This window comes from Cladophialophora carrionii, assembly GCF_000365165.1.
Source record: "Cladophialophora carrionii CBS 160.54 unplaced genomic scaffold supercont1.2, whole genome shotgun sequence".
In the NCBI taxonomy this organism is placed as follows: domain Eukaryota; kingdom Fungi; phylum Ascomycota; class Eurotiomycetes; order Chaetothyriales; family Herpotrichiellaceae; genus Cladophialophora; species Cladophialophora carrionii.
This window is the reverse complement of record NW_008481827.1, coordinates 1,476,916-1,741,924: the sequence shown is the minus strand read 5'-3', so window position 1 is coordinate 1,741,924 and position 265,009 is coordinate 1,476,916. Positions and strand designations below refer to the sequence as shown.

At 54.4% G+C, this 265,009-nt stretch overlaps 100 protein-coding genes and 1 non-coding gene across 101 annotated transcripts in view; 53 read left to right on the top strand and 48 right to left on the bottom strand.

Moving 5' to 3' along the window:
* Window positions 1-466, top strand: part of G647_02698 (uncharacterized protein) — a gene marked incomplete at both ends in the record, with an annotated part of 1,478 nt that extends 1,012 nt beyond the window's left edge. The window contains 2 exons of the mRNA XM_008727044.1: window positions 1-56; window positions 156-466. The exon at window positions 1-56 is cut by the window's left edge and continues 381 nt beyond it. Coding sequence (XP_008725266.1) covers window positions 1-56; window positions 156-466 — 367 coding nt within the window. The remainder of the gene's footprint in view (window positions 57-155) is intronic.
* Window positions 467-1,924: 1,458 nt separating this feature from the next.
* G647_02697 (uncharacterized protein) lies at window positions 1,925-2,231 on the top strand (the record flags this gene model as incomplete). Its single annotated transcript, XM_008727043.1, has 2 exons — window positions 1,925-1,955; window positions 2,014-2,231. The coding sequence occupies 2 exons, from the start codon at window positions 1,925-1,927 to the stop codon at window positions 2,229-2,231; spliced, it is 249 nt and encodes an 82-aa protein (XP_008725265.1).
* A 226-nt stretch (window positions 2,232-2,457) lies between these two features.
* G647_02696 (valine-tRNA ligase) lies at window positions 2,458-5,550 on the top strand (the record flags this gene model as incomplete). Its single annotated transcript, XM_008727042.1, has 1 exon — window positions 2,458-5,550. One exon carries the CDS (start codon window positions 2,458-2,460, stop codon window positions 5,548-5,550), a length of 3,093 nt encoding a protein of 1,030 aa, XP_008725264.1.
* Window positions 5,551-6,306: 756 nt separating this feature from the next.
* Window positions 6,307-7,645, top strand: G647_02695 (uncharacterized protein; the record flags this gene model as incomplete). The annotated part of the gene is made up of 2 exons (XM_008727041.1): window positions 6,307-6,892; window positions 6,951-7,645. The coding sequence occupies 2 exons, from the start codon at window positions 6,307-6,309 to the stop codon at window positions 7,643-7,645; spliced, it is 1,281 nt and encodes a 426-aa protein (XP_008725263.1).
* A 270-nt stretch (window positions 7,646-7,915) lies between these two features.
* G647_02694 (D-xylulose kinase A) lies at window positions 7,916-9,631 on the top strand (the record flags this gene model as incomplete). The annotated part of the gene is made up of 1 exon (XM_008727040.1): window positions 7,916-9,631. One exon carries the CDS (start codon window positions 7,916-7,918, stop codon window positions 9,629-9,631), a length of 1,716 nt encoding a protein of 571 aa, XP_008725262.1.
* A 648-nt stretch (window positions 9,632-10,279) lies between these two features.
* G647_02693 (golgi apparatus membrane protein TVP23) lies at window positions 10,280-11,018 on the bottom strand (the record flags this gene model as incomplete). Its single annotated transcript, XM_008727039.1, has 3 exons — window positions 10,280-10,431; window positions 10,503-10,847; window positions 10,937-11,018. 3 exons carry the CDS (start codon window positions 11,016-11,018, stop codon window positions 10,280-10,282), a joined length of 579 nt encoding a protein of 192 aa, XP_008725261.1.
* Window positions 11,019-11,384: 366 nt separating this feature from the next.
* G647_02692 (uncharacterized protein) lies at window positions 11,385-11,992 on the top strand (the record flags this gene model as incomplete). Its single annotated transcript, XM_008727038.1, has 2 exons — window positions 11,385-11,600; window positions 11,741-11,992. 2 exons carry the CDS (start codon window positions 11,385-11,387, stop codon window positions 11,990-11,992), a joined length of 468 nt encoding a protein of 155 aa, XP_008725260.1.
* A 2,359-nt stretch (window positions 11,993-14,351) lies between these two features.
* G647_02691 (uncharacterized protein) lies at window positions 14,352-16,648 on the bottom strand (the record flags this gene model as incomplete). Its single annotated transcript, XM_008727037.1, has 2 exons — window positions 14,352-15,535; window positions 15,589-16,648. 2 exons carry the CDS (start codon window positions 16,646-16,648, stop codon window positions 14,352-14,354), a joined length of 2,244 nt encoding a protein of 747 aa, XP_008725259.1.
* Window positions 16,649-17,663: 1,015 nt separating this feature from the next.
* On the bottom strand, window positions 17,664-17,968 carry G647_02690 (uncharacterized protein; the record flags this gene model as incomplete). The annotated part of the gene is made up of 2 exons (XM_008727036.1): window positions 17,664-17,866; window positions 17,926-17,968. The coding sequence occupies 2 exons, from the start codon at window positions 17,966-17,968 to the stop codon at window positions 17,664-17,666; spliced, it is 246 nt and encodes an 81-aa protein (XP_008725258.1).
* Window positions 17,969-18,501: 533 nt separating this feature from the next.
* On the bottom strand, window positions 18,502-19,663 carry G647_02689 (uncharacterized protein; the record flags this gene model as incomplete). The annotated part of the gene is made up of 4 exons (XM_008727035.1): window positions 18,502-18,752; window positions 19,178-19,358; window positions 19,485-19,517; window positions 19,571-19,663. The coding sequence occupies 4 exons, from the start codon at window positions 19,661-19,663 to the stop codon at window positions 18,502-18,504; spliced, it is 558 nt and encodes a 185-aa protein (XP_008725257.1).
* A 1,232-nt stretch (window positions 19,664-20,895) lies between these two features.
* Window positions 20,896-22,167, bottom strand: G647_02688 (uncharacterized protein; the record flags this gene model as incomplete). The annotated part of the gene is made up of 2 exons (XM_008727034.1): window positions 20,896-21,120; window positions 21,181-22,167. 2 exons carry the CDS (start codon window positions 22,165-22,167, stop codon window positions 20,896-20,898), a joined length of 1,212 nt encoding a protein of 403 aa, XP_008725256.1.
* Window positions 22,168-24,409: 2,242 nt separating this feature from the next.
* G647_02687 (uncharacterized protein) lies at window positions 24,410-25,491 on the top strand (the record flags this gene model as incomplete). Its single annotated transcript, XM_008727033.1, has 2 exons — window positions 24,410-24,553; window positions 24,607-25,491. 2 exons carry the CDS (start codon window positions 24,410-24,412, stop codon window positions 25,489-25,491), a joined length of 1,029 nt encoding a protein of 342 aa, XP_008725255.1.
* Window positions 25,492-30,503: 5,012 nt separating this feature from the next.
* G647_02686 (uncharacterized protein) lies at window positions 30,504-32,993 on the top strand (the record flags this gene model as incomplete). Its single annotated transcript, XM_008727032.1, has 2 exons — window positions 30,504-30,984; window positions 31,621-32,993. 2 exons carry the CDS (start codon window positions 30,504-30,506, stop codon window positions 32,991-32,993), a joined length of 1,854 nt encoding a protein of 617 aa, XP_008725254.1.
* A 797-nt stretch (window positions 32,994-33,790) lies between these two features.
* G647_02685 (uncharacterized protein) lies at window positions 33,791-35,367 on the top strand (the record flags this gene model as incomplete). The annotated part of the gene is made up of 3 exons (XM_008727031.1): window positions 33,791-33,911; window positions 33,944-34,227; window positions 34,282-35,367. The coding sequence occupies 3 exons, from the start codon at window positions 33,791-33,793 to the stop codon at window positions 35,365-35,367; spliced, it is 1,491 nt and encodes a 496-aa protein (XP_008725253.1).
* A 2,706-nt stretch (window positions 35,368-38,073) lies between these two features.
* G647_02684 (uncharacterized protein) lies at window positions 38,074-39,796 on the top strand (the record flags this gene model as incomplete). Its single annotated transcript, XM_008727030.1, has 4 exons — window positions 38,074-38,362; window positions 38,425-38,556; window positions 38,614-38,922; window positions 38,979-39,796. The coding sequence occupies 4 exons, from the start codon at window positions 38,074-38,076 to the stop codon at window positions 39,794-39,796; spliced, it is 1,548 nt and encodes a 515-aa protein (XP_008725252.1).
* A 160-nt stretch (window positions 39,797-39,956) lies between these two features.
* Window positions 39,957-41,410, bottom strand: G647_02683 (uncharacterized protein; the record flags this gene model as incomplete). The annotated part of the gene is made up of 4 exons (XM_008727029.1): window positions 39,957-40,214; window positions 40,317-40,388; window positions 40,532-41,085; window positions 41,314-41,410. 4 exons carry the CDS (start codon window positions 41,408-41,410, stop codon window positions 39,957-39,959), a joined length of 981 nt encoding a protein of 326 aa, XP_008725251.1.
* Window positions 41,411-42,714: 1,304 nt separating this feature from the next.
* G647_02682 (uncharacterized protein) lies at window positions 42,715-43,230 on the top strand (the record flags this gene model as incomplete). Its single annotated transcript, XM_008727028.1, has 1 exon — window positions 42,715-43,230. One exon carries the CDS (start codon window positions 42,715-42,717, stop codon window positions 43,228-43,230), a length of 516 nt encoding a protein of 171 aa, XP_008725250.1.
* Window positions 43,231-44,972: 1,742 nt separating this feature from the next.
* Window positions 44,973-46,789, bottom strand: G647_02681 (uncharacterized protein; the record flags this gene model as incomplete). The annotated part of the gene is made up of 6 exons (XM_008727027.1): window positions 44,973-45,135; window positions 45,201-45,364; window positions 45,423-45,507; window positions 45,566-45,591; window positions 45,653-46,509; window positions 46,564-46,789. 6 exons carry the CDS (start codon window positions 46,787-46,789, stop codon window positions 44,973-44,975), a joined length of 1,521 nt encoding a protein of 506 aa, XP_008725249.1.
* A 749-nt stretch (window positions 46,790-47,538) lies between these two features.
* Window positions 47,539-48,122, bottom strand: G647_02680 (uncharacterized protein; the record flags this gene model as incomplete). Its single annotated transcript, XM_008727026.1, has 3 exons — window positions 47,539-47,570; window positions 47,632-47,749; window positions 47,841-48,122. The coding sequence occupies 3 exons, from the start codon at window positions 48,120-48,122 to the stop codon at window positions 47,539-47,541; spliced, it is 432 nt and encodes a 143-aa protein (XP_008725248.1).
* A 687-nt stretch (window positions 48,123-48,809) lies between these two features.
* On the bottom strand, window positions 48,810-51,810 carry G647_02679 (alanyl-tRNA synthetase; the record flags this gene model as incomplete). Its single annotated transcript, XM_008727025.1, has 3 exons — window positions 48,810-48,983; window positions 49,040-51,657; window positions 51,714-51,810. The coding sequence occupies 3 exons, from the start codon at window positions 51,808-51,810 to the stop codon at window positions 48,810-48,812; spliced, it is 2,889 nt and encodes a 962-aa protein (XP_008725247.1).
* Window positions 51,811-52,504: 694 nt separating this feature from the next.
* Window positions 52,505-53,518, top strand: G647_02678 (uncharacterized protein; the record flags this gene model as incomplete). Its single annotated transcript, XM_008727024.1, has 1 exon — window positions 52,505-53,518. The coding sequence occupies one exon, from the start codon at window positions 52,505-52,507 to the stop codon at window positions 53,516-53,518; it is 1,014 nt and encodes a 337-aa protein (XP_008725246.1).
* A 796-nt stretch (window positions 53,519-54,314) lies between these two features.
* Window positions 54,315-55,019, bottom strand: G647_02677 (uncharacterized protein; the record flags this gene model as incomplete). The annotated part of the gene is made up of 3 exons (XM_008727023.1): window positions 54,315-54,662; window positions 54,728-54,856; window positions 54,918-55,019. The coding sequence occupies 3 exons, from the start codon at window positions 55,017-55,019 to the stop codon at window positions 54,315-54,317; spliced, it is 579 nt and encodes a 192-aa protein (XP_008725245.1).
* A 1,261-nt stretch (window positions 55,020-56,280) lies between these two features.
* On the bottom strand, window positions 56,281-59,097 carry G647_02676 (uncharacterized protein; the record flags this gene model as incomplete). The annotated part of the gene is made up of 2 exons (XM_008727022.1): window positions 56,281-58,998; window positions 59,056-59,097. 2 exons carry the CDS (start codon window positions 59,095-59,097, stop codon window positions 56,281-56,283), a joined length of 2,760 nt encoding a protein of 919 aa, XP_008725244.1.
* A 530-nt stretch (window positions 59,098-59,627) lies between these two features.
* On the bottom strand, window positions 59,628-60,926 carry G647_02675 (uncharacterized protein; the record flags this gene model as incomplete). Its single annotated transcript, XM_008727021.1, has 1 exon — window positions 59,628-60,926. One exon carries the CDS (start codon window positions 60,924-60,926, stop codon window positions 59,628-59,630), a length of 1,299 nt encoding a protein of 432 aa, XP_008725243.1.
* Window positions 60,927-61,905: 979 nt separating this feature from the next.
* On the bottom strand, window positions 61,906-63,954 carry G647_02674 (uncharacterized protein; the record flags this gene model as incomplete). Its single annotated transcript, XM_008727020.1, has 4 exons — window positions 61,906-62,415; window positions 62,468-62,885; window positions 62,934-63,084; window positions 63,135-63,954. 4 exons carry the CDS (start codon window positions 63,952-63,954, stop codon window positions 61,906-61,908), a joined length of 1,899 nt encoding a protein of 632 aa, XP_008725242.1.
* Window positions 63,955-64,934: 980 nt separating this feature from the next.
* Window positions 64,935-65,766, top strand: G647_02673 (uncharacterized protein; the record flags this gene model as incomplete). The annotated part of the gene is made up of 3 exons (XM_008727019.1): window positions 64,935-65,148; window positions 65,217-65,499; window positions 65,550-65,766. 3 exons carry the CDS (start codon window positions 64,935-64,937, stop codon window positions 65,764-65,766), a joined length of 714 nt encoding a protein of 237 aa, XP_008725241.1.
* A 251-nt stretch (window positions 65,767-66,017) lies between these two features.
* G647_02672 (uncharacterized protein) lies at window positions 66,018-67,052 on the bottom strand (the record flags this gene model as incomplete). The annotated part of the gene is made up of 1 exon (XM_008727018.1): window positions 66,018-67,052. One exon carries the CDS (start codon window positions 67,050-67,052, stop codon window positions 66,018-66,020), a length of 1,035 nt encoding a protein of 344 aa, XP_008725240.1.
* Window positions 67,053-67,610: 558 nt separating this feature from the next.
* Window positions 67,611-70,120, bottom strand: G647_02671 (uncharacterized protein; the record flags this gene model as incomplete). The annotated part of the gene is made up of 3 exons (XM_008727017.1): window positions 67,611-69,305; window positions 69,361-69,945; window positions 70,013-70,120. 3 exons carry the CDS (start codon window positions 70,118-70,120, stop codon window positions 67,611-67,613), a joined length of 2,388 nt encoding a protein of 795 aa, XP_008725239.1.
* Window positions 70,121-72,772: 2,652 nt separating this feature from the next.
* G647_02670 (uncharacterized protein) lies at window positions 72,773-73,951 on the bottom strand (the record flags this gene model as incomplete). Its single annotated transcript, XM_008727016.1, has 1 exon — window positions 72,773-73,951. The coding sequence occupies one exon, from the start codon at window positions 73,949-73,951 to the stop codon at window positions 72,773-72,775; it is 1,179 nt and encodes a 392-aa protein (XP_008725238.1).
* Window positions 73,952-74,368: 417 nt separating this feature from the next.
* On the top strand, window positions 74,369-76,150 carry G647_02669 (uncharacterized protein; the record flags this gene model as incomplete). Its single annotated transcript, XM_008727015.1, has 2 exons — window positions 74,369-74,602; window positions 74,654-76,150. The coding sequence occupies 2 exons, from the start codon at window positions 74,369-74,371 to the stop codon at window positions 76,148-76,150; spliced, it is 1,731 nt and encodes a 576-aa protein (XP_008725237.1).
* A 2,598-nt stretch (window positions 76,151-78,748) lies between these two features.
* G647_02668 (uncharacterized protein) lies at window positions 78,749-80,869 on the bottom strand (the record flags this gene model as incomplete). The annotated part of the gene is made up of 1 exon (XM_008727014.1): window positions 78,749-80,869. The coding sequence occupies one exon, from the start codon at window positions 80,867-80,869 to the stop codon at window positions 78,749-78,751; it is 2,121 nt and encodes a 706-aa protein (XP_008725236.1).
* Window positions 80,870-81,475: 606 nt separating this feature from the next.
* On the bottom strand, window positions 81,476-83,493 carry G647_02667 (uncharacterized protein; the record flags this gene model as incomplete). Its single annotated transcript, XM_008727013.1, has 2 exons — window positions 81,476-81,749; window positions 81,803-83,493. 2 exons carry the CDS (start codon window positions 83,491-83,493, stop codon window positions 81,476-81,478), a joined length of 1,965 nt encoding a protein of 654 aa, XP_008725235.1.
* A 1,105-nt stretch (window positions 83,494-84,598) lies between these two features.
* Window positions 84,599-85,072, bottom strand: G647_02666 (uncharacterized protein; the record flags this gene model as incomplete). The annotated part of the gene is made up of 1 exon (XM_008727012.1): window positions 84,599-85,072. One exon carries the CDS (start codon window positions 85,070-85,072, stop codon window positions 84,599-84,601), a length of 474 nt encoding a protein of 157 aa, XP_008725234.1.
* Window positions 85,073-86,806: 1,734 nt separating this feature from the next.
* On the top strand, window positions 86,807-87,265 carry G647_02665 (uncharacterized protein; the record flags this gene model as incomplete). Its single annotated transcript, XM_008727011.1, has 1 exon — window positions 86,807-87,265. One exon carries the CDS (start codon window positions 86,807-86,809, stop codon window positions 87,263-87,265), a length of 459 nt encoding a protein of 152 aa, XP_008725233.1.
* An 828-nt stretch (window positions 87,266-88,093) lies between these two features.
* On the top strand, window positions 88,094-89,624 carry G647_02664 (uncharacterized protein; the record flags this gene model as incomplete). Its single annotated transcript, XM_008727010.1, has 2 exons — window positions 88,094-88,466; window positions 88,516-89,624. The coding sequence occupies 2 exons, from the start codon at window positions 88,094-88,096 to the stop codon at window positions 89,622-89,624; spliced, it is 1,482 nt and encodes a 493-aa protein (XP_008725232.1).
* A 778-nt stretch (window positions 89,625-90,402) lies between these two features.
* On the top strand, window positions 90,403-92,552 carry G647_02663 (uncharacterized protein; the record flags this gene model as incomplete). Its single annotated transcript, XM_008727009.1, has 6 exons — window positions 90,403-90,655; window positions 90,704-90,828; window positions 90,940-91,194; window positions 91,252-91,349; window positions 91,403-91,725; window positions 91,774-92,552. The coding sequence occupies 6 exons, from the start codon at window positions 90,403-90,405 to the stop codon at window positions 92,550-92,552; spliced, it is 1,833 nt and encodes a 610-aa protein (XP_008725231.1).
* Window positions 92,553-93,278: 726 nt separating this feature from the next.
* Window positions 93,279-93,867, top strand: G647_02662 (uncharacterized protein; the record flags this gene model as incomplete). Its single annotated transcript, XM_008727008.1, has 2 exons — window positions 93,279-93,544; window positions 93,606-93,867. 2 exons carry the CDS (start codon window positions 93,279-93,281, stop codon window positions 93,865-93,867), a joined length of 528 nt encoding a protein of 175 aa, XP_008725230.1.
* Window positions 93,868-95,032: 1,165 nt separating this feature from the next.
* Window positions 95,033-96,117, top strand: G647_02661 (uncharacterized protein; the record flags this gene model as incomplete). Its single annotated transcript, XM_008727007.1, has 2 exons — window positions 95,033-95,129; window positions 95,180-96,117. The coding sequence occupies 2 exons, from the start codon at window positions 95,033-95,035 to the stop codon at window positions 96,115-96,117; spliced, it is 1,035 nt and encodes a 344-aa protein (XP_008725229.1).
* Window positions 96,118-97,145: 1,028 nt separating this feature from the next.
* Window positions 97,146-101,115, top strand: G647_02660 (uncharacterized protein; the record flags this gene model as incomplete). The annotated part of the gene is made up of 2 exons (XM_008727006.1): window positions 97,146-97,616; window positions 97,666-101,115. 2 exons carry the CDS (start codon window positions 97,146-97,148, stop codon window positions 101,113-101,115), a joined length of 3,921 nt encoding a protein of 1,306 aa, XP_008725228.1.
* A 1,495-nt stretch (window positions 101,116-102,610) lies between these two features.
* Window positions 102,611-104,412, top strand: G647_02659 (uncharacterized protein; the record flags this gene model as incomplete). Its single annotated transcript, XM_008727005.1, has 2 exons — window positions 102,611-102,689; window positions 102,755-104,412. 2 exons carry the CDS (start codon window positions 102,611-102,613, stop codon window positions 104,410-104,412), a joined length of 1,737 nt encoding a protein of 578 aa, XP_008725227.1.
* A 393-nt stretch (window positions 104,413-104,805) lies between these two features.
* G647_02658 (uncharacterized protein) lies at window positions 104,806-106,756 on the bottom strand (the record flags this gene model as incomplete). The annotated part of the gene is made up of 2 exons (XM_008727004.1): window positions 104,806-106,539; window positions 106,586-106,756. The coding sequence occupies 2 exons, from the start codon at window positions 106,754-106,756 to the stop codon at window positions 104,806-104,808; spliced, it is 1,905 nt and encodes a 634-aa protein (XP_008725226.1).
* A 420-nt stretch (window positions 106,757-107,176) lies between these two features.
* G647_02657 (uncharacterized protein) lies at window positions 107,177-110,986 on the top strand (the record flags this gene model as incomplete). Its single annotated transcript, XM_008727003.1, has 1 exon — window positions 107,177-110,986. One exon carries the CDS (start codon window positions 107,177-107,179, stop codon window positions 110,984-110,986), a length of 3,810 nt encoding a protein of 1,269 aa, XP_008725225.1.
* Window positions 110,987-111,668: 682 nt separating this feature from the next.
* G647_02656 (uncharacterized protein) lies at window positions 111,669-113,276 on the bottom strand (the record flags this gene model as incomplete). Its single annotated transcript, XM_008727002.1, has 2 exons — window positions 111,669-113,099; window positions 113,154-113,276. 2 exons carry the CDS (start codon window positions 113,274-113,276, stop codon window positions 111,669-111,671), a joined length of 1,554 nt encoding a protein of 517 aa, XP_008725224.1.
* An 877-nt stretch (window positions 113,277-114,153) lies between these two features.
* Window positions 114,154-116,170, top strand: G647_02655 (uncharacterized protein; the record flags this gene model as incomplete). The annotated part of the gene is made up of 2 exons (XM_008727001.1): window positions 114,154-115,560; window positions 115,613-116,170. The coding sequence occupies 2 exons, from the start codon at window positions 114,154-114,156 to the stop codon at window positions 116,168-116,170; spliced, it is 1,965 nt and encodes a 654-aa protein (XP_008725223.1).
* Window positions 116,171-117,144: 974 nt separating this feature from the next.
* G647_02654 (uncharacterized protein) lies at window positions 117,145-117,658 on the bottom strand (the record flags this gene model as incomplete). Its single annotated transcript, XM_008727000.1, has 3 exons — window positions 117,145-117,302; window positions 117,395-117,522; window positions 117,627-117,658. 3 exons carry the CDS (start codon window positions 117,656-117,658, stop codon window positions 117,145-117,147), a joined length of 318 nt encoding a protein of 105 aa, XP_008725222.1.
* A 433-nt stretch (window positions 117,659-118,091) lies between these two features.
* Window positions 118,092-119,840, bottom strand: G647_02653 (uncharacterized protein; the record flags this gene model as incomplete). Its single annotated transcript, XM_008726999.1, has 2 exons — window positions 118,092-118,637; window positions 118,695-119,840. The coding sequence occupies 2 exons, from the start codon at window positions 119,838-119,840 to the stop codon at window positions 118,092-118,094; spliced, it is 1,692 nt and encodes a 563-aa protein (XP_008725221.1).
* Window positions 119,841-120,733: 893 nt separating this feature from the next.
* On the top strand, window positions 120,734-122,519 carry G647_02652 (uncharacterized protein; the record flags this gene model as incomplete). Its single annotated transcript, XM_008726998.1, has 2 exons — window positions 120,734-121,142; window positions 121,279-122,519. The coding sequence occupies 2 exons, from the start codon at window positions 120,734-120,736 to the stop codon at window positions 122,517-122,519; spliced, it is 1,650 nt and encodes a 549-aa protein (XP_008725220.1).
* Window positions 122,520-122,928: 409 nt separating this feature from the next.
* Window positions 122,929-124,077, bottom strand: G647_02651 (uncharacterized protein; the record flags this gene model as incomplete). The annotated part of the gene is made up of 1 exon (XM_008726997.1): window positions 122,929-124,077. The coding sequence occupies one exon, from the start codon at window positions 124,075-124,077 to the stop codon at window positions 122,929-122,931; it is 1,149 nt and encodes a 382-aa protein (XP_008725219.1).
* A 1,224-nt stretch (window positions 124,078-125,301) lies between these two features.
* On the top strand, window positions 125,302-126,256 carry G647_02650 (uncharacterized protein; the record flags this gene model as incomplete). The annotated part of the gene is made up of 3 exons (XM_008726996.1): window positions 125,302-125,378; window positions 125,442-125,794; window positions 125,847-126,256. The coding sequence occupies 3 exons, from the start codon at window positions 125,302-125,304 to the stop codon at window positions 126,254-126,256; spliced, it is 840 nt and encodes a 279-aa protein (XP_008725218.1).
* Window positions 126,257-126,846: 590 nt separating this feature from the next.
* Window positions 126,847-127,308, top strand: G647_02649 (uncharacterized protein; the record flags this gene model as incomplete). Its single annotated transcript, XM_008726995.1, has 1 exon — window positions 126,847-127,308. The coding sequence occupies one exon, from the start codon at window positions 126,847-126,849 to the stop codon at window positions 127,306-127,308; it is 462 nt and encodes a 153-aa protein (XP_008725217.1).
* A 652-nt stretch (window positions 127,309-127,960) lies between these two features.
* G647_02648 (uncharacterized protein) lies at window positions 127,961-128,665 on the top strand (the record flags this gene model as incomplete). Its single annotated transcript, XM_008726994.1, has 2 exons — window positions 127,961-128,322; window positions 128,371-128,665. The coding sequence occupies 2 exons, from the start codon at window positions 127,961-127,963 to the stop codon at window positions 128,663-128,665; spliced, it is 657 nt and encodes a 218-aa protein (XP_008725216.1).
* Window positions 128,666-130,432: 1,767 nt separating this feature from the next.
* On the top strand, window positions 130,433-131,956 carry G647_02647 (uncharacterized protein; the record flags this gene model as incomplete). Its single annotated transcript, XM_008726993.1, has 1 exon — window positions 130,433-131,956. One exon carries the CDS (start codon window positions 130,433-130,435, stop codon window positions 131,954-131,956), a length of 1,524 nt encoding a protein of 507 aa, XP_008725215.1.
* Window positions 131,957-133,237: 1,281 nt separating this feature from the next.
* On the top strand, window positions 133,238-135,959 carry G647_02646 (uncharacterized protein; the record flags this gene model as incomplete). Its single annotated transcript, XM_008726992.1, has 2 exons — window positions 133,238-134,497; window positions 134,556-135,959. 2 exons carry the CDS (start codon window positions 133,238-133,240, stop codon window positions 135,957-135,959), a joined length of 2,664 nt encoding a protein of 887 aa, XP_008725214.1.
* Window positions 135,960-137,317: 1,358 nt separating this feature from the next.
* On the bottom strand, window positions 137,318-139,436 carry G647_02645 (uncharacterized protein; the record flags this gene model as incomplete). The annotated part of the gene is made up of 5 exons (XM_008726991.1): window positions 137,318-137,574; window positions 137,745-137,859; window positions 137,976-138,106; window positions 138,183-138,307; window positions 138,403-139,436. 5 exons carry the CDS (start codon window positions 139,434-139,436, stop codon window positions 137,318-137,320), a joined length of 1,662 nt encoding a protein of 553 aa, XP_008725213.1.
* Window positions 139,437-140,515: 1,079 nt separating this feature from the next.
* G647_02644 (uncharacterized protein) lies at window positions 140,516-141,724 on the bottom strand (the record flags this gene model as incomplete). Its single annotated transcript, XM_008726990.1, has 1 exon — window positions 140,516-141,724. One exon carries the CDS (start codon window positions 141,722-141,724, stop codon window positions 140,516-140,518), a length of 1,209 nt encoding a protein of 402 aa, XP_008725212.1.
* Window positions 141,725-142,117: 393 nt separating this feature from the next.
* Window positions 142,118-143,432, bottom strand: G647_02643 (uncharacterized protein; the record flags this gene model as incomplete). The annotated part of the gene is made up of 2 exons (XM_008726989.1): window positions 142,118-143,319; window positions 143,399-143,432. The coding sequence occupies 2 exons, from the start codon at window positions 143,430-143,432 to the stop codon at window positions 142,118-142,120; spliced, it is 1,236 nt and encodes a 411-aa protein (XP_008725211.1).
* A 541-nt stretch (window positions 143,433-143,973) lies between these two features.
* On the bottom strand, window positions 143,974-145,743 carry G647_02642 (uncharacterized protein; the record flags this gene model as incomplete). Its single annotated transcript, XM_008726988.1, has 2 exons — window positions 143,974-145,501; window positions 145,580-145,743. The coding sequence occupies 2 exons, from the start codon at window positions 145,741-145,743 to the stop codon at window positions 143,974-143,976; spliced, it is 1,692 nt and encodes a 563-aa protein (XP_008725210.1).
* Window positions 145,744-148,540: 2,797 nt separating this feature from the next.
* On the top strand, window positions 148,541-149,211 carry G647_02641 (uncharacterized protein; the record flags this gene model as incomplete). Its single annotated transcript, XM_008726987.1, has 4 exons — window positions 148,541-148,560; window positions 148,623-148,695; window positions 148,745-148,851; window positions 148,905-149,211. The coding sequence occupies 4 exons, from the start codon at window positions 148,541-148,543 to the stop codon at window positions 149,209-149,211; spliced, it is 507 nt and encodes a 168-aa protein (XP_008725209.1).
* Window positions 149,212-149,375: 164 nt separating this feature from the next.
* G647_02640 (uncharacterized protein) lies at window positions 149,376-150,435 on the bottom strand (the record flags this gene model as incomplete). Its single annotated transcript, XM_008726986.1, has 6 exons — window positions 149,376-149,748; window positions 149,797-149,894; window positions 149,957-150,054; window positions 150,159-150,215; window positions 150,274-150,305; window positions 150,392-150,435. The coding sequence occupies 6 exons, from the start codon at window positions 150,433-150,435 to the stop codon at window positions 149,376-149,378; spliced, it is 702 nt and encodes a 233-aa protein (XP_008725208.1).
* A 1,212-nt stretch (window positions 150,436-151,647) lies between these two features.
* Window positions 151,648-152,639, top strand: G647_02639 (uncharacterized protein; the record flags this gene model as incomplete). Its single annotated transcript, XM_008726985.1, has 2 exons — window positions 151,648-151,688; window positions 151,751-152,639. The coding sequence occupies 2 exons, from the start codon at window positions 151,648-151,650 to the stop codon at window positions 152,637-152,639; spliced, it is 930 nt and encodes a 309-aa protein (XP_008725207.1).
* A 1,932-nt stretch (window positions 152,640-154,571) lies between these two features.
* On the top strand, window positions 154,572-156,899 carry G647_02638 (uncharacterized protein; the record flags this gene model as incomplete). The annotated part of the gene is made up of 3 exons (XM_008726984.1): window positions 154,572-154,811; window positions 154,859-154,872; window positions 154,925-156,899. The coding sequence occupies 3 exons, from the start codon at window positions 154,572-154,574 to the stop codon at window positions 156,897-156,899; spliced, it is 2,229 nt and encodes a 742-aa protein (XP_008725206.1).
* Window positions 156,900-160,196: 3,297 nt separating this feature from the next.
* Window positions 160,197-160,822, top strand: G647_02637 (uncharacterized protein; the record flags this gene model as incomplete). Its single annotated transcript, XM_008726983.1, has 2 exons — window positions 160,197-160,557; window positions 160,632-160,822. The coding sequence occupies 2 exons, from the start codon at window positions 160,197-160,199 to the stop codon at window positions 160,820-160,822; spliced, it is 552 nt and encodes a 183-aa protein (XP_008725205.1).
* A 479-nt stretch (window positions 160,823-161,301) lies between these two features.
* Window positions 161,302-163,289, top strand: G647_02636 (uncharacterized protein; the record flags this gene model as incomplete). The annotated part of the gene is made up of 2 exons (XM_008726982.1): window positions 161,302-161,608; window positions 161,677-163,289. The coding sequence occupies 2 exons, from the start codon at window positions 161,302-161,304 to the stop codon at window positions 163,287-163,289; spliced, it is 1,920 nt and encodes a 639-aa protein (XP_008725204.1).
* Window positions 163,290-163,422: 133 nt separating this feature from the next.
* Window positions 163,423-165,034, bottom strand: G647_02635 (uncharacterized protein; the record flags this gene model as incomplete). The annotated part of the gene is made up of 2 exons (XM_008726981.1): window positions 163,423-164,928; window positions 164,996-165,034. The coding sequence occupies 2 exons, from the start codon at window positions 165,032-165,034 to the stop codon at window positions 163,423-163,425; spliced, it is 1,545 nt and encodes a 514-aa protein (XP_008725203.1).
* A 367-nt stretch (window positions 165,035-165,401) lies between these two features.
* G647_02634 (uncharacterized protein) lies at window positions 165,402-166,917 on the bottom strand (the record flags this gene model as incomplete). The annotated part of the gene is made up of 2 exons (XM_008726980.1): window positions 165,402-166,586; window positions 166,639-166,917. The coding sequence occupies 2 exons, from the start codon at window positions 166,915-166,917 to the stop codon at window positions 165,402-165,404; spliced, it is 1,464 nt and encodes a 487-aa protein (XP_008725202.1).
* A 334-nt stretch (window positions 166,918-167,251) lies between these two features.
* G647_02633 (uncharacterized protein) lies at window positions 167,252-169,219 on the bottom strand (the record flags this gene model as incomplete). The annotated part of the gene is made up of 3 exons (XM_008726979.1): window positions 167,252-168,410; window positions 168,473-168,999; window positions 169,049-169,219. The coding sequence occupies 3 exons, from the start codon at window positions 169,217-169,219 to the stop codon at window positions 167,252-167,254; spliced, it is 1,857 nt and encodes a 618-aa protein (XP_008725201.1).
* A 1,750-nt stretch (window positions 169,220-170,969) lies between these two features.
* On the bottom strand, window positions 170,970-172,106 carry G647_02632 (uncharacterized protein; the record flags this gene model as incomplete). Its single annotated transcript, XM_008726978.1, has 3 exons — window positions 170,970-171,417; window positions 171,471-171,970; window positions 172,101-172,106. 3 exons carry the CDS (start codon window positions 172,104-172,106, stop codon window positions 170,970-170,972), a joined length of 954 nt encoding a protein of 317 aa, XP_008725200.1.
* Window positions 172,107-172,392: 286 nt separating this feature from the next.
* On the bottom strand, window positions 172,393-174,046 carry G647_02631 (uncharacterized protein; the record flags this gene model as incomplete). Its single annotated transcript, XM_008726977.1, has 3 exons — window positions 172,393-173,724; window positions 173,843-173,985; window positions 174,040-174,046. 3 exons carry the CDS (start codon window positions 174,044-174,046, stop codon window positions 172,393-172,395), a joined length of 1,482 nt encoding a protein of 493 aa, XP_008725199.1.
* Window positions 174,047-174,689: 643 nt separating this feature from the next.
* Window positions 174,690-176,366, bottom strand: G647_02630 (uncharacterized protein; the record flags this gene model as incomplete). The annotated part of the gene is made up of 4 exons (XM_008726976.1): window positions 174,690-175,053; window positions 175,105-175,902; window positions 175,961-176,144; window positions 176,201-176,366. The coding sequence occupies 4 exons, from the start codon at window positions 176,364-176,366 to the stop codon at window positions 174,690-174,692; spliced, it is 1,512 nt and encodes a 503-aa protein (XP_008725198.1).
* A 785-nt stretch (window positions 176,367-177,151) lies between these two features.
* On the top strand, window positions 177,152-179,320 carry G647_02629 (uncharacterized protein; the record flags this gene model as incomplete). The annotated part of the gene is made up of 1 exon (XM_008726975.1): window positions 177,152-179,320. The coding sequence occupies one exon, from the start codon at window positions 177,152-177,154 to the stop codon at window positions 179,318-179,320; it is 2,169 nt and encodes a 722-aa protein (XP_008725197.1).
* Window positions 179,321-179,565: 245 nt separating this feature from the next.
* G647_02628 (uncharacterized protein) lies at window positions 179,566-182,991 on the bottom strand (the record flags this gene model as incomplete). The annotated part of the gene is made up of 4 exons (XM_008726974.1): window positions 179,566-181,349; window positions 181,438-181,524; window positions 181,573-181,935; window positions 181,992-182,991. 4 exons carry the CDS (start codon window positions 182,989-182,991, stop codon window positions 179,566-179,568), a joined length of 3,234 nt encoding a protein of 1,077 aa, XP_008725196.1.
* Window positions 182,992-183,599: 608 nt separating this feature from the next.
* G647_02627 (uncharacterized protein) lies at window positions 183,600-184,560 on the top strand (the record flags this gene model as incomplete). The annotated part of the gene is made up of 3 exons (XM_008726973.1): window positions 183,600-183,886; window positions 183,936-184,117; window positions 184,166-184,560. The coding sequence occupies 3 exons, from the start codon at window positions 183,600-183,602 to the stop codon at window positions 184,558-184,560; spliced, it is 864 nt and encodes a 287-aa protein (XP_008725195.1).
* Window positions 184,561-185,166: 606 nt separating this feature from the next.
* G647_02626 (uncharacterized protein) lies at window positions 185,167-185,433 on the bottom strand (the record flags this gene model as incomplete). The annotated part of the gene is made up of 1 exon (XM_008726972.1): window positions 185,167-185,433. One exon carries the CDS (start codon window positions 185,431-185,433, stop codon window positions 185,167-185,169), a length of 267 nt encoding a protein of 88 aa, XP_008725194.1.
* Window positions 185,434-186,421: 988 nt separating this feature from the next.
* G647_02625 (uncharacterized protein) lies at window positions 186,422-186,655 on the bottom strand (the record flags this gene model as incomplete). Its single annotated transcript, XM_008726971.1, has 1 exon — window positions 186,422-186,655. The coding sequence occupies one exon, from the start codon at window positions 186,653-186,655 to the stop codon at window positions 186,422-186,424; it is 234 nt and encodes a 77-aa protein (XP_008725193.1).
* A 598-nt stretch (window positions 186,656-187,253) lies between these two features.
* On the top strand, window positions 187,254-188,613 carry G647_02624 (uncharacterized protein; the record flags this gene model as incomplete). Its single annotated transcript, XM_008726970.1, has 2 exons — window positions 187,254-187,315; window positions 187,365-188,613. 2 exons carry the CDS (start codon window positions 187,254-187,256, stop codon window positions 188,611-188,613), a joined length of 1,311 nt encoding a protein of 436 aa, XP_008725192.1.
* Window positions 188,614-188,842: 229 nt separating this feature from the next.
* G647_02623 (uncharacterized protein) lies at window positions 188,843-190,012 on the bottom strand (the record flags this gene model as incomplete). Its single annotated transcript, XM_008726969.1, has 2 exons — window positions 188,843-189,919; window positions 189,968-190,012. The coding sequence occupies 2 exons, from the start codon at window positions 190,010-190,012 to the stop codon at window positions 188,843-188,845; spliced, it is 1,122 nt and encodes a 373-aa protein (XP_008725191.1).
* Window positions 190,013-190,313: 301 nt separating this feature from the next.
* Window positions 190,314-191,852, top strand: G647_02622 (NADH-ubiquinone oxidoreductase 49 kDa subunit, mitochondrial; the record flags this gene model as incomplete). Its single annotated transcript, XM_008726968.1, has 2 exons — window positions 190,314-191,045; window positions 191,094-191,852. The coding sequence occupies 2 exons, from the start codon at window positions 190,314-190,316 to the stop codon at window positions 191,850-191,852; spliced, it is 1,491 nt and encodes a 496-aa protein (XP_008725190.1).
* A 1,031-nt stretch (window positions 191,853-192,883) lies between these two features.
* On the top strand, window positions 192,884-194,222 carry G647_02621 (calcium/calmodulin-dependent protein kinase; the record flags this gene model as incomplete). The annotated part of the gene is made up of 3 exons (XM_008726967.1): window positions 192,884-193,132; window positions 193,185-193,341; window positions 193,393-194,222. The coding sequence occupies 3 exons, from the start codon at window positions 192,884-192,886 to the stop codon at window positions 194,220-194,222; spliced, it is 1,236 nt and encodes a 411-aa protein (XP_008725189.1).
* An 871-nt stretch (window positions 194,223-195,093) lies between these two features.
* On the top strand, window positions 195,094-195,807 carry G647_02620 (uncharacterized protein; the record flags this gene model as incomplete). The annotated part of the gene is made up of 1 exon (XM_008726966.1): window positions 195,094-195,807. One exon carries the CDS (start codon window positions 195,094-195,096, stop codon window positions 195,805-195,807), a length of 714 nt encoding a protein of 237 aa, XP_008725188.1.
* Window positions 195,808-197,352: 1,545 nt separating this feature from the next.
* G647_02619 (uncharacterized protein) lies at window positions 197,353-198,225 on the top strand (the record flags this gene model as incomplete). Its single annotated transcript, XM_008726965.1, has 1 exon — window positions 197,353-198,225. One exon carries the CDS (start codon window positions 197,353-197,355, stop codon window positions 198,223-198,225), a length of 873 nt encoding a protein of 290 aa, XP_008725187.1.
* A 1,011-nt stretch (window positions 198,226-199,236) lies between these two features.
* On the bottom strand, window positions 199,237-200,593 carry G647_02618 (uncharacterized protein; the record flags this gene model as incomplete). The annotated part of the gene is made up of 2 exons (XM_008726964.1): window positions 199,237-200,472; window positions 200,570-200,593. The coding sequence occupies 2 exons, from the start codon at window positions 200,591-200,593 to the stop codon at window positions 199,237-199,239; spliced, it is 1,260 nt and encodes a 419-aa protein (XP_008725186.1).
* A 1,496-nt stretch (window positions 200,594-202,089) lies between these two features.
* On the top strand, window positions 202,090-203,031 carry G647_02617 (uncharacterized protein; the record flags this gene model as incomplete). Its single annotated transcript, XM_008726963.1, has 1 exon — window positions 202,090-203,031. One exon carries the CDS (start codon window positions 202,090-202,092, stop codon window positions 203,029-203,031), a length of 942 nt encoding a protein of 313 aa, XP_008725185.1.
* A 377-nt stretch (window positions 203,032-203,408) lies between these two features.
* On the bottom strand, window positions 203,409-203,875 carry G647_02616 (uncharacterized protein; the record flags this gene model as incomplete). The annotated part of the gene is made up of 2 exons (XM_008726962.1): window positions 203,409-203,695; window positions 203,755-203,875. 2 exons carry the CDS (start codon window positions 203,873-203,875, stop codon window positions 203,409-203,411), a joined length of 408 nt encoding a protein of 135 aa, XP_008725184.1.
* A 635-nt stretch (window positions 203,876-204,510) lies between these two features.
* On the top strand, window positions 204,511-205,575 carry G647_02615 (uncharacterized protein; the record flags this gene model as incomplete). The annotated part of the gene is made up of 1 exon (XM_008726961.1): window positions 204,511-205,575. The coding sequence occupies one exon, from the start codon at window positions 204,511-204,513 to the stop codon at window positions 205,573-205,575; it is 1,065 nt and encodes a 354-aa protein (XP_008725183.1).
* A 933-nt stretch (window positions 205,576-206,508) lies between these two features.
* G647_02614 (uncharacterized protein) lies at window positions 206,509-208,835 on the bottom strand (the record flags this gene model as incomplete). Its single annotated transcript, XM_008726960.1, has 2 exons — window positions 206,509-208,278; window positions 208,341-208,835. 2 exons carry the CDS (start codon window positions 208,833-208,835, stop codon window positions 206,509-206,511), a joined length of 2,265 nt encoding a protein of 754 aa, XP_008725182.1.
* A 454-nt stretch (window positions 208,836-209,289) lies between these two features.
* On the top strand, window positions 209,290-210,297 carry G647_02613 (uncharacterized protein; the record flags this gene model as incomplete). Its single annotated transcript, XM_008726959.1, has 1 exon — window positions 209,290-210,297. One exon carries the CDS (start codon window positions 209,290-209,292, stop codon window positions 210,295-210,297), a length of 1,008 nt encoding a protein of 335 aa, XP_008725181.1.
* A 30-nt stretch (window positions 210,298-210,327) lies between these two features.
* Window positions 210,328-212,535, bottom strand: G647_02612 (uncharacterized protein; the record flags this gene model as incomplete). The annotated part of the gene is made up of 4 exons (XM_008726958.1): window positions 210,328-211,827; window positions 211,876-212,087; window positions 212,210-212,405; window positions 212,458-212,535. The coding sequence occupies 4 exons, from the start codon at window positions 212,533-212,535 to the stop codon at window positions 210,328-210,330; spliced, it is 1,986 nt and encodes a 661-aa protein (XP_008725180.1).
* A 427-nt stretch (window positions 212,536-212,962) lies between these two features.
* G647_02611 (uncharacterized protein) lies at window positions 212,963-214,369 on the top strand (the record flags this gene model as incomplete). Its single annotated transcript, XM_008726957.1, has 2 exons — window positions 212,963-214,258; window positions 214,310-214,369. The coding sequence occupies 2 exons, from the start codon at window positions 212,963-212,965 to the stop codon at window positions 214,367-214,369; spliced, it is 1,356 nt and encodes a 451-aa protein (XP_008725179.1).
* Window positions 214,370-220,284: 5,915 nt separating this feature from the next.
* G647_02610 (uncharacterized protein) lies at window positions 220,285-221,406 on the top strand (the record flags this gene model as incomplete). The annotated part of the gene is made up of 2 exons (XM_008726956.1): window positions 220,285-220,724; window positions 220,782-221,406. 2 exons carry the CDS (start codon window positions 220,285-220,287, stop codon window positions 221,404-221,406), a joined length of 1,065 nt encoding a protein of 354 aa, XP_008725178.1.
* Window positions 221,407-226,065: 4,659 nt separating this feature from the next.
* On the bottom strand, window positions 226,066-226,894 carry G647_02609 (uncharacterized protein; the record flags this gene model as incomplete). The annotated part of the gene is made up of 2 exons (XM_008726955.1): window positions 226,066-226,455; window positions 226,649-226,894. 2 exons carry the CDS (start codon window positions 226,892-226,894, stop codon window positions 226,066-226,068), a joined length of 636 nt encoding a protein of 211 aa, XP_008725177.1.
* A 1,286-nt stretch (window positions 226,895-228,180) lies between these two features.
* On the top strand, window positions 228,181-229,929 carry G647_02608 (uncharacterized protein; the record flags this gene model as incomplete). Its single annotated transcript, XM_008726954.1, has 2 exons — window positions 228,181-228,497; window positions 228,546-229,929. The coding sequence occupies 2 exons, from the start codon at window positions 228,181-228,183 to the stop codon at window positions 229,927-229,929; spliced, it is 1,701 nt and encodes a 566-aa protein (XP_008725176.1).
* Window positions 229,930-230,293: 364 nt separating this feature from the next.
* Window positions 230,294-231,987, bottom strand: G647_02607 (uncharacterized protein; the record flags this gene model as incomplete). The annotated part of the gene is made up of 2 exons (XM_008726953.1): window positions 230,294-231,883; window positions 231,955-231,987. The coding sequence occupies 2 exons, from the start codon at window positions 231,985-231,987 to the stop codon at window positions 230,294-230,296; spliced, it is 1,623 nt and encodes a 540-aa protein (XP_008725175.1).
* A 630-nt stretch (window positions 231,988-232,617) lies between these two features.
* On the top strand, window positions 232,618-234,009 carry G647_02606 (uncharacterized protein; the record flags this gene model as incomplete). Its single annotated transcript, XM_008726952.1, has 1 exon — window positions 232,618-234,009. The coding sequence occupies one exon, from the start codon at window positions 232,618-232,620 to the stop codon at window positions 234,007-234,009; it is 1,392 nt and encodes a 463-aa protein (XP_008725174.1).
* Window positions 234,010-235,367: 1,358 nt separating this feature from the next.
* On the bottom strand, window positions 235,368-238,284 carry G647_02605 (aspartate-tRNA(Asn) ligase; the record flags this gene model as incomplete). The annotated part of the gene is made up of 2 exons (XM_008726951.1): window positions 235,368-237,493; window positions 237,543-238,284. The coding sequence occupies 2 exons, from the start codon at window positions 238,282-238,284 to the stop codon at window positions 235,368-235,370; spliced, it is 2,868 nt and encodes a 955-aa protein (XP_008725173.1).
* Window positions 238,285-241,121: 2,837 nt separating this feature from the next.
* On the top strand, window positions 241,122-242,696 carry G647_02604 (uncharacterized protein; the record flags this gene model as incomplete). The annotated part of the gene is made up of 1 exon (XM_008726950.1): window positions 241,122-242,696. One exon carries the CDS (start codon window positions 241,122-241,124, stop codon window positions 242,694-242,696), a length of 1,575 nt encoding a protein of 524 aa, XP_008725172.1.
* A 1,671-nt stretch (window positions 242,697-244,367) lies between these two features.
* Window positions 244,368-245,803, bottom strand: G647_02603 (uncharacterized protein; the record flags this gene model as incomplete). The annotated part of the gene is made up of 3 exons (XM_008726949.1): window positions 244,368-245,465; window positions 245,522-245,575; window positions 245,624-245,803. The coding sequence occupies 3 exons, from the start codon at window positions 245,801-245,803 to the stop codon at window positions 244,368-244,370; spliced, it is 1,332 nt and encodes a 443-aa protein (XP_008725171.1).
* A 5,990-nt stretch (window positions 245,804-251,793) lies between these two features.
* G647_02602 (plasma-membrane proton-efflux P-type ATPase) lies at window positions 251,794-254,909 on the top strand (the record flags this gene model as incomplete). The annotated part of the gene is made up of 3 exons (XM_008726948.1): window positions 251,794-252,214; window positions 252,268-252,491; window positions 252,549-254,909. The coding sequence occupies 3 exons, from the start codon at window positions 251,794-251,796 to the stop codon at window positions 254,907-254,909; spliced, it is 3,006 nt and encodes a 1,001-aa protein (XP_008725170.1).
* Window positions 254,910-257,795: 2,886 nt separating this feature from the next.
* Window positions 257,796-257,867, top strand: G647_02601. The gene has a single exon. It is a non-coding gene; the product is annotated as a tRNA-Glu (tRNA).
* Window positions 257,868-261,483: 3,616 nt separating this feature from the next.
* On the bottom strand, window positions 261,484-261,948 carry G647_02600 (uncharacterized protein; the record flags this gene model as incomplete). The annotated part of the gene is made up of 1 exon (XM_008726947.1): window positions 261,484-261,948. One exon carries the CDS (start codon window positions 261,946-261,948, stop codon window positions 261,484-261,486), a length of 465 nt encoding a protein of 154 aa, XP_008725169.1.
* A 725-nt stretch (window positions 261,949-262,673) lies between these two features.
* On the top strand, window positions 262,674-263,675 carry G647_02599 (uncharacterized protein; the record flags this gene model as incomplete). The annotated part of the gene is made up of 1 exon (XM_008726946.1): window positions 262,674-263,675. The coding sequence occupies one exon, from the start codon at window positions 262,674-262,676 to the stop codon at window positions 263,673-263,675; it is 1,002 nt and encodes a 333-aa protein (XP_008725168.1).
* Window positions 263,676-264,357: 682 nt separating this feature from the next.
* The window catches only part of G647_02598 (YjeF family domain-containing protein), a gene marked incomplete at both ends in the record, with an annotated part of 999 nt that continues 347 nt past the window's right edge, over window positions 264,358-265,009 (top strand). The window contains one exon of the mRNA XM_008726945.1: window positions 264,358-265,009. This exon is cut by the window's right edge and continues 347 nt beyond it. Coding sequence (XP_008725167.1) covers window positions 264,358-265,009 — 652 coding nt within the window.

Sequence of the window (265,009 nt, the reverse complement as noted above, 5' to 3'; positions counted from 1 at the left end):
GAAGCCAGCATTTGAGGTCATGGACTATGACTTCTTCACGGAGCAGCCCGTGAAAGGTACGTGTTCCCCCGGTTCGTCCCGATGGAGTGAGGCATGCACGCTCTACCCTTTCAGTTTCTCAGAGTCTAACGTCGCGTCGCCCTGCGCACTATTAGGAGCCGGCATATACTTTATGCGCCGCGTCCTCCACGATTTCCCTGACAGCAAGTGCCGCGAAATCCTCAAGAACCAGATCTCCGCCATGACACCCGGCACGTCGAGGCTCTTGGTCTGCGAGACTGTCCTCCCCGCCACAGGATGCAGTGGCTTCGAGAGCCTGGCTGATATTAGTCGCACCACGTTCTCTTCCATGCAACGAACGGAGAAGCAGTGGAGGGCATTGCTGGAGAGTGTTGGACTCAAAGTGGTCAAGGTCTGGAGTGCTGTGGCCGGCCCGTTTGGCGTCATCGAGAGCGTCCTTGCGTGAGGAAAATGCAGTCGAGTGTGGGCCTGCACGGGTGGACTCGACGTACTAGGTGTCTCTGGTACACCTGCATGTATGGGTTCCCGGGGGCTTATGATATGAAGACGCATGGCCGTGAAGCATTCTACCCCGGATGTATACGAAAAGTTCCCTGTCCGTGGAATTTCTCGTTCCCAGTGACTTCATACACCTTCGAGTCGGCATTTCTGTCCAGATACAACGGTGAATACTTCCATGGCCACAGACAGTGCGCCGTAGCAGGCTGTCTCGGATTTCTCATATCATGGAGGAGTCTGCATTTACTGTGTAGCTGTCGTACCTTGTGTCAGGTTAGAGGGGCCATTTCGTAGACTTGCTGAATTCACATGGTAGGTAGAAGCACACGTTGGCGGAGGCAGCACGTCGTCTCCTGGGAAGGCTTGATTCATGTCGGCCGTTACTCGTACGAGAATGCTCCTATCACCCCCAGCACAAGATCATGACCAACGTCTGGAAACGGAAGCGACTTCACCACGGCTCGTTACAGCCGCGTACTGTACTTGGCCTGGACATCTCCAGACGACGCACGGACGAGACCCAACCATACTCAACCTGCCTTGGGAGATCACTATCTTCCTTGGCATCATTGACGCTGTGATTTTGAAACCTCGCACATATCGACATTCCACCCCATTTTCACGATGGCGCAAATTGCGAGTCAAATCATGGCACCGTCGAGTATCTTCCTCATAGCTGACCATTAAAACGATCCCACCGAGACTACCATCGCGTAGAGGGTCCCTCGCAATGCAGGGCCGTGGAATCTCATTTGGGACCGAACACAGGAGAGCACCTGTTTGCGATCTGAGGATGCTCACGGGATACACGGGCGCTCTTCTTGGGGCACCAAAAATCAGGCAAACGAGCATACATGCAGCTCGTCAAGACGTCTGCATTCCAATATCTGCTGTCATGGGTCATGGACAGGTTGTCGTTCAGCTCGAAGGACTAGGACTGCCTGATAATCCGCAAGGGTTCATCACAAGATCCGCCAGATCATCGATTCGGAGGGATTCCACCGGCTGCTTGACGAGTACTTCCCTGACCACGTGGACGAGAAAGACTGCGAAGATATGCATTGCCGCCAACTGTTATGGCGTGCAAGTCCTTGCGGCGTCAGATTGCACAGTTGGGATCACTGTCAGAGGAGTGTACTTGATCAGAAGTTCGGGATACCTTCCTTGTCCGTGTCACCAGTAATTCTCCGCCGTAGTTCCGCTCATGAAGCCTGCAAGCGTTGTGATACCAATACACCCCTCGTGCCATTAAACTGCCCTCCTGCTGTATCCTACGTACACCTTCTCCCTAAATTTTTGAGCAACATCGTCCGGCGACAACCCCGCCGAAAGGCAGTCGAGCAAAATACTTATCAGGCCTCTGCTTCGGTGCCCTCCTGCTTGGAGACGGCTTTCTCGTTTCAACATGGCGCTCAATGCCGCCTCACACAATACAAGTATGGACGTTGCCCGGTCTTACCATGCTCTATGGGCTGCGCTAACATCGTCTTGAAGCTGGCGAGCCGACTGGCTCTCCGTCAGGCCCTCCACCTCCGGTATCCTCAGATATCACGTCCGCCGCAAAAGGTTCAGCGGCCAAGGACGCCATGGGCCAAAATGTTCCGGGAACGGATCTTCAGAACAATGACAAAGGCCAGACCGTAATGGGTGAAGCAGGCAAGGAGAAAACTGCTAAAGAAAGTACGCAAGATGACACTGAAGGACCGCATTGATACACGACTTCCCCTCGCACTCGTATTGGAGGGTATGACTAGAGATGACTCACTTGAAGACGAGTACCGGACCGCCAGATCATCAGTGGTGTATGACTGGGAAAGAATTTCAGAAGACCGAGCAAGATCTCATAGTCGACCTTTCACTCCTCAATAGACTTCCATACACTCGTTGTCCGCACGACATCATTTCCGGTTGCACTTGAAGAATTCCTATCTGACCACCATGCCTTCTGCAGTTGAGAAAGAGCGCAAAAAAGCCGAAAAGCTGGCCAAATTTCAGGAGAAACAGTCCAAGAAACAAACCGCACCCGCTGCTGTGCCCGACACCTCCAAACCTGCTGCAAAGAAGGAGAAGGTCAAGAAGGCTGTTGCTGCAGACGCCTACCAGCCCCAACAGATTGAGAATGGCCGCTACGAATGGTGGGAGAGCAAAGGCTTCTTCAAGCCCCAATTCACCAAGGACGGAAAGATCAAGCCCGAGGGCAAATTCGTCATCCCCATTCCTCCTCCGAACGTGACGGGATCGCTACACATGGGACATGCACTCACAAACGCCCTGCAGGATACCATGATCCGACATGCCAGAATGAAAGGCAAGACCACGGCATGGGTTCCTGGTTGTGACCATGCCGGCATCGCCACGCAGAGCGTGGTGGAGAGGATGGTGTACAAGACTGAGGGCAAGACTCGGCATCAGCTGGGAAGAGAAGCACTCCTCGACCGGATCTGGAGCTGGAAGCAGAAATATCACAGCAACATCACGGAGCAGCTCAAGCGACTGGGTGGTTCAATGGACTGGAGTCGCGAGGCCTTCACCATGGACGACACGCGGTCCCTTGCAGTGCGAAAAACTTTCATTGACCTGTTCGAGGAAGGCATCATCTACAGAGCTGATCGGTTGGTGAATTGGTGCTCTGCGCTAAGCACCTCGCTGTCTAATTTGGAAGTGGACAATAAGGAGCTGAAAGGCCGCACCAAGCTCAAAGTGCCCGGTTACGACAAGATGATCGAATTCGGTGTCCTCACCTATTTCAAGTATCCGATCGAGAAAGGAGACGATTCGCACAAATCGTCCACTTCACCTGACCGCTTCAAAGGCTACGAATTCATCGAGATTGCTACCACCCGTCCGGAGACCATGCTTGGTGATACAGCTATCGCCGTGCATCCTGAAGATAAGAGATACAGGCATCTCGTTGGAAAGCTGGCCATCCACCCTTTCATCCCAAACCGCAAGATTCTGATCATCGCTGACGAAGAGGTGGAGATGGACTTCGGTACTGGAGCAGTGAAGATCACTCCAGCTCACGACCCCAACGATTTTACCAAGGGCAAAAAGCACAATCTAGAATTCATCAACATTCTCAATGACGATGGTACGCTGAATGCCAACGCTGGCCCTTTCGCAGGTCAGAAACGCTTTGATGCTCGCTATGGCATTATCAATGCGCTGAAAGAGCTCGATCTATATACGAAACAGGAAGACAACGCCATGGTGATCCCCATGTGCCAGAGAAGTAAAGACGTGATCGAGCCAGTTCTCAAGCCACAGTGGTGGATGAAAATGACGGACATGGCCAAAGCCGCAGACGAAGCCGTGCTTGATGGACGCATTATGATCAAGCCCGAGTCAGAATCAAAACGATTCCATTTCTGGATGCAGAACATCCAAGATTGGTGCATTTCTCGACAGCTTTGGTGGGGCCACCGAGCACCGGCCTATTTCGTCGAGCTGGAGGACAAGTCCAGTAACGACGCTGACAGCACATATTGGGTGGCTGCCTACAACGAAGACGAGGCTCGCGCCAAGGCGGAGAAGAAATTCCCCGGCAAGACGTTCACTCTGAAATGGGACGAAGATGTCCTCGACACATGGTTCTCGTCAGGGCTGTGGCCGTGGTCGACGCTAGGGTGGCCGAAGGAAACCTCAGACATGCGAGAACTGTATCCGACCTCTATGCTGGAGACAGGGTGGGACATTCTCTTTTTCTGGGTGGCGAGGATGGTCATGCTCGGCCTGAAGATGACCGGTGATGTGCCTTTCACAGAGGTCTACTGCCATTCCCTGATCCGCGACTCTGAGGGCAGGAAAATGTCCAAATCACTGGGCAACGTCATCGATCCTTTGGACATCATCCGAGGTATCACGTTGGAGGGTCTCCATCAGACCCTGTATGGCGGGAACCTCGACCCTTCCGAAATTGAGAAAGCCAAGGCATATCAAAAGTCTGCCTTCCCCAAAGGCGTCGAGGAGTGTGGTGCTGATGCTCTTCGATTCACCCTTGTGAACTACACGACTGGCGGAGGCGATATTGCCTTCGACGTCCGAGAAATCGAAGCAAAGCGACGATTCTGCAACAAGATCTACCAGGCGACGAACTTCGCCCTCGGCAGGCTTGGTGGCGACTTCAGCCCAGATGCTACTTTGACGGACAGCGAGCCCAAGTCGCTGGCAGAGAAGTGGATCCTTCACAGATTAAACCAGGCGACAAAAGCGGTGAACGAAGCCATTGAAGATCGCGAGTTCTCGGTGGCTGCAGGCACGCTGTATCAGTACTGGTTCACTCAGCTGTGCGACACATTTATTGAAAATTCAAAATACATTCTGACACCCGAGGCGCCGGAGGATGAGAGAAAGTCGGCACAGCAGACTCTGTATACTGCACTTGAGGGCGGATTGTTGCTGATGCACCCTATCATGCCCTTCATCACCGAAGCCCTATGGCAGAAGCTCCCACGAAGAAAGGGCGATACGACGGAGAGTATCATGATTGCCAAGTACCCTGAATTCAAGCAGGAGCTGGACGCACCGGGAGAAGCTGAGAAGTACGAGTTCATCATGGACATCTCTTCTGGTGCCCGAAGCTTGCTTGCGCAGTACGGCTTCAAGGAACCTGGTGATCTCATCATCCAAACATACGCCGAGTCGGCCTTCAAAACTGCCTCGGAGGAGAAGACGTCGATTAAGTCGCTGAGTGGTAAATACGCCGGGGAAATCGAGGTCCTTCCACCGGCTGCCGACGCCCTCCCACCCGCAGGCTGCGCTTTGCAAAGCATCAATGCCGACGCTGCTGTGTACCTGAAGATCGTGGGCCGTATTGACGTCGCAGAGGAACTGAAAAAGCGGGAGAAGAGCATCGAGGACGCTAGGGCTCGGGCCGACAAGAGCAAGAAGATCATGAGAGGGGCAGGGTGGGAAAAGGCGAACCCAGAGACCAAGAAGAAGGAGCAAGAGAAGCTCGAGGATGCGGAGAGCGAGGTCAAGAGGTTGGAGGAGGCAATCAAAGACCTGGAGAGGCTGAAGCTGGAGGGCTGATCAAGCCCGTGTATTTGGATCCACGGCTCCAAAAAAGCAGGGGCAAGTGTTGCATATCGGGATCTGTAGAGGTTTAGCGAAGAGCATCCGTGCGTGGGACAGTAGCCTGAATAGACGCCGCGGAGTTGCCGTCCTACTCGTACTGGCTACATCAAGCACCACCAGGAGGACCAAGAGTGATGCTTGTTTACTGCGTCGACTCGCTGCTCGCCAAGATAGAAGAAGCCGCCAGAGCCCCCGTCCAGTCCCGGGCGGCTCGACGGGCACAGTCGGAGCAGCAAACGAGCCTCTGACTTCATTCCCTTTCGCCTGGAAAATTAATTTGTTTCTCTGCAAGATTTTGCGACGCGTCCAATTGCGTGCTTCTTGCGCGCACAATCGATGACGGACCACTCTTTTCCCATGGCTTTGTAAGCCGCCCCTTCATTTCCACGACAGCATGGGTTGCGCGATACAGAACAGCTTATCGACATTGCCCTTCTTTGTGAGCTGGTGTGAATTGCGGCGAATGCGCGTGGCAGGGACGCCCAATCGATTCTCCAAATGCCGCTGACGCATTGGTGCCGTGCCGAAACGCGACACATTTCCACTTGTCCACGAGCATTCCTCAGCTCGAACAATGCCACCCAGCGACCAAGACTCCGAGCAGTAAGCGGCCTGACTGTTAGTAGACGTCTGCATGCCACCCTCCGGTCCTCGAGAACATCCTGTCCCTCCCTCACTCGTCTCACCCCCTTCAATACTGCCTGCGCTCCGATGGCCGCCTCCCAGAAGAGTACCCGGCAGCAGACCAGGAGCCATGCAGGACATTCCCATGGCCACGGTCACTCGCACGACAACACCTACTTGACCTCACAGAACAGGAGCGATGCCGGGGTCAGAATCACGAGGATCGGGCTGTTCGTCAACCTGGGCATGGCCCTCGGCAAGGGAATAGGAGGCGTCATGTTCCATTCGCAGGCGCTCGTGGCAGACGGCTTTCACGCCCTGACCGATCTTGTCTCCGACTTCATGACCCTCGCCACGATTTCCTGGTCACTCAAGCCAGCCACCGATCGGTTTCCCAGCGGATACGGCAAGATTGAGAGCTTGGGTGCGTTGGGCGTCAGTGGCCTATTGCTCTTTGGTGGTATAGGGATTGGCTTAAACGGGGTGGACGCTCTTTACACGCAGTTCTTCCTCGAGGCTGCTGCACATGCGCATGACCATGCTGAGCACGCACATGGTGGACTCTTTTCGTTCCTCGGACACACTCACAGCCATGGACACACGTTGCCGGACCTCAATGCTGCGTGGCTCGCAGCGGGCTCTATCGTGGTCAAGGAGTGGTTATATCGAGCTAGTAGGCCGTTTTTCTGCTTGTAACCATCTGGCATCCTGGTCGCTAACCTTATCTGCAGCTATGAAGATCGCGCGAGAACGAAAATCCTCGGTCCTGGCCTCCAATGCCGTCCACCACCGTATCGACTCACTCACCAGCATCGTGGCGCTTGCGACCATTGGTGGTGCGCACGTCTTTGCAGATGCTTCATGGTTAGACCCCGTCGGCGGGCTTCTCATCTCTGCCATGGTCATCAGGGCGGGCTGGGGCAACACCAAAGCAGCACTACTCGAGCTCGCTGATGTCACAGTGGACAGCGAGGTCAAGTCCAACGTCCGAAGAGCTGCTACAAGAGCGCTGAAGGGCGATCGCGCAACGGGACTAGAACCTGCTCAGTACGGCGAGGAGACCGAGGTCCGAGATATCCAGGGCGTCAAGTCTGGCCAGAACTATCTAATGGACATTGAACTCGCAGTCCCCAAGGACTTTACGGTACAGCAAATGGAATCGATCGAAGATGCAGTCCGTCAGCGGTGTGGCAACAAGGTTCGGGGCGTGAGAAGAGTTCGTGTCAAGTTTGTCCAGCTCGACGATACGAATGCCACCCTGGGCAGTGATTTTATTGCAGCCGACGTCAGTCCTCGAAGCAGTCCGGAACCCGAAGACGAGCATGACCACGGCCATCATCACGAACAGGAACATGACCATTCTCATACTCACGGGCAGTCAAATGGACACGTTGCAGCCTCGGGTACCAAAAAGAAGGAGGCTTAAATTCCCCTGCCAACTGTGGGCAGCCTGTCCAGTTCGGCGCAAACCACAGTTCGCCGATCGATTTCAGGCTGATATCATCATGCCAAGATGACCACCGGAGTATCCCTCCCCCTCATGACGGACGCGCCGTTACTCCACCTGCTTTCATCACTCGGAAAATATTGTTGATGAAAGAGTCGAGCTCTTCTTCGCTCGACTGGTACTAGACATATACTATTGTCGTGTTATATGGTCTATACCTAGAACCTTGTTGCGCTCGGAATTCTAACCATGACGTCCTCCGGACCTCTTTATCTGGGCTTCGACCTGTCCACCCAACAGTTAAAGGGGCTCGTCGTGGACTCGAGTCTTAAAAAGATTCACGAGGCCAAATTTGATTTTGATGCGGACAGCAAAGGCTTCAATGTCACGAAAGGTGTCCTTGTCAATGAAGCAGAACATGAAGTCTTCGCACCGGTGGCAATGTGGCTACAGGCCATCGACACGGTCCTGGCTAGATTAAAGGACGATGGCCTCGATTTCAGTCGTGTCAAGGGGATTAGTGGCTCTGGGATGCAGCATGGAAGTGTTTTCTGGAACGCCGATGCCGAACAATTACTGTCACAGTTAGATTCCTCGAGGACGCTGGAATCACAACTTGACCGAGCATTTGCCCATCCATTCAGCCCCAATTGGCAGGATGCGAGCACGCAGAAAGAATGCGACGAATTTGATGCCATCCTGGGCAATGAGGCGCAACTGGCGAACGTCACCGGAAGTAAGGCCCATCACCGCTTCACAGGACCCCAGATCCTACGGTTTCAACGCAAGTACCCGGACAAGTACATCAAGACCCACCGGATCACCCTTGTTTCATCCTGGATCGCTACGATCCTGCTGGGGAAGTTTGCGCCGTTCGATATCTCGGATGTCTGCGGCATGAATCTCTGGGACATCAAAGCAGGCAATTGGCATCAGAAACTCCTCGAACTTACAGCCGGCCCGTCAGGAGTGGAAGCACTGAAGAAGAAACTGGGCGATGTGCCTGAAGACGGTGGTATTCATCTCGGGACCATTTCTCAATACTTTGTCAAGCGACATGGATTCTCCAACGACTGCACCATCATCGCTTCTACAGGCGATAACCCTTCGACGATCCTGGCCTTGCCACTGCGGGACAACGACGCCATGGTCAGCTTGGGCACCTCGACAACCTTTCTCATGTCCACGAGCCAGTACAAGCCCGACCCGGCCACTCATTTTTTCAACCACCCTACGACGCCGGGATTATACATGTTCATGCTGTGCTATAAGAACGGCGGTCTTGCCCGAGAAAAGGTCCGAGATGCTATCAACGACAAATTGGGCAAGGAGAAGAACTCGTGGCAAGAATTCGACAACCATCTGCTGGAGACTCCCCCTCTTGCACAATCGGACGACAAGGATCCAATGCATTTGGGCCTGTACTTTCCTCGACCTGAAATCATCCCCAACCTGCCCGTGGGAGAGTGGCATTTCTCATATAACGCATCAACCGATGACCTCCAGCCCGAGCAATCTGTCCCACAGCCTCCCGAACAGGACGCGCGGGTTATCGTCGAGTCCCAATTCCTCTCTCTCCGCCTTCGCTCTAGAGAACTCGTGTCCAGCCCGGCGAGTGGTCTCCCAGCCCAGCCGCGCCGAATCTACCTCGTCGGCGGCGGTTCCCGCAACAAAGCCATCGCCAAGGTTGCGGGGCAAGTCCTCGGCGGCTCGGAGGGTGTCTTCAAACTGGACGTCGGTGAGAATGCGTGCGCCCTGGGGGCCGCGTACAAAGCCGTGTGGGCCGTCGAGAGGCACAAGGGCGAGACGTTCGAGGAACTGATCGGCAAGAGGTGGAGGGAAGAGGAGTTTGTCGAGAAGATCGCCGACGGGTATAACGAGGAGGTGTGGCATAGGTACGCGCGGGCACTTCAAGGGTTTGAGGCGATGGAGTTGCGCCTCCTGGCCGAGCATGACAGGAAGTAGAAATTGACAGTACCACAGCACCACAGTACTAGACTATCTGTACTAGAAGATGAGAGACAGTACTAGACTATCTGTACTAGAAGACGAGAGGGTGTGCGTGATGTATAGGTAGTGAAAAGCAATACGTGGGGGGGGGCCCTTGTATGCGATCAATTGTCTTCCTACAGTACATAGGACTCCTAAGCCCCGTTCCTTTCGCAGCCGACTCCCTTTCCCACTCGATTCCCCAACTGAATGTGCTCATGTGATGGCTAGTATTGGATTGGAATTTCCTGCCTTCACTTACATAGTCTGTTTGGTACCGCTGCGTGCGTGTGTCTCTACCATGATACGATACCACGTACGGGCGTGGTGAGGATGGCACGAGGTTTGACCTGATCCGAGCATCATTGGCCGCGGTTCTTCTATGGATCTGTGATGTGCGCTGGATCGAGGTGCGGGCTGAAGACGTGCATGGAAGATTGCTTTGGTGATTCGGCGTATCGCTGATGTTCGATATGAGTGCTCCTTCTTTGCGGTACATTTCCAGCGCGCGGTCTGTCCGTCAGATTATAGATCACTCGCACCCCTGCCCCTATCCATGGCTCGCAAGAGTCAACCGTCCAAAGCGCCTTGTCAAGCATTATAATGAGCCCCCGGTTCCTGTGCTCATCTGAAGAACCGGCCAACCATATTACTCGCAAGACTCCTGGCCAGTCCGGAGCCTGACAGGGCCGAGCCCGCGAAACTCGACGCCTGACTGAACTTGTCGCAGCGTGAAAATGCAACGGTGTTTGTGATGGTAAGGACTAAGGCGATGACTGGTCACCTCGTCAGCAACGATGCGAAAAAGCGACGAGGGTTTGCCCCCTATGTTACTGAATGTACTCACCAACCGTGACGAGCCAGATCAAATTCTGTAACCTTACAATCGCCAGAACGGCCAGCCCCACCCACAGTGCCGGCACAATATACATGCTCAACCAGAAGAATCGCTTGTCGGTCTTGTTCTCGACCCAACCGCCTTGATTTTCCTGCGAGGTGCGGGATTCAAACACCCAGTGGCTGTCGCCGGTCGAGGTGTTGACTTCATTCCACCAGCGCAGACCGACCAGGCGGCGACCGGCGATGTTCTTGAGGTAGTAGAAGTCGAGGGAGAGGAGCAGCAAAGTCAAGATGAAGACGAGGACGAAGTTGCGGATGAAGAGGACGCCAAAGAGGTACATGAGAAGGCTCCCTAGAGTACGGTCAGCAGAAGGACATGGGAGAAGTAAATGCCTGTGAGCTTCGCCTGAGTAGCGACGGACGAGGACCCCGTTGCCATACCTATTCGGAAACCCAGATACGTGAGCAGTGTGATCGGGTGGGCGCTGAGCCGCCAGTTGAGAGAGCCGGGCTCGTCTGCCATGTTGGGCTAGGATTTCAGTCGTGTGTCCTGGTCTATCAAAGTTACCGCTGCATCGTCGAGTTTCATGGACTATCGCCGACGACGTCTACTGTACTCGCGCGCGAGAGAGACAGCGCGAAGAGGCTGCCGCCACTGTGAGACCAGAGTTGCTGCTTCCTCATTGGCCAACGTCCGCACTTCGGGTAACCTTCCCCTCATCGCGCCACCACAATATCACTACAACGACAGCAGGATGCCACGGACGCTGCTCGGAGCTCGAACCACGAACCACATTCACCTGCGGTACCCAAGGTCCAGCTTCCAGGCCGACAGACACATGGGTTTCGCCTGAGCACGGATGGCTTCATTCACCGCAGACAACTGATAATGTCCCCGACCGTTGCCCCAAGATCGCGTCTTCCTCCACGACCCGCCGAACGGGATGTCCGGAGGCCAGCCCAAGTCCCTCCATTGTCGCAAGGTGCACCGACTCGCAATATTCGTCCGTTGATCTACGCCATTGGAATTGCCGGCATAGTCGGTTCGGGGGCATTGATCGGCGCATATCTAAAGACGGGCCAGCAACAGAATGCAGCAAGGAAGGTAAGGTCATGTTTCATACCATACAACCCACCCTACCTACCGTACTAGAAATCTCTCACAATTTATCCTCAACGCGCCTCCTTTTCAGCATCATCATTGCATGGAACTGCCATGCTGACAATTTTTCGTCGAGCAAACAGCAAGCCCAGCGCCTTACCACTGGGCCGCAAACCCACAATAATCCCCAAGACGCCCAGATAGGCGCAAAGATAAGCGCAACTGCTCCGGGAGAACAAGAATACGACCAACACTTGGACATCCTGCAGACGAAGCGTGCACAGCTTATCGCTCAGAAAGTCGGCTTGGAGACGAAGCTGCGGGACTTCCGCCTGAGCCAGCAGAGGAAGGCCGACGAGGAGAGGCAGATGAAGGAGTTCGGGTTGAAGAGATGAGACCAGATGCTGAGATTCAGCGATGCCGATTTCGTCGTGTGATTGAACCACATCCGCCGGGACCGTTCCTCATCGCGGCCTTCTCTGGAGGCCAGTCGGGAAGCACCTTGGCAACTTCACCACCAAGCGTCGATCAGCTCCGGGTCTGGCCACCAAAGGACGCTTTGGAGCTTCACCGCTTGGAGGAGTATCATGGCATGCATCAAGAGTGCCACTGTTGGTGGCGGCCCGATTGACAGTCGGCTTGTATGTCAGTCGTGGCGTCAATGAGAACGCCAATAAGTCCTCAGAGCCCCTTGGGCCCACGGCTTGGACAGGTGCAACGACATCCAGGAGAGAGTCCATCAAAGCGTTGCACCCCTTTTCGTCCTGAAGTTGAACAGATGCTATGGCCGCCATGGAAGACATCTGCCGGTGACTCGGGAAGCCTTTGGCCCACCTCCTGGTTTGATCGTCAGCTGGGGCGGGGTTCGATCACAATAGATTGCCCGATATGATGCTGTCGTGCTATTGGAAGGTCGGCGTCAAGATCGAGGTGCTCCCGCCGACGATGAGCGCTATCTTGTGATCTCTGTGGGACTGAGCTTCGCCGTCTTCACCCAACAGCTCTGCGGGTTGCATGCAGTGGTATAGGGGAGCGCGGTTGAAATTCCGGTTTTTTGCTCTGCTCACTCGAGGAGGAAGATACCTCGGGGTGTGAGGTGGAAATCCTGCAGCTTCTGCAGTGGGGGAGGCAGAAGCCCTTCTTCGCAGCGAGGGCAGAGTTCCGCATCAAGCCTGGGCCTTCTCGGTTGTCAAAGTCCATGCAACATACCTCCTTGAAAGCCTTACGACGAAACATTGCTTGGTCCGTTGATCTGTTCGTGATCGACTGCTCGACTGCTCGACAGGTCAAACAGCACAGAACAATTTGAGTTGCAGAGCAGCTACACATGGCGGGCTGCGAAATATTCTTCTTGCGACGGCTTTCTCCAATCGATCTACCAACTCCCCTATCTGTACAGGTACTGGCCTTGTCAGACCCGCCGTGTCGACTTCGATCGGAACGTCTCGGTCGGTACTAGGTCCATTGACTAAGCTTGCCAGGCTGTTATTCACACCAGATCGATTTACACGGAATGGTGTGGCTCTGAGTATCAGAGCAGCAAGGAAGTTTTGAGGAATTGGACAGCGAAGGAGCTGGCGGACTCTGACGATGAATCTAGGGCATGAAATCTGGCAGGGGACCTATGCAGACTGATCGGACCACTGACAATGGGCCCCTCAAGTCCCACGCTTTCTGTAGAAAGTCTAATAGATGGATAGTCACAGAAAAAAATGCAAGTAGAAGACCTCGATCAAACACAGACATGGAATGGTGCTACTCTCTGGTCGGTTGCGTGAGCCTCCTCGAAAACCGCCTTGATTATTGGCTGCTCGACTGCTACTCACGGCCATCGGCAGCTGTAACTACTACGACTACTACTACTACGTAGTCTTCCTGGACAGGCTGGCGTCCACATCCACATACATCTGCCACGGCCTCGTCGCGTACGAACATTGCGAGGCTTGACTAGACGTCGCTTTTGTTCCCCATTTCCCCCTTCCTTATTAGGTCCTCCAGTAATTGCAGTCATCACAGTAATTATGTATGGGTGCTGCCCTTGGATGATGCATGGGTTGTTCGCATCACCGGACAGTTATTCCTGACCTCGTCGACCCTCCCTGTCCCTGCCCTTGACACTTTGACACTAGACACTGTTTGCCCCTTCACGCAGGGAGTCAAGTACGGAGTACTCCGTACAGCACATAGCACACAGCACATGGAACAAAAGTCGGCCGACGTAGAACAACGTTAGAAGCAAGAAAACACGGCTCAAACAAACGTTTCCAACACATTCAGACCTGGCACACCTGGAGACTTTGTGATCGCATTCAACCCGCCACTCGGCGCACGCGCGCGCAAGCAAGATACGCAGCTACTGTCTGCGCGCCTCGAGTACAGTTATGTGGGCTTGTCCCGTTTGATGTCCAACGACCCAGGAACAAAAACTTTGGGGGCCTTTTTTTCTTCTGCATAGATACCATGCAAGAAAAAGTTAGAGAGACCGAAAGAACCCGCGGACACACACATATCTCACAAGCTGCACCAAAAAAAAAACTCCAGCGTCCGCAAAACCCAACCTGCCCCCCCTACCTTCCCTTGCCTTTTGCCCCAGTTCATGTGTCGTTTACCTTTGACCGGCCGGCCTCTCTGGCCCCCGTCCCCTTGCACCCCGGGAAAATGCTGCTTCGGAGCTTGTCGGAATCTTCGCTCCAGAGGTTCTCAACACGCGAGAAAGTACCTTCCGCATCCGATGGACCCAAATTCCACGCGTCGCTACTTCTTGGAAGAGGGTCCAAAGTCTGCTTCGACGGTCTTCTGCGCGCCTCGCTGCTTCTCAACCTTGAATTGTGCGACGATGGCGATGTGGTCACTGGGGAAGTGGAAGTTCGGGAAGCCCGGGACGCGCTTGAGATATTCGGGGTCGATGGCGCCCAGGAGACCAACCACACGTAGGGAGGTATTCGAGTACCAAATGTAGTCCAGCACGTCGACAAAGTTGGGCGTGTAGTTGGTGAAGGGCATCTCCCCCTCGATGGCGGCATAGGACGACTTGAGCGCGAACTGGTGGGACATGCCCGCACGTGAGAAGGCGCCGTAGTCTCTACCGTCCAAATCAGAGTGCTCAGCGGTCAGACCTTTCTTGGTGAACAGATCGTATACCGCTGATCCCGCGCCGGAGTTGAAGTCGCCGCAAATAATCATCGGGATCTGAGGACCTGTAGAATAGGACAACGACGGTCCAGGCTCGGGCAAGGGATCGTCCTCCGAGTCCGAGAAGCGGAAGGCTTGTTTGTTTGTCGCCGGAGGCATCTTGGCATATCGATCCGTCAGTTTCGACAGCTCTTCCATCAGAACCGCGGCTTGAATCAACTTCACGTCCTTGAATGCGGGATCCCAGTAAATGTGAGCATTGACCACCACCACTCGAGACCCAGTCACACGATTCTCCAAGAAGACGACGGTTGCAATGTCATCTCTCTGCCACACTCGATTGAGCATGTCTGCCGAGGCCTTTGCGCCTGGACGCTCCACCGCCTTGCGTCCAAGAACAAGATGCTGAGTGTCGAGCAAGACGTATTTCTTGTCTTTCCAGAAGGTGCCACACCCGTCAACATATTTGGCGGCATCCCCGAGTGTCTCAGCCCGACTCTTCTGAGCGTAGTAACCTTTGTAGCCGGAGATGGACAATTCCCCGCGGAAGAAGTCGTCGTAACTGTTTCGATCCAATTCTTGCAGACAGACTATATCCGCATTCATCTCTCGAATCTCCTCCAGGATCAAGGTCTTGCGGAAGCCCCAAGTCAAGACCCGTTCGGGGACATAGCCGTACTGCTGCTGTGTCGCATAACGGTCGCACAGGATGTTGTAGTTCAATGCTTTGATGGTGTCCTGATTCGGGTCGTCCTCGTCGATCTCTTCTAGCTGGTGCCATTCTCGTTCTCGCGGAGGCGGAGGTTCTGGAGAAAGGGTCAGCTAACCGATAGCACGAGTGTGATGGCGTAATACAAACCTGGCATGCTCTCTCGGAGATACTCGATCAATTTTCGCGTTCCGCCTTCGGTGATCTTGTCGCGCTGGCCTTGCTCCAGGGGGTTGCCGTAGACACCAAGCACCTCCAACTTGTACAGGAATCCGAGTTCATAGCAGAGTGTCTGAATGTGGTTATTGAAGAGGAGAAGCTGTTTGAGGTTCGTGAGCATGCCGATCTCTTCGGGCAGTTCTGTCAATTGGTTGAACGAGACGTCGAGATGCTCGAGATTCTTCAATCGTCCAATCTCCGGGGGAAGCGATTCTAACTGATTATATACGAGATCGAGACGTTTCAGGAAATGGTACGACGGGTTGAAGAGCACGGGAGAGAGCGCGCAGAGACCTTGGCCGCCCAGATCTAGTTCATCCCAGGTCTGTCGGCTGGTGATCTGTCCATTCGACGTCGCAAGGCGGGCATTGTCTGTGTTGATGTCCTCCGCAGCCGCACCCAAAGGGACAAAATTGACGCCCTTTGAATGATGCGCCACCGTGCGCGCCCGCTGGTTTGGCCCGTTCAGATCTTTGCTTTCTTCCCAAAACTGTTTTTGCTCCCGCCAGTGTTCGTTGTCCAGCTCGTCCGCATCGTCGTGAGGCATCCCATTACCGTTGCCGTTGGGCAGATGCTCGTGAGCGTAGGTAGGTAGATGAGGAGTTGCCGACTGGAAGCCGCCAGAGGAGAGATTGTGCTGGTGACCCAACTGTCCACCGTGATGGTGCTGCGCATGGTGCTGGTTGACATTGTGGTGGGCATGGTGCGGCTGCTGGTACTTTGACAGATGCATATTTCCATAACGTTGATGATTCTGCGCTCCGTTCATCAGGCCGTGCTGTCCCTGGTATCCGTTCTGGGCATACATATTGAAGCTGTGGCCGAGCGAGTGATTTACGGGCGATCTCGATGGGGAAGGGGTGTCGTTGTTGAAAGGTCTCCGTGCGCCTGTCGGAGACGTGGGCCGGTTCTGGTTACGATGGTTGGCGTGCTGGGTAGGATAATATTGCCCGGCTCCAGGCTGATGGAACCGGAATGCACCATCTGCCATCTAACGAGGCAGGCAGGTACGGGCTATGTCTTTTCTCGGGGGTGAGGATCGAGGCGGAGGGGCTGGAACGGCGCTGTGCGTGATCGAGGGTCGGGCGGAGGAGAGGCACGGACGTCGTTTCTTGAACATGAGACCCGCGAGGAAGTCAGGCTCGAGTTGCGGCTGTCGCGGTGATGAGGATTGAGATATCCGGCACCGAAGCGTAAGATCTGGACAGTGCGAAGGTTGGGTGACGGCACGCTCGAGGACAGATGATCGGCTGGAAAAACACGGTTGGTGTGGTGGTGCGTCACTGTCTGGTGTCGCCGTCTCCGCGGTGATATTGGTGTGGGCGACTGACTGAATATTGACCTGGAGATACTGCGCAGGTAGTAATTAAGATGGTGAATGATGGTGTTGTTGGACTTGCGCTCTGCAGGAGAGGGAAGTCAGGGTGGGATAGGCACGCAGTAGCAAGTCGACAGTCCTGCAGTACGTCGTGCTTTGCACCGCTGTGACTGGCTGCTACTGGTTGCCTCCCGGGTGCCTCAGGTGCTTCAGGTGCGTACCTCGTCCCCCGTAGGGGTGCCCTGGGTACCTGGCACGCCCCCAATCCGCCCTTGCGGCACCCAGCCCACGCCTTGGCATCGTTTCAGCCCCTGCTTAACTGCAAGTCGTCTTCCTGACTTTATCCGGCAGACATCTACTGGGACGGCAACGATATGAGCGTACACAATCACTAACCCAGTCTTTCACACTCCCTCTGGGACTTTCAGTGCAAACAGTCAAGATATGTGCAAATCTCTCCTCTCACAAGACCTGGTCTTGTCCTTCTGACTACAGCTTGTCTACCTCTACCAGATCAGAATCCCTTCTTCTGTCCTGCTAGACCGCCAGTAGAAAGGAGCTGTCCCTTCTTGCATATGGCTTTTCTTTCCCAATGGCACGCCTGCCGTCACGGTTCGGTTCTGCCGACAGCGCTGGAGCCGGAGACAGCCAAAGGCAGACCTTTGCAACGTCCCAGATATCGTTAGGATCATGAATACCGTTGCTTCATCAACCGATATTTCTTCAAGAAGTACAGAGCTTCAATCTCCTTCTTGACATACTCGGCTCGCTGAATACCTTGCCGTATTTCATCCTCGTTCCTCAGATGTGCTTTCGACATGAACGCTTTATGCAGTCTGGGCCTGAAATAGTCGTAGCCCAAAGGATAGTGCTTGCCCATTTCCAAGAGCTCTAATTGCTAGTCAGGTGCCCTGCTGTCTCGGGTCTGGAGGGACAGAGTAGTGTTATACCTTTGTAGACATTGATTACTTGTCTCCTGAGCTCCGGATTCATCTTGTCAGCTCACGCTTCTGCGGGCATCCATAGTCCAGCAGGGACCTTGACGGTGTGACGGTGCTATGGAGTCGTACTTTACTGAGTGGTGATGCAGTGACGTCGGACACTTGCGCCAAGCCTTCGGCGAATACATTCGCCGCTGCCGACTCACTCTCGCTCTGTACGAGTATCGCTCCTGTGGATGGAAAAGCTCGATTGAATCCTCATATGAAGTTGAAATTAGCAAGCGAAGCTCTTGAAACTAAGCGAAGACTGAAGGACTCAATACGAAATTTGATTTGCTGGATGCGGATAGACGACCATCCGTGTTGTACTCTGTCTTCGACGGGGATGCTCACTGTGATACGTAGATGATGAGTTGGACAGTATCCAAGATGAGCTCTTGTCTGTCTACGAAGCAGATACGCGGCTTTGCCTCCCTAGCAGCACGGAAGGCCACGGGTAGACGTCTCATGGCTCAGTATGGTGAGCAAGGAGTGATCCCTCACGTTTGGCTTGGAGGAAGCGAGTCAGCTTCATAATGCGCCGATTTACGCGACCTCCCCCCCTCCCCGGGGGTCTCCAGCATGGTGTTCCACAATTATGTGCGTTGCGAAGTCAACTTTGATGTCGCGCTGGTAGATAGCCACCTCATCTGCATCGCCGAAAAGGGCTGCTACCTCCTCTAACGGTAGGCCGTTTGTCTCCGGAAACCAGAACCACACCACGACTGCGCCGATAGTACCAGGGACGATGAAGCAGAGGTATAATTTCCACCTGATGGTCTCGAATGCGGTGGGCGCTGTTGGTTCCGGTCAGCAGGCCGCTAACAGGAGGCGGTTGGGAGCACGACACGGCCGTCACGCGATATACCTCTAGAGCCAAATAATATTCATCGAGGAAATTATAGAAACTCCCAGACATAGACCCTTGGCACGCAGACGTGTCGGAAACAGCTCGTCCAGATACGAGAACTGGGTCCCATCCATACACAGCCCATAGAATACCTGAAACATAAAGAACATCGCAACTGCCGCCGAAAGCGCATCTCTGTTGTTAGAAGGCACCATGTTGGCCACCAGTGCAGCCTCCAAGATCAAGCTCAACTTACGGGAATAAAGAACAATCCGGCCAGCAGACACAACAGTCAGAAGCACTGAATCGCAACAGGGGGTCTCCAGGTATTAGTGCTGCCGCTCCGCCAGAAGTAGAACCTGAAGCCAATACATCCCTGTATGATGTAACCAAGCACCAACATAACACCATGGACGTCCACCGGAGCACCTCGAATATGAACCGGCACAATCTCATTCATGAGAATTGGCACAGCAGCGAGGATCATGAAGACCGCAGCTCCTGCCACAAACCTGAAGGCTATAAACACTCCAACATTCACAGATGCTGCCATCTTTGGGTTATAGCATATTAGCATCTTCTTTGGGACAGAGCTGGCAAAACGTTCCTCGAAACAGCGGACATGTGGAGAACGAAGTCTGAAGACAGCAACAAGAGCTCGACGGCAGAAGGAACATACGATAGCACCAGAAAGAATCTCTAGGGCGGCCGACTATGACTATGTTAGCAACGTGATGATATGGACTTGACCCTCGATTGCCTTACCACAGCGCACGCCCACTTGCGTACCCATTTGTCCGCAACCGTGGGCAGCAGCATTGCGCCTATCACACCGCCGGCTTGGACCGGGCCATTCATTGTCGATATCAGATCAGTCGCGTTCGAATGCGTGTCAAGATCGAAGTATTCAATGAATGATGCTTGCCCCGACAAGGGCTTTAGCTCGGAAAGTGTTGTCGACGAGCATCCATCACCAACCTAGCGTCGTTCCGATGATACTGGCTGTGTAGCCGTACGCCAATGAGCCGATCCCCTAGACAGCAAGCACCGCACAGGGTATGTACGTTGAGCTTCTGTCTGCGAAGAAGGCCTTCTCAGGCCGTGTCGCGATGCAATTTTCCTGGAATACGGCAGATACGTTGAAGAGAAAAACGAGAGCTCCGCCTCGGGTGAAGGCGAAGGAGAAGTTATAGACTGAGATCTGGAATTATGTAAAAATGTGGTGATTGTCGGTTCATCTCACTGTCCCATATCCGCGGCTCCGTCGTCCTCGCTGTCAGGGGCGGACGGACTGACGCCCGCTCTAGCAAGGCCAGTGCGTCTGTCGAAGCTTGAATCCCAGCTCCCCGAAGCCCGCGTTTATAACCATTGCTAACCCTAGAAGGAGTCTCCGGCTGATCCAACAGTTGAATGGCGATTGGTGCAGCAAATGATCAATAGACGCGTTGCCCTCGGGAGAGTCTTCCTGACTCGGATGTCTGAGAGTCGTAAGACGTTTGACCGGCATCGAGCCGAACGAGTCAAAGCGCCTCTGGGTGCTTTCACGCAGTCTTGAGCACGACTTGTCGTTTCGGTAAACGTTATTCCAGGCATAGAAATGAATGCGCTGGGCAGAGATCAATTCCGTGCGCAAATTGACCCAAGCCGGAATCCCGATATCGAGCCCAGTGGCAGGTTTGGGTGCTGGTGGGTTGCAAAAGTCGTGTGTCGTGGAAGAGGGAGCCGCGTTTGATATGTTCTTGGTCGAATAGGTCCGAGAAGGAAGTAGGATTTGCAATAGTCCGAGCAATAAGCCAGAAATCAATACTACAGGGGATGGAGAAGATATCCTATCATCAAGCAGCAGCCGTTTTGCTTCAGCCATGAAGATGGTGCCCGTATGTACGTGTGAAGGGTCGTCTTTTTGTTCATACAGCTGAATCGATTTGATGTCTAAAATCTCGCAAAGGTCTTGAAGTCTTGGGTCGGGGACCAGCTCAGAAGAATCGGCAAAGTGGGAGCGACCTCTCGGGCGGACTTCTATGAGGTGGTAGATACCGTACTCGAAGCGAAACTTGAGATATCTGGCTCGGATACCCATGTAGTCGTCATCATACCGGAGCACCTCGTTTCTTCAGTTCGGCGAGATATTGCTTCTTGACCGTAGAGTTTCCGAATTTGTAGGTTCCCTGATCCTCCATCCACTCAGCGACTTGCTTCCAGGGTATTTTGTTGGTAAATTGGCGAATGGCATCTGCATCAAGACCATGCCACGCCCCGAGAGAAATAGGATTCGAGTTCGAGAAGTGTGTAACGCCCTGCAACAGGAATTGGATCTGCGACGAGACAATGATTAGCATCTTCATGACCCAGCTACATCGACAAAGCTCACTCACGTCCCGCTCTCGCCACTCAGGCTTTCTGACACGTGCCTCTTTAGGCTTTATCAGGGTGCGATACCTCCCCCTGAGGGTCGATTCCGCTTCTTCGAACCCCCCAGTCTCCTTGATCTGCTTGTATGATTTCCCATCTTGACGCAGTCTCACCAGAAGCGCGTCTTTGGACGTGTCACGCTGTGCACATCTGACGCCTTGATGTCCACTCGGTGTCGTGGAAGCGCTGGTGAGGCCGGGCGTTGAGGAGACTGGAGTGCTGAAATCTTCCGGGTCAGGATATTGTGGCATATAGGGCGAAGGGAAAGATGCGTCAGCTCCGCGATATTGCGGTGTGGGAGAGATATAGTCCATTGTAAACGCCGGGGTCTCATCCAAGATCCCAAATTGACTGCCAGGGAACCCAGGTGACCCAGATAAAAACGGGTCGACCGACATTAAATTGTGGCTCATCGCATCTTGTGCTGATGCCAATCCAAGATCGACATCGGAAAGCTCGAGCCCTGACGTTGCTTGTACGTCTGCAGACGAGGTCAAAATATCCAGATGCTCCGCAGCATATCTCGGGAAGTCATAGTCCCAGTGCTCACCAGCATCATATGCCTTCTCGTCCATAACATTTGAAGCTGTTCGCTTGTTGTCCATCGAGGACTCGGCTTGAAAGGTCACATCTTGTGGTGCACATAATGATGTAGGTACGTTGCTGGGTGCCTGAAGCATGGCGTTGAGGTCCATGTCGTCGAAAGAGAGCTCAGGAGCCAAGGTAGGGTCGTTCACGAACGGGCTCTGGGTGGTGTGGCATGGGATTTCTGCCGGGGCCGTATGGCGTAACCAGCCCTCGAAGCCATCATTCCGTCCTTGCCAGAACATGGGAGTGCCATTGCTCGAAGTCGGACTGCGCATTTGCGTGTCCCGTAAACGGACAGATGCCGGTGAGGTCGCTTTGTCATCGATATGCACAGTGTTGCCAAACCTGCTTCCGTTTGCCATCCATGAATTGTACAAAGGGCTATTATTCGTTGACATTGTGTATGTATCGTCCTGCAAATTTAGACAGGAATCGTGGTTGGCACTAGAGCCGAGGAAGGCTGAAGGATCCAGCTTATGGCAAATCTCAGGGTGCTCCATGATCCTGTGGATGGAAGTGCGGTTTTGACAGTCTCGTGTGGGAGCAGCACTCCTATAAGTAGTCACCCGGGAATCTGAACATGGTGTTCCCGCAGAGTGACAAGTACAGGTTTTGTCAGAAGATACTGTTCGTGATGCATGACTGTTGTAGGTAGTGAAAGCATTCGACAGAGTCCTCGTGGGCAGGTGACTGGGAAAGGGAATAACATCATGAATGTGACGCCTCGGCCTTCGATCGACGCCTGTGTCGGTACATGTGTACAGGTAATTTGAGTCGAAGAGTCCAGGTGGCATCCTCAGAGATTTCCACACTGTGAAATGCAGTACGTGTCGAAGGAAGAAAGCGAGGGCGCCGACTGGTGAGCGAGCTGAAGTCGCCCAGGGCCATAGTCCGGGCAAGCAGGTGCGTTTTCATATCGAGTCACTGGCCGCTACAATCAGCGTCTGCTCCGTCAACTCCAGGGAAGGGCTCCCATCTTGTTCGTACTGCAAACAGACTCTTCCCACGGGTTCGGGAGCAAACTGGAGACCTTGAAGATTCCAACAAGAGGCTGCATATAAGGAGGCAAACTTAGCTGAGCAGCCGCAGACAGCTTCTGGCCCCCATACACAGGTCGATTGGCTTCAACCCAACAATAAATTTTTGCTCCAACCCTGCGAAACACTGACGGGCGAAGGTGTTGCACAGCTGCTCTTCGAGAATGGATGGGATTTCGCACCTTCCTCGCTTGACCGTGGTTTGTCGAGACCAATCAGTCTGTTGGCACGATCTGGACAAACCGACCGAAGCAGCCCAGCTTTGTCATCACGCTCTCTTCATCTTGTGTGCATGCTGCTCCGCGGCATGACGAAGAGCTTGCCGCGCATCAGGAGTATAGGGAGAAGGAAACAAGATGTCTTGACTGGGAAAGGCGACCGCATTCGACACAGTCGCGATGTGGCAGTGGTCCGCAATTTCGTCTCTGCTAGTTGCCACAGTCGAGAGCGGAAAACGAGAACTGACTATTTTCACAGAGCACGATTTGCGAAGATCCTATCCCGGTACAGGCATCAGCATCGGAAACCCACGATTGTAGACAGTCCTTCCTCGTTCTCGCAGAGCCACAGCGGTGACCGGATACCATTTGGAGCGAGGTAATCGTCGCGGAATCCACCCACCTGTGTTTAGACCAGGTTGGTGATATGCCGAAGGGGTCACCAGGCGGAAGATATGGGAAAATTCAAGCAAACATCAGGGGCATTGTGCTACGTTATTGGCGCGCTTTGCCGGATACAGTGAGCAGCTCTGGGATAGATCGCGGGTCCGCTTCTCTGTTGACGCATCTCGAGAGTTGTGTGTGCGAGGCAAAATCAGCATATTTGAAAGCCGCTTCAGATGTTCATGCGCAACCAAATATTAGGCACAGAGATTTCTGAATCGTACCTGTTCGCTGTATTGATGTGTCCGCGTCGTGGAGCTGTCATATTCGGGCGGCTGCAGCGGAACCAGGGACGCTTGTCATTTGATATTCGTTGAAGACCCGATCAACAACTGACTTCCTGTTGGTATGGCTCCCGGGGCGCGCCTAATCCGCTATGGGCATGTAAAATATGGTCGCGTGTAGCAGTTCGGTGCTTTCCATTGTGTCAAATCGTCCTACAGACGCGTTACTCTTCTATAACGTGGCTGCCACACCGATACTCCCTCAGCACTGGGCCCGTGAGTTTTCCGAAGCGTCGGCAGGCGTTACATCGCTCGGCTTTTGCTGTATCCGGCCTGCCCAAAGCACGCTGATCTGGGTGCTCGTATCACCGTGTCACCTACGATTTCTAGCAAAGAGGTGGTGGAGGAGAACTGGCATGGGAAATTGAGCTCTGCTCAAGGAGAGGAGAAGCGGTTCATTGAGCAGAGAGGTGGCGGTGCTGGGCTTTTGAGTATTGGAAGCATGGTCAGTGAATCAGAAGTGAAATGAGAGTCAGCTCAGTCCTCTCCGGATTTGTAAGAAAGCCAGATCGCCAAGAAGATGAGCCGAGGTTTTCCCACGACTTCTTGCAGAAACACTTCCAACTCGGGACCTTACGGTTTTCAGCGACGTCTACTGTGTGACCACCAGAGCCATACATAATGACAGATCTGGAGAGGATGCTTGGCCTCGCGGAGCCTCTACCGAAAACCGTGGCCCAAAAGTTCACGACCGCCTTTCACGCCAAGGATATCGTTTTCTCTCAGACAAGCCTCGCACATCTTCGTGCCAGAGGTGGAGCTTTAGTAAGTACGCAAATACAATACTCCACTTCAGATGATTACTGAATTCTTGGAAGTTTCAACTGCGCTACTGTCCGGCCCTGAAGAAGAAGCCGCAAGGGAATGATTCGGGCCCCAGACCGAAGTCAACCGGGACCAAGTTTGATCCTTTTGCGGCTCCGGCCCCAGAGCTTCTCATCGCTCAAATTCCAGTCCCAAGCGCATCTCATACATTAGTCCTGAACAAGTACCCGGTCATTCACAATCATTTCATCATCGCTACCAAGGACAACAAGCCCCAAACAGACCTTTTGGAAGAAGATGACCTGGGCCTTACCTATGCCTGTCTGCGCGCCTGGCAGACTCACCAGGACGAGGGACGCTCCTCACGCCTTTTTGCTTTCTTCAATTCTGGGGAGCACAGCGGGGCTAGCCAGGTGCACCGTCACTTGCAATTCCTTCCCGTCGAGGACATGGCGAGCTCTGACAACCCAGAATGGGGCCTTCTCATTGACCGCATGAACACCCGAGTTCACCCAACGATGCCACTGTTTCAGGATCCTCACTTACCGATCTTGCACTTCTCAACTCCACTGGAAGAAGGAGTCTCACCAGCAGAATTGCATAGCAAATATTTGTCGCTGATGAGAGCAGCTTTGGTCGCCATCCAACGTACTGACCAGCATGGGGATGGGGATCTAGCAGTGGAAAGGAACGGTCAAACGCTCCTCTCGTACAACCTTGCCATGACCACTGACAGGATGGCGATCTGTCCCCGTCGCCAAGAAGCAACAGCCATTCCTGGAGCTGGCGCAGAAAGTTCAGTGGCAATCAACGGCACTATTCTTGCAGGCACCCTCATGGTCAAGGACGAGACAGAATGGGATATTCTTCGCCAGGATCATGCCCTTCTTGACGAGCTCCTCCAAGCCATTGGTTATCCTTTAGCTCCGTCGCAATAACACAAAGCATGAGCAAAACTGGGAGGGTGACTGCGGACTCACCTGGCCCCTTTCAGCTTCTTTTCCATACGATACCCGAAGTCCTCGCGCATGGGCAAAATTTGGTCATGGTGTAGCGTCTTCCTCACAACCTTGTATAGGTTGATCCTCACCGTCGGCGGCTGACGCATTGTGAGGAAAACCCCAGTTGCCCGCAACCGCTACGCCTGAAGTCAGCCTGAGCAGCAGGACACCCTCCTCCAGCATCAAATACCAAGATCGTTAGTGAAGAACCAAGAAAAACAACATTTACGAGGTGACTTATGAGGATTCTGGAATGCAAGACAAATTCGAAGCTTGATTTGAGTCGGTGACAAAAGGGTCAGAGGGCGGTAGCCTGGTCAATGCCTCTTTGGTAACCACAGGAAAAGCACCTTTGCAAGCATTGCTTCAGCATACACTTCGATGCCAAGAGGTAGATACGGACTAAGAGAGGCCTGCAATGGGGCATGCCTGACCGCATGTCGAACTCAGAGACAACGCCATGGCGAGAGAGTGCACTTTCACGTTAGGCTGTACGGATCGAGGGCATGGGACGACAGGGAGCGGACCCGACACAGTCAATCGCAGATAGAGTATAGCAACGCCTGCCGAAGCCGCAAGCTGTGGACCGCAGTCGAGCAGCCACAAGTCGCACCGAACTGGGGAGGAACGAGACCGATCCAAGCAGTCCAGACCCCGAAATCCTCGCTTGTTGCGCAAGCCACCATTTACCCATGCTGCGGGTTCCGAGGGAAAGTTCTTGACTGGGAAGCTCCGGTGAGGTGGGCAGGAGAAGAGGCGAAGGCGGCCAACACGAGAGATGGGACGGGGCAAGAGACGGTTGGTTCACGCCCGTAGGGCTGCATATTGGGAATCGCTGGGGTTGGGCGCGGGGTTCCGAACCAATTCGTGTTGGAAAGTGACCGTCTCTGGCAATTTAGGGTCAACTGAGTTTGTCCAAGCTTCTTGCCCCAATACGAGCTCTTCAGGATGCTTGCAGTTGGCACTAACCGCGCAAGTGGACAGCGTCTCGCCCGCAGCCATTGCGTCTCAATCTGTCGTACCCGTCGCATTGGGGATTCTCGACTCATCTACTTCGGGAAGCTGTCCTTGCTTACCTACTGGAATTGCTCTGTTTGGGTTGACGTCCTGCGAGGTTCTGCAGTCCTGCGTGCCAGGATCTGCAGGAGCCAGGGAGCTCAGCCAGCCTCGATTGACTTTTCGGCTATCAAATGAAAGCATGTGATTTCTCAGCCTTTAAGCATATTCCGACAACCGAATCTGGAATGGCCTCGTCACGATCCAGACCCTTTCAGATCACGACCTCAGGCTCCGGCCCTCTTGTTTCAGTCAATGGGATAACCATACCGGCTCGAAAGAGCAAATTGAGGATTGCGATCAAAGACCACTCGGCCAATTGACAGCGAAGGGGCCCGGGAAGCTTCCTTGGTACTTCACTTCGATACTTCTGGGGGTCACTTTCGATTTATCTGCATGTTAGGCACATAGCTCCGTGGGTATTTTCGGTGCCTCGCGGGTGATGGAATAGGTTGGTTCCACGTATCCAGGCACCCGTAACGTGTTTCGAGAGATCCCAATTGATTGGGTCCAGGGGGTGAAGCGAAGGCTGTCGAACTCGGGCGGTCTGGAGAGTCGCTGCAGTCGACGAACGTGCAATAAAGCGACGCGGTTTTGGGGGGAAATGGAGGGGGTGCACGACTGATTGGATGGAGGCCACGATCCCAGACCGATTCTTTTAAGCGACATGCAGAGCCAGAAAATGGGCTGGCGGAACAAAGCGGACTTTGACAGATCACCGTATAGAGATTGTATCGAAACATCTCGTGCTTCTGGACAAGTGCATCGGTGAAGGTGTCTGCTCTTTCATCTTGCAGTTGGCGTATCGCGTAAAAGTTTCAGGCCAGAGCGCAATAACTTCCCCACCAGGCACCACCAGGCATACTTGGCGCCCAAAGCCTTGGATGAGCGATCAAATCGTGACAATGAGAAAGACCCATAATGGTATCCTGCATCAATCACGCAAGGTCGGGTTCCCAGCAGTTGGGGGCTATCGACAGCTGCAGCCCTATGAGGGGCGCATCATCAGAGTCTCGTGTAGCAACAATCTGGACTTCGTGTTCTGAAGATGCATTCGGGGGCCAGAGAGTTGCTCGGAGCTCGATTGGGCCCCGGGCCTACAAAGCAACAACGATACAACGGCGAAAGGGTGATCGGTGCCCGGGAACAACCAGGCTTTGTGCCACATGGACTGGTCGTATCGGACATGGGTTGACTGCGAGCCAGGGAAACAAGGGGGTGAACGATGCGTGACTCTTGTGGATGCAGGGCATGGGGAGGAAGGCCAGGGAGGCTCATGCCAAACTATGGGGTCCGTCCTTTTGACGAGTCGACCACCACTTTTACGAAGCAGGAGGTTAGTCCTTTTCTCGCGTGCTGTTTGCGGCCTAGCCTCCCCTTCCGCCGTCCGGGCTCGCCGTTTGGAGGGGTCAGAGGGGCTTGCGTTTCAAGCGGCTCCAGCATGTTGCAAGGGCGCGCAAGGGCCGACGACCCCGAGTCGTGTACACGCACGTAGCTCATTAGTGCTATGGTAGTGTCTATTACTGACGGATGAGCATTTGGCTTGGTGCTGTAGACGTGTAATGTAGGCTTCAGTTCGGAGATCACTGTTCACCCAGTTCGGTGGATGCATTTCGATGCGTGTCAATCAGCAAATGAATCCTGCCTGACTCAACACTGAAGCAGCCTTCGCATCTGCTCTGTCCCTCTTTCGCGTGGGCTAGGAATGGAGGTATGGTGAAATACGGAGTGCAGTATACAGCGAAATCTGCCTTGTGATTTTCTTCAAACACCAATCACTCGTCACCGCTCGGTGCTCACCACGCCTGCAACGTATTCAGTACGAAACCCGTAGCCCGCATCGGTGAGCGTGCTTTGCGATGACCAATTCGCCAGTGACTGGGTCATCGAACCCAAGTCGTCATACCCAGAAGATGTCACCGTGCTCCTGCTCGCTGCATAGAAGTCGGTGACTGTGGATATTGCGCATGTCATCGCAAACGGGGTCACAGCCATCTTGCGGTGTGTCTATTTTCGCACTGTGGCTCAGTAAGTAGAAGAGCGAATCAGGAGCGCTGTCACCGCCACTAAATGACCCTGCGCCATCACCCAAGAGCATAGACTGGCGACCCCGAGCGCTTGAAGCCAATCAAGGGGCCTGGTGCAGTGGGGGACGCTTAGTAGCCACGTTTTCTGGCAGGGGAGCAGACCGCATCTGCACGATGGCGCCAATCGCATCGGCCTTCGCCTACACCAGCACCGTGTTACGCCTGTTCTGGGAAAGCGTTTCAACTGCTGGCCGCAGTAGCAGCAAGCGAAGAGGTTGTGTCACCACCCACAAAGGTGGTTTTCATGGTTGGGCCCGTTCTCTGTTTGGCGTCTTCTGCTGCCCTTATCGCTCAAACCGGAAAACCCAAACCACACAATTCGCTTCCGGTCCACTCGAATGGAGTGTCAGTCCCCAGACGCGAGCATGTCGTCCAGAACCCACTCTTCCAAATCTAGCATCTCGAGCCTAATCCCTGCCACTTTGACATTTCCGCTGTTTGGTGCTGTGAGGAGAATATGACGATACGTCTCTTGTGACTTGTCCACCACGTTTCGACCGCGAGGCGGCACGGACTCTCGTTTGCGCATTCCGGGGAATTGATCTCCTGGTAGCGACACCTCCTCCAAACGACTGCTACCAAGGACAGGGTAGTGCACTGTGTAGTCCGGCCTGATGTTACGATGCTTCTCGGGGTCGTGAATGGCTTGCTGGAAGAGAGCATGAGCCAACTAAATCCGGTGTACTTTTGCTCTCATTCGATGCTCACTGTACGACGGAGAGGGACCGGAAAAACATGCGCTCCGTGCTGCTTCCAGTCACGTACGAGATGGGCTCTACAGCCACCGCCGGGCCCGAGAGACATGTCCGCCTCTGTAATTTGGCCATTGCCGGCAGCGATTGGACCGGCACCGACATCCAACGCTCCGGTGAGCCTTGAGGCGTTTATTGCATGGGCAGCAGGATGGTTGTTGATAACGAGTCATCAAGGGACAAATCCATCAGGATGCGCTCTCTGTGCTGGGGTGTTTCTGGGTTAGGCCACCTAGGAGGTATTGTGTAATACACCAAGCCTCCGTACGGGCTAATGCAAGTGCTAGCGAACTAGTCCTCGGACGACGCGGTGAGGCACTGCTCTCTTCCAAAGTTTTAGCCTTCCAGGGGTTGTGTCCTCAGACCCTGGCCCTGGTCCGAGCCCATAGGGCTAACCATCCAGTTTGTGGGAACGCTTTGGCTTATCCGTGATCTTTGGGACTTTGGTCAGTCTGATTTCGGCAAGACCCTTTGCTTCATCAAAGACTATAACTCGCGGTGATTTCGCCCCCCCATCTTCAGCCGGAGACTCACTTTGTAGAACTGCTCTTGACTCTCCCTCTCATAACAGCTCGCCGTTGCCTTCGATAGTCAACGAAACCTCCTGACAACAGCTTGCCTGGACGGTTCCCGACGATAGCAGCCCGCGACACCTCAGCGACGTACCCGTTCACCATCGGCTCCCTCCCTCGGCACCGTCTCCTCCCGCACACCCTTCTTGCTACTTCCAGTATTGATCGACACGATTCAGCAAGCCTCATCAATAACTCGTGTTGACCAACCACGGGCGTAAAGCATCTAGGCCCTACGGTCCGTATCCTCGGTGTCTATCGATAACGCTTCCGGACCATCAAGAGACCTAGAACATCCTCATCTACGCGCCATTCGACGCCTTCTTTGGCCCCGCGCAACTCCTCTGAAGACAGTGCTGGCCCATAAGCCTGACCACATCCTCCGAGAGTCGGCCTCCAGCAGGATCTATTTCTCACAGACGTCCACCACTTGCCCATCAATAACCTCATGCAGTGCCATTGAGTCCAGTGCCTCCATAACAATGCTCGCGCTCGAGCACAACCGCCACCAACAGTTCGACCAACTATACGATCTCGAGCAAAGCATCCAAGCACCGTTCCCGGGCCTCACCATGGACATGTACGAGTCGGCCGACACATTGAACAACTTTCACCCTCTCCCATATTCCTTCTTCGAGAACCCGTCCATGTTCGCGACGGCTCCGATGCACTCGATCAAGCAAGAGATGCACCAGTTCCAGGATCTACCGCCCGCTTTAATCTCCTCTGGCTCGGCGCCGTCGATCCCCAGCGCGTCCTCTTCCACGGTCGGGTCACCATACTCAGGCCCTGCACATGTGATCCCCAGTCAGGACGGATACGACCACGCGGTAGCTTCCTATGGCCTCGGCGTGATGCCGGCAATAGTCAACCACGAAGCTTTTGCGCAAGACATTCTGGGAAACGCGATGGAAGCCGAACTGTCACTGTCGAGCCATGAAAAGCTTCCGGACAGTTTTGTGGGTGAGTGTGCCGATCTTTCCTCTTCTCAATCTCGGCCGCCGCGGGTTGCGCCTCGCACAGCCCAGGGTGAAGCCCGATCCGTGCTTCCGCTTTCATCATCGTCACCTGCCCCATGTCTGTCCTTGACTGCATCACCTCAATCATTGTCCATCAATACCTTCTTCGATCAGCGAGTCCCCACTGTACCTTCAGTTGCTTCCAGTTCGGTCTTTTCGACTGCAGCCCACTCTCCCACAACCGACCAAACCCGAGCAACACCCATCTTCAAATCACCAACGACACCTGCTTCAGCATGTTCGAGACGGTCTTCTGTGGTCTCTCCTGTGAACGCGAGGAGCTTCCCACCCACGTTGCGCTCGCACACCAGCTACGCCTCTCATGCCCATATGTCCCCTCGTCCTGCTGCTCATCACGCACCACAACAGCACCAAGCCGGTCATTTTCAGTCTCATTTCTTTGCTCAAAGCAGCGGTAACTTCATCCCACCGCTCGAAACATCTTGTTCGTCTCTTCCGCCTGTCTTTCCTTTGCCCATGAAGTCTCTCCTGGACTATTTCCTCGACCGTGCATCCTCTTATCTGCCGATCACTGCTTGGTTCCGGCTGGGAAATGTCCACTAACGACCGTCATATACAGATCCCTCCTTGATCCACGCGCCCAGAGCTTACGGCGACAACGCATTTTCCGAGCAGGGCCCGTTCGCAGCCAGCTTGCACTCGTACACTTCACCTTCAGTATCGCCAGCGCCATCCCCGCGACCATACGGCGTCTACCCCACAACGCAATTTTCCGACCCGCTAACAAACGCGAACTACTATCAACAGCAACACCTAATGAGCCGAAGACCGTCCTTGGCATCTTATGGGTCTGGCGTCTCGCACCCCAGCCCCTCCTCACATGTAGACGAGGATGGCTCGGAAAAGGGCAGGTGTCCCCACCCTGACTGTGGAAAGGTGTTCAAGGATCTGAAGGCCCATATGTTGACTCACCAAGCCGAACGACCCGAGAAGTGCCCAATTCTGACCTGCGAGTACAACCTGAAAGGCTTCGCGCGAAAATACGACAAGAACCGACATACATTGACCCACTACAAAGGCACCATGGTCTGCGGCTTCTGTCCTGGATCGGGCTCCCCGGCGGAGAAGAGCTTCAACCGAGCAGATGTCTTCAAGCGACACTTGACTTCGGTGCATGGTGTCGAGCAGACCCCCCCGAACAGCCGAAAGCGAAGTCCTTCCGCCAATAACCGAAAACTCTCTAGCTACTGCCAAGACGCCACAGGCAAGTGTTCTACCTGCTCGGCAACCTTCAACAATGCTCAAGACTTCTACGAGCATTTGGATGACTGTGTGCTGCGCGTCGTCCAGCAAGAGGAACCCTCCGAAGCAGTCAATGCCCAGCATCTTTCTCAGATCAACAACGACCATGAGGTCCAAGAAACTCTCGACCGTCACATGATCAAGACGGAGGATGCTCCCACTAGCTTTGCTGACGACGATGAGGACGAGGATGAAGAGGAGGACGAGGACGATGAGGACGAAGATCCATCCTTTAACAGCCGGTCCGGCAAGGGGGCTCTGAAATCCCACAAGCACCCCGCCTCCGCGCGAGCCATCATTGGGGGCGGTATCTCCAAACCCGGCAAGTCGCTGAAGAAAGGTATGACTTGGTCCAAGGGCGGCGTCGCTCTTGTCGGCAAAGGTCGCAAGAAGAGAAAGCACTACCCCCCTTCCTGGGGCATGTCGGCGGAGAAAATGCGGATGAAGAAGCGCGTGCTCTGCGTATACGATGGCCAGCGCCGCCTATGGAAAGATGACATGATGCTCCACAACGAGTTCGAAGTCCGAATGACCCTGCCGGATGGCAAGAACTATGTCACCGACCTCGACGTGGAGACTCTCAAGCGAGCGGAGGCCTTTCACAATGCCACCGCCGAAGAGAGAGGACATTGGATGCCGACAACCGAGGACGAGGGCCACACCTTTGACCTCAACGCCCTTATGGCATGATCGCCTACTCGGCAAGTTTTATGTGTGTTTTAGTGGTGCGTTTTAGCGATTTGGATACGGACCTCGAAGTCCTTGAGTTCAACAGAGCTCCTGTCTTTATCATTCTAATGATGATGAGCATCTCAATATGACCACATGGATGTCGATGGAAATTCAAAATACTGAGACGACATGAGGATTTGGAACCGACTGTGAATATGGGATTGCCTGGCAACGGACGGGTTCGGTCTTTGAAACCACAAGAAGATACCCGATGACCTCCCCAAGGGAGCAAAAGCTTGTGTACGATAATCTTGTAGGGCAGCAACCGCGCTGAGCGCTGGTGGTATCAAATGCAGCCATCGGAATATGACTGAACTGAGTCTCTCACTCGAGACACCCATGAATGGACCACGAACGGTGCAAACGTTCTTGCTGGCTTTTTCGGTACAGTGCTAGGGTTGTGGGCTATCCGTGGCTATCCTTCGCTGGCCCCCAGACTGTCTCCAGGTAAGCCTGGGCAGGGCCTGGGCTTGCCGGCTCGCTGCCTTAGGCAGTAACTCTAGTTAAGAACCACACGCCAAGCTTTCCGTCATCGGCACGCGGCAAACAAGCGAGCGGCGCGACGACCTCACTGCCTACTCAAGAGTGAAGTTACTGACGATTGACTCTCTCCTCAACCAGCCTCAAATTCGCCGGGCCTCCACCGACTGCAGAAACTTCTAGCGTTTGCTCTGGCACCAAGACCGAGGCCATAATCTACTACTGCTGCTGACCAGGTTGTTTGCGGCGAGGGCCGCCGCAGCTTTCCCTCGGAGATGGCGAATGATGTCCCTCTGGGAGAGCAATATAACTACGGCGTCGTGGTTCATGAGGCTCCCAAGTTCGACCTGGCCGCGTACATCTCAAACTACAAAGGCTCGCCAGACTCTTCACCGAGTCCTGTGACTTGTGCTAACATTCCCACGTAGGCCGCACCGTCTTCCGCCGCCTCCACCTCATCGCATCATGTTCCACCGTCCTGGCCGAGGAGGCTGCTCGACTGGCTCTGATTGAGGCGAAGAGAGGCAACGATGTCCGAAACTATCAAGAGGCTGTCGCACTGCTTAAGTGGGTGTCAGCTGGCAAGAACCTAGACAATCTTCTTGACCCGTTATGGGCTGCTCAGCAAGAGAAGAAAAACAACGCAGAGACGGCTCGCCTGGAGAACGAATTGAAGGGCTACAAGAACAACCTGATCAAGGAGAGCATTCGAGTACGTGATGAGACTGGTCCTGAGCCGCGGGGTGTCTGCTAAGACTACAAACAGATGGGGAATGAAGACCTGGGAACACATTACTACACCATCGGCGATCTCAACAACGCTGTCAAAGCATACTCCCGCATGCGTGACTACTGCACAACTGCTGCTCACATTGCGTCGACCGCATTCCGAATCATCGCTGTCGCAATCGAACAGAGAAACTGGCTGGCGGTCCAGTCACAGGTACACAAAGTCCGGAATATTCAGCTGAAGCCCGAGGAATCTGCCAGGAACCAACCCAAGATACAGGCAGCAATGGGCCTCCAGCAGATGTCGACCTTTGATTACCATGAAGCTGCCATCAGCTTTATCCACACTGATCCCAGCCTCGGAGACACTTACAGAGACGTGGTCACGAGCAATGACATCGCCGTATATGGAGGGCTGTGCGCCTTGGCGTCCATGTCTCGTGCTGAGCTTCAGAGCAAAGTTCTGGAGAACAGTAATTTCCGTAATTTCCTTGAGTTGGAACCGCACATTCGTCGAGCCATCACCTTCTTCTGTGGGAGTAAGTATAGTCAATGCCTGGACATTCTCGAGTCGTATCGAGCGGACTATCTTCTTGACATTTATTTGCAGCCTCTGGTGGCAGACATCTACAAGCGCGTTCGGACGAAGAGCATTGTACAATACTTTCAGCCCTTCAGCAAAGTTACCCTGGCAAGCATGGAGAAAATGTTTGGCTCGCCCACACACTCGAGCGGAGCAACCGACGAAGCTTCAGCGAGACGGGTGTTCCTTGAGGAGATCATTGCCCTCATCGAGGACGGTAGGCTGGATGCACGGATCGACATGGAGAGCGGCGTGCTTGAAGCCGTCCAGCACAATCAACGAGCCGAGGCCCAGCAGTCCGCCCTCGACATGGTTGACGCTTTTGTTCGCGAGGCTCGAATGAAGCTGATCAGACTTGAAGTCGTGAACGCCGGTTTGGAGGTCAAGCCACCGTCGAAGAAGAAAGGATGGGGCATGGAGAGCGAGAATTGGGACGATAGTGACGTCGCTTCCGCAGACCATTCGGGTCAATCAGGCCCTCTTGGACCTGGTGGCAGAGACATCTTGGGTTCAATTTTGGCTGCACGCAAGGGTGGATAGGATCCCTCGCACAAGCGGCAGAGGCTTAATGATGACCGGGAAACGATCTGACTGGCAAAGTGGCGCCAGCAGCGACACAAATGCCAACAAACCATGTCATCGATGGAACTATTCAGCATCACATGGAGCCTGGTATCTTGGTGGTCTTGCCATACCCAGTCCAGGGTAGGGGCGCAGTCGTGTTCCATCGGAGGTACAAAATACCCCGATCAGGGCAACGCATCAGTCCATGAGCCCCCTCCTAGTGGCTCAAGTGCTTGCCGTGTCGGTGGAGGGCCTGATGACAATACATCGCGGCATGGGTATGCGGCGAACCGGTCCCGCAGATACGGCTGTATCAATTGATACGGAACATACCATCCTAGATGATTGGTTGCATTAGCGCAAGGGACAACAGCCCCATCTGGAGTGTCGAACAAAAGTCCGAAACTAAGCAATTGAACCCGATTGTGGGGACATCCCCTGGCCTCCATGATGCTCAGCATTACACAGGAATGCGTGAATCATAAACGTTGCAGGATTCATCCTGATCCTTCACCCCGTGCGAGCCCTGGTCCCTAAGCAGTTGAGCCAGTCACGTCCCATATCCTCGCTCCGGTGCCCGATCACCGTGAGGACCAGATCCTGCGAGGGCTTAGTCAACATGTGCGACGCACTGGTCAGGGACCAACATGCGAGCCCTAGGTGGCCCAACACGAGATGACTCGCATACCGACTGATGTCGGTCTGAATCTACCGAAGCAAGGCCGGCCACGGCGGGCCAGTATGTACCACTGGTAAGCAGAGCCCGATCGAGAACGCCGAAAAGACGTTCTCGTAAGCACTTTGTCTATGCTACTCAATGCCCGTCTGTGGTTAGTCCCTACGACTGACTCAGTAAACGGCATTACTGTGGTAGTCTGATGGGGTCTTCTGATTTCTTGAATCCCGACACTTTGACCAGAGCAGCCAGGGGTGTAGCGGCATGGGTGATCGACAGGGCATACACGAACCACCCCTTCTTGGCCGCACTTCCTATTGTACACACTGAGCGCATTCGCCGCATAGACCTCGATACAGGTGATCTCAACCGCGAACAGGTCTTTCCCATCGTGCATTGCGTTGTCAAGCACGCGATGCTATGGCTCCTTTAGGATATTCGAACCCTCCAAGCGAGGCTGCAGCTATGCCCTCCCAATCGGCTGGCGGTGACAAGGCTTGCTTGGTGGACGGTGCAACGTCGGGTGGCGACATGCCCTGGGCACATGATGCGAAGTTGTAGACAATTCCTCGGTGAGCGGGGACTCACGTCTGCGTTCCACGACCGGGACCACATGCCGCCTAGGATATAGTCTGTACAGGTACAGGGTGCAGGGTGTTAGTGTCACGAGTAGTGCTTTGCCGGGGGGGTATCGCAACACGATAGGGCTTGGCTTGAGCTCTGTATTGAATATCAGTCGAAAGAGCATTGGATGACACCGCATCGTACGAATATGTCTAGCACCGACGAGACGTCAGCTTTCAATTGGAAGAGTGCAAAGGCGAGACGAGACGGTTCAAGCATGGTGACTTTGCCGAAGTAAGCACTACAACTCAGTCATGGGCAAGCGTCACAATACAATTCTACTGGACCAGTACACCAGTACGCCAGTACGCGAGTACCAGTATCTGGTCGCTTTTGCACACGGACACTATTTTCTCGAACACTTTCCGCAACGGGATAACACAATCGACCCAAAGGGCCATTGACCACTGCCGGGCGGGCTACGATGCTGGCGCCTTTGCAAAGAAACGCATTAGGCGTCGCAATATGATCGTCGGCTCCTGCAGAAGCGGTGATACGATTTGTAGGTACTGTACGAGTACTCCAAAAGAGTAGGAAAATGAGAGAAGCGTGGAGTAAAGCCTGATTGACTGGCAGGTGAAGCGTGTGAGCCTCTAGATATTTCTTCCTGCACCGCGTCGCGTCGCGTCGCGCCTCGACAGAAATGCAAGTCTCATCGGAGATTCAGCATCATCGTTCTGTATGAAGTACGCGACTGACCCGGCACCAAAAGCAGCTGTGACCGCTACAGTCTCGTTCCTGCGACTGCTTTTTCACTGTTGCCCGCAGTCGAGCCAGGACGAACTGACTCGCGATTCATTGACATGGCAGTTCCGTCTCACTGACTTATCTACGTCCACCAATTTCTGCAAGTCTGAGAGGTCATTGCTGTGCTGTACCCGCCGTGCCGTGGGCTTATCTTCATTGCCTTCAACTTGGAAGCGTCCGCGCCCCAGTAAACACGTCCGGCCCCGCCTCAGTTGCGATGGCGTCCGTCCCGCTGTCGATCTTCGAGATGGCCTGATGAACCTCCAGCTCGGTCATTTCCCTTGTACGAGGCCGAGGTCACTCAGAAAGAACTGAAGGTGCCCTGTGTCGGGCGTCACGCCGACGCCGTGGTTCGCCGTTCCAAAGGCTGGCCGTCCTGTGAATGAGTGTGCGGAAGCAGAGTTCCTCCGATGCTGCGGAGACATTGACCCTCCGCTCCATGTCGACGACAAACTTGCTGGAGGGGATATATTCTCAAGATTTCATGGGCCAGGACATCGGAGTTCCTTGATTCACAACTATCCGACTATATCTGGAGGAGATTCGAACTATTGCTGATTTGTGTAACAGGTTTCTCCTGGACCTCTCAGATTTGGGCTGGTTCTTAGCCGCAGTATTCATCACCGTTCGTCGCGATGACGACCGAGCCTCCCAATTCATCGATCCTCCTGCGAGGTGGGACTGTCCTCACTCACGACAAGACTGACCATGTCATCGCCCTCCGTGACACGGATGTTCTCGTTCACAACGACATCATCGAACGTGTCGGAAAAAATATTGATCCTCCCAGCAGCTCCACGGAAGTTATTGACTGCAAAGGGAAGATCGTCTCTCCAGGCTTCGTGGATACCCACCATCATCTCTGGCAGACGCAGCTGAAAGGTCGGCACGCCGAGCAGGGGCTCGTCGCATACATGTATTCGGGTATGGTCATACATGAATTCTCTTTCGTATGGTCGCCGGATTCTGACGGGCTGTGGCTCTAGGCAATATGATGTCCTATGCCTATAAACCAGAAGATATGTACTGGGGTCAGTTATCGGGCTGTCTGGAGGCTATTCATGCGGGGACAACAACGGTCCTCGATCATGCGCATTGCGCGTATACGCCCGACCACGGTATGTATCGGCCTGACCTACCCTGCCTCTCAAGAACTTAATAACCACCCCCTGCAGCTACATCTGCACTGCAGGCGACTCTCGACTCGGGCATCCGCGCTATCTTCGGGTACACCGTTCCCACACGCGTGGCGCAGTGGGATCAATCCCAGTGTGTTCCTGAGCAGGATCCCATGCCCGAGTGGGCGGTTCAGCAATTGGGCGATCTGCTCCAGAAACATAACAGCGCCGCATCGCTGGTGGAAATAGGCCTGGGTTTCGACCTCTGGTTCCTCCCCAAGGAATTGGTCCTGGGCACGTTCCAGACTCTCAGACAGAAGGGATTAAGACTGGTTACGAGCCACGTCGGGCGCAATGCCTTCATGGGTGAGATTATTTGCTGGCATATTTCCCTTGGTCGTGGCTGACTTGACCCGTTGCAGGTCTCCATTCCCATGTCCAGCTACTCCAGTCTTACGATCTCCTGCGGAGCCCCTATCCGCCGTTGGCATCGTCAGCAAACATGCCGTACTTGCTTCTATCACATTGCAATGGCATCTCGCACGAGGACATGTCCATGCTCGCGACGACAGGGACGCCGATCTCAAGCACCCCCGGCACGGAATCTCAGATGGGCATGGGGTTCCCTGTCGGCCTGGACCCAGCACTGAAGTCAAGAGAGACTGCGCATGTTTCTCTTGGCGTGGACTGCCACACCAACGACCCTTCTTCCATTCTCCTGCAGGCACGCATGCTGCTACAACTGACGCGAGTGGGAAAGAACGCCAAGATTGTCGCACAAGGGAATTATCCCTCCGAGAATGTCACCGGCACGTCGGAGGAAGCGTTCAACCTTGCAACAATACGTGGAGCCAGGTGTCTCGGCCTCGGGGATGCGATAGGGAGCATTGAGGTGGGCAAGAAAGCCGACCTGGTCGTCTTCGACGCAGCGGGCAGTGTAGGTATGTTGAGTGCCGTCGAGTACGATCCTGTTGTTGCGATTGTACGATTCAGCGAAGCTGCTGATATCGAGCACGTCATTGTGAACGGGGTGCTGAGGAAGCGTGGCGGAAAGCTCGTCGCTACAGACGTCAGCCTGGACAAGATGGGGCCGATGGAGTGGAAGGAGACGGCCGAACAGGTGCGGCGTAGCCAAAGGGAGATCCAGCAGAGGATTAACGGTCTCAGCCTCCAAAAGGCGCGTGAGACACTGTTGGGCATGTATCATACTGACACTAGTCGACTGGTTGACGCCGAGTAGGATTGCTGCAGGCAGACAGCTCTCCAGGAGCTGTCGGGTATAAAGGCGCTCCTCGACATTGCCTACATACCAAGTACAGCTGAACTCCACTCCCCAGCACACCTTCCACTGTAGCAGGGTATCCCAGACTCCAACAGTTCCATTCCTTCCTACACAGTATCTACAACTTGCTCTTGTCGCGTCCCTGCCGCAACACCACACTATCGACCCTCCTCCCTTCATCATCCTGTTCCGCCACTTCCAAGACCGGGAATTCGGCCGGCATGATCCGCCGCGGCGTCGAGCCAGGGACGACACTATACTTTGAAAAGTCCGTCACTCCCTTCTTGCGGAGAAAGTCCTCGTCCGTGACGAGCAGACCGTTGACCTCTTCGGCCGGAGACCGGAGCATTGCGAGGATGGCATCGCTGTAGATTGTCTGTAGAAAAAGGGCGCGCAACCACGGTCGCCTCGGGGTTAGCCACTGCCACCTGCGCCCGTGGGGGATCGGGGTATGTATGTACTAGCAGTCAGCACTCACAGCGTGTCTCAGATCCTTGGCGAGGTGAGGTTCTCGTCTGGTCGAGTCTCGGGTGGCCGCCGATTCGATTGACTTTTTGGCCAATCCTCGCGCGGTTAGCCACGGTGACCATGTACTGGTACACACACGCTTTGCCGGAGTACAGTATTTTGACATGTTGATTCGAATCCACGTCTCCACGACCAAGACAAGGACTTGGGGCTCGGCCAACTCACCGACGCAGGCCAGATACTCGTGATGGCCATGTCCTTCCTCCCCTGCCTGACAAAGTCCATGGCCAGGCCTTTGGTCAAGACACTCATGCCGACCTTGCCCATGGCGTAGGCCGTCTTGCCGCGGAAAAACCGCGAGTAGATGGGCGGCGAGACGACGATGATCCGCCCCTTCCAGCAGCCCTGCTGCTGGTGCTGGTGCTGGGTGCTGAAATGCGGCAGCGCGGCGGCGACGGCGGCGTACAGGCCCTGCGGATTGACCTGCTGGAGGAGCAGGAATCGTTTGACGGGCGTGGTCTCGACGGCCGACCACCAGATCGCGCCGGAGTTGTAGATCAGCACGTCGAGGCGGCCGAGTCGGCGGACCACGTCGTCAACCACGTCCTTGACGTTGTCGACGTCTCGGACGTCGATGCGGAGGGCGAGCGCCGACCCGCCCGCCTCGGTGATCTCGCGGGCGACCGTGTTGATTGTCGATGCTGGGGAGTTGGGGTCCGGGGGGAACGAGGACGGCGGGATCGAAGAGGCGTCCGACGTCGTTTTGGCCGAGACGACGACTGGGGAAGTAAGTACATAGTACGTGAGTATGTAATCAAATCATCTATGTTGGAGCAGATGCGCTCGATAAAAGCGCATATATGTGGGTGCGTGGGTGCGCGTGTGTTGACATCGTGGTGCAATAGACCAGCCAGTGAGACACGGATGAAATATAGACAAACACTCCGTGGAGCGAAATAGACGTGTGCACAGGAGGCAACTGGCTGGATATGGTGGTCCTCACTCACCATAGTATCCCTCCCTCGCGAGATCGATGGCCACTTGACGACCGATCCCGCGACTCGCTCCAATGATCAGGCACACTTGTTTGTTTTGCGCGGCCATCGCGAAGAGGGTGCGACTGGGACGTGAAGAGTTGTCAGCGAAAATACAGTCGTGTTGATCCCTGAAGATGCTGCGCCGGGTCGTGTCTTGACAAGCTGCGTGAACCAAGGCTCAATGTCGTAGGTTGTACGGAGTATAGAGATGCCAAAACGAGTTGACTAAAGTATATAGAAGTACGGTACTGTACGTAGTATGGAGTATATAATATATAACAAGTGGTGTAGGTTAGGAAGGACCCCCTGAGTGATGGCCGTGGCGGCAGCAGTCAGGTCTCAAGAGAGTGAGGAGCACGCCATGCACGCATTACTACATAGTATGTACGTCGGCCCTAGGTTGGAAGATCACTAATACATACTGTACATAAGACGGTGTATATTATCCAGGTTGAGTGCTAGTCGCAACCACTTACGCTTGCTGTCGCTGTCGTGGATCGAGCCTGATGTGCCTCGGCTGTTGATTACTGTAGCTACTCGTCAAAAGTCCAAAAATAAACGGCCAGAGCATGCAATGGGGAGAGGGCTTGGAGATGCACCTAAGGAGAGAGAGCTCGGCAGGGGTAAGAGACTGACGAGGCTGAGGCTGAGGCTGAGGCTGAGGCTCTTCATCTATTGCATCACCGAGACCAAGTATCTACTTGCTACGTTACCACCGCACCCAAACCTTCGTGCTACGGGACTGTACTCTGTACGTACTCTTCTCACATCGTGGTCTCGACATCGAAATCCTCCTCGTGCCTCTATCAATACCATGAATACTACGTCCTATACGTGACTAGAGCACTCTTTTCGGGTCCCCACTTCAATACTGTGAGGTCCTCACGGCGAACATGATTATACGGCTCAACCACCATTTCGGCCAGGTCTCAACGCACAGACACTTACATTAGAGTACTCAACCGATGCTGGGAGGATGGATAATGCACGCTGGTTCGCAGCTACATGCCAGTCCTCAACCTGCATGGTCCTTAAACTCCACGCAGACGCCGCAAGGATGGATGTTCGACCACGATGCGGTACAGGTCTACTTCCACCAGGTCCTCAGACGGGTCCTCGTCAATCAATACAAGCAAAGCCTTCTCGATAACCGGTGTAGCTCACATACGTCCATCTAGTAGCATATAAACGCAGCAGCTGGCGGGTTTGATGTAAGAGACGCCCATATCGGACTACTACTAACAAATACTTGCATTACAACGGCTGTCGAATATCCAAACGACGCACCCTTCAACAGCTGGAAGCGCATCACAAGTACTAGCAGCCACACCCGGTCTTCCACTACATCACCTCAGTAATATACTCACCATAATGGGCTCCGTTGTCGCATTCAGTCTGGAGGAAGTTGTAATCGAAGCCTCCACAACTCCACCTTCGCCTCCACCTCGCCGACAGGCTGCCACCGTCTCTAACAGCCAAGTCGGCCTAATCAACCGACTTGCCCGGACGCTCGCCTCGCATGTCGTGTGCTTCTTTCTAGCGTCGGGGCGGTACGTCGTCTCCATGGAAGTCAGAATGGATGGTCCTTCTGCCCGATACTTCATCCACCTGCCACAATTCTCGTTCATGATCAAACTGCGGTGGCGGATGACCTCGATGAGGCCGGAGATCTTGCGCTTCAGGTCGTCGACCGAGTCTTTCAGCGAGGACGACCTCAAATACCTGGGTGGCGTCGCGTACACGAGGCCGTGCTCGGATAGGATGTTTGGCGTCCTGAGGTCGAAGGTGTACGTCGTGGGAAGAGACGGGTTGCGGCGCTGCGATGGGGTGGAAGAGGCGCCGCGGGAGCCATGTGTTGAGAGGGAGAGGGAGGGGATTCTGGTGTAAAGTGATGTGAAAATTGAAGGTTACAGGGGATTCAAGTTGTTAAGCACAGTACGATGAGTTCAAGTTTGGGAAGGCGTCAGTTGCATCCCATGGTATTCCGTTGCCGCGCATGCAAAGGGGCGCCAGCGGCTCCAGGTTGAGTGTTTTCAACCACAGACATCATGTGGACGCCATTCCCACGTACAGCACAGCACCTTCACGGCAACAAGCGCACCTGCAACACCGCACCATCCAGACCAGCAACCACCACTCTTCATTGCAGCTGGGGCGCAACTCGATGTACATGATCCCTCCTTCGGGAAAGCCTCCCTTGCTCGACACAAGTCAACGAGAGATGTCGTAACACCAGTCAGACCTCGAGAACTCTCAGTCTCAATGTGGACCTTCAGGCGTCAAAGGACAATGGAAGACGCCGAGGACAAGTCGAAGTCATCATTAAATGTACCAAAGCGAACGAGTGCAACCAATGACTCGACGTTCCCCAACAGCGTCAAGACCACCCTTTCACATCTTCCTGCGAACCGAGTCGTCGGTGACTCACTTTTTCTACAACAGTACATTACCGACGCTGGCTGAAGAGGCTTTTCATCTGCGCCTGACTTTTCCTATATGTTGACCGAACCCCTACATGTGTACACACCCCACCGCGGGGTGAACAATACGTACCATAGAACCAGGCTAAAGAAAGAGCCGGCAGAGCTAGGACAGAACTATACATACATACTACATAGTACTTACTTACTGGATGTCTCTGTCAATTTTAATGTTGCTCACTGCAGCTGCAGGTGTTAGAATATAAGGCGACTCTAACCCTACGCAACTTGAATTTACATCATGAGGAGCTTTTAATAGGGTAATTCTACGACGAGGAGGACCGACCTTCAAGTTGAGACATTGACGGCGCGATCTGGCGACCATGATTAGCGGCGACGACCCTTCCACGGCGACTGGGAGCGTCATTGCCGCCGAGGACCTGGGCATGGCCCTCGAGTAATCATGCTTAAGGTCCTGACAGCTATCCTGGTTCCTTTTCTTTATTGTATATGACAGTTAGCCACGAGGACATTGGCTTCAAGTTCTTTGTCGGGGGCGCTTGCAGCGTGCCTTCCCATTCCAATCCCCCACTGCAGGGGATCCTAGCGGGAATACTTACTAGTATTTACATTTCACTCGCTGGAGGGGATCATAGAGTGACACTTACGTATATACATACGTACTATATAGAGGTCCGCCAGAGACACAAATGCAACCAAGGAAGGATTAGTAACAGAGAGCATAAAGTATATAAGCCGCAGGCGACCCGGGCCCCAGCAGTCTACAGATCGCTAGGGGGGATATTTATACGGTTATATACTGTACTATCAGGAGCTTACAATCAGATTAGCAGGTACACGATTGTGAGCTAATACAAGCGTTGCCAGGCCTACGCGTATATTTATGTACTCCCATCATCACTATTATTAGTCAGTGGTTATGGACCGCGAGCGAATAAGCAACTTCCAAGTAACTCTAATCTACTTAACCTTCTTACTGTAAGCCACTTACTCATAATACAACTAGGCCCTATTTTGAGAAATTTGTAGCACGATTTTAGGTGTCATAGTTTTAACATAAGGACCTGAGACGGGATTAGATGCTGTATTTGTAGAGCACTAGAACTGCACTGACTCAGATTCAAACTATGTACTAGGGGTTGGCAGTGTAACGTAGTATGTGTAGTGCCCAGATTAAAATAAATCCCTCTAGTCTGTCACGAGAACTCGAACACCCTTGCTCCCGACCTTAGGCAAAGGCAGGAAAAGTTCATGCGCCAATGTAACATCTTCTCTCGTCGTCTCATAGAGTTGAAAGTGCACATCGCGGAAGAGCTTGGCCATAGCTAGGAGCATCTCAGCTCTAGCGAGGCTAGAAGAATTACATTAGTACTTTAGGGCAGGCATCGGGATGATCGGGAAAGGGGGACAACGTACTTCAATCCAATGCATTGTCGAGACCCTTTACTGAAAGCGACCAGATACTTTTCGAGTCGTTGACGCCCGTCAAGGTCCATCCACCTTTCCGGGATAAAGTTGTACGAGTCGGGAAAGATTCTCTCGTTGTGGTGCATGAAAACGCTCGTCATGCCGACGGGAGTCTGTTGAAGTATCAATTCCAGTCAATGGAAGACGGCTTGTCCGCGAGCGGAAGCTTACCCCAGCTGGAATGGAGTATCCCCGGTACTTTAGAGCGCGGTCAGGGGCTATTCTGGCGAGCCGAGTGCTCACACCGTACGAAAGCCTGGGGGTAAAGGGTTCCGATCAACACCGGTTTTTTTGTTAATGCTGTGCGTGCTTACCTTAAACCTTCCAGCATGACTGATGTCTGATGTGATGTAGAGTTAAACTCACAAGTCCAGGGGAGGCTGGAGCGATCCGAAACTCACAAGGTAGGGCATTTTCTCAAAATCCACCAACGTAGCATTTCGGTCCGGGTCGAAACCATTCAGCTCTTCCTGTAGCTTCTTCAGCTTCTGGGGATTCTCGAGCAGATAATACGTCGTCCAGCTCAGCATCTTCGCGACTGTTTCCGCCCCCGCACCAATCACGACTTGTATCTCTTGTGCTAATCGCTCGGCGCTCTTCTCTTCCGGAGGAAGATCGCTCGCCAGCACGTCGTGGAAAAAGGTAGGATGCTTGTACTGTTGCTTCTCTTCTCCGGTCCTCTGATTTTCAATAACAGAGTTGATGAGCACACCGCAGCGATTCTGGAACGAAAACATCAGGCCCATACCCGGATTGAGTTTCTTCACGAAATGCTGCGGCAGGGCCTTCAGCAGCGTCAACAGCCAGGATAGAGGTTTGAACCAGGCACTGCCCTGTGCAATACCGCTCAATGTGTCGCTCCAATCCGGAATGAAATCTGGCTCGTCCAGGTAGTGAAAGCCGGTCCCCATGGTGTAGTCGGAGACAACATCGGTGGCAAAGCAGGTGTATGCATGCTGGAGTGTTACCGGCACGCCAGTATTTTTGAACTCATTAAGTCTATGGCAAAGCTTGTCGACCAAAGCTTGGATTTCGGGTTCTAGTGAGCGTATACGCTTCGTGGAAAAATACGGATTCATGTTGGATCGTAAGAGACGATGATGAGAATGGTCCAGTATGGCGATTGCCGCCTTCGGGTTTCCGAACATGTTCGCATAGAACTTGTATTTGTTGCGAGGTTCGTGATACGAGTAGAGGACTTCATAATATTCCGGGTCATCGATATGGAGCTCCCAGGGACTGATGCGAACGATGGGCCCTTCACAAATAGTGTCAGTGTACTATAGACATGGCAGAGAAAGCAGACGCTCACCATATTGCCGATGCATCCGAGCAATCTCGAATGTATACTTTCCATGTCGGATTGCATCGTAGTAAAACTCGTACCATGCCGTGAAGGCGGCCAACTTAGGTCCTGGAAATCGAGCCAATGGAGATAGATATAATCGGTAGAGCACAAGCCAGAACAGATAGCCCGTGAACGCGAGTGCGGCTACCCACAGAAGATGTGTGGACGATTGATCTTGTTCCATGGTCATGTGTCAAGATCGTGGTGACTGACAAGCATTAGAAGTGAAATGTGAAACAGGCCCATGTTGGTGTGTGCAGTCGTTGTGGTTGCAATGCAGTATCCCCCCCTAAGCGTTGGATGATACCTGATAACAGATCTACCGCCAGTGGAACATCAGAACGTGCAGATGGCGATCCAAACCCCTCACCGTTGGTCCGTTGCTGTACGAGTCCGCTGACGCCATTGGCGAGGCTTGACCAATTCGACCAGCAGCTGGCAGCTGGCAGCTGGCGCTCCCCGCTCCCGCGCATTGGTACCGGCCGGGAAAACTGGGCAACCAACGTGGCGTTGTATGTCAACTCGCAAAGAAGATGCCTAGCCACTGTCGTCCACGTCCTGACCAAATTCGAAATTGAGGGGGCTAGGGCGACTGCCGTCCGGTATAAGTGCCGTAACCAACCATTTGCCGGAGTCCAGAGGATTAAGGGAATAGGACGGTATCAACACCTTTGATTTCGAAGTCCTTTGGCGCATGTCCAGCGGTCTTTGGTAACAAGAGTCGCAAGAGGGGACATTCACTGGCAACAGATATAGTTGGTAGGCGTGAGGGAAGAGCTTTGGTATCGAAAGTTTCAGGGTTTTCCAAGGAACTACGTCGCCTATGGACAGAAGCATTCCCAACTCGCAATTTGATCGCATCAGGCTAGGTTTGGTCATGTCACGGCTGTCATTGTCGAAGACCGTTGACCTCCGACAGTCGATGTCCCTTTTGGACACTCATTCCTTGATCTTCTTCTTCTGGAACAACCCTGCATGCATGTGCTTAGCTTCTACACGGAGACTAGAAAGTAGTCGAGAACTGGAACTTACCTGGAACCTCTGGCATCCATGAGTCCCGCTTGCTGGTGAAGAATTCTCCCTTAGGAGGGAGAGTTGTCGGATGGTCGAGTGAGCCGTAGAAAATGTAGACGAAGTCACCTGCGTTTGCCTGAAGTCCCAGCGAGAATGTGGTCAGTAAGAGCAGACGCCATCGAAAGCACTTAAGACAGTGCAAAAAGGCAAAAATGGCGCTAACTCACCCCGTACTCTAGGATCGGGCCTCCACACTCCCTACAAAACTCACGATGCAATATCGTCCCGGTCCCGTTATCCGCCTCATGGACGGTGATAAAGTCATTCCCCTCCGTCACCTTGAAGCTTGATTTTGGGATCTTGCTCGTGATGCCGTTCTCGCCGCCAGTGAATTTCTTACAGTTGCCGCAGTGACAAATGGAGGTGCGGGCCTGCTCATCGGGGTTGTCGAGGGTGATCTCATACCGAATCTTGCGGCAGTAGCAGCCGCCTGGGATTGTTTGAGGCATGGTGTTCGTTGTTGCTGCCTCTTTAAAGGAGCGGGGCTGCGTGTGAAACTGCCGCGAATTTGAGGTTGACACCTTCAAGGACAAGTTAAGCAGGGCTTGAGGTTACGAGCAGAGTCCTGGAGGACAAGGTGAGTACAAGACTAACCTGTGCTGAAAGAGCTCTCGCCCGTGGAAGAGCTGGAGATGAAGTCGAGGCCGGAATTGTGAGTCGAATGGTCCTCCTACCAAGCCGCGATGGCAGACGCTGCACTACTTGCGATAGCAAAATCGTTCTCGGGTTGAACATTCCTCGAGCAGAAAAGGCTTCGAGCTGATATCTCTGAAGTGTGATGGCAACAAAGTACGAGTACATTGGCCTGTTCATTTACAACTCACTGTGAGCATCGCCCACGTCATTTGCTCCTCCATCGTCATATTTCCCAAACGGCACAGGCGGGCGCGCCTGATTCGCCAGCGGAACGAACAACCGCGTCATAACGCTTGTCGCTGCTCCTGCTTGATATCTCCAACTCCTAATTTGCGTGTTCTTCATGAGGAGAGCAGGCGGCAAAGGGGACGCCGACCGGCAATCGCGAAACGTTTGTGCACCAGCAACATGCAAAGAACGATACCCACCTGCCTGGTGTTCCCGGAACAGATCTTGGTAGTCTTTTGGGCCTGTAAATTCCAACCTCGAGCTCCATGCGATCATAGCTTGAACTTCTCGAGATATTCCGTGGCGGCCTTCAACGCCTCATCCACCTTGGACTGATCCGTGCCTGTTCCAATGGCGACAGGCGCCTTTCCACCAGCCTTGCCGCCGACCAAGTTGGATACAGTCGATGACCACTCTGGGGACTTCAAACCGGCTGCGGTGCCGTTCTGGAAACAGTCAGCAAAATCACCAAATACAGACACGAGTGGTGCACTAAACTGACCTGACCAACGAAACAACCATGATATACTTTGCCCTCGGGGTCTTTCTCGTCCGCGACGACGATGTACACACTCTTGTCCTTCAGTTTGGTTTGCACGTGCTTGATGACCTCGGGGACAAGCTTGGAGCTGCCACCAGTCGGTAACCTCAACACCGCAGCTTGAGCATTCTCGTTCTTCTGAAAGTACTCTGTTATCGTGTCGATGGCCTTTTGCGTCTGCTCCTTCTGCAGCTTCTTCGTCTGCTCGAGTATCTCCTTGCTAATCTTCGAAACCCGATCTCTGAATTGTGACTTCTTCACTGCGGATATTGAGAGGTTGTTGAGTTCAAGCTGGATGTTCTTTGCCTCTTGCTCCTTGGGTGAGCCGAATGGCATCTTCTCAAGCTTTTCGAGCTTGCCGGAGAACTCCTCAGCCACCCGCTGTACCTCATGTGCATCTTCGCCAGTGACAGCAATGATTCTTCGGATCCCTTTGGCAATACCACTCTCTTCGAGGATGACAAGGTCTTTGATATCGCCGGTGCTCCTCACATGAGTCCCACCACAGAACTCGATGCTGACCTTTTCCCAGCCTTTGTCGCGGACATTCTTCAGGATATCATCGACATCGACACCCACAGATACGACGCGAACGGGATCGGGGTATGTCTCGCCAAATACAGCTCTCACACCTGCGATTTCCCTCGCAATGACCAAGGGCACCTCCTTCGCATATACCTGACAGTTTTGTCTGATATAATCGGTTGAGATATCTTCGATCTTGGCGAGGTCCTCATCCGAGACGCCCGATTTGTGGCTAAAGTCAAACCTCAGCTTCTCTTGAGCAACCAGCGATCCCCGCTGTTCGACACCATCGCCTAGGACTTCCCGTAGAGCGAAGTTCAGGATGTGGGTACCGGTATGGTTGTTCCGTATCGGCCATCGCCGCAACTCATCATACTCGCATATCACCTTGTCGCCGAGTGAGAAGTGGCCGTACTTCATGTAACCGGTGTGTAACACGTAGCCGGCATATAGTTGGACGTTCTCCACATCAAGCTCGGCCTGTCCATCAATGACGATGCGGCCGGTATCGTATTCTTGACCACCTTGCTCGGCGTAAAAACATGTCCGATCGAGGATCAGACCTATTTGATCGCCTTCCGGGATGTTCTTTGTGCCGGGATGAAACTTCTTAGCGTGGTATACTGCCTGGATGGTGCCGGTGATATTTTGCCTGCCGTGTTTGGCACTGTCGTCCGTCTTCGTGACGCCCGGCATCTTCTCTAGCTCGCCAAGATCATGGACGTCCAGCTTGAGCAAATCGCTAGCCGCCTTCTTCTGTCCCTTGCTGGCGTCTCTGGCAGCCAATCGCGCGGCTTCAAACTCGTTGTCGTCAATTGACAGACCTCGTTCCTCCGCCATGAGCCGTGTCAGATCAACGGGGAAGCCAAAAGTGTCGTATAGACGCCATACATCAGCGCCGTGCAGACTCTTCTGTCCTTGCACCTGACTCTTTTGAGCATAGACCTCGAATTGCTTCTCACCACGATCCAGGGTTTTCGCAAATGACTCCTCTTCTTCGTTGAGGATCTCCTTTACTTCTTCTTCTTTGGCAACGATCTCTTTGAACATTCCGCCCATTTGCTCGACGAGCGTGGGCACAATCTTTGAGAAAAAGTCGCCGATCTCCACATTGAAGTATTTTCTGGCAAATCGGGCACCGCGTCTCAGCACTCTTCGAACGACATAGCCTCGTCCTTCGTTGTTCGGAATTCCACCGTCGCTGATGGCAAACGTCAATGTCCGCACGTGGTCCGCCACAACTCTGTACGCAGTGTCGATCCCATCGGTGTCCTCCTCACCAAACTTCCCTGAATAAGGTCTCGCGCCGGTAACCTCTTGAATGCGAGCAAAGAGGGGCGTGAAAACGTCCGTGTCGTAATTCGACAACTTGTTCTGCAAGACACTGACTAGCCGTTCGAAGCCCATGCCGGTATCGACATGCTTGTTCGGTAGCGGCCGTAAGCTTCGGTCGGGTTCTCTGTTGTACTGGATGAACACGTTGTTCCAGATCTCCAGCACATTTGGATCGTCCTGGTTGACCAGGTGCGCAGCGTTCCGCCCACCGAGGCGGTCAAAGTGTATCTCTGAGCATGGCCCGCACGGTCCTTGATCGCCCATCTCCCAAAAGTTATCCTTCATGTTCCCTGGCAGGATGTGGTCCTCCGCAACCCCAACACTCTTCCATATTTCCTTGGCCTCGAGATCTGGCTCCAACCCACCAGCCTCATTGCCCTCGAAGTAGGTGACGTACAACCTATCCGGCTCGAGCCCGAAGACTTTCGTCAGCAATTCCCAAGAGAAAGTGATGGCTTCCTTCTTGAAGTAATCGCCGAATGACCAGTTCCCCAGCATCTCGAAAAAGGTATGGTGATAGCTGTCCTTGCCGACATCGTCCAGGTCATTGTGCTTTCCGCCTGCACGTATGCACTTTTGAGAATTGACGACGCGCTTATACTGGCCCTCTTTGCTGCTGGGATCGACTGTGCCGAGGAAAATGGGTTTGAACTGGTTCATGCCCGCATTTGTGAAGAGAAGGGTCGGATCGGAGAGGGGGACGACGGGGGAGGATTTGACTAGTTGGAAAGTCAGTATTCCTGGCCGCCAAAGCTCTGAGGAAGGTCGGATTCACCAAACGTGTGTCCCCGCTCCTCAAAGTACTTGAGAAACGTTTCCCGAACTTTAGGAGCGGTCCATTGTTGAGGAATTTCAGGCGTCGAAGACGCCATGGTTGAGGTCGTGTGCCGACGCACAATAGCCGAGCGCAAGGCGGTCGGAGGGGCACCAACGGGTATTCGACTTGTGGACTTAGCAGAACACAGTCCCTTCTTTGACCGAGTGAAATTTGACCTTTCTCCGACTCGAAGTGAACGCGACAGTCCACAAAATCCTTTGGGCGACTTTGTATTGAAAACGTGAGTCAAGCCCGCAATTTTTGGGAATCGAGGGGTGCGGCTAGTGAGCGCCGTGGCCGATTGGCAGCCCGCAGAGAAGGCTCTCCCAATGTGCTGCCCCGTGCTCCGCATGCATTCACCTTCCCTTCACCTTCCCCTTTCAACTGTTTCTCGATTCGAGCACCTTCCAAGCACCCGAGGCTTGTTTTCTCGGTGAGGTAAGATGGACTTTTAGACTTATGATGTCGCGACTCGTCAAGTGAGATTTAAAATCACGTCAAGCTGGAATCCCGACCCCGAAGCAAGCTGTGTCCGTGACGCCAGAGAAAATAGTCAGTGATAGGTGAAAGAAAGGTCGACCGAAACTGATTTGCAGCCGATCTCAACGAGGCAGCCTTCCCGAATCCTGCCAGCCTCGCTCCCTCGCACTGGCACTGCTCGTCGTCAGCCTTGCATTGCCCGCATAGAACCGCAAGCGTCGCTGCACCACCACCTAGATCTCGACTCACTCGACGGTCTACCTCGTATAATGGCCCAATACGCCCCCTACACAGCATCTCCAGAATGGCACCCCGCCCTCGCAAACCAGCATCGCAGCAACATCCTCTCCCACTCCAAGCGAAAGGCCGAAGAGGACTTTGAGTCCCAATCACACATTTCCTCCCACTTCAAGAAACTCCGGCTGAACCAGAACCATGCGAACCAGCCTACGCATGCGACTGCGCACTCGCAGACATACACGCCGCAGCATCACTACCCAGCTCCGGCGGTGCCTTCACCGCCGTCGTCGACGTACAATCTACACCACGCGCAGCCGAGTTCCCCAACGATCTCCTTCCGCCCTCACATCGCCAACACAGACGCTCGACCCGCCCTTGCAGTCGCACCACCACCAACACCACCACAACCGCAATCCGACCCCGTCGCCCTCGACCGGGCAATCCACACCCATGACTTCGCTTTTCCCCCAAGTGCACCTCATTCGACACCTACCGCGATCGAGACCATCAAGCCCCCGACTCTCGCGGACACGGACTTCATGACCATCGACGACACCCCCCACAGGGTAATCATCCACGACCTGTCCTCTGAAATCGCCCAGATCGAAGCAGAAGAGGCGGCTCACAACGCCACCTTGTTCCTCCCCGACATCGACAAGAAGGTCTCTACCCTACCCCACCATTTATTACAGCAAGGGCAAAACCACGACCGGCACGGCTCACTGCGGATGGACCTGGATCTGGGACGTCCGCCAGCCGAGAACCTCAACACCGCGCTGGTCCTATACAGAGACCCGAGCAGTATCTCGGTGCCAGAGGAGGAGGACGTCGTCCGGAAGACGATCATCGAAGCCAGAAGGCGGGCAAGGGAGAAGGCGGCGGAGGAGCAACGCGAGAGGGAGCGGCATGCGCGCGAAGCGGAAACCAGGGCTCTCCAGGAACACTGGGACGACGGGATGGTCGATCACTCATTCCAGGACGCCGGAGTCCGCGAGAACCCCATGGATTCTGATTCAGACCCGGATGCCATGGAGATAGAGTGACCCTTTTTGATTTGATGACCTCACAACGAGAGACGTTTGACCTTTAGCAAGCACGCGAACTGAGATTTAGTCATGTAGATGCAGCCCGCACTCGGTGCGATCTGGAGTATTGGCCTTGGAGCGCTGTTTGTTACTGTATGCGTCCGCCCTACATACGTGGCTCTCATCCAGCACCAGATCGTCCTCGCACGAGTGCATTCGATGCAAGTATCGCCTCCGCATTGGTCTGTCCTCCCTCCCTCCCTCTAATCCATATCACCCTCGTACTCGTATTATGTGTGACCTTTTGCCCTGCTAGGCGCAGCCTCGTTTCCTTTCCTCCCCCCGGCTCCCCAGTGTCTTCTTCTCATACCGCCATCGCGATATATTGAAACCGGAATCGAACCACGCCCCTTGGTACGTTACAGTATGTCGGTGTTGACGCGCCCCTCGAGGGGATTGTGTAACCTCCCCCTGCTCGCTCGCTCAGTGAGACTGATGCCATAAACTTCCATGGGTTGTCTTGTTTTGCTATGCAGGCAGGGCCAGCATGCCAGAAACACCACCGAAAACCCCATGGTTACCCACCCAGGTAAAGTGACTGACTGGCTGGCTGACTGACTGCTCCATACGTAGTTTGCTGGATGTCAAATGATGGTCTCACTGTTTCTAAACCCATGTAAAGTGTCCGTTCGTGGATGGGGCCTCTAAACGCCAGGCAATGCCACGCCATGTGATGCCACGCTACGCTACGCTATGCAATGTTATCCCATGTTATGCCGTGCCGTGTATTTTTCGTAGCAGAAAATCCTCCCCCTCAAGAAGCCACTCTGGCCGGCTCGGGCGCGGCTGGAGCCGTCGTCGTCGTCGTCGCCGCAGCGGCAGGCGGTCCACTTGGAGGGCTGTACCGCTGGTCCGGGTCGACCTTGTTCGGTCCACTGTACGGCGGGACGTATTCAGGCTCGTTGTACGCCGGGGGCGGTGGCCCATACATCCCACCCATCTGGTATGCCTGACCGTGAGCGTATCCGTACGATTGTCCGCGTCCGTACCCATACCCGCCAGGACCTGCCTGGGCCTGCTGTGCCCGGTAGAATGAAAATTGGCCGGCATACTGGGGGTGTTGGTGGACGAAGGCGGCCTTTTGACGGCGTGTAACGAGCCACTGTTTGCATGTACATGATAGATTAGCCACCTGCGCGGTAGATCTCGGGGCAATGGGTTTCCTACCCGATGGTATGCCAGTGGCGGAAGGCCCCGCTTCATCCTCCGCTGAGCGTGCAGATATCCACCGATGAAGTAGAGGGAGAAGATGAGGAAGATGCCGGCGATGATGGCCCACTTGACGGCGTAGGCGGTCTGTAGAACAAGCCGCGCAGGTTAGCTATAGGCTGGAGTGGGAGGGGTGCGTGGAACTCACGTGGGAGTATTCGTAACAGCCAAAAGCATCGCACACATAGTTTTCGGTATCCTTGTTGTCGTCGTTCGACGCCTGTCTCTTGAATAACGTTGGGTTGCCCATTCTGCTTGCTGGCTCTCGCGAATTTGTTCTTTATTGTCTGTTGCCTCAGTCGGGCTGGTATGTGAGGCGTCGAGGAGATAGAGGCGAGGATAAACGTGTCAAACGTCCAAGCTGAGGAAGAGAGGGACAGTGTGTGTATCCGTGTGGAATGCGTCCCAGGAGGTCAATTCAATGATTGTTAGAGCAGGCTGTGACAGAAGCGGTGTGTGTTGTAGGATGACCAGCAGGTCAGAGACAATAAAGCGTGAGTGAGTGAGTGAGTAACAAGAGTGTCAATGCCGACGAGTTGAGTGAGTGCAAGAGTACCGTCGAAGAGTTGAGGAGTTTGTAGAGCGAATGCAAGAGCACTCTTGAACAGTGGTTTACAGTATACTCCGTACTCGTACTCCGTACAGTAGAGCGAATGATTGGAATCCACAGCCCGACCTGCCTCTGCGTGCTCGACAAAACCTGCAGTCGAGTGTCTGCAATACTGGTACTCGTACGGAGTACTGGATGCGGCAACATGCGTAGCAGGGGAAGAGATGAAGCACCGTTTCCGAAACATGCATCATGTCATGCCATGCCTCTCCTGCCAGCCGGCCAGCCTCCACCAGCCCGCACCAGCCATCAGGAGGCGCAGCATGCAATCAATCAACCAACCAGCCATATCGATACTCGAATAACAGCCAACAAACCAGAAAGAGAGTCTCGGTGGGTTGGCGGGCGGGCGGGCGAGCCAGCAAGCGAGCGAGTGACAGTTTGCAGTTTGCGTGTTTGAGCCACCCCCCTTTGCCTTATTGTGTCCCAGTATTGGCTACTGGGGACTCGCAGGTCTTGATTCTTGGTCTCCGGCCTTGTCGGTTGCCGTGCAGATGAAACAAGAGCCTCAGGAGGCGCGGTCGGTCGCGACGAGGCCCCAGAGGCCAATCAATGGATCCGGCGGAGGGATCGTAGCCGTGCCGCTTCGTGATACGTGACGCGGCTCTCTGGCCACATGCGTCAAATCGTACCATCCTCATCATGCTCCGTACATACACACCACTCGGTAGTACGAGTACATACACTGGCGCGACTGGAATGCATATCGCCTTTGATACTACAGAAGACCGTGTGAGAGCCTCATCTACACAAGAAACGGGCATAATCGCTTGTATACCGTAGGAAGAGGTGTTACTCATTACTCCTTGCTATGCTGGAAGATAGCTACCATTCAATGACGATTGAAGAAGTACAAAGTACAGTTAGCCCTTTTCTCTAGACCCCAAGACCAGGCGTTCCTTTAATCTGGATCCTCGACCAGATCTTCCACAGTCGGATGCCTATTCTTCGGCTGCGACGACGACGTTGACGCCGCCTCAGACGCGCCCACTGCTTCATGGTCATGGTTGCTATTGGTCTGTGGCTCCGAAGTCCCAGCGCCTGTATCGATACTGCTGGATTCACCATTCGTAGGCCTAGGAATAGCCGATCCCCAAGCCGGTAATGCAGGAGCAGGCGTGGAGGAGGCTTGAGGGGAATTTGATCCTGCTACTTCTCCCCGTCGTTGTTCGTCTGCTCGCCCACGCAGCTCCGCTAAGAGGCCGCTTTCCTCTTCTGTTGGTACCGCCGTAGACAGCTCAGGCGCGGCACCAGTCGCATCGATGATACCTGCGCCTGCACTGTCTGCCGCTCTCTGGTCATTCTGGTTCCTCAAGCTAGCCAGCCCCTGCGCGTGGTGCTGTTGGTGGATTTGTTGGTGCAGCTGCTCGTGGGTCAGCGTCCCCCATTGCGGCCACGTGAATCTAACTTCATCCACGTGTAGGCCTCCTGCAGGTGCAGGCAGCTGCTGACTCTGAGTGCCGGGAGGTTCGAGTTGCGCACCGTTGGTCGTGGGACCACCAGTTGGGCCATTGATCGCAGTATTGGGTTCGGGGCGAGATTGGACCTGAGGAGGCTGCGGCGGCGGCTGCGGCGGCTGTGGCATCACATTGAAGGGATGCTGTTGAAAGCGCGGTGGAACCATCGGCATCCCTCCAAAAGGCACCAGAGGCTGAGGTGGATAAGTGCGTACCTGCCCGTCATGATATTGCTGGTGGGTTGCCTGAGGCTGTAAGGGCATTATGGTCCAACCTTCGGGTAGGGTGAGTCCAGCTGGGAGTCTGTCACTCCCAGCGTGGAGGATTGTATGATTGTCCGAGACCAAGGTCGTCGTGCGTTGGACGGTGCGTGGTGGAGGGGGTGGCGGGGGTGGAAGGGGTGCTGCCGCTGGCGCCGGGGGTTGGGTCGTAGGATTTGCTTGTCTCGAGCCCTCTACCGCACGCTGATTCCTCAATCTCTGCAACTCGGCCTGCATTAAGCGCAAGACATTTACCTCCCGCAAACTGTGGGACAGATCCTGGAGTTCCTGGGTGATTCGCGTCTCCAAAGCGTCAAGCTGTTGTTGGGTCGTCAGGTTTTCTGTCGGCCGTCGCCGTGACCACCGGAGGCCTACGCCAAATTGCCGTGGTGCATTTGGGCCCGGATTCTGGGGCTGCCCTCGGGCGACAGGGGCAGCTGCGTCTCCCAGCTGCTGCTGGAGTTCTTCGAACATGTTGTTCCCCCGGGCAGCTCCGACACCTATCCTCAGCGGACCAAACTGAAAGACTCGCGGCCCTGGTCTTGCCCCCGGTGGATGTTGACCACCGTTTGCTTGTCCAGCTCCACCTGCTCCGCCAGCTGCGTTTGCCGTCTGGGCTCCGTCCGTGCGGACCACATTCGCCCTGCAAGTCGGACATATCTGCTGTCTCTCGAGCCAACTTCTCAGGCAAGAAAAGTGTAGAACATGCCCACAGGGCAACTTCTTGGGCCTCATCCTCTCCGCGACTGGATTCGGTCGCGGTTGCGGTTGACCCGGCTCTGCAACGACCGGTTGGTAAGGATGCATCTCCTCCCTGCATATGATACACACATCTTCCCGCCCGATATCCTCCGCCGTGGCATCCGGGTATCGCGCATTCATGTCCCGTGTCGCGGTCCGGTATTTCATAAAGTCCGAAATTCGTTTCAAGAAGGAGCGCATCGTCAAGAACACATCGCGCAAGATGTGGATGGGCAGTCCGTAGAATACAAGAAGAATAAAGAAGAAAGCAAGATAGATGACAAGTTTGAAGAAATCGGTGGCCAAGTTCAGGTAGAACATGTAGCGGCCTTTGTCCTCCCAACCTTCCACTTCAACCTCGTTTTCGTCGACCGGTTGGTTGAGGGCCTCCTGCGACACCTGCTCCAGGGTATGCTGAGTCGGCGTGGGCGCGGATGCCGTCGTCGCCGTCGCTTCTCCAGCGTCGGATGAGGGTGGGCCGGCTGCCTGTCCGTTCAGGCTCTCTTGGAGCTGTGTGACAGCGGCCTGGACGCGCTCGCGCTTAATCTCATCTATGCGATGTCTCTTCTGCTCACGGACGATCCCGATCTCGACCAGGTCGATCGCATACCTCATGGCGGTGCTGATGCTCGTGACCGAGAGGACGGCGAACTCGAAGCCGAACATGACCATCATATCCGGGCGGGCCATTCTCATGACCCGCCTTACCACGTATTCGAGCATCGTCAGATCGAAAGCGACACTGAGCCCCAAGCTCAATGCCAGACGTGTATGGAACAGTCTGGGGTTGCGCGGTGGTTGTTGCTCCAACACTTCCACCCGGCCTTCACCTATCCAGCCCCAGACCTTGCCGGTGAGCAGGGAGAAGAACATGGCGAGGAATGTGAGGCCGATTTCCCCGCGGAAGACCGTCATAGCTAGACACGTCTCCGTGACGGCAAACCATGCCTTTTCGTAGAGCTGTTCGATCTCGATCCGGCGCAGGTTGCCATAGAGTAGCTTCTGTAGGCCGAGCAGGAATGAGCAGGCGATGACGAAAAGCAGGTTCGTCAGAATCATGAGGTTGGCAGAGGACTGCGACAGGTAGACGGCGGCGGAGTAGAAGTTGGGTCGCTGCGCGAGAGCTTTGAGGACGACGCCGGCGGCCAGGGCTGTAGAGACCTGCAGAGGTGTCAGTTAGCACAGCGAGGTCGAGGTCAAGAGGACGGGAGGGCTCACCCCCGCGTAGGCCGTCCACCTCATTCTCATCCTCGCCGGCATCGTTGCTCACTGTCCGACAACGAAGTCCTTCTTCCTTTAGACGCAGATGAATTGGGGTCTGGTGGATGCCATCATCCGATGGCCGACCGGTTCAGCGTGCGGTTCGCGATGAGACTAGAATATCAAACGGGTAAGAACGCTGCACTATCGGGAATTGAGCGAGACATGAACCAAGACAGGTGAGAGGATTGCAAATGGTGGAGTGGTCGTTGGTGGAAGACGAAAGGTGTTCAATTGCCTGGTTCCTGCTGTCACGTCAAGTTCCTCCGCACGCCGAGCGCATGCACAAACTGGGATCGGTGAGGCCTCGTGCTCCTGGCTACATATCAAGCGAAGCGCCGGTGGACGAAGGACCGCTCAATTAGTAGACTCATACAATCTTTTACCTGCCCATCAAATGAACCAAGGAGCTATGGTATGCTATATCATGATCCAACTCCGAACGCTATGCCCTACCAAAATTCATTATCCAGCCAGAGTGGCTTTGTCCCAGAGGCACCTGAGGCGCCTTCGTTCGCCATGCACGGCGTCTAGAACCCATCACCCTCGTTCCAAGGCCGTCCGTCACTCTCGGCTCTGGCTTTTGGGTCTGTCCCTCTCTGTATAGCGTCCAGCCTCCTCCGTTCAAGGTCTGCCTTGATCCTTTGAATTACGGTCTTCAGCTCTTGACCCTTCCCAACCTCAGGCACCTGGAGCTCTCCAGCCTCCACCCCTTGTAACCACCTTCCATCCTCGCCCTTGAACTGCTCGATCTTCTCGGCCTGTTCCTCCCACTCTTTAAGCTCTATCTCAGCCATTTGCTTCTGATATCTCAGCTCGAACCACTTGTCAAATGTCTTTTCGTTCTCGAAGCAGACGCCGTACCCATCGCAATAACATGTCCGCTGGTTTGGGCAGGAGACACTTTCATCGGTGAACACGACTTGCCACAGGTATTCGAAAATCCTTCCGGTCATAGTGTCCCTGATGTCGGATCGGAGGAGCCATTCCCGATAGTGTTTGTATTTAGCCAGCGGTATCGCACGGATCCTATCTCGACTGAGTGCGAATTGTGAACAACAAGGCTGGGCCAGTACGGCTGGGATGGGTTTGTCGGGAAACAGTTCAGCCCAAGCGGAGGCCATCAGTGACTGTTCAGGTTTCTCCTTGTCTTCCTCCACTTGCCCGGGATGTATCCACTCGGGGCAGCCAGGGTTCCAGTGGCATCTCATGTTCATATAGCCCTGGCGCAGCACTCTCTCGTTGCTCAGCCGATGAATCATCTCGCCGGAATCCCAGTTCAAGAGCTCATTGTTGTGCCATGCGGTGCGGTGGGAATGCATAAAAATGCTGACGTCCGGTAAATCATCGTAATAGTCGATAATGTAGGTCAGATAAGTCATAATTTCGTGGCCCTTGTTTTGGGTTGGGTGTAAAGCTGCTTTTGAGTCGTCTGCCACGTATATCATCCTGGTGATCTCCGGGCCCAGGTCGACCTCATCCAGCCAGGTGACATTTTCCTTCGTCATCTTGGCCATGACGAGGTTTCGCGTGTATGTTGAACCGGGGGCCTTGCTCGATTGCACATTTGTACCTGTGTCTGCAGGTCTTGCCGAGTCTGGTGAGCTGCTGGGGGCGTGGAGATCGCCTGGTTGGCTGAAAGGTCGACTGTGTTCATCTTGGAGGTGTTGCTCGTTTGAATCGAAATAGTCGCCCAATCCAATGACCTGGGGCACTTTCTCTCGAAGCGTTCTGACAGTAACAGAAGCACTGACCGATCGATAATAGACCAGCAAGCTAAGTAGGGTCGCGATAATCAGGCAGCCGAGAGCGCGTCTCGCGAGGATCATGGTTGGAACAAACACACGGTAGTAAACGTTGTCGAGGGTTCATTCGGGTGATTCTGCAGTGGTTGCTCTTTCTTTCAACGTACGTACACCGGCGCTACCCAACTGTGTGTGCTTATAGATGGATAGGAACAAGAATCTGCAAGCAACTGGCACCAAAGCACAAGCAGACGTGAGTCAGTACAGAACACGAGTCCGGAGGCAAAGAGGGTGCTAAGACGTGTCTACCCACAGTATTCGCTCGTGTGGACGAGGCAGGATGGCCATTGACAATCTTCGCATGTTTACCACTCACCGAGAAACCCTGCACGGGCAGATGATTCGCATGAGATTCTCATGCTCAACCCACTTCCAGAGTCTGTAAAACTGAAGATCAGATGTGAATAAGGGCACTCCGGTCCACAATTAGATGTTGATGAAACATGCGCCACAACAACAACCGGGCGTGATGACGAATCCCTCTCTAAGTAGTCCGTGGTACGAGGTCCGCAGCTGAAGACTTGCATGAAAAGGAGAAGCGGAGACACGGGCAGCTCTCGTCCACCATGTCAACAAAACCACAGCCTGACAGCCTGACACCCCGGCACGCCTGGATCATGCACGTCGAGCCCGCCAGGGGCTGCCGGAGCCTGGGCGGCCGCCGCGATTTAGGCGTCCCAGGGAGCTGACTGCCCCACCCAGTCGCCGCAAGCCCAGCTACGTCCAGGGCTTCGAGAAGCTTAACTTTCTCCAGCGCCATCGTTCGTGGCAAGGATCCACATGATTTTCTCCGAACGAAAAGGAAATAATTATGGCGTACTCCGTAGTATTAGTAGTGTTGATATAGATGTCGAGCACTATACAAGTATGATGCTGCTGGGCCTCAATCGCAGGGCTCAGAATATGAACAGCGCAGCTGTCCGCCAGACTGAGTCGTGAGATGGTGTACATAGATGACCCCGAGATCAGAACATGTACCTTGTACGTGTGCACAAGTTCCTGATCATACAATCCTCAGGCTTGTGACGCTGCCGCTGCCGCTCCCCAGACTGCCTCCACCATTGTGGTCTGAATGCCCACCATTAGTGGCTCCAGAGCCGTGGTGACTCGATTCGGCGACGCGGTGCCCGTTGGCTAATGCTGGGCCTGGGGCTGGAGTCCGAGCCCTGTCTGGCGTGGCCACTTGTGGTGGAAGTCGTCCTGCGCCTGTCCACCTGTGATTACTCTTCTCGTCGTCCACCACCACGACCATCCACACTCCGATCTGCCCTGATTGGCCGACCAAAGGAGTGCAATGGATCCATTTGTTCTTTCCTTGCTCGTCGCCTTTGCTGATCCAGCGGACTTTGGCAGTCACGCCTCTCCCCTCAGCAAATGCTGTCGTCAATTCTTCCCGCACACGCTGCGAGCCGCCTATCTTATTCAGAAATGGCGACTGCAGAATGCCCGGCAACCGTTGCGCCGGGCTGGCGAAGAGAATGCGCAGCGATGGATACGGTCGCACAAGCAGATACTATAGCCTTGTCAGCACCTTGAACACGTCTGCTTGTTCAACTAGCACTTACATGTTGATAGATACCCCCCAAGCGTCCATTGGTACCCCCAATTGGCGGGGTCAAGGTATCCGGGTCCTTCAACAACAGGCGCGGTTGATGAGACGAGACGCTGTCGACATCTTCCTCCTGGACTTCGCGGTGCATCTTCCCGCCGTGTCTCTTGATGGTGCTCAGCTCGCCTTGGTTGAGCATCTCACTCAGTTCGCGCAATTCGTCGTTCTTCTCGGGATTCGGCTTTTCAGGGACTGGCGGATCTTCACCTCGAGCGCGAAGGTCCAGCAACTTTCGCAGAGACTCCATTTCCGAGGCATCTTTGACCAGTCCGCTGACATCGACCTGTGCACCGATATGATAGCGAACGACGCCCCTGCTGTCGGAAAGCGGAGCCATCATGAGGAGATTCACAAAGGGAGACCCATCACGCCGACTATGCAGGTTAGAATCGGTCAAGAACGGTGTTTGAGAATCCACGTACTAGTTGAGGAGGACCTCCTGATGCTGCCTGCCGGCTTTGAGGGATTCTCGGATCCTCCGTACGCTGTGTGGATTTGTATTGGGTCCTTGCAAGAACCGACAATTCCGGCCAAGAACGTAGGACAAGCCATACTGCGTTGTTCGGTTGAATTCTGCAACGCATCAGCCATTGTTCTGTTCCGGCGTGAATGGGCGAGCATACCTTCTGAAGCGAAGACGATCGGGTTGTCTGGTCTGGAAGGATCCGTCAGACAGAAAACCTCGGCCAACCCGTCGGAAGCTTCGCGCAGACCCGGGGACAGCGATCCCGTTATTCTCGCGGTTATCGTGGTGCTGACCACTTGTATGTACTGATGTGTGATGAACGCGGGTAACTCCTCGGTCGCTAGGACCTCGAAAGCCGCTCTTGCCCTCTCTTCCAACGCGATGTTTATTGTCGGCTTGACCGGCCTCTGTGTAAACTCGTATCCTTCCACGGGGTCAAGCCCCTCGCAAATTGCGTTTGCGTAATTGATCGCGCGCAGTGATTTGAGGGAATCGAGATAGTGGACGAGGATGGGCACCGACTGCGGCCTGTGCATGCCCAGAAACGACGTGAATTTGAAGAGGTAGGTCGGGTCGGCGAAGATGACTTGCAGATGACCTTTGGAGAAGAGTGCTTGTGTCTGGTTCTCGAGTGAGAAGACCTCTTGTTCGGCGGCGGGAGGAGAAACTAGATTGAACGACGCGGGATCATCCTCGAAGATTGGCTCCAGGTTGTCACCGTTCTCCAAGTGTCCGTTGGCTTGCAGTCGCGGCAGTTCATTCTCCCCGTGATGTGTCCCATTCACTTGAGGCATATCCGTCCCCGTGTATGATTCGCGAACAAGTGAGGTGGTCGAGTAGTTCGTAGGGTAATCAACAGAATCGGTCACAGAAGCCGGCGCAGCAGATGTCGGTTGGCTGGTGGTAGCGGCATCGTGGGCACGAAAGCGAAGAGAAGTGGGTGAAGGCCTATCGGTCTCCTGAGAAGTAGATGTCATATTCGACTCGCATCCACGGGTGATACAGCCAGTAACCCACGATCGTCTCTTGCAGACGCTCCGCACCCGAGACAACGGTGGATGGTGGGCTCGATCGGGGAGGAAGAGGGATCTAGGTCGGACCTGCGTCAGTGGGATCGCTTGGAAAATCAACAGTCGACGCTAAACGAAATCAGAGCACGGCAGACCAGGTAGGAAATCTCAGATCGAGGTCATCCCGTCCTGGGGATTCACCTTGGCCAACGGCGACGAGACGGGAGAGCCAAAGGAGAAACCACAGACGTCAAGAGGTTGAAAATGGAAGTCGAGTGGGTATTTCCAGGCTGATACGGAGCATCTCATGCAGGTACTGCAGTAAACGCTCGCCCCGATCTGCAAAATGGGCTGATGGGACGGTTAGATCGTTTCTGAGAAGCTCCAGAATAAAAGATGGAGACGAGGGTTTGGTCCAAGCTGCTGGCTCCAGCTGTGCCTCACACTATCGATCACTAACGATGGTCATGTTCGGACGCTTCCAGCGGTCTGGAGAATCTCGGGAATTTGAAACAAAGGTGAGCGGTTGACAAGTCTGTGGTTGGTCTAGAAAAGCAATTTAGCTCAATGTCGTCGTCCTCGTGGCGTGTTGTGAGCTCTGGAAAAATTCTCCACGATGTCTGCGACGCATCAAGAGCTACGTAGTTATCGTCGGTGACTGCCCGGTTCCCCGGAGGTGGGATCAAATACGCGTCAAGCCCCAGCGAGATCAGCCAAGCGAATCGGACCCCAGTCTCTTGCGATCGCCCGTCAGCCCACGAACAACCGACTGAAGTCTTTGAGATCTCAGCAGCCGTGAAGATCGCCGTACACAGTCGGAGGCAGCTCTGGGTCTGCGCGACTGAACAGTAGCCATCTGTATGGTTGATCGCTCTCGAGCCGCCCTTCATCCAGTAGAGGTTGACCAGTATCCTCTTCTTTGTTCGCCGCCGCCAGCCACAAATGAGATGGGAGACAGTCCTCCTGTCGTGCCGGGGTATATTGACAAAATCCTAAAATTCCCCGACGGCAGCTCGTATGAGCTCTTGAAGCCATTGGCAACATATCGCTCGTGTCACGATGGAACGCCAGCGGAGGCACGGATAGTGCTGACCTGCCAGCGGAACGAGGCAGACTCGGCGTCGACGGATGAATATGTCGTCAAGATCAAGATCCAGTACTGTGCAGTTCTCACATTGTTTGGCTGGGCGAGACAGATGAAGCTGACTTGAGCTTGAGAATCCCGGGAGGCGACCAGCGACCAAGCAATGCGCCTGACCCTGGCCCCAGCACCACGACGGCCCACGAGCTCAAGGCGTTGAAGAAGTTCCATGACGCCAGCAGTCAATACACTCCTGTGTTGGTCAACTTCATGAGCGTGGTCCAGCCTCCAGAGGGTCCTCTGCCTGGCGGATATCTGACGTTCCTCGTGATGACCAAAATGCCGGGCGATTCGCTGTTCAACATGTACTACTGGGGCATGTCGGATGAGGAACGAAGACAGATCCGAGAGAACTTTCTCGTGGCGCTGAAGTCAGTTGACCTCCCCTACGTTCTCGATGCACCTCACTGACCATTCACAGCTGGATATACATGCAAGGCATAGAGCCCGTGGATTGCGGCTTGCGAAACATTCTGTGGGAACGGGGGTCCAAGAAATGCACCATCATCGACTTCGAACTCTGGCGAGACACGGACGCGTCCTTCGGCGATGAAATAAAAGAACTCCAAAGGTGGGGACTGGTACGACAGCCTGCTGCTAAGAACCACTGGGACGCGTGGAATCAGATGTTCCGGTAACGGATCTTGCGAAGCAAATCGTGCTGTTCGTATATGGACCTGAATTACCTAGATAGGAGAATGCTCTCACTATTATCCGTTAGCAGTCGTACCATACTCCCCTGGTGCCCTGCCGCTCTTCCCGTACACGGCTGATGTAAACAGTCAGGCGGTGTTCTTCCTTGGTAATATGTCGGTCTCCTCCCAGCCGTCAGCGTCCTCCACGCCTTCAGCATACCAACAGAAACAGCTTCTGTGCGAAAGGGGGGACGCTAAGCCCCTTCTCGCTCCTGCCACGCCTTATTCAGATCCTCCTGCGTGACTTGGTAACCCCAGTGCAAGCAAGTTTGATGTATGACAGGGCTGACTCTTCGCTCGTCTTCTGCGTCATCGTCGCCTTCGTCGTCAAAGACACTTCTGATCCCCATCCCCACGTACTTCTTCAACAACACCCTCTTCCACCTCCCTTTCGGGCCCACACATCTCAGCCACCGTCCCACCTGCCTTTCGTCCTCTCCATCGTCCAAACGCCGGCCGAGCCAAAAGCGGATATACCACTCAAACCAACCTCGGGCGTCGTGCTGGAAATTGATCCAGCCGGCGTCCTCCCACTGTGACAGCGTCTGGCCGCACTGGACGCCGTGTCTGTTAAGTTCCGCATTGTACGTGTGCGACGTTATGTACTTCTCAGGCGGTTGGAGCTGGGCGAGCCATTCGGGGGGCAGGGTCGCGAGATAGTCATCTTCCAGGGTCACCGACAATGTTCGGCTACGCCAGGGTGAGAAATACGCGCCTCCGAAAGCACCTTGCAGCAGAATCGAGAGGGGCGATTTATTTGGCGTGAAACTCGGGAGTGATACGAAGTGGTATGTGTTGGTGCGCGGATCAAGCGTAGGAGGGGCGGCAGAAGAGGTCCAGGAAGTGTAGTATCGGATCAAGGACGCCGAGTCCGTGGGAAGCAATGGCGATATAGCCTTGGGATTCGAATATTGAGACCGTACCGGTGAGGGACGCCGCGGCTCTCGATCGTTCTGCTTCTTGGTCCTGGTTCGAGGATACGTATTACTGGAATGCTTTTCTTCCTTGTAGGATGGACGCGCTCCATTGGCAGCAATTCTCGCGGAGGTCCTCGAGGAGACATGCTGCACGATGATTGAATTATCGAGTCGTCGCCTCTTCGCCCTTGGCTTGACCTCCGTGGAATCTGCCTGCTCATCACTCCCAGTGGCGCCGTTGTTTAGATTCAGCTCGGCGAGCAGCTTCTGCTTCTGCTGCAAATTCCTAAGACGTTGGGCTTCGAGGTCCATCACAGAGCCGCGTTCCGCGCTAGAGAGAGTCGCTCCACCTCGTCCTGCGAGACGTACATAGTGAAAGAGGCATCAATGGACGCGCAGTAACTGGCCGAGTCGCGTCCATTTAATGACGTCAATGAAGTGGATGAATTTGGTGCATCCATCACCCGGTGGCCAGCTCGCAGTGCAAGGCCTCAACGAGCACCCATCAGATTACTGGCTGGCTTAACTATCAAGAAGGACGTATGTGACCAAGACATCATTGCTATGTATAGCCCATTCGGATACCCAGAACCAACTTTCGAGAATTTCCAACGCGAACCGAACTACAAACATCGACCAAGGGTATCCGAAGCACGCATCGCTGATCACCAACACTAATAATTATATTCCTCCATTGTAGCAAGCCTCTGCCATCATTGAATGAGATTCGTATCATTAATTCCGCCGCGATGAGTGAGTCGTTAATCATCCTTTTCCTGGCTTTTAGTGGGTCGTGTCAGTGATGGCCTAGGATTTCCATGAATGAATGGCCTTCTGATATGTACGCTGGGATCGTGCCATGGCTCCGACTCAAGCAGCGATGGGACGAGGAGATGGCGCCGTCATGGGCCTAGGCTCCAATATCATGTCCCAGGTCTGGGTGTTGAAATGGACATATGGCGATTCCAATTCCGGGTCATACCGATCCATGTCGACAATATTGATTTCGGGGCGTGTGCTTTCCACAATCAACGATGCGGGCCTTGACTTGGCCACCGGACCTGCTGTGTGCGCTCGGGGACTGCTGGGTGCTGGGGACAAGCCGGTGGATTTCAGAATCTCGACTAGAGACAACACAGCGTTGCCCACCGGTGTGACGGGGTCAATATCGCCTTCTTCCCTGGTACTGGACGAGGTCTCGCTGATGGAGCTGTTGGAGGACTCTCGAGACATCGAGGGTGGTGAAGTCGGTGAATCGTCAGATGATGGAGGCGGGGGGTGGTTGTTAGTGTCGTTCGCGTCCATTTCGTGGACAATATCGCCCTGAAGCTCTTGCGGCTCTTTGGGGTCTTCCTTGATCGCATTCTCCATTGCTTCTGGCTCTGCAGTAAGCTCTGCAGGTGTGTTGTTCGCACCGTCACGAGCAATCTCATTTAAACCGTTCCCATATCCTTCTACAAAGATCTCGCAGAACGAAGGCCGTTTCGGCGCCACCTCATCCACGCCCAGCTTACTTCGTCTAGACACCAGTCTTCGGAGCGAAGTTGACCGCGAGCCTGGGGGCGTCTTAGAGGGCAAGGATGCTAGGAAGGAGGCTGATAAGTTCGCCGGTAGCGTCCGCCTACGGGCCTTGGCTGACCTGCCTCGTGTCAAGCTCTCACCAAGTGAAGGAGAGGAGAGGTTGGTGTGAGAGTAGCTGTTGTCAGGAACCAGTTGCGAGTCCCTTTTATCCAGAGTACGAACTTCTGGCAGTTGCTGTTCTTGCCACGGCTTTTGGGCTGGCGGTCGACAGCACAGAGAATATGTGAGATTCGAGATGTTACGGACTTCTTTGGGCGGTTGCGCGATCGAGTGGAACGTCTGAAGGACTGCATAGATCAGGATCCACCTGACCTTGCGACCTTCAATTGCAGAGAGGCAGCTCAGATCATCGTCGACTGCCAACTCCTCGAAGTCTGAATACTTTCTGACCAAGGGGCAATCCATTAGCAGAACATCCCGGTTAGAAGCAGCGATCAGGGCACTTTTGTCATGTGCTCGTTGTGTCTTCCTGAGAGCCTTACGCCTCTGTTTGGGGTTCCAGGACAACCTTCGCTGAAGTTTGGGCCGCATAGAGCTAGGTTCTAAGGGCTCCGGTAACTTGGGCAGGGGCTGGGCAAGAGGCGTATAGGAGTGTTCCTTGTCAAAGGCCTGGATGTTCTGCAGCGTACAGACACCACCGGTCTTGCTGATGTCATTTTCCACCATATCTGCTGACGACTCGGTGTCAACCAGGTGCTGATATAGGTTCAGAAAATCGGAAAATAATGTTGAGTAGATTTCCTGTTGGACGACCTCCTCCTCGAAGTTGTCAGGAGGCCAGGAGCCGTACTGTTCCGAGTAAACCGATTTGAGGAAGGTGCGGAATTTGTCAAGGTGCTCTCGGGCTGGTTGGGGGAGGCCGAGAAAGCTGCACGAGACCTCATTCTCGAAGAAGGAAACGACCGACTTGTTCACGTTGTTGAGTCGAACGTCCATCTCAAGTCTCGCTCGATTGACGAGTGTTTTGGCCTTTGCACCCAGGACCTAACCGCCGTTAGTCTGTTCCCTACTCCAGTGGTCGCAAGTCTGGAGCACTCACAGCATACTCAATACTTGATCGAAGGCCACGATGACTCATGCCCACACAGTGTGCGAAGGCATCAACCCAGAGATCCTCCACCTGGAGTTTCTCCGCAAGATAAAGAGCCGCAAGAGCATGATCAACACACTCTCTGAAGTCCAAGTACCTCTGATGCTCCGCATAGGATAACACCTCGAGGGTATTTTGGGAGCCGTCGTCGGGTCGATACTCATCCAGTCTGGCCTTCAAGGACGCCAGCGCGGTCCCCAGTGTCCGACCGGCCAGTGGTCGATTATAGAGCCAAGCAAAGAAGTTACGTGTGGTGATGTGGTGATGGAAGACGTCCTCGAGAGAAACCCCATGTGGCGCAGGAATGTATAGTTCCTGGATTGCTTCGTGGGGATCGCACCCTGCACAATTCGGCAAAGCACACTGCACGGTGGCGTGAATCGAGTTTCGCACTATGCAGCGGTCGACAAGTGACTCAAAGCCCCTGACTCTGAGGAAGTCGGTGTGAACGCGGAAGGCAGGGCCTCGACTCGACTGGCCCGGTTCGCGCAGGTAGACGAGGCAATCGCCCGTGGGCCAGCAAAGCTCAGGCTCCTAGAAGCGCATGACATGAGTTTGGACACAGCCTGGATGTTGAGGTACAGTTCAGAGAAGCACATACGTGAAAAATATTGATCCAGTCGGTGGTAACTCTTCCACGGCCGTCCCATCGCCTCAGCCCAGCTGAACGGATGTCGTCCCGCGTCACGCGGCCCTGCAAGCGTCTCATCGTAGCTTGGCGGTAGAGTTCGAAGGGGTTGGAATTAGGTCTATAGCGTCGTCGTGCAAAGGTATATATGTTGCATCCCGGCCTAGGGCGAAGGGATGGGGCGCGTAGTATGTACAGCGGTGGAGAAGAGACGCTCGGGGAGTAGAATCGTGCCGTATGCTTAAAACAACACGTAAAAAGGCCAGCGCAGCAGTGTCGGCCTGCAGCGGACCCAAAGTCAAGGATGCAGAATAACGAGAGAAATGCGATTGCGAAAGAGGCTTGACACAGCGAAGATCCGTGCAACTGACAGTTGAGGCAACGAGCGGCGGCGGGGAGCGGCAAGAGCAATCGGACAGCGGCACCGTTGGTCGAGCCAAAGTCTGATTGCCGACGATCTAACGGCTGGTCACACACACCACGCCCATGCGCAACCTGCTGGGTGGGAGGAAGAGAAGAGAAAAGCATGCACAAGGTCAAATAATCATCATGCCACTTGGGACACATGCGCCTGGGCTGGGCCTGGTTACTGGGTACTGCACGCAGAGATGAGCAGCTCATGGATGCTCCAGGTAAAGGAGCTGCGTTTAAGCTTCCCTGGAGATGACGATGATGGTGGTCGACTTCCCCAGCCAATTGAGCGCAGGTGCCTGTCGGAGCTCAGCCGTGGGCTAGGCTCCAGGCAGCTTAGCCGTGGCTGCACTGACGTGAAGGCGCCTCCACCTTGGATCGGTGTCTGCGATCGTCCCGAGCCCAAGTCCGTCCATTGTAGATCCGACCGCGGTTTTAGTTAAGAGCGTCGAGCGTTGGCTGACCAGCTGCAGCCAGATTGGTGTTAGCGGACCGCCTCTCGCCAAAAAGTCCGACCAACAAGAAGCTGCCAAAGGCCAAACTCACAGTCTCTTTACATCCCTCTCGAGTGCAGCGGCCGGAGACGCGCCATCAAATTTGGCTATCAAGCTGCCCAGTAGCGTACTGTGTACACAGTACAATGCCATCCGCAAGGGGGGTCTAGGAGCAGGCGGCTTTGTTGGCAGTCTCGGCTCCCATGTCGCTGTCCCTGCAGCCAAGCTCGATCGCAGCCAGCCTCTGGACCTTTTCGGCTTATCTCAGGCTTTCGGTGTGCAGCGCATGCCCAAAGAGGCCTTGAGCAGCGGCAGGTGAGCGCTAAGCGGAAAGCAACAGCCTTATACGACGCCCCAAGCACACTCAACAGGAGCGCTGACCATGATTCAGTGCTCTCTTTTGGTCAAACTGATCAACCCATCACTTCCTGTTTGAGCGTCTACTCACTGCCCCCTCACCTGGCTTCAACGGTTCAATCACCACCTGCGAGACAAACACTCCTACATACGTTAGCTCCGTCCTGTGTCCCATATACGTTCTTTCCTTCACCTCCTTCTTCTCGCTTGCCGCCTCGTGCGGGTTCAGGGCCTTCCGAGACCCGGGCGATACCACGCGTATCTCTCGCCTACGACGCCGATCGCACTGGAGGTTCAGCACCGGACTCACCGGCAATTGCACGAAGATATTAGTCCCATTTATAGCAATACAAAACATGCGTGAGATTCTCCGTTCAGCTGAGACGGCAATGCACCGTGGAAACATCTTGAATATCACCGTCCGACCATTGACACCGGGCCTCTATGTAGTCTGTGGACTCCCAGGGACCAGTGGTCGTTTTCGCCCTGCCACCAGTTCGTGCTCTCTCCGATGCTACCGAATGGGACCCCTGTTCTACCAGGATGCTGTTGTGCGGCTTGCATGGAGCTAGTGGACTCCACGATAGCCCTGAGCCTCCTCATGAGGTACAATTTCCCCAGTCGTCAGCGCGGCGACTTCGACCTTGTCAGAGGGTCTGCCTGCACGGAGCATCGGAATTTTTTCAAACGGCCCGGACTATGGGGGAAAGGGGAAATAGGTGTACTGCACGGAGTACTGTGTACTCGGAGCACGGGATGCGCACCAGTAAAGATGGTGAAAAGCCTGTCAAACTGCTCTGAAGGATTGTTGCCACGCCGGAGCCGACATGTTATCTGTCAAATAACCAATACGTAAGCTTGTAACCCGTAGAGCTGGTTGGCTTCAGACTCCGAGACCGCGTATCACCAGCGCAAAAGGCTGGCTGAAAGGTAGGTCATCATATTCATTAGCCGACGAATGGGCTCTAAGGTCTCCCGGCCTCTCTACTCGTACTCTGATAGAGCAGATACGTCTCAGATCGTAGCTCGTGGTCTCATTGGAAGTGAAATATCCGGGCGAGTCAGGTCTTGCGGTAGGATCTCCTTCGTGTCTCCCGGAGCGCAGAGCACAGGCCGCGTCCTGCCAGAGCGTTTCTGTCAAGCCCTCCTGCATGTGCCGCTTTTTGAAACCTGTTAAGAGACGGTGAAGAGGTGACGATCAGCTCCTAAAATATATGGCTCTAGCGATTGCCGTTTTGCACTTTCCCTCTTATGGAGCTGGTGGCTGTTACAACCGCTCGTCCTGGAAGCTATCGTGTGCCCTTGGAGGCTTGCATTAGTCTTACACCACTTGATAACAAGGCGCTGTCCCCGTCTTTCGGGATTCATGTGGCGCTTCCTCAAAGCCCGAAAGAACATTCTGCCCCAACAGCCTGTTCTCACAGCAAATCTTCGCCGGACAGAGCCTGCCGACCCCAGGGCAGCCACTCGTTTAAATCTCGACGAGCACTCGAACCTCAGCGTCCATCCAGTCCACGAACCCCGCAGAAAGGAGAGCAACCATCCATTCGCCGTCATCGCCTACAGTCACTAGGCCGTCTGGCAGCCACACCTTGACGGTGGGACGATTTTCAACCCCAGACGTTGATCCATTCCGTGACGGCAAAGGGTATCTCTTGTCCACCTCGGACAGCAATGCTGCGAGGTTGGGGGCGGCCTCGGGCGTCAAACTAAACCGGGGTGTGAGGCGTCTCGGTGTACCGGCAGCGTTTGACACCACATTTACATAAAGAACGACCGATGGCTTGAATGTTGTTGTTGGTGGTGGCGAGACCGGTGGAGCCGAAGTCGCGACCTCTGGTTGCGCTGGCACGGCATGTGAAGTTTCCGTCTCCTGGTGTTGTGCTGGCATCAGAGGTTGATCCTCGGTCCCTTGCTCTGCGTAGCTTGTTTCAAGAACATTGTGATGGTCAGAGGTGATAGACTCTTCCATCACCGAAGGTGACTGCCCTTCGCTGGTCACTTTGGCAGAGCCTTGCTTCCTCGATGCTGCAGCATAGATGCGTTGGCGCTCATTGGTCACCATCTTTCTCATTAGAGGCATCATTAGCTTGATGATAAACTGGCTGTCCTGAGGCCAAAACAATGTTCTTTGAGGTGCGTTTGGGATGTTACTGCCTGCTCCCGGTGCAAAGTACTTCTCACCATAGCCGTGTACGGAGAGAAACTCATCAACACAATTCCACAGGTTCAGCTTGGCCAAGTCAGCGCCACCTGAACTCTTCTTGTGCCCAACTACATCTCTTCTCTCAGGGTGCGCCTCGTCCAACATGAAGGCCTTGGCAGCAGTCTGCAGTCTTAGAAAGTTCTCGGGAGCAAGCTCCAACGACGAGAAGACTCTCCCGAGGGGAGGCCTCGTGTGTTTCTTGCTCTTCGACGAAGGTTCGCGAAATAAAACCGCAGCCGAATTCTGAAGTTGAGGATGGCTGGGTTGGGGAGCGGCATCGAAACCGTCTCCGTGCGACGCATGGCCTTGCTCAATGAAGCTCTCGTCTCGTTTGCGCTTCCCGAGCGCGGAGAGATCTCTGCTCTGTTCGTCCTCCAGTGCGGTCGCGACCTGTATCAACCCTGCAATGAGCTGACTGTCGTCCGAAAAGGTAGGATCTGACATGGCTGCATAAGTGAGCAGCTCTAGGCTGCGAAGCCCGGAGGGCGCAAACGGCCCTCTGCGAGCTGGACAGAGGAGATATCAAAGTGAAATCGCTGGGACCTGCGTTGATGGCAGCGTCGCGAATGTTTGGACCGTTTGGCAACGTGTTAAAGGCAGCAAATCCGCCAAATTGACCAAATTCGCCTAGCCGCGAGTGACTGTGTGCCGCGTCCATTTACAGTTAGCGTGGTACCGTGAGTTCCGCTCAATGTCGCGAAGTCATCTTTGATGACAGCGACCTCTACCCTTGAAGCTGCTGAGGCTGCTATATCTACACCTTGGGGACGCTGTTATGTCGCGAATCTAGGGATTGGCTCCCTCTCTTTTCGAGTCACTTATCACAACTCGTTGTTGGCGGTGTTCCGTTACTCATCAGTCATGTTTACAGCAACCAAGCTACAGGTCGCCACGTACCTTTTCGGCGTCTGTCCATTCTCAATCGCGTTTCTCGTCTTTCTGAACTCCTCCGTGTCTTTCGTCATCACAGATCTTATTGGCAAGAAAGATGGTGTCGGCGACGCAGTTGGAAGCTTGGGCTTTGCCGATGAGCTGCTTGCACTTGTAGCATGCCCGTTCTGGGGTTTGCTATCGGACCGTATGGGACTACGTTTTGTGAGCAACCTATCGAGAGCGCCCAGTCAGCAATGATCTAACTACCGTCAGGTCTGCGTATCGGGTTATCTGATCATCTGCCTGGCATTGGTCCTGTTCGTTCAAGCAAAGAATGTATATCCTCAGCTTCTTTTGGCGAGGTTGTTCTTTAGCCTAGGTGGTGCCGCCGCCTCTACCATGGTCACAGCTACTCTCCCTGCTGTCACATCTCCGCCCAGGGACACCACCGTCGACCACCATCACCAGACGAGGGCTGCGCAGGATTTGGTTGCGAATGGTCATGTTTCGAGCCCTTCAATAGAGTCAGAGGTGACCATTACCCCTGAGATATTCGTGTCCCGCTACTCACGACATAAGGCTGATCGAACTTTGCCCGCGGGAGATCCTGATATCACCAGATCTACGAGTCAAGTTGCCGGGTTCGTTGGCATGTTCACAGGCTGCGGTGCTTTGATCGCATTGACCGTATTTCTGCCCATTCCAGCGAAGTTCCAGTATGCAGGAGTTGGAGAAAAGGCAGCTCTAAGAGACAGCTTTTACATTGTGGCTGCTGTAGCGTTCGTGCTTGCTGTCTGGTGTTTCTTCGGTCTGCGGCATCTAGAAGGAGAACCACGGAAGGGCTTCTCAAATGCTTCTGCTTCTCCGGACGAAGCTCGTATCCTAGGCCGATTGGGTCCTCTTGAGCAGATGCTTCGCAGCTTTCGGACTGCCATCCTTGCCGGCTTCAAGCAGTCCGAGATTGCCATCGGATACATCGGAGGTTTCGTCGCCCGCGCTTCCTCGGTCGGCATCTCACTATTCATACCCCTTCTCGTCAACGCAATGTTCCTCTCATCAGGTCTATGCGACGCTCAAGACGCCAATGGCGACCCCACAGGGCTTCCAGATATCAAAAGGAAGTGTCCGCGAGCATATATTGTCGCTGCAGAATTGACTGGCGTCACGGAAACGGTAGCGCTAGTGTTCGCACCAATCTTTGGTTACTGGGCTGCAAAGGCATCCAAGAGAGAGATCCCACTCCTAGTGGCTTCCATTGCCGGCGTCATTGGCTATCCCTTGTTTGCGAATGAATTTGACCCAGATGACAGAAACACGTCGAAGCGCGTCGCCGCTTTCCTGGCTGCCTCTCTCATCGGCATCAGCCAAATCGGCGCCATTGTGTGCAGCCTAGGTACACTCAGTAAGGGTGTCCTTCTGGCGAGCCCTAGAACCTCGTCTGCTGGTCTTGATCGTGAAGGGCAGCGAAGCGACAGGCATTCGGTTGAAGCAGAACCTCTTCTTTCAGCTGCGCCGCGATCGACAGGCGAAAAACCACTATCGGACTTGAAGGGTTCTGTCGCCGGCGTTTATTCACTCTATGGGGGAGCTGCGATTCTGATTCTTACTAAACTCGGCGGCCTGTTATTCGACAAAGTGTCACTGGGAGCTCCATTCTACATCATGGCTGTCTTCAACGCATTATTAATGGTTGCATGTGCGTTTCTCAGCATTCGGCAACGTGATGAAAGAGGCACAATCCAGGAAGCAGGTCCCCATGACAGCAGATGAACAATCGCCCCAAATAATGCTTTTACGCCATCAGGATTCCACTGATGGAAAGGGCCAAGGGCGAACTTCACAGCACCAAAGAAGACCAGCCACAATAAAAGGCAAATGGTTGGCCTCCTTTCACAATGACCCAATTTACTTTGGACTACAACAACCAGAAATGGCACCAAACCCGACTACTCCGCTACATCCTCTCTAATGTCTCCTGGGCTGGCAGTAAGTCTCAATGCCGTCAAGGTCTTTTTCAAGACCTATTCGCACAGGTGGCTTAGGACTTCTCCAAATCAGAGCGGCTATGCTGTCCCCGAAATCTCAGAACAGCGAACAACAATATCTTAGGCTCTACGATGTGACAATCGAAAGGACGTGCCCGGCACTAATTTTGCCGAATTTGCATCAGACAACAAATTTCGGCATGAGCAATGGCAAGCTACAAATGGCCTTGGAGCTCCTTTGCTACATATATTCACTGCGACGAATGCGGCTTGACATAAATATGCCAAGCCCTCGCAGACAATTCCTACTGGGAATGATGTTCCAAGTAGTCGACCCGGGGCTGGTATACAGGTTCACATTCGTCTACCAGCGGGCTTGTGTACCCTTTGACCAGACTGCAGGCCATTGCCGGAATCATACACCACGCGATCAGCACTGGGACATCGCCTCCCCGGTGGTGGAAGAGGTAATCTTGCTATGGGGTTCGAGAAGTTGTGCAGCCAGTGTGAACCAGGACCGACTCGCCTGGCGTGAAGCTCGACGTACAAGACAATGCCATTGCTGGGCCCGCCGTTTTTGATGCAAGAGACGGATCTCATCACAGCAAGGAATTCTGGATTTTCCCGACATATACAGAGTCCCTGTACAGCAGGTCTCTGCACGGCGGAATCGTGTCTCGGTGTCCGACTGACCGTGCTGCGTCTCGGCTTCACCTCTCATCTATGTGTATGCACGTATCGTCATTTGCGACCATCATCTTTACAGGGCAGAGCTCAGATATGTGGCCAGGCACGGGTTGGCGTTGATTCAGAATCCCAACTCAACTGATGAGCTCGACAAAAGTTATTGACACCCCAAGATGGCAAATTCAAACGTCAAATGTCAGATGTCGATTGTCGACTGTCAAACCCCCCGCCATTGACCATGGTACGGTCTTTACAGTGTGCAGTTCCCAGCCACGGCATTCACACAGATGATAGACACCTTGTCTAGGTTCGCCCGCTCCTGGAATGTCCACCTACCACCATACGTTGATACCGTACCTCCAAGGGCAGGCCGGCCGTTCGGATCTAAACGTCTTCATGCGCTACTCCAGCACAGCACTTCGTAATTACCCCAGTGCTTTTGAAATGAACACCCCTATCGGAAAGGACAAGTCTTCCCACCATATGAGGCCACTCACGAGGTATATCGAGGACCGTCGAGTTTGGAAGGGTTCGAGCTCGAATGGCAGCAGACATGGACTATGGGAATGGGTGGTGCATCATGACGGCTGACAAAGTACGCCTTTACCGGACCAACCACCTCGTCAATCACTGCGCAGCGTGCCACGTGTACCGGTCCTCATGTCCATACTCGTGTCATCAAAACCTACAGAAATCCTCCTAGCGAGCGAACAAATGGCCAAATACACAGAGCACAGAGCAGTGGAGGCTACGGCCAGGGGACATGGAGAGGGATTCACCGCCTTCGCTGCTGAATTGCCGCAAGACTCTAGAGCACCATTTCAAATCCTCTGTCGAGCTCCGTCTCACTTCGCTGGGTTTTGTATTTCTAGGGAAAACAACCTTCGCCATCGTTCTGTGGCTTGCTTACGTCCAGGCGAACATGGATAGAGCACGCATCGTCCTCAAGCATGATATGACGCTCCAAGCGTGCCTTTGAGAGTACGCTTGGCCCAAGACCTACTATTCTCGCTGCTATGCGGAAGATCCAGGGCACTTCCTGGACGTAGCACCATCCTCTTCTCAAATTTCCTCCGCCTACTGTATGTAGCAGGCAGAACGGGCGCAGCTCCTCACCTTCCTCTGCCTCTCCAGCAGGCAAGAAGGAGCACCATACCATGCCCAGCGATGCAGGACGACCAGCCATGGGGGGGAAGTGGCGAATACAGGCAAAAGGTCGCTAGTGCGAGTATTCGGTGATTCCAACCGCAGCGAGGCTGCGGTACATCGACAAGAGGATGCTGGACTCTGTGGTTGCTCACACCCATCGAGGATGCTCTCTCACTGGGCGCGGAAAAGGAAATGAGAGCCCAGCTGATTGCAGCTTTCCTATCCCTGTCATGCTACTACTGCCCATATCGCTGAATGTCAGGGTATAGCGCTGCTCACGGAGAAGAGGCGTGTTGAAGGGAAAAGACTTTGTGGACCTGTATCGGCAGACCGAGTGACCAAGGAGGGAACCAGCAAGACGCAGCATGCGGAGACAATCGCTGGTGGTACAAGATGCGTTTTATCGTTCGTGACCTGAAGACAAAATCCGGGTTTCGAAGTCACTTTGTCGGGCGCGATCTTCCCCTTCACTCCCAATATCCGTTGCCGCCAACAGGAACGGCAAGAGACCGTCGACAGGACAGCCCGACAAAGAACACCGGCTGCATTATTCCTTTCGTCTCCACTCTCTGTTCAAGCGTGTCACGGCGAGAACGCCAACCCCCCGCCTCGCCTTCTCACACGCCTTCTTCATTTCCTGTTCTTCAGTGTCGGTCCACTTCACGCTCAACTCGTCCCACTTCTTTACCTTGAACTCCCGCTTGTACTGAGCGTGTAGGCCCTGTAGCCGGAGGAGAGGACGCATGTCATTGGTGCCGCTGTAGATGATCAGGAGCGTGCGAGGCGGAAGAGACGTGTAGATCTGCAGGATGCGCTGGAGAGTCTGGCGCATTGCCGTCCTGAGTCGGTCGGCCTGAGATTGGTCGCTCGCTAGGGGCTCTGAAGCCATCGACGTCGACGTGGAGAGCGTCGTGCCGAAATTGTCGCTGGGAAGAGTGTTCCAATTGCGTACGGCTTCAAGATCGCGGAGGCGGGACCAGATAAAGTCGACGCCACGCGGTGGAATGGTTTGGGCCTTCGGTTGGTGCCCTTTGCCCTGTTCCGTGTTCCTGTTCGGTTCCTCCTCTTCCGGATTAACACCTTGGTCCACTCCGTCGCCGCCGCCAGTGTCTCCGTGGGCAGCCTTGAGGATGCCACGGACAATCTCGTCATCATTCTCGCAAGCAATGTGATAGGTTGCGTCTTTTCCGAGTCCTCGTTCCGGAGTGCCGTATTCTACAATGGCTGACGTCTTCAGCACGATGTCTCCTCGGCCATCATCCATCTTCAGCGTCCCTCCGATTCTGCGAAAGATGCTCTCTCCGTTGGCATCCAATGTGCCCCATTTTGGTCCCTTCTCACACTTCAATTTGACCAGATCCAACACCGCCAGAGCGTCTTCTACGCTATCGTGTCCATGAGCGCCACCCTTCTGTATCTCTCGTTTGAGATAGCGGTTTGCGAGGAATTTGAGGGATGAGCGTAGCGGCAGGCCGCGAGGGTGTGGGTAGATGATTGAAGTGTCGATGATGAACGGATGGGTGAGTCTCAGCGCGTTGAGATCCGATTCGAGACTGTGGCCAAGTAAGATGGAGTCCTGGCCAAGAATACCGAGTAGCTCCTTCTGAACGTCCTCCAGCGTTGTTGTGACATCCCTGAGGATCTCTTCCGTGACGCCAGAGAATTCCGTAAAGTAGTTCTGGATGGTTATGGATGGTTTGACGTATTTGTCTAAGACGGTCTTACCGGACCAGTCCACGAGAGAGACGCGAGCCAGGGAATACTTGTCGTCGGAGGTAAGGACCATCTCGCAGTCTAACGCATAAGGCTTCAAGCCTTGCGTCACGGGATCGTGGAATTTAGGAGATGAGGGAGACGGGAGAGTTTGGGGGTTTGGGACTTCCACGTTGGTGTTGACCCAACCCTCAGACGCAGACTGGCCAGTTTTCTCTCTTCTCTCTCGCTCCAACTTCGCAGTCTGCGGATCGGTGAATGCTGCCGGGTGTATCGGGTACTCTGCGTCGCGTAGCTCATCGGCCGAGTGAACGAAGTGCACCACTGGGGTGCGAACTGCTTGGAAGGACTTCTCGTCTTTGCCGTTCTTCGCTTTCTGACCCGATGACCCTGAAAATGGGGCAATGAGCATGTTTTGCAGGGGAGAGTGAACTCTGCTCATGCTCGAATCTCCCGGCGCTCGAACCTGTAGGACATGTTGAAGAAGAGTCTCGCGCGGGTATGAAGGTTTCGTGCTTTGGACACGGGTTTTCGCCTCTGGATGTAGCTCGACGGGAGAAGAGCCGACTGACGCGCGGTGTTGGTGATCTTGATGGGCAACATCAGGGGGATCTGTCGGCCGCTTTACCAGATTGGAGTTCTCGTATTCATTCTTCTCAGTAATGCTGGCCCATAGTTCAGAATCCAGTAGTGTCTCGCGGTCGAGGCCGGGCACCATCAAGACCACGGCCTTCTTGATCTGCCTGGCATTATTAACAGCCAGCCAAGTTGGCGCGACTCCATCTGCTAAGACGTAGAGAACGAGATCTTGCAGGGCTTTCAGCTCGACACGTTCAGGTCTTGCTTTGAGGAAATTGATACTGGGATAACCGTCTGCCTTGTGCTCGATCTTGCGTCTTTTGTTTCTGGAGGATTTCGATTCGACGACCGACCACTCTGCAGAATGCTCGTCCATGGTGCTGGAGCTGGACGCGGACGCGCAAGGACGTTCTCGTTTCTAGGGGATTTTGCTCTTGTTGAGGATTTCTCGGACACTAATAATTGGAGTGTAACGCCGGCGTTGAGGCTCGTCGTTTGCTACCACGACCTATTTCCTGCAAGCAGCAAACACGGGAGCCATGGCCTGGTGCATGACAGGGTTAGCAGGAAGGTGATGGCCACTTGAGAACGGACAGAATCAAAAGTGAATGAATCAAAGGTGGTTGCAAAAAGCTTGGCAGAGGAACAGGTGAAGGACGGGTGAAAAAGACTTTTGGTGTATGGCGTACATGTCCTCGCATTTGGCCTTGTCAGGATCGAACTGTACGGCTGCGAAGTACTATAGCTACTCCTGTGCCTTATGGCTCGTGACGCCCTTCTAGGAGGCCTCGTTTCCTGCCCATGGGTATTGAGCCTTTGCGCTATTTACGTGGCGCGGCGTCAGACACGAAGAACTCTCTGTTTATACAAACCTGCAATCGCGCAAGACGCTTTTGTTCCACCCAGATTCTGTGTCTACTCGTCACATTGTCGTCACATGTCCCCGGCCCTGCGCTGCCATCAGAGCTGTGTGCTGGCGGGATCAATCAACCCGCAGCACCCGGGCACCTTTTCTAGCCCCAAGCTTCCGCTTCTTCTTGTGGCCCTTTTCAAAAGCCATGGCACTTTGATGATCACGGCCGACGTTATCTAGATCCTTGACCTTGTAGATACGGATGATCCAGTTCTCACTAGTGAATGCCTCTTCCAGCGTGCTCAATTCAGGACCCTGGGCAGGGAGGGTGGAGCCTCGAACACGATCTTGCGCCTGGCCAGCCGGGAACAGGTTGTTGTAGTTGTAGTAGGACATCTTGTACCTGTGAAGAGATCAGTCACTCGGCATGTCAGGGGACGGTGGAAGTACACGTACATCAACGAGTTCTTCATGGTGGGCGTGGCCTCCTCATCGACGCGATACTCGCCACGCGCGGTGAAGTAGTCTCGCTCCTTGACCTCTTCCGGCCAGATGCCCTCCGCAATCCTGACCATCCACAGGAATTTGTTGATGTCGTCGCCACTGTAGCCAAGGAGACCGCCGAATACGACTAGGACATAGTCGACATCATGCTGCCGAAGGATGGGGTAGCTGACCTCTTCTCGGGAACTCATGGCCTTGCCGACAGTGGCGATATGGGTGTTATTCCACGTGTTGTTATCGACCAATGTCGGGCGGTCGGCCATCCCTCCAATCTGATAGCCGTAATCCCACCAAGACATGATCTTTGCATCCTGTGGCGTGTTCTGTCTCAGCCAGTAATACGCCTCTCGGTAGTCGTCGATGATGTGCTGAGATCCATCCGGGAGCCTTGATGCCAGGACGACTGAAGGCGACGAATACGCGTTTGAGGTCACCCATGTGCAGTGAGCCACGAACAAAAGGAGGAAGCCTGTCATCATGGACGTGATGACGGATTTCGACAGAATGGAGTAGATCCCGATCAGTGGGTTCCGTATCGAGCGCAGAGATGGATTTGCCGCGACCTTGCTGGCTTTGGCCGATCCGTTGCTTCCATCGGCCGGTTCCTCAGAAGGTGTTGGGATGTAAAGGTAAGTGTCTAAAATGTGCGAGAGGGCCAGAGCTGCGGCACAACACACCACTGGTGTCAGTGTGAGCATGAGGCGCACCATGACACCCGCGAAGTAGCTCGCAAGAACGGCGTAGATGACGACAAAGACGTGCTCATCCTTGAGGTTGCGGAAGCACATGTAGACGCCGGCTGGAAACAACCAAATAAGCATGTTGAGGTCGAAGAAGAAGGCAGGCCAAGCGGTAGGCTGGTGTTCCGACACTGACGCAATGATGGGAATGTGTATCTTTGCGTAGCCGGTGTCCCAAAGTGAGTAGAAGCGGCCGCTCCAGGGAGCAATGACCCCCGATACCGTAAGTCCAACGAGAGCCAGGAACATGAGACCGACAATTGCTCCGCCCAAGGCAACAAGCAAAGTCTGAAACTGCTTGCCGGGAAGTTGCTCTCTGAGGAAGTTGAAGAACCCAACAAGTTGCAGCAGGCCAAATACCCCAAGCGCTGCCATGTGGTCGCTACTCCTCACAGGCAGAAATCCGACGAATGGTACTTGCATGCTTGCCAACGTTCCTAGTGCGTACCATGTCGTGTAGCTGATATAGAGCCTCGAGCTGTATCGACCCATTAGGATGAGGACAAACGCATGGAGGGGGATAAGATTCGTGATGAAGACGTAGCCACCCCAGGCCGAAACCATATAGCCGTAGAACAACGCAGCCAGAGCTCCCCACATGATGGATCCATTCTTGACAGCCTTAATCCATAGGAAAAACGTGAAGACAAGCAAGAAAATAGCAATGGCTTCATTGTCGTAACTGCCTGCCACTGATCTTGAGATATAGCCTGGACTGATACCCATGAAGGCGGCAGCCAGTAGACCCGCAGACGGTGAAGAGGACATTTCCGACGTTAGGAGGTACATTGCAAGCGCTGTCAGGCCAGAGAAGGCAGGGGCGAGGAGAACGCAAATGTTGCGGATGTCGACGGGGAGAGATAGGAGGCGGAGGACATGGTAGATGACGCCGGAGGTCACCATCAGGCCAGGATACAGCGTGCCTCCTGTGACTCGACCGAGGGGATGCCATGTTCCTGCTTTCCGTCAGTCTTTCCATCCTTGCCAACCCGCTGCGGACAACCCACGATCGTCGAACCAGTCCCAGAAGCTGTAGAAGCCATTTTTCACCAGATACTTCGTGGCGCGGAAATTGAACCAAGGATCGACTGGTGCACCCTGTTAGAAACGGCGCCAGAGGAGGAGCGGGCTTCCGCTATGTAGGCTTCCGCTATGTGCGGACTGCAGCATGCGCAGGTCGCGGAGGAGTGGTAAGGGGACATCTCACATTCGTGGATAATGCTTTCGAATCCTGGAAAGACAGAGTCAGTTACCGACCACAGAGACGACTCCAACCTGAGCCGCGAGTTTGGACGTACGGATAACACTGAATAGACGGGCTGCTACTGCTGCGGCCGCGATGGTCAACAGAATGGTAACTCGAAGAAGACCCCGGGTATTTTTGCTGGCACTTCCACGGAATAACGGATCTAGATGCGTGGAAGCGGCCATGACGGCCAAAGAGGAAGAGGAAGCAAAGTGCTGGAGAAGCAGGAACTGTTCGGTGGGAGGAATGCTCACAGAACCACGAATCTAGAATTACTCGACTGTTGGAGGTCAATGCCGCATACGTGACCTCTCCAACACCAAGCCTCTGACCCTTGTCACTGTGAATGGTAGAAACGGTAGCCTTGCCAAGCAAAACTTCAGCCTTGTCACTGACCAGCATTCTAATACGGTGAGTGGTCACAGTGAGCACTCCAGCGCCAGGATCTGGCCGAATTTTAGTTGTTCAGTACTTTAATCTGCGATCACATCTTCTCAGTTTGTACTGAGATGACTCCGACTAGACCACATATCCTCGTCGTGGCCCCTCTCCACGGAACTGCGCAATCAACATACATCGCTCGGAGGCCGTTGACCCAGGTTCGGCGTCCCTTCAATTCTTGTCACAGGTTTTCCTTCAAGTGGATGAGTCCAACCAGAGGCATCGCGGGTCAAGCATGCGGACCTGCGTTGTATCTGTCGAGAGAGCAGGTTCTCAAGATATCTGTATGGGGGCAACGGTCGATACGCTCAGTCTCCTTGCTCATTCTTCATTTGACCATCTGTTCATCCATGTAACGACGTCTGCCTTGTCACCCTCTGTAGGCTTCCTTTCTGGCTGATCGTCCCAGTCGAGCAAGATTTCCGCCTGTGACCTGTCCTTAGCCTTGCGATTTGTTACGTTGCCTGTGTGGGCCAAGCTACTGCCAGTTGTTGTATCGCCAGCGCCTTCTGGTATCGTGGTGGCCTCCTGTGACTTATTTCCTCGTATCGCATTCGGGCTGACCTTTGCCTTTGATCGTAGAAATTCAGCCTGCGCCCGCTCGCCTTCTTTTAGTTCATCGTCGGCCATCCACCACTTGATGCCCCGCTGAATGGCGGGCCTTGCTGCCAGGTATGCCAGGACGAAAATTAAGAGGAATGCCCAATCTCGACCTTCAAGCTCTCCCTTCTGCATATATCTTTGGATCGGATTAAGGTGGGACAGGTCCGCTGGCGGAGGAGTGTACTGAACCATGGCGAGCTGTTGAGGGGCTGCAGCTGTGGATACTGAAGGTTCTCCTCCGGGCGAGTCTTGATTTCCTCTAGTATAGAGGTGAAGCCGAGCGGTAAGGGAAAAGCCTAGGAAAGGGATGAACAGAAGTAATAAAGTCAAGTCCTTGACCTAGTGCTGCTGAAAGTGTCAGTGAATCGAAACGCGTGATTTTCTTGAGCGTTTTCCGCGCAACCCGACAGCGAGCATCTCCTCAGCCTGGACTCCGCGCCTCGCGCAATGAGTCGCTGCATGATGATGAAATCGCACAGGATTGCTGGCTCTTGTCACGTGATCCATCACGTGCACAAAGCTTGGCAGAGTGCTATCAGGCCCTCATCTGCCTGTTCAGAGCACGAACATAATTAGTTCTAATTAATACGAGGTACCAACTGCAACCTGATCGTGGGATTCAGCGAGGGTGATTGACCTCTTGTATCCAATTAGTACATCATTCGGAATATCCCGCTCCCATTGCGCCTAGCGAACATTGGAGCGGGCGACTTGCCCTGTTCCGCCGCAAGTTGAAGTTCGAGCTACTGTACGAGCGGAGTACCACTTTACCTGTTTGCGCCAAAAAGTGGACGATTGCTCGCCTATGCCTTGGATTTCCGAGTTGCCAGACCGAAGTATTGGATGCTCTGTTCCTTCCATAACAACATGCGAATGCCGACATGGGTTGTACCACCACGCACCCGCGATATCAACTGGCAGAGTCCAACAACTTCTACTGCACGATACCAAGAAGGGCCATGCGACCTCAAGGACTTTGGGCAACCAACTGGAGTGACTGCATACTGTGGCTCCGCCAGCAAAAGCCCGAGACTCCTCTGTGCACTGGGCCTTATCGATGCTGCTTGATGGTTGAAACTATGTTTCGTTTTCCTCTTGAGTGCGCCGCTCGTACAGACGCAGATTGTGCAGAGACACCCCTGCCACCGCATTAGCAGCCTGTGCGTCTGAGCGAATGCCATCGCTAGTAAACGATATGCCTGGCCCAGTTGGCGACTAATTGAGGACTGGCGTACCTGGTAGGATTGTGCAGGCCAGCGTAATCTTTATAAGGTTTCAGACTCTAGTGATGCTACCACCGAAGGTACACAAGGCTCGCTTGTCCGGCTCTATCTCATTCAACGCCGATTATTGTTGTGTGGATTAACCGTGTTACAGGCCCGTCTACCAGACTCCTCCTCAGATATGCCAACAAAAACTCAAACAAGGCCGTCCGAAACCGAGAGCAGGCTGTGGAAGGCCTTTGGCATCTCAGCCGACGAACATGGCCCAAGCCAATGGTACCCTGACAGTAATGCTGAGCTCGAGGTCATTTGTCTAGGGTTCTCGCGCACAGGCACGACGTCGATCCATGCTGCGCTGGACATGCTGGACTTTGGACCGGTCCATCATGGAGTTGTAAGTTGTGATCACAATAGCAGGAACACTACTAACAAAAGAAGGAACTTTTCCGCCGCCCCGACCATAACGAGAATATGACTGCATTTCTGAAGTACTTGAACCAGCATCCGCAAGAAAGTCGGCAGCCAAGTCCCGAAACTATCGAGCGCCTACGCAAGCCCATGCGGGGATATCGTTCGACCTTGGACGGCCCTCTTTGTGACTTGACCCAAGAACTGGTCGCAGCATATCCAGGGGCGAAGTTCATACTGACTACGAGACTCGGAGGCGGTCTGGTGGCGGTCTTGGAAAGAGAGTGTGGGTATCATGTACATCCCGGGCTGGAGATACACAATCTACTCGTCTCTCATATCGTCTGTCAAGCTTTTGAGACGTATGAATGCCATGGCACAGGAAGACAACAAACGGCTCAAGAGGGACTGGGGTTCCGTAGGCCCCCACATGTACCGCCTGCACAACCAACAGGTGCATGATCTGGTTCCGAAAGATCGACTCCTGGAGTACAACGTGAAGCAGGGCTGGGAAACACTTTGCAGATTTCTCGAGGTCGGTGTACCAGACGCCTCCTTTCCGATCCTCAATGAGGGTGCCAGCATCAAGGCTATCCCCCTTGGGCAGCAGATTTTCGGCGCGGTGGTGTGGGCTCTATATATCGGAATGGCTTGTGGGGCTGTCTATCTCGCCACGAACCTCCAACTCTTCAGCACTTCTGGGCAAGAGCAAATAACTGACTGGGTCCAAAACACAGGTCTGGATAACGACTAGCTGGTACGTCGACCAATCCAAGGGACAGGGTCGGGCCTCTATGACTGGCTCGCTCGAATGACAGGTCATTAGCAGTTTTACCTTTTGCAACGTCCCTGGTCCCTAGTTCCTCCAACCTTGCTGGCCTTATTTCGATCCCTCGCTTTGCTTCCCTATGGTTGCTGCGTGTTCCTGCCAAATGCCATCCTTAGACACCCCCTTGTCAGGGAGTCTCCGATATGCCGCGTTTCCAGAGGCTTTTTCGAGGCTTCTTGCCTATAGAAACCTCTTCTTCTTCAGCCTCCTTTCATAACACGGTGCCAACATTTCGAGCGCCGCTGACGCGTTTCAATGTCGGAGGAAGCGTCGAAGAGAGAAGATTCCAGTATTAGAGATTTTGGGATTGGGAGGTTGTGTTGGTAGCACCACCGAGCAGTTCGAACTGTGAGTCAATGCAGTCACCAGCCACCTCGAACAAGGCCAGTGCTTGCTCAATTCAAGTAGCTTCGAGACATGGATGTTGGAAGAGACTAGCTCGCTATTCAAGCAAGCAAATCAGGTCTGGTTTTAGGGTGGTGGGGGGCTGCCTATTCGACTCCCACGAGAACCATCTTGGACACTAGTCGCTCCAACCGTGATCTGCTATCTCTTCAGGCCTCCCTAGGCCCTTGCTGTCGTGGAGTGAGCCTCCGCATCATGTTGACGTATGTCTTCCTGCATCTGGACAACCCTTGGCTTGAGAATTGCGCCGCCCTCCAGTGTTTCCTCCACAGCACGGAGTACATTGTTCAAATTGCGAACGTTTCCGCTAGCCGATGCTAGAATTTGGAACGCGATCAACGAGCTCTAATGGGGCGTCGACACAAAAATTACCATCACAAAGTTCGGTCCGGCTGTGTCACTTGCAAGGCCCGACATGTGAAATGCGATGAGGGCAAGCCGGGCTGCCTCCGTTGCGAGAGGTCAAACAAACCATGTGGCGGATACGACCTCCCCCGAGCCTGGATATTTGATCCCTATTGTGACTTCGACAGCCCAGATGGGAAGAAGCAAGCACGGTCCCGAGCGCCCAAGAATCTAGGTACCTTGGGCGACCCGCTGCCAACCGCACGCGCCAGGCTGGGCAAAGATCTAGCCATAGGATCGCCAGGCTACGTGCAATATCTGCTCGAGAACTATTCGGGCGAACGAAGGAGTCATATGTCGCTCCTTTTCGACTACAGTGAGTTGCCCAATCGAGCTTTGCAGGTCTCTGACGCGCTCCGCATCAGCACTAATCCACTACGGTCCTGTGTACATCTGGCGCTTGTTTACAGATTCGACCGAGCACAAGATCTGGCGGTTCAAATTCGTGCAGTTGATGCTCTGTGAGCCCGCCCTCTTGGAGGCTGTATTCGCTGCCGCAAGTCGATCGATGGATGTCACTGCGCAACCATCGAGCGATGTTATCTTCGATTCCCTGGCACACTATAACAAAGCGCTCACGCTGCTCCGGGGGAGCATATCAGAACCGTCGGCAGCTTACAACGACGCGATCTTCTGGTCGATCATTGCACTTCTTATCAATGATCAGGAACGGGGAGATTGGCGTAGCTATGGTGTCAACCTGCGTGGTATCCGGCAGATCGTACAGTTGCGCGGTGGCGCCGAGTCGTTACGGACCTTACGCGACCGCTCATACAGTATGTACTCGTGGGCGGAGTCCTGTTATGCGAAGCACGTTGACCCGAGTAAACCGACTGCCGCGGACGAGCCCGAAGTATCATCTGAAGCTCCCGAGTTCGAAGTGCCTGCTGAGAAGGCACTCTCATCAATACGCCAGTACTCTCCGGCTTTTTTCCATATTGCCAAACAGCATCCATTGGCATGCCCTACCATTTGTGCGTTAGAAACGACATTGCGATGGCTCGGTACGCATCCAATTTCCAATGGAAGCGAATTCCCACGAGACCAAAGCGAAATGCGCGCGACTCTGGCCAAGACATGGTACAAGTTGCTACGCAAAAGTGCTTCCAAGGAAATGGACCGACTGGTGTCTCTCGGTATATTCGCCCTACTTATTGGGATTGCTCCACTATCAATGGCTGAACAATACCCCCACGTCCTGACCAGATATACTTTAGAACTTGATGGCATGATTGTTACTGCCGCATCTGAGGACTGCGCTCTCTGGACAGGCCTGGTTCTCGCTTCGATGCCTCTCAACGTTGGTCTCGTGCCCAAGTCTCGGTGGATGCTCCTCCAGCAAGTGATTTCGCAAAGAGCGGTCGGGCGAGACTGGGAAGAAGTCAGAGACATCGCCGGCCAGTTTTACATGACAGACACTCTAGAATCTCAATGGCAGGAGTGCTGGGAGCTTGCCATCAGCAAATTCTCTTAATGGCGCTGTCAAACAAGGCGGCTTGACATAGTCTGGTCTGTTGGCTTTTTGACCTGGGATTGTGGAATCAAGTTCCTGCGTCTTTGCTGTGTGGACTCTTTGATAGCGCCTGAACGTCTGTACGGCCGGAGTGAGTCGCACGTGAGCCTCCGAGCAGTTTGAACTGATGTGAGGCGCCAAGCGGCGGTGGGTGTGCGGTCAACTCAAAACAGCTTTTTGTCCTCTTCCTCCTCCCCCCTTCGTTCCAGTGTTGCTTGTTTGCTTCCCGCGTAACACGCATCTACATTGTTGGGCCCGGTTTGCGACTCGTTCGTCACACTCGAAATGGCCGCTGATATTGGTATCCGCCGCCTCAAACCCGTAGGAGCCGTAAGAAGTGCTCCTTGTGCTGGGACAACAAGCGACGAGTGGCCAGTGTTGTGCGAGAAGTAGACCGCAGTAGGGTCAAGGAGGTCGTGGTCTCGTTCGAACCGCTCCGTCGCATATGTCGCCCGCGGTGGATACTGCCGTCTGGAATGAATACTGCACAGCTGCTTTGCACGACTGTCGCGATGTGAGGCGACGGATGCACCTGCCCGAGTCGCTGGGCCCAGCGCAACGGTGAGCGGTCCCAGAGCACGGCAATCCGCATCTTGCGGCACACAATTCGAGCTGAGTTGAGGACGTAGTTGACTGAAATGGTGGCTGCGATTTCAATGCTCCGGCTTTTATGAAGAAGTCGCACCCACCAAGTGTGATGCTTCTCTCTGTCTCGATTGCGGATCCGGGACGTTCGACCATGCTTCTCACCTTTGAGCGCAACGGCCGCTCACCATGCATTCTTTTCTTCCTCTTCCTTCTCGTTGATTCTCTGACTGCTTTTCGGATCACGGGTGCTTTGGGAGGCATCGGCTCTAATGGCGAACGACCCCTGAGATATGAGATACACGACTTCGCGAATTCCGGGCCAGCTTTCGACTTGTACATTCTCGCTCTGAGAGAATTCCAGCTTCTCGACCAATCTGATCCGCTCTCTTACTTTCAGATTGCAGGTCTGTGGTCAATATCGCCTCGCTCGGTATAGAGCTCACGTATGATAGGAATTCATGGCTTTCCCCGGACCCCGTGGGATGGAGTCGCAGGCCGTGGTGGCTATCCTGGATTCTGCATGCACGGCTCGACTCCGTTTCCCACCTGGCACAGACCCTATATCGCACTGTACGAGGTATTTCTCACCACCGCCAACCGGGTTTGACCTTTTTCTCGCCTCAACTCCCACTCACTTCCGCCTACTCCATTTTTATCATGCCCTGCAAATCTGACTGGCCAATTCTAGCAACTCATCTGGCAGCACGCTCAAAATATTGCCGTCACTTATCCTGACGACCAACGCGAACAATATGTGAACGCTTCACTCAACTTGCGGCATCCCTATTGGGACTGGGCAGTTCATCCGATGTTGCCAGATGTCGTCGCCGAGCCGCAAATCACGGTGAACACCCCTAGGGGGTGGCAGACGATGGACAACCCACTCTACCAATACGTCTTCCAATCCAATGCTGTCGGAAACGGCTTTCCTCTTTCCGACCCGGTATACCTGAGGCCGTTCTGTTGACACTAGATCGTTTTGCTGACCTGGGAGATCTAGATGGCCAACTTCTCGCGAACTGTTCGCTGGTGGAACCAGACATCCAAGTCGAGCAACCAGAGTGCAGCAACTGCAGCTTTATTGGCCAATGCCCCTGCGTGAGTACGTCGTACCTGATTCAGGCGCGGGCTATGCTGATACACGTTGCCAGGATTCAATCACTGGTGTATCAGATGTTTACAACCGTGACAGACTATACCGCAATGTCCTGTACTTGGCCTGGCGGTCAGATGGGAACTGGTAACAACATCGAAACCATCCACAACAGCGTCCACAACAGCATCGGAGGATATGGGCACATGCAATTTCCAGAGGTTGCAGGCTTTGATCCAGTGTTTTATCTGCATCACGCCAACGTGGATCGTTTGTTTGCCATGTGGCAAGCGCTGTATCCGGACAGCTACATGGAGCCGACCGTTAATACATACGGATCGTACTACGAGCCTGTTGGATTTGTCGATACGGCAGCGACTGGTCAGTGTAACGCAAACTGCACGAAACACAGCGGCTAACACGTCGCAGCTCTTGCTCCCTTTCATTCCGACGACGGGGGCACAATGTTTACGTCCAACGATGTCCGCAGTACTGCAACGTTTGGCTACAGCTATCCGGAGCTCACCGACTGGGAATTGAACCCGGATCAGTTAGCCGCGAATGTTCGGGCAATAGTCAACTCACTTTACGGCCCCTCCACCAACAGCACCATTCGACGTGCCTATGAGAAAGTCAGAGGCAGATCTACGGATATTGCGGAGTCCTTCGACAATATTTCGCTCGATCTCGCACGACATCTCAATGTGAACAACCTCAATAAACAATGGTCTATCACAGTCCTGGTCGACCGTTTTCCGCTGGACACAAGCTTCTGTATTGATTTCTTCATGGGTAATGCGCCCAATGAAGTCTCTCAGTGGCCAACAGCTGCAAATCTCATTGGGACGTATGCCCAATTCAACCCAGCCAACGTGACATTGTTTCATCCCAATGGATTTCCCCAAGGACAAGTGCGCGGAGAGATTTCCATGACACATACGTTGGCAACAGGTGTCTCGAGAGGTCTGCTTCGAGATCTTTCACCGCGATCTGTGGTCCCGCTATTGCAGAAGGCTCTGACGTGGAAAGCTCGCACTCCGGCAGGGGAGGAGGTGCCGGTCACAGCGCTTTCCGGACTCTCAATATCAGTCTCAACACGACCACTTGTACCTCGAACGGCCAGAAATCGTTTTCCGCAGTACGGTGCAGTGCAATGGCTCGACTCTGTCACGGACGGGAAACCGTGTGGGGCAGGACGTGCGCATTGACAGATGTGATCAGAATGCTTGTGTTTCACTGACCTGGAAAGCACTACAGATTTCGTCCTCCGTCACAGCCAGTTCTGTGGCAATACGAACGAGGCGCGTCGTGAGCGTGAAAGGACTTGATCTCTCATTGCTGATATAGGCGACATGCTTACTCGATACCACTGTTCTTTTGCTCGCTGCATGGGTTTGTTCGGTCCGGGTGAATGGTGATTGCTGGTCTGGAAGTTGTGGAGCATCGGGAGCATCATGGAAATTGCATGGGACCAACAAGACGCGGTCATGGCAAAACTGGTTAAGCGTGTCTGTCGTCCTGGGCGGCCATTGGCTGCCTAAGTCAGCCGCCCGGAGCGAGTCTGGCTCTATTTCGCGATATTGGGGCAAACAACTTTGCCCTCCAGGCTTGGGACGTGGACGGAAAATTTCCCATGCCGACGAGTCGAAATGGCTGGACGAGGTACCGTGCTTCATCCTGTTGCCGCTGCGTTTTCTCGTCGTTCAGGTGATTCTCAATCCTGTCTTTCCCGTGGCGATAGCAGCAGCAGCTCCAGCAGAGGCGTAGGTGACTTCGCCGTCCATTCGTTTATTACCTTGTGCAAACATTTTTCGCTGTTGTCCTGACTTCCACGACGCGAAGCCCATCTTCTCTCTAGATCGCTGCCAGCTCGGCTGCTCAAGCGCTGGTCTTTGAATTCTATCTCGACTTGCTTTTTGCCAAATTGGGCCGTCATGTTATCCACCAAATTCCTCCTCCTAGGGGCATCGCTCTTCACATATGCGGTAGCACAAACCAAGATTGCGTTCACTTCGGTTCCGGCTGTGGCAAATGCTGGAGAATCATATAACATCACTTGGGGCGGTGGCGATGGATCCCCTGTCACGATAACTCTTCGAGAAGGCAACTCGAACGATCTAAAGACCGTTGCGACACTGGCAGATGGTGTTGACGAGGATTTCTTTGTCTGGGACGTCTCCAAGAGTCTGCCGACAGCTTCGTATGTCCTTGGCCACATCCGACGGGATCGTCTGGATACTGACTAACGCGCGACATTGCAGAGACTACGCACTTCAGATTACACAAGGCCAGGGTTCGATCAATTACAGCGGACAATTCTCGATTGTTGGTGGAAGCGGCACATCCACCATCTCTGCGACGGACACGAGCACAACAGCAACTGCGGCCAACGCCACCGCGCCCTTGACGACACCTGCCACAATCGTATCCTCGGGGACAAGCACGCTGATTGCGAGCAACGTGACCTTCAGGCAAGTGCCGCCTCAATCAAGCTGCCCCGGCCTGACCGAGACTGACTTGTGATTCATTTGTAGCTCTGCAACACTCTCGCGCACCACCAGCACCAGCCTAGCTCCCGCCGTCACCGAACACATGACTTCTTCTGCATCGGCTACCTCTTCTTCTTTCAACTTTGGCGACCAGCCCAGCTCAACCTCCGCAGCAGAAACCGCTGCGGCTACAACCAGTGTTCCTGATTCGGCGGGTGCAGCCCAGCTTGGAAGCTCCGCTGCTTTGGTGATGGGAGTCCTTGCGGCAGTGATGTTCTTGAACTGAGGAGGAAGATAAAGCGGCGCTTTTTGGTCGGAGGTTTCTGGTTATTGAGCAAGGCGTCACAGATTCCCTGGGGTTGTCACAGTTGTGAAAAAGTTCCTTACATGGGATTAATACCGACCGTAACTAGTCGCACTTTTCACCTTCAACGGGCCTGTACCCTGTGAAGTCTCTTTTAGCTTGAGATGCTTCCAGGATGAAGGATCGAGTGAAGAGCTCGGACAAATTACTCCATACTCATTTTTGGGCGTGGTTGGTGGTTGCGTGAAATTAATCTGACATTTGGACCTGTGCGTCACTGTTCCTGGCAGTGTCTCTCGCCCCTGGCCTTAGCGTGGAGATCTTCCCAGGGCCTGTTCTGGAAGCGGTTTAGGACTCAGCAAGCCCCCGGAAGCCGGCCCAGGGACAGCCGTTACTGGGGCTTACTCGGCCCCTTCCCATTCGCTCAGGCGAACCCATTAACGCGTGAGACGAACCGGGGCTTCCCTATCGGCACGCGCAGTCCTGGCCAGCGCTGCACCGTTGCCTGCCCAAAGCTGCTTCTCCACTGACCCAAAAGGCCGATCTCAAACAAATAATATGCCGTCACCTCAGCGTGAGAGTAAGGAGAGTTCTCAGCACGTTATTTTGTTTGGCATCTTTCTTCGGCTTTATGTTATCTGTTGCCCGCGGCGAGTCTGTCGCGTTTGTATCCGTGTCCTTGAAGTCAAGAGCGCCTTCCGTGCCGTCCGAAAGCGTCCAACCCAGCCGCAGAGCGCAGCCGCAATCGCTGCTGTCAGTCTCACTCACAACTCAAGACAACTTCACTGGGCACGTTCGCGCGTCTGCTTGGAAGCCACGCTGAAACCGACCAGGGCGTGCCATGAGGAAGAAATCACGTCTCTCCAACAGCTCTCCCATCCCGTCGACTCCAATCATGTCCGAATCCAACGGAGTGCTTAAGGAGCAAAGTCATCTGGATGGGGTGCGCCCTACATCTGGTCGAGTCTCCAGTGCCTCTATGATGCGCTCAGGTATGGTTCACTTTCAACGCCTGCCGCCGGGGTTGCTGACGTGGTTGTAGTTCAGTCCTCCTCCGAGTCGCCGCCCCCGGACGCGGCACCCTGGTCATCTGCCATCGGACACGCTGGCACGGGCAAATCAGGCAGAGTGATTGAGAGACTTCAGGGCGATATTGACAGACTTCGGCGGGAGAGGCAACTTCTGACGACGCGCCTGGAGGAATCAGAAAAACAGACCGAGACCTTAAAGACACGCAACCAATCCCTGCAAGACCGGACGAGTAACTACGAACAATCTCACGAGGCCACACTTCGGCAATTGTCGAGAAGAGAACGCCAAGTCGAGGAGCTACGGGAAGAACTCAGGAAAGAGAAGTTGAGGACCGCTCAAGCGGAAGCCCAAGCAGCGGCGGCAATCTCCAACGAGGAGGTATGGAGAAACCAGGCCCATCAGGCAAAGGCCCTCGCCACTCAGAAGGAGGTAGAATATGACACGATTGTCGATTGTCGGAAAGTGGACTATAATCGCCATCAGGCTGGGCTCGACAAGGTCAGAAGCGAAGTCGGGAGGCTGCTACGCCAAAAGGAAGAAGACCTTGAGAAGCAGAAGAAGTTGGAAATAATCGCCGAACAGCAGCAGCAGACCATTGCCCAACTCGAGGATCTTAACCGCAAGCTGTCCACGAATTTCAAGGCATACCGGCGTGAGATTGACAGCGCCGTATCCGACCTCCGACAAACTGCCAATCGCAACGAGCAGGCAGTGGACCAGAAGCTGGATGAAATGACTGAAGTAACAGGGCGAATGCGGTGGGTCATGAACATTGAAGATGTTGTCCATCGCCATCACGCCGCTCCGCTTTCGTCTCAGGCAGAAGACCCAAGAAATGGCGTTGTATCGAGGCCACACACGGCCAACGAAGCGGATGGAAAGAGAAGCCGTAGTCCCCTCAAGCTTACCAAGCACAGACGAAAGGACTCGGCGAAATTGGCCAAGTGAAAGCAATGTCGCTGATCTTGAGTTGTGCCCGGAGTGTGATGACTATACGAAGTTATGATCGAGACATAGACGAAAAAGCGGGATGTCTAATACGTACTCTTGCCTCTCAAGGGTGAAAACACCAGCGACCCAAAAGGCAGCATTGAAGATGCCTGGAACATGCGAACGCCCGCTCTGGCTTTGTGGAAACGGAGTGATAGCGACAATAGTGCTTGCTTGATCTGCCACGAGCTATTGCCGCAAATCACAATACCCACAATGGACTGTCCGAGACAATTGACAAACTGCTCAAAGCCACCCTGAGAGGGTGGCCGATGGAGCTGCTTGATGAATGCTCTCCTGAAATATGCTCTATATGCGTCTGTGTGAAGGGCTATCCTTCACTCCGAGACACCCATCACCGGACCAAATAGTGGAGACAAGCGGTCACGTGAGTGACGAGGCTGTGATACCCCTCGCGGAAGCGTGCGGAAAATCTTTCCTCCGAATTCACCTCCTGCTCCACCTCTAAGATCCTCTTACAGACACCCCACTCCCACACTACCTTTCATTGCCTAACCGTCTTCAGGCGATGGGCTCTTGATCTATCCTGCTTCGCACCAAGTCTTGCTTTTTGCTTGGAGCAGACTCAATTCTCTGTCCCTTCCTGGTTCTTCCAGGGCCTGTCAACGGATTGTGAGGCAGGCAAGAGCACTGTCCTTGAGACAGTGCACTTTCACGGAAATGGCGGCCAAGATGGCAACGAAGAAGACAATCATGGTGGCATCTTTGTATGAGTTCAGTGAGGTGGCCGTGAGTATCTTCTCAGTCCGGATCAGCCCATTCAGCTAATAACGTATGATTCAGGCCGACGAACTCATCCAAGCCGACATGTGTGTTACCCGCCCCGCCTGACCGCCCGCGACATGGCGACAACGGTCCGCTGTGCTGACCTTTTGATGCAGTGATGCCCATGATGATCCGAGCACAGCACCTTTCTTCTACTTCGATGCTGCTAAACAGGTGTGTGCCTTCGTACATCGACAGCAATGTTGGCTTCTGTGGATCTTGCTAACTGGGATACCCAGGCTTTCTGTGCCGAAGTCGACCAGGACGATAACAAGACCATGCAAAATTTCCTCACACGTATGGCCGGCTACATCGAGTATCAGCTGTCGATTCCGCCTGCCTTGGACGACGAGCCGCGTATCCGTCCCTTGCAGGGCACCGTCATAGAAGATATAATCCCAGAAGATCTTACCGAGGACCAAGCGCTCTTGCAATACGATTCCGACAACGAATCGTCCGACGGCGACGCTCCTCAGCCAATGCAACATCTGACCGGCCACTGGAAGCCGCGAAGCGGAAATATCAGCATACTTCCGCCGATGTATGCCAGAGAAATTGCACAATTGACAGGATCATCACTCTTCGCCGAAGAAGCCGAGAAGCGCTATCGAATCTATCAAGGCAATTTTCAGCTCGCTCTTGAGAAGCTTGTGAGGCTTGAGCCTTTACTGGTACGCTTCCATGCCTCTCGCCGACATTGTCGCTGACACTGTGCTCTAGGAAACTCTCGCAGCGCAGGCTAGCAATTGGTCTCTCCGTGCGACTGGCAATCTTCTCGTCTGGCCTCCCAACCACCAAGACTCTAAACTAGAGTACGTCAACATGGTGCCTGATCACTTCTCCTACCACCGTGTCGTCGTCAACCGCCAGGAGCAAACCCTCTTTAGTAAAGTGCTTGGTGAGCTCCGTGTGCTGGATTCAAGGACGAGGCTTCTGGAAGTACCTCCCAACCTGGAGTACCGCGGTGTTACACATACTGTTGAGTGCCAAGCTTCGAAGATCTGGGAAACACAACAATACGCAAGTTTTGGAGATCCTAAAAATATGGTCCCCATCGTCACGTCTAATCCGGCCTCCGCGGACAATAGCGAGACAGGGACGGTGAAAGGTGCCGATAATGACAGAATTACGGCGTGGACGCACAACATTGTCCCTTCGGCGAATCCTGAGATTACCCCTGAAGCACCGGTGGAGCAGGCACCGCCTCCACGCCGCAGAGTCATACTCCATTCTGACAGCGAGGACGATGAGCCAGCTCCGCGAGCTAGGAAACCTGCTCCTTCAATCGTCCCGCCAGCCACATCAGCTCCTCTCGTCCAACTATCAGATGAAGAGGATCTGATAGAAGCCTCGGTACAACAAGCCGTCAAGTCTGCACCCTTTCTATCCTCTTCCAACAACGTCAAGAACAACAACGACACCCTCATCGACGTCTCGGAAGAAGGGAGTACGCTTGCGAATAGATCGTCTACAGTTGCATTTGGGGCTCTGCCATCCAGCCTGGAGGAAGACACTGCTACCAATGCAAGACAGTCTCCCACCACTCGAACGAACTCAATCGCCAACGATGGAAACTCAGGCATGCTAGAACGGATGGCCCACAGCCCTCGTGCCCAACCAGTAGAACTGGTCGGTGACCAAGCTCACATCGATACGCAGGCGGAAAGCCTCGCAGAGTCACATGAGGTCGCTTCTCGGTCTACAGACATACCAACGACGATCCCAGAAGATCCGCCGTCTCTGCCTTACCGAAGACCTGTCTTTGATCCTAACGCATATCGATCACCCCCACAACCAGCTCGGCATCACCGTGGCCGGGGAAGTCAACGTAGGCGCGCTAATGGTCACCATCGCGGCAGTATTCAAGGCGACAGAAATCCAAACAATAACAACGCTCATCAACCACGACCCAAACCAGCTCCTACACGAGCTTCTCCTCGAGGTGGTCATCGAGGGGGCGGACATGCAGGCCCTTGTATCGCTGCACCTGGCGGAAGATCCGTGAACGGTCGTGATACTGTAGTGGATATGCCGCCTGCATCTGACAGCAATCTGATCGACCTCCGAGTACCAGCTACTGCGAGCCGTGCTCCTGTTGTGCCTCCCGGTTTCGAGTCGATAGTGCCGCTCGTGCCGGAAACCGTCTCCCGGGCACCTGCCATCCCACCCGGGTTTGAGTCCGATATTGCTCCAAGACAAGCTGCTGATACCCATTTCGAGGCCGTGCAGTTACAGAGTGTGTGCGAAAACCCGTCACCAACTAAGCCGCCGTCCCAAACCCATGTGCGATCCAGCACCGCCTCACAATCTCCGAGCTCCGGGCGATCCCGCAACACCCGTTTGAAGTTTAGTGACGAGGGTTCAGAATGGGTCACCACATTCATACCCAAGGTTGACCAGGCGGTGTTGAGGGAAAAATCCCTACGGGAAGCTATGGCAGCCATGGCAGCCATGGCAGGCAAGAACAAGAAAGCCGACGAAGAAGAACCGCCCAAGAAACATTCAACCATGCGCCAGCAGGCCGGGAATCCTGGCACGCCTTTGAAGAAACCTTCGAAGAAGGAGACCAAAGAAGAAGCGGCGGCGCGCAGAAGACGAGCGATCGAGGAGGCTCACGGTCCGACCCCGACGGCCGGTCCACAACGATCAACCACCTCAAGCGTCGAAGACATGAGCGAGTGGAAGAAAAAGCAGATGAAGAAGAAGACACCCATGGCGCAAGCACATCCCGAGATCGTAGGAGACAGTCTTCGAGACCAAGAGGCCTACAAGCTTATCGGGCTTTTGCAACCCGTGTTTGAGGTAGGGAGGCTTCTGCCCGGGAAACTCAACTTTGAAATCCAAGTCGGGCAAGTCCTCGTCACGCCAGGACAACAGGTGCTCGACAAGACTTTCCACAGCGTCGAGGATTGGAAGTCCTACTTCGACCCGCGCAGATCTGGCCATACTTTCTCCAGCTTCACCAAGATTTTGACGTCCAACGGCGCCGATATCGATCGCGCCCTCGAAACAAAGGGTGCTGGCAGAGGAGGCAACCTCAAGCTGTGGGATCCCACGCCCAGCTCTCTATCTGTCAGCTACGAGTTCCAGTGCCAGAGCCGATCCAACGAGAACTTCCAGATCGTCGTCGACGAGAGAGGGGGCTATGAGTTACGAAAGGGGCTGGTCAACGTGGGCACGATCAGCATCCACGTTCCCGCTCAGATCTGGGACCTCTCGGCCGCTCTGTCTGGGCCGTTGAAGTGGTCTGACCCGTCGGACACGGTCGCGCACAGTGTCAAGACCTTTGTCGAGTCACTTTACATCTTGCCCGACCGGAAGAAGATCATGCTGTACTTCCGCCCGCCTCACGATGGCGAATTCAAGATCCGCAACCTCATCGTCAAGAGAGTCAGCCATCATCCGAGCAACAGACCCGATGGCAAAGACCTTGCGCTCAAGGTGACCGAGGCCAAGAATCTGCAGTTCAAGGTGCACGCCGATGACAAGAAGCTGTGGCTGGCCTACGAACCCATCCTCGAGCCCGGCGAAGAGGCAGATTATAAGCTGCAACTTGCCGACGCCGGTCGAATCCACTACGAGCTGTCGGTTGTCCATCGTGCCATTAACCAAGTCCTCGCAGAGAACGAGTCTCTTGAGATTGGCGAACTCACTGCGGCCGAAACCACGGGCCAGACCCTTCTCGACCGCACCGTCATCCGTTCCATGCTCGACGCTGCCGTCCAGCTGGTCTCGAAAATCGACTACATCGGCATGTGGAACTACGGGACGCAAAAGCGCCTGCAAGAAGAGGAGAACGAGCGGCGGGAGAAATTGCTGGGCCCTCGCGGTAGAACGGTTGTCGCTCCGGGCGTAGGCCTCGTCCATGGTTCTATCATGGGGGCCAGCCGTATGCCTACAATGTCAGGCAGCACGACAGGCGGGCCTTCGGCGCAGCAGCAGCCCATCCCTGGCATACGCTTGAACACCGTGGCCGAGATCATGGTGGACGAGTCTGGCAACCACTACTACCTGGGCATGGGTGGTGCGAGGGTTCCCATCCCGGAGTCGCAAGAGATTATTGACCCCGCGGCTACGGTGGTGCCGGACGACAGTGCGAGCAATGCTGGGAGAGGCCCTCAGTTCGTGGGCGCGTCTCGGTTTGTTGATCGAGGAGCGGCATTCTGGTGAGTCAGGAAGGGCCCCTGAGGGGTTTGGCGGGGGGTGGGGGGGAAGGACTGTGAGCGGCGAAAGGTGAGAAATGTGGACTTGGGAGCATTGCGAGGGATGGAACGGTCAATGATGCACATGAACAATGATACCCCTGGGCTGGACGAGTTTTCTTGTTTGTATCAATACCAGGTTTGGCCGAAGAATAGATTTCCTTTTGGCCGCGTGGGAAGGCACCCGCGTCGGCGATGTACTCAATAGAAAATGGTCACATTGGCAATTAAAACTTCAAACAGAAACCTACCGTATCAAACAGGCGCCAGTCAAGAACCATATAGGCGGGTTTGGCGACTACTAATTCTCGTCGTCGGCTCCCAAGGGTTGCATTATCCTTGGTGAATATGAGGTGAACTTGCAGAAGGCTTCGGGTGTGAAGCTGTTGTCGTATCTGAAACGATGTTGGATGGGCCACAGGCAGGAGGCGAAGAACTCGCCAATGAGTCTTTTGAGGCAGCGTTTGACATTGTACTTTCCAGCCACTGTCTTTGACTGACCCATTGCACCCATCCGTGTTGCAAGCTCATATCACTGAATGCCATAAGGGAGGGGACAGGCAAAGGACGACAAACTCTTGACGAGGAGGGATTTGTCCACTTACTAGCATAACGCGCATCCGCTGCAGACTTTGTGCAAACCCTCTCGGTCGAGGTGACACTGGGAGATAGATCCCCAAGCGTAGAGCGAATGCACTTGACAAATGCATCGGAGCACAACATGAGAGCAGCCAGAAGAGCCGCGGCGCGGAGGATCGCTGATGAGCGTCGCGGATGGCACAGACGTGGATGCAGCAAGCCTGCTTCGGTCGGCAAGGGACCGCATGTTTGTGTTCGAGGGGCAAGGTTGCCATCAACATGTGTCACAATTGTGCTATGGAAGCTGGGCCAAGTTCCCACCGGAGCCGGCTGCGGTTGCGGTGACGATGGGTGAGCATGGAGCGTGTCTTGAATAAGTGAGCAATGCCATATAGTCGACAACATTTCGCGACGCAAGCAATTGCAATGGCACAGAGTGGTGAGAGCTGGGTGAAGGTTCGGTGAAACAAAAAGTCACGAGGAATTGACGTATTGAGCATCGAGCATCGAGGATGACGATGACAGTGACGGAAGCTGAGAGCCGATCACATGACCTGCCAATTGCCGCATCTTCTCCTCCTCCTCCTCCGGCGCCGGCGCCGCTGCCATCATGTTGCCGTGGCTCGCATGGCCATTACGATTGCCACGAGGAGAAATCCGCGTCTTCAATTCTCTCATCATCGCCTCCTCCTCTCTCTCCTCCATCTGTACCATCCACCACACATTGCTATCGCGATAGTCTACCGCCAGAGGCTGTCCAGAAACCTCCGCGAGCGTACTTCAGTCCGCATCGACGCATTTCATCGCATCGTACGACATCGACTGAGACAGTCCACGAGTGCTGCGCGCCCGTTTGCGCGCAGCCACCCCGCACTGCCAGCAGAATGGGCCTCACCAAGACGCAGAGAATATGTATTTTACTGGGAATAGATGCGGTGTTTTTCCTGATCGAATTGATATGCGGTAAGTCTGGGTGTCCACCACATCCATTGTGCCTGATGGCATAGCCACTAACGCAGTCTCTCTAGGATATGCTGTACACTCCCTGGCCCTGGTGGCTGATTCCTTTCACATGCTGAACGATGTTCTATCTCTATGCGTGGGACTGTGGGCGGTCCGTGTCGCCAATACGGGGAGCTCGAAGATGTACACCTATGGCTGGCAACGAGCCGAGACGTTGGGTGCGCTGGTGAACGGAGTTTTCCTGGTTGCTCTTTGCCTGTCCATCTTCCTCGAAGCGATCCAACGATTTGTCGAACCTCAGAAGGTCAGCAACCCGAAGCTGGTCCTCATCGTCGGGTGCCTGGGGCTGGCCTCAAACGTCCTTGGCCTGTTCCTCTTCCACGAGCATGGCCACAGTCATGGTGGGGAGGAGCATTCGCACGACGATAATCCCGCAAGAGCTGCCGAAGAAGGTCATGGCCATGTGCATGCAGACGGTGAAACACACAAGATGACAGATGAGCATGGAAACATCGAGGACATCCTTCCGCAAGTTCGCATTGCCGGTTACAGGGCTTCAGACTCGCGGAATTTCACCAAGTCGGATGAAGAAAACACAACCATCTCGGCTAGGTCCACCAATACGACACACCGGAAGCCTACCAATGGTGAGGTCCATGGTCGGCATCGACGCCGGACGTCGGGCTCTTTTGGAAGAGGTTTCGGCTCTGTGGACAACATACACATTCATCCAGCATCGTTCCGCCAGGATATTATCCAGGCTGCACGACTGGAGGAACGATCCGAATCCGAGTCTGGTGAAGAGGATGCCCTGCTGATCGACGTTGACTCGCCAGTGGATCGTTCCAACACATTCGCAGAGGACCATCACGCGTCGCCATCTAGAAGCAATCGGGTCTCAGGCTATGGTAGTATCAATAACCGCAAGAGGAGCCTCGACTACAACCATGCCGCCCACAACCACAACAATCAGAAAGATGCCTCGGGTTCTGATCATGGCCATGGCGGACACGGCGGACACGGCGGACATGGTCACTCTCACGGCGATCTGAACATGCGGGGCGTCTTCCTTCATGTCATGGGTGATGCGCTGGGAAACATTGGCGTCATAGTAACTGCGCTGATCATCTGGCTCACCACATTCCCCGGACGATATTACTTCGACCCCGCCATCTCTCTCGTCATCACACTGATCATCCTCGCCAGCGCCATACCCCTCTGCAGAGCTGCTGGTCGTATTCTCTTGCAAGCCGTCCCCGTAGGTATGTCCATCGACGAGATCACTGCTGATATTGAGTCTCTTCCGCGAGTAATGGAAGCACATCACCTGCACGTCTGGCAGCTCAGCGACACCAAACTCGTGGCTAGCCTACACGTCAAAGTTGACTGCGAGGTGGAAGGGGCCGGATCAGCCAGCTACATGCACCTCGCGCGTGAGATCCGGAGCTGTCTGCACGGCTATGGCATTCATAGCTCGACGATCCAGCCCGAGTTTGAGGCACCACATCTGCACTCTCCCAGCGGAGCAGGCGATGATGACGGTGCCGCAGGGGCTGCGGGCAGTGGCAGTGGAATAGCGACGCCCAAAAACAACGCGAACGGCAGTAAAACAGCGAGTTTGAGGAGTGAAGGACAGCCGGTGTGCCTGCTGGACTGCAGTGATGCATGCGCTGGGAGTAAGATGTGCTGTCCGAGCGACGGCTCTAAGAACGGGAAGAAGTGAGAGTTGATGGGGCGACCTTTTATGTATGACTACCTAGGCACACAGCACGAGGTTGCAGAGAGAGAGAGAGAGAGATTGGCTTGTGCATGCGAATGGTGGAAAGTAATCAAAGCCAACAAGCAGCGTTCATGAGGTCCGGGAGTCGAGGAGTTTGCTCAAGGCACAAGCGTTGGCCTTTTAAAGTTAAGATTACCTGGTCAGTAGAATCTTCCTGGGGAACCAAAAAGCACAAGAATGAATGCAATCCACAAGTGACTATTGTCGTTTCCGGCGTTTAGTCTGTGTGGTCTGTCCACCCCGTCATTCTCACAACGAGCATGTCTAGTTGTTGATACATGATATCTGCCCTCCATAACCCGGTTAACTCGCCTCCGGACAAGCCAGACCCATCCATCATCCGTGCCATAGCAACCACATATAGACGGCCAACGCCGGCCACACAGTCCGTCCGACTTCACGGCGCAAATACGCAAGTCGTGTCGCCGGGGGGAGATTCCTCCGCTTCGCCATCGCAACCACACGTTTGGGCATGCCCCAGTCGTCATCGTTGTCGTGGTCGTTGACGTCAGCCACGTCCTCCGTTCCCACATGGTACGCGTTCCGGGCGTGATCGATGTATGGAGGTTTCGAGGGCACGGGCGAGCGCGACGCCGTGCGCGATGAGGCGGGGATGTGACCGTAGCCCGGTTTGCGTGTGGAGAGGTGCGAGGTTCCGCCACTCTGGATGCACGAGCTATTGGAATTACTCGATTCATGGCGGCGGGACAACTCCGACGTCGGGAGGAGGGGGTCTGATTTCTCGTGCTGCAGCGCAGCCGCATGAGCGGTTGCGGCGGCAGAAGGGCTGTATCGCAGCGCGCTCAGGAGGAGGATGAAGAGCGTCACGCCTGCTGCTTGGCCGTAGCGGATGAAGATGCTCAATTGGTCGGGGAGGAGACACATGTGGTTCTGCACCGTGTCTCTTGGGGTGGATAGATTCGGGTCGTCGGACATGGCTTTCTCCACGTCGACGGGATTCCACAGGCTGACGAGCTGGACGCCGGGCTGGCGGATGCCCATGGCCCAACTCATGCTCTTGACGGTGATTTCTCTGATCCGGCCGGTGAACTCGTTGTGTTCGATCTCGCAGTAATCGTGGTCGTCGCCCGAGTAGATCATCGTGATTTCCTCGGCGGTCAGGTGCTTGACTATATCGTGGGATATCAACGGCGTAAGGACGTTCTGGTATTGATAGCCTGCCTGCAGCGGGATGGCCGACCCTCGTTCTCGCAATGGTCCGCAATTGGCCTCACCGGAGCGGTACAGCGGGACGTGGGAGAGGATGATTGTTGGAAATTGTGATGAGCTGACTGGGTAAAGTGAGTTATGAGATGTCTTAGAGGATTCGGCTTGATCGGCTTGTCGTACTTCGGGGACGAGCGATCGAGAAGAAGGGCTCTTCCAACTGAATCTCGTTTCGCACGTATGTTGGATGGCCTTGGCTCTGATGGTTTTGGCTTCTGCAAGGAAGTCCTCGACTGGAGTCCAGATTTTGGTGGAAGCAGTTGCGGCTGCACTTCCGTCTCCCGCCCCTGAACTTCCGGTCTTGGGATCGATCTGATCCATGGCGCTCAAGGAGACCGTGTCGAGATGGACAAAAGAGTGGTTGCCGATAATGTCGATTCGGTTCAACGGCCCGAAATATGCATCGAAGCGCTCCTTGACGGGCATTTGGATACCCGCCGCAAAGCCTAGGTCATGATTCCCAGGGAGCGAGGCTAGAAGGCGACGGCCTGTGGGTTCGGCTGGCGAGACCGAAGAGCCCGTGAACCAAGAGCGCAAGAAGATGTTCGAGAAACGAATGTATTCCTTGAGCCAAAACCGCGACCCATACTTCTTGTATCGTTGCTCTGGCGAGCTTGAGTCGGCAGTCCCCCATTCTCTCCCTCCGTCGAACAGATCACCCAAAAACAGAGTCGCGTCAGGTTGAAGTCTTTCTTGTAGGAGCCGGTAGGAGCGCCTGAGGTACAGGTCCGTGTACAGCACCGTCAGGCTTGAGAGAGGCCACGGTCTGTCAGGATACGTATGCGGATCAACCAATTGGGGGTCTGCGACGAGGAGAACATGGTGAGGTTGAGTGTGGGCCGGCTGCCATGGTCAGTACTGGAGGCCTGCAAAGGGATGCTTCACGCACCCATGACTCCCACTGCTGCCAAAGACACTGCGTGACGCTTTGATCAAAAATGCGCCGTTCCCCCCAAAAGAGCACAAATATCCAAAACACCACCAAGGCCGTCGAGATGCTTAGAAGTCGACTCCTGATTGAGCCGAGCGACACCAGCGCCAACAGAGCATTGCCTTTCATTCTCTCATGTTACATTGTCGTCGCGACATTGGCATCCAAGTTGCCAGAGGCGCTCCCTTTCAGGTGGCTGTGTCGATCGAGGCAGGTAAGGCGCGAGCCGCCGGTCAGGGGCCACGCGCACAGGACTCAGTGCAGTATGCAAGGCATGCCTAGGTAAGCTTTAGGCGCCCTCGTGGGGCCCGCTAAATGCTTCGAGGGAGCCCTAAGTTCGGCGTAGGCTAGCCGGGAGGCCAACGCTTCCCACATCGGTGGTTCCGCGCAATGCGTGAGTGCTGGCTGACCTTGCCACCACCAGGACTAATTACGGTCTACTCAGGTTCCACTTATAAATCATTCATGATCATACAGACCCCTACAAAATAACAATAATTGCGAGACGAGCCATGCTTTCGTTCGCTTCGTCGTCTTCTCGGCTCGGCCATGGACGGTGTCTCCGTCGCCAGCAGCGTCGCTGGTCTCGTTACCCTTACGTTACAGGTTGGCGGCGCCGTTGCAACCTATGTCACTGCCATCAAGGAGCGGTCCAAGAATGTCAAAGAACTGCAAGATGAATTGCTGCTGCTGGGCGAAGTGCTCAGCAACCTGCGGGATTTTTTGAATAGCGAGAAGGCGGCCGGCAGGTCTTTTGACAGCTACTCTGTTCTGTCGAAAGCCATCAGAGATTGTCGACAGAGGATAGAGCGCATCGGGGATCGACTGAAGCCTCCGCCGGACGGTGGGAGATTTCTCCGCGCGATCGACCACCTCAGATGGCCGTTTGAGCAGAGGGAGGTCATGCACATGGTGGACAATCTCAAGCGGTACAGCCAGACCTTCCAGTTTGCTTTCACCATCGAAGGCTTCAACCTCTTGTCGAAGTCGTCAGAAGATGCCACGAAAGGCTTACAAGAGATGCTCCAGGTTTCAAAGAAGATAAGTGAGTTGTCTGCTCAGATGGGCTTGTCCACCGAGGAGTCTTCCAAGCGCGCCGCTCAACTCGAGCACATCATTGCCTTGGTACCCATGCTTACCCAGACCGCTGCGGACGTGAACGAGATCTCTCAAGCTGCGCGACTAGCTGAGTTGAGAGAGCAGGAACGAAGGACTACGGACATACTGGATTGGCTCGCTCCCGTCTCGTCGCTGCACAAGCATCGTGACCTCCAGGTACGACGGGCTAAGGGCACAGGACGATGGTTCCTCGAGCATCGCGACTTCCTCGACTGGATCGACGACAGAAGTACGAGTCATGACCTTCTCTGCATTGGCGGACCGGGAGCTGGGAAATCTATACTGTCCTCACATATCGTTGATTTTCTGCGAACTAGATTCAAAGACCAGGACGTCGCTGTAGCTTACTACTATTACGACTATTCCGAACAACTGTCACAGCACCCGTCCGCCTTTGCCAGGTCCCTTCTACGCCAACTCAGCTCCCATGGCGAAAACGTGCCGTCTGCCGTTGCCGAGTTTTATCAACAGACGAGGAATGCCGTCAAAGACCAGACGTGGTTCCACGATTTGTTGGCGGTCACGCGCCGGGTTGTCGCGACCTTCACCCGGTGCTTCATCATAATTGATGCCCTTGACGAGGCAGATAGTCAGAGCCAAAGGTCAGGGTTTTTCGAGGTCATTGGCGCCGTTAGATCCTCCTCGGGGAGCACGGTAAAGCTGCTTGCCACCACCAGACCACACGCCTTTAACCTGCTGGACAAGTTCGATGATCCGGTGACAATCGAGATTGTTGCAGATGCCGGAGATCTTCGTCGATATCTCGCCCAAACGATAGACGAACATCCCGACTCTGAAGATCTAATGGATAATGAGCTTCGAACACAAGTTCTTGACACGTTAACAAAGACCGCTCATGGCCTGTTCCTGCTGCCAGCTCTTCAAGTCAAGACGATATTGGATCAAATCACAAAAGCCGATGTCAGACGAACATTGCTCCATCTCTCGACAGATCTGACGCATGCCTTCCAGTCCACGATACAAAGGATCTCGAACCTCTCTGTTGCCAGGCGAGATCTCGCTTTTCGGATATTGATGTGGTTATCTCATGCCCGGCGGCCACTGACACTATTGGAGTTGCAGCATGCCATGGCCCTGCGACTCGAAGATACCGATCTGGATAGGGACAACTTCCCATCTGTGAGAACTCTTGTTGACTGCTGTTGCGGACTTGTCGAGGTGGACCATGAGAGCTCCCTCATACGCCTAGTGCATCACTCCTTGGAAGAGTACCTGCGCAACCATGACCATGGCCTCTTCCAGGACGCCGACCTTGTCATCACCAGAACTTGTATAAAGTATTTGATGCTTGATTCGATCAAAGATCTACCATACAAGAAGAGGGAGGATTTTGCTAAGGCTTTGGACGACTTTGCATTCCTGGAGTATGCAGCTCTTGAATGGGGCCATCACGCCTACCAGGTTCCCGTGGAGAAGATCAAGGACATCACCCTCTCTCTGCTTTCGGACAGCCTTCGCATGTTCACTATGGCTCGCGTGCGTGATTTCCGAGCGAATGACCTCCGAAACTGGAAGGAGAAGACATGGGCTTGGGCTTATTCGGGTGGTGCTGGGATTTCGATAGCGGCTCAATTTGGCCTTTCCGAGCTCCTCAAAGTCTTGATTGCGCAAAATCGGTCTGATCTCTGTCTGAATGCACGCGGCGCGTACGGAAACACAGCACTACATGAAGCAGCACTTTCTGGTCACGAAGAGGCCGCTCAAGTCCTGCTCCAGCATGGAGGCAGTGTGCTGGATGTGAATCATGGCCAAAGTACGCCCTTGTACCTGGCAGTGTCTTATCGACAGCTCTCCATGGTGAGACTACTTCTTCAGTATGGACGAGAACAGCTGGATTACCCCGGCCCAAAGGGTTTCACACCTCTTCATAAAGCTGTTGAACAAGGCGACGAAGAAATGGTCACTACCCTCCTGCAGGCGGGGGCGTTGGTAGCAGCCACCAACAGTCAAGGAACGACTCCCCTGCACATTGCTGCGCTCCGCGGCTACCTCCCCATCGCGAAGCTGCTGGTACTCTCGGGCGCTTTGGTGCACGTGAAAGATAGGGAGGGTCTGTGCCCACTCGACTCGGCTGCCACCGGTGGCTTCACCGATATGGTCGCTTACTTCGTTGAGAATGGCGGGAACATATTCCATAGAGGACGTGAACTCTGGACGCCGCTGCACCGGGCGGCGAGAAGAGGCCACACTGAGATTGTGCGCTTCTTTCTGGAGCGAGGAGCCAATGCTCTGGCCTTCGACTTCAAGCATAACACTCCGCTACACCTGGCCGTTCGATCCGGAAGTATGGGGGCCGTGAAAACGCTTGTCGAATACAGTTCTGATTCCGAGCTCAAACGAGCACAACTCTTCTCTCGTGATAAGAAGGGGTCTACGCCACGAGAGGTCGCCTTCTTCACCGCCCACTACGACATTCACAAATATCTCCGCGCCGCAGAAAGGGAGGCACAAGGCATGACCGAACCAAGCAGCTCGAACATACTCACCACGGCCATTGAGAGGGGCGATCTGCAAGCCGTGCAAGCCCTTCTCGCCAAAGATCCTGACTCTATCAACTCGCTCGACGAAGACGGCCAACCACCTCTGCACGTCGCAGTCCAAGAAAACCAAAAGTCTATTATCGAATATCTGCTCAGCAGAGGAGCTTCGATCGAAACGGTAGGCTATCACGGCTGGCGAGCTTTGCACATAGCAGCCTCGTTGGGCGACGTCGACCTGGTGGAGTTGTGTCTCTCCCATGGCGCCAAAATCGACACGCGGACACATACGAATCAGACACCACTCCACAAAGCTGCGTCTTCTCGCTCCGTTGCGGTGGTCCGCCGGATCTTATCTGCCGGGGCCAATCCAGAAGCCAAGAACGACCACGGGATGACCGCTCTGCATATTGCCGCGAGTCAGAACGATATTGACATCGTTCGAATGCTGGTGGTGGAATGCGGTGTTGATGTCCTGGCGGGAGATCGCCTCAAGTTGACCGCGGCAATGTGGGCGGAGAGATCGGGGCACCTGGACGTCTGGGCATACCTCCGAGGAGAGGAAGGTAAAGCCACAGCCAGGAAGAGGAGTGTTGTCGCTCTCCAAGAGGAGGCTGATGAGGAGCTGAGGAGCAGGAGTGCAGAGTATCCGAGTATCAAAGAGCTGGTCGACGCATTGGGTGATGTTCAGGTTGAGGTTGATGCTGACGAGAATGAGCCCCTAGGTCCATATGGACGGTAAGCATCCCGTCCATGATGGGTCAATGATTTCTTATTCAAGTTATCAGACATCCTGAACCGAGCTCATCTTGCGCACGAGCTCAAAAGAGCCAACGTGCCGGCTCAAGGAGCTGTGATGTGTCGCACACCATCGATGTCAAGCCGTATGATTCAGTGGGACCTTTGTACATAACAGTACCAGCGTTGCAGAAGAAAGGTCCAAGATCCCTGCCCAGTAAAATCACGACTCGTGCAGAGTTGCGGTATGTGACGCATATGCTCTGCTTGCTCGTGCGCGTCTGTGTCCTGGCCTTTGACTTTGATGCGCCCCCTGTGTAGACCTGCTCCCCCCTGGCGAAGTGTCAGGACTGAGTGGGCGGATATCACGGGCTAAGCAAGCAGGGGTCCGCTAGAAGAGGGACTGCTGAGTTGAGAAGAAGCTTTTGACGCGAGGGAGCGGTGTTTGGCAGGAGCAGTGAGCTCGCAAGACAGACACAAACACAGAGACAGACAGAGGAAGAGAAACAGGGTCGTCAAAACTTCGAGATTGAACGTTCCTAAGCTCATTTTTCGCTTGCATACCGCTGGGAGGAGGACCCCGAACCCTCACACCCGTGCTGCTCGTACCTAATGCTCATACTGTACGGGGGGGGAAAAGCACATTACATCTCGTGTGGCCCTTGATGCTGTACGTGCCTGGCCGATCACTTTGCCTGGCCTGGATTTCGATTCCTCGCTTGTGCGCGCTTGAAATTTACACTTCGCCTGGCGCTCTCCGAGTCTGGTCTCTTCTTGTTCCTCTCCCTCTTCCTATCCTTGAGGCTCTGCGGTTTGCCTTTTTTCCCGCCGCCTTCACTCGCCCGATGGCCTTCGAAGACAAGCGGTTTCCCTGCCCGTCCTCGAGCGAATGAGCTCTTACTGGGGAGCTTCCCCCCGGACGGCAACCTGGACGACGACTTGACCTTTGTTTTCCTCGCGCGCATGACCCTCAACTTCCTCGGTAGCATGGGGGGGAACTTCTTGTCGTTCATCAGCAATGCGGCTTCTACACTGTTCTCATCCTTGAATTGCACGTAGGCGAATCCCTTGGACACGCGAGTTTCTTGGTCGCGGACAACGCGGACAGATTCGACGGCGCCGCACTTGCTGAATGTGCGCCAGAGGCCTTCCTCGGCGTCGGCGGGCTGCTTGGCCGTCGGGCGCCGGCCCTCGTTTCCGTCTGTGGGTTGAGTCTCCTCGTTGACGAAGCTGAGATTGCCAATGAAGACGCAGCGTTTGTGGTCGATGGGGAGAGGGCGGGCAAGGTAGTCGACTCGCAGATGGCGATCGAGGACGACGCTTCCATTCAGCGTTTTTGCAACGTGCTGTGCTGCCGCCTCGGTGGTGAACACCGCGTAGGCATTGGTGCTGGTCGTGGTGGCGTCCATGAGCTCCTTCTTCGCGTACGTGGCTTTCTTCGGGCCGGATTTGGCGGCATATGCGGTGGAGCGGAATCGGATTGACTCGAATTTCCCTGGTCGTTTGCCTTGGGCGGGAGTCTTCAATACGGAGCGCAGGTGACGAGTGAGTGTTCGCTTGGCGTGCTTTATTTTTATCGCCTCGGTGGACACGTTTCCGAGGAAGACGGTACGGTTGAGTTTGTCTCGGTCGTTGAGCTTTTTGTCGAAAATTTCGTGGCGGAGAGGCTCTTCGACTTCTGAGGGTTCGCTGACTGAGTCGTCGTCGTCGTCGTCTTCGTCGTCGTCGGAGCTTGCATCTACGTCTTTTGGATCCTGCCCCGCTTGCTTCTGTTGCGTCTCTTTGTCCTCTTCTCGCTGTAGGCGCTTGAAGTATGCTTGCTCGAGGTCGTCCTCATCCGCATTTCGCTTGCGTTTCCGTGGCTTCTCCGCATCGCTTTGTGCCTCTACGGCGATTCGTGGAGTGTCATCTTCGGAGACACCATCTGCGGTTCCGTGGTCTTCCTCGCTGACCTCCTCTTCGTCGTCGTCCTCGTCATCGCTCTCTTCATTCCCGTCCTCGTCCTTCGAGGATTCAGGGTCTGAGGATTGCGATTCGTCTTCCTGAGCGGTGTTCTTTGGCACAGCAGCTGGTTTTGTCGGTTGAACTACTCTGCTCGGTACTTTCACTGGTCCCGACTAAACAACAGAGTCAGCGCCGACAAGAAAAATTGGGGACTAAAACAGACTTACACTTGAAGCAAAGAGAGATGCAAGAGCAGGATCAACCGAGTCGTCTTTCGCTCCGAATGTGGCGGCAGCTTTGGTGGGAGGAGCAGCTGGCTCTGCAGCCCTCGTCTTCTTGGATTTGGACATGTTGCGCTCAGTAGACACAAACCACGACTGGATATCCCCCGGTTCAAGAAATTTTGGGTGGTTTGGCGGAAAAGCTGCAAATGGGGATAAGCGTGGTGCATATCGGTTATCGCCGAGGCTAACCCGGGAAAATGATTCGCGCCTATGACATCGTGGGCAAAGCCCATGATTCAGGCCGCAGGGTCTCGTTGTGCCCTGAAGGGAGGAAAACGAAACTTTGGGGCTGCCCGGCGATGCGCTGCGTTTCTCCACCGACGCCAACACGCTGCAAGACTCAGTCAACTGCTCCTCCTGGCATTCTACCGCCTGCGACATCGACTACTCGATTCACTTTGGTTTCCTTTCTCGTCTCGCTTGACTTCCTGAAGATAGTCGAACGATCACTGTCGCATTGGTTTCGCACTTCATCTGTCTAACCACTCACGCATTATCCACCGATCATCCTCCCCGCCCCACCGGCAGCCCTCTGCTGGCAGTCACTCCCACCCTGAGCTGCTCGAGGGATCGCAATCCGTCTATACACATACATGCAAAGAGCTGGGTGTGTGGACTCGATAACAAACGGCCACACCCTCGTGCGCAGTCCTGTGCGCCCGCGCCCACTGGTGTCACTTAGCGCACAAGAATCGCTGACCACGATGCGAGTGTGACCGAGAGACATTCACTCCAACTCGGTAAGTAGATTGACGTTCGTGACGAAAGCCCGCGCTCCTGCTTTTGTGGAAAATTCCTTGAATGTTGCTAATCGCCAACGTTATTGTCAGAAGCTATCTGTTCGCGACTTTCGCAGCTCCATTACTGGGGCTTTCTCAGAGTTAAAGCTTCTCACTCCGCCTTTTAACGGTACCTCGTCCACGAGTCCTCCTCTACAGCACCCATGGATTTGGCCGCAGATTCTCTCCTTGCGCTTTCTAATGCCACCACGACCGTTGCCGCCAAAGAAGAACCCCTCTCGGACGATGATCGGTCGAGCAGCCTCAGCGAGCTTGAAGAGGACCTCGAAGATGGTGAAGACGAGGAGATAGAGCCAACACCGCTGGGGGATGCTGATTCTGAGGCTGAAACTGAGCGATTGCAAGTCACGCCAGAAAATCTTCAGAGGAAGAAGCCCTTTGAGAGCAGTCCCAGCAAGCTTGCCCAAAGACAAGATGTAGACATGCGGCCTGAAATCGAGAGCTTGACAGAAAGCCTGGTCTCGTCTCCTATATCCTCTCATCCCGATTCGGACAATGACGATCCCTTGAGCGACGGGCCGGACGCGGATGAAGAACTCCCAATTGAGGCCGTGCCTGCTGGCACGAGTTCCCCCAACAAACGTAAACGAGAAGAGAGCGGATCGGACGTTGAGGAGGCACCAAGATCACGAAGGCGACGACGGCCCGGCTCACCCGAGTCTGACGACGAGAAATCAGAACTAGACAGTGATGGTGATGAAGCTCCTGCCCCTCAGACTCGGAAACCCATTGTTGAACCCGAAGTCGAAGTCGGTGAACAAACCGGACATGCGCCAGCAGTCGCTGAAGAAGAGCAGAAAGAAATCGAGAAGACCGATACAAGCGAAGACTCGAAGGGCAAAAGCAGGAGTCGGCTGAGGAGAAAAACAAAAGAACCCGTCATACCAGAGCCGCAGCCAGAAGAGGGAGAGGACGCCGAAGCGGCTGAAGATTCGGAGCCTGCTGATGCGGATGAGAATGATGCCGAGGCCACCTTGAAGAGCGAAGAAGAGCAAGCCAGACGAATGGCGGCCATGGACTCGCTGATGGCTATTGAGAAGCAATTTGCAACGCTGAGGGACCGCCTCTATGACGAACGTATAGCGGCCATCAATCATGAGCTCCAGCTACTGCAAGAACCAAAGCCAGCTCATCCTGAGCTAATACGTCAGGTCGAAGCAGTGCAGAGATACCGCGACGAAAAGTTCCAAATTGAGCAAAAACTGCTGGTTTACAAGGTCGGAGCCTTGAAGAACAAAGCCGTTGCGGAACGGAGTCAGATTCACAGCCAATACTTCCAGACCGTGCGAGACATCAGAGAGCGACACCTTGAACGTATCAGCGAGCACTTTTACCGGATTCAGCGTGATAGATTTAAAGCCGATTCCTCGATACCCAGTTTCAGCATCCCGTTCCCAGAGAAGAGATCACAGCAAATTCTACAGCAGACGGCTTACAACAAGGAAGTCTCGATTTTGTCGGGCGTGGCTAAATACGTGGGCTTCCCTGCTGCGCCAGAATTGGAGGCAACCAGGCAGAAAGATATTGAGGACGACATCCAGAAGATGGGGGTAAGTTTACCTTGACAGCGATGCACGAACGCCTCAGTCTAACAGCTCGTAGATTTCACCCGCACAAATTCGACCTGCCAGACCTATCCAGCGCCCAGCAATGCAATCACAGATGTCTGGACCACAAGCCGAAGAGCAATTCCTGGAACAGACTCCCTGGGCTAATCCTCAACATCCCATTCATCGTCTGAGCCGGCAAAACTCCAACCGCTCACCAATGAATGAATTCCTCACGCCAGCAAACCAACAACGGAATATGCCGGACAATCTCCAGCCCCCAGGAGGATCAGCATCTACCATCGCCGACCCTTCAGCTTCGGCCCAAGCGTCCTCAGCCATCAACACGCCTCATGACGGGCAGAACAGCGCCTCTAGGACGGAGGTTCAAGCAGGACCATCTGCGCTACATAACTTCCGCATCCATTCTGCGAGTCCACTCGATAAGAGGCGGCATCCCGAGCCAAATGATCAGCCAGGGAAGGACAAAGACGTGATGGGTACTGCACGTGACACGGGCTCTTCACCTCTGACCTCGCGAGCATACTTTAACGCAGCGGCGCCAAGACCACCTGCTATCACGGCCGGGACGGGGAGATTTAGTGTTCGCTGACGGACATTGAATGATACCAGGGGGTTGCAGTCTTTGGGACGAGCATACGCGGCATTGCGGAAGGAGCAAGCAATCACTCTGACCACCCCTCCCGGAATTGGGGGCTTTTGTAGATTCTGGACATATATTTTTCAAACAATGAGAAGCGACTGAGCTCACAAGGGTACTGGTCAGCAGTGGTCTTCTTCCTATTCAGAAGCCCAATATCGTGGCCGCGTGAGAGAACTTGGTGTGGTCGAATCTGTGCCACTCTCCTATGTACCTCTGACCCGAGTCCCTCTGACTCATGAACAAGATAAAGGTAGAAGCTTGCCTTTATACTGGTGGATGTAGAGACATGCGCGTCATTCTCTCTCGACCCACCCCTCTGCCACAGCACCCATCACTGGCATCACCAGGGCAATGGTTGCTCTCGCGGCGGTCCAGCTTTTTTGAACACCGGAAGAAGTGCTTACGGTATAGAAATCCGCTGCTCCACAGCGATCCAGACGGATATATAGCCCGAGAGTAGATTTCAATCGACCATTGTCACCAGCAACTGTGATATCCGCAGACCGTACACAGATGACACCTCTGCCAGAAAGGAAGAAAATTCCACGCCCCGTTGGTTCTGCAACAGCTCGCGGCGGCCGCCTTGGTAGGAGCACGGCCTTGGTTTTTTGCCGGCTTGTCGACGTTGGTAAATGGAGATCCAGGGAAGTTGTATGTCCGGCCCTTTCTCGTAATTGATGGTGCGGCAACCTCTCACGGCACAGGATTATGCCTAAACCTTGGTGCATGCTAGCGTAGCAGCTACGAGAAGTACCGTGCGGAATGTCTGGTCGTGGCGATAGTGCTGCAGATGCCACTACCAGTGCCGCTGCCACTCCCGCTACCACTCGCCCCCGCCGCTGTGCCGTTACCATCTCTGTCGAGGACGTAGCTCCCGGCACCGTTGTAGATCTCTTCATCGCATCACCTAGCTTAGGAACTCTTCAGGAGCGCATCCCGTTCACTTCTGCGGTCGGGATCTTCGCTTTGACGGCCTGGGACTGATTCTGGTGCTGTATTGATTGCGCTGCAGGCTGGGGCTCGGAAGGGACGATCACGTCATCGAAGGTCTCTTGTCCGACGGCTTTCAATGTGAATGAAACTATTGCGGACCCGTCAGTGGCTGACCCTCGGACGGGGGAATTACAATCAGGTGAGCTTAGGGCAAGGCAGGGCAAGGCAGGGCAGGCATACAAACTCCAATTGCAAACCCGAAGATAGCGATTCCCGTCAGTGTATTCTTCACGAGATATGGTCGTCTGGCGCGGAGGAGGGCTGCACCGGTCCGGTAGTCTGGGTTGTAGTATGAGGAGCGTTTGAGGCTGTTGAACGTTAGTATTCCGGTGCAGAGAAGCTTCGTGGCCTTGAGGGCACTGGGATGTGGAGGGTTTTGGGGAGATGTCCCGAGGAGAAGCGGTGGACTCACAGGCCGCGGTGGAGAGATAGAGTTGGATGCATTGTGAGATTGTTCAGAGGCTACTCGGAAGGTGAGGTTAAAGCGCTTGAGTGAATAATGCGTAATTGCTCTGTACCGCGTTGAGCTTGAATGTGCAGGTGGTGATGGAAGGCAGTTACTCTTGAACAGAGTTGGCGAATGGTCGACAGTAGAGAGACCGTATTTCTACGGGTGAGCATAGGATCAAAAAGCGCCGCCGCCGATATCAATCCAAGCGAGAGTATCGGGTCACTAGCCACAAGCTCATCCACGGACGGAGTACAGGCACGTATCATTCGTACGGTCAATGCTCCGTCCGTGGGGAGGGGGAATACCTCGCCGACATGGACCCTGAATGGATATACACAGTATAACAGAGAAAGCAACCATGACTCAGTTCAGGAGGTTACTGTTCGACACTGTGCAAGCTCTCTTATCGTCTATTCGGACTCAGAGCTAACTCGAAAACCCGTCACGGATCTCCAGGAATCGCTGATACCGGTCCCTAGTCCAACGTCGAGAGGTCTTTCCCCAGATCATCATTGGCAAGGTCGTCATGATGAACACGAATGCCAGGACACCAATCGCAATAAATGTATTGCGAACACCACTTGCTTCGATCCAGTCGGACGCGGTAAAGGTGAAGATCAGCGCGATTGAATTGTTGATCGTCGCTACACCCACCATGCCTTCCAAGACCATGTCTGGATACGCATCCATCAGATACGCCATGCTCAAGTCCCCGGCGCAACCCCATCCGAAACCGATAAAGCCGAGACCAACATATGGGGCAGGCCATCTCCAGCCATAGCTGGTTCCAATACCGAAGAGCCACAGGCCCGTGGGGAAAATGGCGGCACACGGATACATGAGCCAAAGTCGATGCTCAGCTTCGCTAACGCCGCCGTTTCTCTTGGCCATCCAGATCATAAACTTATCACTGAGCCAGCCACCATATGTGGCTCCGATCACGGCGCCAATCAAGCAAGGCACGTTCATGAGCTAAGTCTGGGTCAGCTTCCCGCCTGTCGACCGCTTGGACCTCAAGAGATAACTTACCCCATCGGCAGCATCACTGTAGTTCCACGGCGGACCATACCAATTATCCTCCTCCACAGTCAGATAGAAGGTAAGCCAGGCATCTTGCGCTCCCCATTGGAGGCCCGAATACAAAACTGCCGGAAATGTAAAGATTCGTAAAGTGTGAAACAACCGCTGAAAGTACTGCTTGAATCCGAAGCCGCGCAAGTTGGGGGCTGGAGTAATAATCGCAATGCGTCGCCAATACGGTTTCGGTCGATCCTCAGCTGCAAATCGCTCTTCAGCAACAGACCGTCGACGTGGGGATCCAGCCCGTGGTTCATCTGGCTGATTGGCCATCTTCTCTTTGCCCGTCGACTCTCCTTCTAGCCCTGCAGAGGCAGAACTGTTCCTGTCAACGCCATCAATCAGGTACCTGTCTCCATCATTGACCACGTATCGATCCCTGTGAAATGTAGTCTCTTCAAGGCCGAACAGAAGGACAAAGAAAGTCCCCCCAGAGATGATGGCTCCCAAATATCCAATCCACCGCCAATCGAGACTGCTGTCTGCGATGTAGCTGGCGATCAAAGGCCCGAGATACGTGCCGATACTAGTTGCCAACACGTAAACACCAAGCACTGAGCCGCGCTGGTGCTGGAACCATAGATCCATCAACGACAACTGGACGGTTGCTTCAGCCACTGATTCAGAAGCGCCGACAAAGAGCTGGTTCCAGAGAGCATCGCTCGTGCTCTGCCCTCTGGCAAACCATATACCCCCTATGAAACCCCATGTCATGCCTATCAAGTACAGGATGCGGCGACCATAAAGATAAACCGCCGGCGACGATAGTAGCGTCCAGTATCCGATGCCACAAAACAAGATTCCAGCCCCGGTGTTGAAAGAGCCATAGCTGATACCGAGCTCGAGGTTCTCGTTGTACTGAGCGGCACCAGCGTCGTTGGAGGTGGCGGCGGTCAGGGCTGTGACAAAACAGACGAGGAAACTATGCCATATCTTGCGTGGCGTCGACCAGTGAAGAGGGTCATTGGGAGAGTCGGTCGGCTGAGGCACTAACACAATGTCGCCATGTCTCTTCAGCGAAGGATCTCCTGGATACAACGGCTTCCCCTCTGTATCGAAAATGCGGCGCGTGCCTGGTAGCTCCTCGGTGTACTCCATGCGCTGGCTACTATTTCAAGGTGAGTGGGGAGTCCGAGTCGCAAAATTCCGAAGTGGATGGGAAGAGTAAGCTGGGAAAGAAGACCTTTATAAAGTAAGCGAAAGGCGTGTTACCATATCGTCTGAGGGACAGCCCAAGCTTAGATCCCTTATCATGGTGGTTTGCCCCAAAAAAGCTCTCATCCGGAGCCACTGACGAGTGCGGGCAGGAGATTCGCCTCATCCAGCACTTTGACAATACTCGTATGCTGCAACCCCCCGCAAAGAGCCCACCAGGGAACGGCCATTAGCCTGGCGTGCAAAGCTTATCAGTGGCAACAGGTACGGGAGAACGAGTTACAGTAGCCAGTCAGCGGATTGCCCGTACTGTCTTTAAGAAATTCAGTGGATGGCAGATCACGGGTGGCTTTGGTAGCTTTGAGGCAAGATTGACTTGCCTGGGAGACTGTGTGCTGCCCACAAGCGACGGAAAGGAAGCTGCCGGCTTGACTTTGATGCTTAACCAGGCCCGATGATGCCTTTTCCCAGTTAAACCGAGCTTTAATGGGGCCTGCACTGGGACTGCCGCCCCGGCGTCATCGTGGCCGATAAGCAGCGCACCAGCAGCCCCCGATCCCTGTTTCTCGCTGTAACCTGGACTCTCATTGGTGGCGCCAGCCCTTGGGTGCGGTTGCACCTCCCTAGAAAGTGGTTAGCGTGGTGCCATCCCACATCATCTTCGCCTTACTTTCGCTTCATCCCACCCTTGTGCCTGCGCTCCCATCCATCATCCCTTCGTGTTCACCACCTCCCATCTCTCTTCACTTCTCGCTTCTCTCTTCAAGGTATCTGCTTGATACAGCCTTGTTGCCACAGGGCCTCCTCTCTACCACCTCCAGCCTATCATATAGCTGATGTCGACTTGCCAGCTCAGAATGGCTCAACACTTCCATATCGCTCAGATCACCCCTCATAAACCCAATAAGGAGTCGAGTAGTCCTTCGACCATCCTGCAACTCGCCCAACGGCTACTCCCCTCATCTGCCGCTACCAAAGAGTTGGAGGATGGTCTAAACCCGAAAGACCCGGGACACAGCAATGTCCATGAAGTTGTGAGTCCAGAGAAAAAGGAACCATCTACAGCAGGTGGACTTCCAACCCAGAAGAAAGTAATCGTAGTCGGTGCCGGCATCGCCGGTCTTCGTGCTGCCTCTGTCTTGAGAACCCATGGAGTCCAAGTCGTGGTCCTCGAAGCCCGGTCTGACCGGATCGGCGGACGTATTTACACGAGCAGGAAAGCCGGGCGCGCTCCCCGAGACATTGGTAAATATTACCAAGGCAATACTGACAATCGCCGTAGGCGTTTGACATGATGTCGTTAAGAGCGCTCATTGTTGGGCCACGCGCCGTTGTGGGGTTGTTTCCCCATGTCTTCCACTTCTACTCACACTGTCTGTAGGCGCCGCCTGGATGCACGAAACCGCCAACAACAAATTGGTCCGTCTGATCCGTGAGCTCAAGATTGAACATTACTATGACGACGGTACTCCTCTCTACTATACCAAAGACGGCCGTCTCGGGTCCCAGTTCAAGGCCAAGAAAGTCGCCGACGAGTTTGCCGACTTCTGTGAATGGTACTATGACGAGAATCCAGACGCCGAGGACAAGCCCGCCTTGACTTTCATCAAGGAATGGCTTAGTACCCATCCTCTGGTCAGCGAGGACGAACGCCTCTGGGCTCCTCAAGCCGCTCGGGAGGTCGAAGCCTGGATTGGTACCAGTCTCGAACAAGCCTCCTCGAAACATCTTGCATACTTTGCAACCGAACGCAACCTCTATATGAAAGGAGGTTACGACACCATTGTCAACTGGGCAGCCTCGAACCTCCGTGACCCGGAGATCATCCGACTCGGTCATAAGGTCACCCGGATTGATTGGAACGAAGACGAGCGCCAACCATGCACAGTGCATGTCACCACTTTGGACGGCAACTCTACCACGCTCGTTGCAGATGCTATCGTGTGCACCCTCCCCCTTGGTGTCTTGAAACACAAGCTTGTCGACTTCAGTCCCTCTCTCCCACCACAGCTCTCGCTCGGTATCGACCGACTGGGATATGGTGCCCTCGGCAAGATTTTCGTCGAATTTGAATCAGTCTTTTGGCCGAAAGACAATGATCAGTTCATCTATTATCCCGAACCGGCAGACACTTTCGACCCGGACTCAATCCTTTCGTACATGACAGTCACGAGTAACAATTGGATCATGAGTGGCACCACAGAACTGTCTGTTCAGATCGTGGAGCCACTCACACAGCGAATCGAGTCCATGACTTCGGATGCTGAAATCTTTGCCTTTTTCGAGCCTCTCTTTAAGCTCTTTCGTACCGAGCCATACAAGAAACTCCCTTCAGTCGTGAATCTGGAAACGACACACTGGACACAGGATCCTCTGGCTGGTTTCGGTACTTATACTGCTGACAAAACCGGTGACGACCCGGAAATTTGGTTCAACGCCATCGACAGCAACAAAGGAAGCAAGCTTCAGTTCGCTGGTGAGCACTGTGCACGGGTCGGGAACGGATGTGTGCATGGCGCTTTTGCTACCGGTGAAACTGCCGCAGTCAACATCATGACGTCGATGGGGATTTCCTACAATGGTGGAGATCTCTATAGCAGACGCCCGTCGAAGAGAAGATAAAAAACCACCCAGACACTGAGCGGGCGGAAACAGATATCCACCGTTCGACGATCCGGGGAGCTGTGATATTCTCTGCTGGTTGACGCATGGTCCTGGAGCGCCGGACTGAGATATGTCGGGCTCACGTTGTGCTCCTACGATCGACTTGTCCCTCGTTTTACAGCTGAGTTTTTGGTGTTGCAGTTTTTTATAGATTGTTTTCAAAGTCATTTCCTTACCAAATTGTCTCCCGACCAGTATTTAAGGCCGTGCTTTGAGAAAGTCGAGTTCAGACGACAGGGTTCTGTCCTATTGTTATGAATGTCGGCGAGAATGTTAGGAAGAATGCTGCTGGATGTTACTTTGCTTTATAGTCTCTCCTGTGGCCTCACTGGCTACAGTGCTGAAATGGAACCAAAATTGTTAAACTTCAGTCATCCTCTCGGATATCCAGATAGCCCTTCTCCATACTAAAGTCCTTGACCTCTGCAAGGGGTACCAGTTCGAAAGTACTGCCTTTACATCTCTGCTCAAGGATCCTCTCTGCGAGTCGGATGTTCTTCTCCGGAAAGCCTTCGTCTCGGAGACTCTGGTAGTAGGCAGCAATGAGTGCCGTGCCCATGCTCGTGAGATCGTAGACCTGATCCGGCGTGGAGGTCGGCGATGGCCGGATCACCCAGACCAGCGTCAACGGCGGATCGGCGGGTTCAAGACCAGGTTGGACGTGCGCGGAGAGGATGTCATCCTCGCCCTGATGCGACCTGCCCTCGCAGCGTTTTGGACGTCGCAGAACGAGAGCCACGCCTCCACTCGACGTGTGGATCTTGGACCGTTCCAGCGCATACGCGCGGCTGGCGTGATCGTCGCCGTGATCGGGCGGCTCCGTCTCGAAGAGCGTAAATGGCACGGTGCGCACAAGACTTTCGGCCCCCCGGGAAGAAGCTCCATCCTCGAGTTCCATCACCGCGGCGTCGGCGCTCGCCACGGCGAGCACCATCGCATGCAGCACCTCGGACATGTCCTGGCGGCGGTTCTGCGCCCTCACGTAGATGTACTGCAGGTAGGGGACGGCGAAGTTGACCGTCGACGATATGGACCGCCGAGAAGATGTCTCCTCGTCTGAAGTGGAGCCCACGGTCTCCTGTCCCTGTCCCTCTGCCGGTGGTTGTCCCTGTCCCTGTCCCGCTCGACGAGGCGGGACCGGCAGGACCGAGAACTGAGCCGCCCCGATGGCTTCGCCCGCGTGGTCTCGGATGCCGACGATCCGGTACGGCGCCAATCCTGCCCTCTCGCCTCTGGCCTGGGCGGCGAGGCGCTCGACGATCAGGTCAGACCTCTCGCGCTCGGTGCCCCGGGGGAAACTGGCCGTGTAGAGTGGGTCGTAGAGCTTCTCGAAGTCTGCTGAGGAGACGAGTTCGATGGTCCCGATATGAGGCAGCGCTGTCCTTTGCAGACGGGTTGGGGCCGTGCGGCTCAGGCTGTCCACGGAGATGGTTGGAGGGAGGTTCGAGAGATGCGAGGAGAGCGAGGGCGTGAGATAAGGCGTGAATATTGAGGGTTCTGGTGGTGACGGTGACATTTGGACCTTCTAACTACGAGTACGAGGAGAGGATGGGAGGTGTATTCAGTCCGGCGATGTCCTCCTGTCGTGCCTGTGCTGGTGAGACTTCCGACCATGAACTGATTTGATCTGATCTGGTCTGGTATGGGAACGTCTCGTTGGCCTTTGCAGTGGCTAGAGTGCTTCTTTCGCTTGGGACATCGTTGGTTCTTCCTTCCTTTGATGGCAGTTTCACGGCACAACGACGCCCAGCCAGCGTGTGGGCTGATCTTACTAAGGGGGCGAGAAGCTATGACTGTTCATCCACCCAGCGACCTGCGTTGGCCGAGTGTTCCGCCGTAGGTCGGTTGGTTACTCTGTAATTTCGAGGAATTTGGTCACTTTGGTCCATATGGGTTGTACCGAAGAATTCAGTGGTGCGTCAACACCACGCACAGAGGATTGAATGGGCTTAGACGGTTACTTATTGGTTCGCACCTTTAGGGATGCACGCGAGCAACCCTCGGACGTGTTTTGACGGCAGGAGAACCGTCTTGAAGCACGAACAGGGCGCCGAGCTCTGCGCAGGCTGGGCCACAGTGACTGGAAGCTTGTGACAGGTACTCCATGAACAGGTGGGAAATGGACTCTTGCGATATACTGCGCATGACACCGTGGCGTTAGATGCGTCTAAAATCGTGTGCAAAGATGAAGCGGTCGGTCAGCCGTCTTAGAGACACCCAAGAGACCATGCCTGCGGTTTCATACATAACGTGTCGAGCGTGGCGACTGTGGCCAGACCGCTGAGAGGACTTGCTTCGGACCCGTGATACAGTGTCGACAACGCAGCTCTAGCTCGGTTCTTCGGCCTGCCCTCAGTCCGCAGAGTCGATCAATTTGCTCGGAGCCTCCGCAGTGGAACAGGGCAACTAGCAACCCCGCATTTCTGTTTGCGCTCTCACATACGGACGCTTCGGGTTTGCTCACTAGGTCTCCTCACACGTCGGGAACACGAGTATGGCGCACACTCTGTGACAGTGCTTGCTGAGTGTAAGCTCGGCCGACGGCTAACCCCTCACATCTCGAGATGCAGATACTTCAGCAATAGGACCGAGTTGCGAGTCAGGATGACTATGTCTCTTACACTTGCTTGAAAGGGAGGATCTTGTTATATTCGCGGAAGGTCTACCCAACTGCTACTTCAAGAAGTGTTCTCATATCCCTTAAAATCGCGAATCTCTCAGTACTCGTCATACAAGAAGGATGTCTGGCTTTGCATACATTACTGGAGGGGCTTCCGGCATTGGGCGAGGGGTGGCTCAGATGCTGGTGAAGCACAAGTAGGACGACACTGCCGTGGCAGAAGTCAACATTTGACAGGAACCCTACTAACAGTGCTGTAGTATCAAGGTCTTCATCGCCGACCGAGATATCGAGGGCGCTCAGAAGCTCGTGGACGAGCTGAACAAGGATTCTCAGGTCGCCAGTTGCGCTCATGTCGATGTTGCAAACTGGAATTCCCAAGTCAAAGCGTTCAGTCAAGCCGTTGCAGATTTCGGTCGGATTGACTACGTATATCCCATTGCAGGGATCGGCGAGCGTGTCTCCATCCCGAATGACCCTTCCGCCACGGGGTTCGAGATGCCGGACTTGACGGTCCTCGAAGTCGACCTGACAGGTGTTTTGTACACCGTCTCCCTGGCCGTGCAGCAGTTCAGGAGGCAGCAGCCCGGAAAGAATGGTCTTCGCGGCCAAAGTGAGCAAGACCCCCTACTGCCGATGACCGCGTGACTAATCTGTGATCTAAGTCGGATGTGTTGCCAGTGTCTGCGGCTTCTATTGCTGCCCGACCCTACCCATCTATACTGCGGCGAAGCATGCCGTGGTCGGATTAGTGAGAAGCTACGGGAAATACTTGCCGGAAGAAAAGATCTCCATGAACGCGATCTGCCCCAATGTGATTCGCACCAATATCTCCACGGGCGCATTCTATGACACTCTAGAGAAGGAGAACCTGTTGGCGCCAATCGAAGGGGTCATCAACACGTTCGAGAAGTTACTCGATGAACAGACCTCGGGAGAGATCTTCGAGATCTCGCCGAACTATAAGGACCAAGGTGCAGTCGTAAGGAAGGCGCCGGAGTATCTGGACAAGGAAAGCGAACGGACATTTGAGCTGCTGTATCAAAGAGGCCGTCCGCTTCACCAGCCTCGCTGAGCAATTGAGCGCGCTGAAGCTGGAAGTGGGCGAACCGGTGTAACGAGTTCCTCATGAAAAAGCCGATTGTCAAGACTCGTGACAGCCACTTTCTAGAAATTAATCGCTTCGACTGTCCCATCCCACGCAAGCATTGTTTGCTTGTTGTTGCAGAGATAAATCCGAAGCATGAAGGCGGCAGCGGGTGGCAGACCCTTGCCTGCAGTACTTTACCTAGAGTACTCGGTATGTACCCTGCTTCCCCCGCAACAACGTGTCCCATATCGAGGCTAGGCGCATGCACGTCTCGGGTGTGCGGCGACCAATCCGTTCGCTGACGTCGCCGTTGATCCGTCGACAAATGCATCTTAACTAATCCCCTCGACACCGGTCTGCCCGGGTCTTTCGGTGTATACGAGTTGTGGTTGCTCCATTGTAGACTTCTGAACCTCCATATCGTCAGTCAGCCAAAACTACGTTTGTGAAGGTCCGAGGCTGAGAACGTTTCATCTGGTCGCACCTCTTGCTTTGTCCTCCTTTGCCAGTCCCGATTGATTGATCGATCGAGCAGACTCTCCTCCTTCCAACGGTCCATACTCACTTTGCTCAATATGGCTGCCATCCACCGCCCCGCACATCTCACACACCATGCCGCCAAGCTGGCCTCGGCCGCATGTATTGAGAAGTCGAAAGCGATCGGCGTCCCGATGAACATCGCAATTGTCGACGCCTCCCTCTACTTGCTGCATTTCGAACGCATGCCTGGTGCGAAACTCACCTCTATTGATATCTCCATGAACAAAGCCTTCACCGCCGCGGGTCACCGCGCGCCCACATCGGTCTACAAAGAGAATGTTTGGCCTGGCGGAGCTGCGTTCGGTCTGAGTAATAGCAATAATGGCAGATTCATGTACGTGGCTGGTGGGATCCCCATTGTCATCGACGGCGAAGTGGTAGGAGCCATTGGCTGCAGCACGGGGACACCGGCTCAAGATACAGAAGTGGCGCAGGCGGGCATTGACGCGGTGATGAAATACGTCAGGAAGAGGAAGCAGGGACAGCCGAAGTTGTAATCAAGGCCACGGGTGGGTGCGTGGGCTGTAAAGGTAGTTAGGGATCAAAAGAGCGCTCGGTAATCTGTCTTCACATCTCGAATAGCGTGTATTCATATCTCGAGTCTGTCCAGTCGCGAACGATGTCGAACAATGCGTCTTCACGTTGGAGCTTTAGCAGTGAAGGCTTCTCATATGGAAACAAGTCCCATTGTCTGTTGGGCTTCATCTGGAGTGTGGACGAGGTTCACTGCGGTTTCGGTTGATGCAGTGAACTCATGCGAAGCTGGGATTGTGCCCGGGTGACGTGAGTACGGCGGGCATTTATGCAATAGAGGAACACTGCTCGGTGTCCATACAGCCGGCATCAGACTGTTCGCTATGAAGTTTTCAGAGCGTCGTGGTACTGGTGGTACCACCTACACACCTGCCGGCTAGATCCCCTTCGTGCTCCTCCAGCTGAGTGCCGGCGATGGTGGTGAGTGGGTGGTGATGGCTTGCTGCATGACATCATAACCTTGGCATGTTTACTTTCAACCTGAATATAGGAATCCCGCACTGCATTTGTGCCTATCCATCGCAGGGCAGCCATTGTTGTCAACCATTAGCCGCGCCCGGATTTCGATTTAGAGCCCCCAAGTTCTTTGCCGTTGAGACAGTGACAGCAACAAAGATGAATGGGCGAACCTCAGCCTCACCGTCACCTCCTCCCCAAACCCCGGTCGCGTCTGCACCAGGACCTCGCGCAACGGCTCTACAGAAGGTCTTCGCAGGGGCTCTTTCAGCCTCGATCAAGGCAAACTCGTACGCGAACTTCAGCTCATGCTTCCCAACGCCGGCAAAATATTGTCCGAATGCGCTTGAAGGAGTGTGGGCGCAATTGAACACGCGTCTCGAGCAGGAATGCATGCGCGATTTCGAACAAATACTGGAAGACAGGCAAGTGGTGCAGGGCTTGAATCAATGGGAGATCATGATAGAGGAGGCGCGAAAGAGAAAGGATCGCGCGGTCGAGGGAGAGATGCCAGAGAGACCGTGAGAAGTCCTCCCCAACGCCTGCGATGTCCCAGCTAATACCGCCAGACTCCACACATTATCCGCTGAAGAGTTATACGCGGCGCATCTGACACCCCACCTCCAAAGAGTAACAGATGAACTGAACACACGAATACAGAAGTCGCAACAAGAGAACACGGTCATCTTCGGCAAAATCAACGAGCAGCGTGCCGAGATTGAGCAACTCTTGAATGGCCTTCAACACGTCGTAAAGGATATTGAAGGCAGTGTGGATGCGATGCGCTCAAACCAACAGACACGTTTCGATGAGCTGAGAAGTGATGCGTGGCAGATGGAACAGGAGGTTGCAGGGACGAGATAGTCCTGCCTACCAACAACTGGAAGATCAATGATTGCTGCTACTTTTAGCGTTGGCGCTGGGAAGGGTTGGAGTAGGGTTTGGCCTGTACAATGGGCATTCTACGAGGCAATAGCAGGACAGTTTCAATTTCTTAACGAAGCGACGTATCTGAGCTTTGCGAAAGGGTCTGGGGAGACATCTCGTCGCGCCTCAGGGTTTCACCAGACGAGTTGGTGAGATTATCACGGGGTCGAGAGACGAGGCTAGTGATCAAGACGGGATATCGATCGAATCGAGACTCACAAATGCCATGATCTACTTTTCGGCATTTGATTCAAATGCTGCGAATACTCGGAACCGGATCTCAAGGAGATCACTGGTCACCACATGAACGGACAATATCGGATAAGTCCTCGGTAGTTCTGGAAACTGGCCAATCGCGGAGCTGGAAACAGCCAAGAATCGCTGGAGCCAATCGGAGCTTCGCTATTTTCTCTGCATTTCCATCTGTCGTTTAATGTCCGCGATGTCTACACAGTACTTGTCGGATTGTTCTGTTATCCACCCACGGCCAGTTATTTGCACAGCAAGCATTCTATTCATGCGGGAGCCTTCAAGAATCTCCGTCACGAGGACTAGTGCGACGCGTCGAATGATCGGTCATCGCGGTAGCTGTTGCTGCTAGCGATGTGCGAACCCAGCGCGAAAGAGCTCGCTTCGTTAGGGTTCAAGGGGACCGGCGTGCCGGGCTGCCACGTTCGACGAAGGCCGAGGACGAACTCCCTTGATTAGCGAACTGCACTGCTCCAGGATGCTATGCTGAAGATCCCGGCGGGTCTGGCTGTCATCACCAGAAATTGATGCCTGCGCGGGGCGGGCAAATTGCAGACATGCAATTAAGGTTTGATAGCGAGATTGCATTTCCGCCACCAACCATCACGACCTCTTCTTTCCACCTCCACATCCTGGGCTTCATGCGCTTCTGGTTCTCACATCCGCGCTGAAAGAGCGGTTTCGTTGGGCCATCGCTCCAGACTGCCGCAAGCAACCGCGGCCGTCCCAGATGTTGCCGGCTAGCGATTCCGAAAACCCTGGTCGCCACGAACGAGATCTCCCAGAATTTCCCACGAAGTTGACGCGCCAGTGGTCTCTCCCCGGCTCACAGCTTCGAGCTAGGTGATTTGTGTGCTCTTGCAAACAACCGGACGCGTGAAGAGAGATAACACTGGTGAGTGTTCCGTGGTCGTTTCACTGATTCTGGTGCTGGCGTCGCAGACATATGCCCGTCCGAGACTCCCCTTCAGCTTGACTCCATGCTTTGTTTGTTTACTATTACTCCATGCTGCATGTCGTGCGCCTATATAATTTCGGGGACTCCACCTTCTCTTGCACCGGCCCCGCCTTGATTGGCCTTGGAGCGCGCGTCTCGTCTTGAACCCCTCTTTCTCAGCCTTTTTTGCAGCCAGTTCAACGTCAGGCTTGGAAACAGCACGCCGTGAACAGGGAACATCCCGACTGAGGCCGCTGTCAGATTTTATGCTTTGCGTCAGAGGTCAACAACTTCAGCTCTTCGACTATTCAAGTTGTCTACCATCCGACGCGCTCACCTGCGTTTCGACCTCCCTTCTATTCTTGTTCGGCGTGCTTTGCTTCCCCTCCAAGCTATTGATCTGGATGTCGACTTCGAGACGGGAAACTCGGGCAGTTGGGCAGCATTCTTTGACTTGAGCAGTCCAGAGCGACAACAGGAAACGGTCAACCCGACATCCTCTCTGGTTACACGACGGAATGGAGAGGCGCGTTAGGATCTGGGCCATTGGCGCTCTTGCCGGTACCTTCGGCATTGCGAGCAGCATCCTCAGCGTCGTGTTTGCAACGAATCTCGGCGATCACACAGTGCTGTCAGCCCTCCGCGCCCTGCTGTACATTACCTTCGGCACCAGTTTGGTCAGCACTGCAGTCCTGGCTCTGTTCTGTACATTCTTCGTGAAGAAGTTGGACAATCATTCGCTGGGCTCAAAGGCACATACTTGGATGTATGTGGTCGGCGGCACGAGCGTCGCGGTCCTCGATATCGTCATCTCCGGCGTGGCATTGGTCTGGCTGGCGACGAGGCAAAGCGACCTCCCAACGCGGGTCTTGCAGGCCGCTCCAGCTACTTTGATCGGAATATGGTTTGCCATATGGGCTATCACTTCTGTACTGCAAATAGTGCTGTATTGCCTGCTGTATTCGTGGGCTAGAAATGTCTTGACAGCGCAACGGGCCAGCCGACTCGACATGGATTTTCGCGCGCGAGGGCCATCACTGTCGACTATCCTAAGGCCGACCACTCAGCACACAACGCAATCTTTCGGTTCCCAGGAACCGACCCTCCACTCGTCACCAAGAACTCCTATCTCCAAGGGAGAGTCTTTAACCCGAAGATCGTCATCGACGAAAGTCGGACCGGGATCATCAAAGTCGAAAGTGGTCCGATATTCCAATCAGTGGTCGTCGGAAGCGGTACCATTTCCCGCAGGAGAGGCGATGTCGCCAGACAGCGCCTTTGACGACTGGGACACATCCTCGGTCCATCGAGAGATGCGAGCCGCCATCCACTCCTCCCCACCCCCCACGCCTGGGGGTTTGGAGACGATCCCGGGCAGTCCCCCGGAGTCGACCATACTCGAGGGACCTTTCCTTCCCGAACCACAGTCACCTATTTCGAGCTCACCACCACACGCAGCAACTTCGGACACTGCTGTCTGGAGCTCGTCCCCGGGACAGCTAAAGTCTTCACCGCCGTCGAGTCCTATCAACTTCTCCCGGCCCACATCTCGGCCTACATCTTCATACAACAACAAACCACCGCCCCAATTCGAACCTTTTGAGTCCTCGAAGCAGGAACTAATTCACCCGCTGTTTAGATCGAACAGCAATCGACCGCCCCCCATTGCCACCGCTGGTACCATGGTTACAGCTTCCCCGATGGCCAATACACTGATCACGCCTAAAACTCTAGCCAGGCTTCGGAGCAATTCGCCTCCTGTGCAGCGCTGCGAGGACACCATGCCAAGCATTGACAAGCCAACAAGGCAGGACGACGACCCGTCAGTCCCGGACAGCCCTACGCTTGGGAGTCCACCACTGGGAAGCCCCGGTCCTTCGATTGTGGACGAGGACGAGTTACCACCGATCCTACCGGGCTTCGTGCTATCGGCGGGATCGCGGACCAGCCTGGTGGGCTACGGGAAGCGGAAAAGTGTCAAGAAGGGAAGAACGAAATCTTCGGGTTCTATGACGAATCGATTGAGTCAACTAATGATATAACAAGGCAACAGAGTACTGGTTGGGACTTTTCTGCCGCGGCTACTGGCACCGCGCTTCGACGGTTATTTTTATGGAGGATCGAGGATGGCTACACGTTTGGCATGAAACTGTGTTTTAGCGCGGAGTTGGCGAGGAATGCTTCCTTTTTATGACCTTGATCATGAGGGCTCACAGTTACCATTTATTGCATGTGCGATACCAATAATGCGAAAAGAAATTTTGACATATGTATCACAGCGCTTGTCGTGCTCGCTGGATTTGCTGTGAAGTGATCACGTGCACGACGTACCAGTTCAACAGTTCTGCTCGGGTGATTGGATGGCTCCGACCGGCGTTTCGCGGCGCGTTCCGCAAATCGGCGTCGAGCCTTTTCGGAAGGTGGCTCGGGGTGGCCACTGGCGACTGGCCTATAGCCTGTAGGCGGTGGGCGGTAGGCGGTAGGCGGTGGGCGGCTCGCCTGCGCTTGTTCTGGGTAGGCAGAGGCAGAGGCTGTCGTCTGTCGTCGGCCTGTGGCTGTCATACTCGGCAAGCCCCAAGCAAAATGCAAAATCTAGTTACTGTGTAAAGAATGCTTCCCACAGGTCAGCAGCTGTGGCCGTCCACCGTGTCAGGTTTACAATAACACAATCCTTCACTCCCACTCCCCATCTCTTCACTGCCTCACCCTGGCACCATGGCGGTCTGCCCGCTTATTCAGCCTCCGGGCTTGAATACTATTGACGCATTCTCGTCTTCCCATTGTCCTGCTGCATCCCGACCCTTGTCAATCAATACCTCACCTCCCGAATGCTTCCAGCTGCCTCCTTCTGCCGCAACCCGCAGACCGCAACCTCAAATATCTTTCAGGGATGCTCAGGCGTGGTTCCTCGACTTCCTTCAACCGATTCCAGATCACGCCATCCGAGTACAATCAAGGCATCGAGCGAGAGCACGACGACAGAGAGCTCGCTCATCTCGTCCCTCGGCAAGAGCGACGAAACGGCCGCTTGATTCTTTTCCAGCAGGAATCATTTCTTTGTGTCTCTCTGACAGTCGTGAATTTCACTCCAGGTCAGCGAAAAAGAACCCTTCTGCATTTTCTAACCACCCATTCTCCGCCTTGTTGTGTGTGGCCCTGTCTTGTGGCATGCCGACGAGCAATTTAATTTCCGTCTCATACACTGGACGCTTGACTTCACCAAAAACCTCCCACTATCCAGGCCACGGACAAGAATAGCTAACCTCGTCAGCAGCAGAATGCCTCGAAAACGCTCGCCACGCGAGCCGACAGTTGAATTCCACATGAGGACCAGAAATCGGAGCATCAAGACGACGCCAGAACCATCGAACTCCTCTCCGGAGGACTCATCACTGTCAGAACTGGGGACACCACCAGATACCCCTCCGAGCATCCTGGGCTCCGGAACTCGCAAGCGAAAATTGTCAAGCTCCAGCTCCAATGATCCCGAGACACCCTCGGAGTCGAAGCGGCCAAAACGAAACTTCACCGGGGCAGCAGCTCTGCCAGACCCGGTCAAATCACGAAAACGCAGAGGAAGACCACCAGTCTCTAGACTCAGCGACACCTCTACCAACTCCAAGACACACATTTCTCCCCCAGCCACCCTTCCATCAATCACTCCACCTGAATCTGCCAAACCATCAAGACGAAACTCGGCTGCGACACAATCCGACAGTGCTGAAGCCGTTCCAGAAACCGTCGTGCAGGCACAAATTCAATCAGCGCCCGCTGTCGGAGAATCATCCAGGGCATTGAGACGAAGCTCACGTCACTTCAAGCCAAGCATTCTTCAAGGACCCCTTGCCGTCGACGCTCCCTCAAAGCAGCCTTCATCATCAACTGCTGAAGCGGCGCCTGCCAATGTGCGGAATCACAAACCTAGTGGTGCAGCATCAGATGCTTCGGATACGATTCCCAAGCGTAAGCGTACTCTACGGAGCGCCAAGGAAGCAACAGTTCAAAAGCCTTCCAACTTATGGGACAAGGAGAAAGAGCTTTGGCCTGAATTTGACCGAAACAACGTGATCTACTATGCTAATGATGGCACCACTCAATATCATCCTGCAGAGGGAGATGAGACGCCAGAATCCCGCTCGCCGAAGAAGCCAGCCAGAGGCGGCGCCCGGGCAGGCCGTGGAGGCGGCCACTCCAACGGCGGTGGGCGCAAAGGCAAATCTAGAGGCAGAGCAGGACGTGGAGGGAGTCCAGACCCGCCAGAACGAAGGCAGCCGCTTTCTCAAGAAGAGAAGGCCATGATATCCCTTCTCAAGGCCAGGCAGCAGGAATTGAAACGGTTCTTCCACGTCGTGGGCGCTCAACAATTTGACATACTCGAGCAAATGGCCAATCGCGATCTCAACAGAATGGCCAAGAAGGCAAACGCCCACAAGAAAGTTCCCGAGTACGCCACGATTGTCGAAGAACTGGAGGCCGCCAAACAGGATGCCGAAGATCTCGCCAGGAACAGATATGACGTCCAAGTCGAGGCCGAGATGCGACGACTAGAGGCGGAAAAGGAGGTCATTGAACAACAATGGACGGTAAGTCTCGATCCGTCCGCTCTACCGAGGTGGCATAGCGCTGACATGTGTGACCCAGAATCGCAGAGCGGCGGCCCGCGAAGAACACCTCGCCGCGGCGGAAGGGGACATCATCTTGTTCGAGCGAGCCTACCGTGCCGCTCACGATGACACGCACACTGAATCCGGATCCGACATGATGGAGTACTTTCCACATTATCACGAACTACCAGAACCAGGTACCCAACCACGGGGATACTCATCCAGCAGAATCAAAGACGAGAAGCCGTTCAAACGACAGCTCGGAGAATCCTATGACGAACAGGCTCGCCAACAAGTGCTCAATGAGGACGTTATTGGCCCCTTGTTGAAGCAGATTGAACAGAGAAACAAAGAATGGAGAGCCGAGCAACAGTCTCACAAGTCTCAAACCATGGACGCTCTTACCGAAGAAGCGGCAAGGGAGCTGGCAAAGATCAGCGGTTATCTTGTTCCACGACCCATGGACATGGCGGAAGCTAACAGCTACGCCTTGTCCGCGCTGGCCGACGTGTCCGAGTGGGTGGCGCAACAACCCCCCCTGAAGCAGTACATCTACGTCCCTCTTGCGAAAGGCGAAGCTTTTCCAGCTCAAGGCTTGGACTTCTCCCCTCTCCCCGGCCAGGCCCCGCCACCGCCGCGTTCGCAGCAAGCTTACCAACAGGTCCTCCGAACGAATTCTCGACCCCGTGGTCGGCGACTCAAATATCCTCCGTTGACCCACGAGCAGGCGCTGAGCGCAACCACTTCGTCTCCGGGACTTCCACCTCTGCAGCCCCAGCATCATACTCAACCTCAAGGAGGATACTTTCCGCCGCCTACTACTACAGCACCACTCGCGAGTCCATCGGTGTTCGAAGTCTCACGCATCATCTCCAGCGGCCCAGGCCAACCCATCGCCCCTGCGCCGCCAAAAGCGCCCCCTGCTCCTGCCCGTCCAAATGTTGATATCTTCCGCCACAACACCCGATACCCACCGCCTCCGCCTCCGCCTTCACACAGCTCTCATTCTCGGCAAAACTCATTGACCACTGCATCGTCGAGTGGCCCTGGCCCATCGCCGCAACAGTCCCAGCCACAGTATCAGCCTCAGCCTCAGCCTCAGCAGTACATATTTCAGACACCACAACAGCCATTCCAGCATCAAGCCGCGCCGCCACCATCTTCAGGACAACAGTATGGTCCTCCGGCCGGTGCGGCACCAGGCGTTGTCACTACTGCACCAGGCCCGAGTACAAGCCCAGCGGGACCAAATGCCGCCAGTCCGTCGGGGTCTATAGCCGGCCAACAGACGAAGATGCCCATGACGTTTGTGAATCAGACGATTGAAAGCAGGACCGCCGCCGGCGCCGGCAACGGCAACGGTAATGGTAACGGGACCGGTGTGAATGCAGCTGGAAATGACAAGGGGAGTGGGAGACGTGTCCTGTTGCCAAAGTTCTAAGACTAGTCGGAGCCACGTCATGGCCAGAACTTCAGTATTGCGGGTGTCTGTAAAATGGACTTGGACAACGACAAGGACAGCGCCAGATTAGAATGGAACGTCGGTGCGGATGCGAGTAGGAACGCGGTGAGGAAGACATAGATGAAGACGACCCCGACGATGTTGCAAGTGCAAGGCCATGCCAGAGTTGCCGCCAACCCGAGACATAGGATGAGATACAATAGATACAACAACACGAGATATCGTACGTACGATGCCATGAAGATGGGGCCGAGTTTTCAGTCGACTATTAGAATCGTGGGCGTCCGTACAGTAGAGAGTGGCGCTGTACAGTAGAGAGTGGCGCGGCACAACGTCGTTCCCTGAAGGCAAAAGTAAAGGCGTACGGCATGAGAGTAGAGCGCAAGGCGTGAGAGTGAGAGTGAGAATGAGAATGAGAGTAAGGAGGAGAGTTGACACGAGAGAGGGAGACGGGAGGAGTAGGAAGGAAGGAGAAGTAAAGGCACGGACATATGATAGCCGTCTACTGTAGCAAGACAGATCATAGTATACATACCTAGGTACTGTGCTCCGTACTCCGTACTCTGTTGTATAGCAATAACAATGACATGGACATAGCGTGATATTTAAGTACAATACCCGTCGGATAGCCAGGTGACAGCCATCCCTGGGACGTTACTGTCCGAGGACGTTGCTACAGTATCCCAGGACGTTGACGTTGCTATACCAGGACGTTGCTACAGTATCCCAGGACGTGGCGTGCCATGCCTTCACATGCCAGGGTATGACACGATACGATATGATATACCGTGTACGTGTACACCATATACATCGTGCGAGGTATCATATATATAAAACCATGACCCGGGACGAAGCGGAACAAGAACCCGGAAGGGACAGGGAAAGGGGAGCTAGAACTAAGGGAGAAGGAAAGACCAGCTTGTAGGAGTGAGAGTGAGAATGAGTGAGTGAGTCTTCAGTAATCAAGAGCAAGAGCAAGAGCAAGAGCAAGAGCAAGAGCAAGAGCAAGAGCAAGAGCAAGAGCAAGAGCAAGAGTAAAAGCAAGAGTAACACTTCCGAGGACCTCCCTTGTCAGTTGTTCCTTCGATATACGTACGTCCTGTAGGTAGAAGAAGCGTCTGTAAGTGTGCCCTCACTTGATCATGCGCTCCCTGTCTACGCCGCGGTAGTTGTCGCGTCATATTGCTGCTGCTGTACTGTAGGAACGGGAATACTGTCGATCAATATTATCTCTCTCTCACTGTGTCTCTGTCTTCCTCTTGGTCACTCGTCACTCACTAACCCAATCAATTAAATCATAAAAACGTAAATACGGCCAGAACCCTCAGTACTACTACCTACACCTGCTGAACGTGCCTACCACCCCCCTTCTCACTGTCGTGTCGGCCCTGACCCCCGGCCAACACACTACTCCGCCGCCTCTCGACGGCGGTCTGCCTACCCAGATTCAACTCCTGGGCGAACTTGCTGCGGTCGCGGAACCACTGGCCCTTCCAGTAGAAGATGTAGATGGGGATGATGACTACGACCGACAGGCACGCCAGGATGGTGGACGGGTATTCGAGTGTGAATTTGTGGCCGATGTTTTCGTAGACTGCACGTAAGATGATGGGTCAGTAGGGTGCCGAAGTAGTGGTGACGGGGCGGTAATTGCCGATAAGGAGAATTGAATTTGCAGTGTATAAGTACTGCCAGTGTGCAATGTAGGATACAGTGCAGTGCGCGTGCAGACCAAGTCTCGGAGTGAGTGACGGAACGACTTACATGGCGTGCTGTACATGGCGGCGATACCAGCGAGGAGATCTCTCGCTAGATCGTTGCCGCCTGTCGAGGACGCGGCGTATGGGCCGTACGCGGCGATCATGTAGTCGATTGAGCTCTGCCGGTGGGACATCGACGTTAGCATTTGCATTCACCTCGCATTCGTCAACACGAAGCTTTTCAGATGTGAAAGTCCAAGTCAAGACATGAATACAGTCGAAGGGCCCAACCTACCTTGTAGATTCCGTAGTTGGCAATGGCGATGAGGACCGTGAAGATCATAGGCGCAATCCAGGGGATGCCGTAATCCGGACCGAGCGACGTCCAGGCAAAGCCAAACAGGCCTATCGTTTCGAGGGGCGCCACTGGGTGGAGAGAAGAGCATGGTCAGCAAGGCAGACACAGGAGCAGTGAGCGGTACAGAGCACGATCGACACTCACGGAAAAGTAACCACCACAGCCGAGACTCGGGGGATAGCTTGTTCGGGTCTTCGGCGCGGATCTTGTTGTGGTGTCTTATGACAGGGAGGTAGGACAGGTAGGCGAGGATGTATCCGACCAGGGACCTTTGTGGACGTACAGTTAGTTAGTCGTCGATGACTTAGTTTGCAAGGTTCATTCCCTCGGATTCGAAGACTCGACAGGTGAGGAGCCGACTCACGAAATGAAGGCCAATCCAATTTGATACGGCTTGAACCCCCACTGCTCGAACACTGGTGTGAATGCCTCCAAAAAGGTAAACAGCAAAGCGTCGCTGAAACCGCTGAGTAGCGACAAGCACAGCACGATCGGCTCGGTCACAAACATCTGGAACGGTCTCAGCCAGACACGGACAAACTCCTTCATCGGGAATCGGGGCTTCTTGAGCTCGTCAGGTCCGTAGATATTGGTCTCGCCGTTCTTGCGCCGTTTCTTGGCTTCCCGGTCCAGAAGGATGGTCGCTCGGGTTTCGGGCACGAGGAAGAAGTGGATGGCTTGCACGGCGCCGCCGATGCAGAGTTGCATCCAGAAAATCCACGGTAAGCTAAGGTACTGGCCGACGAAGCCGCCGATGACAGCTCCGACAGGGGCGCCGCCAACAGAAGACAACACGACAAAGGCAACGGCGTATTGGAAGCCCGAGTCTTCTGGCTGGTAGAGGTCGGCGATGACACCCAAGGTAATAGAACCGCCGGCTGTTGAGAGGCCGGCAAGCGCTCTCGCGACGATAATGGTCCCAAAGTTGGGAGCCAAGGCTGCGGGCAGTTGCCAGAGGTTGACGAGGAACAAGGAGAGCTGCTGAGTCGGCCATCGACCCAGCTCCTCGGACCATGGAGCCCACAGTTCGCAGCCAAAGCCATAGCAGACGAGGAAGATCATCTGTCCGACGCGGGCCTTTTGCTTGGAGATTGTGTATTTCTCGGACAGGCCATCGACGCCATTGGCATAGATACTCGCGTTGAGGTTCATCGACGTCTGGATGAACAGGATGATGACCAGGATCATCCATTTCTTCCAGTGCGGGAACGAGTATCCCAGCTTGTCGTAGCAGTCTTCTTCGGTCAATTCGACCTTGCCGTCCGCTCGTTTGGGATCGCCCGATTCGAGGTTCTGGGCTGCCAATTCTGGACCCGAGACGCCAAAGCGCTTTTCTGTCTGTCCTGCGCTGTGAATCTGGCCCATGTCCTTCTCTTGCTGGGGCTCCGCACCCGCCATGGTTGATTGATCGGAGACCGACATTCTGGTTGGTTTCGAGGGAAAGGAGGAGCCAGGGAAACAACGGGAATGAGAACGGTCATGGAAAGACAAATGCGCGGCAGGTGGTCAAATAGTGCCACCAAAGGGCAAGACGAAATGACCTACACACAGCCCAGATCCTGCGGGACGTAGCAAAGGAGTTTTATTGTGCCTTGTGTCCTGCGTACACACCGCGCGTGCAGTCACCAGCACTCTGATGGTCCGTTCTACGCCTGGTGTCGCTCCCCCTCGCAGGGTATGACTTCACTCGCCCTCGATGCTGAGCACGCGGGTACCACTCAAGCAAGCTTGGAACAAAGCCTAGTGGTCGAGTCAAGCGAGCCAAAAGCCGGGGGCGGGTCGATGCCAGGATCATTGTCGTTAGTGGGGAGTGAGGCCCGAATGAACGGGAAGATGGCCAGTACCCAGCAGGGCCAGCACCGGGATGCGCCAGCTCGGCCGCCGTGGTGGAAGCTGCCTGCGGGCACGAATACGACTCCAGCAGCGGCGATCTGATTTCCCGTGCGATATCGCCATGTTGAGTGGATGGAGGAATTGCAGAAACGGGTTTGACGGCTTCACGAGGCAGCGCAGGGATAAAGGCGCCATCATGGCGATGATGTCGGTGGCTGACGCGCTGGTCTTGGCCGCGCGCCTTGCTGGCGAATGTGCTGCCACTGCTACCACGACGATGTGAAGGTGATGACGATCGCTAAGAAGCTCGTGAGCATCCGTTCAAGCTTGACGCTGGTGGTGGTGCTTGATGCTTGGCATCGAGATCGACACTTGCTGAAGGTGAGTGCCCTTGGCTCTTGCTTGTTTATCTAATGGACGGGAGTGGACAGGAGGAAGACTGTGTGTCCTTTGTACTGTGTAGATGGCACAGCGACAGTGGATGCTAGATCTCGGTATACATCTAGGATTGATCTAGCAGGCCGTGGCTCGTAGTATACAGTAGCATCGAGGACCAGCAAGCAATGCCCGCATCTCAGCAATCACTGTGTCGAGACGCGCGCAGTTGCTCTTATCAAGCAAGATACGCGCATCCCGTCATCACATCACGCGGAGCTGGAGGTGCGGATGGCCTCGACAACCTGAGGCAGGATTTCCTCAGCAGGTAGACTGGCACGCACAAGCTCCCTTCGCAGCGCTGCCCATGGGTTGTGCCCGTCCCCACCGCTCGGACGATGGTGGCGATCAGAAAGCAGTTCACCGAAGAATACCTCCTCTTTCCGAACACCGCCCATGTTCAAAACGCCTATGCCCATGCCTCGTTCGTGCGCCCGCTTCACAAGTCTCCAAGCCGAGTAAGTCGCCAGGGAGCTTCCAACGACCAGAATCTTCGCCGCCGAGTCGATTGCTTCCTCTGCCGCCGTCTTCACGTCGGCAGATATGGACTCGCCGAACATGATGACATTGGGCTTGAGGATGCCGACCCCATCCGAAGGGGCTGATGCTGGAGGTGACGGGGTCCACGCCCCATCCGCATCTACATCCACGTGCCCTTTACTGCCATCCTTGAGAATGGGCGGCCGTCGGAGACAGTGCGGACAAGCTGGATATCGGAAGGTATAGTACGGCGCGCCAGGCACATCCGCATCGCCATCCGGATTCGTCCTGAAGCCCAACCTCCTTCTTTCAACGGGGTTTTCGGTATCCAGTGCACCTGAGGCAAGGAGCTGCTGCAGGAACTCGGCCCAAGCAGGGTTCAGCTCAGCCAACCGCTGCTGAAAGACATCGCGATCCATGAGCCTCCTGCAGCTCAGACAGACCAGCGCTCTCAAGAACCCGTGCAGTTCCACCGTCTTGAGATTCGGGTGAGCCAGGCCGTGGAAGGAGTCCACGTTCTGCGTCACCACGTTGTCCACCAAACCCAGCGTGCCCAGATCACGAATGGCGAAATGCGCAGCGTTCGGTTTCGAGCGGTGCAAGCCCCTCCATCCGAGGAAGGAGCGTGCCCAGTATCGCTTGCGGGATTCGTGACTCGAGATAAACTCGTGGTAGTAGATCGGGCGGTATGATTTGTTCTGGGTATAGGTGCCGTTGACGCCACGATAGTCGGCGAGGCCCGACGCCACGCTGATGCCCGCCCCTGTGAGCAGCACCGTCTTGGACTTGGCCTGCTGTGCATGTTCGGGCAGAGAAGCAGCTGACCCGGCCGGAGCTGTCAGGAAATGTGTCAGGGCACTAACTGCGCCCTCTCTCGTGGCCGCGGAGGGAGGGATGATCAAGGGGGGTGGCAGAGGGCCCGTAAACGGGATCCGCATAAGCGGTTTGGATACACGGGCAGCATGGCTCATACGCAAGCACAAGATCCCAGGGTGGTCCAGGAAGGATACCGATGGTGGAAGGCGAGAGCAGTCAAGCTTTAGAAAATGCTTCACCCACGTCGATGTCATTGATACTCTCAACCGAAGATCTTCCGGTACCGGCACCGTGTGACGAGGCTGTGCGCTGCGCCACGAGGCTGCCATAACGTACTGTGTCGGTGTGGATGGAGTGTATTCCATGCTTCCAGTAACGAGTAATACGGGACCAATATCGCCTCCTGCTTTCTCGAACGCTTCATACTGGAGGTCTCCATGCATATCATACATTCATATCCGACGCACAAGGGTATCTTCAACAGGAAAAGCTTGCAATCTGGCTGACTCCTCGATTCAGGATTCCAATCCTCTCATCACACCGACAGCCTCCACCACAACCCTTGCCAGCTCCGTCCCCTTCTCCCAGATGTCATTATGCTGTCCCTGCATCTCGCTCACCCTCACGTCGATGGCCGACTCACTTTTCAGTACATTCTCCATCGCCTCGGGCTGCTTCCAGTCGACCCAGCCGTCATCTCTCGAGTGCGCAATTACGAGCGCCCTCTTCTTCTTCCCTCCCCCGGTCCAGGAACCAACATAGTCCTTTGCGGTGTATTTGGCTGGACTCGCCAGCGCGACGTCCGCCTCATTATGTATCGCGTTCCTCGTCAACCCCACATAGTCGGGGACCGACTCGTGGATAAGCGGGAAATCATAAATGCCCGAAACGCCTAGGATCGCCATGGGCGGCTCAATCGTGGGCATGTCAAGGCCGCTTACCGTGGAGAACGGCGCCTTCTCCGCAGCGAGCACGCTCAGCAGACCCATCGTCGCGCCGACGCTATGGCCGACCAGCAGATATCTCTCCCCGAAACCGTATTTGTTCTGTAGATGCGCGATGGCGGCCAGCACGTCGTAGATGTGTTCGGGCCATTTGGCGTTGCGCAGCTCATATGCCGGTGTCGTGTCCGGGTCCTGAGGTGCTTTCCCGGGATGGGGAGAGAGCCTGTAGTTGACCGTTGCGTAGCCGGCGATGTACGGTGTGATGTCGCCTGGGTGCACCGGAGGTCCGTTGTTCTTGAAGATGTGGCGCCGATGGTGCTCCGATGCAAGGATCCCAAGGGCAGGATAAAAAGACGAAGAGGACACGTACGGGTCCCGAAAATAGCCTCCGTGAACATAGATCACCCAGTACTTGTTCGCATTCGCATCGGCTTGGTGTCTGTGGTCAAGCTCGGGGATATACAGCTCATATGATTGAAGGATGTTGTCTTGAGCATACTGGTGCCGGGTGATACCCCGGAGGATCTTGTCCGGGATCTGTGGGGGAGACATCTCCCGCTGCCCGTTGGCCTTCGGGAGGGAAGTGCCCGTGGCGCTGTATGCTGGAAAGCTGTGTGCTGCCGAGCTAGGATGCGCCGATCGCGATTGATGATGTAAGTTGTGCTGGTCTCTGTAGGGAGAAGGGCTATGGTGGCCGCCGTGCTGTTGAGGCTCTTTCGTGGTCGGGGACAGGTATGACGACCCGGAGTATTTTTGCTGTGAAGCTTCCAGTGCTGCAAAGTGCGTTCAGTAATGGCGTTCAGAGCACCTTGTCCGACGGCAGAAAACTTGCAGCCATGCACATTGACATACCTTGGTTCTGGAGGTACTTGAAAACTTTCTTCATCGCTGACCTCCTCGTGGGCCGGTGTCAACAAGCCAGTGGTCTGAAAGAGGCGGTACTCGAATGCGGCCGCTGCTGGGATGTCCCGGAGAGCTGAGGTTAACGAGTCACTGTCGACGCTGGTGCCATCGTCAGAGAACCCGTGGAAGGAGACAACCTGCTGGCGTCTCGCGACCCCACAGAAGGTCAGAAGACTTCCTCATCTGGTGATCAGGATGTGATTACTCACATTACCAGAACATCTCAAGCGACAACATTGCGGTCTCCGCGGCCGAAGGGACTCCGCGGGCTTATGGGGACTGCGGAGCTTACTGTAAAGGCCATTTCGCTGCTCTGCGGGGGATGCAGCTCTGCCACGGTCGAGGGGTACAGCACCGTCTGGCCTGAGGCTCGGTCCTCGCGGTGTAAATTAATGCTGAATACGGCACGAGTGGAAGAACTATGAATCCATGGCGTCGTGCCAGACATTTGACATTGTCTCAATCTGCCCTATACCGAAATCTGGCGCGTCTCTGCCCACCGCAATGACGAAAACACGGTATGGTCAATATAGAATCTGTCTCCGAGAGAACCCCGAGAATCCCACTACAGGATCGTCAACCACATGACGAGGTACTCGAAGGGATCGTGGGTGGTGTTGATGGGTGTTACTGTGAGTCACTGCCTCATGCAAATAACCTGTTCCAATAGAGTCATATGCCACCTGTTGATCTTCGTCAATGCCCGGGATCGGCTGGGACCAGTAATTGCTCAACGGCCGAGGAGGGGGTCTCTGGAAGCGGAATCTGAACGAAGAGGTATCATCATCAACCATGAATCTCGTTTCCGATCGAGCAGAGCTGCCAATCCAGTGCCGCCAGAGGTCCCTATCGAACTCGTCCATATCACTGGGTAACGGTGCGATGGCTCCCAGCACCGCACTCCGCTGGCTGGAAGGGCCAACAACAGTCGGATCTTCTGCCAACAACGGCCCGGGCTCTGAACTTTCGGTATCAGGTCTGACATGGCGCTTGTCGGTATGGGCTGAAAGCTCTCTGGCCCTGCGGACCGAGTTTGCCTCTTGGTCTTGGGCTGAACGAGGTGAGGTGGCTGTACCTTTGACGTTTCGCATGATATCAAGCCCATACAGAGCCTTCTGGCTGTGAGGAGACCCAGCCGTGGGAGCCTCAGCTAGCATTTTCAAATCGTCCAACGTGTAATATTCTTTCTCCTGGTGTGCAAATGTATCGACCCCGCATAGCAGCGCGTCCGTCGTCATATTCTCGAGAAAGCGGTGGGTGAGAGTGCTATTAGAACCAACAGACGCGCCAACACCACCCAGCTTGTCGCCGACGGCCCCATGCCATCCCCCTTGCTCCAAAGGTTGTGCAAACAAACTCGATCGCTGCCCCATTGGCAATAAACGTGTCTGAGGCGAGGATACAGACCAGGAGAAGTACGATCCAATCGAGGACGGCTTCGGAAGGGGCGTCGCTCGATGTTGCTGATCTTCTGGCCGATGGAAGAATGCCGATATTTCTTGACTTGAGGGCCGGCAGTGTTTCTTCTTCAGTTGTGATTCTCCTGTTTTCGCAATTTCATCCTTTCTCTTTCGCTTCAGAAACGTCATCTCGGAGAACGTGAGGTCTGGCAAACCCTTCCATTCCGCATTACCGGATGACTTTCCTTTGTGTAAGAAACCTGGCCCAGTACGCCTTAGGGTCAATCTCTCGACGGCCACGTTTGGCGCTTGGAAGTCTTTGGTCAAGGTGGCGCCGGGCTTCTGCTTGACAAGATCCTTGGACAGTCGCTTCTTTGCACGCTTCTCCGAACCATCCTTGTATTCGTATGTGTCCTCTTTGGTCTTGTGCCTCGGGCGTCTGGCGTATTTTGCACTCGGATCCTCGACTGTGTCTTTGTGCGACCCAGACATGTCATTCAGCTTTTCCACCACCGCACCATGCGATAAAGTCTTCTCGCCAGAAGATGGTCCAAAATCCGGGTGTGCAGCCCCGCCGCCCTGGCCATGTCTGTATCCTTGTTCTGGATCCCGGCCATCCTTGTGATGATGAGTACGTCTGGCATCTCTCGGGCTGAAAGGACCTGCATCTGTGTGCCCCGCTTGACTTTCCTCTGTTCAAACTCAAGTTAGCAAGGTCTGCATGGCGCACACCCAGATAACCGTGTACGTCCCTTTTTGCATTTCCTTGCCCTCGCCGGTGCCCTCATGGTTCAGGCCGAGTGACCTTGGGCCCATCGAGTCCCGTCCCAGATTTGACAGCCATTTCTGCACGAGCTCAGACGTTTCGAAAGCGCGGGCTTGCAAATTAGACATTTGCAATTATGGAACGAGTGGACATTTGAACCTCCAAGAATCACTCAAGCATAGTTGAAACATTGATTGCGCAACCACGAGACGAAACAATTCGAATGACTGAGATCTGAGGGAAAGGCGATCAACAGAAGAGGCGGGGCAACATTGGCCGCGTCGAGGAAGGTGCGACAGATTCATGCTGTGCACTGTCCGAGGGAAGGTGCCATCCGCGGGAGCAAGAATGCAAATTGATACATATTGTAGGCCAGCCTGGAGAAGTGACCCGAGCCCCGTCTGAAGTTTGCAGGGGGAGGGGGGTGTCCCTTGGGGCTCCGTGGAGGGGAAGGCTGGGGCGAAAAGGAGACAGCGTGTGGATCAAGGGTGCCCGTAGGGCTGACTGCAGATCATCGCTGCAGGGCCCCCCATCAAGCTTACATGCGATAACCTCTGATCTTGCATTTGTTCATGCACACGCACAGGCGGTCGGAGATGGAGAATGGTTCGGACAACTCAGATGGCACTCCGGATGCCGCGACGACCAGCAAATCAGCAAGACCTGGGCGATTGTGGGAGCCGGCTGAGACTCTGTCGACGGTCAACCTCTCCATGTCAGCTCGACGGCTGCCTTGAAGCGTGACAGTCGGGCGTTCAGGGTAAAAATAATATCCCGAGTAGATTCTGCTCTAGTAATCCGCGTATATGGATGAGAGACGCCCAAAAGTAGCAATGAAATCCGCGGGAAACCGCACTTGTGTCTTTACTCGTGTTCGTCCTCCTTGGGTATCCGCAAGGCTTTCCCAAGTCACCTGAACTGATACCTGGGTGTTCCGGCACCGGGCGCATCCTGATCCGCATGCGGTCGATGCACCACCCACCGTGGAGGGAGCCAGACCCCCGTGGCGTTGTACTGGCGGGCAATAGTGGTCGCTGTGCATCATAGTGCAGCGGTGCGCATAGCAGCTGTTGATCAGTGTTTCGGTCAGGACGTTGAAGATTCGGGAGAGAGCAGCCAAGACACGTCTGCGTTGAGGCTTTCGTTTCCCCTTGCCCAATTAATGTCGGCTCCAGCTCGTTTTGACTTTGGTCGTAGGCGTTGTGAAGGTCGCTAAAGGATCGTTGCAGCTTAGCGGCATGCGGCGTTCTTCTTCGACTGAAGTGTGCCAGCGTTGCACCACCAAAAGCTGGCACCCCGCCCCGGCTCTCAGCACCGATGAGGACATGATCCCCAACCACGCAGCCAGTCATTCAGCGTTGGACCACACCTGTTTCCTGCTCCCCTCCAACCAGACTCCGAGACTCCTCTAAGAGTTGAGTTGCTAGCTGCGGGAGCCTGCATCAACCTTCGATTCTGATCTCGAATCAACCCAGTGTACAATCCTCGCATCCACTTCTTCCACTCCTTCGCCCTCCCCTTTACGCTCGAGCTGGACCATCCACCAGTGCCGCAAAACGGCCATGGCACCATGGGGACCATTTACCTCGGTCGTCATACTCGTACGTGAGCACCAAGCCAGAGGCGGGGTGTTCGTCGATCGAGTTTGCCAGTGAAAAGCTCCGATAAGGACATGAGGTCGATTCCAAGTGGGACGCTCCAGCATCAGAGAAATCTTCGTTTCATTTGCTTCACCGATGGTCGTGTCCAATCAGTGCCAGTGCAGCCATATTTTGCCGGGTGCAAGCAGCGGTCAAGGGCTCGCTGGGCTTCACCATCACCTAGCCCTTCCCGGGACTATTCCCTATTACACCATCAGTGCTGACTGTTGCCGACAGTGTCGAAACGTCACCTAGCGGGTCACCTCGAGGGATACTGGAATGTCAAACCTAGGTATCAGCAAACCCACGTGTGGCCGCATACCCAGCTCTTGCACTCCACCCACTACAGGTTCAGACTTCTTGGTGGCTTCGAGAAGGTTTCAAGGACGTGTTGAATGCATGGTGTTCCTTGCTGTAAGGCTGGCACGCCGTTGCGACGAGTGACAGAGACATGCCATATCGTGATGCAAGGACCAGGATGTCAGTGATAACTTCTGCCGAACGGCTGCCGCTGCGCTGGGAGATCTCCTTTGGGTAGGCCAGGGAGGCCCACCCATACCCGTGCAGCGAAGGCGTCCAAGTCCACCGTATCAAGTAGTGTCGAGACAAAACCCCCCCATGGTGACCAACGATCTTGACCCTCTAGCACCCAAGCACCACCCTATCACAGCATTGCCTATAGTGCATCGGAGGGGAGAGTCGAGCTCCACTCCCGTGGGTTTGCATTCGGATGCCTTCTGCTTCGACCTGCAAGAGATCATCTTCGCCTCGAACATGCTGTATTGTAGTCGGCATTCGTCACCAAGCATTCGTCCTGTCAGAGTCCCGTTCACGCGGAAACAAGTTTCGCGTCTTCAGAAGGTCCCCTGCCGCCATACTCCGAGCAATAGAGCGGACGCAAGAGGACCCCTTGGATTTCCATGTGGAAATCGACACAGGGCCGAACTTAACTTGTGTCGACCTGACCACTTCGCCCAACCCACTCGTTCTCCCTCCCCCGTTTAGCCAGGCGACCACAGGCTCAAGAAGCGTTGGTTGATGCCATATTGTTCGGTGATTGGGGCTAAATTGCACCAGCTCTAACTGATAGATTGCATGAACGGCTGCAGATTTTTGACCAATGAGATCCCTATAGCGACCGAGATCTGCCTATTGTCTCCTTCGGTATCTGTGACTTTGTGCGGTGAGCTCTAGGAGTCCCAGACCGCTACCGGGGCTTACTTTGATGGATCGGACAGTCCTTCGCAACGGTTAGTATTCTTGGGCGCCGCTTGTCGAATGCACGATGGCGAAGCTCTTCATTGGGTATGTGCTTGAAGTCCTTACAAATGCAACTCTAGGCAAAAATTGACTTGGTCGCTCCACAGAGGTCTTGCCTGGCACACTACCGACGAAACATTACATGAAGGCTTCCAGCGGTTTGGCAAAGTGGAAGAGGCTGTAATGATTGTGGCAATGGCTCTCATACACGGTGGCTAACGTCGTTTAGGTTGTTGTCAAGGACCGCGATACGAACCGAAGTCGAGGGTTCGGGTTTGTTCGGTTCTCAACCAGGGCGGAAGCGGATGAAGCGCTCCAGAGGATGAACAACACCGAGTGAGACGAACTGGTGAATCTCACTCGCACCCCGAGGCTGACCTATCGAACAGATTCGACGGCCGCCTGATTCGAGTAGACCATGCCCAGGACAACAGACAAGGTGGCACTGGTAGAGGCGGTGGCTTTGGTGGAAGAGGTGGATACACAATGCCCATGACCGCGTCCGGAGGCTATCAGCAGCCTGGAAGTCAAGCACGAAACCCGAGTGCCACAGGTCCTGGCCGTGGCGCAGCGTATCCCGCTCCGTACGGACAGTACAATGCGCAATACCAACAACCAGGTGGACCACAAGGCGGAGGGGGCCAGCCGCAAGGAGGCAGCAATCCATATGGCCAGCAAGGACCTTATCGACAATAGAGCAGCAGCCAGAGGGCAAGAATATGTTTGCGCGATGGTACCCGGCGACTTTGTCATGTGGAAAAGCAAAGCTAACGCGGTGGCAGCGGTTGCAACCTGCTGTCTCGGATCGTCTTGATTCCAGCCAGCAGAGGTAGTCCAGAATGTCCTTGCCGTAGAGGCAGTCACCCTTCCTTCTCAATTTCCTCTTGTTCTTCAGTGCTCCTCACCTTTCGGAGGGCATTGTCGTGTGCAGGCGGTCGACGGGATTCCCTCAGAGGCGGCGTAAGTGCTCGCACTCTTCGAGCAAGATCTGTAATATGTTCATCGTGACTGTCCGGACACAGTTCTTCCAGGGCTCGTTCAAGATGGAGAAGATATTCTCTGTTCTCCCCACTCGGGCCGACGCTGGCGTTGATGGTGTCGGCAATGTCCTGGGGTGCCTGGACACCCAAAAACTGGGGATTATCAGGCATACCAATGTAGACAAGACAGTGTATACTTGCGAGCGACGAGTCTGCGGGGTGAAAAGGCGTATATTGGATGCTGTACCCATTGCTGTCGGAAGTCAACAAACCATTCCCGTGGTGGAATCAAGTGGCATACATTTCGCGAATATCGAGGTACTCTTTGACTTCTTCGACCTTGGATGGTATGATATGATAGGCGACGCCCCAAACAACATCTCGTTCCGTGTGGCGTTGCTGGTGGATGTCAGTCATACTGCAAGGCAGCGATAGGGTAAGGGCTGAGGCCCAGGTCGTACGGGATCGTCAAGCGTTGCCCAGAATGATCTTTCAATCAACGTGACCACCCTTCCCGGAGCGTTCGGTGTACCGCGATGGTCCTCACTGAATTGATTTGCTCAACGACATGACTTCGAATCCTTCAATATTTGCTCACCTTGCCTATATCCGGAATATTAGCGGTGGGTGAACTAGTCGCGTGTCGCGTGTCGCGTTGATAACCTCCTACCTGCCAGAACCGACGAACGTAGCCTTTGATGTAGCCCGGAATCCGCTGATCTATACGGCATAAGCACAGTCGCCTTCACAGCAGGAAAAGCAAACCATCATCTCTTACCAAAGTGTGGTGGAGGTTTCCATATTAGACTCCTGAGATACTCGAGCGTTTCAAGTCAACGAGGGGGCTTGTAGGAGAACAACCGGCTTAAGACTTAGGTTCCCAATCGAAGACTTACCCGTAACCGAATAGCCAGAAGTCTTGCACACTGACAGGGCTCATATCTAAAGGCTGAACCGTTCAGCTGATCGGGAGACGTACGTATTATGCAACCAGGTTCTGCTGATTCGTCGGGCGCTCGAAGAACGTCGAGCTCGAGATTCGTTCGTGTCTGACAGAGGCTCAGGTAACCGGAGCCAGCTCAATAGGGTATATGTCAGCGGAGGAGAGCGATACACAGAGATATATGGTCTGAGTCCGGTAAGGAGAAGGCCATCCGCAGATGGGAAAGAAGGGACGACTGCATCTGCATCAATGGTGCGTCGGCAGGATCAATGGCGAATTCCGCGCCTGTGGGTGCAATCCGAACCACCGGCGAGCCACTAATTAGTTAAGCAGCTGCTCAAGTCCGACAAAAGAACGGGCCTGCCGGGCTAAACTTCAGGCCATCTGCTCAAGTGCATGGGGGGCACACGGATATCGCCCGCCGCCTGCTGAGCTGGCAGATCTTATGCAGGCTATGACGCCGATTGACAGTCCTCCAGTCCCAGCTTGGGCGGCGCGCGGCAAGCGTCAGCGCTGAGCTTGGGTGAAAAGCTGCTCACGTCCCACAGGGGTTAAACGCGTTCTGATCACTTCGGCACAATGACAGGAGGGGGCCTCGACCTGATATTGCTAGAAGGACGACAGAGGAGGGTGGTCTCAGAGTCGACAGAGTCGCCTTCGAAGCCGAGGTAGGCAATACGAGGACTGTGTGTGTGGTCGTGGTGGTTGACATGAACTACTCAAGCGCGGGTTGAACTTCGGTGACAGGTGAAAGTCCCGGTCGACATCATCGCCTAGGTAGGAAGTATGCAGCCCGGGGATGCCTAAAGACCCTCAGATGGTCGCACAAGCGGAGACTACCACCTGCGTAGACTCCTGGTCCTCAAGGAGCAGAAGGTCTGCGATCTTCGTTAAACGAAGTAGTGCAGCAAGCAAACCGGTCAGGTGTTGGTGAGTGCTAGGTGAGCATTTCCTGAGGTCCTTGAGAAGTGGGGGGGAGGTTAAGACTTGGAGACCGCGGTAGGTAAGACGCCTCCCTAGGCACCGTTTGCCTGCGGACGCCCAGCTGCGATCCAGACTCATCGACATGCAAACCGGTCAAGATTCGAACTTGACTCTGCGCTCAGCCTCATGGCAACATAAAATGGACGGCTTCTCTGCTTCATTGCCGTATACGTCTCCCTTCCCCTAGCTGGCACTTCGATTCTCTACTCATACTGCTATCTTCCCATGGCGTACAACAAAGCCTTCAATCCGGATGCCTTGCCTGCGTATGCACATTGACCCCTCCACTTCGCCCGCATTTGAGCAGTAAGACTGACCGTACCGTCAGCCACGCAGAGCCTGAGCAGGCTGCACAAGCACTCAGCCAGCTCGAAGCGAATCGCCAACACGGTCGTCCCAGTCCCAACCAACCCCCCTTGGGTCCGAACGCTGGTGCTGGCTGGCGCCCATCACCTTCGCCCGTCCCGCAGAACTCCTACCGACCGAGTCCCATTCAGACATACCCCCAACAACGGCCTCCCCCAAATCAGCAATACGGCGACCCTCACTACAGTCGCTTGCAGTCACCGCCTCCTACGAGCTATGGCTACGGATATCATCCTCAGGGCGACCCGGCTGGGATGCGACGGACTTCCAACGAGGCCACCCAATATGGCGGGCGGACGCCTGCGCCTCCAGATTCGGTAGCGAACGACCTACAGTCCCTGTTCCGTGCTGCAAATGTATCATGCACCGGGTCGCTGACCACGACTGAGCTTGGCTCGGCCTTGGTAAACGCCGACTTCACTCCTTTCGACACCCGGACCATCACTTCGTTAATGGCCATGTTCACCAACTCGCCTCCGAAGCAGCCACAAGGTCCTACCATAACTTTCCCAGAGTTTGAAAATCTATGGCGATTTCTTGCTGCCTGGCGCACTCTGTTTGAGCGATTTGACGAGGACGGAAGTGGCCGCATATCGTTGAACGAATTCTCCAACGCCATGACAGCCTTTGGATATCGACTGTCTCCGCCTTTCGTCAATACATTATACAATGCATACAATGATCGAAGTGCGGTCCAGGATCGGGGCATGAGCTTCGATCTCTTTGTACAATCATGCATCAGCCTGAAGAGAATGACCGATGTTTTTAAGAGATACGACGACGACAGGGACGGGTATGTGACCATGAGCTTCGAGGAATTTTTGACCGAGATTCTGCGGTTACGGGATTAGTTATAACAGGCATCAGTGTTCTGCTGGTATAGGTGCTTTCGTTTATTCGAAAACACTTCGCACGACGCATTGCGCCGTTGCTGGCGCCCTGAAGAGATCAGTCCACTTGATAGGTGACGGACAGATGCACGCAACCAACCATGCACTACTAACCGAGTGCCTGCTGAAGGAGATGCATTTTGGGTTAGACTGCGGAGGCGGGCCCCGGCCTTCTCCTCACGAACCTGTCATGCGGGCTCTTGTGGTAAGATCGACTACCCCGTAGGCTGCACACTACGGAGTAGAAACCGGTGATCGCCATGTGCGAGAAGCCGTCGAGCCTTTCCAGGCCTCCTCCAACGTGTTGAGGTGGCTGACCGAATCTGAGATCCGGGCGGCCAAAGAATAAATCCACTCGGCTTGAGCCTAAAACAGGCCTCTTGCCACGTGTGAGACTGCAAAGAAGCCATCGAATGTTCTGTCCAGAGGGTCGGTTCTGACCCAAATCACACAGCACCAAGACTGGAGGAGACCTGCTCGTCACTCAGTCAACTGAGAACGAGCAACACCGCTTCTGGTAATACCAAGCCGATATCAGGCAAATTCTCCCATGGCGGTGTTGCAGGCTCCAATACCGGAGAATAAGCCCAGACACGGGAGGTTTTGGAGGGTCAAAAGCTGCTTGGAGCCGCGGGTGCCGAAGTCTTGCCCTATCCATGCCAGGAGAGTCAGATCGTACCCAATCCTACGCGGTCCTTGACAGTAGTGATATGATACTTCCTGGGCCCCTGGCCGGCGGATTGACCTCGCAGGGCCAAACGGGCTTGTGTCTGTGTTTAAGCCGTTCTGCAAAGCTAGTCGTTGAATAACTGTGCTGGGAGGCTTCACCTGGACGGTGGTTGGTGATGGATGCACGCTTGTTTGCAGCCGTCAGCCACTGCGTCATCGCTCCGCCCTTCCTCCTTCGGCATCGCTCCTCAACGCGAGTCCTCCGTTCCCAAGCGATCTGTGACCTTTTGACATCGCGCGATGGTAACGGCGGACACCCTGCCGTGGATGGGCGCTAGAACGTTGGTCCTGGGCTGTTAGGCGCCAGCCGCAAACGGCACTTCAAGAAGACGTCTAGAACTGGTCTAGTGAGATGCACGTCGTTTTTGCTACATGGAGACGGCCCATATGTGCCGGGAGATCTCGGCGCGACTACCATTGCAGATGGGCATCTGGGGCTCTGGTCGTGCTACACAGGACAGAGATTTCGAGCACTATTGTCCGACACCAGCTGATCGAGTACCGTGAGCACTGACCGCTTCGGTGGTGGGCAACGGACAGTGGGTGGCATTATTGATAGCTCCGAGGGGTGAAATGTGGTGGAGGCTGGTCCCTTAGCCGACGGTTTGGCCGGGGCGTGTCCATTCGTTCGCCCGCAGAAACTCCAACAAGCGTTGAAGCCATGCATGCAACCACGCATCCTCGCAGGTCGCGGTTCGCTCTGGCCACCCCCAGTACCCAGTAAATAGCCAGTGAGCCAGGGTGCCGGGCAGCCTGCGCGCGGCCTGCCCCTCCGCCACGAGACAAGACCCCATCTTTACCCATGCAGAAGGCGCATAGAATTCCACCACTACCGTTCTAGTTTAAGCCGCTGCTTGACTGCTACCACCAAGAGCCAGGAGTACCACCACTCCCACTGTTCTCATCTATCACCTTGTGCCGGCCGATTTCAAAGCTGATCTCGAGCGTACCGTACCGCTGCCTTATCGACTCCTTACCCGCTGTGTCCTCGATTCCTCCCGCGCATGACCTCTGAACCCATCGCTCCTGCTACACTACGCATGCGCTCTCCCACAGTGTGACTGCAACCTGACCTGAACTGTTCTCGGGTGACCGCAGATGAGGCGCGTTAGCCATGACTTCCTTCTTTGGGAAACTCAAGAGCCAGGTGAGTGGACACATCAGATGAGCGGCGTCTTCCACTTCCTCAATATCGGAAGAAGCTTGCGCGCCCTTCTCAGCCTGTTTCGACGGTTTTTGCGGGATGCTAACTGTCCACAGAATGCCTCTGCACCGGCAGTAGGCCCGGCCACGGCGAGAAAGGACGCCAGCGGACCTGCTCCTACCCCTCTCGAGCGCATGCTTGCGAACGCCGGCCCGATTCGCAACGACGGCAGCGATAAATTCCTGGGCATGGAAAATGTGGTAGCGTCCTGATCCCGATCTTTGGTCTCTGGCTAACACTCATCCAGTTTGGAAACAGCTGGTCAGTGCTGGAATGCGTGAATCACCGAGTCGAGGCGCGCTGACTGCTATAGCTATTGCAACTCAATACTGCAGTGTCTCTACTATTCCGTACCGTTTCGAGAAAATGTCCTTTCGTACCCTCGCCGATCGTCCCCCGATTCAATCGCTTTCTCTCAGAAGCACGCACCCCCTCGACAGCCACCGAGCCAACAGAATGGGGCGGCAAAGAAACCCACCGGACCTGCATCCTCCCGAAACGCTGGCACCCCTCCGCAGCAACAGAAACCAGAAGACAAGGACTCGCCGGAGTACAAAAAGAAACAGGCGCTTCAGGCAGGGCCGATATTAAACATGACTTACGATAATTCCAAGGATTATGACATGCCCGAAACTCTTTTTACCTCGCTGAAAGACATGTTCGAAGCCATTGTTACGGCTCAGTACAGGACCGGAGTTGTGAGTGGATGGAGGTTGCTCGAAGTGCTTCGACAAGAGAACGAGATGTTCAGGTCCGCAATGCATCAGGATGCCCATGAATTCCTCAATCTCCTCCTCAACACGGTTTTGGAAAATCTGGAGGCTCACGACCGAAAATTGATCGCCCAGAAAAAGGCGGAGGAGCCCCCTCCGAAGAAAGAGGACCCAACCGACATGGTCAGGTCAGAATCAGCAACCGTCCAATTCCCTTCGATATTGCCGGTCCCGACGGCAAGTTCTCCCACAAGATGGCTGCACCAGCTCTTCGAAGGCACCCTGACCTCTGAAACTCGGTGTTTGACGTGCGAAAACGTGTCGCAACGTGACGAACCTTTTCTGGACTTATCGGTCGACTTGGAGCAGCACTCCTCTGTCACAGCATGTCTACGAAGATTCTCCGAGGAGGAAATGCTGTGTGAGCGAAATAAGTTCCATTGCGACAACTGCGGCGGTCTTCAAGAAGCCGAAAAACGCATGAAGATTAAGAGGCTCCCCCGGATCCTGGCTCTTCACCTGAAACGATTCAAGTATACCGAGGATTTTGGACGGCTGCAGAAGCTGTTTCACAAGGTCGTGTACCCATACCATTTGAGGTTGTTCAACACTACGGATGACGCCGAAGATCCTGATCGACTCTACGAGTTGTACGCAGTGGTTGTGCACATCGGAGGTGGTCCTTACCACGGTCATTATGTCTCCATCATCAAGACGCAGGATCGGGGCTGGCTCCTTTTTGACGACGAAATGGTCGAACCCGTGGACAAGAATTTTGTTCGCAACTTCTTCGGAGACAAAGCAGGGCTCGCCACGGCATATGTCTTGTTTTACCAGGAGACCACGCTAGAAGAAGTCCACAAGGAGCAAAGGACAGAAGGCAAGAGACGGGCTTCTCAGGATCTCACTGCTGGGATCGGTGTCGACGCTAAACGTTCAGCGGAACTCCACCGTGTCGAGACAGTCAGCCCGCTAAGCTCTCCAAATCCGTCCGCAGAAGCTGCGCAATATGCTGCACTCGATCATGCAATGACAGCACCACCGGACTTCAAGGCCAACGGCCATGTTGCACCTCCCAGATCACCCACTATTGCCGCCGCCCGACCCGCCAGCCCGGTGGTACAAAGTAAGAAGGAGAAAGCCAAAGAAGAGAAGGCGCGAAAAGCGGCAGAAAAGCAGGCCGAGAAGGACAGACAAGAAGCTGAACGGCTACGTCGGAAAGACCTGGCCAACAAAATCACTGAGGCTCACAAAAAGCAAGAAGCAGATCTCAAGGCAGCTTTGGAAGCAAGCAAGCAGACAAAGGCAGAAGAAGATCAACGAAACGCGCTTGAGCGAGCACATACTTATCAATCGAACGGCGGCGGGTCTTCAGGCTTTGAGAAATTCAAGCGATCGAAAAGTCTGCGGTTCGGCTCCTTGACCAAGAAAGACAAGCCTCCGTCTAATCCGTCGGAAGAGAACATTGTGCCCCCAATGCCAGCAGGCGGCGGTGACACGCCAGAGAAGGACTTGCCCAAGGAGAAGAAGAATCGGTTCAGCATCCGGAAGAAATCCTTCGGCATGCTTTCGTGAATGGTGAGAATTGATGCGTTCGCGAAAATGGAGGGATCGGTTTTACTTCGACATCTAGCCCAAGGCCGTCTTCGCGGAGCGATTGGAAGAACATGCAGCCTTATGCTCACCACTTTTGGGACAGATGCGGCCTTGACGATATGCACAATAGCCCGGCCTTCGGCAACCTCACACGGCTCTGGACGAATTACGACTTTTAGAACTCTTGTGGTAAATTGCTGTTGGACGCGTACTTTCGAGTCTCGGCACCGCCGAACTCATCTCTATCCTATCTTCCCTGGTCGGCGGCCTTGTGGAACACCGGGACTCACGCAGCTAGCAGAGTGGGTTTGTGAGCATGAGGCCCCGAAAGGTGATATGAGGCAGGATCAAACTTTCGATCACTGTGCCTGGAGCCTCCTCGGTTGCGGTCATATTCCTGAACTGCCTTGATGGAACACACGCAATCATACGAGCATGTCGCTTCGAGCAGCCAAAATATGTGAACGGCGGACAATGAAGATGGATTTACTGGAGTACATAAGCGAAATCATGGAGATTATAAGGTGGTGGGACTTGGGCAGGGCTTCAGCTCTGTGTCTCCATTCCATCCGCGGACCTGGAATCTTTGTGATGCATTTAGGTTGGCCATACGAAAAAGAAGGGTTCTCTGGGAGGAGAAGTAATTTGTCTGGCTGGACGTGAACACCCAGCGGGATGCGGCTGAGGCCTCCAAGAGCCAAACTAAAGCAGCCATATTAAGAACTAGGAGGCATAGGTCCGGAAGAGCAATGAAAGAAGGCAATTCTGACCGAATAGTACGGGTGCCGTTCGACACAAGCTCACACACCTGCCACTGACCTCGACTTTGAGGATCAGACACCCCGTTTGATTTCCCGAGGTTGAGCACCCATCAAAGTGAGACCAGCGTGTTGAAAGGGAGTCAAGGACAGCGTAGGATTTTTCGAGGACCATTCAAGCTCAAACATGATGGCCGACCGACTCTTCGTATGGTGTCGGGCTCCACACCGGGGCCACAGTGGCTCTTGTCTTGTCCCTCCTGCCTTGTGGCTCTTCGTTCCTCGCTTCGCAATGACACATTCATTCCCGGGCTCGTCAGGATCGGCCGTGCTACTGTAGCCGCAAAGCCACAACCCCATAAACTGCCAGCAACTCTCGTATGATGCGTAGTGGTATAGCCAAAAAACACCCCGCTGCCCTTGTCTCTCGACTGCCTTGGACATTTTTCATTCTCGTGAGCCTTGGCTTCCAAGTGTGAAGGCTGGTATTTTCTGTCTATGTTGGAATATGGTCAGATGCGATGTCGGATCGTTGATGCGCGCTTGTTCTGGACTCTTGAGGATTGAATCAGATAATGCTGGATAATGCTGGCTTGAGCTTAGCTAGGGTTGGGAATGAAGCTGAAACTGAGCAGCGCTTGACTGGTGCTGAAGGACTGTGCTGCCTCCTGTGGTGTGCTCGTTCGTGTCGTGGAGAATGGGTATTCCCAAGCTTATGCTCACGCTGAGAAGCCGGGGGGTTTTGTTGGCACAGGATTGAGCCCGGGTTGGGCAAATTCGCGACTGCACACCATCGCTTGGTGCGGGTGGCGAGGGGACGGGGGTTTCCAGCCGTCGCGAGCGGCTGAGCAGGGCTGTTGTCTCTCTGGTGTGAAGACCGAAGAACTAAGCACTTCTCTGGTGGTCTGCTACGTGGCTTTCATCATGGCCGACAGGCGGTCACCCGAGCATAAGCTCATAGATTATGAGGAATGTATTCACGAGGATCAGAGGGACTAGGTATCGTTTCCGGTCAGTATGGCCGTACACCAGAAAATAGACCACGCTCATTTTCCAGGCAGGGATGCGTGGTGTTCTTCTCGTCCACAGGGGGTGTCCCAATCCACCGGGAAAAGGTGTGTGTGGGTGTGAGTGTGCACTAACCTCGACATAGCGTCCTCACACTGGATATCAGGTTGATTCCCCGGCTGCGGAAGCTCTCAGGGTCCTGGCCGGGGGTACCAAAACCGGCGCTGTTTTGTTCGTTCAAGGAGGTTTTGCCCCAGCCGACTGTGTGTAGAGCATGTGTCAACAAGTGTCTTGAAAAGTTCTGCGCTGTCCTGGGCTGTCCTGGGCGCGAACGGGGTATCTTCCTATCTCAGGGCAATCTGGGATTACGTACTTCGTGCGAGGAAGCGGTCTTCTGAGAGGACGGCAATGGCATTGAGGAGGAGGCAACCTGCTGTGATCGTGCAAGAGGCGTTAGTGTGCTGGTGAACGTAATGGTAGGCAGCGGTAGGCATCAGACGGCATGCGCTGGACAGTTGTTCTCACCGTAGAGAAATGGGCCGAAACCGAACAGATTGAGCATTCTGGCCGGTGGTTTGAATCCCTCTATGGGCAGTTCAGATTAGAGCGGGAGGCGGTGACTTTGAGGCCGAAGACGAATTACAGTAGAAGTTGTACGCAGTCGCATTCAAAGTCCAACTCAGGCAAAGGCATGTATGTGCCACGGTATTTCGAACAATTGGGCATGTTGAAGTTGAAGCCAGCACGGCATCGAGCGTCTCGGCACGGAGAAACATGTTGCCGAGAATGTTCCCGGTCACGTGCCTGTGGGCCATCTCTTGCCTTTTCAGACCGGCCCTATTAAGGCCAGCCGTACAGCTGGACTGTGTAACATGATCTTCCTGAAGATACTGCAACGTGTGTGCTTATCTGCATCTAGCTGAACACTATCTGACTGCCCACAATGTGAGAGTGATCTGGCGAGACCGCCCCACTGAACCCAGTCGATGCCTTATTTGCTCATCGACGCCCTGCTGCAATGACATGAACCAGCCTATTCTCCGTATCAGCCACTCGCCCCAATTGGTGGGAAAGCCTCTTTGGGATACCTATTTCCGATACTGTAGCATGTACATTCCTGATTGTCTCAGGCTCGGCACCCGGACTGCCACAAATCCACGACGGTACTCCTCCTCCAGTGGACATTAACAAACTCCTGGCACCCTAATGCTGTATCTTTGTTAGAGACCCGTAGCATTGGGTACCTGCGATGTCTCTTTCTAGAAAACAGACCTCTTCGCACTGCCTGAACCATCGCGTATCGGCCGAACTCTCCAAAATCAGAGATCAAGAGTCAGTCCGTCGTCATCGGCGTGACTCGGGCCACAGCGCCACGATACTGACTGAGCGGTCTATAAAAGATATGGGTTCCGCGCCTCTGGCGCGTCTCCCACTATCTAGGACGGTGCCTTGCACAAAAGACGGTTAAGTACACCTGCCAGCCCCATATCTTTCGCCGGATCAATACAGAATGTCCGGAACAGTCGAGTCTGTCACCACCCTGCCGGCCGTCAAGCGTTACATAGCAACACATGATGCTCACGGCAAGAGCGTGTATTTCGATTCACCTCCACAGCAATATTACCCCGTCCCGGGTGCTGGTGGACTCGCCCGCTCTTACTCGGTGGCCACTGTCCCATCAAAGTTGGAGAACGACGAGGATCTCAAAGCGTACCTAGGGAAGGAAGGTCCTGCCAGCTGGACGTCACCGAACATTGTCACTCCAGGAGGTGCCAACCTGCTCATCGTGGATCTGTCCCCGGGAGGAAAGAGTTTCATGCACCAAACTGTTTCGATTGACTTCTCGGTCTGTGTTGTTGGAGAGATCGACCGTAAGTTGCTCGATCTTCTTGTCTAGGGTCTCATCTCCAATTCGAAGCGATGCTGACTTTACCGGCACATGCAGACGAGTTGGATAACGGCGAGAAGGTTCGACTGCGCCCAGGAGACCACATTGTCCAGCGGGGCACAATGCACCGATGGCACAATGCGTCAAGTACTGCACCGGCGCGGCTTGTGGTCACAACTCTCTCTTGCCTGCCATTTGACATTGCCGGCAAACAGCTGGAGGAGATTCATCTTCCGAACGAGCAATAGGAGATGCTGTGAGGATCTTGACCGATAGACCCAATGAGCAACTCAATCATGTACTTCATGCCGAGTTCCTTGCTCGTCTTTTGCCAACTGACCGCTCCCCGTTGCCGCCTCGCCTGTCCGTTGTTCGTAGTTTACCGATGATTTTTGTGGACGACCATGCTCCTCCAGAGCAAACACCGTCTAGCAGCTGTTTGGGTTGATCCCACGGCCACCAGTAGTAAGAGGCCAATCTGTCTGGAACTTCAAACCGTCTAACGCGTCATGGCTTCTGAAGTTGCCTCATGTGAAGTCCTGCCAATATATCGACTTTGACTTGATACGTGATGCTGCTTCGATAAGTTACGCCTCTGTAGATGTCGCAAGGCTACGCCTCAGCCTTGCCATACTGCGTGGTGGGGAGACGGGAGCCCCTGTCGAGACCACCACCACCGATCGCCATCTTACTCTCCTCAATCTTCTTATCCGCTCTACACACCAAGATGGCTCGCTGGCGAGCATCGTCTCTCGCAGTTGTTCTGTTCCCCTTTCTCGTCGCCATACATTTATATATCGCGCCGTACACCAAAGTCGAAGAGTCGTTCAACATCCAAGCGGCCCACGACATCCTACACTATGGCGTACCTCTGGGCCACAACGCCCATCTCAGGTTCAAGGCACTGTATGACCACATGACATTTCCCGGCGCGGTGCCGAGGACGTTCATCGGCGCGATGACATTGGCGGCCATTGCGAAGCCGGTCGTGTGGTTCCGCAGTACCGTCGACGGCATGTCTCAACAGATGCTAGGTAAGCAGTCCCCCGGGGAATTCGGGGAAGTCCCTTTTTCCAAAAGCTAACGACGAGATCACTGCCAGTGCGCGGTATCCTGGGCCTCTTCAACGCCGTCGCGCTGATCACCTACGCGTCCGGGGTGCGTCGAGCGTACGGCGATTCCGCAGCAGCATGGTACGCTGTGCTCCAGGCCAGTCAATTTCATGTGTGGTATTACGCGTCGCGGACGCTGCCCAACATGTTCGCCTTTGGCATCAGCACCTTGGCCCTCTCGCTGCTCCTGCCCGTCACGCCTTCGTCGAGTAGTACAGAGTCCCGGATCCGACGGACGAGGCTGGCACTCTACCTGCTCACGCTGGCGGGGATCATTTTCCGCGCCGAGCTCGCCCTCCTCGTGGCATCGCAGTGCGCGTACATGCTCGCCCGCACCGGTGGGGATGTCGGTTCCGCCATCTCTCTCCTGCGCAGGGTCATGGTCCCGGCAATCCTCACGGCCACGGTGGCGGGTCTGGTGCTGACGGTCTCGATCGACACCTATTTCTGGCAATCGCGCAGACTGCTGTGGCCCGAACTGGCGGCCTTCCTGGCGAATGTCTTCCCCAAGGACAATGGCCTGGGCGCCTCAGCCTGGGGGACCAGCCCCTGGCACTGGTACTTCACGTCGGCACTGCCGCGGCTCGTCATGAACCCGGTCCTCCTGGCGCTTGGTGTGCCATGGAGTTTCACACGGCCGGCGCTAGCAATGTCGAACTTGGACCTCGTGGCCCCCTCGGTGGGCTATATCGTCGCGTACTCTGCACTCGCGCACAAGGAGACGCGCTTCCTGTTCCCCGTGCTTCCGCCCCTGACGGCCGCGATGGCCCGCACGGCAGATTACATCTACAAGCGCGGCGGCGACCGCGACCGGGACGGTCAGCGACATCTGCTTCTTCCTCCGCGCGTGCTGGGCATCCTGCTCGTCCTCGGCACCGCGCTCACGACGCTCCTCTCCCACGCCGTGTTTCTGCCGCTGTCCGCGCACACGTATCCCGGCGCGCAGGCCCTCTCGGCGCTGCACGCCCTGTCGCTGGCCTATCCGCCGCAGCCGACCGTGCGCGTGCATCTGACCAACCTGGCGCTTCAGACGGGCGTGACGCGGTTCCTGTCGACGCCTTCGTTCGTTACTACCACTGCTGCTGCCACCTCCGCACAAGCAGGCCATGACAGACCGGTGCTCTATCTCCCCGGCTCGGCCGACGGGACGATCCCCGCGCTCTCGTCCAAGCGGCGTACGCAGTGGCGGTACGACAAGTCGGACAATCAGACCGAGTTTCTCACCCCGACCTTCTGGGCGCAGTTCGACTACGTCGTGGTGGAAGACCCAGGCCGGGTGATCGGCCGGTGGGATGTCGTGGATAAAGTCCCGAGCCTGGGTCAGCCGAGCGTGCTGAGACCGGACGTGGGGAGGGGGTTGTTGGTGCTGGGTGCGAAAGAGGAGAGGCGCGAGGATGATGGCCTGGCCAGACTGGTCGCGGCCATGTATGGTGCATGGGCGAAGCGGGCGTACGGTGTCGTGCACGACATTCTCAGGGAGGGGTACGGGCTTGATAGGATACTGGGACGGAGGATCAGTCTGACGATGGGATGGTGGGTGCATTGGGGCTTGGAGACGAAGCTGTACATCTTGAAGAGAGCGGACGGGGGGGTAGTGCCGTAGAGCCAGCGAGAGGAAAGGCGACAGTCAAGGAGGACATCCGTTTGGTTCTGGCTTTAGTCCTTTATGCACGGATACCGCCTCTCTCGCTCAATAGACGGGAAGAGATAAACTAGCTGACTAGCTAGCTACCCATCTACCTGGCCTGTCCTAGCCGTCCAACCCTCTCCTCCACATCCCTTACCCGCCCGCCGAGCACATCGACGTTGCTCTTCATGACGTCCTCGGCCTCCTGGATCCCTTTCTCGACATGCTCGACCGCCTCTCTCCACTTGGCCACCTCGTCCTTCATCTCCCTCTGCCGACTCTCCAGGTCATCAATCAACCCCTTCGCCTGCGCCGCTCCGTTGTGCAGCACGTTCAACGTCCTCAACCGCTCCAGCACGACCGGCAACAGCGGCTGGAGTTCCTGAATGCTCGGCAGTAAATGATACAAGGCCGTAATCTTGCTGGCTTGCTCGTCCAGAAACAACTGCGATTGAATCTGAAGCGATTCCCCACCCGGGCCGCCGCCGGTCGTGCCGTCGAGCTTGGCCTCATTGTTGCCCTGAGTATGGCCGGTGCTGCTCGCGGTGGATAAACCTCGCATGCGCGCCGAACGGGAGTTGCCATGCACGCTCGCGCCAGAGACGAGTTGTTGCATGCGCTTCTCATGCAGATCGGCGAGGGAGGCCAGAGCGGCTTTGCGGGACTGCGAGAGGCGGTCGGATTCTGCGATCAGGGTCTTCAGTTTGCTGGAGATTGTGTCGAGGTAGGCCACGTTGGGCCGGGATTGGGACTCTGGGGCAGCTGAAGTGGTGGATGGGGGTGCAAGCGTTGCAGACAGGGCGGTGATTTGTGCGGCAAGGCTTGTCAGGGTTGGTAGAATGGCAGAGGTCTGGGAGTCTGAGCTCATAGAGGAGATCCCTAGGGCGGACTCGAGGCCAGTGAGGCGGTCTGAGAAGTCGGCCACGGCGGCGAGGGTCGCCGGAGCTGATTGTGGCGCTGCTGTAGCCGGGTCGGAGTGCGAGGCTTGAGTCTGGTGGTGGTGGCGGTGGTGCTGGCGTTGTCGTGCTGTCGAGGCCATCGTGGACAGGAACTGGTCCTCGACCGTGTCGGCCGTCTTCAGCCTCGCTTTCGTGCTCAACCCATCGAGGACGCGGCTGAGTTCGTGTACGCCGTCGATGTCCACATCTTCCTCGCCCTGCTTCCGTGACCCCTGCTGCTCGACACTGTCCTGGAATTCCGCGTCCTCGTCCTTCTCCATCTCCCTGCTCTCCAACTCCAGCCTCACTTCCTCGGCCTCCCTCTTCAGCCTGGCCAACTTGACGGGAAGCGTCTCCTCTTCACTGTCACTCAGGTCCCCGACCTCTTCTCCTCCGTTTTCCAGGCCCCTCCTCCTCCTCCGTCGCCTCGAACTCCGCGTCCGATACGCGCGTCTTGTCCCAGCAATGGAATCTGAGAAGTCCACGTCTTTGGCATCGACGAGAGATGGTTCGAAGCGTCGTCGTGCGCCATCGCGGTCTAGTGGTTGGCGGTCCAAGCCGGGGCGGACTTCATCGCCAGATGATGGAGAGGGGGAGCCGGTCCGGACTGTGCCCGTAGGTACTGTCGAGACGTCGTCTGCAAGGTCGGGGGTTTCGTAGACTTCGGGGGCAGCGTCCTGCAAAGGGTACGCATGATTAGGGCGGTACTTCAGCAGCAGGCTTGCAATCTGGAGAGAAGCATACCAAGTCGGGCAGGCCAGCGTATTTCTTGCTCACGGCCATTGTCTTGTGCTCTTCACGCAAGCAGTGTTCGGAATCAATCTCGAGTCTTTTGCTGTTCGAAATACTGCGAGACTGCAAAGACATAAGAGCCGCACGCGACAAACCCCGAAGTTCTGCCACAGCAACGGAGCGAGTTTCACAAGCTGCTGGCCTCGGGAGTTAGTGGGGGAGCATACGAGGTACAGCTCTACTACGCAATTGATAGGGAGACGTTTGGTGATATCGAAGTTTGCATGATGGTGACTAGATACCGCGGTCTCATCAAGCATCATGCCGCGAGGGGCGGCAGACGGTTGCGCGCCCGCCGGAGCGGTCTGGCGGTATGGCCCAGCCCTTGAAGAATCAATCGCTCCCAGAATTCCAAACATCATGCCGCAGCCCTCCCCTTGTCCTTGTGGAGGTGCTTGTCCGCGTCCATGTCGACCAAGAACCTCTCCCACGTCGAGATCACACTCTGGTAAAACTCAATGTGCTGGCTGGCAAGCGCACCTAGGCTGTCTCGGAATTCCAGTCCTTTGATCCGCTCAAAGTCGGCCACTTCCCGTACGACCTGCTCGTCGAACATTTCACTGGTGCCTTTGGCGCTATCGACTTCCCGGTTCAGTTCCGCAATCTTGAGTTCTAGTTTTCGAGCTCGTTCTCGGCGAGCGGATTCATGATCGACACCGCGGATATCTTCCACCTTGTTGCGGATGAAAGTTGCAGGGTTGAGATTGCTGCCGTGTGAGTACGGATTGTTCGAAGCCAGCATGTCTCGCTCCGAAGTGGCCTTTTGCAGATAGTCGGTCAGCCCTTCAAAGTCGAGCTGCTTCTGCTCTCGAGTTTTTAGCAGGGATTTGACCGAGTTGATATACGCTTCCATATCCTTCAGTGAGCCGAGGTAGTTCTGATCTGTATGGTCTTTGAGTTGTTTCCAGCCTCGCGAGGACTCTTCCACACAGCCGGCAAATGTCTGTAGCGGGGCCTCGATTGCTGGCTCCAGTGGGGTCAGTTTGCGCATGTTGTTGGCGAGTTCGGCGTAGTCTGTCTCCAGGTCTCCTTCTCGGCGAGCTACCCGAGCGATGATCTTTTCGACATGAGAGAGATCCTCGTCTAGCTTGTTGGCTCGCTCTGTTACTTCAATGAAGCGCTTATCAGGCTTGTGGACCTTGGAAAAGGCGTTCAGCATGGTGTCTGCGACATTATCGAAGAAGCCGGTGGGCGCGGTTGTGTTAGGCGCACCACTTTCACCGAGAGTACTGCTTCTTGTAGGCCTCAAGCGCATTTGGGCGTTCCAGTCGGTAGTCTCCAGAAAGAGGATCAGTATGGGTGCCCTCCTCAGAACTGGGTGGAGGGTGCACCGTTTCAGGAAGCGATGTAGTGACCATGCTCGCCGTTGGGTAAACTCTGAACTGAAGCGGTCCCCTCTTACGTAGGCCATGTTGTTCTTCTCGGGCAGGGGAGGGATGGCGCATGCCTGGTAGTCTCGGTGCAACGACTGGCGCAGGAACACAAAGTCTGTGAAGCGTCGGCGGACACTGAAGTCGGTTTTCTGAAAGGACTTGAAGTCTGTCTGCGCAGTTCCGTTAGCTGAGAGCGCACTTTTGGTGATCGGGACGTCTTACATGAGTCGTGACGAGGTAGGAGACATATGCGTCCTTTGTCCCGTCATTCTCTTTTAGAGGTGTATCGACCGTGACTTCCAGAATCCCGTCGCGGCCAATGCCGGCTAGGTCAACCTGGTCTGCCTGGTCCCCGGCTTGCGGTTCGCTGGACAAGCTATCACTTCGGCGTCCGCCGGCGGGTCGCTCTGGCAGAGTGGAATGGAAGGGAGCTGACGACTCCGCCTGCGGTGCATCCTCGCGCTGCCATGAGACGCTGTCGAACTCGCCATGGTCGTCCATGGTCTCGCGGTGGTCAATGCCGGTGTCAGCCCTGGAGACCGTGACGAGTGGCCGCACTAGTCCATACGATCAGAAGCACAGGGTCCTAGGCAATAGAAGGCGATTTCGGGGTGACTATTGGAGCTTGGTCGCAGCTGTCTGTCCCTCGACCTTCAGTCTCCAGGCGGCGTCAATCAACCGGAGCGAGCATGACGCGGGCTTGGCGCAAGGCTGGCCAATCAGAACAGTCTAAAGCACACGAGGCTGTCGTGAAGAGCAGGGCTTGGAGATATTAGAATAATCGTTGTCGGGATATCCTCATGGCTCATCTATCACTTTTGGGACCTTCAACTCCTCAGAAGTCGAATTCGGCTCTGAACTGATCCAAGTTCATGCCCGTCCCAACCTTTTCGGTTAGGTCCCTCCGTCCCATGCCAGTGAATGCCCTTCGTAATGTGTCGTACAGATTCGAGCTCTCATTCTGCTGTATCATCCGCTCCAGTTCAGCATCTCCGATCCCTCCACTGCCATCTCCCACAATCTCTCGTGCCTTGTCCATTCCCTGTTCGCTAACGATACGGTGTAGATTCAGCGCGCCCAGTAGATGCCCAGCTGCCTCCGGGTAGCAGCCGATGTTGATACAGGAAACACCCAGATTATATCGAGCTCGAACAAAGTTGGGATTCACATCCAACGCCTTGCAATATGCCGTGATGGCGTCTTCTGACCGACCAGAATTCGCCAGTGTTGCGCCTAACCGGTTCCATAGCAGGTGCAGCTGACTCTCGCGATTGACGATCCCACTTTCCGTGGACGCAAGAGCCGCCTTGAAGCAGTCGACGGCTTTCTCGAAGTCCTCGTTCCCATAAAAGAGAACCCCGAGGCCTACTTGCACGTCCGGATCCATGTGTTCGCCTGAGGGTGACAATTGGGCCGCCCGGATAAACAGCTCCACCACCCTTTCATGCAGGACCTGCCGGTCCGTAAAGCCGACTTCTGCGGGATCCGACAGATTCTGGGGAGGATGGATCTGGGGGTATTTGACGCTTAACCACCGTTCTAGTGTTCTGTAGGCTGTGCTGTCATATCCTTCATTGGTGTAAGATACGGCCAGGCCCATGAGTGCGTCAAGATTGTTAGGATCAAGTTGAAGAGCCTTTTCCAGTGCGCGAATCGCGGGTGATTCTTTTTCGTTCTGGGCCTGGGCTGCTCCTAGTAAAACCCATGCTTCGACGTGGTTAGGATCTTGTTGGACTGCTGCTTCAAATGCCAACGCCGCCAGCGACAAATTGCCGTGTGATTCGAGTATTTGCTTGCCCTCTTCGAATGCGGATCTCGACGCCTGTTTCTCTTGATAGGGGTTCTGTTCTTCGAACATGTAATCGCCTAGCATTGGTTCTCGTTCGTACGGATGATGAGTGTTGAGTCCCATGTTGGAGTCAAAATTCTCCCAGGCGGCGAAATCTTCGGAAGAGAAGGCATTGTCGAATTCGGCGGCGTCTTCAACCATTTGCCTGGATGCAAATTCAGCATTGGTTCCCCTCGCAGACAATTTCGATTTCTTCACAATACTAACCTGTCCATTTCCTCGAGTTCCTTCTCCATGGCCTGGTTGGCCTGCTCTGATATATTGTCTTGTTGTGACTCCAGCTCCTTAAAGTGAGCCTCCCAATTGGCATCGTCGAGTTCAACCATTCGACCCTTTCCCTTGTCCATACTCTGCTCTGGCTGCTGCATGTGCTGAAATGAGCCAATGTTCATGCCCATATTCATCCCGCCCATGAATCCCATACCCATCGGTCTCTGGTAGCTGTTCATCATAGATGGTGCTTGGGTGATTGGGCTTGAGGTCCGTGGAGCGCCAGGTTGTTGGAAGTGTGCAAAGTCTTGGGGTGAGAAGCCGTTGGGTCTCTGTGCTGCCATCTTTGAGGATGCAAAGGCCGCTTCCATTCTTGCCTGTTCGCCAGGATCGAACTCTGCTGCCCAACCGGGCGAAGGTGACCGCCTCGATATGCCTTGGAGGCTAGGAAGGTCTTGTCGCAGGTGCTCCATGGCAAAGGGCTGGGGCATTGGGTTGGACTGTTGCATAAAGTCGTTCATCATCTATACTTGCGTCAGCAACTTTTGCATTCATCGACCGAAGAGCCCATACCTGATCAGAGCCATTGGGGGCCATCCGAGAGCGCATGCTCTCTTCAAGCCCACCAGGACCCCGCCCAACGAGGCGATCCCGTTGCAGGGTATTGTCGCTCTGTACATGATTTTTGAATTGAGTCAGAGGATTGCCTGCTGTCGAGCACTCGGCACCTCCCAGGAACGACATTTTCGGTGGCGGTACGGTGACACAATGATGGAGAATAAATGGATGAGAGAACGTCTGGTAACACGGCAGTCACGTTGTTTTGGAGAGGCGAGTTTAATCAGTCAGCAACTGCTCTTATCACCATTGTGGCGGGCGGCAGCCGAGGCAAAGGTGAGGAGCGGGGACCCCATCTCTACCCAGTCGAGCCAGTACTCGTAGAATTAACGGCTTATTTCGGGAGCAACCATGCCCCCGGAAGACGCACCTAAGCACCTTTGCTCGGCCGTACGTTCTCGACCTGTACATGCTGCAAGCCAGACGACAAGAACAGTGGCACTCCTAACTATTGACAAGTAGTCTTCGACCGTGGACATCGGCTCTTTACTGATGGGGAAGAATTGACAAGAGGAGAACGACAGCAGAATGCTGGGGGTTTCTCCTAGAGGTGAGTGGATAGCTACAACCTCTAACGGCTTGATGCAGCTCAGCAACAGCATGTCCACGGAGGCATCGAGGAATATTCATGAGAAGCTCGTGCTCTGACTCAAGCTCCTATTCAACATCTATGTTGCAATGCGAAGATGACGCGACCACTGGTACAGTCTCGGGCACAAATTTGAAGCGAACCCCAGCTGCCATACTGGAGACCTATACTCCGTATGCCCGTACTGCCATTAGCCCAAGAAACGCGCCACCGTGCCCTTTTTGGGTCGACACGTGGCCGTGTCAATCGACCTCCCAGAACTTTTACCTGTCCGCGTCGACCAGGGCTTCATGGTACACATTGGTCAAGAGCTGAGTTTCCAAGGTCTTGCATGACTCTAGGCTGCCTGCCTCTCTGACCTTCTACACAGTGCTCATAGTCGAGAAGTCGGCAAGAGCGTGGTCGACATGAGGATAGCAGAAGCGATGGAGGCAATAAGTAGATCCACAGGGTATCTTGCAGTCATGACTGAAAGGTCGATTGGGAAACCAGGTACGGGAGAGCAAGTCAAAAAAGGACCTGCACAGCAGTGAGAAAGAAGGGGGATCAATATGGCTACCATCCGACGCGTGGCATCGTCGACATCCGCACGAGATCATGGAGGTCACGCGAATCTGGTGACTTAAAGCAGAGGCTCCGGGGTAGAGCAATCGGTAGATAACCAAAGCCAGAGTGAGAGACAGGAAGGAGAGTGGACGGGACCTCTCGTCAAGAAGGGAGATTATGCTCTTTTATACAGTGGCCACCAGACGTGCCATCCCGTCTTTGATCTATTCCACGCACTTAGTCTCGATCTCTTCCTCGCTCCATGGAATTTCCCGCTCTCCTTGTGATGATGAAAGCGCATTCTTCCTCGGATGATGTCCGGCGCCAACCTACCCCGTCGGTTCAAAGGTAGAATTATACAACAAGTCTTAGTAAAACATGTACAACTCAAACCCAGCGCTGCTCTCGCGAATCCATGCCAGCCTTGTTACAGGATGGTGGGAAGCCGCCATCTAAAGCGTCAGGTGCACTCCATCTCGTATTCGATCATCCACTGAAAGTGCGGACCTGATTCAACAGGGCAGAAAGACAGTGAGGCGAACAGTGCCGGTGTCGGACGAATCAGCCTCCCTACGCTTGCGCCGGTCCGGTCGACAGTCGCTCCACCTCGTCGTCGCTCATGTCGCAAATATCGCGAACACATGTCCGTCACGGATGCTTCCACGGCTGCGGTCCAGCTCCTCGCGTCAACTGCCGATTTGATAGCGCCAGCCGCATTGGTGGGCCATGGTCATGCCAGACCTAGTTTTCAACAGGAGGATCGTTCTTGGGTGCTCTGCTCGCAGAGGAGTATGAGAAGTCTACCCTCAATCTCCGGCCATAGATCTCTTTCTCCTTCAACAGCTTCATAGCTTCCATGGCACTCTTGATGTCAATGAAATCTGCGTGGGCGAACCCTCTTGGCTGGCCAGTTCGGCGGTCAATGGCGACTCGGACGTCAATAACATTTCTGACACCGCGGAAGAGATTCGTGAGATCACGATCCGTCATCTCAAAGGACATGTTGCCAATGAAGAGGGTTTTGGAAGGAGGGTTCAGAGGCTTGTGCTCCGTATTCGGGGTGTCAAGGGTACTGGAGGTGCGCGCGGCGTATTGGACTGTGATACGACGGCCCTCAAAGAGGGACATGTTTAGTCGTTCCATGGCTGCGTCGGCAGCTTCTTGCGTCGAAAAGTCGACGTATCCGAAACTGGAATCATGATCAGCTGAGATCCCTGCGAGCAGGTCGATTGGTCGACATACCCCTTACTCAGCCCGCGGCTGTCTCGCACAATCCTACACCGAGAGACCGTTCCGAATCGTGCAAACTCCTTGACCAGGTCCGTTTCAGTCACGTCGAAGAACAAATTGCCAATATAGAGTGTTGGTTTTCTATCGAATAGGCCGGGGTGGGATGCATCTCGTTGTGCTGGTGCTGACCCTGCAGATGCCGCCAGCCTCTCGCCAGTTTCAGCGGCTGGGAGAGCCTCCTCGGTTGCTTCGGTTGCATTTGCAGTCTCTGCGACCGCGGGCGCAGCATCCCTAGCCACAGATTTTCCCTTGGCTGTGAGTGTCTCTTGGGTCTCGGCAGCGGGTAGGGTCTCCTCTGTTGCTTCCGTGGCATTGGCAGGTTCTGCAGCTTGGAGGGGCTCGGTGGAAGCGTCGGCTTGGGCAGTATTCTCCCGTTCCTCCGCTTCTGTGGGCTCAACAGCAGATACCGGGGGCTTATCCCCTGCTCCGGTTGTTGCCCATCTCCGTTGAAGCTGGAACGCTGCAGTTTTTGGTGCTATTCGCGAACTGGGAGCGCTGATTGAGGTATATGTGCGGGATGGAGCGATGAGAAAGGTAGCTCGTGAATTGAGAAGCCGCGATGCGCTGCGGCGTAGGGCATACCTGCATATTCATCAGCACCAGTGAGATCTAACAACCTTGTCCGGTGTACTAACATATTAACGCAGTCGGCACGAAGAGGAGGATGAGCACAACTCTAAAAGAAGAAATCTGTGGGAATTGTCAAGGACGATGGCAAAGATAGATATTGAGCTGCGAGATCTCGAGACCGAGCATTGGAAAAAGTCTCCCGACACTCAACCAGCAGACGCTAACCTGGAATGGCAGCCCCACTTTGTCTTGGCTCGGATCCCGTGACCAGCCCAGCTATTGTGAGTTCTACTTCATACGCGTCCTAGTACACGTATCTGAAGTACAAATTCTCCTTGTCCGTCAAGTCATCAAAGGCAACACGCTCCGCTTCCTTTTCCTCGAGCTGCAGCGTCTCCCTCCTTCGATTCTCTGATCTCAGCATCACGTAAAGCACAACTGCCAATACGATGACAAGCGCGTAGCAGCCGATAATCCCCTCCCACAACTCTGGGTAGTGCTGCTTGACTGTCTCCGTCTTGACCCAAAATGGACCGGAGATATTGCCGACGGTATAGAAGACGAATATCGCAGCCGCCTGGAAACTTTTCTTGGTGTTGCCTGCCACGTTTGCCATGCCCATACTGACAATCAAGGACGTTACCGGAGCGAATGCGCCGATGATTGTGTAGCCTGCAATCGGCGTCGCAGCGTGATGGTACCAGTCACTCTTCCAAATCATGGCGCAGCCCGCAATGACCGGCAAGCAACAAGCGACCAGCATGATCAGCCGGATGTTAGGCAGCTTCAAACTGAGGTATCCGCAGAGCAAGATGCCGATGAAACAGACTCCCCCAAGAGGCATCTGCCACAGCAATGAGTCGTACGCGGACCAGCCGAATGTCGACACGATGAGAGGTCCAAACCCACTGACCGCGCCGTTCACCGAGTATGCACTTCCCATCATGATCGCAATGAGCCAGACCTTCACATCCAGACATGCCTCCTTGAACTGGGACCATTTGACCTTCTGGCATCGGACGCCAAGTTGACTCATGCGCAGCCGCTCAATAGCCACCCTCTTTTCTTCCTCGGTGAACCACCATGCTTGGGCAGGGGAATTTGGAAAGGACAGAAACACAATTCCATACACAACGGTCAGCGCTCCTGCCATCAGATAAAGATACTGCCAATTCTTCAGGTCTCCGCCGGTAAGATGTGCAAATCCGAAATTGATCAAAGCCCCGATTATTGTCCAGCCACCAGTTGCAGAATACCACAGACATTGACGCCATGTCTGCTCAGCTTGCGTGTAATATCCGGAGATGATAACCATGAAAGCCGTCGGCATGATGCTTTCGGCAAATCCTAAGAAGAATCGTTGGACCCAGAGACCTCTGTAGTTCGTCACACCGGCAGTTGACATAGCGATCGCACCCCAAACGATGACAGCCAGCCCGATGGTACGGCCGAGATGAAAGCGCTGGAAGAGATATGTGAGCGGACCCACGCCAGCTAGCATGCCGAAATAGAACAAGGAGGTTGCCCAGCTGAGACGGGTCGTGGAGACCTTCGGAGGTGTTGAGGTCGGGTCAGTCACGACTTTGAGCTCCAGGTCCGTTGTCATCCCAAACACAGAGGCGCCACCGAGAATCGCCTGTCCCGGTGCGTGGTTAGCACAGCTATACCAGAAGGATATGCCCCAGGAGCTTCGTTATGATCGAGAGGACAGGTCTCGGACTTCGTCGTGCAGCAGAGTTCCTGGTCGGCCTTACCTTGTCATAGTAAACAAGGCCATATCCGATCCACATCAAAGGGATCAACGCAAAGTCAATCTTGCGTACCACCCGTCGCTCGACCTGTTTGTCCCATGGTTGAGCATACTCTGGCACCACCGAAGCTGCAATGTCTTTTTCGTCTACGTCGACACGATCAGCATGCTGAGGGCTTTGTCGAACTGTGCAGAACTTACTCGGCATAGCGGCGAAGATATGATCTCCTGCAGGTGGCAAATGGAACAGCTGCGGTATCCCGAATCGGAGGAATTACTGCGTGGATGAGATGCGCTTCCTGGGGGCGATCTCCGCCCAACAACCCAAGGACTTCTCAGCAACAAGCTCGACAAATATTCTACGAGCTTCAACCTTCGAACATAGCCAGATATCTTAGACTCGACAAGCTGTCACGCGAGACGATGGAAAAGTCTGCTAGCAAGCTCCACTCGGAAAGCACAATCCGTCGCCCAATTCGATGTGTGCAGGCTTCAAGCCCCGCAGATAACCCATCATTGCATCCTGACTAAGACTATGCCCAGTCCGCCATTGATTGCACCGAGCCTGCAAAGAGCCGCTCCAGTATATCGCGATGGGCTGGCGAAACAGGCCGCAGATATGGCTGTTCGTCCTCGGTCCGGTCAAAACCGGAAGAGACGACCACCGGTACCGCCCGAAACAATGGGGAATTTGTACACAGTAACCTTGCACGAAGACCGGCGTCGGGCGGAGCTACGAAATCGAATCACCTTCAGGGCTCTTCATGGATATCAACAGTCACCAGTTCTATATCTCAATGGTAGTGCACGCCACGGTTATATCTACAGCATGGACTCCTCACGGCGAGGGCTCACTTGCGCTCAACATCCTCGTTGTGCAGAATAACGCCCTTCACCGACTCGGTCTCGAGGATGTTCTCAACGGTGGACAGTCCTCTTGCAGCAATCTGCGCCTCGACCTTGTCGACTTCTCCGAAAATCCGGTCCATATGCTCGAGACTGATCCCCTTGGTTTCGGGCCACAAAAAGAACACGGCGACAAAGCCCAGGGCATTGATACCCACCAGAATCCAATAGGCGTTATGCCCGACTGACGCGAACATCACCGGCCAAGCCTGATTGATCCAGAGCGTCGTAATCTGTTGGCCAGATTGACTGACGTTGATGCCTTTGTCGCGCAGATGAGTAGGGAAGATCTCAGACGCATAGATCCAGCTGTTTCCCGTCAGTGAGATTGCCGCCGTTGTTTGTAGGGGAAGTACTTACGCCACAGGGCCCATTGCACCACTGTAGGACATTTGGATGACATAGATGAACACGACCGAGGCGATGGCGGCGCCACGGTTGAAGTTCGTCGCCGTCGGATACGCATCATTCAAGGCGGCAATGATGATGTAGCTGACAATCATGGTTGCCGAGCCGGCCAGCAGTGTGATTTTGCGGCCCCATTTGTCAACGCCTCCAGTGGTAATTCCGGTGGCTGCCAGGCACAGAACCCCGGATACCACATTCAACAGCAATGACATGGTGCCGGAGGAGAAACCCAACCCCTCGAAGATCAAGATGCCATAGATCATCAGGGCACCGACCCCTGAGAGCTGACCTAGAGCCATGGTGCTCATACCATAAGCGATGCGTTTCCACACGGGGAAGGAGCGGAGGAAGTACGACCAGGTCTGTGTGTTTTCATTCTCGAGGCGGTAGTCCCGGGCGGCCACCAGTTCGGCATACTCGTGCTTCACTTCATCATGATCTTGAGGCAGTCTGCGGACCCTTGAGAGTTCTTCCAGAGCACGAGCTGCCTGTTCGGGGTGGCGTTCGACTATCCAGCGAGGTGATTCGGGAATGGTGAACGAAGCAAGGATCAAGACTACACCCGGCACGACCTGCAGGGCGGTGGCGACTCGCCATGAGTTGTGTCCCGAAATCTTGACTGTGCCCAGCCCAACCACGTAAGCGATGAGGACGCCGATCTGGTAAGAAAGCTGGACAAAGGAAACAACTCTGCCCCGGATTCGGGGGTGGGAGACTTCTGCTTGGTATGCTGCAAGGTTGGTGCCAATCCTAGAGCGCGTGTGTGTCAGTGTGTTTGCCGGACGGCATAGAGGCAGGTCATGCTCACACTGAGGTGCCAATTCCAGCGATGATCCTCCCAACCACGACCATGGCGAAATTTCGGGCCCCAGCCTGGAGGGCCACACCAACCAGGAGAATGACAGTACCGTGGATAAAAGCATATCGCCGGCCGATATACCAGATGAGCCACCAGGCCACGAACAGATTACCAATGACATTGCCCAAGCTGACTGTCGGACCGAGTTAGCTGCCATCACTTCCACACAAGCCCGGGGATATTCCTTACTCATACTAGCCACAACACCAACTCTGGCATCTGAGAGGTGGAAATAGTCTGTGAATTTATGGTCGGAAATGATGATGGAGTATATGCCGCTGTCGAATCCTTGGAAGATATTTGCCAACGATGCGACGGCACAAATCCAATAGATGTACCAATCACCCTTCGCCATCTTCAAAACCTGGTCACTTGGAATTTGTGGTTTAAACTGGGAGGACAGAAGAAGGAGAACAGGGGACGAGTCTGAAACAAAACTTCCACTCAACAAGCTCTGCGCTCGTTATATACTTCTACCACGACTCAATCGTTGACCTTACCGTCGGGGAAAAGCGAAGCCAGACCTGGAGAGGACAACTGATGAATCCAAGCCTCAGGGTTCAACTTATACGCAAGCGGACCAAGCTGTCGGTAGCTTGGTCTCGACCCAAGCACCCGGTGAAGACCACGGTGGCACCGTTCATCCCCGTGTATCTGCATGGCCAATCTTGCCTCTTGGAGTCAATCACCGGTGGGCACACACTCGGCAACTGAGAGTGGCACACATTGTGCTGTGTAGATCTTTTCCTGGCTTATTGGCCGCCACCAAATCTCAGCCTTGGATAGAACTTCCACCAATCGCGACTCGGAAATTACCCCATATCGGCAGGGGGCTGCGGGGGATGCGTCAAGACGATAGCACGTGGAGAGTCGAGGAACGCCGAAGAGAAGCGGAACCAAGAATACCATGTACGCAGGACGGTGAAAATCTTCACTCCGGTGTCGTCTGGTGGGCTTTCCAAGAGCAAGTCAGCCATGGGGCGGGTCGTCTTGACCACCGGCCCCATGGCGCTGTCGATCGACTGGAGAGGCACCGGCAGCACAGTAAGTAACACAGTATTTGGACTCTTCTCTACTTGCAACAGATTAGATAACGTCGCTGAACACGTTATCAGACATTGCAAAACACCAGCTTTCACAATGCCGCTCCGCCCCGTCCCCATCGAGAATGTATCTATCACCTCACCCTTCTGGGCTCAGCTGCAAGACCGTGCCGGCCAAGTGACCATCCCGGCGATAATCGAGGCGCAAAAGTCGGCGGACCACTGGCAGTGTCTAACGTGGAAGGAAGGCCATCCCGTCAAGCCGCATCCCTTCTGGGACAGCGACATCTACAAAGTCACCGAAGCAGCATGCTACTACTTGCTGAGACACCCGGAAGACGAGGCCCTCCGGGCTGAAGTCGAGGCAGCGGTCGACATGATCTCCGCGGCCCAGCACCCCGACGGCTACATCAATTCATACTACACCGTCCGGGGGATTGGCCAACGGTGGACCAATCTCCGAGACATGCACGAATTGTACTGCCTCGGGCACCTGGTTGAAGCGACGGTTGCATACGAAAGCCTTACCCGCAGCGGAAGATTGCTGGCCGTGGCGACGAAAGCAATCCAGCACATTGACTCGATCTTTGGGCCCGAATCAGCCAAAAAACAAGGATACCCAGGTCACCAGGAGATCGAGCTCGCCTTGCTGCGCCTCCACGAAATGACGCACGATCCCCTGCCATTGAAACTTGCGCGGTATTTCATCCTCGAGCGCGGCCGACACTACGAGGATGACGGCGGGGATAACCACACCCCCAAGGGCGACGCCGCCGAGATCTACTTCGACCGCGAGGCCCGCGCCCGCGGCGCAGACCCCTACGAGCACATGGGCAGCGAGCACAAGCCCTGGTACCACGAGCCGCGCGACTACGCATACCAGCAAGCCGACCGCCCGCTCGCCGAGCAGACCCAACTGCGAGGCCACGCCGTCCGTGCCATGTACTATCTCACCGGCGCGACGGACCTGGTGCGTGTGATTGGCGACCAAGACCCAGCAGTTCGCAAGGTCCAGCCTGCCCTTTCTCGCCTGTGGCGCGACCTCGTCGACTCGAAACTCTACATAACAGGGGGCATCGGCTCCGTCACGCAATGGGAAGGGTTCGGCGACGCTTACGCCTTGCCCGACCTCGAGTCGCAAGGCTGCTACGCCGAGACGTGCGCCACCTTTGCGCTCATCCACTGGTGTCACCGGCTGGTGCATCTGAGGGATGCCGAGCTCCGGTCCGAGTATGCCGACGTCATGGAGACGTGTCTGTACAATGCGTTCCTCGGCGCCGTGAACACCCAGGGCGACGCCTTCTACTACCAGAACGTGCTGCGCACCGTGCGCGACCAGCCCAAGGAACGGAGTAAATGGTTTGGTGTGGCTTGTTGTCCGCCCAACGTCGCGAAACTACTTGGATCGCTGGGGTCGTTGATCTACAGCACCAGCGTGAGTACCGACACCGCCGCCGACGGAACCACCCCAGCCCCGAAGGAGACGCACCTTGCAGTCGCCATCCACCTCTACATCGCCAGCGAAGTCACCATTCCTGGCACGGACGTTACGATCCGCCAAACCACAAACATGCCCTGGTGCGGCGACGTAGCCATCACCATCACAGGCACGGCGGCGGCGGCGGCACCTGTCGGGCTCGGGCTCACGCTCGCGCTCGCGCTCCGCATCCCAAGCTGGGCCTCCCAACCAGGCCGGTTCGACTGTTCCGCCCACGGAGAAGTCAGGGACGGATACCTCCACATCGCCGTCCCGGTAGCCCCTCACGATGGTTTTTCGGCGGATGTGGGTGCGAACCCGGACGCACATTCAGTGACCACCATCCGACTCTCCCTCGGCGTCGCCCCGCGGATCATGTATGCGAATCCCCTGACGGGGAAGGACGAGCTTTGCCTCGCCCGCGGCCCGCTGATCTATTGTATCGAGGACGTGGACAACGCGAACACCGACGTGGACGTGCTCGCGTTGGAGGACAGCCCTGTCCGCGAGGGGCCGGAGATGGAGATCGCCGGTGTCGAGGGCGTGGTTCCGCTCATCGCCTCGGGCAGACAGCTCGCGCTGGCGCAGTGGGAACGTGAATCTGGCGATCACGGTCAAGGTCAAGGTAGACACGGTCTCTACGGATCACAACCTTGGCGGTATGAAGACCGGGTGCGCGATGTCGTGGTTGTGCCGTATTTCCTGCGGGCGAATCGAGGCGGGAATGGGGCGATGAGGGTGTGGACGAAGAGGATGCCCTCTGGGCGTAAGACGGCCGAGGAGGGGTGATGTGGCGTTTTATATGGGTCTTTGCCTTACTCTCCCAGAATAAAGCCAAACCAATGAATCGTCGGTTAGCCGACTCCTATTCAATATGAGCCCTTCGCTTCTCTAAACTTCCTAACGTATATGGCACATGGCCCGTTGGTCGAAGCGGCTGTCTGTAGTTTAGGGTTCGTTTGTCCAGGGCTCTGGATTCATCACCACTATAGCTATTTTATCTCCTACTTTCAACACTTTCACCAGCCGTTTCACTAGAATGAATCAAACTCGGTGCTGGCCATCAAGCCGAACATCCTGCCCTGGAACTTCCGGCCTAGTTCCTGCCATTTCACCTGTATCCCCGCGACCAGGACCGGCCAGGGCATGGCCATCCCGAGACCGGGATCATCGTGCACCTCGGGGATCGAGACGCGATCCCCCAGCCCGGCCGCCCAGGAGACGAGTTCGGCAATCATGGGCCCAAAGTCCGTGACTAGGCGTTCCTCGGCACTGGCGCCCGCTTCGACGTTCAAGTCCAAGAGCGTGAGGAGGAGGTGCAGAATCGGGGGCAACACGATTGGGTCGTGCGCCAGCGTCGGAAGCGTGTGCAGTGCCGTGAGGAGCAGGAGGGACTCGCGCGTCAGAGTTGGCAGTTGGAGCGCGTGAGGGCCGATCGTGGCGAGGAGGATGGTGAGCGTCTGCACGCTCAATTTGAGCAGCGACGGGTGTAAGAGGGCTGAGTTTGCGAGGTATGGCGAGGCGGATACCGCGGACAGAAGCAGAGTCAAGCGCGAGCACAGTGGTAGGTACATCGACTCGGCTAACAGACGGTGGAGGTCCTTTGGGATGCGCTTCGAGCGGGATTCCTGCCTTACGGCCGTTCGGGCGGCCACTTGCATGCGGGATGAGAAGGTGCGGACCTTGAGGATGTCGGGCCCGGTGAGCTTGTCGGCTGCTTCGAGTGCCATGGGCTGCAGCGTACGGTAGGACAGGGTCTTTGATATGCTGTCGATCGGTTGCACGGCTGAGGAATATGCTTGCTCGAGGTGTGGTGGGAGTCTTTTGGATGGGAATGATCCCTCGTTCGTGGTTGAGGCGGAAGCCGCTGTTATCTCTTCAGTGTCGTCGTCCGTGATACCGGCGAATTCTCTGGCCCCGAGAGCCACGGCTGCCAAGAGAGCTGAACGTGTCGACAAAGAGAGGTCCCCTTCGAAGTATGTGCTCGCCATCCAAGGGCCCATGATGGCTGGCTTCGATACGAGGCATGCGACCAGAGCTTCGAGCCGTAACCGCGACGTGTCCTCCATCGACGTGATCTCCTGCAGGTTGAGAAGAGTCGAAGCAAGTGGGAGGATGTTGGAGGACAATTCGTCGCCAAAGTTGGCTTTCCGACGGATCAAAGACGGGGCCGTCTTCAGTGCCAGTTCCATCGCTGGTAGATCATCGCTGGCGTTGAGCTGCTTGACGAGGGACGTTATATAGACGGGCGCAGTCGGTTTGTTGCGATTGACGAGGGTGGGATCGTCATCTGAGTCTTCAGGGTCGCTATCCGGAGGCGCATAGGAGCGTAAGTCGGCATCCTCTTCGTCTTCCTTGCCCCCCTCTTCAATGCCCGATCCTGCCTTGTCTGAGTCAGATAGCTCTTCGATGGCGATAATCTTCGATGTCGTGGGGAAGTGAGCCGTCGACAGTCGTTCGCGCTTGACAGGCTTCGAACTCGGTTGCAAAATGCGCTTCTTGACCGGTTCGGGCGCGGCAGCTGGCAGATCTTCTATGCTCCCGACCTCGTCTTGGATGTGGACAAGGTCGAGCCAGCCATGGGCCTCCGCCGATTCCAGCTCTTCTATGCCAAAGTTCATGACCTTGTCCGGTTTATCTACCAGCCTGGACACAGCTACAGCGACTATCATGCCCAGAAATCGAGCACGGGGGACGGACGCGGAGAGTCTGTTCGAGACCATACGAATGAAGGTGCCAGAGCTGGATATCCTTCTTAGAGCATTCTTGTCCAAGCGCCCGAGGTAGCCGACAGCAAGCAGAATGGTTTGGGCCGTTGCTATAAGGCGAGCACAGGTAAGCACAGGTTTCCAGCAACAAGAGACATTGCCATGGAAGGGTCGTGCATTCCCATAGAGTTCACTTACACTCCTGCTGAAGGATAGCATCATGCTGAATCTGAACTTTGTTTCCAAAGGTCTCCATAGCCTTCTCAAGAACCCGCCCAAGCTTATCTAGACAAGAGTTAGCGTACTGTGAATCAGAGGAATCCGAGAGAGTACCTTGACTTGTAGCAAGCGTTGCAGTGACAGCTCTTCGAGTGTCAAGACCGAGACCAGCGTACTCCCCACTCGTGCTAGTCAACCAATAGACAACATGTTCCTCCAACAAGACATTGTTCTGTGTAAGTCCCTTGACCATAGCTGCGACTCCTGAGACTGTCGAAGCGTTTCTCATCAAAGATTCCCTGTCTCGCACAGCTTCACCTCCAGTCTGCAAGAATTTCCGTGCCAGATCTCGCAGGATTGTGTCGAAGATAGCCCTTTGATCATACGACGAAAGGGTTTCCATCAATTTGTGCATCGGTGTCCATAATGCCCGGTTTCCAAGAAGAAGGGAGGTGTAGAGCTCGGTGATGAGTGTGTCTGTAGCCAAGTCAGGATTGGTTTTCGTTGTCATTGGTGAAATATGGCGGACTTACCGCGGTATCCAAGGCTCAAAGACCGCTTCAATACTTGGGAAAGCAATTTTGTCTGCTGAGGGTGGGTAGAGGGCAGCGTGGTGACTGCAACAGCCGAGATATTCTTTGCAAGCCATTTCGAATACTCGAGCCCATCTCCAAGCCATTTCGGCGCCGGGGCCAGTCCTTCAAGGTCCTGTTGCGTTGCGAATACCTGAGACATGGTTGAGAGTACCTTGCTGCCCGCCAACAAAGCAACCACCTCTTGCCAGAAGGCTCGTCGCTGTGCCTCAGCCGAAAGCAGCGTCAGGGCGTCGTGCAATAACCTGGACAAGATCTGAGTGCCAGCAAGAATCGATGACAAAACTGAGATCGTATCAACGAGTAGAGGATTTTGCCGCCCCGTGCTAGAGGCGGAAAGTCGCTTGACCTGCATGAGGAGCGCACCCAGTCCAGCCACACTGGTCAAGGATGAGAGCAAGTTGGCCTTGAGATTTGCGTGATTCCGCGACAACCGCTTCTGCTGCAAAGGAGCCCACAGGTCTGGTATAGTGGCCGTGACCAGCACATTGATGATCTGAGAAGCCTTGGGGCTTGGGACGTGGACGTTGAAGTCATGTTTGCCGGCGATGCCATACTGGAGATATTGGAGGACCGCAGCCAGATCTTCGACCTCCGGCTGACCCTTCAGGATTTCTCGTGCATCATCGGGTAGGGAAGGAGGTGGTGGCCTCTCCAAATATGATTTTTGAATGAATGCCGCTGACGCCTGGCGTTTGTGGCTGCTTTGACGCGAGTCGGTGGAGGCTGACGTCAGAGACGAGTCATGCGATGGCCGGTATGAGGAGTTCTGGCCGGCCGCATCACTGCCTTCCGATCCGAGGTCGACAATTGACACCTTGGATTTTGTACTGGCCGGATGGTGTGAGGTCGTCGGATCCTTCAAGGATAATGTCTCGAACCTGTCGATATTGGCCTGGACTTTGCGAGTCGTTTTGATGGGCTGGAAAAGATCCTCCATATTGGTGATCCCATGTTGATGAAACAATGGCGACGGAGGATCTTGCAACTTCTGGCAAGCAAGAGAATCGAGTTCTGCCAAAGTGAAGATGACGAGGCTGAGCAACAGCCTTGCGATTCGCCAAGCCAAGACATTTCGTCCCTGCCAATCAGCGTGAAGCGGACATTTGTCCGCTCTGCAGCGGCAGCCGAGCGGACGCGACGCAGTAAACTCGCTTCGCTCCCTGCTTCCTCGCCCTGTTCCGCTGCTGGGGAGACTACCTGAGCGATAGACATGCAAGATCTGCCATTTACTGTGCTCCAGTCTGACTTCAAGAGACGCTATGCCCCATCATGCCCACTTGAGTCAATCACGGTGCAATCAGAAAATGCGTTCTACCTCGTTTACCCAAAGACTGGCGGTCCTTGGCCTCAGGATTGATGTTTGAGTCATGACAGCGCCGCTGGTTCCTGCCCTTCACGGAAGCTTCCGACCAAAGGCGAAAAGTTGAGGAATAGAAATGATGTATAAGAATGCCTTGGACGTGACTACGACTGAGTGCAGCGGTCACAAAGAAATAATCCTTTGCTCTTGAGACGCGAATCAATCCCACTCAACCTCATTCAACCATGTCATGCCTCGTTTGGCTTGTGACCGGTTGCTCTCCAGGCGGCTTCGGGGAGTGTTTCGTGCACGGCATCCTCGCTCGTGGGGATAAAGTCATTGCCACAGCTCGGAATCTGGAAAAGATCAAGCACTTTGAGAAGGCTGGAGCAGCTGTTCTTCAGCTTGATATCACCCACAGCCAGCAAAACATCGATGATGCCATTTCCAAGGCTATCAGCATCTATGGTCGGATCGACGTGTTGGTGAACAACGCCGCTTATGTTGCCATTGGGACTTGGGAAGACTTAGAGTACGTTGGGCCCGACCACCGCTGACCCTCGCCACTGACGTGGATTTAGAGCCGATGACTTTCAAGCCCAATTTGACACAAACGTCTTCGGTACTATCAAAGTGACGCGCGCCGTCTTACCTCATTTTCGACAACGACATGCAGGGACAGCGGTATTCATCGGCTCGCTGTCCGGATGGGTAGGACATCCAGGTGTCGGTGCCTACGCAGGATCGAAACATGCTCTTGAAGGTCAGGGTTGCCGGATTCTCTCATATGTGTGCACGCTGACCGTGAAAGGCATTGTCGAAAGCCTTCACCACGAGACGTCCCATCTAGGCATCAGGACACTTCTCATAGAGCCAGGCCGCTTCCGCACCTTACTCCTATCCAGCCAAAACATGAAAGCCGCCCAGACCAAAGTTGGCGACTACGCGAGGTTCAACGAAGCCCTTCTTGCGGGTCTGGCGAGAGAGGATCAAAGACAGCCAGGAGATCCGGTGAAATTGGCAAAGATCGTTGTCGACCTCGTCCGCGGGGAAGGCGTTGCTCAAGGTCGACATGTGCCGTTCCGACTTCCCCTCGGCATCGACTGCTTCGATGAAGTAAAGGCCAAGTGCGAAGAGACGCTGAAATTGCTGGAAAATTGGAAAGACGTCATCCGCAGTACGGATCACGATGATCAGACGAAATAAGATGGCTTTGCACGTTCGCCATCATCGCAGATTCGGCTGGGGATGATTCAAAAGTGGTTGGGTTCTGTTCGAAGCTGCTCCTTGTATCAGGAACACACGCCGTTCGGTGCACATCCTAATCCCGGAACTGGCGATTGGTGCTACTGAGAACTCCACAGCACGCTAAGCCTTGCAGTCAGGGGCCATGATGGGAAGCGTAGTGCCAGCAGCACTGAAAATTAACATGATTCTCTTGCGATACACACGGACCTGCGAGAGTAATTGGCGAGGGCTGCAACAGTGCCGCCCTGAGCGCCCGCCATCGGCTTGACCTTGGACTGACTTACCTTTGAAGAGTGACATGGGTATGGAATAAACCGTCCCTGTCATAAGGTTGTCGCTGTTGACCCATAACGGCGTGTACAAGCCAGATTATGTCGTCCACGGAATATTGGTGGTAGCGTCAAGGTGATCGGCGCGCCAGCCGACTTAGACTAGCATCGTAGGGCAGGGTCCGAAGTTCCAACGCCCGCTGCTGTGATGGGTATGGTTGCAACGGTGCGCGCTGCGATGGGCGGGTATCCCTTCGTCGCTTACTAGTGGTCATCGATCAAGCGGTCACGGTGCTTACCGGTTGGTCAGGTTCCACTGCTGGAGTCTGTTCTTAAACTCCAGACGTTCTTGTTGACACTCCATAGACTCGATAGTTTCTCCAACCACAGCCATGAGGTGGCTTTTCCGTTCTTCAAACTCATCCACCGGAACCCAGCCCTCGTTAGCGACCGGTATATTCCGAGCCTTGAGGAGATCTTGGAAGTCGTTGTAACGGCGTCCATCCCTCTGGTGATTGATCAAGTCATCGCCCTCAATTTTGATGGGGCACTGTGCCACCATGTCTTGGTCACAAAGAAAGCCAGACCAATTGCGCTGAATGCGGAGTAACGTCGCTCTCAGAAGAAGGGCGTCGACATCTTGCCTGAGAGGGGCTCGGGCGAACAGTTCAACGTGTTTTCAAATGGGGGCTAGCTGTTCATCCTCCAGGAAAGTAGCAAGGTCGGGAAGAGTCTCCTTCAGTTCAGCGAGATAGTACTGTCGGAGCATAGACTGTCGATATCTCTCCCAGACCTCGAGCCTTCTCGCTTTTGGTAGCCCGGAGAAGTTCGCTGGAAGCTCCAGCAGAAGTGCGTCGTGTTCCACAACGATAACTGGGGGACTCGCGCTGCTAGAAATAATGGTAATAGGTTCGTATCCTGCCAGTCAACGATGCTCGTGATCTTTCCCTTCGGCGACACGAACAAATTGCCATAATGAAGATCTGTATGCCATAGCAGTGGTAGATGATGGCTGGCAGAATGTGGGAGGATACGGGGGATCACCGTGCAAAGTGTTTCGAGCATCTTACAGAGTGCAGCGGCGGACATGTCGCTTACTGCGTTTGTGGGGAAGGAGAACGGTCGATCGGCGGTCCTATCTTCATTCTGACGCATCATGACTTGTGCCATTGAAGAGCGTGCAATGGAAACGAGGTAAGCTTCCGGGGTACGCCCTGGCTAGTAAGCAGCTAGACAATTGGAAGTGTTCTGTATTGACTTACAAGGACCACAATCCACTCTAGAAGATGTAAGCGCAGGTCCAAGGAAATGCTCATGCGCCAGGGGCCCGATGCAGTATGTTTGGGTTCGCGTCGAGCTCACTGGAAAATGCCGCGAAAACCCGAATCTGGAGGCATCACCATCAAAGTACAGACTGCCATATCCATTGAACATGTGACTAGAGGCGACGAGTCGTTTGTGGATTGATAGGACTTCATCCACCACCGTGAGTTTCTCCGGGACCTCGAGGTCAGGCCACACAGTATTCAAAGCCTGGCCTCGAGCCTCTTCTAGAATGATATATTCGCATCCAACTGGATTGTCACGGCTGTCGCTCCAGGAAACCACCTTCGGTACTGGTAATTCCAACTCGGACCGCAGGAAATAAAGCGTTGCCACTTCACTTGCTTGACCAGACGTGGCGGGACGACCGGGTCAGGAATCTTGACTATTAGCCGCTGGTCACCAAGAACAGCGAGGAAAACTTTGTTGGAAGCTCCTTCTGCAAGTTTCTCAACTCGCATAGCAGCAGACGCGGCAGCTGATCCAGCTGTCTTGACGATGACATGTTCTAGAGCCTTCAGGTCAAATTCTCGGGTGTGCTCTTGTCGCTTTGTAGGCTCGTTCCATAGCCAGCGACCTGTGGTAGGGTGAAACAGATCCGGGCTCGTGGGTAGAATTGGAATTGGCCCATCGGAACTTCTGCAGAATGCGTCTTATCGGCTTTATAGATAAAATCCGCCTGCTCGTAGGTCCCATCGGGCGGGTAACGCGAAGTAGAAAATGTAATGTCTTGCATGTCTAAGACGAGCGAGGTTCGTGTGTGAAAGAGAGAGAAAGACGTGGTCTGGATGGTGGTAGAACAGTCAAGGGAAGGAAAGGCCCAAGTGAATTTATGTAAAAGCGGCGCGCTCTCGCCTGTGTGCAGTAGGTGGGCCGCTTCTGAGCCGCCCTCGCCGCCTCAAGTCTCCCATCACCAAACATCAGTGCCCCCTTCTTCATCAATTGGAACTTGTCTCCTACGGGTACCGTGACTCCTCGAATAACAATCCCAGAAGCCAATGCAATAGACGGATCGAAGAGCTGGTGGCGTAGATAGGGCGGTGACCGCTAGCCAGCGAAATGGCGATTCCCATCTCGTCGCTCCTCACCAACGGCACACCTACGCCTCCCCGAGAACGATGGTAAGACCCAAAGCCTGGTGAAGGGTCACCGAGTCTGACTCCTCCCAAGGACATATCTTGATGGCATACTGTCAACAACGTCACCTTATGCCGGTGAGGAGTTCGTTCCCGGAGAAGAGACCATCGATGCCCTGGAGTCTTCGCGTGTCCTGGTCATCGGCGCCGGGGGCCTAGGCTGTGAGATCCTAAAGAATCTGGCCATGTCAGGCTTCAAGGACATCCACGTCATTGATATGGACACCATCGACGTTTCAAACCTCAATCGACAATTTCTCTTTCGCCAATCTGACGTCGGCAAATCCAAAGCTGAAGTGGCCGCCGCTTTCGTCGAACGACGTGTGCCCGGCGTCAAAATTACGCCCTATAACGGTAAGATCCAGGACAAGGATGAAGACTACTACATGCAATTCAAGCTCGTCATTTGCGGCCTCGACAGCATCGAAGCACGAAGATGGATCAACGCCACGTTGGTCGACATGGTCGACATGGAGAACCCTGAATCCCTCAAACCGCTCATTGACGGCGGAACAGAAGGGTTCAAAGGCCAGGCTAGAGTCATCCTCCCCAGTCTGACATCCTGCATCGAGTGCCAATTATCCATGCACGCACCACGAGCCGCCGTCCCGCTGTGTACCCTTGCCACCATCCCTCGTCAACCTCAGCACTGTATCGAATGGGCCCACATTGTCGCGTGGGAGGAACAACGCAAGAACGACACCCTCGACACGGACAACCCCGAACACATCTCCTGGCTGTACAGCACAGCGCTGAAACGTGCACAAGAATTCAACATCCCTGGAGTTACATATTCAATGACGCAGGGTGTGGTAAAGAACATCATCCCGGCCATTGCGAGCACGAACGCCATCATCGCGGCATCGTGCTGCAATGAGGCCCTCAAAATCGCCACTTCCTGCGCCCCGTTTCTGGACAACTACATGATGTATACGGGCGACTCCAACGAAGGCGGTCTATATACGTATACGTTCGCGGCGGAGAAGAAAGACGACTGTCCTGTGTGCGGGAATCTGGCCCAGACCATCACCATCGATCCACAATGGACGTTGGAGGATTTCCTGGCAAGTCTGGCCGAGAGAGCCGAGGCGCAGTTAAAGAAGCCGAGCATCCGCACAGAGGCGAAGACGCTGTACGTCCAAGCTCCGAAGAGTCTGGAAGAGCAGACACGCCCGAATTTGCAGAAGAAGATGAGCGAGTTGGTCAGTGATGGGGAGGAGGTGGGTGTAAGTGATGCGGCGTTCACGATCAGTTTCAAGTTCAGACTGGTGTACAAGAAATGAAGACGCATGCTCACGACGAAGCGTACGACTAAACGACTCCAGACTGACGAGCAATGACACGACCATAGACTTGTGCACATCAGCTATAGGTTCAAAGTCATGGCACTTTTTGATTTTGCAATCGTGGTATCTAAACTCGGGAAGCTTATGCTAAACGCCTTGCAATGCACGAGGACGCCAGGTTCAATCCACTCACTCGTATCTCATGGCACATGGTCTAAAGTCCCCATCATTTCTCCATCTCATCCAGTGCTTTCAACAGCCTCTTCGCCTTCTTCTTCAGGATGTCGACGCTCTGGAGGAATAGGTCATCACTGGGAAACTGCCCCGTACTTTCCACGTTGAAGATGAAGTGATCTTGCACCCTCCCCAGCTTGACTTTGCCCTTGAACTCATCGTGTCGGAGACACTCTCTTGAGACCGTGTCGCGCATAACGTCTGCAACTACTGCCTTCTCGTCACCCTCGTGGTGGTGATAGGCTGCTGTGTTCCCTTGGGCTTCGGCGGGAGTTACTCTTTCGAGTTTGATGACGCCATCAGGGAAGCATTGTTGGAACTTGATCGCATCCGTGCCCAGGATAGGCTGGGTGATGGTGATGGTTGGTAGTAGTCGGTATGTCGCGGTGGCCACGGGTGAAAATTTCGCGTGATCCCCTCCTTTGCCCATGTGCGCATGCATAACCACATCGATCTCCTGGCCTGGCCGGAGCTTCGCGATCAAGATATCCGGACTGACCGCTTGGATGGGCTCATCACCAAAATTGGCCGCCTGCATGCCCTGCGGCAAGAATTCAAAGTGCCGCGAATACACGTTGCTGTTGATGTACTTGTCCTCTGGCTCGGTCGCGTTCTTGTCGGCATTGGGATTGCGCTCGCATTTCACTTTCATAGACAGGACGATGGTGTTGGTGTCAGTGAGTTCCGTCACGCGCGCCACGGTGTCTACGTCTGTCTGGACGAAAGGCGTGAGTTTTTTCAAGGCCTGTATATTTCCTATGAGTGGGACGAGACCCAATCGATGGGCGAGGACTTCGTCCGCAATGACAGAGGTGTTGTTCTGGACGTAAACTTTTTCGATGGCTAGGGTGGGGACTTCGGCGAGGAGGATGCGACGGAAGGCATTGGCGATGGACGCGTCGACACCAATAAGGGAAAACGTCGCTTCATGCTTTTGGTTTTGGTGGAAGACTATCTGAAGGGTATCCTTGAACTTCTCGAGGGACCAGGAATTGTCCTCGCCCGCATGGTGGCCGGGAAAGTCAGTCGAGGTGATGTTGGTCACAGTTTCGGCGTTGATACCAACGAGCTGGAAGACTCAGTATACCATGCTGATTATAGGCGTTATGCCACGTACCTTCCGCCTGTCTAGGCTGTCTTGTGAGGGTTGTATGGGCGCCATGGAGAGGTTGGTCTCCAGTACGCTGGACAGACTCGAAAAAGCGACAGAATATCGACTTCCCAAAGAAATTTGGTCTCGGCCCCACTCGGTGCTGATAGCCCTCTCTCATTGGTCAGACGTCGGCCAATCAGTGGGCCTGTAATACGGAAAGCAGCTGTCATAGAGCCGACATCAAAGGGCACATTGAAATCGCCATCGTCCGCTTCGATTCCAGCGATTGATGCCGCCGACTTCGAGGCATTAGCTCGACAACCATCGCGTCCCTCCTCCTGGCCTCGTGCCAGCCTAGACAAGCATGACAATGGCCGCCTCCTTCGCACGAGCCGCGAGCCGGCACTCGCACTCGGCCAAACGACTCTGCCTCCGACCTAGCTTTCAGCTTCAATCGAGACAGGGACACACTCCTTTCTTGACCCGCGCCATCGGTACCACGCCGTCTCGAAGGCAGGAAGGCCCTCCTCGCACGAGCCCCAATCCCACGCCGAATCCAGAGTCTGCGGGCGGGCCCTTGACAACGACTATCAGCCCGACCGATTCGACTTTTACCCAGCACGTAAATCAGGAGAGAACCGAATACGTCAACAAGGCCCCCGATCAAAACCTGGGCGATGACTTTGAGACAAGAAAGATTCGGCATTACACCGTCAACTTTGGCCCGCAACATCCCGCCGCGCACGGCGTGCTGCGTCTCATTCTCGAGCTCAACGGAGAGGAGATTCTACGAGCGGATCCTCATGTGGGCTTGCTGCACCGCGGAACCGAAAAATTGATCGAGTACAAGACATATCTCCAGGCGCTGCCCTACTTCGACCGATTCGACTATGTCTCGATGATGACCAATGAGCAAGTCTTTTCGTTGGCTGTCGAGAAGCTGCTCAATGTTGACATTCCCGAGCGAGCCAAGTGGATTCGAACCCTGTTTGGCGAGATCACCAGAATTCTCAACCATCTGATGTCAATTCTGTCACACGCCATGGACGTTGGTGCTTTGACCCCGTTCCTCTGGGGCTTTGAAGAGCGAGAAAAGCTCATGGTGAGTATTGAGACGTGTTCGCAGGAACTATATTTTAACATTTGATAGGAATTCTACGAGCGCGTCTCTGGCGCACGACTCCATGCTGCATACGTCCGTCCTGGTGGTGTCAAGCAAGACATTCCCCTTGGACTGCTGGACGACATTTATGCTTGGGCCACTCAATTCGGTGACCGCATCGACGAGACCGAGGAACTTCTTACCGACAACAGAATCTGGATCGGCCGAACCAAAGGCGTCGGTGTCGTCTCTGCTGCCGACGCCCTCAACTACGGCTTTTCAGGTGTCATGCTGAGAGGTTCTGGCGTGCCGTGGGATATTCGAAAGAGCCAACCGTATGACGCTTACGATAGGGTTGATTTCGACGTGCCGGTGGGTCAGAATGGTGACTGCTACGATCGATACCTTTGCAGGATGGAAGAGTTCCGACAGTCATTGCGAATCATCCACCAGTGCTTGAACAAGATGCCACCTGGACCAGTCAAGGTTGAAGACTACAAGATTGCGCCGCCGCCGCGAGCCGCCATGAAAGAGAATATGGAGGCTCTGATCCATCATTTCTTGCTCTACACCAAGGGCTACACGGTTCCGCCGGGCGACACCTACACTGCGATTGAAGCCCCCAAGGGCGAGATGGGCGTCTACGTCGTCAGTGATGGGAGTGAGCGGCCGTACCGGTGCCACGTTCGTGCTCCAGGGTTTGCCCATTTGAGCTGCTTTGACCAGATCAGCCGTGGCCATCTACTTGCTGACGCAGTAGCCATAATTGGCACAATGGATCTAGTCTTCGGGGAAGTCGATAGATAGGCCTGTCGCAACGACGAGGAATTGCTGTCAGAATGAGCGGTTTGAAGCTGCTCGAGATAGAGAGGTTGGGAGGGGGTATGGGAGAGGAAAGGGGCTGTATACACAAATTGGTCACGTGTGGTCACGTGCTAATCACGTGGCTATCATAACTAACAGTGATTAAGGTACGCTTCACAACTTCATTTAGACAGCATGGAGAGGAAATAGGAGGCCAATGACCTCGAGATCGTCCTGTGTATATACAGTGCTAGTTGCATGCATCCCATTTGTGTCGATGGACTGTCTTTAAAAAGGCAGTGTTGCATGCCACCCTCGACTATGTACACGGCTATGGCGCCCTGAGTGGCTCGTACAGTAGTTCGTTCAGCCCTGCAGCGGAGCTGAATCGTTCCTTGCTTCTTCCCCACCTGAGTTTCGCATGCTCAGCCACGAATACAGCCCCCAAACCTTCTGGCACGATACAGCTGCGACCAGACCCAGCGCTCCTTTTCACCAGAGCTTCCTGCGCTCTGCCTTTCCAATTACGCCTGACTCCTGCCAGCTACTCCCTTCGCTGTCCTGCTGTCCTTGTGCCCTGCCTCGATTGCGGTCGCGTGCATAATCGGCCAAATCTGCACCGCTGTCAGCCTCGACGATACCCCGCAGTCCGAGTCTCTCGCCGAATACTTTTACGTGCGGCTGTCCTCAGAAGTCAAGAGTGGCATAAGGCTCGAGGAGGCTACATTACGACTTCTTTCCACCAATACACCTGTCTATCTCTTGGGGTCGGACCTGCCCCAAGCATTGTGAAGGACCACGGCTGTTTACCCAGGCGCTTGCCTGACCCGCTGCAACCATGAGTGCTTGTAAGTCTCAAAATCTGCTTTCGAAGACACTCTCCTTTCCTGTGCTTGCATGTGTACGACCGAGACTGTAATATGCATTCTTAGCCTTGGGACTTCTGGCACGAGGACGAGACTACGGAATATCTGGGCGGCCGAGCTGAAGACTTTTGGTACACACGGCTGACTCCTCGAACAGTCAGTGGCATGATGAACAAGCTGCAAGGCCAGCCCGACAGCTACGACAAGAAATCCAGGTACCGCTTCGGAAAGACGCTGGGAGCCGGCACATATGGTATCGTCCGCGAGGCCGAGGTCGGCGGAGAAAAGGTCGCAGTCAAAATCATCCTCAAGAAGAGCGTCAAGGGGAACGAGCAGATGGTGTACGATGAACTCCAGATGCTGCAGACCTTGAAGCATCCGCACATCGTCCAGTTCGTCGACTGGTTTGAGTCAAGAGTCAGGAACATCCATATTACTCAAGCGTTGGCTGAGACTAACACGCCGACAGGACAAATTCTACATTGTGACCCAACTGGCGACGGGTGGGGAGCTGTTCGATCGCATTTGTGACAAGGGCAAATTCACAGAAAGAGACGCCTCACAGACGATTAAGCAGGTCCTGGAGGCTGTCGACTATCTACACGAACGGAACATCGTTCACCGAGGTACGGGGACTACACAACTCTGCAGGCATGACCGCTGACAACGGACTACAGATCTCAAACCAGAAAACCTGCTCTACCTCACGAGGGAGCCCGACTCCGAACTTGTCCTTGCAGACTTCGGTATCGCCAAGACTCTGGAGAGTCCTGGTGCTGTCCTGACCTCAATGGCCGGCTCCTTTGGTTATGCTGCTCCTGAAGTCATGCTCAAGCAGGGTCACGGCAAGGCGGTCGACATGTGGTCATTGGGCGTCATCACATACACCCTCCTCTGCGGCTACTCTCCTTTCAGATCCGAGAACCTGGCAGATCTCGTCGACGAATGTAGGAGCGGCCGAATCATCTTCCACGAGCGATACTGGAAAGACGTCAGCAAAGATGCCAAGGAGTTCATCTTGACTCTGCTTCAACCAGAACCGAAACGCCGCGCCACTAGCAAGGAGGCACTCAAGCATATCTGGCTCACGGGTGAAACTGCTTCGGACCACGATCTCCTGCCAGAGATCAGAGCCTACCTCGCAAAGATGAAGCTGAAGCGGGGTATCGAGCTGGTCAAGCTGGGCAACCGGATCGATGCTTTAAAGATGCAAGACCAGGAAGACCCAAGCTCCCCCGACGCAAACGACATCCCTGCCAACGCCCAGAATGCTGCCGGGCTAGCCGTCCGAAATCATATCAGAGGTGTGTCACCCGGCCGAGGCCTTGCGACCAGTGAAGCAAATGAAAAGCGATCATTGAGCAATGCTGCCAAAAGTGCTATTTTCCGCGAAGTCGTGCTTGCCAAAGTACGGGAGATGAAGGACAAGGAAAAGACCGACAAGCTTGTTGCCGACGTCACGAAGGAGCATGAACGTAGGAAGAGTTTCTCCGGTCAGAAGTCGTGATGCAATGCAAGGGTCGACACTTTCTCGTTCTTTTGGTGATCATGAGATGAACACGCCAGTACGGCTTCGAATGGTATGATTATTGGGAGAGGCTTGGGGAGACTTCAATACCCGTTTGGAGGAGGAAGGTGTAGGGTCATGCCTTGGAGGAATCAATGATTAAGCACGCGGGTCACTTATCGACTTTAGCTGAACTTCAGCCTCGACGAACACGTGAGTACCTAAGTAGCGTTATCAAATGCATACGGTTACTACGCACCCGGCCCGCTTACTGGGGATCGAAAGGTAGCCCAGAGCCATACTGTGTACGCGAGCACCTATCACGTTTCTACCGACCCGCTGATCGACCACACATCTACCGAGCATTGACATGCCATTTGAGGTGTTAGTCCTCCGGTCCCTCTGGCACCTTGACGTATGGTCTGCCACGTCTGCCTAGGTGTAACATTCTCCTCTCCGCAATGCTTGGTCACAGTCGTAGACCAGAATATCAATCAGATCAGACACTTTGATTCCTTTTTTCGTGTAGAGTAAGCCAGCACGATATTTAAGTCATGCTTTCCGCGTTGTACCGTGAACCCGGCTTCGTCTTTGTCTAATCCTCCATTCCAGCTACGGACGAGGATATTTCGAGAGTTTATCGAGTTTACCGGAGTTTATTGACTTGGGCGCCTCGCCTCGACTCACCTCACTCGAGCAGCTCAGGCAGCTCAGGCACATACTTGGCTAACCAAAAATCATCGCGTGCAAGATCAATCAAGATAGCGTACTTTTCCCTTGTCGAGCAGCATCACCAGCCAGCATTACTACTAGTACTACTAGTACTACTACTACTACTACTACCACCACCACCATCACCACCACTACTACCATGTCGTACGAATCCTTCTTCGCCTCCCGGGTCTACGCCATCACCGGTGGGGCCAGCGGGATCGGGCTCGCCACGGCGCGCCTCCTCGTGCAATACGGCGCCAGTGTGTCCATTGCCGACATCCACGTGCGCGCGCCCGAGGAGCTATTCGCGACCGGCGGCGGCGACGACACCACCCACGCCACCGCGCTGAGCCAACGCGTGCGTGTGCACAAAGTCGACGTGCGCTCGAGGCAGGACGTCGACGCCTGGATCGCGGACACGGTGCGCGCGTTTGGCCGGCTCGACGGCGCGGCGAACCTCGCCGGCACGATTCCTCGGGACCATAATGTCGGGGGTGTCGAGGATATGGATGACGAGCAGTGGCGATTCGTCATGGACGTCAATGTCTATGGGGTGATGAATTGTATGCGTGCAGAACTTGGGGCGTTGGGGAGAGCGGAGGGTACAAATGTGTCAACGGTAGGGGAAGGGAAAGGGGAAGGGGAAACGATGAACGCGCCACACGATCCGGCAGAGGCGACGACGACGACGACGACGACGACGACGCGCGACCACTTTAGTATCGTCAACGCGGGGAGTGGGTTGAGTGTGCGCGGCCGGGAATACACGAGCGCGTATACGGCGAGTAAGCATGCGGTGTTGGGCCTGACGAGGTGTGCGGCCAAGGAGGTGGGCAAGAAGGGGGTGCGCGTGAACTGTATTGCCCCGTAAGTGTGTGCTCTTCCCTCTCTCTCGCGGGCGCGCGCGCGTTGGGCTCCTCATATCTGGGGGAAGTTCCTCCTCGTTTCTCTTCAGTCTCGCTGGAGTCCAGGCTTGCCTTACTGGCGGGTTGTTAAAACGGAAGCTGATGCACGCAGCAGTGGCGGGACTGATACCCCCTTGATGAGGCAGTCGATGGCCATATCAGAGGGGTCGGCTTCCGCGGAGGATTTCTCGACCACGGCGTTGGGGAGGTTGGCGCATCCGAGAGAGGTCGCGGATGCGATTGTGTATCTGTTGAGTGATAGGGCGAGTTTCGTCACGGGGACGTGCTTTTGTGTGGATGGCGGGTGAGTTGATTTCATGACTGTGCTCCAGCTTGTGCTCGTGTGCTTCCGGTCACGGTGACGGTCACGGTATGGTCTGCTAACGTGGTGGTGCTGGTAGGTGGGCTTGTTGAGGTGGACAAGTAAGAGAGGAGGAAGCCGAGATAAGAGACGAGGAGATCATGAGGAGAGGGTGTTGAGAGCGTAAAGTGAAGGAAGGTAGTTGACTACACGACTTCTCGACCAGATTAGACCGAGTAACCTGGTGGTAGAAGACTTCGTCTCAAGACCTGCTCTTCCACCGGGAAGAATGGGTATATTACCGATAGTGCCCAGGAATATCAGTATTAGACTGAAGAAACATGTAGTGCTGTGATGTGAGGGCACAATTGATCGGCGGGAGGACTCTGCACGACCAACAGTCATGTGTGAGCCAGTGCCACACCGTTGTTTATCGCCGTTCGTTTATGGCTGTTGCCTTGAGCCGTCTATAAAGTCGTCATCGCAACGGTATGAAGGGCCGCAGTTTGGTCGTGGACTCACGTTGACGCTATCGGTACCTGTTCCCATCGACGCCTTGGTTGCATATTGGAATACCACCTGCCTATAGGGCGGTCAATATTTCGTAATAGAATCACCTTCCCTTTGCTTGTGACGGCGTTTGTCTGTCGTCGATATTGTAGTATTCGTGGTTGAAAATCTCGCAAGCACTGCTTCCGCGCACGTCTTCAGCTAACAGGTCGATGAAACCAGAATGCGGCTGTATAAGTACTTCCGCGTCTATTCCGTCGCGGCTTCTGAGCATCGCATGCAGACATTGTAAGAGGACTTCGAAGACCTGTCGAAGAGGCTAGGCCGTCGAAATGAAGGCTGCATTTAGGCATTGGTCGAATTGCCGAGGCGTGTTTACCGGGATCGCCTCGCGTTTTTGCATGAGGCATATGCCCTCAATGTGACACGGAGGATGTGGCTGCGCTATTAGGAGAAGCACCCTCTCGGGATCTAGTCGTCGTACGACGCTTCGTAGCACAAGACGCACGCGCTATAGCCATGGAAAGTGAAGAAGTGGTTTCTTTAAGAGTTACATCAACGAAGAGCGAGAGTACGATGGTGAGAATGACGGAACGCCGAGCTTGATCCGAGAGATCATTTACAGAATCCCGCTCACCAGTGTTGACTTGGACTCTCTTCGTGTCTTCCAGTTCAGTAACGTGAAGAATGCAATGCTGACATGCTAGCTCAGCGCATCTGCCAGCGTGCGTTCCGCACAATTGCTCTGACCGACCTCATACCACGCCCAACAAGGAGTTACTCCTCTGGTCCTTCACCCGCAGCAGCTACCACTACCGAGGGAGCGAAGAACGCCATCTCTCCGCGATGGCTTTCCGACACAAAATCCCGGATCGGCCGATGCATCACTTTTGGTCTGGCCCCTAAGCTCGTCGATGAAGCTGGCAATCTCCTCAGTGTCCTCGGCCGAGACTGGCGGGAACTGGTGGCAGGTAGTGAGGGTTACCTGAGTTCGGAGAAAAGAGCTGGTCTACACAGGCAAAACATAGTCTGGGGCGAGCAGGACTCTATGGGCCACGTCAACAATGTGATGTATGTCCGCTTTGCCGAGAGTGGACGCTGCAATTGGATACGCAGTTACAGCAGACACGTCGACCCGGCGCACAAGCGGCAATGGGAGGAGTTGTTGACCTCCCGAGGCATTGGACTGATCCTGAAGAGTATTACTGTGGACTTCAAGTTTCCCATGACTTGGCCAGATCGTATATCTGTATACCACAAGTTGAGGTCGCGGCCGGACGAGTCGACCGAGTCGCTTATACTTGATGTCTTGATCATGTCCGAAGTCAAGCAGAGACCGGCGGCGAGGTGTCTTGAAGACGTCGTCGTGTATGACTACCGAGCTGGCAAGAAAAGCACGCTGGAGCCGTTCATGCTCGAGCAATTCAAACAGACCTTTGATCTGCAGGAAGCTGCCAAAGCCGAGAACCATGGGAAGATCCAGCAGATCGAACAGCGAGTGAGAGTGCTAGAAAAAGAGTCGTGGGATAGACCTGATGCGAAGGAGGATTTTGGCAGTGCGCAGCGCCCATAAAATTTTCAAATCTCCCGAAGCCGCCACAGTGAGTCTGCCTCGCCGCCAGCGTGTCGGTGTGGTCTAACTGGGGGAATCCCGTCGTGCTCGGATTCTCCGCCGCTTGCACAATACGAGGTCTGCCGATCATGGGGTTGAGGCAAATTCTAGCCTCAGCCAGCCTGACAACTGTCCTTCTTTCGGGCCGGCCCTATGCAAACAATTGCAAGGACCATGATCGTCAAGGCGTGCGCTTCTCGTTAGCTGTCGTCGGTGAAGCCTGTGGTGCTTTGCATTGGAACTGCTACCTCACCATGGGTATCCATATGGGTGTCCCAGCTTTCAGTCGGGGTATAACCCAGAGGACGATGCCACTCTCCGGAGTGTATACAGTGGCTCCCTTTCCAGGCAGTCAGGCGTGGGGATATCAGGTCGTTTTCTTACCTCGATCTCCCGCGTTACAGCGTCATCTTTGTGCCTGCCTGGCTTGCAGTGGCATTTCATCGGTGCCTAGAAATCACCGTGCCGGAATTTTACGGTAATTGACCAGACATCAGTGCGATATGTACAATACAGACTCGCCAATAGACCTGCGGATGCTGATCATGCTCGGTTGTCTCTGGAGCAAGTGATTCTGAGGGGTCTTTCGGTGTGCTCCGATGAGTTGCCCTTGAAGTCGACATATCGTTGAGAGACCGAGCACCGGCAGCAACGTCAAGTTATAAGAGAGGATAATGGGCGAATGACTTATCATGTGTGCAGTGAATCGACGACGTGGGCAAGCCACGACATCGCCCGCATGTATCAGTGACGCCGTCACCATCCTATACCCCTACTTATACATGTACATCGACTCTTGATCCGTCCAAGCTTTAATTTCCCCGACATTAGCATGGCCGGCGCGCTGCGCCTATATTTTTATCCATTGTCGTGTTAACTGAGGGCTGTCAATCCCAAGCATTTATTTCTTACCCAAGACGATACTCCGCATGTCATCTACCAGGCTTAGGAACACACCGGAAAATCAACATTTCACTCGTCACGATGGTGGCTCCTCTTGATGCTTCCGAACCTCTTCTTCAGCCCACCACTAAGTCTCTTGCTGAGACTTCCGCTCCGGCCAAGTCCCGTGCCCGTGCCCGTATCGCCATCATCCCAGCCGGAGCGGTCGACCGTATCGGGCATCACAGCGCTGGAACTCCGATGGCGGGTCTTCATCTCGATGCCGTCCGTGCCATTGGTCGTCGCCTTGCCGGCTTCGTGGGACGAGATCTTATGCTCCTTGAGGGCTTTCTCCAAGCTGTAACTCGGCTCGCCCTTGCCCTTGATGTCATCCGGCTGGTACTGCACGCCGGGCCAGCGCTTGTAGGCGCCGCCCTCGGGCCCGCCCTCGATCATCATGTTGTCGCCCTCCTCGTAGTTGTAGACGTGGCCGTTGCGGTCGACGTTGCCGGGCGCAAAGGCCGCGACGCCATCGAGAGGCCTGTGGCCGCGGACCGAGTCGATGATCTTCTCCTTGGGCGTGGCTTTGAGGGCTTCGGCATTGGAGTCCGCCAGCGCGGCGATGGGCGAGTTCGTCGAGTTGTTGCGCGCGAACAGCGTGGCGTCGTACGGCCCGCCGTGGTGGTATGCGCCCCCGCCGCCCGTGAGGTCGAGGTTGTCGATCGTGTCCGGCTGGATGCGGTGCTTGCGCGTCGCGTGCCGGGCCCGGTCGGCCACGTGCTTCTCCTTGACCAGGGCGTCTAGTGGCCGGTGCGACATGTCGCCCGGGTAGCGCTCGGAGAGGGATGAACCCCGCCGGCGACGGCCGGTTGGGGTCGATGCATTGTCACCGGCCCCGAATGCTTCCTGCCTGTGGGGTTGGGATGGGGAACGTAGCGATTGAGGGCTCAGCGGAGTGTGTGTTACGGTTGGGGAGTTCTTGCCCGCGCCGGCTCCGGCGCTGGTTGGAGACCTTGCGGAGTGGGGAGGCGAGGGATAGGACTGTGGCGGATATGGCCCTCCTGCTGCCGCTCCCCTGCCAGAACTGGTCACGGGGGAGCCGTGGGTGCCGCTGTTCAGAGATGCGGACCGCTTCACCTCCGTGGTTGTCGTGTTGGAAAGCGAGCTCTTGCGATACGGGTTCGTCTTGGACAGGCGTCTTCCTAGCTGTGGCTTTTGGGGAGCCTTAACGGGGGGAAGCGTGGCGCCGGCTCGGAAACTGTTGCCAGGACCATCTTCTTGGGAGGGTTCGGGCGCATTCAACGGGTCGAGAAGGTATTTCGTTGCCTAGCAGTCCCCAATGGTCAGTTTTGCGTGGTGCGGAGATATATAGGTACGGGTTGATTCAACCAGCACTGGAGGGAACAAGAAAGACATCACGTACCCAATCTTTGTCGCCGGTATCCATCCTGTCGAGACTGGAGGGCGTGGTGCTTGCAAGAAGCTGAGAGGAGGAGGTCTGCAAAGAGGATGACAGTTGACGTTGCTCTCGCTCGAGAGGCCTTGTATGGGTAGGAATTGAAATGGAATACTGCGTCTCCCAGCTTACGGGGTGAGTCCGAGTTCAGTGTAGGCGAGATAAGAAAATATGAGCATGAGCCGAAAAATACTCGTTACTTTCAAGATTCCATATGCATAATGAGGAACACGAGATGAGCTGGAGACACCAGACCTGCTCTGCGTGCCAACGGAGCATGGCGGGCAAGCGGTGCGCACACCCATGCTCGTGTCGATGTCATGGTGGAGTGAATGCCGGATTCAGTCGAGGCAAGTCTTTCGGCCTGGACGGCGGGGCCAATCCAGACGGCCCCTCGCACCGGCCTTTAAAGGCTCTTTAGGCATGAAGCCACTGCATCATTGGCCTTGTGCCTCGGTATGATGCGCTAAGTTAAGCCTAATCAACCTGAAATCCACCGATGGACTGTGTAGCCCTGTGGAACCCGTTATCCTGCTCTTTGACGCGCAAGCGAGACTGCCAAACAGGCTGACAAGGACGCTGCCGAAGCCCTCCGATGCTTCGTACCCTGTACGTACGATTGAGACGAGGCTCTGCTGTGCACAGAGTACCCGTTGTGAGTGTGCATGTTTCTTACCGGGCCCGCTGGATCCTGCTTGATGCCCGGTAGACCTGCAACGGGCTTAGTATGCAGTCCTAAACATAAGCTTAATTATGAACACTGTCGATGGAGAGAGACATCAGGACTTCATAAAGCCGAGTGACGTTGATAAAGGGCAGCGCAGGAACCCAGAACCATGTAAATCAAAAGGAGGCATGTAGGTGCATGCGAATGCTGAAATAATCAGGGCAAGGACGCTGCACAACCTGCTGGCGATGTTGTAGAGGCATCGAGTCGACTCGGCTTTGCCCAAGGTACCATGTACTCGTACTCGTGACACGGACTCGTATATGTGCATGGTGGTAAAGTGGCAAGCCAGAGCAACGGACTATCGTTGTGATAGGGTTCATCGTCACCGCATGAATCTGGAAGCTCGAACACCTACTCCGTACGAGATACCTTGACTGTACGACAACCTTGCGCAAAGGGCTCTCGTCTCCCCTGCTTCTGCCGGTCTCTGATCCTGCGTTCTCATTTGCTCGGAGACTATCCAAAGACAATAGGAATATCTGAGACATACTGCTCCTCGTCACCATCCCCATTAAACCCAGTCAATGGCGAGCTCTCCAACCCCTTCGGTGACAGCAAGTTGCTGACGTACACTGCGGATCCATATCTACGTGATCGACAAAACGCTCTGGGATCCTAGCCTGCTCAGATCCTCGTCAGCCTGGCTCCGTATCCAAGGAATTCCTCGTACGAGTTAACCGATCGAGCTTTGAGCTACAGTTTCGGCCTTGGCAGGCACCGCTCTTTGATCGAGCCATGCGCATGTTGCAATTCAGTCATGGCCTTAGTCGACTACTCCGATTCAAGCTCTGAGAGCGAGGGCCAGGAATTGGCCGATCAGGAGAACCACCAGCAAGGCAGACGGAAACGCAAGGCTGACCATATTGACGATGAAACAGTCCACTCCATCAGATCTCCACCACCTTTGCCGGCCTCCTTTCATTCGCTATATGCTACGAATGTGAGAACTTCCACGACGGATGACCCATCCCTGCATGCTGGTCGGACGCGTCAAGTCCCCCATGTCGTAGGTAACTGGCCCACGCACATCTATCTCGAATGGTATCCACCACAGGCAGCGCTCGCTCGACTCGACACACTGATACAGACATCGAGCCTGCCAACGACGAAAACCGAGCAGACTTCGAAGGCCCACGTTCACGGATTTCTACGGTCAGATCTCGGAGCACAGTTACCATTGCATATCAGTCTATCTGCTCCTCTTGTGTTGAAGACTGAACAGAAGGAGTCGTTCCAGGGCAGCATAAATGCTGCATTGGACAGTAGCCACATAAAGCCTTTCACCGTCACGGCCACGAGACTCGACTGGGTCGCGAACCACGACAGGAGTCGGTTCTTCTTGGTGCTGAGATTGAGTAAGCCCGAAGATGACGAGTTGAACAAATTGTTGTCGATATGCAATGCCACTGCAGTGCGATTCGGCTTGTCTCAGCTTTATAACGATATAGCCGAGACTGATCAAGGCGGGGCAGTCCAGCCCAGGAGTAGGACACCGGTATCAACCACTGACAAATCCGATGCTTTCCATATCAGCATCGCTTGGACACTGCAAGACCCCAAAGATCGAGCACGCAAGCTCGTTGGTTTGGGGGTTGACCAGCTGCATGGTCTCAAGGTGAGCTTCTCACTTCTTAAGATCAAGATGGGCAATACTGTGATTGATCTCCCCTTGGGCGAAAATCGCGAGGCAGGCAGATGACAGGGCACATACCAGCCGATTTTGGTATGGAGAGCCTTCTCCCTTCGGGCGGAATGTTTTCTGCTGCACCTGGCATCAAGCGCAGATGTCCACCGCAAGACATCAAGCTCGGTTGCCTCATACGCCGAGGCATTCTGGGAGGTAAAGGTACTGGAGCGAAACCATGTGCTCGCACCACGTCCCGAGGCGAAAGGCCCCAGAGCTGCCTTCTCGAAGTCCAGGATGAGCAGCTGAGCGCTTGAACCGCCAAAATCCTAGTCCGAGTGGTGTTGCCGCTTCTCGACTTTGGCTTCACACTCTCTTGAGCCGACAAACATGGAGCATTCGATTCATCGCTCTCGAGAGGATCATGTCGAACTCCAGAATCCAAACAGCTCTCAACTCTTCAGTAATTTATTCCTCTTCTCTCGCCGCCTCCTTCTCTCTACCAACTTCTTGTGCATTTTCTCAGCCATCTTCTCGTAGCGTTCCTTCTCTTCTTTGGCTTTTCTTCGGTCCTTGATGGCCTGGATACGTCGACTCCGCTCCGCCTCTTTCTCGTCTTTCATCTCCTGTTCGCGAGCCTTCGCGATCTGTGCGACCTTCTCTTGTTCCTTCCGTTTGGCATAGCTGGTCTGGCCTGCAGTGGGACGGAACGGTTTTTTCGGTTCGTGCCAATTCTTGCCTGTAGTGCGGTCAATAATTAAAACCGTCAGTATTTTGATGGACATCTGGATATCGTACCATTTACTCTCTTGCCGAGCTTTGGCGTCAATTGTGTTAGCTGAGGAGAAGCCTTCGACACAGCACTGGCAATGACGGCACCGGGGACAGCCTCGGCCGGTGAGGACTTTGTGACTGACATCCTGCTCTACTCTGTGTAGCGCAGGACCGATCTGAGGGTCGTGCGTCAAAGGGGGCCGAGTGTTGGCTGTATGGCACACCAGGTGGGTGATGCAAAGTGCCCGGCGAAAATTCTTATCTTATCATAGCTGTAAGATCAGCTGAAATACAAGCGTCAGTCTTTTTGATTTCTAGCAGTGGGTCGGCTGTATTGATTGTTCCAAGACCGTCAGACATGCTTCCATGGCACGCATGACGCTTTTCCTATCGTGACGAAGTCACCGCGCATCTTTTTCACTTTTCACTCCACCGTCACTCGAGCTGCGACTCAATTGCAGCTGGCGCTGCCCCTCGATGGCGAGCACAGGTGAAAAGATGGATGCAAAACTCTGATCTGCTGCCCGACATGCGTTGGCAGCATCTTACGCTCACATAAATTCCCTCAATCCGGATCCTAGCTGGAGTTGGCGTGTCACAGCGCTCCTTCACCTCCGTTCCTATTTCTCCCTCACCCGCATCCACACGCACACCCACATCCGCATTGTGACACCGCTCTTCCTGCTCGTCTCTCGCTCGAGTTGAGCCCCTCTCAACACACACCACAATATGATCCCGCGATAACCCTGGCCTCGTGTCTTCTCTTCATACACTCTCTGCATGGCAGCCTTCAAGGATGAGCTGCAAACCGTCTCCGGGCTGACTCACACCCCGACAGAGCTGGCTACCCCTCCAAGCCAGAGCCAGAGCCAGAGCCAGAGCCTGGAAGCACTCAAGGACATAGCCTACGGGTCAACAGCAGGCATACTTGGGAAATTCGTCGAATATCCCTTCGACACGGTCAAAGTCCGACTACAATCACAACCGCACGAGCCCGGAGCCAGCCCCCGCCTCCGCGGCCCTCTCGATGCCTTCTCGGCTGCATTTCGATCGCCCGAGGGCCCGCTAGCCTCTCTGTACAGAGGCATCAGCGCGCCTCTTCTCGGCGCCGCGATCGAAACCTCCTCCCTGTTCTTCAGCTATCGAGTCGCCCAGGACCTTGTCGTGGCAAATACACCGGCCCTCCGCGCCAAACGAGACGAACATCCCAATGAAAAGGTCGAAGTCCCCTTCGCAGCCTTGGTTGGCTGTGGCGCCGCCTCTGGGGCGTTCACATCTCTGCTCCTGACGCCCATCGAGCTGATAAAATGCAAAATGCAGGTGCCCCTCGCGGCACCACAATCTGAGATCGCCTCCCAATTGGGCTACACGACGACCCGCTCTCCGACTGCCATGCAGCTGATTAGCACGATCTTCCGCACGCAGGGGATCCTGGGCTTCTGGCACGGACAGCTCGGCACGCTGATCCGCGAGACGGGTGGCTCGGCGGCCTGGTTCGGCTCGTACGAGGGCGTCAAGATGCTTTTTCTCCGCTCCGACCCCGCTGTCTCGCACCCTGCGGACGTCAAAGTCTGGCAGCAGATGGCCGCTGGTGCAGTAGCAGGCATGTCCTATAACTTTGTGTTTTACCCGGCCGACACGATCAAGTCGCGAATGCAGACTTCGCACGCCGAGCCTCTTGCCGGACAAGGCAAGATGACATTTCTGCAGACAGGGAAAGACCTCTGGCGCGAACAAGGATTACGAGGGTTCTATCGTGGATGCGGTATCACCGTCTTTCGCGCGGCGCCTAGCTCGGCCATCATTTTCAGCATCTACGAGGCGTTGAGGAAGTATCTCGGCTGAACGGTTGCATGAACGGTATCCTCGGCATCAAAACGTGCCCAGTGAGCCGAAAAGTACAGACACTTCTCGGTTGAATGCCACGTCGACATGACCACAAACTTCTTACAGAGTACCAGGAATGGGTGGGGCATCATAGGTGCAAGATCCGGCCAGCCAGTACATCCAAACCCACGGACCAAAGCGGCGCAAATAGGCATACATAGACACACAGGAGCTGGCTGGGAGAAGCGTCGTTGCCCGATCTGAGCTATCAATGCGTTGCCCTATGATATCATATGATTTGATAGGTATGGTACGGTATGGCGTGGTGTACTGTGGTATGATGTGCGTGCATGTCAAGACCAACGATGTATATAGAGCCCAAAATCAAGTATATGATCTAGCACTGGCGATGCTGGTGTGCGGTATTCTGATTGATTCTGATCCTAATTCTGGTTCTGGTTCTGATTCTGGTCCCAATCAAAGTGCTTGCCCGTCTGAAGAGCTAGATGGATGTTTCCGTTAAAAATCAAGCTGAACCCAACATCGATTTAAATTGGAAGATGAACATGACGGCGGACATAAAGGAAAGATGCTGAGTTCGTGTCTAGAAGATGTCAGTATGGGTACTGTACCCAGTGCTAACCAAGTAGACTTTTGTATGCCTTCATTTGTGCTCTAAAGCCCACGCCAGGTACATATGTTGCGTATTACTAGACGACGTATCTATCCTTTGCCTAATATCTAGGTCCCGGTCTGCCTGAGTGGCCTTATCCCGTGTGCGTGCGTTGTATATACAGCATTTAGGCGGTTGAACCGCGACGTCATCTCCGCAAGCGTCTTCCTCGAAGCACGATACGGTATAACGCTGCGGTGACGAGAACGGAGGCTATCTGAGCTCAGCTCATAGCCTCCTCGCCGCCCTCGATCGAGCACCAAGGCACAAGATGATCTTCAGGGACGCGAATCTGCCGACGCAGGAGCAAAGTCGAGTGGCTCGAAGATGTCGATCTTTGGAAACCCTTCCCAGAGAGGGTCGAAGCTGGAGATGTTGCCGTCAGGAATGTCATGCCCGGCGTCGTGGGCGGAAGCAGAGGCGTTTGTGACGGCTGCTCGTTCCAATTCGACTCGGCACTCGCGGACAAGGGAATGCAGTCTCTCGGTTATCACGACTTCCTTGGCTTGGCCCGCCGTTTCTGGAAGCAGAGACGTCAGGATGGTCTCGTAGTAGACGATATCTTTGACCTTGGACGCGCGGTGCGGTAGCCGACGTCTCATGGGCTCCAATGTGTCCTTGACTGCGTTTATCAGACTCTCTCGGGTGTAAGGCGACGCTTTCACGACGGTATTGGCCGGGATATCGGATGATGATGATGACGACGCTGGATTTGTCGAGCCATTACCGTTTGCATGAATGGTAGAGCTCAGGTTCTTGATTTCCACACAGAGACCGAGGGTGGCTTGACCCAGTTCCTGTCGGTAGCAGCTGTAGAAGAAATCCCAGTACCCGTGTGGCCGTGGGACGTCAAGCTCCGAATATTGGGGATCAAACAGATCCTGGTAGTTTGCGATCATCAGGCAGCTTTGCAGATAACCAGCTCGGATGTCGCGCGGCACGTCTTCCAAGTCCGGGGATAGGACGCCGCGCGAGTATAGATGCATCAGGGGTCTGCGAATACTTATGTCAAGCTCCATCCTGGCCATCAGGCGAGCGGGAGTCTTACTCGCCTCGTCGCCCAAGTAGTTGAAGCGCAAAGGAGCGGGCAGCTCCTGGAGGACCTGTTCCAGATATCGAATATGTGGGAGAATATCTTCGGCTGTGACACGGCTGAGTTTGTCCAACTGTGCGCAGGCCGACACTCTGCGAGGAAAAGTCTGCGCGAGAAGGTATTGACAGAGTCCATCAGTCCATTCTGTCGTCGGTCTCGAAGCAGGAAGAACCAACATGCGCTCGAAAATCTCATCGTCGTTCACGTTTCGTGGCGGTTGCGACGTGTAAGGGGGCACCAAACAAGGCAGCTGGCATAAGATCGAGAGCATGAGGTCGACTTCGATGATCGTCATCCAATTGCGTCTTCGCAGTTCGCCTTCAAATATACTGACGTTATCCAGGACCGTCGGATCCTGGTCCATCTTCATCACCAGGGCATCCCTCAGCAGTTCACCGTTGAGCCGGAACAAGTTGTCAAACGGTTCCAGATTTAGCCACCGGCAGATGAGCACGAGCATCTTCACTTGAAGCGCCGGTAAGCGATATCTGTCATCGTGGTGTAGTCCCCCCAGGAATTCCTCCATGAAGTGTATTGCCTCAGTCGCGCTAATCGTCCTGTATGCGGCGGCAGCTTCACATTCCTGATGCGTGCCTAGTAGGACGGCGATAGCGAGAGCACCGACTAGTTGTGGGATGAAGCCAAACCTGCAGGCGGTCTCGCCCTCGGAGAACAGAAGATCCAGCTGGTCTCTGAACTCGGACCAGAGCAAGATCCGGAAACAGTGTTCCATGTTGTCAAAGTAGAGCACTGCCAGCTTCTGGCAGATTTCGAAGGGAGGGAGTTGTAGAGTATGGCGAGTATTTGAGGAGGCTGATGTGGCCTGACTTCTCTGCTCACGGTGGTTGCTCTCGACTGAGGAATGAAGCTCCGTGAGGTCTGCTCGCAGCTGGAGTATCTGGGTAGTGCTGGAATCATGTTGCAACCTGGACAAAAATGCACAGGCACCACTGAACTGCGAGAATCAGCTCTGAAACCCGTCGAGAAGTCCCGGGCCAGAACTTGCTACAAACTCACCTTCGAACTGATATGAATCGACCTTCCCAGATGTCGAGTCTCATCCGCGCTGCTCCTCGAATCAGGAGGACCAGTTGAGTGTGAATAAGGGGCTGGTTCGCGATTCATCTGTGCATTTTGGGCCAGTAGAGCGCTCTCCAGCCTAGCTACTCTTTCCTGCAGATCCTCAAGGACGCCTGACTTTGCCGCGACAGGACCTTGCCTGCGAGTGTCGATCCTCTCCAAGGATGCTTCGTCCTCATTGTAGTCGGGCGGTAGAAGTAGCCGCGGTCTCTTGTTCGGTGCGTTGTAAGATGCTGAGTAGTCAACGTTTGGCTCGGGTTCCTGTCCGGCTTGGTATTCGCATCTGCTGGGCTTGCCTATCTTGACGCACTGCTGGCATGGATGCGTGCGCGAACATTTCAGCTTCTTGCGCCTGCACTCGAGGCACGAGATGACGGGTCTTGGTCGTTTAGTCGGCGCTGACGCTGGACTGTTTGAATCAGGCTCCGACATTCTGAGCAACCGACGAGTCTGTCAGGATTCATGCTGGTCGATGGTCTGGCCCGGAGCTGGCAGTGACCGAAGTCGCTCTTCTCACCAGGCGCTCATCCCGTGGGAGACATGCGGGGCTATCTACGTGTATACGAGGAGATCAAGGACAATACGGTACAACCTTTTGAAGACGCCGCAATTCGAACTGCTGAGCGAGTAATTACTTGTACATAAGCAATTGCCCGTTCGTCTCGGCCAATCAAGGCTGACCTCGGCTCCATGCGACAACACCTTCAATTTCATCTTACTCTCACTGCTGGCTTACTGTCACTTCATGTCCACTTTACTGCAGCGTGTCAGGCCTTTCAGGAATATAAAAGGTGCTCAAGCCGAACTACAACGTCTCGCAAGAGTCTCTCCCGGCGTCCACGTACGATATTGTTCGAGACCGCAGCACATCGCTAGGCGGCCAAGGATGGATCCCAAGCTCAAGAAGATCATCGAGCTCATCGAGTCCAAGAAAAAGCCGTCGCATCCTTGGAAGCGGCAAGAGAGGTTCGACCAGCCATATTTTTCCTTTTCGCCGCAGACTTCCTTGTGGCAGGAGATCCGACCCTCTAAAGACACCTCACCACAGCCAGCGGCATCCGCGTTCTCGATTCTATCCTGGAATATCGATTTCATGCTTCCCTATGCGGGTGAGAGGCTGCTTCCTGCGCTCAAGCACGTTCAATCGCATGTCAGCAGTACTCCCTTACCGACCATCATCATGCTGCAGGAAATGCTTGAGACCGACCTTGCACTGGTGCAAGCCCAATCCTGGGTCCGAGAGAACTACTATTTGACCGACATCGACCAACAATATTGGGAGTCGGGACACTATGGCACCTGCACACTCATTCCAAAAGTTTTGTCCATCGCCTCGCTCTTCCGTGTCCACTACGAGCAGACCGTCATGGAGAGGGACGGACTCTTCGTTGATGTGAAATTTAGCAACGGCCAGCTCATCCGCCTCTGCAACACTCATCTCGAGTCGCTGGTAGCAGATCCTCCGAAGAGGCCACACCAGCTGGCCACGGCTGCAAAATGGATGCACAGTCCAGATGTGAGTGGTAGCGTCTTAGGTGGAGATCTCAATGCCATTCAGCCCTTCGATGAAACGCTTCACTCGGATAATGACCTCCACGACGCCTATCTGACCCTTGGGGGCAAAGAGCATAGCGATGAAGGTTACACCTGGGGCCAGATGGCGCCCACAAAGCTGAGAAACATGTTTGGATGCAGCCGTATGGACAAGTTTTTCTTCTGTGGCCAACTGAGAGTCGAGAAGTTTGAGCGCTTTGGTTATGGCGTCGAGGTAGAGGAAGAGAGTGTCAAGAAGGCTTTGATCGAGCACGAAGGGCTCGAGGCCGGCTGGGTAACTGATCACCTGGGTGTCAAGGCAGAGTTTAGCCTGGAGAAGTCGTCAGGCTCGAAAATCTGAGTGCCCTGCGCTTGTAGAGCATGCAGGTTTTCAGGTTGCGGAAAGGCCTGAACCTAAAGTCGACTTCTCAATCACTCCCTCCATGATACTTCTACCACTCACAATACCGGTGGTGCAAATGACGATTTTCTTTCGCTGTCCTGCCTCTTCTAGCTTGCGTCCGATGAACCTGAGAGCTGCTATCTCCGTAAAGGTGATACCTCCAACAAACATGACGAAGACGGTCTTCCAGCCCCCAGTGCCCGCCAAAGCAGCTTTGGCTTTTGCCGCGCTCTCATCTGTGGGCTTCTGTACAATATTGAATAGCGGGCCCCGTGCCGATTTGAGGATGTCTTCAAACCCAGTCCATCCCGTACTCGAAGGCGTAAGCGGCAAGGGTGATTTGTGCAGGGTCTGGAGATGCTGCTTTTGCAATATACATTGCACAATGCGAATACTCAGGGGGGCATACCCAGAGTATACATACGCAACGTCTCCAGGGTCTTGTTCGTTGTACTCATCGATGATCAGTCGTAATTCCTTACGCAGATATGCGTAGTTTGTTTTGGTGCCCCGATCCGACTGCCCTGCTGCCCCACCAACTGGAAGGAGCAATGCTGAAGCGGATGAGCGAGGCTGCAGAAGTTGAATCTCCTCCAGTCTGTCGAGAGTCAGGAGATGCTGAAAGCCATAGGCATGGAGGATCTGTCGGCGAAAGGACTCTAGGTCCTTGGGACGCAGGCCACCGGCCACGGTTGATTCGAGGCATAGCAAGCGCAGGATGGTGGAAAGTGGAGCATCGCGAGCGATGAGTTCCTCAATGGTATCATGCTGGTAGATCGGATCTGTCCCCGCAGCGATGTTCTGCTGGACTTCCAGTTCGCGATTGAAGGTGTCAGACCGGGTGTGCTTTGTCATGTCGTCCGCCAGATTCGTATGGATAGCCAGCGACTGGTGCTCTTGTTGGAAAGTGGGCAGCTTGTTCACAAAGTCTCGTAGTTCGTTGATACCGCGAGCATTGTGGCGTCCTTCGTAGTCTGACTCCAAGCGTCGAGCGATCTTGTTCAGGTGCGGACCGATAAGCGCGAAATTGGAGGAACGCAGCTGATCGTATAACGTGTCGGATGAATCGAGCTGGATCTTTCGCTTCAGGCCCTGTTTGACAGCTGGGAGAGGAGAAGTCGAGGTGGATCCTGCCTGTGGTCGCGGCTGAGGAGTTGGTCCGATAACTGATGAATCAACCTCTGCACGGTTATGCTTGATACCGATGATCTCATCAATGAGGCCCTCGTATGTCAACTGAGTCAACAAGACTGTAGCGAAGTCCACCTCACGATCAATAATGATCAATTGCTCGATTGATGTGCTGGGCAAGCTGGTGTACTGCGTCGCAGCTTCATCGGCGTCTAGCTCCTTGCGACCCCGGAGTAAAAGGTTGGCAAGCCTTCGCGCATTGTCGCCCTTCCCCAGAATCCTTGGAAACAGGCCATGTCGTTGTTGGATATGCATCAGTGCTTTGGACGCGAGATATAGAGGTGAAGGATCATGTCTCTGCAACAGCGTCAACAAACTCGCCGTCTGACAAAGGGTGGGCCATACCAGGTAGAGATCGTTGAAAGCCTCGTCCAACTCTAGCGAGAACATGTCATCTTCGAGAGGGAGGAAGTATATCGGCAGCTCTGAGACGTTGACATCTCCTAGAACGCCTTCATCTTCAAGAATTTTGTTCGACACCAGCGTTCTTCTGGGAACCCAGCAGATCGAGATCTCATGCTCCACTGACCCGTTGCGCTGAAGTTTCTTGATCTGTTCTGCAGGATAACTCAGCGTTGGCGGCGACTCTCGGCGCTAGACTGACAGCAAGGTACGGGCGATCACCGGTGCAGTCTCCTTGTGGTTCCGTTGCCCTCAGAAGAACGACTCTGATACATACCTGCTACAGCTTGAACCAGGCTGGCCTTCTCGCCGTGGACGAGATAGATGATGCTTCTTTGCGAAGAGTCGGTATTCCCATTCTCGAGCTCGAAGACTTTGTCCACGCCATATTCTTTCAGGGTGGGGAACTGAATGAAGAGGCTAAGCAGTCCGGTCAAGTCCTTTCCGATGACCAGGTTCTTCTTTCCCCGGACCTGGCACGATGTTAGTTCTGGTGCCTGCCACACAGACAGACTTTCTACTCACGCCTTCGAGCACACCAAGAAGCTCTTTCCTCGCTTTGTTCCGGAGATGTTCCGCTTCTTTGTCTATGTTCGGGGCCATGGCCCTCACACTCGAGCTGCGGCCTTAGTCCATATCCAAGCCTTGTGAGAGGGTGGCTTCAATTCGGGACGTGACGAGGAACCGAGCTGTTCACTTGGTAATTAATTGACCTGGGGAAATCGAGACTCGGAAACGGATCTGATTTGGCGACTAGTCTGCCAAGACCCAACGCTAGTGGCCGCGCGGAGGAAAGTCAGCCGCAGACCGACAGGCTGAAGTGACAAAAAGTCCAGATTCACAGCACTGCCTCGACTGCCCACCAGCCACGTCCTCGCCCTCCTGTTTCAGCTCGGGATCCGTCTTGGACTTTACAAGATTAATAGTGCCTGCTTTGCAACGCTGCTCTTTTGTTCCTGCCTATTTCTTGGAAACTCTCCCTCTACGAGGCCTTTCAATTGCACCTCACCTACCTCGAACCCGCGCAAGGATGGGGAAATTCAGCCTCAGGCGGGGCGACGACGACGACGGCGACTCCAGTAGACTCGCTCTCTTCGGCTCCCGGTCGAAGAGCAAATCGCCCGCTCCGCCCTCAAATAACCCGTACGCTCAGCCCACGATTGCACCCGACCCCTACACAAAGGCGAAGATGAATGCTGGAATTCTCCCTCCACCAGGGCAGGGCGCTGCTCCAGGTCAAGGCGGAGTTAGTGGATTACCCGGTCCTGGTCAACAGAGGCCGCCACAAGGTAGAGACAACCCCTATGGCGGAGCGCCAGCGGGAAGTTTTGGTGGGGACAACAAATATGGTCCTCCGCAAGGTGGATTTCGAGGAGGTAGTGGTTACGGTTCAGACAAGTTCGGCAATCAGAACGGATACGGAGGCGGTGGACCTCCTGGCGGCAATCCGTATGCCAGCGTTCAACAGACCAGCGGCACGTCGAGGCAAGGAGGCTACGGTGGGCTAAGCGCCCCCAACCTCTACGACAATGACAGTAACCGTGATGAACTTTTTGGGGGAGCACGGGAACGACTTGAGCAGAAGCAGCAGAGCCGTCCAGATGGGCCTCCTGACTATGAGTACAGCTCCCACAATCAGCCCGATGCGAGCGACCGCAGCTACGGTGCGTATGGCGATCGTCAACTGACGGCCGAAGAGGAGGAGGACGAAGACATCAATGCCACCAAGCAGGACATTAAGTTCATGAAGCAGCAAGACGTGGCATCCACCAAAAATGCTCTCCGGATCGCAGCCCAAGCCGAGGAAATGGGCCGGAACACACTCGCCAGGCTAGGGGCACAGGGTGAGAGAATGCACAACACTGATCGCAATCTCGACCTTGGAAACAATCATATCAACATTGCAGAGGACAAAACCAAAGAACTTAAGACCTTGAACCGCAGCATGTTCGCAGTCCATGTGAACAACCCTTTCACCGCTGGGGACAGGCGTGCTCGCAGAGACGAACAGATCATGGACAGGCATCACGCCGAGCGAGAGGCTCGCGAGGCCACTCGAGAGGCTGCTTTCAAGACCACCCAGCGAATGAACCAACATTTCAAAGGGTTCGAGGAGACCCAACCGGGCGCTAAACCAAAGACAAGTCTGGCTGAAAGAGCGAAATACCAGTTCGAGGCCGACAGCGAGGATGATGCCATGGAGGATGAGATCGATCGGAACCTTGACGACCTCTCCGGCGCAGCTCGACGCTTGAACTTGCTTGCTCGTGCCACGGGAGAAGAAGTAGAAGCGCAGAACAAGCTTATCACGACTATTGCCGAAAAGGTACGTTTACTGACCCTGATGCTCCTACTTCCTTAGCTAACCGGGCGGCAGAGCGATCGCTTCGACGATCGACTACACTTCCAAACCGAGAAACTCAAGAGAATACGGTAGAAGGTATTCTCAACGTTCTGGATGTGTCAACGAAGAGCCTCTGGAAAGGCGTTCAATCACGAGGTTGGCTTAGAGGACGTTGCTTGATACTTTTGACGGGGTCCAACATGGTGGAGATGGATGATAGAGCCTCGTTGATCCTGATCTTCAGATCAGCCCTCACCCCACAAAATTAGTATCTGATGTTCTTGGTGCTCGGTCTATCTGCCGCTGGACTCCAGCGATGATCACCACGTGCTGAATCGCTCATGATGCTCGAATCAGCGGCTTCGACGCGAGCTACATTGCGACGAGGAAGAAATGTCAAACGCTCGTCTGCGTGGCTGCCTCCTCCAACATCGCTGTGGACGATCGCGCCTGAGCCAGGAGCAATGACCCGGACGAAAAAGCCGGTCCCACGAAGAACGAGAACTCTTAGGCACGCTGCACTCTTCTGCACACCCTTGCTGTGCATTCCTTCACAGGAGATCCGGCACGTCCTCTCCAGGAGTGCTTCTGAATCGGCAACTCTAGGCTGGTCGGCGACCTCGTCTATTTTGATCGATCTGGCCATCTGCAGGGTTCATGCCGGCCAGTGATGGACAAGGCTCGATTTATTAGACGCAGTGCAAGGCTGGGGCTAATGGTTTCAGTAACCGCTTTGGATATCCCAGTCACGGCGCAATTTCTTTCACCACCTAACCCATCCTAACGCGGACTACGGACAATATATCTCGTAAGCGCTTAACGAAAAGAAGCGAGCAACGCTTGGGGGAGTTCGCCTGACGCTCCTAGCTCGGCTGGCTGTGGTCCCGGCCTCTGAGTTGGTCAAAGCTCGGAGCTCTTGCAGCTGGACGGGGCTGGTTTTGCACAGTCTGTGATGTAAATGCGCTTCCGGGATTTGATTGTGTGAAAATCTCCGTGATGCCGTGATGATTCCAATATCGAGGTGCTCGTGACCTGCGCCGTGAGGACAAGAAGATGACGAGTCTGGACAATGGGAAGGCCGTCGCGGGATCTACAAAGATCTGCTGGTTCCGAACTCTAAAACAACAGGGCAGGAGGAGACCGCAAGCTTAGATGGTCCTCAGGAGACTTTGTGCACGCATTCGGCGACGTGAAGAGACCCGATGGCGCGCGACAGAAACGAATCCCGTAGTGTTCGTTGCCCTACCGAATGTGAGTAGCTGAAGGGACAATGCGATCGCGAGGGGCCAATATTGGAGCACGTCCCATCAAGTTCCGATTCAAGTCTACTGGTACGGAGTATGCTATTGTTCTTAGCTCTTAGACCGACCGCCTTCTTCTCGCTTCAGAGTCAGATTGTTGTGACGGTGTGCAAGCACATTTCATTCTGAGCGGAGATTGTCTACACAGGACTCCGTAGTGCGGTCCAGTGCGATGGCCAATGCACACTGCAGCCTCCACTGGACTTCAAAGTGGGTTACAGTAGTTGGCTCTTGAAGCTATCAGTCAATATGATGCGAGCCAGTTTCCCAAACCGAAAGTCCAGACGCCACTTCCTCTGGGCCGGTGCCGAAAACGGAGAGCGGACTGGCGCCTGCGATCAATCTCAGTCTGACTTGCCAAGCGTTGAAATTAGTGCGTCGCCCAATTTTCGTCACTGGCGCTTCATGGACAACTGCGACGACGAGTAGTGTGCTTTGTGCACAAAGGCTCATCGAAATCGTGTCTGACCTTGCGGTTTGAGTCTCTTCCTGCAGGGCACAAGATTCAAAGCTTGGAGCCTCACCGATGATGAGCACTTGAACCAATGGCCCATCGTCGCCCTCCACCAAGACAACCGTGCATGACGTGAGTTCTTCAACAAACCTTGCTAGCTTGGACGTCCGAAGGTGCGCTCCATACCTTAGTGCAGGGTCCAAAAGCAGGGCTCACGACTCGACCCTATGCGAGCGCCACAGCCGTGACAGCGCCGCGCTAAGGCACCTTCGTCGGGATAGCCTGGGTGCTGGAGCTCCAAGGACCAAATGGCTTCGTTTCAGGTTTGGTCCCGCCAAAGTGGTCGGCATCTGAGGCCACCGCCGCCGGCGAACGAGGTGGAGGTTGGTTTGAGTAATGGGTACCACTCAGATAAGGGGTCTCATATCGACATTGGGCAAAGGGCACGATACTCGTACTTTGGCTCGAAATTACGATTGCTATGCTGGGTAAACCGCGAGTAGGAATCCATAAACAAGGGCGTTGGTCCCGCCAGTAAGCATTACTTGGTCTGCGGGAGACGTCATTTTGCAGCAGTGAAGTGCCGGCTGCAAGTATTGAAGACCCTGCGTCAAGATAGTCAAACCCTCTGTCGTGTTGCCTCCCGGCATCACAGGGCTGGTCTTGCGCAACGAGAGATGGGAGTAGTTAGTGGTTCGGGGTTGAAGGTCAGTGCTGCTCGTTGGGTAGAACATCCCGGAAAAGGAGGCTGAGCAACCCTAGCCGGGCGCAAAATCCACAGCAAGCGACAAATCCGACTGGAGGCCAAGTATAACGCGGTTTGGGTATCGGTGCAGCATCACTTTGCAAACACCAGTACTGGGGTACTGCACTTTCGTTGGAATAAACCAGTTGCAGCGCAGAGATATGCTGTGCTAGACTGGCACCGGGCACGAACACTGGCCCCTTGGCGGTGGCAATTGGGCGCAGTACTCCGTGGTCTCGATATCTGGGGATGGCTATTCGACACTGGGTCGTAGCGCGTTCTGAATTGTACTCACGGCCTCGAGACACAGCGCAAAGACTGCTTGCAACCATTACACGGGGCTTTTCCAGTGAGCAGAAAAGTGTGTGGCAAATAATCATGGACCTTACTCCGTGTCATTCAGGCACAAACATCGAGGGCTTCTTCACGTGCGGCTGTATTCCCCAGACGATAAACAGATCTGCGATGGAGCCCATGACTTCCCCAGGTGTTGCGTGCATGTCTGCAAATCTGCGGCAAGGCTGTGATATAAAATTGCTATCAGCCGGTTCCTGAAAGTCAGCAATGATGAGCAAGCCAAAACAACGACACCTATGTCTGTATTTGCTGGAACATGTCCGGGTACCCCTCCCGGGCAGGCGTCCCAGACAGAAAAAAGTGACAGCCGGAAAACGGCACACCGACTGTGGGTGCCGGGAAATTTTGGCGACCCGGGGGGCGTTCACATCCAAAGGCACCAGGCCCATCTGAATGATCAAATGGAGGATAGCTGGTTGACCTGATTCGGCAACGCTACAAGGACAAGGACATTTGGCAAGTCTTTGAAGGTCCTGCTGGAAGGATTGGAAGTACCTAAGACCCGGCTAAAGTGATCGGAAACAGCATCGGAGAGCGGTCTTGGGCCTTGACCCCCACAATTTCTCTGGCGTCCAGAGTTCCAAAGGACGAAAATTGTGTGGCCAGCAGAGACGCGGCGCATCACAGGTGAAGTCAGCGGCGTTTGAAGGGCACACGGGCGTGATGAAACCCCTGCACACAGTAATCCACCCAACGGAGGGGCCTTCAACACTATTGGATGGCCCTTGAAAGTTACAGGACGGAGAACTGGGACACAAAATCAATGGAAGCCATTTTATGTGTGCTGGCACGGGCATTCACCATCCTGGATTCGGAGTCTGGACAGGGTATAGTATGGCAAAAGAGACCAGATAGCAGAGCACGAGCACCAAGTGGCGATGGTCTTGTGCGGTTTGAGAAACCCCTACTGAAGTGTGCAGAGAATCGCACTCGGCGGGCATGGCTTGGGGGCCTCACTGTTGCGCACAGGCTAAAGCCCAAATGGATCCCCAGCTAAGATAAGGAGCGCCAGGAGTATCAGACTCTTCTGTTCTAAGCACTGGCTTCACGAACGCGCATTGGTAGCTTCGTGAAGCCACCCGCCCGAATCTGATATGTGACAGATGCCGCCTCCCTCTCACCGCCTGGACCACAGCACTTGACTGCAGGCGTCCACAGCTTTGGCACCGTGCATGAACTGAAATTCGACCCTCGGTCCAACCATGGGATCATGAAGCTGTGGAGAGACAGTACTGTGGAATTCGAAGGCCACGGCTGCGTCTGAAAGACCTACTGGGTATAATCTTCGCGGTCACAGCCATCACAAGCATCGAAATGCATCCCCCAATAGAGCGGCAAAGTCCTCATACTCGCTCTTACGTACCTCCCAATCTTTCATCCCCGATTCCCAGGCGTTTCCCCTCACCACTACCGGTAGCTCTGAGCTGCTAGTCCGCTACGACGCCATACGTATCGAGGAATTCTCCGAGCTGGACGGAGCGCAACTGGCACACTGGGGCTCCAGGGCTATGCCGCTTTTGTCGGCCGGAAAGTGCCCGTCAATCAGAGCTCCGCTTGGCTTCCAGCCATTTTTCGGCTTTCAAACTCAACTCACTCGACATTCAGTGCTGCAAAGCCCGGCACCAAGTGGGACTCCCCAGCGTAAGAAGCGGCAGTGGCTCAACGCCACCCGGTAGCTTGAAGTCTCTCCGCCTGCGCCAATGGAGACCTATCGCACCAATTGAGACGACTGCCTGTCTGCATCCTTGAATCCTCCTCACGGCGAGGTGCCCTTTCTCAAAGCCCTCGACGAGTCCATCTGTTATTCACGGTAGAATTCTCCGGAGACGTGGTTTTCGCCTTCTCTCTTGGTGAGCAGACGTGGAAGATGAGGCCAATATTCACAGGCCGTCTACTGCCTGTAACGTACCAAGCCTGTGTTCTGTCTGGCGTCGAGTCTTGAACCTAACCTGGAATTTCTGGCGACAGACGCCCACAAAAGCCACCATCTTCCAATCTGGCATGAAGTGGAAGATCCCCACCCTCCTTCATACCCACATATCCGACATCGATCGTCATATCATCCCGCTCCTTGTTGTCCCCTAAGCCTCAATCTGAACAAGGACCGGGCTCTGAAGCCCACAGACCAAGACAGTTGACGTCGCCCAATGACAACCGGCTGAGAGCCTGAGGCGGCCCTCTTCATTCCAACAATCAGAACGAATTGGCAAGTGCCTGCATCCCTGCAGCGCCCTCATCTCCCGACTTCCTGCAGCAGGAGGTTGCAAGCTTTCCCCATCATCCAACCTCCGGCGTCTTGCGCAAGGATCACTTTACGGCTCCTCCTTGGGCTTCTCCACTCCCACAGCAGGCTAATCAACCCTGCATTCAGACACAACCCAAGATCATCCCAGGGCAAAAGAATAAGGGTTCTGGTGGTTCTGATGATTGCGATGATGGCAGTCGCCTTTCCCTCACCTCCACCGACGTAAGTCGCTCTGACTGCAAGCCACCAAAACTTGGTGCTTCACAACAACTTTATCTACCCTCACATTCCCCACCCCTCGCGGTTGGGCTTGATGTTTTGAAACCTCTCACCGCACATCTTCAATCCAGCATTCCACGACCTGAGACACTCGAGCCTCTGCTTGAAAATATCCATTGAATCGCAACCGTACATGAACGAACAATCGACCACGCATAGACGAGGCACTTAAGGTTCAATCTCAGATACCGCAATAAAACGCCAGCCGTCGAAACGCAATTGCGTCCGCTGGCCAGCACAACTTTCATCCCCAGTCAGTCCTGCCGATCTGCCGCTCGCCGAACTGGTTTGAGAACTGTATATCTGTGGCAGCCAGACTTATCGCTCTCGAAGGAAAGGAGGCATTGCTCAAGGCCGCTATCGACCACTCCAGCAAAAGATCAACATCGATCATCTGCGGATCTGCCATTGGACCTCCAGATCTCCACATAAGAAGCTACATAACAGTCGCCGATCCCCTCCGTGACAGTTGGATCATCTTCACGTTTCTCAGGAACCAGATCTGATCCTGGCTTCCTCTTCTTGGTGAACCTCAGCCTTCGCCGTCGAGCATACAACAAAACACAAACCTTCGAAACTTTCCACCATCTACGGCTTCAGTCGACACTCTTCGCAAATACCGGCTCCATGACGATGGTCATTGACAACCAAGGTCGACACTACGGCGGCTTAAGTTACGATCACATGTATTCCAACATGCATCCATCACCACAGTTCAGTGATCCGTGGTCGCATCAGACCGGCACTACCTCCAACTCGTCATTTCCAGCGCGGTCCAAGACCGACAGCTCGAGATCTGGTATCTCGATGCCATACTCGCACATGCCTCCAGTCACTGGCTCAATGGCTCAAGGTAGCGCCTACTCTGGCACTGTATTCTCGAGCTCGGATATGCTAAGTTATCCTCAAGACATTCCACGCTCGACATATGCAGAGCAGTCATACTCGTCGCCGGCGGCGACGTCATCTTCGTACGCGCCGTCGTACTCTTCCCTCAGTTATGCTCAGTCTCTGCACCAACAACAGCAGCAACAGCAGCAGCAACAGCACAGGAAGCTCTCGGATGCGTAAGGACCCCCAGGATGACTTTCAATTTCGAATACCCGTTCTAACGTTACAAGCAGGGTCGACAACTCGCGCGCCGCCAATGCCAGCTTTGGCGAACTCGATGCCTCGCGAGGCATGTTGGCTCTCAGCCACCAAACCATGCAGGACTTGACGCCTCGGAACATTTACGAAGTCCGGACTCAGAGAGCTTCGGCTGATTCTTACGGGTTTCCCCAAGCCGCCTCATCCCATTCATCCATCTCGAACGAGTCTGGCCGTGGCTATCCATACTACGCCCCCAGCTCGGTTGGCTCTGTTAGCGACTCTGCGACGGACTACAGCTCGGCAGCCTCAGACGCGGGCTATGAGTCCATGGCCGCCTCTCGCACACTGCCTCGACCAGCCCAACTTTTGGGGGCGCCTTTGGGACCTCCTGCCCCCCAATCGATGATGAGCCAGTTCTCATCCAAGATGTCTGCCAATACGCAGAAGAAGCACAAGTGCAAGATTTGCGACAAGCGGTTTACGCGACCCAGCTCATTGCAGACACACATGTATAGCCACACGGGCGAGAAGCCCTTCGCATGTGACGTGGAAGGATGTGGACGCCACTTCTCCGTCGTCTCCAACCTGCGCCGACACAAGAAAGTGCACAAAGGCGACTCCCAGTCGACTGCCAGTCACTCCGATGTCGAAGAGTGATCAGGCTGATTGAGCCCCTTCCAAGTTACAACACGGGCCCAGATTCGGAGCCTTGTTGCCGATGACGATTTGGCATGCCTTGTCATGCCGCCTCGACCTTAACTCTCTGTACATTATCCGTGAGCGTCGCGCCAAATATGTGCGCTACGCCAGTGTACAACATTAAAGATGGGTGATAGAAGGGATGACACCAAAACGCCTGGCGCGATCACATGGCCGTCGGCGTCACGCACGCCCCTGTTTTTATTTCACGACTTTCGCTTACTACAGACTTATTCCCCGTTTATTATTACGACTTGATACCCAGGATTGATGGTTTCCAGCATGACGACTCTGTTCCTGTCTACGAGCGTGCTCGAATTCGAGGCAATGCGCAGGTTGATGTTTGCGAGGCAGAAACCGACGTTGCTTCTGGAGAAGGACAAAAATTGCTATGTGGTATTATGGCGAGGTTATCATCGCGCGCAATTAGAAAGTCATGTCTGCTCTCGAGACTGGTGGCCGAGGCGTACTATCGGTGTGATTGTGAAAGGGGGACTGCTGTGGTGGATTTGACAAAGAACGGCCTACAAGCCGTGAAGAGATGGATTTGCCGCCTCGTTTACGCATGGCAATCAGCTGGGAAACAGGTGGAGATGGAGAGTATCCCGCAAAGCGGAAGCAAGCAGTCGCCTCAGAACTGGCGGATTCAAAATGCGAAAGATCATGACCCATTGAGCGTTCACCCTTCTGTTCACTTTTCCTTGAGTTACGAGTAACCGCCAACGTTCTCTTGTCTCTTTCCTCGACATTCGAGTATACGAATTTTTGGTTACTCTTCGGACGTCGGCCACGAGTAGTCAGTCATGCCAACCGCGGTGAGCACCAAAAATGCGGGTGGACAGACAGACACTGCACGCCTACCCAGTCCTCGTACCGCTTCAGATCGAGTGCTTCGAACTATGACATCGTCCATCATCCATCGCCCACCTTCACCTTCACCTTCATCTTCACGTCACGTCACGTCACCGGCTCATGGCAGGGATAAGGATCTCTTGACGTCGACCAGGTCCAGGACCAGGATGTCTCGAAGCTAGCATCTCAACATCCGACCATGATTCGACAAATCAACTCGGACACACGAGGTTCGGGACTCGTTTGCTACGTAGGGACGTACGAGTAGGGGTCTCACGGTCTCACACACACACACACGCACACACACTTTGACTTCACCTCAGACGTCTTGCCCTCGTCGCATTCGTCGCATTGGTCGCATTCCACTCCAAGCTTGCTCGTTTCGTCCCACAGCACGGCACAGCACAGCGCAGCGCCGCGCCGCGCCCGAACCCCGCGGGTCGCTTTGCTCACTGACTGATTGACTGAATGACCGACTGACTTAACTTGCACTGATCTCGGACGGGCGCCAGGTCGTATTCCCTTCCAAAGTGGATCACGGCGCCAGCCTACCTCGTACTCAGTGCGCAAGGACGCACGCACGCAAGGCACACACAGACGCAAAATGTCGTATGTGGCGTTTTCGCGTCGCGCTCATTGCTCCGTCTGCATTGCCTTCAGCGCCCCCCGCTCCACGCCCGTTCGGTCCCCTTTCATCGCATCCTCTGCCGAAAGCACGGACCAACCTACCTGACCTACGAGGTCCTCGTGCTCGTGTTCACGAAATGGAACAGCACGATGTATTTACGTAGCTCACGTAGCTCACGTAGCTCACGTATCTCACGTAGCGCACGCTGGGGCCAATGATGAGCCGGCTCTCCGTATTTCCGACACGACTGTGCACGAGCTATTGCTGTTGCCGATGCGGTGCTGTTGCCGGCGCACGAGCTCCGTTTTGGCCATGCATGCCCACAATACCGGTGCTGGGTACTGGGTACTGGGTACTGCCATGTCGGCCATGCTGGCGGTAGTGACGCTAATGACGATGCTGACCCTGCCCGCCTTGTGTCGGGAAGAAAATGCAAGCGGCATGAGCACACAACCACAAACTTCGAGCTCCAAGCTTCGACCGCCAAACTCCCCACCTTGGGTGACCCAGCGTGCCACTGCCCGTAGCCCGTCGGTTGTACGAGTACTACAACAACCGCCAGGTCATAGTCGACCCTCGAAGCTAGGGTGGCAGGTCAGCAAGCAGCAGCAACGAGGATGTATCATTGGGCAGCGTTGCGCAACCTCGCTTGGCAACGATGTAATCTCACGCGGCTTGACCCAGCAACCCACCCAGACGGACAATGCAGCATTCCATCATATGCATCTCCATTCCGTCCGCATCGCTTGAAGCCGAAGTTCAACTTTACCTACGTAACAGTGGGAGGACAAGGGCTCTACTCCTGGCATTGCGGATAATTCCTACTCCTACACCTCCGACGCACGTAGGTTGCGCGGACCTCCTACCGGTCGCCACGAGGACTCGTCCTCGTGCTCTTCACCTCTCGTCTCGGTGAGGTTCATCTCAGAATGTAAACAGACCCATCCATCCATCTACCAGTCTATCCATGCGTATCCAGGTTGGCATGGGCATGTCCATGTTCCGCTCGTGTGCACGTCTGCCATACTGCGCTCAATAGTAAAATCATGTACTGGGTATTCGCGGCGTTGCAAGTGCTCGACTCGATCAGACTCAACAAGTGCCAGCGATGCCGCTGCCGCTGCCAGTAGCAGTGCCAGTGCGAGTCCCAGTCGCAGTCCCACTTCCAATTCTAGTATCCATGCCGGTCGCATCGGCAGGGTCCGAGTCGAGTACTCGTACGGAGGTCGAGTTCTGCCTAGGTCAGGTATGTCGTAACGGGTAGATATTACATGTCCAATAGGTAGACACTCGAACTGTACAAAGACTTTTTCTTTCCCTGCTGAGACGGAATATGGGAGACGACGTCAAGAACCGTCAACAATCTCCACTTGCTTCTACCGTCCATCCTTCTATCCATCCATCTGTCAGTCAGTCAGTCCCTCGATTTGTTGCGAAGGGACAGGAGGAAATGACATACGTATCGCGACTCAGGATGTAGCTTGTACTAGTACTAGTACTGAGACTGGACCGGCAATGATATAGTAATGTGCACCACGTATTCACGATATCATTAGGATTATTGTTCCTCGAACTCGAACTCATCCGGTGGATAGTTCCGAGGTAATAACACGTAGGAATTTCCTCGAGGGGTTTACCTTCCTCGATTTCAGACCACGAGAATTGCATACAAACTTACACACACAGAACGAGAGAGTCTTGCTCACGCGTTGTTGGCATCTGACACACTACGCTGTGGCACATTATGCTATTATACTCCATGTCATGACTTTGTACGACATGATATGCGGCACAGGACGTTCCAGAGAGGTCACTGTGACGTGCGAGAGCGTGCGTTTACAGTCGTGAACATCCTCGTACTCGTAGATTGTGCGTCGTAGTAGTGACAGTTAACATCACGGTTATCGTTGCGTTGGTTGTGATCAGTGCTGTGGGATCGCTGGCTGTCACAGCGCCACTCCCGCGACTGCACAGCTAGGTTACTGTAAGTAGGTAGTTGTGTGGTGTTTGTGGTGCGGTTGGTGTAGAAAATATACCTTGCCGTCAGTGAGCGCGAGGTCGAAGCATACGTACGAGTAGGTAATTACCAGCACGGCGTCATCACGTGTGATGGTTCGTCGGCGTGATGAGTATTTATAGTAGGTACCTCGGTACTGGTGAGGCTCTGGCTGTGTACAGCATTGTCCTTTAAACGAGGTACGGTAGCATGTGCAGCGCACGAGATCTCTGACAAGGCCAACGCCCTGTGGTCTACTGTGGTAGATAGATGAACGAGTACCTCGACACCTCGAGCACCTCGAGTACTACGACTGGTATCACGACGAGCTTCTACCCAACGGATGGATGGATGATCAGGCACATAGATGATCGACAATACACATTGGAAGATTTTAACTCTACGCCTACCTACTCACTCATACTCCTGCTTTCTATCCAGGATTTTCCCACTTTCAGGGACTCCTGGTCGTTCGCCGGCGCTGGATCGAGAGCAAAGGCGTCTCCTTGCCTCGTTGGTGAGCACCCCGTCCCTCTACACGATAGGCTACCCAGACCTGTCGCCGCCAGCACCAGCACCAGCACCAGCACCAGCACCAGCACGAGCCGTACACAGTAATGGCAGAGAGGAGGAAATATCGACCATGCATATTCTATATCAATCTCGAGGAGAGGATTCCACAGTCTGGCTGAGTGCTATTGGGATTATCTCATGAGCCCCATGTCCTGCATAACCTCGAACGTACACGATGTGGAGCAGTTAAAATGCGAGAGGCAGCAGCATGCCACATTGACTTTGCGTGCCCGATTTGATATTGGCAATAGCCACTCTGCAGCTCGTGACGCCGGCTACAGCTAACTTACTGTGTCGTCCCAGTGTGGTATTTCAACGCCGGCCTTACCGCTGTCGTCGTCAACACCAGCTTGTCGTGGAAAGCCACGGCGGAAGACCCAACATCACACTAACGACTGTCCCCTGCCTACCGTGACGGCGAACTCCCTGTTCGGAATGCCGTGGCCTAGCGGAACGTGAGCTCCCAGGTTGTTCCACTGAGGTGAAGCGTTGGCCTCGTGTCGAGTGATCTCACGTAGCTCGCATTCCGAACCACCACCGCAACAACATGCCACTTTTTGGCATGAATTTACCTTGACCTCGTGGCCAGAGGATGCTCGGACATGGCGAATCCCGTGTACCGGGAACGATCGTCCCACGTGGAATCGCAATCTCCAGCCGTGTCTACCATACTTCCCTCAGACAGCATGTCCTCTTCCTTTATGCTGTCCAACATTTGGACATCACTCATATCTTTGGGCGTTGTTTCACGATGAAAGCCATCGCGGTGCGACGCGGCGGGACGGCTTTGTAATGGTGGTGGTAGATCGTGCCAGTGACAGACCATGGATCGCTCCAACATGTGCTCGTAGAATGCCTTCTGCTGTCTGGTGGCCAGAAAGTCCTCAGGCCGGTTGTTGATCGGATTCGCCTGTGCTGGGTCTTGATGAAGTGGACACTTGCGGTTGGCTTCGATAGCCTGCCTCAAAGGATGAAAGCGTCAGTATCTGGTGCATTGCACGTCTCTCAATCTTGGGCCATACCACTTCAAAGTCACTCAGAATACAAAGTGGACACTGTAATCCATCAGGAAGCCTTCGACAGCCACCAACAAACTGGTAGTGGATACAGATACCCAGATTGCGACAGCTCTGTCGACACGGGAACTGTACAAAGAAGATACACGGCTCCAGCATCCGTAGTGCGGCCTGTCTCTTTTCTGGGAACTGGGGTCTTTTGATTGCCCCTGGGGGAGCAGATGAGATGTGGTCCGGGCGGATGATGTGGAAGACCTCGCCTTGTGGGTAATCAGCATTGCGTAGGAAAAAAGCTGCGGTTGATGCGTTCGTGAGCCGCGCCAACTCCTCTTGCATGGCGAAATGCGCACGGTTCGAAGCAGCTGGAAGACCGCCCGACATGGCTGCCCGCCAGGGATCCGAGACACTAGCGTAGCTGTAGGAATGCCGGGGTGGCAACTGATGTTATACAACGATGTTTTCTCATTTGATACCTGGAGCATGAGGAATCAAACAGAGACTCAGGCCTTGGGGAGTGGCAGGCTCCCCAGCTTAAATATCAAATATGCAGCTCCTGCTCTGACCAACATCGTGACATATCACATCAGGGAATGAAGGTATCACCTCCAGCAAGGGAATACTCGATTTGGTCTCGTCAAACGAAGAATGTAGTCACGGCTTGTAGGGAGAGCTCTACTCTGTCTGGAGTCAGCCGCAGTCATGTGTAATGTTTCCTCTTACCGCTTCTTGAGAGTATCTAGTCATGAGGAAATCGGGCTTCCATCCTGACATCCGGGCGACTGCACTGCCAGGACGGGAACTCACGGCAGCTTTGCTTCCACATCTGAGCCGTGGGGTTCGAAACAGCGCAGTTGGTGAAGAGAGAGGCAATCCATTCAAAGGTGACGACGGACAGTCATAACACTCCGATCTGCTCGGGTTAGTCAGTGAGGTAGTGTCTCAGCCCATGGTCATGCGAAGGACGTTGGATATTGAATGTACGGTCCGAGGTGTCAGAAGGCAGGCGGACAACGGATGGAAGGAGAACAACACAGCGCACAGGCGCCGGATGTGACTTTGCAAGGATGGTGATTTCATCATGAGGCCAGGTCAACGCTCCATGAGGCTTCTGAAGTTGTTGGTACGGCAGCTTCTGCGTTGAAAGTAGCGACGGTGGCCGTGGTGGCTACTGATTGCATGTCGCTGGCCGAAAAGCGCCTGCTCTTCTTCACGAACTCATCTCTTTCTTTTCGGCTTCTCACTGTTTTCTCATTGGCCATCTTCTGTCTCGCGCGATCGAGGCGGTGTTGACACGCACTCTCAAAAGTTGTTCGAGTCTCCATGGACTCTTCTTGGCTGGCCTCCTTCAACACCAGGATAGTGATTGGCCGCAGCTCCTGGTCGGCGGCTGGTCGCGATTGACAGAAGTCTTTGTGGCGTCCATGGCCGTCGTCTATTGGCTCAACAAGCTCAGCTCGACGAGGCAAACACTCGCGGCTTCCTCGAGCAGCAGCCTCATGAATGTTCTTGACGGAAAGCTGCTCTAGTGACAGCTGCACTCTCAATCTATATAATGTCGGCTGGCTCATGGCGCTCGACTTCTCTACGCTGTTTGTCAAACATTGTGACAGCACACGCTTGGCAACAAGTTTGTCTTTGCTGTCGACTGAAAGCATCAGGCTGAGATCATGGCGTTGAATAATGTGCCGGACACCACCATGGACGACTACTTCGACATCACTGAGGATGCCTTGGTCCTCATCAATGGGCTCCCACCTGATATTGTCCCGGATCTCGTCGCAGACACATATCAGGAGGCCCTTTTTGTCAATGCAAACGAGAACCCAGGAGCCCATCAACTCCCACCACGCCAGAGAAGGTCGACCATAGCAGATACCGTCTGGGAAACTCTCAAGCCAATCATTCAAGAGTTGTACATTCATCAAGGTCTTCCACTCACGGATGTGATGGCACGGATGAAGCAGCAGTATGGCTTTGATGCTAGGTGAGTCGCCCTGCTTCGGCCGAACTTGACCAGCAACTAAGGGTATAGCGATAAAATGTACAAGAAACGATTCCGAGATTGGCACATGAGGAAGAACTACACACAAGCCTTCAAGCAAGAATTCATCAGTAAGATTACCCAGCAAGATATCGCACCAGACCCTTCGTCTCTCGTGGATCCAAACGGAAAGCCCCTACAGGCTCAACGGCTATTGCGAAAAGTCCAGCGGAAGGGGGCCCGGGTCTCGCTGGTTGATCATCAGGCCTGCACAATACTGCGAAGGAAACGTCTTTTATCAGCCCGAGTGGACAATATATGTCATGTCCAGCTCCAGCAATCATGCGAAGCTCAACACACCGAAAACATCCTCAGATCCGCTCGGACATATTACTCCTGGTACTCCACTCAAAACAGTATCAAAGTACAGTATGGGATCAGTGTCGCTCTTTCCCAGTTTGTCCATGACATGGCCAGTGCCGTGGTTGCGCTCAGAACCAATTCTGTTCGGCGAGGATTTGCCCTATTGAACAGATGCTGCTCCGGTCTCGTCGTACTTTTGAAAGAACAACCTTTCCGATTCTTGCAGCGATTGATCCATTGTCTCGCCGTTACAACCGGTCAATGGGGCAGCTATTGCGACGTTCAAAGGACCTTATTGAAGTTTATGGCTTCATCGGCGGATGTCATCTTGGGAACCACCTACCCCATCACAACCTTAATGGCATCACTCACTGCGATGAGACAGGAACACATGCATGACTTGGTATGCAGATATGCAGATCTCTTGGCGGATACGACTATGAGTTTGCCTGACGCCGAAGCCTCGACTGAATTATTGGGGAGTGTAGCTGAAATCTACCTCCAACATGGACAGCTTGACAATGCTTCGAAATTGTGCGGGCGTCTGTGGGATGCGGCGCAACCAATATCTTCGCCTCCATCAGCCTCGCAGTTTACACTCCTGTTCTTGACAGCTAAATTGGCGCGAGAGCGTAAGGACTATGCACGTGCTGAGCAAGTGCTCAGGCTAGGTATAAGACTCGTTGTGCAGGATACTGGCAAACGAGTTTGCAACGTTAGTGGTATCTATTTGTGCTACGAAATGGCACATCTCTACGCAGACATCGGACGGTTTGCAGAAAGCGAAAGATTCTATCACATGGTTGTCGAATGCGTTACACAATGGCGGCGACGTGCTGGACCCCCTCTCCTCCTTTGCTTGATTGGACTCAAGTACGTTCTTGAAAAACAGGGCAAGGTGGAAGAATCCGCTCAACTCCGGGAACGATACGACCAAACGTGGGCGGAGCTGGAACCATGGGAGCTACGCCATGATCCTGATGAGTTGCCCCCGGATGACGAAGTAGCAGAACGCGACGGGAACGCTATTTACCACTGTTACGGAAACTTGACACAGCGCTCCGGGAACTAGTCGAGGGAGAGTGCGTTCACGAATGTACGGTCACTCCAGCTGAAGAAGAGGTCCGCTAAGCAGCGCGCTCACCTTGATCCTGGATGAGTCTCACACCCGGAGGGGTGTCGCTCCCGGGGCAGAACAGGTGCGCGGGAAATGGAAACATCAGTTTCAGCATGGCTAGAGCAACTATCACAGACCGTTGTTGATCCCATTTGCCATTGTTCTGGCCGGAAGATGCAATGTTTTAGAATGAGTGAAGACGTCTCAGTCCGCTAATGCGATGCTACTGGAGGAGTGTATCATGAGTCGTTTGTATACAGAAAGGTCATCCGTTCCAGACCGTGACAGAAGTTCTAAGGAGTGAGAGAGAGAGACCACATTATACCTTCTCCCAAATCCCACTGTCGCTTCCCAACGAGTGAAATCCCCATGCCGACGCCGAGCCCGACTGTCCACCAGTAGCAGAGCCCGACGCGGCAGCAGCAGCAGTACCGACGGCACTTCCACTTGCACTTGCACTTGTACTTCCACCCACCCGTCGGGCGTCGTCATGGTATACGGACTGATAGAACTCCTCTGGCGGTGCGGTCCGCCGTCGGTTCCAGCCCATCATCAAGCCGACCAGTCCGCCGGGGAAGACTTTTCCGACCAGGTCATAGATTCGGGCACCACTGCCCACGAACACGACGTCCGCACGCCTGCTACTCGTGAACTCCAGGCTGGCGGATCCGAATGGGCGGAACGTCTGCGGCGGCGCGAGCGCGTCAAACACGGCGTTGTGGAACTCTCGGGCCGACGAGCCGCGGATGATGCTGCTCCTCTGGCCTAGTGATTTCCGCTGATACGCCGCGCGCTGCGAACTATGCCAGTGCGACTGAGTCCCACTCTGACTCTGACTTTGGCTGTGCGTGCTGTGTGTCAACGCCGAGGACGACGAGCCTGACGCACCCAGCGTCGATTGAGTCGGAGTGGTCCGCGCCCAGGGGGACGTGGAGACCGAGCCCATGTCGAAATTGCCGAGCTTCAGCTCGCTGACCGTGATGTTTGCGCTCGCGGCGGAAATTTCTCGTCTCAGCGAGTGCGCCAGTGCCGACAGGCTCGATGTCACTAGACATTCGGGGACTTGTCGCGGCGGGGACAGACTGTTCGGGATGGACGGGTAGGCAACAACGATCGAGGACGGCGCTTTCGGATCGGGGCTATGGTTCGCGAGCAGGGGTAAGAATTGCTGGACTGTCAGCACGGGAGCGACGACCCGGGTGTTGATCGTGTCGACGATATCGGAAGGTGGGAGCAGCGCGAGCGGTCCCTCACTGTAGCCCGAGCAGCCGGGGAAGACGATCAGGCCGGCGAGCGTCATGTTCCCGGCTCCTCGGGTGATGTGGTCGCGGATGGGCTCGAGGTTCGGGTGCACGTCGACGGCCGGGTTGGGGACCGTGGACGTCAGATCGATCCACAAGGGCCGCAGGTCCTGCTTGGCCTCCTGCTGGACGAGCGAGTCCTCTTCCGTCGACGACACCGTCACATACACCACGTAGCCCCGGCGTTCGAGGTCGACGGCCAACGACCGGGTCAGAGCGTCGTGGAACGTCGAGCACGCCAGCACGACAATCTCCTTCTTCGCCCCGTTGGGTAGTTTCTTCGCCCGTCTCTTGCGCGTGTGGGCCCGCCGCCGCCGGTGCACCAGGTATATTGTCGTGCCGGCGAATGCTAACACCACGGCGATGGCCGTGCGGTTCCTCGACACCCACGCGCCGGTCTTCTGCAGGATCCCCTGCGGCGGTGGCGGCGGCCGGACGAAGAATGCGCCTGACGTGCCGGACGCGCGGGGTGGGCGTAACGAGTCCGGAATCCAACTTGCTCGATCGATGGCATCACGGATGTCATTCGCAATGGCGTTGGCGTGCTTGTCGACATAGTCGGCGACGCGGCTGCCGTAGTGGGCGATGTCTTGGGGGACGGAGGCGAGCTGCGAGTAGGGAGACGTCAAGTCAGTGATGTGTAGGAGGGTAGTTAGCATGGATGGTCAGGTAGACTTACCAGGTCGAGGAACTGCTGGTCGTCGCTCGTCATCCTGGGTGTGGTATGGCTGTGGTAGTGGGTAGCCGAAGAAGCCTGCCACGAAGATGTCGGCACGGCACTGGCGTCGAGGATCTTCTATCACTGAAGGGTATAAGCCGTCAAGGATTACGCAGGATCATGCTCGAGTTGAAGTTACCGACACTACATTGAGATGTCGACAGACATGGCAGCGCGGGGAATGAATGAGACTGCGAGCCCGTCACGTGGCAGGCTGCCATTCGCCTTCGTCCCTCGTCAGGCTGAGTTCCATTACGAATCATCCAACATCCACACTCCATTCTCCTATCAAACGACATGAATGAGTAAACGCTTTCCTTCTGGCATCTTCCGGCGTCTCCTGGGTAGAGGCCTACATAGCGTGTTTGAGATTCTGTCTTTCTATTTTCCATGTGTTAATTTCACACCTCCACGACCCAGGCTGTTCACGGACAAGCCAAATACATTGATTGTCACTGCGTAATGAATGAACCGAGTACCTCACTATTGCACGCGTAGAGGACAGCGCAGCTACAAACCGGGAAAAGTCCCACGATATTGTCAGTAAAGGTCGTTCGAGACCACCGTAAATCTTCCTCGCTGGACGCTCATCCCACCATACCATCGAGACCGGCGAAGCCCAACATGTCGCAGACACGCGGAACAGAACTCGACCCCCTAGTCGACCAATTCCAGCACTTAACATCCAAAGCCCGACCAAATGAAGCTCTCAATGTCCTCAAGCGCGTGGCCTCCCTGGTCAAGCCTATTATGCGTGTTCGAGGCTGGCGGGTCGGCGTTCTAGCAGAGTTCTACCCCGACGAGCATGCCTTGCTCGGTCTCAACACCAACCGCGGCGAGGCCATCCATCTGAGACTCCGATATCCATCGGACGACAGGCAGTTTCTGCCCTTCGAGAACATCGTGGACACCATGCTGCACGAGCTATCTCACATTGTGCACGGGCCACATGACCAGGCCTTCCACGCCCTGTGGGACAAATTGCGGGATGAGCACGAGGCTCTGCTGAGAAAGGGCTACACGGGAGAAGGATTCCTGGGTAAAGGAAACCGCCTCGGCGGAAGAGGCATCCCGAGATCTGAACTCCAACGGCAGGCTCGCGCGGCGGCTGAACGGCGGGGCCGGAATGCCGTCCTAGCACAGGGTAGCGGCACCAAGCTTGGTGGGAAAGGGATACTGCGCGGCCAGGATGCGCGCGAGATCATCGCCGCCGCGGCGGAGAGACGGAACCGCGTGAACCGCGGCTGTGGCAACACGGTGCCCGACATGGGCAGGAAGCTCGCGCAAGAACAAGCCATCAAGAAGGAGAAAGTCGCTACCACGCAGGCGGAGAAGGCGGACGAAGACGAAGCAGCGCTCATGCAAGCCTATATCGAGATGATTCAGGAGGAGGAAGCTCAGCTGTTCGGTGCGGGCTACATTCCACCCAGCCGGGACAACCCTACTGGCGGCTTTAAACAGGGGAACACCGTGCAGCCACCCACAGACATGAGGAAGCTACGCGAGGAACAGCTTCAGATCGAACGACAATTGAGAGAGAAGCCGGAATCAAACACTTCGACGACAGAGTACGAACCGGGATCCAAACCGAACTCGATGTCGAAACCCAAGCCAGCATCAAATCCCACTTCCGCACCGCCACCGCCACCGGCACGTCTCCCCCACGAAGAACAAACCTGGACATGCGAAATCTGCACGCTCATAAATCCGATCACATACCTCCTCTGCGGCGCCTGCGAGACCGAGCGACCACCATGGTTCAATCCACCTTCTCCCCCTCCTTCCTCATCCACCCTTTCATCCACATCCAACGCCCGCGCCAAATCTTCGAAACCCCAGCCTCATAACGTCCTGGCTTCTCGCAACGCAGCAGATAACATCGCGCGCTTCGAGAGCGCCGCCAAACAAAAAGCCCAAACCAACCCCGTGGGCTGGACGTGTGGGCAGTGCGGCAACTGGATGGAGAGCCAGTGGTGGACATGCAGCATGTGCGGGAGGATGAAGGCCAGTTCATGACTCCAGACATTTGATACATAAAAATACTTGATGCCGTGATGTCCAGTGGCAGTTCGAGGGGAATGACAAGCTCGGAACCACACGACAATGCACTTAAACGATGGCGGCAGCTACCACCCTTGCTCTAAATGTCGCCCCAAGCTGAGCCCAAGAACGTCTATCAACCAACCCTTCCCTTCCACTAGACTTACTCACACTTCTCTTGACGCCGAAGCCAAGCCAAGCCCGACCAAGCCAAGCCAAGTCACGTCAAATCCCATCAAGCTCACATCGCCAAACGTGCAGTCTAATTCTGCGACTTTTGCCCCGATCGAGAACAAAGGGACCCAAGCCAGCCGTGGAGTCCTATCATACCCGACTAGGGTAATTAATTACCGTCGCGACATGAACCAGCGACCGATCGTTGAGAAAATGACATGTCCCACCGCCTCACCGATGGCGACCGACGACGATGATATACAGCGGGGCCCGTGAAGGGTGTGAGGATACAACTGGGAGGATACACCAATATAGATGGCGTAAGGCTTGACTGCCGATGGTACTCATGGCCTTGATCAATGCTTCCGAGCGAGGCGCAGGGCTTGAATGCCGATGGTACTTATAGTCTTGATCAATGCGTTTGAGCGAGGCGTGTGCGGGTTTCACAAAGTTGAGGCTTTCTGGCACCCATGGGGACCGCACTGCACGGGAACGAGGAAAAGGAGAATTTCACTAATGAATGGGACCAGCTGTGTTGGCATAGGATGGCTACATTCTATCCGACCTGTGCTCCGTACGTGCTGGCCTACATTGAGGTCAAATCCGTCAACGCCGCCTCAGCGATCAGGGCGACTCCATTCGGATTGTGAGTTCGTAAGAACCAGAAACTCTTCTTACAGTGAAAAGATCAATTGCGATGTACTGTGCGTGCTGTGCTATGTGTGGTATCTGAAAGATTTCATCCAACGACATCAGGGGATAACAAGAGCGACGAACGAAGGGGGTAGTTGTTCTTTCATCCACAGTCCATCCAGCCTTCCCCAGATCTCTCGACAGAATACTCCCAAGCCCAGCCTCTCCTCTGTTTCGTGGGCCCTGAGTTATTTGGCTTCCGTGGCTGTCTCGGAAACATATCAAGCCGGGGACACGTTAATCCCTTGCTTCTGACTGGCCGAACTTCAGATACCAGCTCCATGGGATACCCAAGAGGATATGCTTGACGTTACTCATCGCCCACTTCTTCCTCTGGGTCATTCTAAAGCCGAAGTTGGACTTCACCCGCGGACGCGGAGACCTTGCACCTTTCTAAGGCTCGTCCTGGAAGAATCTGTTTACAATCACGTCAGCAATATCCGCACAAAGGAGGCTTCGGCCAGAACTTACCGCATGATAGCTTTGATACCTCTAGAACCGAGCCCATGCGGAGGATACGCGATCCAGACAGGATCAGCCACAGCGCCCATCTTTTCTCTGAATTCGGACTTCCTTGCCAGGTTGAACTGCTTGACGATCGCGTCGTAGGTGGCCTGCAACATTTTGACCTTGGCACCACTCATGTGATGCCCCGGAGTCAAATGGTTGGCGGCACCGCCTCCGAATGTAACGCTAGGCACGCCTGCGTTGGCGGCAACGTTGAGCGCATGCGTCGTGATGTACTCAATCGTCCCTGATGGTGCTCCGGGGAAGTCCAAGGTGTACTTGGCTTGCCATCCTTTTTTGGGAGCGATCTCAGCCATGACTGCAACACCGCAGATGTTGCCGTCTTTGTCTTCGGCAATGAAATAGCGCCTGTGCTTCTCATCGCGGAAAAGGTCAATGTTCGACAAATGAATCTGAGTTCCCTTGCGATTCGCCAACCAATCCTTGACTCTAGCATTAGTACGCTCTTTGATGCTCTCGGGAACCGGTTCATTGTGAGGTAAGTCGGTGATCTTAACTCCGTCACTTTGAGCCTTGCGAATCTTCCTCGCCACTTCCGGGTCAGACTCGGCAGACTTCTTGTGGGGGTCAACCCGCTCTTCGGCGACACAGGAGAGAGTCTTCCAGCCTAGCCTCTCACCAAGGACTTCCTCCAGCTGAGGGCTAATCAGAATCCAGATAGGCTTCAACCGGGTCTCCTTCTTCAACCATTGGAGGAAAGATACAACGATCCTGTAGTACTGACTCGGGTGGCACAGAGGGTCACCTGGAAGAATGGCATAATGTCCCTCCGGAACATAGCACACTGCGGCGCCAGAATCTGCATGACGCCAGATCTGGTATCGCTCATCGCCCCACGATGTCGAAGTCGCGTCGCCATAATTAGCAACGAGATCGAAGAGATCTGGTAGCTTCCGATCCTCGACCGCCACTTCGCGCCCACGTTCCTGTTTCCAGACCGGGTTCAGGGTATCCGCTTCTGGGTGTCTGAGTTTCTCGACCACTGGCTTGGCGGGGAACGACTTGGGGTCTCGGTGGAATAACGAGGCAAGACGGATATTTCCGAGCTTCAGGATGAGCATGACAATTCGTTCCAAACCAACACCACAGCCAGCATGCGGTGGAGCACCCCATTTGAAACCCTCCATGTATTCGGCCATATCATCGGGGTCGATGCCGACCGTACGCATATTGTCCTCAAGCATCTTCGATTCATGAATACGCTGGCCTCCGGAGATGATTTCCTGACCACGAACGAACACATCGAAAGAGTTTGTATAACGTTCATCTTGAGCGTCCGGCATGGTGTAGAAAGGCCTGGCCGATCTGGGGAACTTATCCAGGATGTAATAGTCTGTCTTGTATTTCTCCTTCATGAGCTCGCCCAGTCGAATCTCGTCTCGAGTGGCCAGATCTTCGAGGGGTGAGACTGGTTCCCCATCTTCGTTCAGCCAGCCGGAATCAGTAAGAAGCTGCACGGCATCTCTGAACGGAATTCTCGGTGTTTCCTCAAGCCATACGAGATCTTCGCTTGGGAATTGCTCCTTGATGAGATCGACTTCAGTGCGGTATTTGGTGTAAATGCCCTTGAAAATGGTCTTGAGGGTATGGTCAATGACATCCATCATTTCATGGTAGTGCTCCTCAATGGCCATTTCGAGGTCGAGACCGGTGTATTCGGTCAAATGGCGATGGGTGTTGGAGTTCTCTGCTCGGAAGACAGCACCGATTTCGTAGACTCGCTCGAAATCAGACGCGATGGCCATCTGCTTTGCCAACTGAGGAGACTGGGCGAGGAAGGCCGGCCGACCAAAGTAATTGACCTTGAAGACGGATGCGCCCGACTCAGTCGCGGCGCCCTGAAGTTTGGGCGTGTGGATTTCGACGAAGCGCTGCTCGTCGAGGGAAGACCGGAAAAGATTCCCCACGGCTGCTTGAATGCGGAAGATGGACTGGGAAGTGGCGGTTCGTAGATCCATGATTCGGTTCGCCAGCCTTACGCGGTCCGGGATCTGACTCTGGCGGCCATCGACCTTTTCATTCTCGTCCAGGATCGTCAACTCCGCCTCTTGCACAGAGAAGGGAACTATCAATAGTCAGTGGCGGTCATTTGACAAGAGTTGGGGCAAGTATACCCGGCTCCGCACGTCTCACGACAACGTGCAAGTCGGAGACCTTGATCTCTACAGTGTGGATAGAAGCAGACTTGACCGGTATCTGCGGCTTCTGCAAAGCCCCCTTGACGAGCAAAATGTTGCCGGTCCGCAGATGCTCCGCCCAATGAATCATAATGGCCGAGACCTTGCCTGGTTCCTCAACCAGGACGCCTTGGATGGTGGAAATCTGTTGTCTGAAGACGAGGAACACCAACTTGGGCCCCATACTCCGGACATGGTGCAATCTGCAGCGGAATACAACTTCCTGGTCGACCATCTCTTCTGTGATTGTGCTAATGTCGAGGCGGTGGTGCGTGTTGCGAGTGGTTGACTGCATCAGAGGCAAGTCGCCGTAACGGGACTTCATTTCATCCGTCTCGGCTTTGGCAGCTTCTTCCAATCTCTTCTTGATGCGCTCCTCGGAGTCATCGCGATGGTCAAGGCTCAGCTTGGAGCGATGTTCGTGTTTTCGCTGTTTCGCAATAGCTCTCTTTTGAGCATTCTTGCTCATGCCATCGCTGTCAAAGTCACTCATCTCGGACTCATTGTCACTCGAGGTATAGTCCGACTTGTCACCCAGGTGGAGGAACTGAGCGAGAGAGCGTCGGTGAGGACCCGGGCTCTGGGAGGATATGGGAGTGCTGTGGCCATCGCCGTGCTTGGGACTGTCGGTGCCACCGTTCGGGTGGACATGCTTGGAGAGTTTGCGCAGGACCGACATGATGGAGCAGGGCACCGGAAGATCTTCTTCCGTGAAGAGAAAGGGAGGTGCCTGCCACTGAAGTTATGAATTTGATCAAGACTGACTGACGCCGGCTCGAGATATTGTAGGGTGGTGGGCCGAACGAGCCGGTCAGGCTCTGCAAAAGGGGTCTTGATTACTTTGTATCTGAGCGATCAGGCGGCGGTGACACGACTGCGGCGACCAAGCTGGCGACACGGCAGCGTCAATTGACAGACGTTGTCCAGGTGGCCGTGACTCTCGATGCCACCGTTGGGGAGACTATCGGACCCTGGCGGTTGCGAAATAAGAGGTTGGCCTGCAGCGGGAGCAGGCTGGGATTGAATGGAGGGGCTGCGGGAGGGACGAGGGGAAACCCGAAAGTGTGAAATGCGATCAGATTGGCAGGAGTCTCGACAACTCCAACTCGCTGCCTCCTTGCGGTGACAGCTATGCGACAGGGAAACCGCAACAGAAGCAGGGGCGGATGGAGGATCAAGAGAGCTGCCGTCGCTTTGTTGAAGGCAGAAAGCCGGATGCTCGGAAGGCTGCACAGCTCACTTTGTGGACGGGTGTCAGAAGTGCACGGACGCGGCAGCCGCCCCTCTGATCTTTTCTCATCACTTCAAACACCTGCACCACCAGCATGCTCCGAAGTGCTTTTCGTTCGGTCTAATTCGGCGGATATCCACTGCTCTTTGGTGGCCGGTTAGTGTTCTGTTCCGCCGCGTCGCTGTGGTGCAAATCCCCTTCGAGCTGTAGGCTGCTGAGTAAGGTGATAGGTGGGGCCCGACGTCATCCAATCACTCGTGCGTTTGCGCTCTCCTGTGAGGTAACGGCTCCCTGAATCACGCTCATTTCGGTCTCCAGTTTCTGGCGAGCCGGTCATCCGTTGGTGTTTCTTCGCACTTGCTGAGGTAAGGCCGTCGAGGCCGTCCAAAAGCTCCAGCTCGCGTGCCGGCAGCTCGCATCACGAACAGACGTCGGGTTGCCGTGGCACTCATCGCTGAAGGGTGAGCCACGGCCAATTCAATCACGAGTTCCCCGCCCCTTCGGCCGTGGTCACGTACAACACATGGCACGTTGGAGGACTGGATGACCCAAGTGACTAGAAATAGGACCGAGAGGGACCCAGGATTCACTGGGGCTGAAATCAGCCTGATGAAAGGTAGATTGAACAACATCAGATAAAGGAGGAGGGGACTCTTACAACGATCAGGGGGCCTATATGATATATGCGAAGGGGTCAGGTCTTCACAGATCAAGCAGTCAACAGCATGGAACGGCGTGGATGCGGACCAGCCGGCCGTCTCGTAAGGAAAACGCACCATGAGAATCTTCCGTGCAGCAGCTCGTTGGCAGTCTACGATAGAATGTATTTAGCCTGGTGACGGGATCTTGCGGCTTGCTCGCAACTCCTGCTCCATGCTCTAGCGATATCACGGCTTCTCCCGTGAGACGCCCAGCTGACAGATACCCGTACACCATCTCCAATGTGTGAGTTGTCGGTGTAGGAAAGAAGAAACACAGAGCTGACAGGGCCCATGACCCACTGGCCGTCCAGTCCTGAATGTTCATCACAAGGGGTTTGGGGTGACCATGGCTCCTGGATATCGACGCCGGCTGCTACCATAAAAGAATAGTAGCATGTTGGACTTTCGCCCTGAGCTCTCCTCCCCCTTTCTAACGCCGAGACCAGAAACAACACTGACTGCCATGATTGAGAGCACTTATTCACCTAAGTACAAACACTGATTGGAGATGATACTGTCCGGCCAACTGCCTAGTTATGCGTACACCGTACACGTTTGAGCCCGTGCCCATTGGCTCCATATCAGGCTTGGTCGTCTTGTCCGGAGGCTAGGGGTCCGAAAGCCTTGCGAGCACGCATGATGAGTGATCCTGGACGAGCAGCCTCCGAATATTACTGTCCAAGACGAGTGTTTCAACAAAGTACCAAGTTCCAGAGCCGTAGAGAAGTTCGTGGCGACTCCCAGGGTACACTGTGCAATGCTTAGAAAAGTGCTTTGAGTTGCTTGCCGGCGTGTTTCTAATGATCTCATAAGACCTTGTCTGTACGGAGTAGTCGTAGCTCGCACGAGTTAACCCAGTACAGTCCTCTGGTAGCGGTGGCAGCTTAGCGCACGCCGCTGAGGCAATTTCTGTGAAGGGGTTGGCTCCGTGTCGTCTAAACAATGCCTCGGGCACCCTTTCGGGGCCTGCGATTTGCTGGGGGTGCGCCCGGGCTATTTCTTTGGCGTGGCCGCGCGGTGGTTCGCCAGGAGGCCCGGCGAGGATCACCCAGGTGGCATCACCTCGGGCCTCTCCAGGTCGAGACATCTATGCTGCATTCTGTAACGAGCCCAGAGCCACATCCAAACACGCGTCATACCCAAGGATCGATAAGCCGCAGATTAGCACAGAGTGCGGATTAACGTCGACTTTCAGTTTGCTAAAAGACCCGATCGAGCATTCGCAGCGCACAGCTGCTTGCAACCCACCATCTGCAGTGTCCCTGCCACGGCTTGCCGTATCATTGGCGTAAACGCAACGACTTCCAGAACCAGCAATCACTCTTGCGAACCACACGCAGTTCAGACGACCGGGCTAATATTACCGCGATTACTGCGGTCACTGTTGTCCTTGGAGATACTTGAACCCTCCTCTTACACCGTCATCATCGATGAGCCCCTACGATCTGCCGTCACTTCTCAAAAACAGCGGCGAGATTGGAAATTTGTGATCTGCTACGGTTCATAGACAACGGCAATCTCGACATATCCCGTCGATGGGCCCAGCTCCCACCACAAGCAGCAGTCTACCTTCAGATCGCCAACATGCCTCGAACACCTTCACCGTTGAGTATTCCGTCGCCGGGCGAAGAGATACAGATGGAAGAAACAAAGCCGCCCTCCGAGTCCCCGCCGGAGACGATAGTAGCGAATACTGATGCTCAAGACTTCGCGACGCCCAAAAGTCCCACGGTCGTCTTCGCCAACGCACCCGAACTCGAAGATGGCCACCACCACCACCACCGCCATCACCTCGAGTCCCCTGAACATACACTCACCGAGGTTTGCTCAAATACATTCTCTACCGAAGAGGAGGAGCGGCAGTTCAGTATGCGGCCGCGGTCCATGTCACACCACCTGTCTGCTCAGGACATCCCGTCTAGACGCTGGCTGACGATCAAGGCAAAGTGGTGGAGGGCCCTCGAGATGTTGGGCATGTGTTTCCACAGCTGGGCTTGGCCTCGTCCTGCAAAGCCTGCCTTCAAATGGGGCATCGAGACAGACTCCACTCCTATTGAACTGTACTTCTACCTCCCCTCGATATACGACGAGGTCCTCCAGCGGGATCCTTCGCACCGGTTCCCCTGTGTTGTCAACTTCCATGGTGGTGGATTTTGTCTGGGCGAAGCAACCGATGACAAGTATTGGGCACGCGTCGTCCTACAGCATGCGAACTGTATCTTCATCAGCGTCAATTATCGACGTGCGCCCGAGCATCCTTTCCCTGGCCCGGTGGATGACTGTGTTGAGGCCCTACTGTTCGTGGCCGAGCACGCTGAGGAACTCCATATTGACCAAACAAATATCGCGCTTTCAGGGTTCTCTGCAGGAGGTAACCTCGCTTTTACCTCAGCACTTCGTCTGACCCACCACCGGAAGATCAACGCCCTGGAGAAGACCAAATCCCGACCCTTGACTGCTCGCAGTGCCGCTACCACGGAGACCACTGACACCTACGGCTCCTATATGGCCGATAACGATGACCACCCCCATGAATCACACAACTTTTTGACACCCATGCCTTCAGGCTCCGTTCACTCCAATTCCAATCTGCTTCGCCACAAGTCAGGCTCGCCTCTTCAGATACGCTCCATTGTCGCGTGGTACCCATTGCTGGACTGGACCATGTCTCGGTCCCGTAAGATACGCGAATCGCGGAACCCCAAGAAATGCCTGTCCAAGACCTTCACTGACCTGTTCGACTTCTCCTACCTTCCCGCACCGGATCTGCATGGTGACCACTGCAGTCCTTATGCCTCTCCATCCCTGGCACCCGACGAAATGCTCCGGACTGGCCTACCGCGAGATATCCAAATGTGGCTGTGCGAGTGGGACATGCTCCTCCGAGAAGGGCAACTCTTCGCCGAGCGGCTGGATAACCTGGGCAAACGTGTCGACAGCAAGATGATTCCTCGAGTGCCTCACGCCTGGGACAAGTCGCCGAACCCTTTCCGAGACCAGCGAGCTATCGATGTGCTGTACACTAAAGCAGCCATCAATCTGAACAGAGTTTTCCAGGACAGGGATGGCATCGGACCGTTCAGTTCAATGAGTTCGCTTCATCCCAACGATCCAATCATCCAGAGACAGCCGAGAAGGAGCGTTGTCTTGCCCATGTGAGGGGCTAAGACGACGCTGCTGAAGGGCGAGTTCAGGGGGCTATATAAGAAATGAGCCTATTTTGTGGCAAACTCTACGGCGCCTTGGGCTCGGATAAGGCCGAGGTGAACGAAATCACCCGTGGCCTACCATCTTCATATCTCGAGCCTCGTGGTCGAATTGGGTGGTCAGCGTTGAGCACTCATCTCGGATGCAGTGAGGAGAGTCTCAAAACGAAATAATCTTGTGCACCACAAGTCATCCGCTTGACGGAGTGGGCATTGAAGCCACTGCAGCTCCGCAGTTGTTTTCTCGACAAGCTTGGATACCAGCCTTTCACCGGGCGCGTCAAATGTTTCTTGACCAGATCGTCACCAACACCTTTCACCTCCACAAGACTCACCTTGAACATCGCTTTTACGACATGATATGATTCTACACCATCACCACATTCCAGCATTCTCATAGCGTTTTAGCGACGGCGTTTCGCGTCCTGCTATGCCATTGTTTACGATTGACATGATCATTTCTTCGAGGTCATCGACCTCATCTCCATTTCCTTTCCCACTGATGGTAGCGCATGGCATATCTCTTTGCGAGATGCAGGTTGTATATGTACGTATCGATGCATGGGAGGACGACGCGCAGATCAGTAGACAGATGGGTAACAACAGGCAACGAAGGTATCACCAGGGACGTAGGGCATCATGGACATGGAAACAAAAAAGCATACAAGAGGAAGTCTGTGGATGCAGATAAAATACAACGCGAACAGAAATTACTGCCTTTCAAGCTACTGTATGACCTCTGTCGCCAAACAAGCAACAGCCAGCTGGCTGATTGACTGGCTGGCTGGCTGAACGATTCCTTTCTTTCCCCTGTTTGCTCTCTCACCTTCCCCATATATTCCTGCCCGTTTATATCTCCCCCCCAGGTGTCGAACACATCGCGCCTCTCCACGTTCTCCTATCTCACCGGCTCCGACACGTCTCTGATCCCATCCCATCCATCCATCCATCATACAACACTTGTGTACGGAGTATCGAGTATGCAAAGTGCCGTCGTAGAGTTTGGGGGGGGGGGAGTGTTAATCCGTCCCAGCAGAGCGTTTTACGCCAACGATGTACTGGGCCTTCCCACCTGTTGGCAGAAGTGAGGCCACTACTACTACTATCTCACTGATTGGTCTTCTTCATGTATAGGTTCGTGTGCTCTGTGGGGAGAGCTCATCTCTGCTTTATCCCTCGCTTCAGAACCCAATCAATCTATTCCGCCCATGATCCATCGCCGTGCCTGGGTCCAGCTTGGCAAGTGAACGGCCCGGTTTGTTGGCGAACCGAACTTGGGCAGACAAAGTGTGAAGAGACTCATGTGGTCTGGCTCAGTCTCTCAAGTGTGCTCCACCCAATCCTGTACTGTGGATGCGTGAAGGAGCGAGGAGCATAAATTTCCAGAAGAATCATTGGCGACAAGATTCGTATTGTTACATTACTGACGCTATGATACTGGCTGCCATGAAGTGTACAGTTCATCTGTTCCTCCGACCTCTATCATACAATGTTCTGTGATACAAGTTCATTTTGTGTCACCTCGTCTTCATCCGGCTCCTTCTGTTCTTGAAGTTCGTCAGTTCATGACCTTCAATGTGTGCTCAGTGCAAGGGAAAGGAGCCCAAATCGTGGTTCTGTCGTCTCAGTACCGCTTGAAGAGACTCGGACGCTGTGTCGGAGTGCTGACTGCGGGATAGAATGGCATGGCATTACGACCTCTTGGTGTGCGTGCAGCAATGAGGCTGTCGTTTGATGCTGCAGCACCAGTCTCAGATGCTGGACCAGTCCCAGTAGGCTGAGAATCAGTCCAATTGGTTTGGGTATTGATGGTAAGCGACCAGTCACTGCCGATAGTCCCAGTGAAAGAGAGTGGTGGTCCCCAGGTACTGCCGTTGCCTGTTCCGTTCCACTCAGGGGTGCCAGTCCCTGGCAATACTGTCATGTTGGGTGCCCACGAAGCAGGAATGCCCGTTCCTGTGATTGTCATGTTTGGTGCCCACGAGGTCGGAGTTCCCCAGGTGGTCATGTTATTAGTGACATACGGAATGATCGGTGTCGGTCCATACCAGATTGGTGTCGTCGGAGTGGCAGAAGGGATGTTGCTGCATACAAGCTCATGGTACAGTTGGGTGTCGATGCCCAACGAGCCACCAGTCCGATTGAAGAGACCAAGAGTATCGCAGATTTGACCGCGTTCGGTAGTGACGTCGGCGGCAGCTAATACGCCTATCAGGGCAGCATAGAGGTTGGCGTAAAGCTGCTGCCGGGTGGTGCCGAAGTCGTAGCCGTATATGGAACAGAAGCAGACAATTGACTGGATGTTGTCTGGGTTGTACCAAGACTGTAACAATTCGAGCTTGGTTTGAGCTGTGCCCAGCCCGGCACAAGCTGCAGTCAGATTCAGGCCAGAATCACAGACACTCAAGGCAAACATGGCAGAAGCAATGTTGGTGAACTCGTCTCTTAAACCACCGGAGAGCAAAGCGACATCGGGAGGGAGGGCACTGGCAAAGTCCATGGCCAAATTGGCCAGGGAAGCTTCTGTGGCCTCGTCTGAACGACGGAAAAGGTCCGAGCTCTCGAAGCCTTTCATAATGTTCCAAGCCGCGGTCTGGGTAGCTGCTGCGGCCATGTTGCCATGAGCAAACTCATGGAGTCTGGTGCTGGCTCTGCCCGTGGGAATGCACTCAACTTGAGTGATTGTGAGCATGGAACTGGTGGATCTGACTTCGAAAGGACCCTGTCACCAATGTCAGCGGAAACCGAGGAGCCCAAGCTCTTGAACTTGAATCTCACCTGAATCAGAGCACTAGGAGTATTCGTGACAGTGCAGATGTCGCAATCCACAGCCTGCTCCTGTTAGCTATGACTTGGATATGGTTGGAGGATACCACTCACGTAGAGGAAGGTTGTCATGATCGCTTGGTAGATTGTGGTTGTCGGACCGATCTGAGGAGGCTGAGTAGCAGTGAAAGTGAGAGTGCAACTCGGAGTGTCAGTGTCTGTAGAAGACACAGAGACTGCGTCTGCGAGACCAAAGACAGCCAGGGCCAACAGAACGAGAGTGTAGAGAACCATGATGAGGCACGATCTGGGCCAGGAGAGCTCTTGAAGGACAAGGATTGTTGCACTGCGAACAAGAGACGAGCGGAAAGTAAGAATTTGAGGGTGGTGGTGAGGGAAAGATGAGGAAGCAGTGAGAGGCCGAGCAAGATAAAGAGATGAAGGGCGCAAGCTGACGCAATCATTGAGTTGTTGGGCAGGAGCATGTCGGCGGCAGGTGCATCACCACAGGCCCTTAGCGGAGGGGAACTCATCGATGGCAAGCGCGTTGCATCAACGCGTTGTTGTGAACGACACCGCCGTTGTCAAGTATATTCCAGCACCCATTGCTGGAGAAGCGCTATTCTTTCGACCGAGCCTGTACGCCATCTATACACCTCCAGAAACAGCTCTCAGATAAGGACTTACCATCATCAGAAGCTTCCACATGAATTGGTGTCCGGGAGAAGGAGCTGGTCATCAGAGAAAGCTGAAGCACAGCGGTGCGGTCAGGACTCACCGTCGAGTTAGGCTTGCCTCCTGGAAGCATGGGACTGTTTCATGCTGTTGAACAACCGCTAGTGGTGGATAAGTATACCATACCATCATGTCATTAGCTGAGAGCTCATCGCAAGCCGGCCACAGCACTATGTTGACGCGAAGAATCCGCCACGGATGAATAGAGACAAACAGATACCTTCCCACAGTCATTTTGACTTATTCATTTCAAGCGAAGCAGCTGGGAGGCTGGCACGCTTGCCGGCTGCAACTCCTAAACCCCTATCGAACGAGGTTGGTAAGGCGCTCTCACTTCTGTCCTCTGCTGGTCCCATTAATGTTCCATTATGATGCCCAGGCTGGTACTTGTTAGAGCACAGGGCATCGAGAACGAATGTGCGCTTCTTGGGCACGTGACGGATTCCCCTTGGTGACATCAGGACTTGTACTTCGTTCACTAAACTTCGTTCGATTTCTCGGTCAAATAACACACCATAGCGCAACCGCTGTCGGCAATTCTAACCGAAGATGTGCTATCATGATGACAGTCGACCGCTCTGACGCCGAGCTCTGGAACACTTTGTGGGCTCGTGGCCTGCAACTTGCAGATTGGTTGGCTAACCTCAGCTCATTTCTCCGCATCATCTGTCTCTGATGTTGCATCGTGCATAAGAGGAATGCAGGACGAGCAGAGCCGAGGTGCTAACACCCAGGAAAGGTTCTCGATAAGAAGGAATTGATTGCCGTCGTGCCATCAACGCGGCGCCTCAATGGCATCATCGCCCTTGCACCAGTTGCGACGATCGTGTGCTTTGGAAAGTTTCCAGGATGCGGGGTGCGAGACCTTACCACATTCCAGAAGACCCAAGCGATCGCATGCTTTTGCCAAAAGGTCATGGACTGGTGGTGCTGGAGGCAGTGCGTGTCGTGGCGAACAGAGAGATCAGGTTGATCTCCTCGTGTTGAGGTTCGGAGAAGGTCCGAAAACCATTCATTACTGTGTGGGTGCTAGCCTGGCATCGATCCTGCAAAAGCTACTGTATCTGCGCCGTTAGCTATTGACAGCAAAAGTCGATCGCATAGCAAAAGGGAGCATAACGAATTAGGGGCACTTCCTGTGCAGCTTGTGGCAGAGATACTCTGTCAAGCTGTCATCGTATTGTCCACGGCTGGTCTTCCAAGCACTTGGCTTCGACCAGTTTCAGTGTGCGCCCACAGCTGCCTCGTTTGAACATGTAAATCAGATTTGCGCTCAACCCTTGCTGAGAAAGGGTCAACCTCGTTTCAAAATGGCTCTCTGAACCTGAATCGAGCCTGATTGGAAAACAGTGGCAGGGTCTTCCTGTCCACTTCGAGGATCGCTGGGTAGTGAGTCGCGGCGTGGCAAGTGTCTGAAAAGTCCAGAACATGCGCAAAGCTACTGTACAGCGTTCTCGGTAGCTGCCTACACTCCTGCAAGAGTATCCCCGGTTGTCCTCCCAATTCCTTTTATTGAAGGCGTACGCATAGATGGGTGCGCTGGTGGAATCAGTGTCGCAGCAGCATCGCAATACTCCCGTTCTCCCGTCTCTTGCGAGGCACGGAATGTACACAGCGCCTGGGGCTTCTTGCAAGGGCATTCAGGTGAGGGGTGGTGAGCGGCTGCATTGGGGAGGGATCCAGGTTGGAGGAGCCAAAGACCGACAATCTGTTCGAGCTGCACAACCAAAGCATTGCGGTCGCCGCACGTCGTAAATGTTCCAAGAAGTCTTCGAGGTTTGTAGCCGTCTTAGGTCTCACGACAAGACCTCAGCCGGACAAATACCTGACTGTGAGTTCAAGCTTGAGACACTTATGCAAGTCACAACGCGTTGCAAATGCTACCCCGTGCTTCCTAGTCAGGTTCTTCTGGCTGAAAATGCCTCAAAGGCAGGATGGAGACAAGGGTAAACCAGCGGGCACCAAGGCGATATATCCCGAGGCCTACGGTTATGGCTGTCGGAAGGGGGCATGTCGGGGTGTAGCGGTGGCACCCATCAACAACTTCGAAACGAGCATCCACAACAACGCATTTTTCAGTGGATTTGGATGAGAGCCACATCATTGTTTGCTCCAACGATGTTAGGCTATGGACAGAGTACATACTCCGTATGTTCCGACCGACGTTGCGGCCAGTGCTCGAAACCGAAAATGCCTCAAGTGGGAACTCGGAAAAGGTGGTATTTTCAGCACGATGCTGTTGTCCGCGCAAAGCAGCCTTACGCTCGGTCCGCATTTTGCGCCGAGCAGCGAGCCTCTTCTCAGTCGCAGCCTCGACCTTCGCAACATCAATGGATACCTGTGGTAGCGCGCTCCCAGTCAAAGACAAGAAAGTCTGAGGGAAATTTCCACACAGATAAGCCTAGTTCCCGTGTCCACTGGCTACTGAAACACGCGCCTCAAGGCTTAATGGGTCGACGACGGCTACCACAGGCGCGTCAGCATCTCTTTTCACGGCAACCATTTGTGGGCATGCTTTGCCAATAATTGAATGATCGTCAGTCAGTGCGCAATGCAAGGCTTGTTTCCAAAGAGGCTGATGAACAGCAGCCTTGTCTAGGACTTTATGCGTCGTGACTCGTAAGACTCTTGTCGGGCGCAATCTCTGGCAATCTGCTGCTTATTGTTTACGATTGTCAAAAAAAGTCAACAGTCATTATTTTGGGCTGAAGTGGATTGGACAGGCTTGCAGCTTGGGCCAAGGGAAGAGCCTAATGGCCCATAAGAGGGAAGCCGAGCTCCAATCTAGGGGCCCTGCTAATCCAGTTTTTGCACTGCAGCCAGCGCTTGTTCCTCGCCTGCCACTGCTAGCGGAGATTCATGCCTCAGGTCGTTAATCAAACTGTGGACCTCGTCATTGTTTTGAATCTCGCACAAGCCAAAAGCCGTCTCGCGGACCCGGTTCCCAAGCCCAAAAGTGCAGGCTTATTTTGGATCTCAGTCTTCAATCAAGCATTCATGCACTCGGACAAATATGGCTCGACTCGAAATCAATCTTGCTGTAGGAGCGATGAATAATCGCCGCGTTAGGAACGGCCGGATAACTGTGGCATGGAGGTGCAGCTTCGGGCCCTTGATGCACGAGGAGATCGATGACGGCAACTGGAATCTCCAAATGCTGCTTGCTGAGGTGGGTGGCATTCCGCGGTGTGCGTGAACGGCCTCCAAGCGCAGAAGGTGACGAGCGGTGCCATAATGGAGCCATGGCCGCGAGGATCGTTAAATTCTGCCGCCGAGCTGGGGATGACCATGTCGGAGAAAAGATTGAGCCTGGGGCCGGTGCGTGACAAAGTCTTCAAATGCTCGACTGGGTTTCTCAAGCACATGTGTAAAATGAAAACCGGCGTTACGTTGGCTGACAGTCCGTACTGAAACTAGAGATTCAAATGACGGACTACCCTAGATCGATGGGCTGCTAGCCGTTGCAAGCTTAGATGCAGTACCCGCCCATTTTGCTGCCACCAATGCCGCCGCTTCCTACGGCGCCCGTGACGAAGGGGAGGAAGCAAGATGATGCGACGCAATGAAGTCAGCGTGGACCTCGCGACCTTCCCGGACTTGGGCATAGTTCTTCTGAACAAATGGGCATTTCTGCGCGGGAGGAAGGCACCGGCAACCTGACGGGCTGTTTGAGACTGTAAGCGACTGTCGAGACGACGGAGCGTGCTAGAAGTCAAGCCACATTCGTAACCTCTTCGCCCCAAGTCCGTGATGATCATTGATCAGAGGCTTTGTTGATATATAACGGTGATGGTTTCATAGGAGCGTCAAACGATAGGTGGCAATCCAAGATTCTCTCATCGCCGAGCATGGCCGAATGAAGTCCACGGTCAAGAACTACCTACTGTATATTGATGGCTGCAGGATTTCGACCTGGGACATGGAGGCCTGGCGAGCGCTCAGTTGCATTGGCTATACTCGTATCGTGTCGACTGCATAAAGAATGACAACATTATCGCTTGCAAAGGACCACGACCACGATTCGTAAAAACATTGGGAGCATGAGTCCCGTGTTGCGCAAGTTTCGTATAGATATCTGGAGTTATGCATGGCCGCCATCTCCCGGAAGACGCATAACCCATCTACACAATGACAATGTCTCATATGGAGTTCATGTTGCCTACGCGTTCTGTCGTGTACAAGAACATCTTCTGCAATCCTTTGGGGGGAAGCATGAGCCCGGGGTAGATCTGGATCAAATAACACCCTGTCCCGCCATCTGCAGAGGAACGAGATTGCAATCAGCTCAGGTAATCGTGCTGATCAATTGGAGACGCGCATCCCACAACATGCAAAGCTCTCTCTTAATCCTGACTCATGGAAGCCCATGCGCAAGCAATACTGACAAGAAGATGGTGCGTCCGCGTCCCCGTCCGCGTCCCCGGGCAATTTCAGCCTATTGCCTTCTTGAGATAAGCAACGAATTGCTGCCATACGTGACAGTAGTGGTGTTCAAGTGGTGAAGACGACAGCAAACACCATGCACTTGGGTCATGGAACCCGACGCGAGGCGCCTTCCTTTACAGGGCCCACGTCATTGGCTTTTACCAACCAGCGGCAGCTCCAGAAGGGCGTCCCCGGCGTCTGGTGGGCGACTCCCGGCACATCGGCTAGCCCACCAGGAAACATTCGCACAGACACAGGTAGCCAAAACAAAACAATTTCATTTCATTCTCACTTCGCAATCCCGCATGGCATGCCGGCCAGTACGAGTACACTCGCAAAAAGTTCTCAGTCCCATCAGATTTGCCGATCACATTGACAGCTGGTAGCTCGGGCGGAAGAGTGGAGTCACTGCGCTGTGGTTTCTTTTCTCGACTTCTTCGCAGGCCTGCCTCATCCATCCGGCCAATCTCAAACCCTCCTTGATCACCCGCACCCTTGCAACCATTCGGTAACTCCATCCTGACCCCGGCTGCATGTGGGCGTCACTCTGAGGACCTAAACCCTCTAAACTTTGTTCGCCTGCGCCCGGGTCTCTGTCTGTGACCAAAGCCTTCGTCAAGCTGCGGTTTTCCGGTACGCCACACACCCGCCGTTACCGTCACATCCCTCACCCGTCAAGCGGGCGCTTCGTGTCATTTTTGTCTTTCCTTATCAAATGGCTCACACGGCATGCTCGCTGACCTCAAGCTCAAGGAAAGCTTAAGCAGCCAATCCGGTGTCACCCTGAGCACCCTGTCCGAGCTATCGCAGCTCACGGCTTGACGGATCGTTGGTGGAGCCCTTGGTTCCCTGCAAGTCCTCCAGTCAACAACCTCATCCACTCGGACCTCTCGCGAAGAAAGGTGAGTACGGAGTAGCAAGCTGCTGCTCTCTTTTTGGCTCGCATGTTGTGAACTGCCTTTTACCTTTTAAAGAGGGGTTCCGCGTCGAGCTCCGATCTCTTTGCTCTCTTTTCCCTTTCAGCTTGGTCTTCACGCCTGACCTTGTCGTCGTCGTCCTTTCTTCTTCTTCCCTCTTTTCTTTCCCTTTTCTGCATACTAACCTCTCCACTCAACACAGTCAACATGGCGGAAAAGGAGAATAAGGACCTCGAGAACGGTGACCCCAAGCGGGAGAGAATCTCGTTCGCCGACGGATGGGATCCCGACAAGGACGAGGGCGAGTATGCCAACCTCATCCGATACATTTCAACCTACCGAGATCGTCGCTTTTCCAAAGCTCCCTCCCAAGTCTCTGGCGATGACGTCGCCGACGCCAGTCAGAAGAAGAAGATTCCCTTTTACAAGAGATGGTTCTCCCGCAGCAGCGGCCCAGGCGAGCTCTTCGAGGTTCCTGAGGAATGGCTCAACACCGATATCAAGACTGGTCTGACCTCCGCCGAGGTCGAGGCTCGACGAAGAAAAACTGGCTGGAACGAATTGGCGACAGAGAAAGAGAACATGTTCCTCAAATTCATCGGCTACTTCAGAGGCCCTATCCTCTACGGTATGTCCTCTCCTCCCATCTTGAGAGCCGTTCCATGCTAATGAGAAATCCAGTCATGGAACTTGCTGTCCTTCTCGCCGCCGGTCTACGTGATTGGATTGATTTCGGTGTCATCATCGGTATCTTGATGCTGAACGCCATTGTCGGTTGGTATCAAGAAAAGCAAGCCGCCGATGTCGTCGCTAGCTTGAAAGGCGATATCGCCATGAAGGCTGAGGTCGTCCGTGACGGCCAACAGGTAGAGATCAAAGCTCGTGAGCTTGTTCCTGGTGACATTGTGAGTTTTATTGTCAGTTCCAGCCAAATGACTACGTGTGATTGACTTGTCGCGCAGCTCATCCTCGAGGAAGGTTCCGTCGTTGCTGGCGAATGCCGGCTGATCTGCGACTATGACAACACCGCCGGCTTCGAAGAGTACAAGGAGATGGTGAACGACCCAGAGGGCTACCACTCCAAAAATCATACCGACTCCGACGATGACGAGGAACACCACATTGGCCACTCGATTGTCGCTACTGACCAGTCTGCCATTACTGGAGAGTCTCTGGCCGTCGATAAATATATGGGTGACATCTGCTACTACACCACTGGCTGCAAGCGAGGCAAGGCCTATGCCGTCGTCACTGAATCTGCTCGCGGCTCGTTCGTCGGCAAGACTGCGTCTCTCGTCCAAGGTGCCACTGATCAAGGCCATTTCAAGGCTGTCATGGACTCCATTGGCACGGCGCTGCTCGTCCTGGTCGTTTTCTGGATTCTCGCAGCATGGATTGGCGGTTTCTTCCACAACATCAAAATCGCGACGCCAGAAGAGAGCTCGGTCAATCTGCTGCACTACGCTCTTATCCTCTTGATCATTGGTGTCCCCGTCGGTCTGCCTGTCGTCACAACCACAACTTTGGCTGTCGGCGCTGCTTACCTTGCTAAGCAAAAGGCCATCGTCCAGAAATTGACAGCCATCGAGTCTCTGGCCGGTGTTGACGTTCTTTGCTCCGACAAGACTGGTACTTTGACCGCTAACCAGCTGACCATCCGAGAGCCCTACGTCGCCGAGGGTGAAGATGTCAACTGGATGATGGCCTGCGCTGCCCTTGCTTCTTCGCACAACTTGAAGGCACTTGACCCTATCGACAAGATCACCATCTTGACCCTCAAGCGCTATCCCAAGGCCCGAGAGATCCTACAACAAGGCTGGAAGACGGAGAAGTTCATGCCCTTCGACCCTGTCTCCAAGCGTATCACCACCATCTGCACTCTCAAGGGTGAGAAATGGTCATTCTGCAAGGGTGCGCCCAAGGCCGTCTTGTCGATCGCCGAGTGCGATGAAGCCACTGCCAAACATTACCGCGATACTGCAGCAGACTTTGCCCGCCGTGGCTTCCGATCTCTTGGTGTTGCCTCCAAGCGCGGTGACGAGCCCTGGAAGGTTATTGGCATGTTGCCCATGTTCGACCCCCCTCGTGAAGATACCGCCCATACGATCCTGGAAGCTCAAAACCTCGGTCTTAGCGTTAAGATGTTGACTGGTGATGCCATCGCCATCGCCAAAGAGACCTGCAAGCTCCTGGCTCTCGGCACCAAGGTCTACAACTCTCAGCGTTTGATCGCTGGTGGTGTCGCCGGTTCCGCCCAGTATGATCTGGTCGAGAAGGCCGATGGTTTTGCTGAGGTTTTCCCCGAGCACAAGTACCAGGTCGTCGAGATGCTGCAACAGCGCGGCCACTTGACTGCCATGACTGGCGATGGTGTCAACGATGCTCCGTCTCTGAAGAAGTCCGACTGCGGCATTGCTGTCGAAGGTGCCACCGAGGCTGCCCAAGCTGCTGCCGATATCGTCTTCCTGGCTCCTGGTCTCAGCACGATCGTTGACGCTATCAAGGTCGCTCGGCAGATTTTCCAGAGAATGAAGGCGTACGTGCAATATCGTATTGCTCTGTGCTTGCACCTGGAAATCTATCTGACCACCTCCATGATTATCATCAACGAAACCATCCGAACCGATCTGGTTGTCTTCATCGCCTTGTTCGCTGATCTGGCCACGATTGCCGTCGCTTATGACAATGCTCACTATGAACAGCGACCCGTCGAATGGCAATTGCCCAAGATTTGGGTCATCTCAGTCTTCCTTGGTATGCTCCTGGCCATTTCGACCTGGATCATGCGCGGCTCTTTCTACCGATCAGACGGTGGTCTAGTCCAGAACTTCGGTAACGTTCAGCTCATGCTTTTCCTCCAAGTCTCACTGGTTGAGAACTGGCTCATCTTCGTCACCCGTGGAGGACAAACCTGGCCATCATGGAAGCTTGTCGGCGCCATTTTCGCCGTCGATGCCATCTCCACACTCTTCTGTGTGTTCGGTTGGCTCGCTGGTAGCAAGGACGAACTGTTCACCACTCCTCGCGACTCGTTCACCGAGGACCACTACAGTCGTGAGACTTCTATTGTCACCGTCGTCGTTATCTGGGGCTATTCGCTCGGTGTCACCATCGTGGTTGCTATCGTCTACTACATTCTGACCAGCTTGAAATGGATCGACAACCTCGGTCGTGCTACCCGCAGCCACGCCGACACCACTATGGAGAACATCCTCGGCCACCTCAGCCGCGTTGCTCTTGAGCACGAGACTGATGTGCACGGCAAGTCGAAATGGGTGTTGGGCTCGAAGGCCACGGGAGAGGAAGAAGGTACGTTGTCTTGACCCCTTTCGTTCGCGGAAACTTGATTGCTAACTACGACTGCAGAGGAATAGATGTAGATTGATCGACCGGTGGAGATATGAAGATAATTTGCGTGTGGCACCGAGCAAGAGAGGGGAGGATGCTGGCGCTAGCATGCACAGAAAATTATCTTCTCTAATTTCATAATCTTGTGCTGATGAGTTCGCTGCAAGCTACAAACGGGTCGTGTGTGTGTCGTTGTGGTTCGATCAAAAAAGGACAAGGGCATCTTTCGCACCTGGACAGAGCAGAAGTTACTCGCGTATGCTACTTTTTGCACCACACCCACACGCGCGCGCACACACGGGACATGAAACACAAGCAGATCCAAAAGAAAAGAAAAACAAGAAAACAAAGCTGGAAAACTCAAATCCTGTCTCTCCTGCACCGACAATTGTCTGTCTTGCCTGTTCTTTGTCCATCATGAATGCCTGCGCCTTGCTTTGTAGCTGCTTCGGGCTTGCTGGCTTCCAAGACCTGAAATTACTAGTCAAATAGTTTTCGTACGTCCATACAGAAACGGATAATGAGACCAGACAATCGTTTCACTGATACCAAAAAAGAAGAGTGCTGCATACTCGGTACAACGCCACGCGGTGCCGTGCCGTGTCGACATGATGTGCGCGTGTCTGCTCTATATGAGGGGCATCTACTCCGTACTCCGTACCACATTGGTTGATCGCGGAACGGGAAGGATCAAGGATACCGCAGCAGCAGCAGCAGCAGTAGGAAGGGTCAACGTCTCGCGAGATCTCTCCGGGGTCAGGTCAGATGGTGATTACGCACATGGAGTCGGAGCATGGCAATGATGTAGATGCGCGGGAAGCAGTTCAATCGAGCCGCCCATCACGTTTTAACTTGTATCATCTCCGCAACTATCGACCATAACATAACATAGCACGCAGTGCTAGCTTGGGGCAACAAGGGCGTCGATGGGGTGGACATGATGCGGATAGTACACAGCCTCTCATGGCTGGTGTAAGCAGCTTTGCTTCCCTGAGGACCGTTCAGGGGACGAACATCCACCAGACAACGGCGCTTCGTACTCCTTGTCCGCATCATACAAGTGTCCCAGATGAAGAGGAGGCGAGACAGCCTGATAGCCTGGGGCCCTCCGACCCCTAGCGCTAGCTCTTCGGACGACGAAGAAGCAGGGACGGATCCCGGTTAATCATCCCTTCTTTAGGCTCCCTTCCGCTCTTCCCCAGCTTCGGCCTCCACCGCCCAGGAACGGGACTGAATGTGGTGGACCCCCGTGCCATGTGCGTGGGCTTGGCTCTGCAAGGCCAGCTTTTCCCGCCACCGGTTCCTGCGTTCTGACACAACGCGGGTAGCGCACAAGGTCTCTGGCGGGAAACCCGGAACCAAAACCAATAAGGATGTGATACACTGGGGTTGGGGCTTACTTTTTGCTGAGGCTGCTTCCGGAGTACACATTCGGGATAACGCGTACCATATGCTGGATACTGTATAGCATGCCGGGGAGGCGGAGTTCTCAGCCTCGTCGCAGTGTCAGCCTCGCGGGTGTCAACGTTGTAACTTTGAATCTTGTCCAGAGACCTCAGCATCAGCAATCCTGTTGGTGGTGATTGTCAGCTTTGCGACTCTTGTGTTGAATTGTTGTCTGCTGGATTTGAGTATCCACCCCCGGAAGACATTACTTCCTTCTTGGTGGTGTCAAGATATGCCGGCGGCGTGGAGGAGCCCACATAGGGACAGAGATAGCCGCAGGGACCACGACAGCGATCGATGTTTATAGACAACCTTGATTTGAGATCTCGGCTTTCTCGGCATCGTCCCTCAAGCGTATTGTTGGTCCGCGGGTTCGGTGGGCAGGCTGGAGGTCGGAAACTCAAGTCCTTCCGAAGGGTCGAACCGGCTGTTCCATGTCTTGTGTCTTTCGTATTGCCCGCTCGGACCCGGATCTGAGGCGACACCTTGCTCGAACACGGTGGGTTGTCATGGAACTCGCTCAGCGAGGACAGTCAATGTGAAAGCGGGCGAAGACGCAATGTCAATGTTAGAGTAGAATTTGGCGATTCTGGTAATCCTTCGCCCAGTACAAACAGGGCGGTTCCCACCGGTCGAGTAGTATAAGGTGCCAAACCCGTGATTAGGTGGATGATATGGCCACATGAATTATCGTCGAGATGGTCTGGCGGATATTGAAACAAGGGTGTGTCTCCTCATTCGCGATAGAGAGGTGAGGGATGTTTCGTACGTACTTGCAGCCTTGTCGCCGGGATGTGGTATTCCAGGTAGGCTTCAAACACCAGCACCGAAAAGTCCATGCGTATCGGCCGCGGAGAGCAACCGTCATCGTCGGGAGGAGGGCAATGAGATGGTGGCAGACATGTAAAAGTTCCTGTTGGACTCCATCGCAGATGTCCTCCGCTGCTGTTTGTGCTCGCCGGCTCTTCTCATCCTCCTGATAGCAGGCACTTGAAGCAAACGAACGTCGTGAAGGATGCAGAATTGAAAGGCCAGACGGCTAGGAATGAGGGTAGGAAAGGTTTCCACGAGTCTGTGCGTTGGGAAGGTGAGGACAGGGCGAGGACAGGAATCGAGAATAGTGTTAGCCGAAGGTCATCTCACATATTGACCATGTCTTTCACTGTGCAAACAATCATAGATCTTTAGCACAGGCTGCAGAGAGAGCCGGACCAGCGTTTGCCGTCTCACCAAGCCATAAAAGTGTTGCTCCATCTGTGACGAGTGAAGGATAAATGAAGGATAAGTGAAGAACGGTTGAAGGACAAGTGATTCACTCACTTGCTTCAACCCTTGAACAAAAAGCCACTCGAACTGGAGTGATTTATATTCAATCCGCAGGACTTGAGCCTACAATTCAGCAGAGAATTCATGTTTCCGACATGGTGTAATGGTCAACATCACGGTCTCTCACACCGTAGCTCCTGGTTCGATTCCTGGTGTCGGAATTCTGGTCTTTTTTAGCCAGAGTCTCAGAGTTGCCCTCGACACCTAGTTGGGTCTATGCCCCTTCTTTTTTCTTGGGTGTATTTCAAAATTCTGCATGAAGGTGTGACTACGCAGTGGAGATGTATGTCGATGGTGGGCAAGACATAATGGGCGAGCGCGGTTCGGTTCGGTGAGACTGTTTTGCGATGCATGGGAGAAGCTCTCGATTGGGGCACATTCTTTGACACGGCACGCAGTACAGGTACCAGTCTAGCTTCTCTGTTAGTGGTATGCGAGAGAAGCAGGCTCGAATGGCTCTGCAAATGATGGACACCATCAGGAAGGAACTCCGACTCAGCTTTGCGAACTAGATCAGGACGTTCTCAAGTTGGCGAGCCCGAAACCATGGCAACGTCAACTCATCCCCGTTCTCCCGCAGCATCCCTGCGCCATATAGACGCACAGCAAGTTCTCCTTTCTTCTGTCAACTTCCACCTTCAAGTTGCAGCCATCAGGCATCCGAGCATGCCTGAGTCGGAGGCTGGGCCATGGCGCAGTTCAGTACAGAGCTAGGGTAGCGACAGAAATCGACGTGACCATCTCTCGGTCAGGCATAACCCGGCGATTGAAACAGGCTGTACAGGTTTTCTGCCAACACATTCAGGGGCTGGGGTTGCATTAGGCGCTGCGAGGTCTCGAAGGTGGTCACCATAGCGTGCGGACGTTGCCCAGAGAGGCTGCCACTCAACACACCACAGTAATGGGCACATCAAAGTGCCTTCTCCCCCAACATTGCCTTTAGCTACGGAGCCTGGAAGCCCCAGCCACTGAGCCGACGTAACGTGTGATTGGTCTGCACACCAGGACCCGTCCACACTTGAGCAGCGTCATCTCAACCCGTCTTTGTTGGGATACTGGAAGTACCATGTGTCTTCCGCGCTTCTTGGATCGAATCCTCAAGGACTGCTTGTAGCCTGATACTGGTGCAGGAGGCAAATACTGTTATCTCCCTCCAACTGGGCTCAGATAGCTGAACCAAGTAGCCTTCGCATTCACAAAAAACAGTCGAGGACTCCGGATGCCGATGGAAAGTAGTGGACCACGGGACCAAAATCAGAAAAGCCACATTGTACAACCCTTACGGAGATGGATTCCCTGAACGACTCCCGTAACAATTGATACACGGCACGGCTCCATGTTCCTGCAAGCCGATCTCTCTTCCGCCACTCATCCAGGCCAAAATGAGATAGAGGCAGCTGCTGGGTCGCTGCGGCTCTTCCAGCCTGCTGGTATGTCTTCAAGGCATGAGCAAGGGGTCTCAGGGGGACAATTGAGCGCTAGTACACCGGTTTGACATGTCACTTGCTACCCAGCAGAAAGGCAACTAACGTCCTATGCTCGTGGCCCTGCTGGGTTGCGAGGTTTTCACCGCTCTTCTTCATCATGGCGGCTGACAGCCAAGGACGTTGCTAGCCACATTCTTATCTTGACCTCTGGCGGCAACGTAATTGAGGTAGCATCGTTGTGAGAAATCAACCATAGACTGGGGGACTGGCGGACTCTGAAGCTCGTGAAAACGAGCTAGGCGCTTAGCCTCCTGCGGCCATGGAGGCGGCCATGGTCATGCGGGGGCGTTCTTCGAAGGACTAACTATCAGGATGATTTCCAGAAGAAGACAAGAGATTTTGTGTGATGGCTCAGAAGACACCTCGCACTGGGAAAGACGTTGTCCCCGCCTGATAGGGCGAATCAGGCCAGGTTTGATTTGACGGTGGGCTGGAGCCATGAAAGAGCCCGTGGAGCAAGCAGCTTTTCCAGCTTGTAAGCCGGCATTTTGGGCTCGACCTCGTAGGCACCCTCTGGTCTTGGACTGGTAAGACGTCGCGTGTAGCGCCCATCCACAAGCACGGAAAGTTCTATCAAGCCACTAAATGTGACTTCAGGTCATAGCTGCAGTAGTGCCGTATGGGGATTATTCTGTTTCAGTTGATAAATGCGCAAGTGCACCGAAATTCATCACACGTCGCCCGCCTAGTGTCCCGGAAGACCGGGTGGTGCGTGCCGTTTAGCCTGAGATAGTGCGTCCGTAATCCTGGGACATCTTGGTCCCTGCAATGTATCGAGCTGTTTACGTGAATTCTGCTAGTATCCACAAGGGAAGAGAATGAAATCGTCATTCCACGCTCTCCTTACTGGTTGGTGCGCGTCTCGAGTATGGTATATGCAGCCATTGCTTGAGGAGGAGGCTTCATCTCTCCACGACAAGCGGCGGCTCCTGAAAAATCTCAGAGGAGAAATGGGTTGCAAGCCTCTCTTGAGTTGGCGAATCGGGTCTGCTGCCGTAAATGTTGATGTTCGAGCCTGAGAATTGCGGGACATTTCACCTTGTAGCATTCTGGAAGGATGTGGCTGTCGCAGAAGCAGAAGCGTGCAGTAGCGTCATCTAAGTCCCTGAGCATCCGAGCTTCGTCTCATTTTCCCTCGTTGATCAGTGGACACGTGGCAGCCTGTTCTTTTATCGCAATGGAGCGGTGTGTATGATTGCGCCAGGAAGGGGGCATCTTAACCTCCCTGATATCTTGTAGACATATCCCTCTCCAAACACATACTAGTCGTATGATGGTGATCAGTGTTGTAGAGCCCGTACTCCCATCCTTCCAGCTCGACGCCCGGGACGCAGAGACTTGCCCCTTTCCAACGATGGCTGAATCCTTCAAGGCGGTCACGGCTCGTTCCGGAGGTGATACAGCGGAAAGCGATCATGACCAAGCGGACACTGAGAGAGGCGTGGAAGATGACGGCACAGATGGATGGTCTCATCGTTTGTAAAAGCGGGACCCAACGTTGGTTGCTTGCGAACTGACCTGCCGCAATAGGATGTTCTAAGAATGACTCGGACGAGCAAAGTGTTGACGGCAACACTCCGCAGGCAGAGCATGGCGACAATGACATTGGAAGTGCCGGAGCACACCACGAAGAGTCGCACTTTCACCCTCGAGCGGGAGATGAAGAACTTGTCACTCAGTGCTTTCCAGCTCGAATGCCAACACCCCCAGTGATGGGGGTACCGCACGATGCAAGCACTCAGGCGTCTCTGTCTTTTGGCCCTCCGGAGAACGAGAGCACAGATACGAATGAACCGAGCGAGACTTTGGAAACCGAATCGAATTCCACAGAGGAGCCACAGCCTCCTTCTGTTCGTGGGAGGAATCTCAAACGCAAGGCATCGAAAGAGTTGCTTGGTCGGCGGTCAAAATGATTGAGCAACTCCATCCCAAGAGTATGGATGGAGAATCTGACCGCTCATCAGTTAGTGTTGTTCTTGCACCATGTTTCGTCATCATTATTGCTTTGGGAAGAGATAATCAGAGAGAAGATTGACTCAGCAGTTGTGGGTTGACGTGCTGAAGCGATCATCAAGCAAGGCGAGATTGCTACCAGCGCCCACCTCAGGCTAAGGATGATACAGGAGCTCATCACAAAATATTTCATAGACAAAAGCATTGCTGACATACTCAATTGAACGCTGGAATTGCTGATGATATGATGTCGCTGGCTGATTTCCCGGATGAGGAACAGGACAGCGAGCAGCTCACATTCGCAGTTAGTTTTGGCAGTGTCGACCCGACAAAGACATCATGATTCGCGCTGCCCTAGAACTGGCCACAAGAATCCCTTCTCTGTTGCAGTTGAAGCCGAGTGGGACTCTGGTTGTTCGTCGTACACAAGGGTATTGACATTTGGATGGTGCGTCGAAGGTTCATCGTGAAATCGGTGCTTCCTAGAGTTCCGAGTGGCAGAGGAGCTACGGTCAGGCTCCGTGTTCACCGGCTTTTCGTCCTTTTCTCTGGCTGCCCTTCTTTCGTTCAGCAAGCGTTGAATCTCCGAGTGACGAAACATCTTGATCTGTTCATTGGTCAGGGTTCTCTTGGTCCCGTCGTCGTAGTAGCCGAGTTCGTCATCATTAATTCCCGTAAGGTGGTCGGGTTCAGTTTGACCTTCGACTTGATGTTGGATCATGGTCAGTTGCGGGATCGGTTGACCCGGGAAATGGGCGGCGTGGAAAGCGGTCAGTTGAGATATCTCCTCCTGCCGCATCATAGTGGACGAGGCCGATGCGTGGGGATGACCGCAGAAGCTGCGATGGGCAGTCCAATGAATACCTTATGCGGTACTTGGGCCATGCAACTGCATAGGCCGATCATGAGAGGATCAAGATGTGGCACAATTGAGAGAACTTGGAATTGTGATCCGAATGACAAAGCGGGCACCGCCAAGAAATCCAGAGGCTAAACCGCTTTGGTGTGATGCTAAATTGTCGTCTTTTCCGATCAGTAAACAGAGCAACTGTTCGCCCAAAAGAAGACAGAACTGATCATCAACCTGCATTAACCCGAGGCCATCCCGATATTGACATGCCATCCCGAGAATTCCTGCTTCGCATCTAATTGGCCTGCTTGCACAACAATCGGGCGCCGCGGCGGTCTCATCAGATCGTGCCGTGAAATGACTTGCGTCCAACCCTGGAATATCGTAGAACACTGACAAATGGCTCTAGATGTGTTACGTAGCGAAGCTTTATCAGGTGAGGAGATTGCTTTGCACGCTGCCGTTGAGGATCTGGCGCTAGCTTCAGTGCAAGAGACATGGTACCCACGCTCAATGGAGGATCAAGCACGAACGCTATATATACTCCAGTCTCTCCCTCGACAGTCGTTCGCTATCCCACAAGTCACAACAGCAACAATTAACAGGAGATTCAGTATCCAATCAATACTCTCTCTTGCTCTGCTTTCAGACTCCTCAGATTCTGCCCCGCTCTTGCAATGGCTGGCGAACTCGTCCTTTTGACTGGAAGTTCAGGTCACGTCGGGTACCGGACACTGATCGAGGCGCTGGCCAAAGGCTACAAAGTCCGAGCCGCGGTTCGATCTGAAAGCAAGATTGCGCAGATCAAAGCTGCCAAACCAACTCAGCCATATCTCGAGCAGCTGACCTTTACCATTGTGCCGAATATAGAGAAAAATGGTGCTTTCGACCAGGCCGTGCAGGGTGTCGACTACATTGTGCACGCTGCCTCTCCTCTGGCAAGACCTACTGATGACGACGAGGCCAACATAATCCAGCCCGCTATCCGGGGCACACTCAGCATTCTCTACTCGGCCTTGAAGCAACCATCCGTGAAGCGGGTAGTCATCACCTCTTCGATTGTCGCAGTGAACCCCGACTCGCCAACGGGGCCTTTCACCGCCGACAACGTCGAGCCCGACCCGCACGGACCATACCATCACGTCTTCGCAGCATATTCTGCCAGCAAGAAGCTCGCTTATAACCGCACCCGAGATTTCATTGCCCGGGAAAAGCCACAATTCACGGTGGTTCACATCATGCCAAGCTTTGTCATCGGGCCAAATGAGCTGGCAACTACACCAGACACCGTTCTGTCTGGTTCAAACGCTATTGCCCTGGGTGTCCTTTTCGGTGCCAAGAACCCCGGCGGATTGCCAGGTGCCACTGTTCACACGGACGATGTCGCTTTTCTGCATATCGCCGCATTAGAGCCCAAGGTGCAGGGCAACAGAAACTTCGGCGCCAACTTCGATGTCAACGGTATCAAATGGGATGAAGCCATCGATATCGTGAAGAAACATTTCCCGACGGAAGTGGAGAAGGGAGTGTTTCCTCTTGGGGGAAGCCAAACGTCGCTGCCTTTTCCATTCGACGCGAGTGAGAGTGAGAAATTCTTTGGTTTCAAGTTCAAGGATTTCGAGACGCAGATTGTGGATATCGCGGGGTATTATGCGAAGGTGGCTGCCGGCAAAGTATGAGTTTGGGTAAGATGGCCTCAGGTTAAAGCTGCAGCATGATCACAAATGAGCATAGAGTGGAAGAGCGCGTGGCTGAATTAAACTACTCCGACACGCTTGTCTTCGTCTCCATCCTCTGTCCCTTTAATTGAGCTTCGAGCCATGGCGTATTCTTCAGTTGTTGCCAAAATGAGAGAGAGGGACCGAATGGAGTGGGAGGAGCCAAAGGCATACGGTGGATCTTTGTCCCCATGAGTGCCATGTCCCATGTTACAGTGCAAGAGTCCAGGGCACCACGCTCCTACTCGTACATTGACGTATACGGAGCCATCATTCCACAGTGTAGCAAAATGACTCCCCTGCCTCGGTGCTGGCTAATTACTGTAGCAGCACCAGACCCTTGATAACCTGTTTAGAGCTCCTTGCTCTTGGGGCGGACGGCCACCGCGGACAACCCATCCGCCTCAATCACTGGTGACGCAGTGTCTCCCTCTGACATCATTCGTTAACAGCTAGATTTGGAGGGACAATCGCAGCATTGAAGCCCACCTGCAAAGATCTGAACGGACTGTGTTGTCAATCTCGCTTATCTGAGGACAGTAGTGACCTTGCTTCCTCGTCTCGTCTCTTCACCTACACTTAACCTCTACTCTCGTCGCAAATGAGTTCCTCCAATTCACAAGGTCCAGCTTCTGAAGTCAAGATGTCGGCAGCCGCGCGAGCAATGCTAGGCAAGGTCCGCAAAATTGTGCCTCCCATGCTGGAGAAGTTTCACAAGGGCCAGCTCGGTCGGGTCGCCGTAATTGGTGGCAGTGCGGACTATACAGGCGCCCCGTACTTCTCGGCCATGGCCTCAGCGCGATTGGGCTGTGATCTATCCTACGTCTTCTGCGAACCGTCCGCTGCACCGACAATCAAGTCCTATTCGCCCAATCTGATGGTGTCACCCATCCTCAGGTCTACGGTGTCGATATCTCAGGCCCAGAAAGAGAAGGAACCTTCAGGAGAAGAGTTGGCGCAGCCGATTCTGGATATGCTGCCCAGGCTGCATGTGCTGGTTATTGGGCCTGGACTGGGAAGAGATATCGTCACTCAGAAGCAAGTGAAAGCTGTGATCAAGGCCGCGAAAGAACATAACCCTCCTATCCCCATGGTCCTGGATGCAGATGCTCTCTGGATTGTTCAGACAGATCCCGATCTCATCAAAGGCCACAAAGAATGCATCCTCACCCCGAACGTGGTTGAGTTTGGTCGCTTGGCGAAGTCCGTTGGCCTCGACCAAAGCGGAGATCCAGAGAAGGCGTGTCTGGAGCTCTCTAAGATCTTGGGCGGCGTCTGCATCATTCAAAAAGGAC